A 229,996-nucleotide genomic window follows, 5' to 3' on the forward strand; every position below is an offset into this window, starting at 1 on the left:
AGTCCTAGTTTACTGCAGCTGCCTATTGAATGTGACTGGCCCTAATTCTTACATCTGGTAGTGCACACACAGCGCTACGATATAATAACTTTACTATTGTTTCGGTAAGTTAAATAAAAATTAAGATATTTTGACTGTCTAATTTATTTCATACCACATTACACAAAACTATCAACATAGTGTCCAAGCCTAGTGTCCATTACAACTACAACCTAAAAAAAGTTTATTAGCTTTATTAAACATGTAAAACTATTTATGTGTCACGTGAAGAGGACAAGACAGGAAGAAGAGAGCTTGTGTAGACGAGGATGAAAACCCCCCAATGTGGCATGCCGAAGAGTCTCTATCAGCAGATTTGCACGACTGAGAGACGCCGGCTGATAAACGCCGGCCCCTGAGTGGAAGTGGCGCATCGTCAAAAGTCGGTGATGAGGGCAGGATCCAAGATGAAGCAGCTCGGAACCCAGGACCGTTCTTGGGGCTGGTAAACGGCATCTTATGTCTGGGGCGCGTCGCCCTCTTCTCACATTTATGTAAGTTAGCGCTTTGTATTTGTTAACTAGAATAACCTAGTCGGGGAGGCAGATGAAAATGGCCTGGCCAGCACTCTCTGCTTTTGTGGTTATGCTGCTTGGCAGGTGTTATAGCCCAGGACAGAGTGGGAGAACCACCGATGATGCTAATGTGATCCGGCTTTTATAGTGATAAACTGTTAGGGGCCGGCTCATGCGAAATGGGGGAAGGTGACCTGCCAATGCGTTCCATATTTTTTGGGGCCCCGTAATCAGGAGGTTGCCGGTTCGAATCCCAATCCGCCAAGGTGCCACTGAGGTGCCACTGAGCAAAGCACCGTCATCACACACTGCTCCCCGGGCGCCTGTCATGGCTGCCCACTGCTCACTCAGGGCGATTGGTTAAATGAAGAGGACAAATTTGACTGTGTGCACCGTGTGCCGTGCTGCTGTGTATCACATGTGACAATCACTTTCACTTTAATCACCCCCCTTCCCAAGGTGTGCAGGTTTAACTCAGCAATTCAAAGCAAAAAAAAAAAAGTTCAAAGCAAAAAAAACGCATAAGGTGAATTCAAACGTTAATCGTAACCTGGATAACCAAAAGCGACTTTTGCTAATTAGCATGTTCCCCGGAACCTCCAAACTCTTGTGAGGACGAGCGAGGGAGAGGGAGCGGGAGGGGGGGAGAGAGAGAGAGAGAGAGAGAGAGCGAGAGGGAGAGAGAGAGAGAGAGAGAGAGAGAGAGAGAGAGAGAGAGAGAGAGATGGGGGGGTGGGGGGTCCGCCTCGCGCGAGAGGAAACGGGCGCGCGCTCCCGGTCTCCCCGTGACTAATGACTTCAAGCTCCTCCTGGAAGCGCCAAGTCTGAGCGGAGCCGCAAGTCCTCGCACAGTCCAGTGTGCAGAAGGTGAGGAGGAGGAGGAGGAGGAGGAGACCAGGACGCCAGACGGAGACCCTCGCAGGCGCCCGGTGAGAGGAAGAGTTGCCCATGTTCCCCCCGCTGCCGGGGTGAAGCTCAGCGCCGCCTCAGACATGGATAAAGTTATAACCTGCTTCATCACCGCCGTCAGCTTGCTGCTTTCCGCCAGGGGACAGGCGTATAAAGGTAAGCCGTTCCGCGCCCGAGTTGGACCCGAACGTGTTCGTCGCCACGCGTGTCCCGAAGCCCACGGGCACTTTCCGCCGTGGTTCCGAGGTTCGCTGACAAACTTGCGCCCCCATCACATCTCTCCGGGTCAGTTTCCACTCGGGGTCTCCGTCCCCGTCTGTCGGAAATTACGCGGTTGAGTTCGAACCGAATGATTAGTATTTCAGAAAAGTGTCCTGTCCTCAGTGCGACTGAAACCGGTACGTCACTTTTATAAACGCGCTAGTAAAAGTCTAAAGCGCCACACTCCTTTTACATTTACGGCATTTACCAGACGCCCTTATCCAGAGCGACTTACAATCAGTAGTTACAGGGACAGTCCCCCACTGGAGACACTCAGGGTTAAGTGTCTTGCTCAGGGACACAATGGCAGTAAGTGGGATTTGAACCCGGGTCTTCTGGTTCATAGGCGAGTGTGTTAGCCACTAGGCTACCACCACCCCACCTTCACAGCAGCGTCCTGTATGACCAGCCCGTGCGCGCTGTAACTTTTAACGCCTTTTTGTCGTCCCGGTGGAACGATGTGGAGAAATTCGGTCTACAGGTGTAGCAAATACCAGCCCCCCAGTCCCGGGAGGTGCCCGCGGCGGCGTCAGATGGCTCAGTCCGGCGCTTAAAAGGGGTCATTTTTTTTGCCGCCTGCGCGATGGATTTTCCCTCAGAGGGACATTATCTACATGCTAATCGACGGCCGCGTCCGTGGCAAATGCGCAGCCCGGGGAGCTCTGGCGACCCCCAGGTCAGTTTTGACCTCCAGTTTCTGCTTATTCCTGTTTCCCATTTTAAACCCGATAACCGAAAGTGTTCGACGTGTATGATTTATTTACGAATAGTTCATTTGTATATCCATCGTGCACACGCGACAGTACTTCTGTAAGTTTCGGCCCGGACGCAGGTGTCCGTCCGCGCTGCACGGAACGAGCGGCGGTTCCGCGGCGGGCCTGCAGGGGGCAGCAGGCCTCGCTGATTCCTGCGGGATCCCGGCCTCGCAGCACAGCGGCGCTCAGATGAGTCAAAAAGTCCGAATGTGCAAAGCGCGTTTGTAGACACAAAGCGGAGTGTGTCTTGTCCATTAGATTAACGTGGCATAAGTCAATTTATTGTGATGATTTGTGTTAATTTTGAATATTCCGTCGCAGGCATCGGTGAGGTATTACTCCGCCTGTCTCATAAAAAAGAACATTTTCATATTAGGCTGAACAATACTTGCACAAGGACCCTCAAGCATTTGGATCTTTTCTTCGCATTTTCAGCTCTGTGTGATTATATGTAGTTTAGATCAAAGTGCAACAAAGTGTCCACATTGACGACGAGAGCCAGACAATCTCACAACAAGACGCAAACAGGATGTTTGTCCGCATGGGAGTGGCTGCGGTTTGGTCTGGAGTCTGTGTTGTGTCCAGAGTGCCAGTCTGTGGGCCAGGCTGGCGGAGTTAACTAAGCGAGATTTATTACCCCGCGGCTCTCCGGCACGCCGCTCGATCAGCATTGAGAAGCCCCCAAAGTGCTAATTGCATGGCTGCGTGCACGTGAAGATATAAACCAGGTGCGGAACATCCTGGACTGTGCCGGGCTGAACTCTGCGCTCCCATTCTGACTGCAGAACCTCATGTGTGAGCTTGCTCTTGTGCATTGCTGTACATATGTTCTGCATCCCCCATGGTGCACTAAAGCTGCGGGCCACCAAAAGAAAAATAAATGTGCAAGTGATTCTTGGATTTTAAAAAGCATCTGTTTCAGATGCTGTGAAAATGGATTAAAATGGCCGTTAATGCACAAAAAAAACTGCTGCTTGATGTGATGCTGCTGAATCCCTCAGTCGGTCAGTTGAGTCTGAACAGCTTGTGCTAAGGTGTGTGTGGCAGGTGTTGTGAGTGTGTTGGAGCGTGTGTTTCAGAGCAAGCCGGGGTCATTTCTGTTGATGAAGAGCCAGAGAGTTAAGATCACAGACTGTTCTATTCGGCCTGCCTGTCTCTCTTTCTCTTGTTCGACACACCTTTTAAGCCAGTTAACAATAACAGTCAATACTGCAGAAATTATTATTTTTAGCTATACGTTGATTTGGTTGCCTCAGTGTAGTTTTGAAGAAAACAACAAAGTATGTGTGGTACATTTCTAATGTGTGTGCCAGATGGTTATTACAATTGCACATCATTTGAAGGAAATGCCTTAGCCGTGGCTATTAAAGTGATAGTCACGTCTGAACAGGATCCTGATAACCGCTGGAACAGTTATACCAAGTGACAAAACGCACGGTCTGTTTCCGTAGATAAACCTTTTTTTCGTCAGTGCCTTGAAGTCTAAATAGTTTTAATGCAAGCTTTTTCCACCGTCTCTTCAGTTCTCCACTAATAAAACATTTTTTTTTCTGTCAGCAATGTGATAATAGGGCCTGCTTAGCAGAGTACACTGAAGGGTGTCCCGTCCTTTGTTTGAGTCAGTGGAGAATGAAATTAAATATCCCTGCGTAGTTTTTCGGATGCCTCAAACAACAGCAACAGCAGAAAAAAGCCTTAAATAAATAACATCTCCTCCTTTGTGATTGATGACAGTTCAAATTGGAGAGTGAAGTGACGTCCGAATGTGCATCTGTTCTCTTGCCAGAAACCACATGCAAATATATGACTTTAAAATATCCAATGGAATTCTCCCAGGCAACAGCTTGCATCTATTTACTTTCCCCATTTTCAGCTCAATAGTCAGAATATGCATTCTTGTTGTCTAACCAGCAATCTGTGTACATTTACTTCACATGGGACTTTTTTCCACATCGTGGCATTCAATGCTGTTTGAAAATGGTAACACAATTTTTTCACAACAACACACTTATATATTAGCCTTGAAAGCATTTATATGTCGCAATTGAGACATACTGTTTGTGATTTTTGTGTATGTTCAAGAAATAAATGTTGTTGTTATATCCACCATATTATGAAAACAATCTAAATAAAAGACAGTTATTATGGAGATTCTTTCTGGTTATAATAAACCATATTCATGGAACTGGGGTACGAGTAATACTGTCAACCTTAAGGCTTTATTGTTGAGAAAAAAACGCTGAAGTGTAGTGTTTATTGAGGGGTAAGAACCATTTGGGTGTAAATGACATTTTGCCAACTGGAGAGCACAATGTTTACATTTTAAAAGTTGTCACAAGCCCCTTTTTGGCACCAAAAGGCTTTTTGGCTTTTGCATCTGTGTGTTCAGGGTTAACTATTCTTCTTATTAAACATTAATTATTAAACATTTGTTTATTCATACCTGATCAAAAGCTTTCATGTGAAATGCATATTTCCAAAATGTCAGTTGGGCCCATATGGTTCTCGCCCATCCATCAATGGCATACAAAAACACTTCTTTTTTGCTCAGCTTTTGCCTGGTATTGAACAGGCTAACAAAGCATTAACATATTTTATATGTATCGACCTTTGAAAGTCCATGAAATCTTTCAGCGCCGTCTTTTACAGCTATGGAGGGGCTGCTGCTAATTCTGCGAGAACATGGTGTTTGTTTGGCCCGGCAGGAACACAGAGAATGTCTGCTACTCTGAGGATGCAGGATTTCAGCAAGTCGTCAATATTTGGCTCAGCATCTGAAGCCTGGGGGTCCACGGCGCTTTTGAGGCTGCCGTCGATCACATCGCGCTGTCTGAAATCGGCCTAACACGCTGCCTGCCACAACATGAAGGCCTTCGCCAGGCAGTTAGCGGCTCAATCAGAGCTAATTGTGCGGATGTGAAAATGAGGCCACACTTGAAGGTTTGACTTTGAGCAAGACTGCCACTGCAGCAGCTGTGCTGTAATGCGTATCTGTATAATGCAACTTGTCTCTCATCAGCAGTTGACACTTGGTGTTAATTGCTTATCTGTGTGACACGGGTCTGTGACACAGGCATTAATGCCACCATGGGTAGTATGGGCCCTGCCATTGAGACATGCTGTGGAGTGGTGGACTTCATAGCAAGATAGTGACTATCCCCTTACTGAAATGGGCATTTGGGACCCATTTTAGCCTCTGTAATGGAGGTGTACTGTCCTGCACTCGCCATAGAGAGTGTGGTGCAGTTTAGGCCTTGTGATTGAGATAGTTATTATTGCCACCATTATATTCCATTTAATTCATATTGATTTTCATTAGGGCTGCGCAGTATAAATGGCATGCCAGTGGGAGAGATTTTGATTATACTGGCCTACCACACAAATATACGCTCCTCACAAAAATGACAAAGATGCATCACCTGCGGGAAACCACGCCTACTTGCAGCACGAGGCAGTAGTTTTGGACGAGAGCACAGAGCGCACGGCAGGGTTTCCACGGATCCTTACAAAGTCCTAAATGCGAGATTCCAAAAATAAGGCCTGAAATATCATTAAAAATGACTATTAATCCATAAATGTGGATTTTAATGATCTTGAAACCTCAGGCCCAATTAATAAAATTAAACAAGCATTCAATCTGTATGTACCACTCGCTCGATCGGTTCCACGCATGCGCATGAGCAAAGGTTAGGGTTAGGTTAAGGAGTAGGGTTAGTTTAAAATCTAAAATCTCCTGGAGGGACTGCATGATGAAATTTTAATTTTTTTAAATATATTATCAGTTGCATCTTACAAATACCTGGCATGTCAGTGGTCTTATGGATGTGACAGAAAGTCAGTAGAATTGCCAAGATATTGTTTTATCTGATATACGGTTGATGTATCTATATATGCTATATGTTGATGTATCTGTAAAACGTTTATTATACAGCTTCCTGCTGCAGTGCTGTTGCTATGGACAGCCGTTACCCTTTCAAAAACAGTTACATTTAAAATTTTATATACACACACAAACACACACACATATGTATATATAAATTATCAAATTATATACTGCAGTATATACCGTCTATGGTTAAATTTATATTACAATATGAATTTTATGCCATATCGCACAGTACATTTTACACATGTACACATTTCATAGTGCATTTTCATAGGACTTTTTAGCTATTGTAACATCAAGGAGGATTTCAGCAACGATTTACAGAAATAAATAGAAACAAACAAGAAAAGACAAGAGGAGGACTGTCACAACCACAGTCTGATGGGGGAAGGAAGCGTAGAGACGGGAAATCTTGGTGAAATGGATTTATTAAGGAAAGAAACGTCACGAGAGCCAAAACAAATGAAACAAACCAAAACAGGCGAAACAAACCTGTAGGTATGTGGCAAAAGGCCAGAAACATAAACTAGCACTCAGGTAAGGTTCACATGTTCACTTTAATGCAGCAACGTCAGTCTGCTGCCAAACAGATCCTTTAACATGGCTTTAACCATGGACGCATAATCAGCGCTGCCTGTCCATGATTAGAGCCCTGCTGTCAGACTGAGTGGTGCAGGCTGTGGCCCCAGCTGCACCGAGCCATGAGAAGGAGAGAAGTAAGCACACAGGCCTATTTTTTTAAGGTCAGTATGTCTGACACCCAAAATATGAAATTTAATAATGTTTTCATAAACTAAATTTTAAATGACAGGAGCCAACGGGGATGATTAAAATCCCTCACACATGCTACTTATCTGAAAATGTCTACTCCCCTCCTGTACATCAATACATCTCTCACGCCCACAAGCTGACGGGAGAAGGAAGTGCAGAGGCGGGACATACTGGGAAACAAGATTTGTTAACAAACAAAATCAAACTAATGCGAGGGCCGAAAAACTGTGGAAAAAGGGGGAGAACAGAAACACACATGGCACATGTGCAGCCATAGCTGGAGAATGTAGAGAGATCTGTGAGGCTGTGGCTGGAGAGGCGAGGTCGCTTGTAGTAGTGTGAGCAGTAGGAGGAGATGCTCTGGAGCTGTACAGCATGTTCTGTGAGGTGGGAGCAGGCAGGTTCGGTGTCGTCAGAAGAAGGTAGGTACCAGATTGGGGAGTCAGTCCAAAGGGGCACGCAGGCGATTAGATGGCAACATGGGATTCAGGCAGGCAAAGGGGTAATCCACAAAATGAGGTTGGGGTCACAGAAACAGGGTCGCTGGTGAAAGCAATCTGATGACAGGGAGGGAAAGAATTAAATGAAATGACCCTAAATTACAGCTCAGCATTGTAAATTTCTTGGTGAAATGAATCTACAAAAAGTATTATATATAAATTAAATTTTAGTCAAATGTTTTCGGCTGCATTGCTCAGCCCTAGTCCTGACTGAATATAGGCCCAGTGACTGAGGTGTGCTATGGTGACGTAGGTCCTGTGGTGGAGGTGACTTTCAGATAGAAAGAGCAGAGGCTCTGTGGCAGAGGTGTAGTGAGGAGACAGACAGTGAGCCAGCCCGTGGGGATACATGGGTAATTTGCTCTGAGATGTGACTCTATGGCTGAGAGGTGATGCTGGACAAACACAGACACTCTAATTATACACACATCTCCTTGAAATTCATAAAAACTAATGAATTTCACACAGATACCGCCACTGGCTAATGAAGAGAGAGAGAAGGGGGTGAGAGGCAAGAGCGTCAAGAGTGGAAGACAAGAGCAAGAGCAACAAAGATAGAAAAAAATAAACAGGCTCAAGGAAGTGGAGTGGAGGGAGATGGGGCAACACTGGAGTCATTTACATTGTGATCGCATCACCATTTCAAAAAAGAAAAAAAATAAGAGAATCTTGAGAGCAACAGAAGAGAAAACAACTTGTTATTCAGAGAGCCATGTTTACGTAAGTTTGCATTCATGGTAGGTGGCGGCGAGAGTCCAAAAGCTCTGGAAAAAATATTACTAATTAATGCTCCGAGGGTCTCCATTGCCTCTAATGATGAGCGGGAGGGGTGAGGGGAGGAGGGTATGGGGAAAAATCAGCCTGTTATTTAAATCCGAGTCGAGCGCTGGTCTTCAAGTGAGCCCCTTGACCTGCGCCTTCTGAGGACGAGCTCTCAGCTCATTGCATATCTTCACGCCGCAATGATGAGGCATCTTGGGGTCATTGGGGGTGCAATCAAATTGATTTCTACGTGCCTGTTTTCTCACTGATTACGCATCAAGCCGCCGACACGCACTTTGCTCATTGTAGACGGAGGTGCTGAAACTGTCAATTTAAATGAGGGAAGGGCCAGAGTCATTTGGAGCAAAGCAATAGGTCTTAATTTTCCCTTGCACGCATGCTAATAAACTAGCACGTTAGCTGACTGACTTCAAAATGCTGTGATTAATTTAATTTAATTTATGATTAAAAAAGAAATATTTTACGATCGAATTTCTATGCCAGAAATGTGCAAAACTAAAGCAGTATTTTTTAAATGTTGATAGGAAGAATTACAGCCTCCTCCATCCAGAAATACTGTTGTGATACCACGGTCCCCAACCCGGTGTGCTGGGGACCCTGTAAATGTTAGGCCCCATCCACAGGAGAATGTTTTTCTCTAAAAGGTCAAATTTATGACTGCTTTTGCCCTGCATCCACATAAAACAGGTTCCACTCTCTGTCCCATACTACCTTGTCTGTCTTGACTCAACGTTATGCCAGTGTAAGCATTGTTCTTTTGGGCTTGTGTTTCCAGCCTTCATGCTGTTTTATGATCATTTATTTAAAACCCCATCACTTTCAAGATGTTGTGCTCCTCACTCCTTGTGTCATGACAGCTGTGCCATGTATTTCTGAATGTTGTGTAGCTCTTTAACATTTGTAAATTAAATGCAAGTCTTGACATCTCTAGTTTGCAATGCTTTAGTTGGTGTTTAAAAACGGTGTGTTCTCTTTTGATAAATTTCTACTTTCTTATGAGCACACATTCAAGTGATAAATCGTGCTTTCAAAAGTGGGGTGTGTCAGGTGCAGACCGCACATGCAGTCCCCTCGCTTACACAAATGGGGACAACGTCTCTCTCCCTCCACAGTGTGTGGATCAGTAATGTAACCACAGGCCAAATACTCCATTAGTGTCGTTTTGAGTCACAGCCCACCACATTATATGGTCATTAATGTATTAGGGCTGGTCTCAGCACGCATTTGCAATGCATGTTTTACTGTTTGTGTTTGAGGGGGTCTATACTATTGATGTCCCTGGGGGGTCAATAATGGGACCAACTTGTGCTGGAATGAGGACGGCGATGGACCTTCAATTGGATTTGAGCTTTTTCCTGTGCAGCCAATGTGTCTCTGTGTGAGGTTGCCGGCGTGGTGTGTCCTTGAGATCATTTGCAAAAAGGTTGTATATACACATCACAAACAATATCTCAGTGTGAATCTATGTGGATTTTCATGCCGCCCAACTCCGTATGGCCTGTGTGGAAAAAGCCTGTTGTCATAAAGTTTATGTTCTACCCTTCTCCAAAGTGTTTGACACATGAGTAACACAGAGGATAAAAATACACACAAAGCATGAAGGTGAGTTATTACTCATATTGTCTTCCTCTGTGTCCCGCTCCCTCCTTTCTGTGTCTTCTGACACACACACACACACACACACACACACACACACACACACACACACACACACACACACACAGACAGCTCTCATCTCCTGTAGGAGGGTAGCGCATGTTTTGCAGGTTGTTATCAGACAGTGGCGGTTAACGGCACACGGCTCCTGAGGGAGGCTAGTGGCTGATTGTCAGAGTGACTGTAAACAAGCTCCAGCGCTCCTGAGGCGATGCCATGCATGCTGCGCTAATGCGCTCTTTACTACGCCTGCAAGGCCCTCCGACTGCTGTTTGTCTCTGTGAATGTGTGTGTGTGTTTGCGTCTGTTGGAGGTGGCCTTTGAATATATGCGGTATAGGTGTGCTTTGTGTGTGTATGTGAGAGGTCTGTTTGTGCGCATCATGGCTCGGGTGAAGCTGAGTGTGTATTGATGGGCTGTGGGGTGAATGGGTGTTGCTGTCAGGGCGGGGTTTGATTCCCTTGGGTGATATTTTAATAGCATTAAAATATTACAACCACAGCCCACCACCATGAGATGCAGGAAACACTGCTGCCATCAGGACCTTTTAGTCTTTGTGTGTGAGTATCTGTGTGGGCATATATGTACATCTTTGTTCTCTCAAATACAGAAAAATGCATATTTATGAAAAGTATGGCTCCTATTATTATAAGTCCTTTCAAAGATATAAAGACAAATGTCTGTGTGTGTGTGGTGATTGTGTGTGTGTGTGTGTGTGTAATAGAGAGAGAGCCTGAAAGAGCTCTTTATCAGTTGGTCCTGCAAGGAATGCTCCAGAGCGGAATGCATCTCTGATGCATCTAAATAAGCTGTGCTCAGTGTGCCAATAAAGAGAACACACACACACACACACACACACACACACACTGACATACAGATGCTTTGACATGAATTATGATTCTAACCCTTTTCATCGGTAGCATTAAAAATATTTTTTTACACATAGACACACACACACACACTGTCAGGCCATCATTGACGTATAGAGATGAGCTGAATGATGACTCCAGCCCAGTTCCATCTGAAGCCCCAACATGGCTGATTAAAATGAGGCTTTTACACAGCAATCAGGCGCATGTCTTGTCAATAATCCGGTCGATGCGTGAGACGCCTCAAATACTCCTCCCCGTCTCTCATTCTGGCTCTCATGTCCTACACTCGGTATCCCCAAGCAGCCTGCGGAGTTAATGAACGCACTAACGGAGCTGCCGTGCAAAGGATCAAAGCGCGCGTGTGTGTAAGGGACCAATAAAGGGGTATTAGCGCTATTACAGGTCTTCCACAACCCTCACCTTCCTCACGTTTCTCACAGCTCAGAGTCTGGTGCAGGGCCTGAAGCCCAGAGAAGTGCACTCTCTGCTGAGGAACAACCTTAAAGGGATTCATAGTCGCCGGGGTCAAGTTAAAGTCCTCGCGGTTAAACCACTAAGCGTGCATTAAAAAAAAACACACGCATGAAACCGTGTGAGGTTCAGGCTCCAAGCAGCTGCAAGGCTTCAGAATTAAGAGACAAGAGCGGTCGCAAAAAGAGGGAGAAAAGAAACAACAACGAAACAATAACCGGAGAAAAAATGATGGCGCTCTGGCTGCCCGGAGCCTGTAATCAGAGTTCAGCACGCGCTGAAGAAATTACAGGGGCCTGGAGCGAGCTGGCCTTTGTGACGGAAACGTAGTGAAAGCTCGCCTTTTGGGTGTGAGGCACGTCGAAATAAACAGAACCAAACAATTCTGACATGATAATACCAATGATAATAACAGCCGGAGGGACGCTTGGTTTAAGATGTATGCGCGAGACGTGGCCCGATTTGGGGGACGTCATGGTAATTAGCAGCAACAGCCTTCTGCTCCAGTATGAAGCCTGTTAATGATACGATTTTTCACAACGTTGTTTCTCACAGAGGAGACAGTTGCTGGGACACCTATAGAAGTCCTCGTCATATTATACATTTCTGCTCTGACAGATGCAAACTGTTGAGAAAATTTAATTAGTCACGTAGCCCCAAACCATCCCCGTTCCTTTCAGAAGAGTCTAACGTTGCAAGTAAATGTTCTCTTGTGAGTTTACACATTTTGATGCTAATAAATTTTTAACGTCCCTAAATGAGAAAAAGTTTTCTCCATTCCCATCAAAGTTAATATCAAGTACAAGCTGTAATGTTTGGTTGAAATCACATGCATTGGCTGCAAGGCGCAAGTGTAGCGCTTCATCTTTGTTTTCAGATCTGCTGTAGAAGACAGGCTCGACTGGATAGACGGGATACAGATAGACTACAAATGAACCGATGGAAATAGGGTAATAATGGGAAGGTGAGACAGGGGGTGTTTAGCAATATGTGTCCTATAGTAGTATAAAGCCCCAATACTGGTAGATCTTGACAACAAGCAAATTGGGCCAATCAAATAGGTATTAAACACCCAGGGAGATTCCCAAAGGCATCTGAGGACTCCCAAGTCTATGGAGAATTGGTGTGGCATAATATCATTTTAATAAATAGTGTAATCTAATTGCTTCATTGCTTCATTAGTTTCTTGCATTTTACTTTTTCAGCCTCAGAAAGAAGTGAAATATAAAAATTGTTCAATTGCCTTAGCTGTGTAAGTGTCCAGTTTGTGTCCAGTTTTAATAATTCATGTCTCTGTTGGTCACAAATATGTAGCGGTCCTGTAGCCCCACTACACACATATCCATACACAGAGAAATTGCTGCTTGTGCGAACAGTTAATTTGCAGTGTGGCACAGCCTATCCAAAAATGTTCATGTGCTGTTGCGACACCAATGTTAATCCCCCATCTTTCTCCGACACTTAATTATCACGGCATTATTGCTGCACTCAGATTATTGTATTACTGTTGAACGTGTCTAGAATATTCCGGCTTCTGAGCCCCGGCGTGTGTCTGTGGGGGAAATTGGTTAGGAGTGTGCTCCTCTGTGCCGCTGGACTGCGTGGCTGCGTTTGCTTACCTGTTCATAGGTAGTGTGTGTTTTTTGTTGCTGTGGCATGTTTCTTCTTTCCCCAGGTAACCTTTTTTAATTAGGTGCTGCAAATAAAAGAAAAGCTCTGATCACTAATGAACACCTGAACATCTGAGCCCTGATGCCATCGTCCTCGTCTCCTGTTTTGTGTGTGTGTGTGTGTGTGTGTGCGCATTTGACACATCTGAGGCTTATTACCGTGAGCCGCATGCATGAGTGTGGTGGCAGCTGAGGGGACACCTCTAATGAAACTGCTGCTACTAATTGGTGACATGAGAGCAGCCACCACTCCGCATGCTGCAGCGGCGAGGGGGAAGACACTCGACAGCCGACCGCCCATCAGACCAATCATGTCCAGCCCTCTGGTTCTCACCACGGCAACACCGTCTCAGCATACCTCCAGACGGCCACGGCGTCTCATTCCACTCAAGGGGACTTTCAGGAGCTAAACCCAGTCCCCCACCTGAACTCAACTCAACCTCAGAGGAACAGCACCATCTGACAGAGAAAGCTTTGTGTCCCTGGCCCTCTCTATTTATTATTTAATATTTAAGATATTCTTTGTGTATTTATGCTACTGGCCTATTGCTGCATGTTATGTAATATCACTGAACACAGCGCAGATTGGAGGGTCTCTGTGCAACGGGACAGCAGGGTGTGTCTGAGACTAGGCTTGTCATGATACTGAAATTTCAAAGTCGATACTGATGCTCTTTTCAATACTATTCAATACTATACATTTTCTAGCAAGCTTGGTGCTGCAGATTTAACGCTGGAGCTGCTTTCGCCCACTGCCACGTTTAAAGTGTATCTCTCATGTAAACATTGGGGCCTCCAGGTAGCCAGGGGAGGGGATGCCCCCTGTAATGCCTGTTGAAAATGGTTGGAATGTAAGTATTGATATCAGTCCAAATTGTTATTAGTATCTGAGAATCATTTTTTAGACAACATTATCTGAGACACACTTCTGCTCCCACAGACAGGCTAACAGAGAGGTTGTGGATGGTGCCGATGGGGCAAGGATCAGTGGGCAGGGGTGGCCTAGCGGGTAAGAAACGACCCCGTAATCAAACGGTTCGAATCCCGAACTGCCAAGGTGCCACTGAGTGAAGCACCCCCCCCCGTCATGGCTGCAGAGGACACATTTTGTTGTGTCACCGTGTGCTGTGCTGCAGTGTTTCACAATGACAATCACTTCACTGTTGTCTATCTCTTTACATTTCTTTTACACTTATTTTAACTGTATTTGAACTGTAGAACTCCAGAGTTTTATTTCGGCCCAAGGTTTGCTATCCTATATGTATCAAACTGCAAGAAGTTGCATGCTGCCTCTCCCTCTCTGTGGGCATTCATGGACTTTTCTTGCCAATTTATCTCAATGCAAGGAGGCTAAACAATGAGAGCAGAAATGTGCTGAGAGCTGCACAAACCCTAATCTGTCTTTGATACCACACCAACCCAAGGCCTATTTACAGGAAATGCCGGCTGGTTACAGTCTTTGGTCTCAAAGCAACCAAGTGTGCTGGGGCTTCTTAAACAGCTTTGTGCTCCAGAGTTTGTCCTATTTGCAAGGATACAAAGCCATATGGGTTTCTTAAGATTCCCAGTTTGGGATTTCCCAAGGCTGGGACCTGAACTGCAGAATGGGAATATGGGCCACAAAGAAAGTGTGAGCAGGTCATTCACCCTGCAGTAATTCAGCGCTTGCGGTGCCAGTTGGGGTGGTGTTCGCCATTCTGGAGGAACACACAGATATTCAACATGGCCGTCAGGCTGAGGTGTGTGGGGGTAAAGAATTGTGTCAGGAAAGTGGGGGATGGGTGCTTGGAGGGCTCCTGGAGGCAGTCCCTAACCTTCTCGCCTCTGAGTCTCTGGTTGTGGAGGTTGGGGGGCACAAGGGTGGCATCTCCTCCAGGGTGGGGCTCGAGAGACAGCAGACGCTTCCTGAGGTGGCAGGGCTGACATTTAAACTGACTGAGGGTGCAGTCGTCACATAAATCTTCTCTCTCTGTCTCTGTTTTATCTCTTTTTTTTTCAGGGATATATCCACTCATGTTCTGAGAAGCACAGAAGAAGCATAAGGTCCTCTGTCCACGTGGACAGAGGACCTTTAAAGGTCCAGAGGTCACATTAAATCCAATGAGAATTCACGTAAACCGGCCTCACCCACAAACTGCCTTGGCTACACCAAATTCTGTGCTGCACTCCATTACAGCTGTTAAGTAATGACTTTTTGAAGTAAAGGACCTCCACAATGGCAGATGAAATGTAAACATCTCATTAAGGTTATTAGCAGCCTGTCCATTCGCTGGTTGCACAGAGAGATCAAAGAAGGCCCAAATTAACAGTCCGATTATGCATGAGGCTGCAATTACATCTCCAGTGGCAACAACAGGGAATAATTTCACCTAATGACAGTCCAGATTAGGAGATGAAACGCAGGTAAAATTAGCTTTCGTGTTTCTCTTTGGAGGCTTGTAGTGTCAGCCTCACATTCCTGTGTGCTGGAAATCTCTGATCAGAGTGGCTGACAGCCTCCTCCATCAGAAGCTATCAATGATAAAAGTGTCTTGAGTTTTTTTTTTTTTTATTAATCATTTCCTTTATATTGTACATTTCCACAAATTATTATTTTGTATTTAGTAATTTAGTCCTTATTGTGGCGTATTTAAAAACAGGATATTTATAGTCCATAGAATAATTTGATATCATTCTCTCTTTCAGTGAAACGTTTAAATGAATACATTACTTATGCCTCACAGCTATGTTAGACTCTCTGTTTAGTGTTTTTACAGCCGCTTGTCTGAAGTTTTTTTTTTTTTAAACCTGAGGAACAGCATCTAATTTAAAATGAGAAAAGAGGGAAGGAATAAAATAATGGGAGAATTTAATGAAGCACTGAAATTATGAGATAAAATAATGAAGCCACAAACTCATTTCAGTGCATTCTGTCGGTCTCTGTGGATCCCGTTTCAGGAAAAGCTGAATTATCCATCATGCAATTAAGTGCTAAGCAACACATGGAGCTGTGATGCGGTACAGAATGTTGCCACACAAAAAAAGTAAAAAATTCAGACCAGAGCATCAACAGTTGCTGAAAAAACATTAACAGGTCACCATTAGCCTCTTATTGTAGAGCATATTGATATTCATCAAAAATGGTTTCATGTAATGAAAATAATGGCAGCTATAGAGTGCAGAATTACACAGCACCTTTTGTTGCATTGTAAAATGTCTTCAAACCACAGATTTTATCACCTAACGGTTCCCTAGGCTCTAACACTAAATGACTACAATACCACCCCAATTTGAAATCAGTTTAGAATTTGTGGAAATTTTAGGAGAAAGTACAGGGAGGCATAAAAATGCAATGCAATGGAGCTGAAGCATTGTGCATTAGCACATTGTGCTGTAACTAAACAGCCGTAAGCATGGATCAAATGAATCATAACAGAAGCACGTTAGTCAGGGTCGTTCCTCTTTGCATGCAAAGAGGAAATGTTATTGTTATTATTATGTTATTTTTGCCATGTATTTATTTTCTAAAATATATGTTTGTCATCATGTTGCTGGGGTTGGGACATTAAAATACAGGATCTTACTTTAAAACCTTGGAGAAGATGGTACTTTCAAGGCACATTATATCACAGCCAGTTAAGAGATCGTTCTACATTCGGATTTGCCGTGTTTTTTGCCCACCACTTTGTAAAGTGACAAAAGTCTGCTGCCTACCTGGTTGCTGAATGAAGCACGTTGACGGTCTGCTGTATCAACAGCTGGATCAATAACCTCAGAAGTTTCTATGAAGGTTCTCACAAAGCTTTTTCAGAGTGTTACTTTGTTGCCTCACTGCCATTCACATTCACATTTATTAATCTTTGGCCATGACCCCATCCCTGACACCACAGAAGCATTATTGCTAAATTAACGCCTCTGTTGGCAGTGTATAAATTCACAGAGCAGAACCACATTTCTCTACAGGCCGCTAATGACTGCTGCTCATTTGGCAATAGTATGTTCTTAGGGATTCTAAGCACCCATGCATTTTCACTTTATTGAACACCATAGAAGACTGGTATTAGTGCTGTGTTATAAGGCATAAAATTCATATTGCGTTGTAAATTGAAAAATAGACGGTAGGCGGTATATATTGCGGTATATGATTTGATCTGTAAATTTAAATGTAACTGTAAAACATAGAAAGTTTATTGCAAATCTGCAATTATAGACGAAATATGATATCATTTGAACATGAGGATAAGGTCTTGGCAGTAGGTCCTGTATTTGACAGCCATTCATTGAACTTCACTGGATTTTCTCTTACTCATTAAACAAAAACCTAGAAATCTCTACTTTCACAAAGTCATGGATGTATGTGACCACACACACACACACACACACACACACACACATACACATGTTGATTTTTGAATTGCTGCAGCAGATAAGCTGTGAAGATGTGAAATATTACAGCTGTTCTTCCACTCACTGTGAAAGTGCATGTACATGGGTTTACACATGTTAATTAAAGTTTAAATTAAAGTGATACTTGTGATACTTGTGATACACAGCAGCACAGCACATGGTGCACACAGTGAAATTTGTCCTCTGCATTTAACCCATCACCCTGAGTGAGCAGTGGGCAGCCATGACAGGTGCCCGGGGAGCAGTGTTTGGGGCCGGTGCTTTGCTCAGTTGCTTCTGAACCTTCCTTAACCGCTAGGCCACCACAAACAATAATGTAAAGTAAATAATTCCCAGTCTTTCCATTTGGAACTTTTATTTTAAACATTGCATACTGTCAAAAGCGCAGTGAGCACCTTAAATCGGAAGAAAAAAAAAGTGGAGAATTCTAGGTTTTTGTTTAATAAGTAAGAGAAATTACAGCAAAGATCTGTGAATCTCTGTCGAATACGGGAGCCACTGCTATCTTTACTCAGGTCTGATTATCGATGTTGCACCACTTTTTTTAACAAGCTGCTCCTCCATGCGCTCTGTGCTCTTGTCCATCTTCTAAAAAGAATGCATCATGCTGCAACTAGGCGTGGTGGTGTGGTGTGATGCAGAAATTTCTGTGGACGGTATGAAAATCTCTCTCCTTGGCCAAATTTATATCGCCTACTCTTTATACCATTTATACTGCGGAGTACTAACTGGTATAACAAATCAAATAAGATAACATTAGGGTTGGAACACTTCAGTGATTTTGTGTATTTTTGTGACGCGATATCTTTTCCCAAATGAACTTTTGGTCTCTTCATTGTGCATCATATAAAGCAATTTCCCAGCACAAAGAGTCAGTTTCAGGGCCACGCTGTTTCCATCAGGTTATTTCGTGGCATTATCCAGAATTGGCCAGAGCAGTTTTTTTTTTTTCTTTACTTTCATCCTATCACAGTAAGAAGCTTGGTGAGGTTGAAGTTCATGCTGCATACTCAAGATTTCAAGAATGAGTCTCATTCACCGGCAGAGATTAAAAAAAGACTCTTTTGGAAATAAGCTTTTTGCACCTCATCTACCAAGTCTCCCGCTCTCTCTTTCTCTCTCTGTCTCTCTCTCTCACACACAAACACACACAGAGTAGTGTAGATGCTTTTAGCATGGTAGATTACAGTGTTTTAAAGCTCATGGCAGAAGAATACTGTTAGCATATCAGCACGCATGAAGCTTTATCAGGTGCCCCAGTAATTCTGTTTATGCCCCCTGCATGTCCCCCTAAATCCAGATTTAAGAAAAACATAATAAAAAATAAATGTCTTTCTCACAGCAGGGTACAAACTTACAAAGGGTTTCCTGTCAGAAATTACCTTTAAAAAATGTAGAAATAAATAAATGAACAAACTTAAAATCTACTTTGGCGGCTGATGTGTCGTCCATCTGGAGCTAGTAGGACATGAAATGAGGCTCCCATGTATAATATAGAATTCCCTGGATAAAAACATAACATATCGCATTGCGATATTTGCCGCACAATCCCCCCTCACCCTGTTTTCATGTGGTGCATGTGGACGTTTTAAACTTAATTAAGGTTTTCCGCTCAAGCTGCTCCATTTCTGTCACTCCCTGATTCCAGGAGGGATATTGCTCTCAGGCCGTTAATAAGTTTTTCAAACATCTTTTTTAATTTACTTTTGGCTGCTGAAGCGCGCCACGGCAACGATGGCACTCACTTTATATTTGAATGTTTGTCTGGAATGCGCTGACAGACGGCGAATGAAATGGCAAAGGGCACTGCCGGTGCACACGCGCATCGGCCTTTGGGGCGCGGTGCCAGCCACCTCTCTCCTGGGCAAAATGATAAAATAGCCTCCGCCACAGAGTGTACCAGATAAGTCAACACTTTTGGTTTTTATAGCAGGCCGTTGCGGGGCTGTGCGTGGCAGCATTCAGGACACGGTGACCTGCTTCAGAGCCCCTTGGATGTCTGCGCATGGCTCTGATGGAACATTTATTAACGCTGAGGGGAACAGGGGATTATAAGTGTGTGGTTGAGGTTAATGTGGTTTGGGGAGAATGTAAGAAGCCTGAGAGACAGGCCGAGAGAGAGGGAGGATCTTAGTGAAGGTATCCTTCCAAGCCAGTGACCATACTGATATGATGCCTGTTAATGCCTGACAGCGTGTTGGTCTTCTGCTGGCTGTAATGATGAAAACACTTGACATCTTTAATGAGCTCAAAGCCAGAAGCTGCTCGGCATGCCAGGCTCAGAGGTCCGGCCTCAGCTTCTCCCGGTATGAAAATGAACGCTCGTGCACCGCGCAGAATGATTAATTGTGTCTAATCAGAGCGATAGCTCCAGATCATCTGTGACAGGTCGAGTGAGCTGTGGAGAGAACTCGTCACTTCCTCCGTCTCCTCCAACCGAGGAACGTCTTTTATGGCATGTCTCCCCCGCCGCTCTTCATCTGAGGGAGCAATCGGGTTGAATCAGAGCATTGGGACATGGCACTGAAGTGTTGTAATGAGATTGGAGATGAAGGGGAACTGAGTATTTGCTGAGGCTTCTGGGAAATGTGGTCATAATCAATATATTTCAACTTAGGCTGTTTGAAATATTGTGTGGTTTCAAAGCAGAATTTAATCTTGACTTTTTGCTAACTTTGTAATGCTTGATACCTACACAACCAGGAGGGCCCACCCTCTTACTAAAAAAAACTTAATCTGTTCTTTTAAAAAAAATACAAAAAAATTGGCTATAAAGTGGATATAAGAAATAAGATTTGAAAATGTTTTAATAGATAAGGCATTAAACTATTTTAATCAATATTTCAAACTTCATCTTATTATTTTAAGTACTTTTACTACTGTAGTCTAATCTAGATAATATATTGCTATATTGCATGTCATCTCTTATAGCAAGAAAGAAACAAAAAAAACATGTTACAAAAGAAATGTGAATTTGAAAATTAGACAGAAATCTGAACGAGTTTTCAGGGGTTTGTGTTTTTTTTTTAATTATTAGAAGGTTGTTAATAAAACTAAATAAATTAGCGAAACAGCACAGGGATTGTATGTGTGTGATGTGGGTTGAGTGGTAGGATACGGGTGTTTGGTAGGGGGGTTTTCTGTGGTGCAGGAAATACCCCTCAGGCCTCTGAGGTGCTGTGTGTCTCTGCTGCAGTGATGAATCAGGCGAGACAGTAAACACATGGACATTAGAGACACTTCACACACACACACACACACACACACTCATACAGACACATGTGGACACTCCAAGCTAAATCTCTGTTATATAAAAAAAAAACCTCTCCACTCATGCAGAACCTCCAAAATTCCCTTTAAGCTGTGTCACCAAAAATGCCTGGTTTGTTAGAATCGTCCAGTGAATGAATAGAAATCATGATGTGGACTTTTGATTTTGAATATGCTTACTGCAGAAGGCTGAAGTAGCTGTATTGTTGTAATATATTTTACATTAACAGAGGATTAACTGAAGGCACTTGTTACAAATATAATATCTGAAACCATCTACCAATAAGTTAGAACAATAAGTGATATGATAGAATAGTAGTGGCGCCTGATAGTAGTGACTTTTTGTTTTTGTACAGATGTGTATGCTTTATCAGAAGGTTTATAGTGATGATCTGTTCAGTTGTTCAGTGGGCAAAAGAACTCTATGATTCACCTAACATCTTGCAGTTTTACGGCAGCTTGATTTTGTACAAGCCCAACCGTATCAGACAGCTGGGGGGGTTCAAGATCTTCCCTCAGAGAATGTTTATTCCGGCCACCATTCCTCCCAGAGCTCCTGCTGCTGTTGCTGCTCCAGACCACTGAATGCTGACCTCCCAAAACTTTTCGAGTAGAGAAGGTCTTCACACATTTACTTCATCTTTTCTGTTTAATTATGTCTCCAGGAACAATGATCTCTTTTAGCTGGTTGTTTATTCTTTTGTGCCTTCAGAGTGTTAACATTAGCCACCTTCACCATGGCATGGTGAGAAATGGAATATCCCAGCATGCAATTCTCTCACTTGCCACCTAGTAGCAGAGAAGGTCTTGAACATTCTACATTCTATAACCCACTCTTCGTTTCTCTCTCTCCTCCCATTTTCTTTCTTCCTCATCACTCCCTTCTCACCACTCCTCCGCCACAACAAGGGCCTGTTTTGTCAGCAAAGATGGAGTCCGGCGTCCCCCTCCCCGCTCACCGCCAGTCGGAGCACCGCGACTGGTTGCCAGAGCCTGAGGACAGAGCGAGGCAGAATACCCAATATGCATATTATTCTAACACCAGCTGTCTGTGTCCAGAATCGCCAGGCACGATAGTGTAATGAATGCCGAGCCTTGCAGACTCGCATATAAATGTGAGTGCCACACCGCTGAATTATTCATGGGGCCCTGGGGTGATAAATCATCGGGGCAAGAACTAAGAAAATTAGCTAGCAATTACTGTTTATTTATGACGAGGACTGGATTTTTTTCCCACTTTATTTCAGAATTGTACATTTTCTTTACTCCTGTCATAAACCGATGAATCATCTGAGATTTTCAGCTCTTTTCTGAACTTGAACAGATGTCAGCTGGCAGTGTTGTGGTCCAGCTAACTGGGGTTTTGTGTGTGTTTTCTTGATGGGGCATGAGGTTGGGCACACTGGTGTGTGTTTTCTAGAATCATCTGAGTGTTGTCGCTGTTGAAGATTGACTGTGTCCAGGAGAAGACGAGGGACAGATGCCTCTGTTGACTGAATGTCTGAAGTCTCGGCCCGCCCTCAGTCACTCTTCTCTCTTTTCTGTCGCCCCTCCTGCTCCTGCTCTGGCGGCACATCCAGCACATTGGTAGTCGGGTGCCGTCGATGTGGCTGGGTGACTGAATGCTGCAGCCATGTTGCTGGAAGAGATGAGCTGGGCCAGGAAGAGCACACACCTTAAGTCACACACACAGAGTTAAGCTATCTTTCTATATTGCAAAATTACAAGGATTTCGCTGCCAACACCTTTAGGTCCCTATTTCCTCTCTTGCTCCATGACAGTCGCATTTAAGTTCCCCTCACTGACAGCCTCCATAAAAGCATGAATCATTTATTTCTCAACCCAAACTTTGCTTTCCCCCAGACATACTCCTTCTTGTATACCGTACAGAGTTGAAATATGTACCTGCAGTGCTGTAATATCATCTTGTCTACTGCATCTGTGTGTGTGTTCTCACTTCTCTCTTCATTTGCTCGTCCCCTGCAGCGTGGCTTTGTGTTGCGTTGTGGGTGATAAGCTGGTCTGGGTGATGGAACAGCCACTCTCCTGTCCAGCCAAGAAACGTTTCTTTCAGCGTCCATTCGTGGTGCCGTCAGTCAGCGCACGTGTGTCTGGGCCACAGCACTGAGGGATGAATAGAGAGATGAGAATCTCTGCATCTCTCTATATCTTCTTTTTTCTTCTGCCACCCTATGGCCTGCATCTCATCAAAGCAAATTCCATGCTGGCTTCAAAATGATATATGTTATGAAAGTAAAAAATTTAAATATTGGTATTTTTGCTACTAGCATTAACATGCGGTTGTATATATCTACTCTAGCTCTAGATTGTTGGTTTTTAGAATGAAATGCTGGTTCCTGGTATCCACCAAAAATTGTTCAAAATTTTGCATTTTTTCCTTTGTCACTCTGCGCTCACCCACAAGTCTCACACTGTCTTCCCCACCAAAGCACGCTTGTGTCACAAGCTGTACCAACATTGCCACCTGTCACATGCTGTTTCCGTCAGAACCCCGAATATCATAATAAAACGCAGCATCAACTCCAGTCCTTACTGCTTACATTTACAGTCGAAGTGTTCATCACTCTGCGCTCCCCAGAGTTCAGGGCATGACAGATGGACCTTGTAATACGTCTTAATGTGAGTCAGTGAGTTGAGATGCTGTTGGGACCGTTGACTTGAGAACAGTTCTGAAGTTTTTTAAACATGTCCAAGTTGGAGCTGGGCATTCTGTAACTGTGTATGTGTGTGTGTGTGTGTGCAGGTGTCTCTTCTACCTTATTTTGTGCATATTTGTACATTTCTGCTTTCAAGGTTAAGTACTATTTGGGGCTGCAGATGGTCATGTGAGAATACAAACATGGATGCTAAAACATCTGGATTTCCAGCACACAATTCGGCAGAGAGACTCATTTCTCTCAGATGTAATCATTAAACATTCAACTTTATCTCAATATTTACCTCCCAGCACCCGGACAGATGGATACCTGAATATGCATAGCTGGTAAAACAATTTGGGCTGCTTTGTGCCCCTGAGCGGCTTTTGTTTTTGTTTTCATAACAAGGTTGAGATTCAGTTTTAAAATATAAAAATAATTCACATTTAGAGTTTTCAGAATTTAAGATGATGGTTGAACCTAACCCTACCAAGAATAATTAGGAGACTTTGATTCAAAACATTTATGATAGGCTATCATGAAGAAAGTTAAATAACAATCTTAGGAACTGAAAATGCATTTGGTCTTGTGGGGGTCGTAGTAGCCCAGTGGGTAACACAGTCGCCTATGAACCAGAAGACCCAGGTTCAAATCCCACTTACTACCATTGTGTCCCTGAGCAAGACACTTGTAACTACTGATTGTAAGTCGCTCTGGATAAGGGCGTCTGATCAATGCTGTAAATGTAAATGTAATGTAAATGCTGTGATCCAGTTAAATAGAAACTGATGCAGAAGACAGAAAAGTGCTGACCCTTGAACTCTCCACAATTCCATAACTAACCATGCAGCCAAGGGACTGTGACAACCTCTGCAAAAAATATAGATAAATATAACATAAATAGATAAAAATCCATTATAATATGTTTATAGTTCCTCTTCCCTTTGGACAGAAACTGACCCTTTATGATGGACACTATTGTCATATGATAATAGCACTATAATGTACTCTAATAATAGCAACAATAGCTTAAAATTGTAGTATATTTTGCAAGATGAAACTAGTAAATGTTTGGTCTTGGAAAAAATGTATGCATACCAACATGGTTACATGAAGGTAAATTAGTATTAGAATAAGTATGATAATTTTTAAATGAATAAATGTGTGGAAGTGCTTGACAATCTGTCCTACAGGAGGAGTTTCTCTCAACCTACATTTCCTTGTAAAATAATATATTTTCTTATGACTCTTAGCAAATCAGAAGCATTTATTTGTGTCCTGTTATGTGTGTAGGTGTACACTCTGTGTGTGTCTGTGTGTGTGTGTGTGTGTGTGTGTGTGTGTATGAGTCACTCCCATAAAGATGATGATTAGAGAAGACCTGGCAACTACTCTCATCTGGGTCATGTTTAACTGATTTCAGATAATGCAACATGACGAGAGCCAGATCTAAATCCGACATCAGCAGATAAAAAAGATTACTATCTGAATTTACATTTACACCTGTTCCATTTTCATGTAGCCCAGTCAGTGCGCACTGTGCACAACTCTAATCCTCCGTTTGAAGTGCACATCAGTAGTTTGTATAACATTCTCGACTTTAGCGGATGAGCCTGATGGCTTGCCTGAACTCTCCTTCTTTGTGACTCTCACATTTATTTTCCTCGCAGCCTGTCTCAGACAAGCTGTGTTTATCGCGGAGTTCTCCACACGGGCGACCCGCGAGCCCGCAGACTGTAACGGCCCATCCCAGCAAGCCGCTCTGCTTCACAAACCACCGCTATAATCCAAATGACCAGACCTCGCAACGCCACTTTGGGATTTATCCGTTTGTGAGCTCATAAAAGCAAGCTAGAAGGAGAATGGGGGCAAAAATTAATAGAACAGGCTGGAAAAATTGATATTTTTTAATGATATCTTGAACAGAATAGAATGGTCTGTTTGCCACGAAACAGTCAACAGGGGGAAAAATAGGTCAAGAACCTTCTTACAATAATTGGATTTAATAATTCAAAACATTAATGAGGCTTTAGCCGGGCCTTTTCTTTGGGCCTCGATTATTCATGCCTCCGACTGGTTGAATTTGAAACAAGTCAGGTGTGAAATGTTATTTGTCTTGTATTATTCTGTCATCGATTAAACGGTGGAAAACACCTTTCTTCTGTACATTAGCAGCGCTACACACAAATTAGTCCTGCGGTCCCCAGAGAAACGTTGTGTTTATTTCTCGTTATGAAAGCACACAAATTAGAAATTGAGCCGGTGCGGAGGCACAAACCTCAGAATTGATTAAGGACATCTTTTATTTTGGGGAATCCTGTGAGATTCCCTCTCATTTCGAGTCTCGCTGGAGAACCGCCAGCATCAATGAAAGCACAGACATCACAGTGGAAAAAGCCACCCCACCCCCCCGGCCCCCTGCCCAGGTGGCGGCAGGTCGATCCTTCTGACTGGTTTGCACTCCATCCGTTTGAAGTGCCTGCTGCCTCAACACGGTCGCCTCCCTGTCATCGTGGCGGGGTCCCGGCCTGGCCTGCCGGGCTCTATCCTCTCCCCCCAGGCTTCAGTGGGATTAAGCCCAAGGCCGGGGTTCTCCCGAGGGGCCGCAGCGCTCTGTGCAGTGCACCCCGCCTGTGTTTGATATGCGGAGGGGGTTAGATCCTCTGATTTGAGGGGCTTCGGGGAAGGTGGCAGGGCCGTGCGGGGATTACGCCCTCAGCTGTCTCACCTGGCTGTGCACGTCCATGGGTCACACAGGGGATGCAGCAGATATACAGTTTAAAAACAATTGTAGCTAGGGGCTTTAGCTTATGTTCATAACCATCTTTTTTAGCTGATGAATCTAGCTGTGGTGCTGGGTGAACATTGCTTGCTTATTTGCTTGTGTGTTCATTTACAGATTTACGTGGAATCACTATCTGGTCATGTTGTGCCTATGATGTACAATTCAAGATGTACACTCTTTCATTCGAAAAGTTTAATAATACAACATATTTTTACTTCAAATCTTGTAAACACAAAGTAATATGTTCAATTAATAGTGATACTGACTTGAGGTCATATAGCCCAGCCCTGCTCACAGCTGAATTAGGAGATTTGGAGCCTTCATAGGGTCTCTAACCGAGCCTCAATCAAATTACATTATTTATTGATTTATGCTAATTTATAACTTTTGACTGCTGTGATCATTTTCTGAATGTCTGTAGTCACTCAGCTGGGCCAGTGAAGATCTAGGTACTTGCAATTTAGTGGGATCCTACATATCGAGTGTCTGGGTGATAGAATAATAAAAAATAAATGTGAAGAGATTCCTCACAGGATTAAACAGTGACCTGTTACCACAGCCTCCGCTATGAACTCCGCTCTTAGAAATCAGATAAAGCTCAGTTTGCGACGCTGCAATTCATTAAGGGAACGTGCTTGGCTCATCTGAAATCAGGAGCCACATGACATGATGTTCCAAATCCATCAAATTATGCCCCAGCCTGCTCGCTCATCACTCAGATTTCAGGATGGGCTGGGCTGGTGAAGAGCCGCATCGCTCCTCTATGATGGGCAGATATTTAACCAGCCTGGCTAGTAACAGACTGCAACATCCTCTCCTTTCAGATTCCTCCCCACATTTTTCTCATATCAAAATCTTAATATTAAACCGTGACAAATTTATTTTCGTTTTCAAAAAAACAAATTGCCAGATTACCCCCTCCCCTCACCCCAGAATGAAAAGTGGCAAAAAAGTATGTTAATGTTCTTGTTTATTTCCATGATCAAACATAATCACTCTCTCCCCTGGAGATGGGCCCTTATCGGAATAATTTCTGCCATAGTAACTTTTGCACATTTGACAAATTGGACCCAGAGAGCATGAACAGGGGTGGGGAACAACATAAAAAGAAATCATTGATGTTGCAGTGATTGCAGAGTCTTTCCTCTTTGTTTTCTTTGTTCTTGAGGTTTGGTGTTCACGCTTTTCTGAGGATGTTCACTCTGGCTGGAAGTGGGTATAGTATAGGGATTTGATCAGGTAGCAAAAAGCCCCTTGAGGATCCACGAAGGCCCAGGATTGATCAGCATTTCTGATCATCAAGTGCCAGGCTTGCTTAGGTGGCCCAGGTACCTGGATTGAAGCAACGAAGGTCATAGAGCGCTGCTTTCCAAGCACCAGGCTATTGAGCGAGCCCCCACGCCAAGGATCAATTCTGACTCAAATGAACACAGTGATGAAGCCTGAGGAGGTACCCTGGGAAGCACTGAGGAATTCTGTATATATTTGTTTTTGTTGTGAAACCTTTCAACATTTCATGTGTTTATTTAGAGCAAACTTTCAAACAACATTCACCAAATGTACGGCTAAATCTTTTCAACAGCGCCACTCATCATGATCAGGCCAGGACAAATGCATTCTGGGCAGCTCGAGGCATTTAGGTAAAACATCGGGGCACCCACTGTTGTCTGAAGTGAGACTGAAGGTATGTCCTGTGGTGCTACTTCTGGGTGAAATGATGGGTGTGCTCAATATTTTTTTCATTCTACGTTATAGAATCATACATGGCATATTTGTAGACTAAGGTCCTGATTTTCATTGTATTGTAATAGATGAAGTGCATGGGGAGCAATATTAGGCTCTAAATCACTACAGGGCATTGCTATTTAATTATCTTAACACAGCAGCTTTAACTGTAACTGTTACTATATATGTTTATAAAAGCAGAAATTTGAAAGAAAAAAAAAACCTTGAGACCCCTTAAAATGTGTGCTTGTTGATGAAAATATATATGAGCTGATCAGCCTCCGGGTGCATATGGCGTCATGGTGCACATCCCTTCTGCATTCAGGTGGTTTTTCTGCATGGCTACCCATCAGAGCAACACCAGCCGAGCACAATGACACTAAACCTGCATTCCCAGGGCCTGTCAGCGAAACTCCAGAGAAATTAGCAGTGTAAATTTCCCATGGAAAAAAAGATCCTGCTCCTGAAATTCTCTGTTTAAATCCCCTCTTTCTGGATTCGATGACAGGCAGCAGCATGGTGTGATTGATAATGATATTGGGATTGATTGTTTAAATCCTCTCCCCCACACTTCCTCAGAGAACCTGAGCAGGCTGTACATACGCAGGCTTCCCAGCCGCCAAGGCAGCTCTCTCGGCAGCAGCTGCCAATAGATAAGTAAAATAAGGTGACGGGTGGAAAAGGTCTGGGGTTCCCAGAAGGCTCCCGTATCAGAGCCGGTGTGAGCTGTTTCCAACGTGCAGAGGAAGCAGAGAAATTGGGCGCGCCCCCACCGGCTTCAGAATGCCCTCCTGAGTCTTTGTCACAGTGGCGAAGGGGGGCTTTCAGGGAAAGGTTGGGTAGGAGGCACGGGGGTTCGTTCGTTAAGTCGAGAGCAGCAGCCTTTGAGGCGGATTGAGCGGGGAGCTGACCTGTGATTTCCTGGTTGCAGTGAGCGGGTCGGGGGGCTGGTAATTGCTGAATTGGCAGGTGGGGTGGAGAAGGCCTAACAGCAGTTAAAGTTGCTGGAGGAGGCAGAACAAGCTGTTGTGCAACAGGGGAACGGAGGGAAAAGAATAAATGGCAGCACTTTGTTTGAAGGGTTCCTGCATGAGTGCAGTATAATGCTACTTGCCTGAAGCAACACCCACCCAAAAATGCATAAAACACAAAATGGCCTTTGCATTTATTACAGGTACCAAAGTTTTAGAATGTAATCACTATTCATATATGTTTTTCCTATGGGTATTACATTACTTTCAGGCTTGCATAGCTTAATATTGCTAAAATAGCTTGGTAAATATGTAACTGTAGTTACATATACTGAAACAGTTTAATATAATAATATTATAAATCCAAAATATATACATTTGTTTGTACATATGTGTCACGTCTCTGGGTTGTGGGGGAAGGAGGCACAGAAGTGGGACATTTTATTCAAACACAAAATAACATGGCTTGAGGGCCAAAAGGAACAGAAAAGGAAAATAAAACTAACCCGAAGGTTTGCAAACCTAGCAAACTCAAAAGGTAAGGGATCAGTATACACATTAATGCAGCAGCCTCTTCCTTTTTACAGCAGCAGCTGTCTGTGATTCGAACCCTGTTATCAGGCTGATCGTTGCAGGCTGTGAGCCCAGCTACAGCCAGCTGTGACAATATGCACATTATCAGTATTGAACATGACAGCAAAATGCAATGACTGCAAATAAAGCACAAATAAAAAAACATGTATTATAAAATTGTATTTCTAGCAATGATACTTTAATACCTATGGGAAATCTGGCAAAGATCTCACCTTGACCTGGGCATTGCATAATTTTATATTGAATGGTTTTTGCTTTATCTTATATGATCCTGTTAAAATATTGTTGACGGATTGCCCCCAATGCTCATTAATAATTTGGTTATGTGATATGCATATATATATATATAATCTGATATATAGAAAGATGGAGCAGGCACTGGTGTCAGAGGGTCTGTTTATAGAGATGATTCAAGGCAAACTGTTTGGTTTGGATATCAGCTTCAGATCCCATCCAGATGCATTCGACTCTCCAAGGAGCAGTATTTGTGTGGACACAAATGTTTAAGTGTGTGTGTGTGTGTGTGTGTGTATATATATATATATATTTATGTGCATGTGTGTGGTTTCTCAAAGCACAGAACTTTCACAGCATCTTTTAATGTTGAAAGTTTACTTTTGTTACAGGTGCAATAACAAAAGGCCTTTTAAGTCTGACTGGAAAATCTTTAGAAGAAATTGGCTCTTGCATTGTAGGGTGGGTGTATTGATTCTAGCCTCTGGCTCTGTGCAGTAAAAAGATGGATAGATTTCTTTGAAATGCACAGTGTGTGAGAGCATGGGGGCCATTGTGTGTTCTCACAGAGAAGCAAACTGTTTAATAACACACACCTCGGCCTCCCTTTCTCTTCAGACTGCCTGTTTGAGACTGTGGGGCTTGAGAAGCAGCGTGGACAAACACATTCATTCATATGTCCCCTGAGCAATCGTCTGCCCCACCTTCCTTCGCCAACCCTCCTCTGTTCTAACCCTCCCTTAAATCCCCCTCCAGTTAAAACACTCTCTGGCTCTTTTCTTCTGTCGGAGATGTCAATTAAAAGACTGTCATTGTTGATTAGTGCTCTGGCTTGGCCGAAGCTAGTGCATTCAAAGGCAGGATGGGGAGAGAGAGACAGAGTTGTTACATCCGTCTGGCCAGATAAATACTTCAGCATCTGTGGACGCACAACACATTGCACCTTTGGGACGGTAAAGTGCCACCACCTAACCCTGATTAATATGCTGCGTCTAAGTTACAGCTCTTTAGAAAAGTTTCAAGGATGTCCACCCTTTATTTAGCTACTCTTCTATAAGAGAGGTCAGCGTTAGTATGTGTCTGTGTGTGTGTATGTTTAAGAGTGTGTCTGTGTGTGCATTTGGGACAGAAATTACCTGTCACTTCCATTTCCTCAAGCAGGACGACTATGCCACCTTTAAATGCCTTGCAGACTTTGCCACCATTAGCAATACTGTGGCCGCCTCCGCTGGAGCTTCCCTTTGTTACCAGGTGTCACGGCCTGTTTTGTTTTTTAAATGGATTTTAATGGAACAAGATCCATTTTGGAAAACACAAGAGGGGGGTTGCTTTCATCTGGATGCATGATAGCCACTCAGGCTTTGTTTTGATTTTCAAGTGTCAGGCCTGTCTGTAGCTTTGACTCCATGGAGGCAAATGGTAAAATAATGCATTAGCATTTCATTTCAAGGACAAAGAGATGCCTTGCTCTGAAATATGACCTCCATAAGGGCTTGCACATTCACACACATTGCATGCTAACACACACAGAGACATCCTTGCACACAAACAGCTCCAACAATATTGACTGTGAGACACCTTGGCTGAAGCACAATTTAAAGCTGAATAATTTTATTCAGAGAGATGGAGACCTGGCTGAGATCAAGTTGAGCCCCTCCAATGTGATTTGAGGTCAACAGGTGACTGGTGCTCACTCAGTCCTTTTAGATATGCCCTTAAAGCCATGCCATTACTAAGGCTCTGGGTAATTAGTGTAAACCAATGTTGCTAAAATTTTACTACACTGTTCTCGACTAAATTGTGTTGAGTTCTAAACTATTATAAATATGCACATAGGGCTGCAACGAGTATTTTTGAATTCGAGAACTGATTTTTTCATGAAGTAGTTGAGTACTCAGATAAATCATACTTTTGTGTGTTTAAACAACTATATTAATAGTGTTTAATATAGTTTAATATAGCAGGGGTGGCCTAGCGGTTAAGGAAGCGGCATCGTAATCAGAAGGTTGCTGGTTCGAATCCCGATCTGCCAAGGTGCCACTGAGGTGCCACTGAGCAAAGCACCGCCCCCACACACTGCTCCCCGGGCACCTGTCATGACTGTCCACTGCTCACCAAGGGTGATGGGTTAAATGCAGAGGACAAATTTCACTGTGTGCACCGTGTGCTGTGCTGCTGTGTATCACAAGTGACAATCACTTCACTTTTACTTTAGTGTGTTATGCAACATGGAAGGCCTCTTAAATTTCCTAACAAAAAAAGTTTTTTATTAGAACATTAGATCAAAGTTTAAAAAACTTTGGCTTATTGGCTCCACTTTCTGTGAACTTTCTGTGAAAATTTCTGTGAAATGCCAATGCCAATAAGCTTGCTCTAGTTTTCTGGATATTTTATGCAATTTGGAATTTAAATTTTTGTGTGTGACATTAATGTATTTACCGAACTTAAATCTTTTTAAGGGGAGAAGTGCAGTTCACGTGTCAGGATTGCCTGCAGCTGGGCTCCACACCGGAACCCAATCCTGACGCCCCATAAATGCCGGAAGTTTCCGCCCGTTCGGGGTCGCTGGCATTTTCGTGAACTCGCTGCACGAACTTGACCTAGTTTTGTTTTCATGTGTTTTGAGTTCTGGCAATCGCCACACGCCTACGGGTTAGTTTATGTTCTTTATTTAAGTTAAATTCGTTTTCGGCCACCGCGCCAGTCTTTATTTGTATTTCTTTGTTTATTGTTAATAAAACCCCGTTCCCAGCATGTCAGACCTCTGCGCTTCCTTCCCCCGTAAGTCCGTAGACGTGACAGAATGCCAGCGACCCCCCCAAAAGCGCAGAGGTAAAAAGCAGAGGAGAAGAAACGCCGCGAAGGACTCAGCCCGGCGCGGCGAACGCGGACGCCAGGGGAGAGACGCGCCGCCCGTTCTGGTGGAGCGTTTTCTCCCCGAGAAGCCGTGGTACGCGGCGCCGCGTGATGACGTCACCCCCGGGAAACTCCGCGAAACCCGGAAGCGACAACGTCGGCGGGTGAGTGGGCGGAGCGAGGACGTTGGCGTCGGCAGCAGCGAGGAAGTGACGTGGGCAGCGAGCGCAGAAGATGCGACCCACACGATCTTCGGCATGTCGAGCCAAGAACTCTGCGCTCTGCTGGCAAGGCTCCCTGTGGACTGGGACGACACGGACGACGACGAGAGCACGGGAGACGAGAGTTGGGCTCCGCCCATCGCGCCAGTCTGCGATCGTCGCAAGGTCCGTGGGGACCCACGTCACTTCCAGGGGGGTGAGAAGCGGCAACAACAACAGCGGCGTTCCTCCAGCGAGGAGGTGGGCAGCCTCCAGCCCGAATGGCCAGAGTACTGCCCATGGGAGCTTATCGCGCCATGGGTCCAGGATGTCCGCAGGGTGGACGACCCTCGGAGTCACCGGTGGGAGGACACGGATGACGAAAGCGATGATGATGTGGATTTTCGGTGGGCGGTCGGTGCCGGGATGGCTCCGCCCAGCGTGCGCGTCCGAGATCATCGCGGCGTCCGTGATGACCCATGTGACTTCCGGGGGTACGAGGTGGACACGGACGACGACCAGGATGACGCCGTTTGGGCAGTCGGTGCCGGGATGGCTCCGCCCATCGCGCCCATCCAGGATCGTCACGAGGTCCGTGGAAACCCACGTCCCTCCCAGCAGTGTGAGGAAAGCTGGTGGAAGAGGGCGACGGGAGGTCGCCAGCCAGCAACTGCGCTGCCGGGACTGCCTCGCAGGGAATCCTCCATTCCTGCTCCAGTCGCCGACCCGCCTTCCCTCTGCCCGGACGTTCCCCAGCGAAATGGCAGCGCAGCACCAGCGCCCACACCTGCTGGAGAAGACGTCCACCCCCCTCCACACCACACACCTACCACCATCTCCAGCGACGTGCCCAGCCCCGTGTGGGACAGCCCAATTGTCCCGGGACCCTTCAGTGGGGCAGCAGACACTGATAAGACCACCACCATCCTATCGTGTCTGCTTGGGTCAGCATGGGGCTGGAGCGCAGCCCTCTGGCAGCAGGGAGAGACAGACAGCAGTTTTCGGGACTTCCAGCAGAGACTGAGGGCGGAGTTTGATCGGCCAGAGCCTGAGCCAGGGATCGAACTCTGCCCCTCCACCACATCCAGCGCCAGTCAGGATCCGGGGCAAGAAGACCAAGCACTGGCGGGCGACGAGAAGGTCGCGCCTCCCGAGATCCTGGCTGTGCCCCCTGAGGAGGTCCCGGAGTGCTCAGAGAGGGAACTAGACGACCCTCTCTTCTGTCTGTCTCTGTCTGTGTGTGTGTGCGTGGCATATGTGTCCGTATGTCGCCCCCACTTACCCTCTTTGTGTCCACCAGATGGTGACCCAGCAGCAGAGCCGAACCCCAGGGAGGGAGTTCCCAACCTGACTGCACCGGTCCAAGGCGAGGTGGACGAGCCCCAAGGTACCCCTAAGTCCAGCCGGGGGGGGTGCTCCCCCAAAGAATTTTTTGGGGGGGTGCAGTTCGGGTTGGGGACTCCTCCTGAGGGGAGGGGAGGTGGGGAAGCGATGGAGCTGGGTCCTCCGGTAGCCAGTGAGGAGGGCGGGCCAGGCATGGGCCTGCGTCTGCCTCCAGAGGGGTGGAGCGCCATAGAGCCCCCGGGTAGGCATGAGGACCCAGCTGGGACAGACAGGAAGAGGGCCTGCTTGTCCCAACGGACGCAGAAGGGGCTAGCCGGATGGTCTGGCAATGCCCCCCCCTTGGCACCAGGGCCGTGCAGCGAGAGGGGCTGCATAGTCCCAGAAGGCACCAGCCTGGGGTGCCTGGAACAGTCGCCGGAGGCTCTGGGACAATCTCCCTGCGCGGTGCAGGGGGTGACACAAGACGTGTCAGAGGGGACATGTGGAGACAGGGCCCACACGTACCCAGATGGATCGGCCCTGATTATTGTGTGCAGGTACGGGAGTCCGGGGCCGCCATGCGGGACCACGCCGGGGAGCCAGGCCGAGGGTCCGGGGCCGCCAAGCGGGACCACGCCGGGGAGCCAGGCCGAGGGTCCGGGGCCGCCAAGCGGGACCACGCCGGGGAGCCAGGCCGAGGGTCCGGGGCCGCCAAGCGGGACCACGCCGGGGAGCCAGGCCGAGGGTCCGGGGCCGCCAAGCGGGACCACGCCGGAGAGCCAGGCCGAGGGTCCGGGGCCGCCAAGCGGGACCACGCCGGGGAGCCAGGCCGAGGCACCGGGGCCGCCACGCCTGACCACGCCGGGGAGCCAGCCCGAGGCACCGGGGCCGCCACGCCTGACCACGCCGGGGAGCCAGCCCGAGGCACCGGGGCCGCCACGCCTGACCACGCCGGGGAGCCAGCCCGAGGGACCGGGGCCGCCACGCCTGACCACGCCGGGGAGCCAGCCCGAGGGACCGGGGCCGCCACGCCTGACCACGCCGGGGAGCCAGCCCGAGGGACCGGGGCCGCCACGCCTGACCACGCCGGGGAGCCAGCCCGAGGGACCGGGTCCTCCAAGGGGAGGATACAGCAGGGCAGGAGCCCTGTGGTTGCCGCCGTCCGCCCCGCCGCCTCCACTGATTGTACTGTTGGGGCTCCGAGGACGTAGCCCTTGGAGGGGGGGCTCTGTCAGGATTGCCTGCAGCTGGGCTCCACACCGGAACCCAATCCTGACGCCCCATAAATGCCGGAAGTTTCCGCCCGTTCGGGGTCGCTGGCATTTTCGTGAACTCGCTGCACGAACTTGACCTAGTTTTGTTTTCATGTGTTTTGAGTTCTGGCAATCGCCACACGCCTACGGGTTAGTTTATGTTCTTTATTTAAGTTAAATTCGTTTTCGGCCACCGCGCCAGTCTTTATTTGTATTTCTTTGTTTATTGTTAATAAAACCCCGTTCCCAGCATGTCAGACCTCTGCGCTTCCTTCCCCCGTAAGTCCGTAGACGTGACATCACGTGAGGATGCTTTTGTTTCAGGTGCTGCAGTCTTTTACGCTCACCGTTATCTTAATTTTCCGCCACTGCCATAGAGTGCGAAATAAATCGTGCTGCTTTAAAACTTTGAAATGTGCTTCAGTTAAAACAGTCAGTGTAAAACAATGATACCAGTGCTGCGCAGTAGTCGACAAAGTGGGAGTAATACGATAATAGATGGGCTTTGGTGACTAATTAAACGAAGCCTTGAGGCAGAGAATTTACCTCAAATATTTTTTGTATTCCAATCATTCGAGTTACTTGAATACTTGTTTCAGCCCTACATGCGCACACACACACACACACACACACACATCCCAGCCAGTGTGCTGTTTCTGAATGCAGAGCTTTCCACTCTGGTATTGATTTGAATATCAAACAGCAATGAAAGACACTTCTTCTCCTTTTTCTTCTGTCCACCTGCTGTGTTGGGGGTCTATGACTGGAGGCTGGTGGGCTGGCAGCCATTGAAATAAGCCTTCCTGTAATTTCACCAGAAATCAGGCCAAGGCTTAAACTGACATTTCACTAGGTTCATTTTCTTTAAATGATTAATCTAATGTGCGTAACATTTGTAAATTCTCATATTTTGTGATGTTTTAAAACTCCAGCATGGTCTTAATGGCAATTTGCTGCTCAGTTGGCTTGTTTTATGACTCATATAATTCTATTCCAAACTTAGTCAATAAAAGTAAAGTAAATGCATTAATAACAGACATAAAAATCTAAATTCCAAAATGATTGAATTGTTTTTGTCCTAAACATGTAATGTTCTCTGTGTGCCAGGCAAAGTGAGAAAGGTATAGTGATAAAATATCATTGCTGCATGGGAATGATTTTATTAGATGGAAATTAAATATCTTAGTCATAGTAGTCTTTAGAGTCCTGGTGAGAACCTCATGTCTGAAATGTATGAATTTACAGCTTTTTTTAATAACAGCAGCAGTGATTGCTTGGGCTCTGTACAAGCGATCTGTATTTATCTTTAATTCATCTCTCTACTGTTGTCAGGATCCAGTCCGAAATGGGGGTTACTCCGGTCCGGGTCAGGATCAGGATCCGGACCGGAGTTTCATTGTTGTCCTGTGTAATGTTCCCTAATCGTTTTTACCTGTGTTAATTGTATAAAGCTGCCCTGTTCGTTTCTGTCCGCTGTCAGGTCTTTGAAGTTATGTTCTATGTTCACCAGTGTCTTCGTCTCGGATGTCTCCCCTGTCCTGTGATTCACCATTAAACCCCTGTTCCGTGATGTCAGGTGAAAGCGTCCTTCATTCTTCGTCATTCCTCGTCACTCCACGTCCTCCTCTACGTTCACCCGCCGTGTCATGCCCGCATGGACGTGACAGAAAGACCTGACACACATTTGGACGCCACCTGACGCAGCCCCGCTGATCGGAGGAGCCGCGACTCGCCGGGAGGACGCCGCCAGTTTCCTTGTCCCTGGCCTTCCATGGCTTCATTCAGCAGGGTCCCGACCCCTGCCTCTCAGTCCCGTGTCTGGCGGCGTTGAAGGTGAGGAGCGGCCATTCAGCGGGGCGAGCCGGAGACTGACAGGGAGCGGCGGACGCATGCGGACGAGGTGCCGGTACCACACTGGCCCGAAGCCGTCTGCGCTGGACACCCGCCGCTCGTCCATCTGAAATACTGGACCATTCATTCATTCAGTCATTTATCACTCCTCCCTGTTCATCTTCTTTTCTCTCCTGGAATCGATTCCGTTCGATTCCTCCTGTCCACTCGAACCCTTCAGACTGTGTATGGACTTTTCCTCCCTCCTTCATGGACTGCTCCATCTGGCCCGCCAGGTGTCGTGCCATAAAAGGGGGGATTCTGTCAGGATCCAGTCCGAAATGGGGGTTACTCCGGTCCGGGTCAGGATCAGGATCCGGACCGGAGTTTCATTGTTGTCCTGTGTAATGTTCCCTAATCGTTTTTACCTGTGTTAATTGTATAAAGCTGCCCTGTTCGTTTCTGTCCGCTGTCAGGTCTTTGAAGTTATGTTCTATGTTCACCAGTGTCTTCGTCTCGGATGTCTCCCCTGTCCTGTGATTCACCATTAAACCCCTGTTCCGTGATGTCAGGTGAAAGCGTCCTTCATTCTTCGTCATTCCTCGTCACTCCACGTCCTCCTCTACGTTCACCCGCCGTGTCATGCCCGCATGGACGTGACAGATCTGAAAAACGATTAGGGAACATTACACAGGACAACAATGAAACTCCGGTCCGGATCCTGATCCTGACCCGGACCGGAGTAACCCCCATTTCGGACTGGATCCTGACAACTGTGACTCTAACCGCTACTCTTTATTCTTTTTTTTTTGGTGCACGATCATTCGTACATCATTTGTAATAGCACTAACCTAACCTCTTAACAACTGAGGAACCAGCACCATGGACAGCTCCTCTTTATTATTCAGTATCTACATTATGTTAATGCACTAGATGGAACATGGTGGGGCACCCACCCACCGCAATAAGTAGCAGTTAATCTGCTGAAATGAAGACCCCTCCTAGGTACATAGGAGCTTCTGGACTCTATATGTGGCAGGCAGTGTCCTGCCATTGGTGCGGGGTGGTTTGGGTCTGTCACAACACCAAGGAAGTGGTGGACCCAGGTGCAGTTGGAATACAAAAAGGTTTATTGAATAACTGGATGAACAAACATTAGGGGCCTACTTTCGGGACACTTGCACCACATCTGAAACACACAACACAACCAAAGCCATTCATACACATAAACAAGACCCAGAATCCCACTGACTCTGACCATGACCATTAAAACTGCTGGTGTGGCAAACACTGGATCGTTACAGGGGGGAATGGAAAAGGGAAAACGATGGACTGATGCTTTCACTGGAATCGGTAAACAAAGTATTATCTGCTTTTCAGACAGCATATTATAGGGGTCAGATGCCCCCATTATGTTTTTGTGCAGCTGAGGTGCATATAATGCTGAGCCTGAGTGGTGCCTTTTTCCCTAGAATTGGGGTCTACTTATGTGAACTCATGTCTTTTGATGGAGGCTGTATTTCTTTCTGCAGTCTCACAGAATTTGTTTTGGCTCTCAATGAGAATTTGACCTTTTTTGGGGGGGGGGGGTTTAAATATGTGCATTTCTCATAAAAATGGACTGACATTTTCTGATATTACTGGCAAAAATGACATAAGAATGTTGTTTCAATGTGTTTCAATGTGTTAACTGACTTTGATTTTTATACCTTAGTGTCCATTTCAGCGAATATAGTATTGATATGAGGGTGTATATAACATGTTACAAGTGACTGGTGGTTTATATAGAGCTTGGAGAGAACTTGATCACTTATTATTTTTTTATTCATTATGCATTTTTATTTTGTTTGTATAATGTGCCTATGATTTGATAACTTGCTATATATTCTGTACTTCATTTTTCTACTCTACAAAGGATTAAATGATACAAATGAATCATTAGTGCAGTTTGGAATGTGCAGGCTCTCCTTGTGCAGATTACCCCATGCTGGTGTCACCCCCCCTGGCTTCACTGCCTGACACTAAATGTCACGGCTCTGATGAAGGCTGCGCATTAGGCCACAGTTCACAGCCGCTGCATGTCAGAGAGCAAGTGTGAATCTCACAGGTGATGATGAATCTTCCCTGACAGCCCAGCATTGCTTCACTGCATAGTTTGTGTGTGCATTTGTGAGGGAGCGAACTAGGTGTAACCTAAATCCCCCCCAACAGACCTTTCCTCACACACACTTTTCTGGACATTGTTAACTCTAGCATGGCAACAGCTCTCTGGTGTTTTATTATTGGTGATCATGCAAACCAGAAGAAATGTTTTCCATTAGATATTTCTGTTTTGGCAAAGACTCTATATGGCTATAGGGAGAGCTTGCACCAGGCTCCAAATGGCATTTAGCTGCTAAACTTGTTAACAGAATTCTGCCCTTAGTGCAGTTATTTAGAAATACTGCAGTCTACTAAGAGCTCGTTCAGGCGAGTGGGTGGATGGGGCATTAGGATGTATGTGTGGCAAAGGCGGATGAGTGCAGATGAAGCTGGCTCCGGTGCCGCCGCTGTAAATTGAATCAGATTTATGCCTGCTGGTGCAGCTCGAACATAATGCTTAACGATGATAGAGTTTGAGCTCTCCATACTTGTCACAGTGAAATTGGCTTGCCGTGTCACTAATGATGGTAATATATGTTGTGCCTTGTCTGTGGCAGTAATCCCTCACTCTGTCTCACTTAAACGCCTCTCATTGTTTGGCATATTGCATTATGAATACCGGTATTAAAAAACAGAGTGAACGGGAGGAGGAATGCAATTTATGTGTTCATTCATTTTGCCTGTCTTACTAATGGAAACGCTACAACAATATGAATTTCTTCCTTTTTGTCACAGGCGACTGCAACTTTGAGAAGCCGTTTAGCGCGTGCGGCTACAGCCAAGGCAGGGATGACGACCTTGAGTGGGAGCAAGCCAACACGAATGAGAAGCCCTCCTCTGACCCCTGGATGCCTGCAGGTGAGTCAGGTTGTGCAGCGATGACTGGCTTATCATTTTTGCTCATACATCACCCCTGCCGGTCCGGATCATGACAGTACTCCCCCCTCAAAGGCACTACCACTAGGAGTGCCCCACAAAACTGTCCATGAATGGGGGGAGGAAGTCCATAAGGACGAGTGGCGGCAGTCCTGCACCGGCGGCGTCAGGCCCGGGCCAAAGCACGGCTTGTCCGTGGGGGACCGGCATCCTGTCCGCAGGCACCGTCACTCCGGTCAGTCTCCGGCACGCCCCGCTGGAAAGTTCGCCACCTCCCTCATCTCGGTTAATGAAGGGACCAGGCCTGTGATCTCCAGCTAAGATAAGAAGCACATTTGCAGGGCAGGCAGAGGTATTTCCAGAGCCTCTCCCATGGTTTCTGGTAGAGGGATGCTCAGAGACTCCCCCATGTGCCTCTGCCTCCCTCTTATGAGGTGGTCTTGGGAATGCAGAGGCTTACCCCCACCAGAACAAGTTGGAGGCTGGCTCTTCAGCTCCTTGGACTCTCTCTCCTCTGGTTTCAGACTGCCTTTTTCAGGATCCAGTACATCGGGTCCACCACGCTCTCCTCCATGGGCCACCCATTCTTCCTTCCATCATCAGCCCTGGGGCTGGGTCCCCTAAGATAAAATGCAATGCCCCAAATGACTTTGGCTAATCACATCCCCAGGCTGGACCAGTAAACACTGTAATCCCAGTCATTCTCAACAAGCAATTCCTTAATCAGGGACAAATACACCCTGATCAACTGGAGGAAGTCATCTTCCTCTTCATGAAAGTGAAAGTGAAGTGAGTGTCATTGTGATATACTGCAGGATAACACATGGTGCACACAAGGAAACGTGTCCTTTGCCTTTGGTGAGGGCAGCCATGACAGGCACCCGGGGAGCAGTGTGTGCTTTGCTCATTGGCACCTCAGTGGCACCTTGGCAGATCGGGATTCAAACCGGCAACCTTCTGATTACGGGGCCGCTTCCTTAACTGCTAGGCCACCACTGCCCCTAAAACAGGATTATTTGTCAGAAGTGGGATTCAAACTCACGCCTCCAGGAGAGACTGCAACCTGAACGCAGCGCTTAGACCACTCGGCCATCCACTGTAGCCATTACCCAGAAACTCACACTCAATGGTGCCAATCCTGGTTTCTCCTCTGTCTTTTTCTCATTTTGCCAACACTTGTTGCATCTATTTTCTAAGAAACATCTGAGAGTCATTCAGGTGCCGTTGGGCAAACTCCTGCCGGGCTCCATGTGCCTCTTACAATGGAGTGGCTTCTGTCTAGCCACTCTACCAAACAGGCCTGTTGGTGGCCTGCTGCAGAGATGATTGTCCACTGTGTTCTTGGTCACCTCCCTGACCAAGGTCCTTTTCCCCCGATCACTCAGTTTAGGTGGCCGGCCAGCTCTAGGAAGAGTCCTGGTGGTTTTGAACTTCTTCCACTAAAGGATGATAAAGGCCACTGTGCTCATTGGGCCCTTCAAAGCAGCGGAAATTTTTCTGATAAACATTGTCCTTAAAACATCACTGTAGTTAAAATGTTAGCTTTGGTACAATAATTCTTTAAATTGTAATACCTGTTGCAAACCAAGCAGTACAGTAGCAATTTAAGCAACTCATTTTGGTTTGTGTTTTGCTTTTTTATTTGTACGCTAATCTGAGCTTTTGTACTGTTATCTGAGTCAGCCTTGACTATTCAAACAGTACACTGTAGAATGGTCGACTGGAAACCATTAAAACTGTGTATCCTCACAATTGTGAGGAAAAATGTTTTCAAACATGCATAGCATAAATTCTATCCTTCAATTTTCTGCAGCTCAGATGTTTGACATACCTGTTTTAATAACCAGAAAGCATTGGGCTGCTTCACAGTGTACACTGGAGCATTGAGATTCTTTTGATGCCTGATGTTTTTTCATATGGTCTCATGTTTCCCTGTAATCCTTTTTCTCATGCTGGCTATGAAAGAACGTGAGTAATCCAAGACAAAATGTGTTAATATTTTAATACCAGATCACATGTAGTTGTAAAAACCTGAAAACATTTGCTGTATTGACGTTTTCTATTCGTGCAGTGGGCATGAAGCAGGCATTTTTATTTAATACAGCAACTTTGTTGGGAGCACAGACAGACCTCCAAGTTTGATGTGTTATGCTGCCATTGGCAGGTTCCACATCAAAATCCCATTTAATCTGTATCTTTGAGACAGCATTTGTAATTTATACAAAAGTAGGAAATAAAAATAAATATACATTTTAGTTAATATTTTTTTTCTCATAATGCTCTCTGTAGCATATTCAGAGTTTTTTCTGCATTTTTTGTTCTTTTCAATGTTCTCTTCATCTCTCGCTCTCTCCCTCCTCTATCAGTCTGACTCTGAGTCTAATGTTCCATTGATTGCTTTTCATTTGATTTGAAATGAGGAAATATCACTACTGGGGAGCTGACAGCACCTAAGGAATTAGACTAATGGAGAATCCTCTGTTTTTTTCATGTTGTTACAAAGATAGCATTTCAAACTAATGGGTATTGTTTTCCCCTTAAATCTGACGCCTAATCACACAAAGGCTGTCTTGCAGATAGATTACATCCATCCTCACCCTGAAGTCACCCGCCCCTTTCCCAAGTGGCATAGACAGAATTCATTAGGACTACTCACAAATTTTAAGATGTGTGTGTATGTGTGTGTTCTTGTAAGCAAATGACTTTGTTTACTCTGTGTGCATCTGCCTGTATGTGAAACAGTGCTAATATCAGTAATGTGTCTGTGTGTGACACTTGGGGTTTGTTTGTATAAGGGTATATCAGTCTGTGTGTCCCAGCAATTTTGTTTGTGTGTTTTTCACACTTGACACTTGTGTGTGTGCTTGTGTGTGTGCGCGTTTGGGCTCTGTGCTCCTCACCAGGAGAAATGACCTGCCAGTGAGAGGAGCGTTTCCTTTCTCCGGTAAAATTGATTTACGTTGGTACACAACGAGCCCAAGCCAAGTGGGTTCCGATGGCAGGCTTTGACCTACAAATTGACACTGCCCATGCGGTTTAATTTAACATCTCCTGCCAGACACGTCTGCCTAAAGAGTCGTATTTGCATGTGGACATGATTGCATCTTCTCTCCTCCACACCCGCAGACCCCCCCAATGGAGTGCCCACTCCCTGGGCTGGACCATTCTCCTCCTGTCCCTGTTGGTAATTAGTGGGTTCTGGCTCCATCTCCATCTCCGTCCTCTTAGACTCCATCCCCGCGCTGCCACTGAGAGTCATTGTGCAGCCCCTGGGGGCACGGGGAAGAGAGATGTGATAAAGCTGCTCCCCTGAAGCATCTGATTATGTGCCTACAAACTGAAGTGCAGGCTTAATGGGTGGAAGGAAAAATACACAAAACCTGTGTCACAAATGGCCAGAAGCCTGTAACAGGTTCAAATTGCTTTACTTTTTGTTCATAAAAGGACATATGTTGTTTTGTTGTTTTAATTGTAATTACTGTAAGGCCATATGCAACAAGCGAGCCAGTACATACATTGTGAGCTAATTCATATTTGAATTGCCCGCTTGTTTTCACCAGAGGCATTATGTGAGATCTCTTGTGCAATTATAAGACTGCAGAACCTCAAATGTGAAAAAGAAAAGGAAAGTTCCTCCAATGCCTATTTTAAAATGTGAAAAGCTTGTCTGCTTTTTTGAATATTGCTTTGTCTCTTCTGGAGTGATTCATGTTTGCTCTGCTTTCGGATAGATTACTCACTTGGGACATATTTGGCCCTGGACTGCCACACAAATCCCCGTGCCCAGCCCAGACCGGATCACAGGCAGCCAGCTGAGCCCTCCACCATCATAGAGCTCTTAGCATGCATTGGAAAAAAATGATGTGGACGTACACCTGTTTTTTGATAATGGGTTACATACCTGTCTGAGTTTCTTTTCATCTACAGATTTTAAGTTTCATTTGTGTCCAAAAAAAGAAAATTGATTTAAAATTGATTGAAGATATTACATTCTAACTGTAGATTCAGGGGACAACTTATGTTTTTTTTATTTAACAAGACAAAGAAGAGCTTTTCTACAATGGTCTTTTCTATATGGCTATAAATGGCTCAGTAAATGAAACAGAATAAAGATCCAATCCCAGCATTCCCATCATGACCACTTCATAGGATGTAAACATGCAGTGCTAATAGTTGTGTGTGGCGAGGCCATGCCATGTCCTCTGAAAAGCTGTGGTTGTAGTGATACAGAGAGCGGTTCTGGGTTAACATTCTGTGGTACAATCCAGGAAATGCTAGGAAAGCCAAACTTAAATCAAGGCTCAAGAACACATACATACACCGTACTGTATGGTGTGAGTGAGTGTACATTATAATATGGTGTAGTTCCTGAATGCCGCTCACCTGTACATTCTTGGGACATACTCCTCATGAACCTTAAATCGATAAATGGATTTAATAATTAATTAAAATTTGGATGCAGAGATGAAAAATGCCCCAAGCTCCAGGCAAGCATGACCACTTTGAAATGGCAACATTATTCAATAGAACGATTCAAAGACACCCATATTTCCTAGGGCATCGCTTCTTAGGTCACGTGATATCTGAAAATCATGAACACATGCACACACAGGTCACTATTTTCAGATATATTTTAATGTGGTCTGATTTCAAAATGTCAAAATGCGTGCATGAACACAGTCACACTGCATAAGATCACATGTCCCTCAACTGATTCAGCCAATGATAGGGATCATTACTTTAACAATTTTGTATTTTGAATGTCGAGTTTAACATTTTATTACCATTGTGTATCATTAATGAAAAATATATAAAGTATCTCACAGCTTTACAATGAAATATCTTTTACCTCATCAGCAATGCATCTTAGTCAAGAAAACAGGGTCTTTGATGTATTTTTCCTTTTTATTAAGGAAACATGTGAAGGTGCCCCTGTGCTGAACAATTAAAGTTGTGTTGCTCCAGAAGGACTGTCCCTGTAATTTGTGACTGCAAGGCGCTCTGAAGAAGAGCATGAGCTGAATGAGAGTGCAGCAGTTGTTCTAATCTGTTGAAAGAGTATCAGACATCGCTGTGAAACTCTGTTTCAGCTGATGATCTACATTTTGGAGATGTTTAGACCTAATGACTGTTTCTATGGCAGCGAGGAGAATGTAAAGCATCTGGGAGGAGCCTCCTTGGCTGCCAGATCTGAGCTGCTTCAGGTCACATTTTCACACTGCAAATCAATCGCCTTTCTTCATTAAACGCCCAGGCTTCAACTTCCACATAAGTAGCACTATCACTGTCATTGATCTGAAAGTGAACCTTAATGTGTGCTTCAGACTGCCGCAAGGCCCCAGCGCTCATTAAGGCCCTTACACAGATGCTGCTCCTGACAGATCATGTTGTACCGTCTTGCATTTTCCTTTCATGCAAACAGGACAACCTTTGTCACCTTTCTATTTTAATTATTTTTAATAACTTACTGTATTACTACAGCTGAGGATATCAATACAGATTTAGCACTTCCGTTCATCTTTCAGTGTTAAGAAATCAGTAAGTATGATTAAGAGGGGTTGTTGTTTTCTTAGAGACTACATTTTTGTTGCAGTTTGATTAAACAGAAAAAGTCTAAAAGAGAATTATGAAGGTGAGGTAAAAGAGCCACAAGTAAAAGCACCGAGGAAGCCACTGAAGGTTTGAAGAAACCGGTGACGACTGTTTCTGGCTCCTCAGGCCCCGTTGGGGAGTCCCCAAGTGTGTGTTTTTGTCCTGCATGGAGGCGCCTGCATACCCTGGCCACATTTGTGAGGCTCAACAGTGCCTGCTCACCATGCACAGACATGGCCGTGAGAGAAGGAAAGACAGAGCGAGACATGGTCGTAAATACAGCATCTGGTCTGCCTCTCTCTTCCGTGACCTCCAGTGGCCTGCAGCTGTGGACACGCACAAACACACACACACACACACACACACACATGCCCAACCACAACCTCCCTCTTAAAAAGACAAGCAGCTCGTACCCGCCCAGGGCCCTCACACTAAATATAAACAATAAATAAAAAAAATGCATCAGTAGACCCACTGTTGAGCAGAAACCCAGCATTTATGTGGCATATGCTGGTGACTGGAAACACCACAAGAGGGGAAAAAAGATCGCATCACAGGGACCAAAGCTGCTGTGGCTTAGAGTGTGGGGAATGGCCGTGCAATACTTATTTATAGATGCCACAGTTGTGTGATGGCAGACAGTTGTTGTAGCATTTAATAGATGTCAGCTGCTAGACCTCTGGGCTCTGAAGGGTGTAGAAGGTATGTAGAAAAATGAAACATGCTCTTTAAATATCATCAAATTTACAGACATTCAGCATACACTTACCATCAGCAGAATGGAAAGGCATTTATTTTAACAGGCATGAGAAACAGCAAGTCACTAAAACATGTTGCAGCTAAGATTGTACAATTAATCGATTTTATATTACTCATTTTGAAGATGTCACCAGTATTGCAGAGATTGGGATTTTTATTTAATATACAAAGGTTTTTAAAAAAATCATATAAAAATTGATGACTGGCAAGGATGTCCACAAAATATAACTTATGTTACAGGTTAACAGGTTTTAAGTCAAGTCTAAGTCAAGAGTGTTTTAGTCAAGTCTGCATATCCTTGCAACTTTATTTAAAGTTATGACAAAAATGATCACAACTTAATGAGTCTGAGTCAATTTACAGATATTACCAATTGGGGATCATAATTTTATGTTAAAATTATCATGATAGGATAAGGTTAAGACCCAAAATGGATAGACTAGCAGCGATGGAAAATGTGTAATATTACCTAGCTTTCTGAGTTGGAGCCTGCAAAATTGACCACATGAAATAAAATTGACAATTCATTAATACCAATGAAAAATTAAACACATATGATGCAATATGGCATCTGACTGTGTACAATGCTATTTTGGATTTGCATTAACCTGTTGGATTCTTGCTTTACATTAACATTTAGAGCATTTAGCAGATGCCCTTATCCAGAGCGACTTAATATCAGTAGTTACAGGGACAGTCCCCCTGGAGCAACTTAGGGTTAAGTGTCTTGCTCAGGGACACAATGGTAGTAAGTGGGATTTGAACCTGGGTCTTCTGGTTCATAGGCGAGTTAGTTAACCACTAGGCTACTACCACCCTATTACTGATTCAGCTTTATACCCAATAGACCACAGAGATCAAATATAATCTCTGTGAACAAAACTCAACTTTCAATTTCAGGAAAAAGGATGTTCATGTTCATCACTTCTTAGTATTCAGATAATAAAGCCATTTAAACTGATAAGGAACTCAATTTCCTCATTTTAAATGATCCAAACACCTTAAACATCTAGTGTCTTTACAAATACTAACTGAGTGATGTGAAAATTGCAGTACAAATGGGTTCATCTCACCATTTTACTGTTGGGTACAGTCACTTTTAATACACTTTCAACAAGATTCAGTTCCTTTTTTAGAGTTTATAAAGCTGCTTTTTTGCTAACAGAGTGTTTCGGCATATTTTATAGGCAGCCCAGCTGCTTCGTCTCAGGCTGTCGTAGAACTTTCTGGTGACATGTCCCCAGAGAACCGTTGTGGTGGAATAATGGGCCGGGAAACAGCGGAACGGAAGTCATCTAATGGAGATTAATTAGTTTTTTTCCCTCCTTTCTCTATTATGCTAAACACTGTATCAATCTTGGCTGCAGCTCAATGGCTTATTGTTTTGCTGCGATGGTTGTCTCTAAATATGGGGTGTGTGGGTTTATTTTATTCATGCTAAATCTTTCAGTACTTTTCTGAGTTGAGGATAGTTCAGGACTATTAATTTTTTGAAGGATGTCTTTATATAATAAAATATATGGATGAGCCACTATGAGTGCAGAGGCCATTAACAGTAAAAAAAAGGTCATGAACATTTCAGTTGTGACAATGAATATCAGCTTACAAACAAAAACTGCATAATACACATAGTGGATTGTTGGGGCTCTTCACCTTTGAGCAAATTATCCATATAATTAAATAAATGCATTTTAAAAGCCCTAGTTTGTATTGTTACTAATGGATTAAGACTTTGATGATAAACTGTGAACTGTACAGGGTAAAAAAATATTGTGCCAACTAAAAACAATAAGATAACTTATTTCACTCCAGGTCTTGAGTAAAGTTACATTTTAAGATGTAAAAACATTGATGTTGAGTTCTCACAATTAAAATGGCATTGACATTTACTTAAAATCTTAATTTAACTCAATTGATTGTGTTAAATTTACTGAGTTGGACTAGTAATTCCAGGGTAAGTATGCTGATTGCAGCGTTATTGTTAATGTTCTACAACAACTATATCACTTTATTTGTAACAGCAAAGGTTAGCAGTACATAACTACATCTAAGGTGAACGCTGATGTGGCATGATTTCATGAATGACATAGTGAGACAACATGTACAATGAGTTGCAAAAGCAGTAAATAAATAAAAGAAACTAGATGGTGGCTAACAGACCTTTTGTCTCATAACCATTTTATCTGGTTTTGTTGAATGAATAAAATTTGTCTAAATTGACTTCCCAAATTTACTCTTCTTTGTTCACTAATTTAACGAACTTTTTGCAAATTGCCTTTTTTACAGTGTATGGTTTTGACGTCAATGAACTAGTTGTGAAAGTGAAGTGAAACACAGCACAGCACATGGTGCACACAACGAATTGTGTTCACCCTTGGGTTGTTACCTTGCTCAGTGGCGCCTCAGTGGCACCCTGGTGGTTCGCAAACTGAAATGGCAGCCTTCAGATTACGGGTCTGTTTCCTTACCCGCTACGCCACCACTGCCCCTGTTTTTTGCATACAGATTTTTACCTCTCACATTAATATATGACAAGGTGAGCAGTGGTATCCGATTGTTGTCCAGATGTCTGAGTAGATCTCTTTCTTATCTCCTTTCTTTAAATGTGCCATATTAAGAAAATTTCACTTTGTGAGATTATTTAAAATTAATACTAGTTCCCCTAAACTGTCTATGGTCCTGCGGTGGCTAGAAATAGTGATTTTTATAAAGAGTGCTTTGGCCATTCTGCTTCAACTTTCAGAGAGCAGCAGCTCAGATGGTTGGATCTGGAATGCCTCCCCTTGTGTCGTCAAAAGGGGAAAGGTTACCTCCCCTTTCTCATGCTGTGTCAACCCAGAGAATTTCCCACCCTACCTCTTTATTTTAGTTATTTATTTATTTAAAAAAGGAACTCCACTTACCACCATGGCTTGAAAATGTGAAGCATTCCAGTTGTTCAAGGATTGGATCTAAAAACAAGCACAGTCTTTTTTTTTTCGCGCAGTCACGTGATACTCTGAAGCTGACACGACTTCCTGTTTGCACCAAGCATTGTGGTTGGTGAATGTCGTTGATGTCATTTCCACGAATGCCCCCTAACTTCTATAGGCCACTCTCCTTTGAGTGCATCTCATGCCAATGTTTACTGCCATGAGGACAATTGGAAATAAATGTAATTAAAATAAATCTCAAAATAGAATGCTTTGATGCTACGCTTCATGGCTTTTGGCTATATAGAGGTAGAGGTTTCAATCACTGTCATTAAGAGATAACTGTGTCCACTCCATTGTATTAGATGTGCAAAGCACAAAAATATGAGATTATGAAATTTCATGATAGCGAGCATAAAAAGAAGACATTAATATTAGCTAATTGTGTTGGCAGACTTATGTGTGAATCTCATGTGTGTTGTACATCCGAGGCAATGACGAACACACACACACGGACACCGTTGATGTGATCAAAGTACAGTTTATTGTGGCCAATTATGAACTTGTCCTGTTTCTACCCTGTGATGCATTTGCCAGGGCAACCGTCTGTTTCCCAGCATGCCACGTTTTGTGGAATTTCCAAATGAAACAGCCTCATGTTAGACTGTGATCTGTGGGAACTCAGATAATTTATTAATTCACAGCACCTTAATGCAATTTAGCCGTGCATAGATTAGGCAGTGTAGGCAGTGTAGGAGTGTAGCGAACAGTCTAATGATATCATGAAACGTTGAAATTTAACTGTTCTCTGGCCAATTCCCTTAGGGCACAAAAGATAACGTTACCCAACACTTTACCCCCCCCATACCCCCCATATTCGTGCAAAATTCTTGTGCATTCTTTCACGATTCATTTTACAAATATGAGCGTTTTTTTTCCTTTGCAAAATGTGCCAGGAGGCTTTTTAAAAGATCAAGAGCAGTAACAACCCACAAGTCAAAAACAGATCAGTCATTATCTTCACTCCCTCACTTGCTTTCACTCTCTTTTGCGCTTCGCTTTTCCTCCCGCACCCTTGCTTTTTTTATTAAATATTAATTTGTCTTGGATTTCAAAAATGGTCTCATAGAAACTTCTGGAAATTGGGTAGAGACCACAGCACCTCTCACTCACCATTTTCACCCCTGCCAGCGCATTTGATTGGTGGCTGGCGGTGCGAACAGCCTTGTCTTCTCTGACATTTGCAAGCGGCTCGCTGCTGCGCGACTCGGCCCCCCTTCAGCTCTGACCTCTTTGGGTTTTATTAGCAAATGGGAGCCGGAGGGTTTAGGTTTGAAAGAGCTGCCCCTTCATTCAGATTTCCGGCACATAATGATTTTCTCAGGGTTCGGGACCTATGAATGGGAGAGAAATAATGAGCAACAGTCATTATTGCAAATTCTACACCTCTCTCCACCCCTCGAAATGGCAAAAAACGGAAACCTGTAACATAAAGTATTTGTCCGGCTGTCTGTCAGCAGTTGGTCAACCATTTGATTCCTGGTCTCCCTGAAATGATTCCTCCTGCATCCAAGGAGCATTAGGTCTCGATCCCACCATTTTCATCCTGCAGTCATCTTTTTTTTAATCAGTTCTTGGTAAAACAGGGATTCAGAGGAGTTTCTATCACCCTGCCTGTGACTCCCCACGCCCATTTACAGATGGCAGGGGGATTTAGCCATTTAATGTCAGCTAATCACATTTCTAGATGTGCATGGTCCAGACACGCAAGACCACAACTCAATTCATTGATTCCAGCTTGGATATGTGCGGCGTGTTGTTTAAGACCTCTGGCAATCTTAGCACTTTTCTTAGCAATTACATAGGGAGCCTAATGACAAATGCTGCAGCTTGTGAAAAATATCTTTAGTACCTGCAAAGCCACAGTAGTGTATGTCTGAATTTCAAATGACTTCTCTCATTTAAACAGATTATTCGGGCTCACAGCGGCCTCATTGTTTAACATATACTAGCTGAGCAAATTCATTTGTCTTCATTAATGTAAGGAGGCTGTGCTTCAGTCTCTTTACTGTAGAAATTAATTACATTGTTAGTGCTGTAAGATAGGGGTAAATGTAAGAAGGAAAGTGTGAATGGAAAGACAGACAGACAGACAGATGGAATGCGGTAACGATGGAGGACAAGGAGATGAAGGTGTTTAATTGACTTGAAAGTCCTCTCACCACCCATTTGCAGTCATCAGTAATCAGCCACTGATTGAACGCTTCACTCCCACTGGCCTCTCTGACACTGATGCCAGATTAGCAGCAAATCCTCTGTTTTAAGTCAAGGGTTATTTTTCCTTCCGCCATAGGGAACAGTATGTGCAGGTGTACCATGGAGGACTTTGTAAGTTACAGAGGTCTCTCTTTCAATTTGAGGAGAGCAAGTAGAACAAGACGACAGAAAGTGGACTTTTGCAACTGTGAAATGCCACATTGTTCTCACACTTTCAGATCTAGTTGCATATACAGTGTATCATTAAAAATGTGTTTAGACTCAAATATAAAAAGTTTTGCAGGCAATGTTAAAATGTGTAATTAGTACAGTAGACTTTGGACACCTACAGTGCATTTTTTTCTGCGGTGAAAAGGCGCACTTGCTTTCTGAAGTTGTAGTGTGTGAGTTTTTATGGTTGACCTTTCGCTCTGCTCCTAATGAATGCCTGGAGAAGCAGGTGAGAGGAATCGCCAGCCACCATCCTCCTTTAATGAGCTGATTCATCTCAGCATGCCCTGCTGACAAAGACAGATGAAGACTATAGAGGCGACTATGAATTATTTTTGTCTTTTGTTTTCCTTCATTATTATTATTCATAATGACTAAGGTTCTTCTTTCATTTTTCACATACCACCTCCACAACATATGTTTAATCTTTTCATAAGATTTTGGGGAAAATTACATTTTGCACATTCATTGTTTCAGATGTCTGCAGGTCTATAGGAAAACATCTGGCACCTCTCTAAATGACCGTATGTACAATGTAATCACAAAATGATACAACTCTACAACATATAAACACATGTATTTACAGTGCATCCGGAAAGTATTCACATAAGTATGCACAGACTTTGCTCAGTACATTGTTGATGCACCTTTGGCAGCAATTACAGCCTTAAATCTTTTAGAATATTATGCCACAAGCTTGGCACACCTATCCTTGGCAGGTTTTGCCCATTATTCTTTAAGCTCCATCAGGATGGATGGGAAGCGTCGGTGCAGCCATTTTAAGATCTCTCTAGAGAGGTTCCATAGTATTCAAGGCTCGGCTCTAAGTTGTCCTGAAGCCACTCCTTTGATATCTTGGCTGTGTGCTTAGGTTTGTTGTCCTGCCGAAAGATGAACTGTCACCCAAGTCTGAGTTCAAGAGTGCTCTGGAGCAGGTTTTCTTCCAGGATGTCTACGAACATTGCGGCAGTCATTTTTCCCTTTTTGACAAGTCTCCAAACATCCCCACAGCATGTTGCTGCCACCACCATGCTTCACTGTAGGGATGGTATCTGGTCATGAGCGGTGACTGGTTTCCTCTACCATACATGCCTGATTGATGGATTGCTGCAGAGATGGTTGTCCTTCTAGAAGGTTCTTCTCTGTCCACAGAGGACCTCTGGAGCTCTGACAGAGTGACTACATTTACATTTACATTTACATTTACGGCATTTGGCAGACGCCCTTATCCAGAGCGACTTACAACGTGCTTTCAAGTTACCATCGATGAAGAGATCAATTCCGGTTCACTAGGACCCCAACTATGAATACATCTATTTTATTCACTCTGTTGTAGATTCTGTACACAAAGTTCGACAACAAGAAAATTACAATTTAATCTAAATATTCTTTAAAGAGGAAGGTCTTGAGCTGTCGTTTGAAGGTGCTCAGTGACTGAGCTGTTCTGACATCGAGGGGAAGTTCATTCCACCACCGAGGGGCCAAGACGGAGAAGCGTCTAGATGAATGTTTTCCTTTTACCTTCAGAGATGGAGGGACCAGGCGAGCAGTACTGGAGGCTCGGAGTAAACGAGATGCAGTGCGAGGTGTAATAAGGGCTGTGAGGTAGGATGGTGCTGCTCCATGTTTGGCTTTGTAGGCCAGCATCAGTATTTTGAACCTGATGCGTGCAGCTACTGGGAGCCAGTGGAGGGAGCGTAGGAGAGGGGTGGTGTGGGAGAATTTGGGAAGAATTTGACTATCAGGTTCTTGGCTGACTCCCTGACTCCCCTGATAGCTCAGTTTAGGTGGCCAGCAAGCTCTAGGAAGAATCCTTGTGGTTTTGAACATCTTCCATTCATTGGGACCTTCAAAGCAGCAGACATTTTTCTGTAATATTCTCCAGATTTGTCCCTCGAGACAATCCTGTCTCAGAGGTCTACAGACAATTCCTTTGACTTCATGTTTGGGTAGTGCTCTGACATGAACTGTCAGCTGTAAATAAAGAAATCAAATAGCGATTTATTTGACAAAAAAAGTGTATTAAAGACTGATCCGCATTGTTTCACATTGTTCCTTACATTGAAATATGAACTGCACTGTAACTAGCATACCACGATTAGAGAGAAAGCATCCTTGCTTGCATTTAAGTGGGCATGGCTTTAACCTGGGACAAAAGGAAGCAGTGTTTTTTCTGCCCCTTCTAAATACACACACACACACACACACACACACAAAGTGGGAATGCAGGAAGCTGATATTATCAGCATCTTACCACTCGCTGATTTTTGAGAGGAAAGGTAAATCTTGAACTTTGTTTACTCTGCTGCACGGCCCCTTAGACAGACAGAGCATCTGCATTCGCCAGGTTCCGTTCTCCCAACCGCAGTGTTGCTGCAGCTGCCTCCCTTCCACCTGCAGCCACCAACGCTCCAGTCTCTGGATGCGTCTGCACATTACCGCATCATCCCTGATATTAGCCAATGGAGCTCAGTCTGGGGTTGCAAAATCACGTTTGACTGTCCGTTTAAAATTGTGTTTATTCAAATTGCCATTTCGATTAGATTTTTGTATATATATCTTACAGCCCTAGACAGGTGTGTGCCTTTCCAAATCATGTCCAATCAAAAGTATTTTCTACTGGTGGACTGGTGGACCAGTTAAGCTGCAGAAACATCTCAAGGATAATCAGGGGAAATTGAGCTCAATTTTGAACTTCATGGAACTTCGAGATTTCTCAGTTTTTTTATTTTTAATACATTTGCCAAAATCAAAGGAAACATATTTCATGTTGTCAATATGGAATTTTTTGTGTAGAATTCTGAGGGAAAAAATTATTTAATCCATTTTGGAATATGGCTGCAACATATCAAAATGTGGAAGAAGTGATGCGCTGTCAATACTTTCCAGATGTAGAACCACATATATGTAAAACTACAGTAAAGAAAGGCTGGGTAACGTACAAAATATTTTGATACTGATACTAGAATGATACCATTCTTTATATACTGGTACCTGAACTGGTACACTCTCAATAATTGTCCCCACACTGCCTGTACCTGTCACGGCTTCCCACTGCTCACCAAGGGTGATGGTTAAATGCAGAGGACACATTTAGTTGTGTCACCGTGTTCTGTGCTGTGTATCACAATCACTTCACTTTCACTTCACTTTCTAACTGCCCTGTGATGTGATCTGATTTCTGGAAATATTATAAAAGAATATTTTTTAATTAATATTTTTTTAGATTGTATGAAATCTGACATATGGATTAAACAGTTTGTGATTGTCAAGGCGTTTCACTATGAATGTCAGAAGAAGAATGTTGCGTGAATCTCGCCTTTTTCTACAGACATGTGGAACTGAATAAACAGGACACCATTGGGTAGAGACCTCCGGGTACTAAGTAAGAGAAGGTGACATGTCTTAGCGGAGGGCTGGAGATGGAGAAGTGTGGAGGAGATGAGTTGATTGGTTTGTAGATAAGAACAAGAAATATCAATATTATTACAATTTCACAATACTCTATACTATATACTATATATGTGACTCCTAATTGCTGAATAAGGCTGGACCTGGGCTTGGACCAAATCTTTTATTATGAAGATAAGTGTAACAATTTGCTTCAATGTAGATTTACTTATATACAATACAGAATCTAACTACTACTATCTATGTGTATTGTGATTATAACTGTGATACTGATTATATTGAGCTCAGCCTGAAAAGGCTTCTTTAAACGTCTACATCTTGTAAAACAGTATTTAGGAGTAGAGTGAAGGAGCGTTTGATCACCAGGCTCTCCTGTTATTCCATTGATTTGTTGGGCTTGTGCCTTTTAAGTAGCTCTAATTCTCCTAAAGACAGTGAATGACATGGCTTTGAACTCATGCCCTCCTTTCCAGAGCCAATTTTGTCTGCACAATGCAACATCAGTTCAATTTCAGGCTAAATGGTATCTGGAATTGCACATGGAAACTAGCACTGATCATCACAGGTTAACTGAATGCTTTGTGAATTTTGCATTATTGTAAGGACTGCTCATGAGATGGCGGGAATAAGCTGGTAATTCCACATAAATCAATGTATAGTTGAGGGCAAGATTTTACCCTTGTTAGTATGTGCAACTGTAGCGCAGCTTTTATGCTGCAGGGGAAAGTCTATGGTCCTTGTGGGTATTTTGTAACGGGTTGATGGAGGGATAAATGTTCCTAACCACTTCCATCAAGCAAACACGCCTGTCATTAACCCCCTGTCCAGCTATTTGCTTGAAGCATTGCACTGCCCTTTTGACTGTGGGATGATATAACGCAGGCTCGCCTCTTACCAACCATTCGCTTTGATCAGATTACAAAGGATGCTGTTGGCATTGTGTCCACATGACAACCCCAGAGCCTGCAAATGAAATTATGGCTCTAAATAACACTGAGCGAAAGAGACTTGCTTATCAACAAGGTTGTTGCATCAGTTACCAGTCTGGTAAAAACATCACAGTGAGCAGAGTGCAAAGTCATTTTTAATTTTTAACCTGTGTAAATATGCAGATCTCTCTATTGGCCCAGCACAGTGGCTCCAGGTTTGATGAGTTGTTGTACTCCTGTAAGCCTGATTAGAACCCGTCTGCTTTTCTAGCAGATAAGTATTTGATAATGGGGGGTTCTTGTGGCACTTTGTTCCCTCATTGTTACAGTGCGACTCACTGATTTCAGCAGCAGGCCTTTTAATAATACATGCTTGACACGTAGAGCTCTTTGCCCCCTATTCACATTGTTTTTCCCCTCCTGCCTTTCAGAGCATGCCCGCAGGAGCAACGTCACGTCGAATAAACTGCGTCCGGTACATCTTTATTATTGTTAATTTATTAGTTATAAGAAATTTACGAGCCTCTCCTGTGCGTTTGCTCGTCTTAGTAATGGAAGGTGAAGGTGGCCCAGATTGGAATAATAATAACCCCGAGTGGGCTGAATACCTGCCGTGGGGGCTGAACATTCCTGGTTCTTTTGTGGAGAGGCTCTGACAGCTTTCCACTTTGGAGAGAGAGGAAGAGGAAGACATTTCTGTATTTAATTGCTGGAGAATAAGGAGTAGGAAACATGCAGCACACATCCTGTGTGCACACCCAAAGATCACCACAAACAGGCACAGACACAAACAATGCACGCACATTCATGCACATACACACAATCACTGAACACAACTGTACGTGGACAATGTAGGTACATGAAACTGTCCCGTAACACAAACACAAAAAGTATAAGGGCATTAATATGAAGCTTGTATTTGGCATAGCAGTACATGCAATGATTTGCTAAGAAGTCCATATTTCATGATAAATAAATTAATACACGAATTAAGGACACATTAATAATGTAATGCCATTATTTTGTGCCTACATACCACTTATCAAACAAGGCAGCAAGCACCATTTTTTTTTACATTTCATATAAACTCAAAACCAGGCATTTATATTAAATGACGTTCAATTATGTCTGTTTTGGCTTCTGCAATTTGTGTATGCAACTATACCTGGTTTTGATATTTTGGGGAAAATTGCCTTATTGAAAAGGGTATTGAGGAATTATCAAGTATGTTGCAGGGTTTTGCTGCTATGGCTGCATTTCACACTCTTGGCTTCTACCGACCATCTTTAAGTTAACAGGGGTGTTTTTCCAAAATTACTGAAGATTTATGTTGAACGCTTTCTTATCATTCATTAATGTTAATGAGCATCTCAGGAAGCGGCTTTTGATGATGACAATGGTGAACAAAGCTATCATGAAGGTCAAAAGAGGTGCTAATTTTGTCAGTGTGTATGGTAGCAGGATAGGGAACATTTAGTTCACAAACACAGACATGCTCAGAAAAAAAAAGGAAAAAAAAGCATTTATTGAGAAACAAGTCTTCCATCATCTTTGTCATTTATATAAATCACACAGCCATTTAGCTGTAAATAAAAGGAAGCCGAAAGGCTTTGACCAGATGGTTTCTCCTCTGCTTGTTATGGATGATTCATGTAATATATATGGAAATATGGATGAATGCACATATTTCTCTGATCTTGAGTTTGCACAGTATAGGGCCATTTATGCAGTAAACAAAAACAGTAAACAAAGCTACTTGTTGTGGCTTTTGTCACTAATGTTAAATAGCATCTCATAAAGCTGCTTTTGATTCTAACAAAAATGTACAGAGCAATCATGAAGGTGACGATAGGCTCATTAATCTCATTGATGTAACATACTATGGTTTATTCTCAGTGTTTCAATAAACTAAATGTCTCTTTCATTATTGTTATAAATATCTTTTGTCATAGCATCTATAAAGTGAGTTGATTGAAACATTTATTTTTATTGTGCATTATTACCTCATGTTCCCTCCAGTTACATGAACCCATATAATGTCTCCAACACACCAAGGTAGACAACATCTTTTGGAAGAATGTGCATTCGCCTTATGGAGCAGAAACTTTTTCCGTCCAAAAGCATCACTTTGAAGTTGGATTAATTGCAGTCAAACAAACAATAATAATAATAGAGTTATATTTTCATGTATCGCCAGGATAATTCTAGATCTTCTACAATGTGTCGCTCGCTGTCTCTATGTTTCTGGCCCACTTCTCGTTTCTATGTCTCCCTGTCTCTCGCCTTCTCTTAATTACTGGTGCAGTGAGCTCAGAGATGCGTACGGCTGTGAAGCCGAGTCGGAGTGCGCGTGTGAATAATAAGTGAGTGAGTGGATCACACAGAGAGTGCCAGCAGCTGACGCTACCTTGTTTGTCTTTGTGCTCCGACTGAGCGGCTCGGCACACGGTGATTAGTGATGGTCCAGTGCTCTCTCTCTCTCTCTCTCTCACACACACACACACACACACACACACACACACACACACACTCACACACACAGCACACCGACCAGTGTGCAATAAAGGTGTAGCATACAAACAGGAGATTTGGTGTTGCCATTTTTTATGCAGTACCTGCTGAATTGCTTTGGGTTGATGGGGAAAACTGCCAAACATTTACAATATTTGTTCTGTTGGTTTGATTTGTTTTAATAGCCAGACTGGGTGTGCTAGTTGGATCACAATCTGACTTCTGAGTTCCTCCTGTTTCAGGTTTGAATTTGGAGGATTATTTGCAGAAATAACTTTTTCTTGCTCATCGTAAAGTTAAAATATAACCTAGCCGTGAGAACCATATGGGCACAAATGACATTTTGCCAACAGGAGAGGAGAGCAACAACAAAAAAAATACTAAATTTTGATTTACTATATTCCATTTATTAAATGCATATTTTTTAAATACATGGATTATAGTCAGGCTACATAGTGATCATATTTTCATGACACAGAGAAAGGGGAGGACCCAGGTGCAGATTAGTTCCAAAAAACATTTTATTTCACATACTAGGACAAACAAACAGGCTTTGGGAATGGGGGATCTGGAATAGGAAGGTCATTACATACATCGGGCCTCTCCTCACACACACCACCTGAACAACAAAACCAAGACTCGGAAACAAAACCTAGGGTGCCACTATTCTGAACATGACCGAAACATAAGCTAGAGAAGAAGACAACAAAAAATGTAGATTTCCTTCGCTCCTAGTGGTTTTGGTATATTACCAGAACCTGGAATACTGATACAGGAAATCTTATATAGTGAGGACTACAGGTGTGGGGAATCTGAGGGGCGTACAATCAGTGCACCGGGAACTCCTGTCAGGGGTACAAGGACCTCGGTGGGATCCGCAGCTGCTTCAGGGTGTTCAGTGTTAAGTCATTTAGTCTTTGTTAGATAACCATTAAATTATTAAGAATTTATTAATATCCTGTGAGAGCTTTCATTTGATATTTATATCTCAATTAACTCCTCAGTATGATGTAAAACAATATGCAAGTTGTGTTGAGGAAGCTACTTTTAATGCACAAATATCATTAAGCAAGCTACAATCACTCAGGATAAATGTACACTAATTTGGCCAACTAAAGCCATTACAGTAGTTCAGTAAGAGTGACTACAATAAAAAGGTATGCAAATCAAATCAAGTTTATTTTAAAAAAGTGAAACAGTCTTCAGATGTCGCCATATTTCTGTTGTAGCCTGTGTATTCAGTGCAAAGGTTTTAGGCAGGGAGGAAAAATGCAAACTAAATGAAGTCACTATCTGCTGTGACTACTCTTTGCTTAAAAAAACAGAATGCATTCTTCTAGTTACGATTGCACAATGTTTTTGCACGTAGTTGGTAGGGTGTTCCAAACATCTTCAGGTCCAGTAGGTTTCCTTAAATCTTTCTGTATCTTCATGTAATCCCAGACAGACTCAATGATGTTGAGATTGGGGCTCTGGAGGGGGGCCATTCCATCACTTTTATGTGTATTTGTTCTTTATGCTGAAGATCGTTCTGAATTACATTAGCTGTATGTTTGGGTTTGTTGTCCTGCTTCTGTATAAATTTGAGGTCAGTCATCCGCCTATCTGATGGTATTGCATGGATAAGTATCTGCCTGTATTCATCATAACATAATTTATCCTGACCAAATCTCCAACTCCATTACCAGAAATACAGCCCCAAACTTGCAAAGAACCTTCACCATGCTTCACCATGTTGCCTGCAGATACTCATTACTGCACCACTCTCCAGGCCATTGTCAAACAAACTACCTATTAAGCACACAATACTAAATGAAAGCAAAAAATTATTTAGGAACATCTGATTCTATGAGTATTAGATTGGAATAGATCTCTTGGGATAGCACTCATATCTCACACAACAAGCTTGAACCCTGATCTAAACAAATAAGAAAACTTCATGACCATTGAATTACCATTGAATTTTACACATGGATAAGAACACAGTTAGTGTTGATGTGTCAGGGGACACTAGAAGTTGTTCTTCTTTCACTTTGTCATCTTTCTTCTTCTGTAAGATAGGGTGGTAGTAGCCTAGGGGTAACACACACACTTGTGTCCCTGAGCAAGACACTTAACCCTAAGTTGCTCCAGGGGGGACTGTTCCTGTAACTACTGATTTTAAGTCACTCTGCATAAGTCTGATAAATGCTGTAAATGTAAATGTACAAAAAGCAATTCAACTCTTCCAACCACTATGCAAAATTAACAACCAATTAAACAACCAGTATACTACTGTGAACTGTAGTTTACCCATTAACCATGTCACTAACCAACACTTTCTTTGGTAAATATGACTACTGTGGTGCATGTTATTGGTGACCAAGGACAAGAAGAACAGGGTATGTGATCACTATGTGATCTGTGTGAAATTCATTCTGTGGTGAAGTTTCATCTCTCTATCTCCTCTGTGTCTGTTTTTATCTGCATGTGTGTGTTTAGAGCCTAAAGACTAATGTCACCTTGTTCTACCTGTTCTGCTTTGATGGAGGAACACAGATTAGAACGCAGCTTTGAAGTCAAACACAAAAACTTACCTGCCTTTCAACAGGGATGTGAGTCATCCTGTGAAAGGCAGGAAGAGGAAATAGACAGTTTTCTCGAGTGATGATATGGCTCATGATGAATAGGCTGAAGCCATTTGCCTGAATGTGCTGCCAATATAACCTTGCTCCTATTGGCAGATGATGGGGCTATTGGATTAACCTTTATAGCATCAGATAATACTTCAGAAACTCAGAATGCATCACATACTGCATGGTAAAAAAGGATGGCAGCATTTTATTAATCCGTTTACATTTCTGGAAGAAACGTCTACTGTCTCAATTTATTACAACAGGATCAGATGATTATCAATGCAGACTAAAAAGCAAAGCACCGTCCCCCCACACTGCTCCCCGGGCGCCTGTCATGGCTGCCCACTGCACACTAAGGGTGATGGTTAAAAGCAGAGGACACATTTTGTTGTGTTACCATGTGCTGTGCTGAAGTTTTTTGCAATGACAGTTACTTCATTTCACATGTGGAAGTGGACGTGCCCCTTCAATATTTGTATTGCACTTTTAAAATACCACCCAAGAACTGTGCTGCTTTTCAAGGTTGTTACGAGCCAGTCTAGGGGTACGGCCCATAGCAAAAGAAAAGAAAAGACAAAAACCTACTAAGAGAAAATTGAGAAATTTTATTAACAAAAAACAATAAATAATATATGAAGAAGAAATAAATACGAAACTAATTATAATGAATAACGACAAACAAAATGAGAAAAAAAAGAGAAAAACAAATACCGACAAGCAGACAGACACAACAAGTTGCGTCGCCTCCTAGGGGGAGCACAGGGGAGACCTAAGGTGATTGGGAAATGTTAGGGAGGGGGGTGGGGTGGATGGCACGGCAAGCGCAGCCCTGAAAGAGGAAACTGAGGCCCATTTTATTCAGCAGGAACAGGTGGGCCAAGAATCCTGCAAACACAACACAAGCACAGATCAGAAACACACAAAATGGTGAAGATACAGGTCCAGCTGGCAAAGCTGGCAGCTCTTAATGTGGCAGTGGTGGCCTAGTGGTTAAGGAATCAGAAGGTTGCTGGTTCGAATCCCGATCCGCCAAGGTGCCACTGAGGTGCCACTGAGCAAAGCACCGTCCCCACACACTGCTCCCCGGGCCCCTGTCATGGCTGCCCACTGCTCACTCAGGGTTATAGGTTAAATGCAGAGGACACATTTTGCTGTGTGCACCGTGTGCTGTGCACAAGTGACAATCACTGAAGTCCTTTCAGCAGCAGCATATCTTCTAGCAGTTTCATCATCTCTCAGACCTCCTGTGTGGCATGATCTCATGAAACTTGAAACTGCAACCAAAATATATACCCACAGCATGGTCTTGTTGCTCTCTCAGAATTCGAGATTAAATTCTTGGCATCTGGTTGCCAAGTTGGCAGACTTCACACTTTTACTGGCTCTTTGGTTACAATTCTTGTTTTTGCTAACAAATTCCCAGTACCAGGAGAAGGTCTATTTACTTTTGAGTTATTGTAGGCTCATGGCTTGATGTTCACTGATGAGATTTACTTACTGATCTTCACATTGTTTATTGCAATAAAATGCTCTTGCCTCTTGTGTCCCTCTTTTTGGTAGTTTTTACAGTAGGGCTGCATGCACTGATACGAGGACAGCAGCTTATGGCCTTTCCGTTCCTTAAGTCAGTTCCTTAATCGGTTTTATTTTCAATTTGAGGAAAAAACCTTTTCAAGACATTTATATTGAAATCTGTCGCTTGTGGTCTGTATATTCATTATTTTTTTATTTCTGTCTTTCTCTGTCTCTCCAGGTTCGGCCTTCATGATGGTGAATACATCTGGCCGTTTTGCTGGCCAGAAGGCACTGCTTCTCACTCCTCAGCTGAAAGAGAATGACACACACTGTGTCATTTTTCAGTATTTTGTGTCAGGCAGAGAGGGGGCCAGCCCTGGGCACTTGAACGTATATGTGAAGGAGAATAACAGCCCCTTGGGGATGCCAGTGTGGAACATTTCAGGACCCCCCTCACCAACCTGGGGACAAGTGGAGCTGGCCATCAGCATATACTGGCCGAACTTCTATCAGGTAGGACATTGGTACTGGTGTGACTGGCGCACACACACACAGAAACACACACCATAATCTTACATGAAAACAACTATAAAATTAAATATTTAAGTAAATGGGTTACAGATATTTATATACATATACAAAACATTAGGGGTATGTCATAGTAAAGCTAAAGTCAACAAATGTATACATTTATAAACATTAATTTTATCATTTTTTATATCATTTTGTACTCATTATTTTTATATATTCTTTTATTTTTTTCTTAATCGATAATCTTTTATCTGTTTACTGATAATGAACCTTTTTCACATCCTTTTTAAAGATGATGAATCCTGTCCTATTGGCAAAATAAGAGTAAAACATCAGTCAGTCTTGGCATCTTGGTTTTGTCTGTGCGCAGCGCTATGCTCAGCTAATTCCATATACATAAACACACCAAAAATGCACTTGCACTTTGTGTAGGTATGTTTATTACATTTTCCTGCCTTAGATGATGCACTTGTGCTTGTGTCAGTGCTTGATTGGTCAAAATAGGGCCCATGATTTTCATTCAATAACAGTATATAAAACAATATACAAAAGGAAGATCACACAGTAATTGCAATCTATCTATGATGTTTAATCAATAGATTGTCCCGATGGCAGTCCTAATCCTACCTCCATGTCTTGTTGTTTGTAGCAACCAGCCACCTTCCTCTTCAGCTAGGGTGAGATCTCCTAAAAATATAATGTCAGCCCTCCAGGAGCACCTAACCGAATCATTATTATTTTTTTCCCTGGATGCTCATTTTCACCTCACTGAGCCCAGGCAGAGGAACCGGAGTCAGAGCAGGGTGATTTCACACATGCCTGGTTATTAGTGCCCGGCCTGTTCCACTTGAGATTCGGATCCATGCTAATTGGTGGAGAGAGGAGCCTTGACCTCACACTGCAAAATGAGGTCTCAGCGAGTGGCTGAATCTCGTTGTGGGGACATGAAGAGGTTATGATGTGGCAGAATCAGAGGGACGAATGTGTGTGTGTGTATGCGTGTCCTTATGGAGTTAGGAAAGGTGTGGACATTTTGCTGGTCATCTCTAGGAAACAATCTTGTTTACAAAAGATTTAATAAAGAAAGTAAAGAAGTTATATTTTCAAAAATATTTTTTTTCTTCTTTTTGTATATTGTAAATTATTCATATAACAATAACATAAAAAGAAGCATTCCCCTTCAAACAAAAACAAACAAAAAGGACATTTATACTGTATACTTATATCTTATCTTGTTTATGATTATATTTATAAATTCTGCTTTTTTAATTTTGATGGTACAGAATATCAAAATCATGTCACAGTCAACAATCATGCACAATAATAAGTATCACAAAACAAACAGTATTGTGATATTGCAGTTATATTACAGTGAATGCATTGTTGTATTGTTTAGCATACTTTTGTGTTTCCCCAGCATTTATTTGAGAACATGGACAGACTGACAGTGTTTATTGAATTTAAAGGGTGGCTTTTCATCTCTTTCACAAATTGTCAAATATGCGTTGATATATTTAATTTATATTATGATGAACGATAATGGAATGTGGAGGGTGTGAAATGCAGGATGTAAATGATAGAATACATCATTACTTATTTTAAATGTTGTGTAAGTGTAAGTGTAGAGTGTGTGGTAAAAAGATTTGCAGACACCAGGCACAAAGCAGACAGACATCCCCCAAAATGTCCCCACAGACCAAATATATGTTTTAAATGAATTGATTGAATTGAAATTGATTGACTGATTGTTTTCCATTATTGACATTAATTGATTTTAATAATAAAGTCATTAAACATCATAAAACAAATAATAGACGTTTGAAGCAAGATATCCTATTTTCGTTATCATGGCCATGTAATACAAAGGCCCTGACTTTAACAGTATCTTTAACAAATGTTCTCATACAACACTTTACATCTTTTTTACAATCAGAGCTTGATTTCAAGCATAATGTAGACTGACCAGAGAAAGTCAGTGTGAATCTGTAAAATTTGAAAGTTTTTTTTATGTATTTTACAAAACAACCTCTGATCCAGTCGTTTACTGCTCAGATCCCCAAAATGTATTATTAAGTAAAAGTGCTAGTCATCCTGCAGTAATCCTGTCAGGAATTGAAATTCTTTCACTCAATAAAACATTTCTGGGAGCAACATTATGTAGTATGTGTACATGTAACCTCCTGACTGAAAATTGTGCTATTTGTTTTGAGAATTGAGAATGAATAATATGATAAAGCGAGCTGAGCTATACTTCATATCCCCTCAACTAAAGTAACTAAATTTAATGAATATAAATGCAATCAATGAATTCAAAATTATATGGTTTTACTGGGATAATAAATGAATTTTCTGCCTTCCTCTTCTTTTTTGAGTACAGGGTGAGCACCAACCTCTTTGTTAGATTAAACAAATCAACCTTTGTCCAGACCACAGTAATATTTAATTGATCTAACTAATTTTCCACTGTTGAATGGGAGCCACGTTGATTTTTCATATGCCCAGAAGGAGCTTACTCACAGCAGCCTTTCCTATCACTTAACAGCACTGAAGGGTTCTCCTCGCACTCGTTTAGCAGCCACCGTTGAGTTGCTCTAGACGTTATGGTTGATTATCGTGACACTTCTGAGGTGCCCTAGCAGTCTCCCCCTACTTTTAAAGCTGAGGAGTGTTTCTCAATCACATGCCCAGCTCTTCATTAACAACTTAAATAAAGTTTTCTGACTCTCTGGAGGCTTGGAGAACGTTCTGGCATCTGCTGTCATCTGAAGCTCCCCATGGACCAAATGTCTGACTTTGAAATGAATTTCATGTGCAAAGCAGCGATAATAATTTTTTTGTATTATTCCTTCACACTGGAATAAAAAATAGAGCAATCTGCAAAATCACATCTAATTAGCAAAATGGTGCTAATTGCAGGTGCATTTAATTGCATGGTAGCCTAAGTGATTGTCAAAATGAAACCACCTGGTACTTGAGAATTATTCTGTAATTGTGGGGTTGATTTTATTTGTATTTTATTTTTATTTTTCTCTCTTGGTATAAAATGTAGTTCTAATTATGGCTGTCAGGTCACCTCCTAAAACTTTTTAATTGAATGCTCTGTGTATTTTGAATGTAATGATAAGCTTATAATTATGATATAACCTCAGGCATTTTATTATGTTTTTTTATCCAGTCACTTTCATCATTGCCTTCCTCCTCTTAAGCATAAGATTTCACAAGCGTTTGCTGTCGTTTTCTGTGTGCAGGGGGTGGGGAAATAAATGAATAAAAACGATGAATAAATAAAAGCTTCCTTTGTGGAGCTGGCTGGTGCAGTATCCTGCTGCATGGTAGTGACACGTCATTTTCACCCTAAACATGAGCGCTGACTAAAGCGCTTTAAAACAAGCCTGTTCTTCACCAGTCGCCCTTCAGCTGCCAATCAGAGCAGCACAGGCTTTCTTATTTTAAAATCGAAAAGTCTCGTGCTTTCATTACTTCACTAGGCCCCTAATTAGCCATACAATATTGTTAGCTACATCAAAACCGCATTTATCTTTGACTAGCACACTCATTTTCAAAAAGAAGTCACCCCCCCTCCTCATTTTTTTTTTCTGTGAGGAAGAAAAATTTAATCGTGCAGGGGCTGTTGAGTCTTCTGGCAGTTGCACCGAAGAGGCATTTGCTTTTTAATTTCCTTTAAATTAGGCAATAATGACAGTGTCAGTGCCACCCAAGCCATTTAATGTTTAATATTTCATAAGACAAAAGGAAGATAATAATTAGCGTGTTATCTGAAGGCACTTTTTTCTCCTTCTGGCCTTCTGCAATGATTCTGCTATTTGTGCCTAATGACTCCTGCTGCGATGAAGGGTGTAGATGAGAGAACAGGCTTCACACTTGCATTTTAATGGGGCTTCACCATGGCCGCAGTTTATAGCAGAGGCCGGGCATGCTTAAGGTAAGAGTGCAGTATTTTTGATGCGAGCGTGGGCCCTTTGTGGACCTGCTCAAATACTGGTTTGAGGGCAAGTTTGCCAAAGCTGCTGTTATCTACATACATTGCTGGACCCCTTCGGCTACATACATACTATGTAAGTGGCTAACGCCCTTTGCAGCTGTGCTTTTGGGAAACGCTCTCTGAACTGGGCTTTTGCCTTCATACTGCTGGCTAAGGGAGTGTTTCTGAGAAGTATTTCAGGCCTTCTGTTTTCCCCTCAGGGAGGAACACACCCTGGGTTTTACACACAACTCTTCCCCCAATTATCCCTGCCTGCTGGAGAGTATATTTAGAGATGATGGAATGGAGTGCTGATGTTTATGCTGATGTTTGTGTGTGTGAGAGAGAAAGACAGGCGACGAATCAAAGTTGACGGGAGGGAGCTGGACAAACATATTCATGACTGGGATCACGGGACCAGTGCATTTTAGACACACTGATTTTGTCCTCCCTCAGTAAGCACTAAACTGAGCTAACTGGACAAACAGCAGATTTTCACCATTGCTTGCATCTATAGGACATTAAATTAAAAAGCATCCAATGTAACAGTCAAAAATGGGCATCAGAAATACAACAGAATGAAATTAAGAGAAAAATTGAACCTGCAGCAAAGTTAGAATGTAATACACAATGGTAAAATGCATTTAAATTCACCCAGCAGGCCTCTCAGGAGAACTGTGTGGGCATAGTACTAATATTCTAATGAGACTTCTTGACTGATAGGTCTGTGCCAAAATCCTCACTTGCTTATAGCACTTTTAATATAATGATGCATCATGGGAAAATCAGGGTTGTACAGCCATGCATGCAATCTCCTAATTCTGACTATAAAACCACCACTCACCCACAGCTTACGCAAGGATGCATACATAAATTCAGAGATCAGTGTTGAAATAGTGGTGAATGTTGAATTATAACCAAATTGTTACAGACCAAGTACACACGTTCAGTGGTATTCACTGATGGCACTGCCTGGCTACCTGGTATATGTGTCATGAACAAATAATGTTTGTATCATTCAGTAATAAGACAACACGTAGATAAGACAAGAACTCATGATATTGTCTGCCCACAAGATCTCAGTTAACATCCTTAAATAGTAATTTCAGATTTAAGGTGGCTGGTGCTTTAATCACTTGCTTCAACCTTTGTGCACTCTTTTGGTCACAAAAGCAGAATTTATTTATTTTTTTATGTTAGAGATTTGAATTGGGAGGAAGGAGTTGGTCATATGTCTGGAGATGTAAACATGTAGTCAAATGTAGTAAATCAAGAACAATATCAGCTAGAGTTAATGAATATGTGCTCACTGTTTTAAACTACTGCAGCCTTACTTGTAGTAATAGTATTACTTGGATAACAGATTCTAGCGATTCTAGCAATGTAATAAAACTCCCTAATTCCTCCAAAATACCACTGTATTTTACTGTATGTTACCTGCCTCCTGAAATATAATAACAATGTGACTGTAAACAACTTGATTTATGAACTTTCTATTATACTGCACCACCAAGGTAGCTCCATTTTGTGCTGCATGAATTGACATTGGCCTATAACCTGCATCACCATGATTTAACGTCAGAATGTTCTCATGATGAGATTGAGGCCAGCTGGGTAGCAGACTTTGGTGTTGAGGGCACACATCTTATTAAGTAAATATCAAATTGTCAAGCCTGTGTCAAGAGGGTATCAGTTGAGACCCCATGATATTCTGTATAAAATACACAGAATATGACCTTCAGCTCTACCACTATTTCTTCACTTATTCACACTTTTTAAGTCAAATTCCCAGGTCTAAAGTACACTTAAAAGGTTATTGCTTTAAAATACACATAAACTGCTGTTTTGTGACTGATTCTGTCATTAGAAGATGCCATTTTTTTAACTGTCCATTTCTGTATGTGTGGGTCTGTCTCCTACACTTGTTCACAGCAGGCCCTTGACCTCAGATGCTAGATTTTCTATGCTTGCTGCTCCCCCATTCAAACCCCAAAACAGCTGATGTAACACATGCTGTTCAAAATCTTATCTCACAGATGGTGGATTTCAGGCTCCTGAAAACACAAGAAGACAGTAGTACACTTTATCATCTGCTAATTTCATATTTTAGCTCTTTATAGTGTTTGTTTGTTTTTTTAGAATGTAAATTGTCGCAAAGCGCCTAACAAATAGAACAGTGCTCAAAGCCACAGGTGAGCAAACCAGAGGCAACAGTGACAAGAAAAAAACTCCCTCTAACAGGAAGAAAACCTTGAGAGGACCCTAGACTCAGAAAGGGGAACCCATCCTCCTCCGGTCAGCACTGGATTCAATGAAATACATCCAAAAGATGATGGCATACGAAAGTTATTAATAGATGTTAACACCTACCCACCTCCAAATAGCTGCTTTTAAAAGTAGATGTACTTGGCTACTGTCTAAGCCCCCTAGTTCCAGTCATCTCTAGAAACATAAATGGTTTAATTTGTCGTGGATTGAACATACAGATTGGCTCATAGTATAGATCTTTCAACAAATGGGCTAATGGAGCCTTTGGGACTGTGAAAAAAAAAATTATAAATTAAAAAAAAATAAAAAATCTTATATATTAGGGTTACTAATTCTTTGTTATGGCATTTTCATGCATTGTATTGGTATGACATTGTATTGGTAAAATGTTTGAACATTTGGTTCCCTTCAGTTAAATCCTATGCTAAATGTGAATGGCAAAAAATAGGCTTTATAAAACTGGTAATTTAGCTTAAGGAATAGAGATCAAACTCATGTCCTCATGTTTAAAAATAGAGTATAAGTGTGTCCTGGACACTGTAGTTGTGTGTGTAAGAAAGTATTCGAGTGGCTGTGCATGGGACATAAAGAGATGTGTGTGCTGAGTGTGTGCTACAGGTGACATTTGGAAGCATGCGAGAGTTTTATCTTGATGTTTACAACTCTTTCGTCTCTGCCCTCCAGATTGTGTTTGAAGTGGTGACATCTGGCCGGTGGGGCTTGTTGGCCATCAAGGACGTGGTTCTCCAGGGCCACCAGTGCAGTAAGTCTGTCCACAGCTCTGTAAAGGAGCAAAATCAACTCCCCTGCCCTTTCACTCGCCCTGCAGCCATCAGTGCTTATGCGGCAGTATATCTGCAGCCTTCAACAGGCATATTTCACCAACACACAAGCATATTTCCTATTTATCTAGCATGAATGCACTCATGTTCACACAGACACACTCATCCATTACAAATGCATTGGACATTCACACATGCTCACACGTTGGCACATGCAAATACACTTAACCACGGTGCCTGTAATGTGTCAATTAAGAGGTGTTTCTTGTCATGAATGTGCACACACAGACACACACAGGCTTTATGTCTTTTACACTCACATAAATGCTTACATTTACACAACATACGCAAGTACTTACATATACAATTTAGGCCATGCACACCAATGGATGTGCATCCTTCTCTCTCTCTGATCCTCTCTCCCTCTTCTGTTCTTTCTCTCACACAACTACTTTCTGTTGCACACAAAAAGGGGGACATATGCTGTAGGTGATATTTATTGCCCCATGGCTCAGCTCGTATAAAGCCTTTGTTGCAATAGAGAGCGGCAAGTGGACATGGTAAATTTTGTGAGAGATAGAGGTGGGGTGCTGAAGAATTATGGAAGAGAAGGAGAGTAGAGAGAAGATGGCAATGAAAGCAAGACAGGAGAGAGAGATAGGAGTGATATACAGTAGAAATTAAAGATAGAACCATGAGTTATGGAGGTAGAAGAGAACGGGATGATGAAAGTGAGAGAGATGACAGAGAGGAAGAGATGACAACTCAGATTTATTTATAGGGAAATACTATGTCCAAAACTGAACAAAAAGGATGCAAGAGGATTTAAACAGGGATAAACAGAACCTATCTCTGAATGCTAGCCATTGTCTTTGAACACACATCTTGAATCTTTTTCTCCAATCCTTTCCAATCGCGAGTTGGTAATCTACTGAATAGAATTAGTGGAATGTGTGGACGGTGCTATTCTCATGCTTTTTTGCTCTCACTATTGGGATTAGCCTGATGCACACTCATGCTCAGATCTGCTCACTGAACACTTCTGAATAAAGATGCAAATGCATGTAGGTGTAGTCAGATTAGTGGAGGAAGTTAAGGAAACGAATGCAAAATTAAAACAAAGCAAAAGAGGAATATAATGTCTTTCTGATAGTTTGTTAATGGGGCAATGCAAAGGTACTCATATCATGCTCAATATGAGAAGTGATCTTTAGGGTATAATAAGAGATGAAGAGAAAGGGGAAAATGTGATCTATTTGGCATTCATGAGAGCAGATGGTATTTGTGTGGTAGAGCTGAGGTGCCACTTCGCCTGTAGGAGGTCTGTCTATAATTAAAGACATTACAGACAAAAAAAATAGATATGTCTAACGTGGCATTGAGAAGATTGATGGGTCAAAGTAATAAAAAGTGATGCGACTTCGAAAGAAAAAAACACGAAACAAAGGAGTGAAAGAATGGGCGAAGTATCTAATAAATATTGAATAGGGAGATCAGTTGAGGGAAATGATTAAATTAGCTGTTGTGGTTTTGTCGAGGAGAGAAAATGGGCTGTGTGACGACTCAAGGTCGACGTGGCCTGCTCCTATCAGCAGGGAGGGGCATTTTGGGCTGCGGGGTATTGAAGGGAAGTAATCAAACGTACCTCATAACCACATTTGCATGGATCCCACTCCCCCCTCTCGACACATTGAAAACACATTGACCTATTTCTCTTGGAGACTGTGATGTGGGCTCACTAGGCCTTAATTAAAACTGCCACAGTCCACACCAACAATGCAAATCAATGCATTTAAGGTTAGGTTGTGTTTATTATTCCTAGCATTGCAGAGACTTTAAAAAGAATTACCACAGGGCTTAATTATCTTTACTTGTAAAAGGATAGATTTGTGGCTTTATTAAAAACAAAGCTTTTTTTGTGGTAAGGATATGCATTAACTTGATCTCGCATTTGTTTTTATGCATGTTAATCTCAGTACCTACTTAATTCACAGTAACATGAAAATGTAATTAATAAATGATTTTTCTGAGGCTGCTGTATTATGATGTTAGGGTAACTTTAACTCCAAAAATTCCAATGTTTGATTATATAAGCATTGATATACATATATATAAGCATATATATATACATCATATAAGACAATTACAAGACAAATGTGACATTTTACATTTTTAAATATATTTTATATAACAGAAATGTTGGATATGGTTTTGTTTATGAAAGAGATTTAATAGTTTGTTGTCTATGTTCCCAGTGAACACTCCTCACTTCCAGACCATCAAAGGAGTAGAGGTGAATGCAGGGCAGACAGCCACCTTTCATTGTACCGTCAATGGCCTGCATAAAGACAACTTCAACCTTTGGCTACAGGTAAGACAGACACACACAGGGTAGTATTCAAACTGCTTTTGAATCCTGTAATGTTTCCTGACTAGCTAGAACTTACTGTTAGACTTTTCCACACATTGAACCTTCGTGAGAATGAATTGCTACTTTGGTTTTGAAAACCAGAGAAGAGATTTTGCCATGGGAGAGAAGGGTGCATGGTTAGTAGGAGCTAGATGCCTGTGTGATTGGTCAGCTTTTCTCAAGTTTAAAAGCAGCTCTATTCATAATCAAATTGCCAATAGATGACCATTTGAGCAAAATTATTTTTGTATGTCAGATTCTTGACAAGGAAGATCCTCCACCTGTAGGTAGTCAGTGGACAGACAAGATTTCAATGATATCTGGAATTACTCTCCTGTCTAAATACATTTAATGCTCTAAAATATGTTCCAAATGATCTTTAGAATGTATATGAAGTTTGCTTATATCCATAAATAAGGAAACACCTGCTTTTGATAAGATGACTAAAGTACCTCAGAACCTGACCTGTTGATGTCTGCTTAATCTCTGCCACATATTGTTACAAATATATTAATAAAAAAATGCAATGCATATGAGGAATAAATATAAAAAAACTAATCCATTATTTATTACTGAATGCCTGCCTCATTTCAAATCAGTCACACTCTCTCTACGCATGTTGGGCGGGTGAACTTTGCACAAGTGTGGTTACAACAAGGATGCGATAAATGCATTTTCATCACTGGCTGAAAGTAAAGGCTTTTTGTGGTAAAGGTGCTCTTTTGTAACAGCGTCTAATGCGTTTTCCATTAGGGCATGAATGGACAACTCTGAATCCTCCAAAAGACCCAGGTCAGAATTAAAAGCATTGCAGATGTTTGGCTGATAGGCATGTTTTCCTTCATTGCTGCTCGTTGAGGAACAGCAAGGAAGACGTTTGTAACAGAAGAATGTGTGTAATGATTACACAGCTTAAACTGAGCTGAACTTTTAACACCTCGTTGTTTACGTTCACCTAGTCTTTACACTTGGTTTATGCATTTCTACATTAGCTTGCATTAGCATTATGTGCTCATCAATTTGTTTTTACTTTCTTCTTGCAGCAGTAACTTTCCTGATAATAAAACACCCTTGTCTTGAATGGAGGGTAATTATATACTATAAATCTTGTGTAATTTTGGTGCTTTTTTGTTGAAGTGAGTGGACAAATGTATAATTATTTATAAGGTGTAAATCTACATGTAACATCATATCGTACATAAATATCATTTTTGTAACAATTTCACCGTTACTTTACTTTACTTTACTTTATTTGGCAGACGCTTTTATCCAAAGCGACTTACAATGGGAAGACACCAGCAATTCTCGTTCGATTTCTATAGAATATCAAGTATACAAACTAAGAGCCCTGATAAGGCTTAGACTTGTCATTGAAGAGCATGCTCGGAGAGTGTTGGGTGCTAGACTAAGAAAAATTATAATGTATTTATACATTTTGTATTTGTTTGTTCAATGTGTATGCATGTGTATGTGTTAAATTTGTCTGTAATATTTTTGGAATAAGAGGGTTTTCACCTTCTTCTTAAAAGTGGTGATAGTCTCGGCTAGTCGTGTGGAGGAGGGCAGGTTGTTCCACCAGCCAGGGACAACAACGGAGAACAGACATGATTGGAATCGGAGACCCCGTGAAGAAGGAATTTTTAGTCTCCTTTCGTTTGCAGATCTGAGGTGGCATGCAGGAGTGTAGCTAGGTAGTAGTGTGTTGATGTAGGAGGGCGCAGTTCCATGTACAGCCCTGTAGGCAAGCATCAAGGATTTGAACTCAATGCGAGCAGCTACCGGGAGCCAGTGGAGGGAGGTAAGAAGAGGTGTAACATGGGTGTATTTTGGCTGATTGAAAATGAGACGGGCTGCCATATTTTGGATCATCTGGAGTGGTTTTATGGTGACTGCAGATTTCACCTCACCTGCTTGGTGAGTTTCTTAGTCAAAGCTACAGTGCAGAAAAGGGCAGACTTGACATTGACAATGATACATAAATGGCATCACATTAAGTGTGGTTATTGAACTTGTACACATTTCCATGTTGCAATGAAACTTTCACATCATGCAGCTCAATTTGAGATGTTGTGTGTGGGATAATTTGAACTCAATTCTAGTACAGCAATGCTGATGGGTTGGATGTAATGCCTTCAGTTGGAGTGCAAACAGTGTGCATTGGGCACTCAGGCAGTGTTAAAAATCACAATCACAGTAATATTACATATTTCAGTGCATTATTTTAGTGGTGAATGATCTGGATGAATCCAATGGTGATTTCCAGCCATGCTGTTTTGCCATGATGAGAATTCAAACATATGAACTGATATACTGTATATATAAAGATAAAAAATATTTATATTTTCAGGCATTATTTAGAATAGTTTTTTATTAGAATTTTTTTAGAATACATCTGCCAATCATGAAAAACATGCATTTTTATTGTGAATACATTACTTTACTTTCTATATTAGCATAATGGAATAGACATCTAGTTTTCAGCCATTGTTAGTATTTTGCCCTAACCTGATTGTGATGTCGATGAACACGGCCCACCAATATTTCTGAACACTTGCCTCTGTCTCTGTTCCTTATTCTCTCACTGTTGAAGACACCCCTCTGTCTGTCACTCTGTTAAGCACACCACCACTTTCTGTGGTTGTTGAATGCAGCTGTTGGTGCCCTGCATGACTTTCGCTGTGAGCGTCAGACCCTGTGCCAAGCAGTTTGTCACTTTTACAAACACGGCCTCATTAACGAGGGAGATGAAAAACAAACATTAAGTGAAGTCCCCTGATGACAGTAATGAAGACAGATCTCTAATGAACAACTGGCCCCTGTCTACCTGCTGCGAGGGGTGACTCTGAGCAGAGTGTGTGTTTGTGTGTCTGTGACAGAGAGGACCTCAGAATGAGAGTATTTTATAGTGACTGTCTTACTGACACAAGCACTCTTTAGTTTTCCCTTCTTCTCTCGAACCTGTGATTATGTTATGATTTTTTTGTGTGTGTAGGGTATAGGTGGCCGTGAGGCTCCCATGAAATCCACTAAGCCCTGGAACAACCGACGCTTCATTGGCACTTTCGATGTGGAGAACACAACTAAAGGAGACTCCGGACGCTACCGCTGCATTGTGCACTCAGGCACTGGGGTGGGCGTTTCCAACTACGGCCCACTGACCATCAAACGTGAGTTTACATACCTGTATACTTCTTAGTAGTGACTGTCTGTCACTATATAAAATATGTGCTACTTCTGCCCAGGCATTGGCTAGAGGTCTAGAGAATATTCCCAACCCTAGAAATGACCCAAAAGAGCCCAAACTATATACTAGTATGCAGCCACACCCAGAAATACAAAAGCTTTACTATGCTAGCGTGAGTAGACTTTAGACCAGGTATGTGGAAAACTACAGCCCACAGACCACAGGCAGTGGTTGGCCCAGCGGATAAGGAATCAAATCATAACCATTCGGTTGTCGGTTTGAGTCCATCTTTCATGGCTGCCTACTGCTCACCAAGGGTCATGGGTTAAAATCAGAGGACACATCAGGTGATGCATAAAACACAGATAGAGCTGAAGATCTTTGCCTGAACTCGACAGATTTTTGTATGATAGCCTTTGACGATTACAGAAAGGAAAGCATTGTCTGAGGTGTCCTTAAAAATATAAACTACACATTTTTGACATAAAGCAAAAGAGCTGCATGCATGGGCATACTTCGCTGTACAGAGAAAAAAAAACTCTTGGCTGTATTTCTGGCTGAAACAAGAGCTTTTTATTTGTACAACCTGGTGGGCGGAGTCAACCATACAACACGCCCACTTTGTACTTACTGACAAATGTGAACGCGGCTGCTCTTATTCTCTGGCACCATGCAACAAAGAGACAGTGCCTAACCACCCACATACACTAAACTTTCTCCGAAGTGAAGGGTGATCACTGTTCCCTCTAAAAGTAAATGCAAATATTAACACTGTAATACTTTTTTATGTTTATGTCTAATATGTATGCATCTGTTGCTGGCCCAGCCCTTCTGTCAATTTTTTAAAGTTTTCTCCCTGCTTCAGGTGCACCTGGATACACACACACACACCTTTCTCATGTTTATTTTATGTTAACTGCCCCTTTTGTGGTCCCCTTTTGTGTACATTTGCTGGTAAATGCTGCCCTTGGCCAAGACAGTTTCCCACCCAAAGGACACAAAGCAAGAGCATGGTGTGATGTAAAGAAGCCTCTCAGTGTGACTCCCCTGCAGTCATTCTATGAATTTATAGACCTGCCTTCTCTTAAATCCTGTAAGGTCCCATTCCACTGCAGCCAGTAGGGTCCAGTAATGGCCTTTAATATTTCTCCACCTCAATTTTCTGTCTTTCCACCTCTCCAGCATGTGAGTAGGATTTATGGGCCAGTAGCTGATGTTAAGGACTCACCGCTTCCCATGATTGATGGTTTTAATCCTGCCTGCCCAGACGTGGAACTGTCGGTCACAACAGAGAGGCTCCACCCCCTGCGGCTGGAGTATTGCATGTTTGATGTGTGGCGTTTCTGATGAGAGATGTGTGACGGAGTGCAGAGGAAGAGTTGTTTACTTGATGTGGTGCAAGGGAAAGTGGACAAACTGCTGCATAGATTCACTGTAACTAAGTTTTTTCATTTGTAAACAATCTGGATAGTGTTGACAGAATTCCTCCCTAATTGTTCTTATGGTAAGGAGTCATCTATTAGATTATGTATTTTCCCCCCTAGAATTCTACTTTTGCAAGCAGATGTATAAGAGCTAATTTAACTGAACAAAGCAGTAACCCAGTGGATATGTGTGGTTGTGCATATACACTATATGTGCACCTGTATGACATTGGATCCACACAAATATATTGAGAAAGTGTCTGTGTGTGTGTGTGTGTGTGTGTGTGTGTGTGTGTGTGTGTGTGTGTGTGTGTGTGTTTGGTTGGCATGGTCTAGCACAGCTGTCCATTCTCCTGACCGTCTGGCTGTCCCTCAAATGCAGCAACAACAGCTGCCTAGTGACCCTTCATTCTTCTGCCTAGACTCAGCTGTGGCACACCAGAGGGTTGATACTGCTGGGGGTTCTGTGTGTCTGTTTATAAATATTTTTTAAAGCATTTATATATATATGAAATAACTATTTATAATATTTGATTTTCTTTCTATTTTATTTTGCCCTGAACTAGAAAACACCCTGGTCCCAGATAAGAATTTGGGTTTCAAACTCGAAACCTTGTATGAGGCCACATTGCTAATCTTGTTCCACAATGAGGCCAACATTTAATTTAAATACATAAAAGTAACTTAATTAATTTCTGGGATAAGGGCTTTTTCTGGTTCAGGGCAAGTTTCATTCTAAATTGATCTTATTTCACATATGTAAATACAAACATATATACAAATCAGGTTGAATTACAGTGTTGTTATGTAAAGTTTTTTGCTAGGTATGTTTGGCCCAATTCTCCAGAATGCATGATACATAAACTCTGGTATTTGCCTGTCAAATTTATCAAGAAATCAGCCCTGACAGTTTTTTACTTCCATTAAATATATGTTCAAAATGGTTTCGAAATGGACTTATTTCATAAAAACTTTCAGTGTTACATTCAATTGGTGTCCTTTGCATTATATATTGTTATAACAAACACAAATGTCATTATTTACAGGGGTTTTAAGTGGGTTTTTTATTTCCTTTGATATAAACAATATATATTTTACTGTTCAGCTAATTAAATTGTCTTGTTTCTAATACCAAAAATATCAATTAAGTACTTAGTGCTGTATGTTTTAATAATATACATTTTTGTGTGTTTGACTAGAATTGACAAAATTCGAACACTTAGGTATAAAACAAGGTTATTTGTGTGTTCTTGTTCTTGTGTGTCTGTGTTTATATCCTGTCAGTACACCTCAGCGTTTTCCAACTATGTGTGTCTGTGTGTATGTCTGGTCTGTACTTTTTGGGGCAGTGTGTGTATTTGTCCTTGCACTAGGGTTCACAGGGGGCCGCCAAATGCCTATGAGCATCTTAGCTGCTTCTGCAGCTCTGTGTTATTATGAGTTAATCTGCTGTGGTAGAGCCTGTTGTCTGAACTAAGCCGGCCTTGGCGGGCCACAGTGACGTTATCTGTAGCCTTACCCTACCAAGCTTATTTTAAGAGTCATTGTTCTTCACTTATTCTTCTTTCTACTAAGTCAGACAACACCAACACCTGAACCAGCTGGACTATCAAATTATTGTCATTTTGTGTGTGGCTGAATTGGGTCTGAGGAGAACCAGTTGTCAGAGGCTTTGTTGCTTTTTTACATTGTTAACATTTCATAATCAATTTATGGCATTCAGCTGCCAAACTACTTGGTTGATTTCCTACAAAAGCCTCATGAATTGGGTGGTGTCTTGGCTTTTCTCCTCTTTGTGTCCTGTTGGTCAGTCTTAATGGTTGCAAAGCTAAATTAAGTACATAAAATTAAAAAGGAGAATCAGAGGGAGAGTATATGCAACAATTATCTACCAATTTGCACAATTAAATTAAAAGCAAAACATGGTGATTTTGCATCACTGACCTTTGACATTGTACATTACTATAGAATGACTCCATACATACTATAATACTCATAAATGCAGAATGATATTTATTTAGTTGTAAATAGAATTATATATAGATTACACACCTGAGTTGAGTATCATTATCGTGATTCTCTGCCTGAATGCTCAACACCTATCATTTGATCCTACATCACTTCTGTTCACAGTAGGGCTCAGTGATAGAGGTGCACACACCTATCGCAACACACCCCAGTCTGACACCTCTTACTTCAGAAGGCCACACCAGCCAGGATTATGTGCTGGTGCTGTCTCATCAAACATAAAGGTTAAATCAATACATGCATTGAAGTGGATGATTAGTTTAACCACACATCAAATAGAGGAACAAGTAATTTGTGCACATATGCTAAGCTTTTTGTGTTTGCAGCACTGCAATGACCCTGGTTGTGAAAATTGTTTAAAGAAACATCTAGTAGATTATTGCCAATTGTGCTAAAAGAACCACCATTGTACAGTGTAAACAAAATAGTTCAAATGAATAGGTTAGTAGTGGCACAGTGATCAACATATTTAGCTGTAAACCTGCTAAAACATTAATTCATAACCTTCTATTACCATGTGGTCACACATGCACGTTAACTCTTGCATAGATTATTTGACGTTTAACCATTTAACAACTATGACATTGCTTCCCGTTTGCACACAATTGCCAATGATTACATTGTACAGTTGTATAAAATAACATGATTGGCTGGTGCTTGAAAAGTTTAACATTTTTAAACTTTCTGTATCCTCGTGTGATTTACATAGTAATGGTAAAAATATATGTAAGCAACTAGCCTTTAGGGTTTCATCATGCTAAACAGGATTTACATCATGGCAACAGCAAACTTAATCAGATGTTGCTCCAGGGCATCTGGACGTATAATTAGTGAAGGGACGTAAGTTGGATAGTAGCAAAATGGACAAATGTATGTAAATATGATGATTTACGCTTAATATTTCCAATTAAGCGTATTTGTCTCCAGCAGTGACCATGAGCGCCTGTTTCTGTTGAGCATGTGCTCTACCATTGTATGTGTGTGTGCACTTAGATGTGTGTGTTGTGTGTTTGTGCTGTGACAGCTTGTGTGTGGACAGGGATTAAGGAGATTGGATTGACAACTTTAACATGCTCTGCCTTATCCTGCCAGATGTATGACCTTTTTTTTTTCTCGTGCGTTTTGTTCCTACAGATTATTCCAAGTGTCTCCTGTGTGTGCCTGTGTGTGTGCATCTGAGGAGGAGGTGGGGATTAAGTAGTTCATGAGAGGTGATGTTTGATTTGCGGACTGGTGCAGGGGGGATTAGGAGGAATTTAGGGCCGCAAGACAAGGTCAGAATGGGACAGCCATCTGTGTGACCTTCATACACAGAAACAAGATGGAAAGCACCTTTAAATTGTGAGGTGGGCCTTGTGCTCCTGTCTAATACAAAGAAGGTGTCTGATTCAGTTCTATAGCCTTGTCCCAATTCAGGGAAAACATAATTCATTGCTGGCCCACAGGCGTATGGCCGTGGTTGTTAAACTAAACTGTCTTGACTATGGTTAATGTCCTATTTGCATCACCAGTTGTCACTGAGATTAATCATCACCTCTAACACTAACCTGTCTACTGCCTGGAAACAAGACTTGTAAATAGACTCTTTCCCTAAGTAACATAATGTGACCAGAATATTTCAAATGGAATATACCTCTGGTATACAGGGAACTGTTCATGGTCCACGCTTATTTGTTATTTATAGGTCTGTTGGTTCTGTAAGACATCACACCAAAATACATACTATATATTAAATAGATTAAATAGACTTGCAATGTGTTGGATAGAGAATAGCTCTTTTAAAAGTGATCACAGATTTTTTTTATCCAACTCACAGTAACTCCATAATCAATTCAGTATTTTTCACCTTCAGAATATTGCCTGCCACTTCACCCAGTGTAGATCCTGCTAAAACATTTATCCACGCTTTTATTACTTCACAGATCGATTACTGTAATTCACTTCTAAGATCCCTAAACAAGTTTCAGTATGTCCAAAACACAGCTGTCCGCTCATAAATGCACTTAGAAAATCTGCAACATCAGTGGATTTCCATTAACAACCCACATTCAACATAAGATACCGATCACCATCAATTTATTGACTGATCCTACTTCTCCGACCCTTTATAAACTTCTTTATAAAGACCCTACGCTAAGCTTGAGCTCAGTGTAACTGCTCATAAGCTTTAGAATGTCTGTGTGATTGTCCATTCCTCCATTAAAACAAGTGCGAAATTGTGTACTTGTCACTATCTATTGTGCACTACTACAATATTACTGTATTGTTTTTGTATGTTTTGCATGTCTTTTGAGTATGTTAACAGTTTTTTGTTGAGTATGCGCTTTTTGTCATGGTGTATCATAAAGATTTGTAGGATTGTAACGCTGTTCAGAAAGTGAATGACAGTCTTGGTCTTGGTAAAGGAAGGCAACTGATCTGATATTTTATTAGATTCTGAGAAGTGTTCTGTTTTTGACCTTCATGTCACTGACCTTGACACACACAAACCATGCATTAAACACTACATTTACGGCAATTATCAGATGCCCTTATCCAGAGCGACTTACAATCAGTTGTTACAGGGAGAGTCCCTCTGGAGACCCTCAGGGTTATGTGTCTTACTCAGGGACACGTGGGGTTTGAACCTGGGTCTTCTGTTTAATACATTTACATTTACGGCATTTGGCAGACGCCCTTATCCAGAGCGACTTACAACGTGCTTTCAAGTTACCATCGATGAAGAGATCAATTCCGGTTCACTAGGACCCTCAACTATGAATACATCTATTTTATTCACTCTGTTGTAGATTCTGTACACAAAGTTCGACAACAAGAAAATTACAATTTAATCTAAATATTCTTTAAAGAGGAAGGTCTTGAACTATCGTTTGAAGGTGCTCAGTGACTGAGCTGTTCTGACCTTGAGGGGAAGTTCATTCCACCACCGAGGGGCCAAGACGGAGAAGAGTCTAGATGAATGTTTTCCTTTTACCTTCAGAGATGGAGGGACCAGGCGAGCAGTACTCGAGGTACTCGCAGTGCGAGGTGTAATAAGGGCTGTGAGGTAGGATGGTGCTACTCCATGTTTGGCTTTGTAGGCCAGCATCAGTATTTTGAACCTGATGCATGCAGCTACTGGGAGCCAGTGGAGGGAGCGTAGCAGAGGGGTGGTGTGGGAGAATTTGGGAAGATTGAAGATTAGTCGTGCTGCTGCATTTTGTAGTAGTTGTAGAGGTCGGATGGTACATAGTGGTAGACCAGCTAGAAGGGAGTTACAGTAGTCCAGTTGTGAGATTACTAAGGACTGAACCAGTAGTTGGGTGGCCTGGGTTGACAGATAAGGGCGGATTCGTCTGATATTGTAGAGAAGGAATCTACATGAGTGGGAAAGATTGCTGATGTGAGTCGAGAAGGAGAGTTGGTTGTCTATTGTTACGCCAAGGTTGCGGGCTGTTGCAGAAGGAGAGAGCTGCGAGTTGTCTAGGTAAATAGCAAGATCCTGATGTGGTGAAGAATCTGCTGGAATGAATATTAGTTCAGTTTTGGTGGGATTGAGTTGGAGGTGATGGGCTGCCATCCAAGACGAGATGTCGGTTAGACATGCAGAGATTTTGGAAGCAGCATGTAGATCAGAGGGAGGAAAGGAGAAGAGGAGTTGTGTGTCGTCAGCAGAGCAGTGGTAGGATAATCCATGTGAGGAAATTACCTCACCAAGTGATCTCGTGTAGAGGGAGGAAAGGAGAGGACCTAGCACCGAGCCTTGAGGGACACCAGTGGAGAGTCTACGTGAGGTAGGGGTGGATCCTTTCCAAGTCACTTGGTAAGATCGCTCATCAAGGTAGGAAGCAAACCACTGCCATGCTGAGCCCCGAATTCCAAGCCTCTTCAGGATTGACAAGAGAGTCTTGTGGTTAACGGTGTCAAATGCAGCAGATAGGTCGAGGAGAATAAGAACTGATGACAGTTTTGCCAATCTGGCTGCATGTAGCTGCTCGGTAACCGCCAAAAGGGCAGTCTCGGTGGAATGAGCTGTTCTGAAGCCAGACTGGTTAGGATCCAGGAGGTTGTTCTGTGATAAATGGAGTGATAGCTGGTTGTAGACACAGCGCTCAAGGATTTTGGATAGAAATGAGAGGAGGGAAACTGGTCTGTAATTGTTAATGTCTGTAGGATCAGCAGTGGGTTTAATAGGCGGGTGTCTTACCCACTAGGTAACACACTAAAACATGCATTACTCTTTTCAGTTGTTTATTGTTCATTTGTGTGTAATCTAATTAATCCTACCATCTCTACTGATGCCTTAATAAATATGAATTACTTGTGGTAATAATAAAAACTGTTATGGTGCTAGTGCAGCCAGTCATCTCAAGCCAAACCCTGAGGCAGTGGTACTCAAACTCGGCACTGGGCAGAAGAGACGTGGAGATGGGATGTGGAGGGTTTTTTAATGTTTTAATCAATATTCTCGTCTCAGCAGAATTCACATGTTAAAAAATATCATAAAACAGAAACAGCCCTAAAGGAATTTCTTTCAGAAAGGAATTTCTGATAAGAAACACGCAAATCAAAATCGAAAAGCATTGGTTACGGAATCCTGATTAATTAAATTGCTCACTGAATGCCTAATAATAACCAATTTAACATTGAATCAACCCCTCAGTACTCTCAAATGTTCCTAATTCTTGGAATTTAAAGTTAAACAATTTAAAAGACTTTTGCATTATCTTAATTATATTTACTAGACTGAATAAAATAGTACATTTGCATTTTAGTCTTCAGTTTGCCCCATGTCACTTCCTTTTTTTCCTTTCTCAGAGCCCCCTGTTCCTATTGCACCACCGCAGCTCACAGCAGTGGGTGCCACCTACCTGTGGATTCAGCTCAACGCCAACTCCATCAATGGCGATGGGCCCATCGTGAATCGCGAGGTGGAGTATCGTACCATCAGTGGCACCATGTATGACCTGCAGCCTGTGGACAAGGCCACACACAAGATCGGCCATCTGGACCCTGACACTGAGTATGAGATCAGCGTGCTGCTCACCCGGCCACTGGATGGAGGCACTGGAGCACCCGGACCCCCCCTCAGAGCACGGACCAAGTGTGCCGGTGCGTGTCCTTTCTCTTTTTGTCTGTATGTTTGCTTTTGAAAGGTTGGAAGGAGGGATGGTACAATTCTATTAGACATTACAATTCTAATAGACAACTTTATATTTATTCAAATGATTCAAATAAATATTAATATTAATGAATATGTTCATCATGGTGTCTATTAAATATCTACTCAGTTTAGTTCTTGCCAAGTCCAAGTAAGTTGTCTTTTACCTGGTCCACAGATATGCAGTATAGTTTTATATCTTCTCTTACACACTGATATCTTCAGATACACAGACTCTGATTGGCATTGACTGAATGCTCTGGCTCAAAGCACTTCCCTCATTTAAGCCGTCAGAAGGGTAGAACTGTCAGAGTGCTGACCTAATGGCCACTTTGGCTGAAAAAGAGCAAAGCTCAGACCCATAACTCTGGTGTAATGTTTACAGAAGACAGAGCTTCAGAGGACAGAAGCTGAATTTGTGCTGAGCCTCTACACTTTAATGTGATAGTCAGGTATCTGTATATAGTGGCATGTATACAGATACAGGAAATGTAACAGACTCACAATAAATCAGACTAAATTAAGGTGAAATGAATTTGGAAGGTATGCTAAGTGGATAATGTTTAATTCAGGTACAAAATGGTAGTAAATGAATGAATGAATTGGTAAAGTGGATGAATGAATAATATAATATCTTGTATAGCATAATGGAGTGAGGATTTGTCTGTGCAAACAATCTATAAAACAGACATATACAGCATAAAAAAAAGTTTGGAAGACCCTTTTATTGTGTTTGTGTGTGTGTTTATGTGCTTTTAAAAGAGGTGTCTCTTAAGTGAACTCTCCTCAGTCTCTTCCCACACACATACACACACACACACACACACACAAAGCAATACATCACTTCTCCACTAACACACACCTACGCCTCGGACAGCCCAGGCGGTGCTTGCTGCTGACCAGCTCTCAATACATCACCGTTACCACTGGGAGCAATTAGTCGGCTGTTAGTTAGAGAATGCGATTTACCTTTCCCAAACTGGCGATAATGAGGATTTTAACCTTTTTTACTGACTCATGCTCCAAACCTCCCTGCTCACTTTAATGTGCTAATAGACAAGGTTTGTTGTGACAAAATATGAAGAACAATGGCAAGGTAACAAATGGCTATTCCATTAATCGCGTGTGCATGAAGTATAAATTTTTTTCTACAACCTTACATGGTCTGATCCTGCCTTTGTCCAGATTGCATTATTTGAGCAGAACCATGCTGTGGAAACACAAATGAATAAACTAGATAAATGTGGCACAGAGACTCTTGAAAATGTCCTGTTTTCTTATATTGAAGTGTATTTCATTTGTACAAAGTATATTTGTACACATTATTAAGGTCTTTTTAAACCTTCAAGGTTTTTTCGAAGTTTTGTGTTTGAGTGCCTGTTGGATAACTTGCCCCTGTTACCATGGTTTGTGGTAATAATAAATAGAAATTGCTGTAATGATGATAATAATAACAATCACTTTCATAGTGTTCATAGATGGACATTTTTACAAAGGTTCAATTTCTGAAGATTGAGAAAGGAAGTCTGATTGGATTATACTGGGACATTGACCATACAACTACACATGTACACTGACAAAAATTGCTAACACAATTTTATGTAATGTGTAGTCAGAAGTACTTTTTTTTTTTTTATGAGCAGCAGTTGGTAATTCTGCTGCTGACCCAAGAGTCAGTTTAAAGGTAGCAATGTTGTTTTAACATAGACACAGGAAGGTCAGTAATTCAGCAGAAATATCTAACATGTTTTCAGTTATTTAAAAGAACCATTATTTTGTTGACGACAGACAAGGTGAGAGCTGCAGCACTAATGGCTGACTTGGGATCAGGTATTAGAGAGAGGGGAGTTATTGTTCTGCTAAAGGTGAAGGTGAGTGCTGATTTGGGATCAGTGGTTAGAGAGAGTGGAGGAAATTGGAGCTGTGGGGCTGTGTGGGCAAACATCAAATGAGTTTAGTGTTGGAATGGTGGCAGGGGGTAATGCATCTATCTAATGGTGTCCTGTGTTTCTCTCTCTCTCTCTCTCTCTCTCTCTCTCTCATACACATGCATTGCATGAATTTTCACACACATAAGTATACAAATACAAGGTCATAAAAAGGGATTGCAGGGACACCTTGTGATTTAATCCTTTCTCCCCTTTCTATCTCTCACTCTCTAGCCCTTTGCAGACAAGTCGATAAATATAAACAAATACGTATAATTAAGTTAATTAAATATGTAGTAAAGTAATTTTACACATTTTACCTGCACCTTTGGGTGGGTTGCATGCAATCATGTGTATTCGAGCTTATGTGCATGTGCAAATTCTCTTGTGGTTGTGGTTGCCATGGAAATGTGATCATGTCCATTTCCAAAACAATGTCAATTTGTCAATGTAAATTTCCAAACACTGTGCTTGCAGTGACTACTTTTATAAATGTTCATGTTCACATGCGAGAGTGAGGGTCTGTGGACAGGCATCAGGACACCTTCAGCTTCTTTTCCTCTCATTTACTGTGTTTATTTAAGCCACAATTAGAGTATATTGTCACCTCAGGCCATGAATTGACCGTTCCTCACTGTGGGCAGCAGATATCTCTGGCCCTTCCGTCACGTATGACTGCCACTGTCCATATGGCCTGTGAGGTTAATGCATTGTCCGGAGGGCAAATTGAAAGAAAGTATTATGTCTTTGTGGGGCACATTGAATTAGGGTCCCATCCTGTGTCCCTTTGTGGTGGAGAAAAAGGAGAGTAGATTGAGTTTGGTTCTTGATTGAGAAGGTTATCAGAGTGCTCGAGAACAGAGGGCAGCTGGATGGGTGTTTATCCTGTCAATGCATGAGCACATCTTTACTCAAGGACGTTCCACAAACAGCAGGCATTATGTGTGTGTGCCGTTGTGTTTTACTTTGAGCTGAAACAATTAGGGAAGTGCATGCATTGTTTAATTTTCTGAAATCCTCCATGTAAGTTACCTGGCAAGTTCATTTTACGGGTTTGGGGTTGAGTTTCCCAATGAAGTTAAAGAACCTGCTGCCTTCCTTCCTAGTTTACTCTTCAGACACGTGCAAAATTTGCATGTTATACCTTAACAACGAACGATGTGAAAAAAAAATTAAGTTGCATATACTTAAGACTAAGTTTAGTGTTGGAGTGAATATACAGTGTAAATACATGGTATTATACTATTTACGCACTGTATGCTGCACATTATTAGTTTTATGGTATAAGATATTACCATAAAACCTTTCAAATACATTATTAATTTGCTGGGAAGCATCAGGTTGCTCTACTGACATTGACTCTATTTGATGCATTGGACACCCAGCTGTAGCATATGTGCCAGGTTTCAGCAGAAATCCACCACTACAGTCTGCTTAACAGAACTTCTCAGGCATTATGAATGTATGTCCCAGCTCCTGGCTCAGGTTGTCTCTCACAAAAGCCTCAGATATCTTGTGTGCTCCTTAATCAGGTTAGGTATTATTTCAGTCTGAATGCTTGCAACAGTGTGTATATAATATTGCAAACAAAACTAATTGCACTTCTGATCTGATTTTCTCTTCATCCGCTCAATATAAATTGCATTCATTTTAAATTTAATATTAGCAGTTGAGGAGGTTTACTCTCCGCTCACTATGCTCCTGCTTCTCTCTTGCTCATTCTATCTGTCGCTCATCTATCTCGTGTTCTTAAATGGTGTGGTTAAACTCTAATGTTGCCGGCACAGGGGGGTCGCGAGGTCTCCAAGCCCAAACAGTGAGACAGAAATCTCACCAGGCCCCTCCAGGCGCGGTGACCCCAATCACCGCAGTGCCTCAAATTGTGAGGAAATGGAATGAAGGATTGATTTTTGCTGCCTTTACACCTGTCACCTGGCCCCCCTCTGTATGTCACAGCTGCTTTCAGATGGGGTTCCGACCACCCCGGCCCTGGCCAGATCAATGCCGACACAGCTCTTTACTCACGGACACGGGGGCTGAATTGATTGAAAATGCGGCTGTTAACAATTGTGATTCTGCAAATCAAGAAGCAAAAACAAAAATGTGAAAGTGGCTGGGTCCTGATCTGGTCCAGTCTTCTTCCAGCCAATTTATCAATTATCACTGATGTACAGTTGCTAGAGTCGATGAAGCATGCAGCATTGCTCTAATTGCAGTAGAGAGAAGTCGTTGACGTGCTGGGTGTTTACATACCTTAAATGCACTTATACTCTTTGGGGGATATTTTGGAAGCGCTGCATGAGTTTCCATGAATGTCAGATTCTGCACATGTATTATGATCATAAAAAATGGAGAAAAACAGGAGAAAGGCGGACACTGGATGTTTCTCAGGATGGGGGATAAATTGTCAAGAATGAGGATAAAATGAAGGGGTAAAATGATCATACAGTACAGATTTTTGGAATTATTGAGCGTACGTTGTACAGAGGGTAAAATTATGGTACAAATATGATAATTATCATACGTCTGGCAATGCTGCATCTAGGTAACATATTTATCTTGAATTCAAAACAAATATTAATTTCGTAATGTCCTGGCATTTTTGTCTTGATTCTAGTAAATCGACAGGAGAGGACTGCAAGTTGAGTGGTGTCGGCTGAAGGTCTTATTTACGCTGGTGTACAGTGATGTTAATAGCTGTGGTGTTGGTGCTGCAGTTCTGAGAGGAGCTGGGGCCACCGACTGGAGTTTAGCTAGAGAAAAGCCAAATGCCAGCCTTCATCCCTGGCATGTCATTCACACAGCCAGCCAAGCACGCCGACTCAGCGTTTTATTATTGTGTGTGTGTGTGTGTGTGTGTGTGTGTGTTTGTAAGAGGGAAAGCGACTCTGGTTTAGCTGACGTGCTGTAAGCACCAGTATTTTGTCATATTAGCATTACTTTGTATTGATTGCTGTTCCTACTTAGATTAAATCTGCTGTTCCACTCAAGTAAAAATCAACTTGCTGACTTTTATAGAGTCTGTACTACAAGTGAGTACTGACCACTGTGTGTGTGTGTATGTGTGTGTGTGTGCGGAGAGAGAGTTAACTTTCTCTCAGCCAGCACAATAATGGCTCAGTCACTCCTGCATCTTTCGGACCAATATAATGAGGTCTCACTATAAGACAAGATAATGGAGATAGTGCAAAGGAAAACTGATGAAAAGAGCAGAAAGTACTAAGTACTATGTGTTTGTTCAGATGGTCTTGAGGTGTCTACAGCAAGGATCACGTTCATGATTAAGAAGTATGTGGAGTGTGGAGTGTGAAATAGAGGAGAAAGGGAGCAGATGGGACAATGCATGCGACATATTGACTGGTGCAAGTTTGAATAATCCAGAATGAGGAATTAGGGAGATGTCCATCAAAGCTCATCTCATTTTAACTTGGTGACAGAAATGACGACACAGATAAAATACTTTAACAGTAAATGCTGGAGTCATGCTTGATGTGACATTAGTGAACACTCCCCATTAGACTTGTCACAGTACTGAAATTTCAAACTCAATAAAATACTTAGGATGATACTCGATACTATTTTCGATACAACAGTGTCCCAGGGAGAAAAAACAAATACAAGAACTTTTAAATTATTTTTTTATGAATAAAGAATACTGCAAAAGTGAAAAATATATGCAGGTTATTCAGTTAAATAATTGTAAAACATGAAGATGTGTGTTAAAGTGACAGCCCTGATGATGTGTTTATTCTATCAATTGTAATCTGCAAACATGTGTCAACCCTAAGGACCTGTTTACTCGAGTGGCAGCAAAAGAGAGCTGCCTCATAAGATCTATAATCAGCCAGCGCTGTGAGCAGAGATGAGATAAGAGTGTTTCTCTCTCTCACTCTCTCTCCATCATTGTCCATCACTCTTTCTTCAACACCACTCTCACCCTGTTTCTGGCTCAGTCCCACACTCCCCCTGCTCTGCCCCTCAGTGCGAGGTGAGCACTCGCTGAAGGTAATGGAGATTTGATTGTTAGTTATCACAAGCTATCATCTCTGACCAGTCCCGCACACGCTTTGAAAATGATTTCATAAGTGTTAAAGCCATGTCATTACCCAGAGGGCTTTGCTGCGATTTCAGAGAGGTAATAGAAAAAGACAAACAACTACACCACAACACTGTTCCCCCTCACTCCGCGCCTGCCATCAGCTTAAACAGATGAATTATGGAGCGGTAGGCGGGAGAATGACAGCTCGGCTTGCCCTGACGACTCGGGAGAAATCGCTCTCAGGGAAAAGAAAAGGACTTTCTGCCAGACCGTTAGCACTCTTGATTCTTTTCCCTCCCCCCTTCTCTTTGTTTATTCCCTCGCTTCTGTGCCTGTGCAGGTTAAAGGGTTGCCTGGTCATTTCTACACTGCTCATGCTGCTGTTTTATCAGGAGCGCTGAATGCAGTCTCCACTGCCCATCTCACATAAAGACACCACACAGCCATAATGGACTGACAAGTAGTTGCTGTGTGTCTTACACACACTGATCTGGGAGAGAGAGAGAGAGAGAGAGAGAGAGGGAGGCAAAAATGTGTGATGCAGCACAGAATGATTTATGGGGGTAAAAATAAATAAATAAAAGTCCTTCTAAGTGTCACCAAACACAGATAGCAGGGGTACAATAGTGAAAAGAGATGAGGGCAGCAACAGAAAGAGGGGGGCGTGGTCTAAAAAAGAGGGTAATGCTGGGGGGGGGGTTAAGAGTGGAAAGTAGGAACAGACAGCAAGCAATAAATGGGCAAGGAGATAGGCTGAAATATTTCAACCTCTCTTCTTCGGGTTTTTCAGGACTGTACGGATGTATCTGGGCTCTGAACAAGATTTGTGAGTTCTGAGTATCCCTTTAGCAAGAGAGGGAGGGAGAGAGAGAGAGAGAGGGAGAGATGTGTGTTTGATAAAGATCCTCTCAGAGCAGAGCAGCGCTGGCCTGTGGTGAATCTGATAAGGGAATCATTCATCGGCCTCTGCAGCTGGGTTGAACCCTACTAACCAAACCCTATATCTCTGTCTTTCACCAACACACACACACACACACACACACAAAGATGTGAAAGCAGACAATTTTTATCATGCAGACTTCATCAAAAAGGCACACACACATAACACGTGCTGCAACAACACTGCAGCAGACACGCTCAATTTGTTCTCCTTCACTCGGGACTAATGCCTCATTTCTCTATTCGGCCTGGGAGCGCCAAGTGATGTCTTCTCCATGACATCCTACTCACACAAACACACACATACACAGGAGACACTGCAATGGGCCTATTTGTTGCATTTTCATCCCTCTGTGCTTTGCGTAATCATGTTATCTATTTGCATGATAAAGGTTAGATGAGCAGCCCATTAGTGTGAACAGGAGGCGATAACGGGATGATAATTTAGAAAACATTATTTAAATGTCAAGCAGTAATTATGAAAACCCACTAATAGTTCTATCTAAATGTCAAATTGAAATTATTCAATTACAACCATGGGAGAGAGGCAGGTGATGATTTCCCCACTGCAGTGAATACCAATCTAGGCCCTGTGTATGTGTATGTGTGTGTTTGTACAAGCGTGTGTGGTTTCCGTGTGTGCGTATTAGTGTGTGCAAATATTTACCGGCTTGCGTGCATGAGCTCTTGTACTGACTACTGAAGCCATATAACACTGTTTACAATTGGGCTAATCGCCATCCCATTAACTTTTGCCTGCCACTTCTCTTATTTACGTCCCTCTTTTGAGCACTAAGATTAATGCACTTGATGAAAGTCTGCTTTAGGATTGACCTGAAGCCCATGTACTAATCATTTTTTTAATGTTGGTTCTGTTCAGCTTTAAAGCATATCAACTAGGCATGTAATGATGAAATGATGAATCAGCAAAACCTGTATATATCTACAGTGATTAAAATCATTCAAGACAAATATGAATTGTTCTTCGCTGTAATCATGATACGTCATCAGCCAGGGACCATAAGATAATCTTTATTAGTCCCGCAAGACTCACATTTACAACAAAAATACATTTAAATTTGAAATATGCATTTGAGTACATTTGTACATTTCCATATAAAAGTTTGTGGAGTAGTTACACTTGAAATTGTTTTTTGCTGAAGAACTGCATAAAATACAACTTGAGGGGGTCGTCGTCTTCCTCCATTTACCTGGGTCTGGGTCACAGGGGCAGCATCCCAATGAGGGAAAAGTCAGGACCCATTCCCTGACCCGAAGGAACATGGAAGCTACCCTCTCATCCCCCGGGGGAAATCCCAACAAACAGGCTGAGAGTCTTGGGTCTAACAAAAAGCCAACCCCAGCCCTCCGCCTCTCACCCGGAGCAACTACAACAAAGGAGAGTGTCCAACCTCTCTCAAAGATTTGGGTTCCAGAGCCAATGCTATGTGTCGAGGTGAGTCCGACTATATGTAATCGGTACCACTCAACCTCTTCCACAAGCTCCAACTCCTTCCCTGCCAGAGAGGTGACCAATATGTCCATATAGGCAGGTTCCTCGTATGGGGATTGGACCACCAAAGCTCCCACTTCGGTCTGCCACCCAATCCACATTGCACCGGACCTGTGGGTGGTGGGTCCACAGTTGGATGAGCCCATGTATCCAGTTCGGGCTGGACCCGGCCACCAGTCGCTCGCTCACGGGCCCCAAACCCAGGCCTGGTAGGTAACCCTCCAGGCTGGGTACTCGCACTCTTTGTTTTTCCTTTCAAGAAAGATCTTCTGAACCATTCTTTGTCTCACCTTTTACCTAAGAGCAATTTGTCATGGGAGACCCTACCAGGGGCACCAAGTTCCCCAGACAACATAGCTCGTAGGATCATTAGGGCTCTCAAACTCCTCCAGCATGATAAGGTGACAGTTCAAGGAGGAGAACTTGAGGGGGTAACATTTATAATAGTTTGGTGACAGTTGCTTTTGTCTCTGTTGGCATACTTTAATACTTTTTACCTTGAGTCAGATTGTATGATGAAGGTGAAATTGCAGGGATGGACCTGGAACTGAACAGAATTGTCAGATAATATATTGTAGTTGTATTTGATCTGTATTTCATAAATGGACTATTTCTCTAGAGATCAAATTAAGTCACAGTGGAAGTTTCCTTCTGTCTTCATTATGACTGCACTATGGTAGCTTAGGTAAGATGATAAATATAGTACCTTGTGCTATAAATGCACATTGTGCCTATCAAAAGAAAAAATAAAATGTCACAGGATGAACCACAGGTCATGGTTTTAAATTGGGGCATTAACAGAAAAGCCAGTGTGGCAACACGTCAGCATCAGAGGCATGAGAGAAGTTGACATGTTGTGTTTTTTCTCTCTATGTCATCTCTCTTTCTTGCAAATGACTCGCTCCATGATGGAAAGTCGTCGGACATCTTACTAAAACATTTAAACATGCAGCAGTGTGAATGACCCCTCCCAGCAGCTTTGCGCAGAACCAAACTTGTTGCTTGCCGGGCTGGCAGGAGGATTATTATTCACCGCGGCGATGTGCACGGGGACGAGGAACCGGCGACGGATGATGCGGGGCGCGCAGAGGGTAAATTGATGCAGTAAGGTGGTAAACACTTCCTCTGCTTCCTTCATCTGGGATCTGCCCAGCATGGATTATTTCACCCCACCGCACCAAAGCAGATTAGATCAAATGAAAAAAAAAAAACAGAGACACTGGTGGGTTTTTTATTGTAACATCTTTCTGGAAATACAACTTTTGGGGGTTGGTCTCCTGAGGTAAAGTGGGGTGAACCGGAAGTGTTCAGGAGTCTTCCCTGTTTTGCATTTTTCCAGTAGTGAGGTTTTAGTTCTTTGTGCGTGTGGACACGCTAATAAAAGACCCACGCCTACTACCAGTGCGTGTGCTACAGTATTACAGTTAATATATATATTTTTAAGGGGACGTACAAAGGATAGCTGGAGATGTGGATGTAAAATGCAAAGTTGATGGCTAGGATTGCGTATGTGACGATGACGTCTTGTCGACTCAACTTTATTCATGGATTAGTTGATCTGAAACATCTGAAGTCATTAATGCCCTTTTTTAAATATAAGCAGTTCATTATACATATTTTAAAACGCTATAAGCCAATCAGAGTGGACCTCATTTTCTTTAAATGGATATCTGTTCTCTCTATGATACCTTATTGTCAGAGATGCTGTTAAAAAGCCCAACAAAGCTGAAAGGAGTAGAGTACAGATCTACAGATTATTAGGATTAAAGGGCAGGACTGCTGAATCAATTCTCCTGTGGTCTTGTAGCATAGCATTTACTGAAGAAACCTTGGAAAAGCTCCTGAAAGGGAGTGGGAGAAAAATTGAACAGGCGATGAAAAAAGTGTGAAGCAGAGGTTTCTTCTGTTCACGTTTCTCAGTTATCTTCATTTCAGGTGTTTTGCAAGATTTTACATCTTTGAATCAGCTGTAAAGGATCATGTCTCATTCAAAGTTGTTTCCAGTCTTGCACAATAGCACACATGTGCCGTGTTGGTATACAATTCAATCTCCGTCAGGACTATTAAGGAGCTCACATTTTTCACTTTTTTTAATGAAATGACTTAGTAATTAGATAAGATAAAATAAATCAATGCCATTGCCACCACCCTGCATCTGACCCTCACCCACCTGGACAAGAAAGACACATACTCACAGATGCTGATCATAGACTTCAGTTCTGTCAGAACCATTCGGCATGGCGAGGCAAGTGAACGGAGATTATGACGAAGAAGAAGGATGCATTTGCACGACGTCACGAAACGTGCAGGCTAGCTTTATACATTAGAGACAGGTGAAAACGATTAGGGGATCCCAGACCGGAGTAACCCCTTATGGACCGGGTCATGACATCTATTAATACACTGTTTCATTTTGCACAGCAGTATTTGCACTATTTTACTTTGTTCATTTATTATTCCTTTCACCTGTTTAGCACTGTCTGTCTCGTTGTTGTGTACATGTCCCCTGGTCCCCAAGAGTGGTAGTAGCCTAGTGGGTAACACACTCGCCTATGAACCAGAAGACCCGGGTTCAAACCCCACTTACTACCATTGTGTCCCTGAGCAAGACACTCAACCCTAAGTTGCTCCAGGGGGACTGTCCCTGTAACTACTGATTGTAAGTCGCTCTGGATAAGGGCGTCTGATAAATGCTGTAAATGTAAATGTCTTGTCTGTTGTGATTGAAGCAAGTCGCATAAGAAAATTTTAAATATTATAATTTAATTTTAAAATATTACCGTGAATGATGATAGCACAGATACACATACACACATGTGTCAGACCAGAAAAAAAAACAGATAAGATAAATCTTTCATTATCACTTCTCAAAGAACAACAAAATTTATGGTGCAGTCGACTCAATGTGAGGCATTGTCATGACTGGGGTGTAGTGAGGGAGGATGGACACCAGGTTGAGAAAGGATTTTTTTACATTTATTTACAATGGTGGAGTTTGTGGATCAGGCGTGTATTTATAGGGGAACATTAGCCTCAATTAACCACACCTGATACCAGTTAACCTGAGGAGGGCGGAGAAAAATGGGCGGAGAAATGTACCACGAGACACAGGGGCCGAACTGGCTCGGACGTGACAGGCATATAGTTAAGACAGAAATTAAGACAGACTTAAATGACAAACTAATAAAACAGTAGTAAACATAATATATACATATTACAATGGTAAAAAATATACAAAATTACAAAATTTTTACAGTCTTTTGCATGTTGTGTGAAGATATTGCACATTTTGGAGGTGTAGCACATTATTGCACATAGTGAGGTGTTATTTAACATTTATGGATATATAGCACATATATGCTATATCCATACCTGTAATGCCACTAAACCTGGTGTTTGGGATTTTGAAGAAAATCATTTTCAGAATATTTTCATTTAAATCTAATATTCTGTGACGCCCAGGGCCTGGGTTCACGCAGCTGCCACTCATACGGCTGATTAACAGGTCCTAATTGTTTCCATTGAGCAGGGGCGATTAGGACCTGTTAAATACAGAGCGCAGCCACAGGACGACGTGTCTGCATTAATGTGGACTGTTTGTTTTAGTTCCCTTTTTGTTACTTGTCACTCCTCTGCGCTTCACTCCTCTGCGCCTCCTTTCCCATTGAACCCCGAGTAATGACATATTTCTTGACTTTAGCAAATTTTTGGCTCATTAACTCAACAGGACCTGCAAAAATATGAACAACATACAAGGGATAAAATGAACTGTTATCTTATGTTGAATATGAGCAGTGGTCAGCGGTTCAGAGACTTATCTTACAAACTGACAGCGAACTTGAATAACGATTATGCCCTGTAGGTCCCTTCTGGTCCAGAGACAGATTCTTTGATGTTTTGAGATCCAAGCTCTTCAAACTGAGGGAAATATTTAGACATGTTAGCACCAGTAGGAGCAGAGGATGCAGATTTTCTTCCAAAGTGAGTTTTTTTAGTCAGGGTTTTATCTGTAATGAGGGATTCATTTTTGTTGGATCTTGATCTGGCTTGCAGACCTCTTCCTCTCCTTCTATCTCATTTTTGCCCAGCTAGAGCTCTGGTTAAGCCAACCCCACCCTTACCTTATTTCAATTGAATTATCTTTAAAACTATCACGGCTTCCACCAATCATGATATTTTGTGCCCAGAGGTGGAAAACCATGACTTTTAGTCACTGAATCCTGTAGCACCTACTGCCATGCTGCTGTATGATTTAAACATGTAAAGTGTGACGCCCCCCAATAATCTCAGAAATGATGACCTCCCGTCGCACTCCCCACCCCCATCACCTCGCATCATTTATATGTTGACTGTGGAGTGCGGCTGTGCCGGCTTTTGGCCGCTCTGTAATTTGATTTCCGAGGCTGGCCGGCCCGCCTTTCTCCCCGCCTCTCTTGCTGGAACCGCGCCGGGGTGACTGCGGATGCCAGATAGTTCCGCAAATAGAGGGATTTAAAAAGTTCTATTTTCTGGATGGCTCTCCTGTAAAAGCTCACAAAAGCACAGAAAGGTTTGCTTCTTTCCTTCCCAAACAGCACCACCCCCACAAATAAACACAGATGCACACAAAAAATAATAACACTCATATACACACATGCTATCTGTATTTTTCTTTTATTACTTTCTTTCATGTAAGCATTCATAATACCTCATGAATGCACACATGGAGGCTGGTTTTCTATAGCACACAAAGTATTTTATAGCAAGACACTAAGCCAGGCAAGCTTTCTGAGGTGCACACACACGCACACACATATAATCTTTTACTTTATGTTTATTATGTTTTCTCATTCTTATTGAGAAAAAGAAATGTTTTCATTGGCTGTAGTTAACTGATGAGAGCATTGCGAGGGAGCCGTGGAGTTGTATTGAATTCCTCATTCCCTCTGCCGGGTCCGGCGCTACATTCTCTTAAGTGAGATGGTGCTTGACTCCGATAGCCAATGGCTTTCATTGATCTGCTATTGTTCTCTGCCCGTCACTCCCGTCAGTAAATAGGAACACGTTACGAAGTCGAAAGGCTGAGACGATCATTTAACTGCATTGGGAACAATTTAAAATGTATTAGTGCTTGGCGTCTGCAATTCTGCTACCTTGTTTCCAGTCTCTGAAAATCACTGAATGAGCGAGTGGATTGTGATCTACAAATCAATAATTTTTATAGCTCTATTTGCTTCAAGGGGCTAAAAAAAGAAAATGCTGTTCTATGGGACTCCAAAAAAAATCAATGCCATAGTTTTAGGGAGTGAAGTGTGAATAAAACTAATACACACAAGAGCTGTCTTCACTGACTGACACACGTATGTTCACTGTTCAGCTTTTAGGTGCATGTCTTGCTCATACACACAGACAAAATTCACACACTTTAAAGAGTCAAGCAGCCTTCCTTAGTGTCTTTGATCCCTTCAGGCTTAATCCCAGCTTCCCCACTCTCATTATTTTGGGTGTCCACTACACACACTCTCATGAGTGTGTTTCAATTCACACTTTAATCAGCTGCGATTTTTCAAATAGGAAAACGGCCCCTACAGTGACAATGAAAGCCAAAAAACGCCACATCAGCTCTTTTGTCTGTTCTGCCATTTTGGTTGAAACATGCGTGACCTTTTTAAAAGTCATTACTCATGAGCACCTTGCACTATGCTTGATAAATTATGTCACACATGCGAACATGGGTGAACCTGTGCAGAGACACCTGCGTTTCATTCGTAACCATTAAGGACGCCTTTCACTGTTGCTTATCAGTATAGCCTATATTTGAATCTTGGATTTCAAAAATTCTTTTTCCACAGGGGACTTTATAATTCACTCAAGTCAGTGAATTATCCCAAGACATTTGGGCAGACACACCATTCATAAACCATATACGCACACCTATGGCACCTCAGCCTGCTTTGGGTGGTGGGAATGCTCCAAAGAACCTAATGCAAAGTATGAGTGTTATAATTTGCACATGTCAATCTCAAGAGCTGCTTTGTATTTAAGTGTTATCTGCTGATGTACTCTATGACTTGTAAAAATGTGATAAAAGGTGTTCCATATTTTCTATTTCATAAGGAGTTAAGCATTTTTAATTGCTTTAGTATCTCGGTTGACTCTGTGGTTTAAAATTGATCTAAAGGATCTAGAATTTAACTTTACTACATTTTATTAGATTATTTCAAAAATTAATTTTCTGCTGCTTGCAATGGGATCGTGCCTCTTCTCTATTTTAGCCCTTTATCTGGCCATTTTCTTGTTAGCTGAGCATGCAGTGAAGACAAACCAGCACAGTGTGTGTGCACACTTGTGTATAAGTATGCCTCCAGAATGGCCACATAACCATGGCCACAGGCTATGAATAGGTGGTGTGGGCTCAAAGGGAAGTGGGGTGGAGCGGGAAATTGAGCCTGGCCCTAATAGGTGGGAAAGTTTTAAGTTCCAGAGAAAATTGACTTTGAATTTAACCTGGAATGGAAATTGATCCTACTACAGTGGGGCTGTTACTACCTCGTTTTAGAGAGATGGGAAGCAAGAGAGAAGGATGGGGCGTGAGCAATGAAAAGGGGAAGCAATGTGAAAGAAAGAAAGAGCTGAAGAGCCTCGAAAGAATGTGTGAAGATCGAAAGACTTATGAATGGGAAATTAAGATCTGGATCTCTCATGACCTCTGTCAGTAACAAAAACCAAACATACTGATTTTCAGTGCTTTAATTAAAAAATTATATTGAAGAAATGGTGAATATGAGAATTCATAAACCCCCCAATATCTTATATCATTTATAAGTGTATTTATACACTTATTTATAAGTGTATAAATACAATGTAGCCATAACATTATAATAATATTTTTCCTCTCAATGTCAAAATGTCAAATAATTATCAAATTAATTATGATCTCATTTCCATCAGAGACAAAAAGGTTTATATGTATTTAGTTTAAGTGGAAGAACCGGGTTGTGTGGAAAGAAAAGCTTCGACTGACAGCTGTACAAGTATATAACAGAGTAACACAATGAAATGAAAGGAAGTAATGAAAGCAATTAACCTTTGCTCAGAACTGATTGAATCATAATGTTGTTTCTAAGGTGTTAAATGCAGTTTAAGCAGGAAGAGGGAATGAACTTTACATGCTCTGATGCTCTAGAGTGAATCAGTTCATTTGAGTGCACTATGCACCATTAGTCAGTTGGGTCTCTCAGATTTGGTTGGCTTTGCTCCATAAGAGGATGAAGTGGACTCTTGGTCAGTCGAGCAACACATTAAGTGTGTGGTTGAGTGGTCTAATACGTGCTTGCAATGCGCCTTTGGTATTTCGGCTCCTGAAATGATGTAAGTGAATTGCTAAACAACTGAATATGGGGTGAGTTAAAAACAGAAATCAAGCAGTGTAATGTCATTCATCTTCAAATCTGATTGATTCTTGGAAGTACACACTAGTGGTGCACAACTAATTGAATTTTAATCACTATCACGATTGTGGCTGCCACGATTAAATTAAGATGATCATCTAGGATATTTACATTTAAATAACTAACCACCAGGGGGCGAACAAAAGCATAGACTGACAGTGACAGATTGTGACAGAGTGAGTCGTGCGCAACTGCAAGAAATTGTTCCTCAATACCGGCGTCATATTTGGATGTGGTTCCAACCGAATTCAATCTCTTCTCTAACGGCATGTGCGAAAATGCTAGACTTTTGCCACACATATGGCTAAAATAACGAGCGAACGAAGATTTTGTTTAGACAAATAACATTATTCATGCTACAGACCAGAGTGTCTAACTTCCCACCCCCACCACATAAGAAAAGCACAGTTTTTGTTCTGACACTTTTATATATTGCATAGTTAGTTCATTGTCTGTAGTTCTTGACAAATTAATTCAAAATGCCTCTGTTTTGGACCTGCCCTGTCTATAGTTTTTTTTGTTTTTTCAAATAAGCATGTAAATGGATCTTTGTTAAATATAAAAAAAATATTTTCATAGTGACTTATAGGTCATCTCTTACGCCTGAAAATGTTGTGATTAATAATTACAATATTGATAAAAATAACTTTTATTATTTTGGCCATAATTGTGCAGCCCTACTACACTCAAAAATGGGTTAAATAAAAAAACTGGGGAAACAACAAATGAACAAACCCGCAGGCGTGCTGCGATTGCCAGGAACTGAAATCAGACATAGGGGAAGTAACAGGGTCCACGTAGATGTTGCAGCATTGGTTGGCTGCCCAACAGGTCCTATTAACATGTCCATGGTTGGAGCCCTGCTGTCAAGCTGATTGGTGTCAGCTGTGTCCCCAGCTGCACCCAGCCATGACAGTGAGATATCTAGATGGTCAGTAAAATCAGTATTATAGGGGTTTGTCATGCCTTTGGGTCATAATTATTAACACAATTTGGGATGAATTAATTACTGATTGAATTAAATGCTTAACTTGTGCAGAGCAGCCAATACAAAAAATGCATTCACTCAATTTTTTTCAATTGCTTAGCTCCAGTCAGGGTTGCAGCTGCCAGAGCCCACTCTGGGACATTGGGTACACAATTATTCGCACATTTAACACATTACTTTTGACAACCCAATTTGTTAATATAATAAAAGCATTATATATATATTTTTGTATATGCTGGTTTGTGATATAGGAGCACAAGAGAGTATTCTATTGTTTGTTTTTATGTTTCTGCAGAGCCCATGCATGGTCCCAGGCATGTGGAGGTGGTGGACATTCAGTCCAAACAGGTGACTGTTCGCTGGGAGCCATTTGGCTACAATGTGACACGTTGCCATAGCTACAATCTGACGGTACAGTACCGCTCACGAGTTGCGGGTGAAGAGGAGAGCCGGGAGGAGGTGTGCTACGACACCCAGAGTCCCACCCCACAGCACACCATCCACAACCTTACTCCATACACCAACCTCAGCCTCAAACTTCTGCTGTGCAACCTGGAGGGAGCCAAGGAGAGTGCAGAGCTGCATGTACAGACCGATGAGGATGGTGAGTGAATATGATTCCATGGCATTGATTTTTGGTAAATATGATTTGACTATTCATATCTTCATCTTAATGAATAATGAATTTCTCAAGAAAACAATGCTTTTGCATGTATTAAGTAGCAGCGTTTATTTTATTTCACTCATTACCCTGGTAACATTACAATAATGTCTGATTATCCCATACAGCTTCTTTGGTTTGCCCACATGAATTTTATACCATAATATAAATTACAAATCATTATATAATTCATATTATCCACCATTCACATGAATAGATGATTGAATGGATTATTTCTTTCTGTATGTTTAACTCCAATTCTAAATCATTTTACCCCCTGCCACATAATATTTTTATTTGTCCTCAGCAGATATGTTTTATGCCTTTCTTTAGTTTTCTTTTGTTTTTTTACTATCACAGTAAATATAATGCCTTGTTGACAGTCAGCATTAAGCTGGAAATTTCCTTTTTTGGACATTTAATTTGTCTCCATGGTAGAAAACCAAGTAAAGCTTCATCTCTGATAGTGAGGATACACAGGGAGTTTGATCCTCAGTTAGAACATCGATCAGCATTTCTTTTTCAATTCTCATGCCTTTGTTTGGTCCTAGTTTTCATGTTAGTTTCAGAGGCAGGTTTAAATAGACTCTGCAGGCCCATAACTGGATCTCCTTCTCCTAGACAGGGGAGTGAAAGTGAGCAGGCTTTTATTGATTGAGTGCAAACTCAGATATGTTCACCGACCAGCTTGAAAGTGTGTACCGCTCCTCTGTGTTAGTACTGGACTGTGGGGAACTGGCCGCCATGTGTGTGTGTGTTTGCGTGTTTGTGTGCTCATCCTCCCAGGGGTGGGCTGTTATTGCAGGGTGTTCTTTAGATATTCCCTTTGACCATCACTTGCACAGACAGATGCATCCACAAACACACATCTAATCTGAAGACTGAGGGAGGGGTGAAACATCCATGTTCCTTGACTCTGATACTAAGCAAACACACAGCAGAGATTACAAAAACTGGGATTTAGCCAATCTTTGTCTTTCGCCGTCTCTTGAACAAAGTGACAATTTGAACAATCATTGTTGAAAAATGTATATGACTGTATCAAACACAGAATACGTTAATGTCAGTATCTTGTTTTGCCTCCACTGTCATTTCATGTGCTGTGTCTTTTAATTTACTTTCATAGCATCTTTTGCTATTACTGGTATATGTGTTTTGCAGTTACTTAGTTGCAGGTACTTCAATCACTACCCTTGCTACCAATGTTCTGACTATTATATTTGCCAATGTACTAGTATTAGTTCTTTTAAGTAATATGATAGATTGCTGAGAATAAATTGGGCATTGAGGTATAAATCAAAGCAGAAGTTATTGTAATTCTCTGGATCTATAATGGATCATTCTTCTCCCATCAGTCCCTGGTACGGTGCCTCTGGACTCCATCCAGGCCAGTGCCTATGAAGAGAAGATCATCCTGAAATGGAGGGAGCCAGCTCAGACCTACGGGATCATCACACAGTATGAGGTCAGCCATGGGAGCCATGATGCTGCATGCAGAATACCACACCTATATTTCCTCTGACCTCCACACACACTCTGTGAAACTCTTTTCCCTGACTCAGGGTGTAATTTCCGCTCATGGACAAATAAATTCAGGATTTTTGGCTACTTCAAATGTTTAAAAGCACTACGGTTCAAAGCAAAAGTACACATAATGGTCTAATTTAGAAAATGTAACATTACTGTTGATTCAATAAATTAAAGAATTTTCACGTCAGTAAATATATATTAAACACAAGAGTAGATAACCAATGTTGGCGTGAGGATGATGTAAGATTGGAGTCTCTGATTTATAAAAAGGATTGTGACATCTTATGTGACTTGGCTACATTTCAGAAAAATACTGATACAAATATTATTATTATTTAACACCTTAGAAACAAGAATGTTTTTTGTCCCCAAGGCTTTGGTCCAGCCTTGAGAACATTTCTGTTTGATGCACCAAATTACAAAGAAGCATGGTCTGTACTATATAACTCTCAGCCAGTGTCGTCCCTATCATACAGAGCCAGACTGTATTTAGGCTGTGTGCCCTACTGTTGCCAACTTAAAGTCAAGTTCTGCCTTTGATTTGACAGTATCAAAGGTCTGAAAGTGAGATTCTTCTGACAAGCTTTGATATCAAAAAGAGATTTGGGCCTTTATTCCTTTGAGCAGGCTCTATAAATGTGGCCCTGGTGCTCTTTTTTTTAGAGTTTTATAGACTAAATGACTGAATACCTATAAAGATTTTTTTACTCTGTAGTATGTCATAAAGAAGAAAATAAAGGAATTGGTATGTAATTTGCACAGCATCTTCATCGCTGCAGATTTTAAACTTTGGCCTTTCAGATAAAGACAAAACATTTTAATAATTAGTCTTTGTAAAACTCTAAAACAGCTCCAATCAAAAGTACAGTTATATGCAGAGTAAAAACACAACTTCTTGTTTCCTCTGAAGTGGATGCTTAATTAATCTTCTTTGGTTTTATCCCAAAGTGTCATTTTAATTATTGGACAAATCGTCAAGAGTGCACTATGTAGAAAACAATTTCTGTTCATTCTCCTTGAACCTTTTTTTCTTTAAATTGCAGAGTATGTCATTTTCAGATTAGGCGAGAGTGGAGAGGACCTTTAGGCATCCAGAATTTGATAGATGCTAAATAAGCTGCCCTTTAAAACAAGGCCTTTGTGTCCCTTAATTAGAATTATATTGGACCACTTTGAACACTGAGAGTACAAAAGTGTTTTAAGCAGGCTTTACAGATAGACAAAGCTAATGTAAAGTAAAAGCATTCATAATGGGTCTGGTGTTATACTTGTAAGAGCTCTTGACTGAATTGTGTGCAAGGGAAAGTAATAGCAGACTTGTAGTGAATGGCGCATAACTTTTACATGTTTCAAGTGGTCTCAGCAAGGCAGGTTTTTGTGAAGCAAACACAGAATCTAGGTGGAAGAATAATATCAGGTTGACAGACAGATACATTGGAGAAATTTGTCACAGTTTAATGACCAAGACGTAGACAGGAGTTCAGTGAAACCAGCCACAGGGAAATCCTTGAGAATTGTCAGGGGTAGGCAAGAGTTCAGCTACCAATACAAAGAAAGGCAAACATTTCAAGAAGGTAATCCTAATATGTTCATTTCAGACAAAGTGAAAGAAGTGTTATTTATCATGCTGGGGTCTGTTAGCTGCTAGTCTAATGTGAGTCAGATTAATAAACGAGTCAGCCACTCTCAGTGATCAATTCATATGTAAAAAACTAAACAAAGTATTCGTCTGAGAGATTGGACATGAAAACTGACACAGTGAAAGAAAACGTGTCATAATAGCTGCATAAGCAAGCAGAGTCAAAGAATGATTGTTGGTTCTAATGAGGAGTTTAACATAAACTTTATTTCATTTCATGTGGGTCATCCACAGTTGATACATTTTAAATTGGATAGAATTGGATAGAATCATTTAAATAATTACATTGTATGAATTAAGCTTATAAAAGGTTTAATGGGTATACCCTCTGCTCTGGACACATTTGAGTACAGATACATTTACTCTAGCCTTTCTTATACTCTAGTCCTGTCATATTCTCTACCCCAGATCTCTTATAAGGCAGTGAGCTCCTTTGACCCAGAACTGGACCTGTCTAACCAAAGTGGGAAGGTGCTGAAACATGGCAATGAGACGTCTCATGTGTTCCTGGGACTCTACCCTGGCTCCACCTACTCTTTCACCCTGAGAGCAAGTACCATTAAGGGCTATGGACATCCAGCAATCACCCAGGCAACCACAAAAATCTCAGGTGAACCTCTATTGTAACGACCATGTTCATGATTTTTGTTGTTGTTGTTCATCATGTTCTTTATTAATCAAGACAAAAATTGTTTGCAAAACCTTAACATACACTACAGTTATGTGTTTTTATGTGGCTATTTGATGTATCCATAAGGCTAATACGTAATATAGATTAATTGCTTCAAGGTTTGAGCATATGTTTTAATATTTGAGCTGACATGTTTGACATCTTACTATTTTAAAAAAATTACTTATATAGATGATGTGTATCTATATGAGTGTGTGTGTGTGTGTATATACATATATACACACACACACACATAATATTGAATATACAAGTAATGACATTGTTAATACACGGTTATTACTACAGTTGTCAGAGACCTTTAGAAATAAATGAGTTTATTTTTTCCTCTTCAGCTCCCTCTATGCCCACATATGATCAGGAGACATCACTCAACCAGACTGATAGTACAGTTACAGTTCTTCTGAAGCCAGCACAGAGTCGAGGAGCTCCAGTCAGGTAGACACACATAAACATGCACGCACGCACAGATCATGAACACAAATGCCCAGTCCTCAGTACCTTTTCTCATTCACACAATCAATGACACACAGACACATCCTACCCACCCTGGTCAGACCCAGACCCTGGTCAGACACACTGGTGATATCCACTGATGATTTATTGGTATAAAAGACCCATAGCCTTTTGAACACAATCTTAAACCCTTAATCTGCATTAATGAAATGTAATTTCTGAATAATAAAGTTGAGTTGACCTGATGTTTTTTTAGGGGTTAAACTAAAGGCAGGCCCAATGCACAGTGCGATGTAATAAGATATGTATTAGTCTGAATTAGAAATCCTAATTGTACAATTAGGTCAAAATGATATAATAATACACAACATTAAAATGCTGTCCTTTGTATTATTTTAAATAGAGCTTTCAGGTTCATCCATTGTGCAATGTGTTTGGATGTGTGAAGTGATTGTCATTGTGATACCTCAGCACAGCAAACGGTGCACACAACAAAATATGTCCTCTGCTTTTAACCCATCACTCTTAGCGAGCAGTTGGCAGCCATGACAGGCGCCCGGGGAGCAGTGTGTGGGGATGGTGCTTTGCTCAGAGGCACCTCAGTGGCACCTTGGCAGATTGGGATTTGAACCGGCAACCTTCTGATTACGGGGCAGCTTCCTTAACCGCCAAAGGCCACCACTACCGATATATGTTATAAAGCTTCTGTGTAAACACATATGCACACCTTCACATATAAGCATACAAAGGAACTATAGTAATATAAATTTATTGTCAGTAGTCATACACTGGCTTCAGTAGCTGCTGCTTTATATGTTTGCCCTGAATCTGACATTCACCTGGCAAGAGTAAGCGAACAGCTCCACACCAAACCCTGAAACACTGTTTAATCTCTCCAACATCCTCGCAGCAAGAACCCAACCCTCCCACACACTGCTCTATCTGCCCAATTAACAACCCCCATTACCACTGAGGAATTCTGGGTACTTCATTTCCAGGCTACATCTTTAGCTGGTTCCTTCTGTTTATTGTGTCAGCTTGCTCCCTTTTGCGCTTTCAAAACAGACACAACAAAGATCTTCCTCTGTCTTTCCATTGTGCATCTTTTATGTACAGGTCTAATACCTCAAGCTACTGTACAGTTGCCCCCGACTGTCCCTCTGCCGTCTATTTTTCTCCCTCTTTTGTTTTTTATCCTTTGTTTTCTCGGTTTCTCATTAGTAAACAGCTTTTGCCTGAAATGCTACACTTCCTGCCACGCTTCTATAATCTCCTCACCTTTCCACATTCTGCTCATTTGCTTCTATCTGACTGGAAACATCTCAGTTGCTTTGTGTCGATTTAAAGCTGCAATTCTTTCATGCAAGTTTTCATTATAGATCATTATAAAAGTTTAACTTTGAGAATTAAAAATGGAAGGACCTGGAAATGTGTAGGATTTCAAATTAATCAATTATGTGTCAGTGTAACCCCCAGAGATATATTCTAGGTTAGACTGCTGATACTTTGTGCCAATGTATAGTTCTCCACTTGGTTTTTGGAACATCACAGGTTTTTGTTTTTGTTTTTTACAGTGAATGATATGAGCAAGTTTAGCATAAAACCATTTACATCCAAAATATTATCATGTATCTATATCACGTCCACCTGCTGTTGTCTGTATATAATCACCAAGGACCAGTACATATTTACACTTTAATAACTAAATAATCTCGAATATGAATCAAATATGAAAAAGAAATGTTGCTATTGTAACTTTAATATTACATAGTTGACAAGAGGTAAAAAAAAATCTTTTTTCTTTAATCAGGTGTGCTTTACAGTTTGTTTGAACTGTGCTCAATGCCATGCTTTCATAAGCTCTTAATATGTTAAGACCAGTTGTAATTAACACATAGGGCTTTTATAAGGCACCATGAGGAGCGTTGGTTTTGTTTATTGACAGTTTATTCTCAGATGAAAGAAACTCTTTTTTTTCAAGATGTCAACTTCAGCCTGGGCCCACTTCCCTGCGTGCTGGGCATAATTGTTTCACAGTGTTTCCCAACACAAACCTCTTTGTGTGAATAGTGTTACTTTAATTGGCTTAACAAGAAGAGACAAAATATATCAGTGTCCCAATTTCACAGAGATTAGAGCCAAGTTGTTTTGAAGTGCAAGTGCTGTGTTTATTTTATTTTTTAAATTATAATTCTATTATTCATGGCCATGTATTAATAATGCAGAATGCATTAAAATGCCATGGGATGCTTTTGTTTTTGTTAGAGTGCATTTATGCCCTGTGCAAATGAAGAATACAGGGACAAGTGCATGAGTACATTGTGAGTATACATTAATGTGAATGTATGTGTGCTTGTGTGTGTTATAGAGAGCAAGAAAAAGCAAATGAGAATGTGTGTGTTTCGGTCATAATACTGAAAATAGCCTGTTTATCTCTCGGCACAGAAAGGTTGGTCAATCACTCCTGAGCTCTGCAAAAAAAATTTGAATTGGAAAATAAGGAATAGAAAAAGTTGTGGAGGAATATAATTCAGGAGCAACAGAAGGAGACGGTGATGAAACGCTGTCCCTTTGAAGCTGTTTTCCCGCTTCTCTCTTTTGAAGAAGTTTCTGGATTCTATGGTCTGACTTTCCAAGAGAAACTCCAGCATGTGGACATGACACACATAAGGCTCCTGGGCCAAAAATGTCACCTTCTGTGCGGTGCCCATGCTGACTCATGTTTTAGAAGCTGGGTCAGCATTCCAGGTGTTTAAACATGTGATAAATAGATGCACCAGCTCAGTTCAATCATAAGCAGCAGAAAGAGTCCAGATGAATGAGTTTAAATGGAACTGCCGGCAGAAAGTAAACAGAATATTAGCATAAATTGAAGACCTCAATGATTGAATTTGGCTGGATAAATATCATCACAGATTCATAAATTTGACACAACAGATGTTATTCATTGGGTATGCATTCGATGGGTGGAAAACAATGATGACGTTAGCCTGTTTGTCAAACCATTTTCATTAAAGTCTGTATTTGTTTGTTAGTAAATGCAAGAAAGAAGTACTTGCTAGAAAGACAGTTTCACTAACATCACCAGAAAGATTTCCTGAAATGCTAACCACAGCTTTATCCACTTAGCATCTTCATCAAGAACGGGGTACGGCACAGAATTTAGCATATTTGAGTCATTTCTAATATAAATATTCCTTCTTAATGCTAACGTTTGATTTGACAGCTAATCTCTGCGGATGGCACGCATGGCTCGGAACACTTTTGACCAGAGGGGGAGAATAAACCGTAACTTTGACTCTAAGAGGATTAGCGATCTGTCTGTCAGTCATGTCGCCTTAGAGTAAGGTTTGAAATGTCCCTCGTTAGCAGCCAGGATTCGCCTCCTCACTCCAAGCACCAAAATAAACGTTTTACAAGCTCTGCATGGCGAAGGAGCATTCGGCATGCTCGCTTTATCATTCACACCACTCAGCCGCTCTAATACATTTCATTTTTCTCCCGCCTTCGTTTTTCACCTCACTGTGATCACCTTTGCCTTCAGCTACCAGCAGGGGGTTGGTGTTAATGCAGAGATATGCGCATTCACAACAGCGTACATGCATATGAGAGAGCAGGGCTGTGAACAGACGCTCTGCAGAACGGAGATCTAAATGTTGCTAAGACACCTGTGACAGCACCTATTGTGAATACACATACTCACTCTGCATACTCTTATACTAGAAGTCACAACAAATAGCCTTCAGGTGTCTCCAAATGTGTTTTAGTTTTGCCTGGTTTCTAGATCATTAATCATTTAACTAATTTGTAACAGTACATTAAAGTCAAATTTCTCTGTGTTTCTTACATTCTCAGATCATATTGGAATTGTTATTTTGTTCATTGGGGCAAATAAGGCTACTAAGAAACTCTTAAATTTACTATGCTGACAGCCTACACCAATTATCCATAACATTATGAGCACTGACAGGAGAATAACAGTGATTATCAGACACCGGTGATCCGGTGTGGCCAAGGCTCATGTGGAGAACAAGCCAGTCTGTGCTGTCCAATCCAATAGAAGATCGGTTTTGGTTGCAAAAGCTCTTTATTTCATGTGGTCGTGATGGACGTGGGTGACACAGATGGTCTTTAAACCCTGCACCCCTTCAGGCCCACCACCTGGCAGTTTATATTACCGTGTGCAATCTCACCCTCCGTCACCCCACCCTGGGCTTTATGGCGCACCTGGGACAGATAAAAAGATAGAGGGAGTGGAGCAAAGAGAGGCATGGCAAAATGGCAGAGGACGCTGGCTCAGGAGGCGTGTGTTTGTGTGGGAGAGAGAGATTGTTTAAAATCTGGCTGATGAACAGTGGCTTGATGGTATGCAGGTTGGGTTGGTTCATCCGAGTGAAGAGGGCAGAGGTGAAGAGAGGGGGAGAGGGACGGAGAGGGAAAGTCAATGCATGGAGAGGAACATGTTCACATTACTTAGCGGTCATGTTCCTCAGCATTCATCCGTCCTCCTCCCTCCATCTCAGGGTTACGCACCATGATCTTAGACCCGTCCTTGCGGCCGTCCGGCCAAATGGGTTGCCATGGCATCCTGGCAAGTGGGCAGCTTCATCAAATGTGTGAGACACCTAATTGATGTCAGTTGGCTATGAGCAAGTCTGACAGACTTGGAGTGCGAATCTTCCATCTCAGACCACACATTTTCTACTTCATCATCTAAAAACCAGGCCTCCTCTCTATTTCTTCATATTCTGCACCATCCTCTGTCTCTCTCTCTCTCAGGTGGGCTTTAGTGATAGACGTGTCAGAGATCACAGCAGTTGCGGATTTTAATCAATTTGTTATCTGACCTCTGGGACTCATAATGGGCTGGCGGGGAGGTGAGTGCAGGCTAATGTATTCCGCTCTGCCGTGCTGCGCAGCGTGCTGGATGCAGAGGAGAGAGGAGAGGGCAGGGGGCCTTCTTCCCAAGCTACTCACACTCGTCAGAGAATTTCTAATTCTCAATTTGCTACTAGAGAACAGGGCTCATTTTATATGTTTTGCTTAGATGGATGTTGACAGGATTAATGTAACAGTCACTGCTTTTACATTCACATTTGAGTTTATAGCTCAACTTGCCAATTTATTCAGACTTCTGTCTTTGTCCCATGCAAGATAGAGAAATCAATTTATTGACTTATGCATGTCCAATGGTGCTGTGACAGGTGGAAATTTTCTTGTTTGTTGTGTACTTTTCTCTTCGACCTGTTATAACACAGATCTTATCAGACCAATAATTCAGCTGGTGGCAAATTGGTACCATGACAGTTACACATTACGTATTTGTAAATGAGAGGCACGTTATCTCTTGTCGTTATGTTGTTATTCAAAGAGTCCAGAGAAAGAACCGTGGACCATGTGCAGACTGCCTAGTACCGTTGTGTACATGCATATATGGGTATCAAGACAAATTACAGCGCATGAACAGCAATTGTTCATACTAAAGAATACAATTCCTATTCCAACTCCTATGGTTTCTAATATATTACAATTGAATAAATATAAGAACACTTAAAATTTGTTTTAAAACGTGTATATTTTGCAGTGGTTTGTAATGGTTTGCAGCATTATTCCACCCACAGTGGCAGGAATCCCACACCAAATATGTTTGTTGTTAAAGGCCGATAACATGGTTGCCAGTGTGTTGCCTGCTGCTGGATCTGAGTGACGACTGCTGTTTCTTAAAGGCTTTGTGTTTACTTGTTGTGGCTTTGTTGTTCTTGTTTTTCTTTTGCTCTGTGCCACACTGATGGCTAAATGACTGAGGTGGCGTAGAGTGGCAAATGAGTGGAACACAGCATGGAGTGTGTGTGTGTGTGTGTGTGTGTGTGTGTGTGTGTGTGTGTGTGTGTCATCAAAGTTCACCAAAAGGATAAGAAGCCCAAAACAAATAATTACCCCAAATTAATTGCAGTCAAATGAACAGCATCAAATAAACTCCTACAATTAAGGTAAGGATGGGTCATTAAATTCACATCAGGCTTATAGTTGTGAAGCATGAATATTTTAAATATATTTTCTGTGTTTAACTCTCTTCAGAAGTTTTGTTGTGTGAACATGTTAAAAAAGACTTACAAATCTTTCTCTCTCTCTCTGAAGTAAGAAATAAAGAGAGAAATATAACCTTTTCATACTAACCACTGGATAGAGATAAATGAAAGACGCCCACACTACACACTTTTAGAATTTTTAACAGATTTTTTTTTTAATCCAACGATTCTGCTTCCTCTTCTGAGCAAGATCCACAAACATATCAGCACCAACATCCTTAGCACACAACAACAACATGAGCAACATTCTTACAAAATCCAATAATTAATTTCCCTAGAAGATTTAAACACATGAACTGGCATGAAGTTCAGAGGTCACCCTGAGCAGTGGGGGCATGGAGCATCTAGCACCCATCTCCTTGGTGCGTCTGCAGTCTTACAGAGGCCTGTGTAGCCACCGGCAGTGTCTGTCTTGCCTGAAGGAACAATAGAGGCTTCTGCTGGGAGTCTTCTTTGTGTCAGATTGAGCCTTACTTCATCTCCCTGTTTACTCCAAAGACCCCTCCCAACCTACTGGTTGTCATCAGGGGCATGATATGATGATATGTTGCATATGAAGGGACCAATCAGATAAACATGGAAAAAACAGGGAAAAAGAAGGATTTGGTTACCAGAGCAACAGATTATGTCTAACTTGTACTGTGTGATTCCCTTGTTTCCTGTGTGGCTTATGAACACATGCATGAATATGTACAGAAATATACTCTGCGTACCACAGAGCTTGGAATGCATGGAGGGGTCCTGTTTTATGAGAAATCCCTTTTGGTTGGAAGTGTGAAGTTTGAATGGTGTGACGCTTCATAAGGGACTTGAGTCTGAAGTGTAAATACTAATATCTGTGTGTTTTTTACACAGCCATGGACAGATTTCTGTGTGTGTGTGTGTGTGTGTGTGTTGTGTGGGCATCTCATCTTTATACAGCAAAACAAACAAAACCATAACAGACTAAAGTCATTAAGTCATTACCATACTGCAGTGAATCTCATTTAAACCCAACAGAAGGGGTTGCATGGTGAGAGAACCCAGATCTCCACTCAACAGATTCTTCATAATGAGAGCAAACCACGGCGGCAAAGGCCGGAGAGTTCAGGCAGAGAGCCACGGGACCCCTCCCATCTCATTAAGCTCCTTGCATTTATATACCTCCCCACTTTATATTCAACGATAACCTTTTCCCAGCCATGCAGACAAACCCAGAAGTTACCACAGATTAGCAAGTCCAAAGGTCAGATCAGCATTAGTCAAGACGTGTTCCTGCTTCAGATTGAAAGAACCAGGCCATGCGTGTGTGTGTGTTTGTTTGCCAAGAAGCCAGATGGGTTGTTATGGTCGTCTATATTTGATACGTATGTGTGTGTAAGTGGGCAAGATGGCAGGATGCATGAGATAGGGCTTCTGTTGTCTGTTTGAAGGGCAGAGTGCGAGGCTCACCATTCTTTTCATACAAGGCCAAATACATTCCCAAAACATGCAGAGCGTATCTCTCTCCTCACAGGAAGACGGAGGGAGAGGAAATGAAAGGATAGGTCTGACCTTTAAAAGTCTTTCAATTATTAAATAGCAAACACAGCCGGCCGGGTCCGTGTACAGGCAGAGGTCATCTTAAGGAAAGAGAGGAAGAAAGCCCAGTTCTTCAGTTGATGTTGTCTGTGTATATAACACTTATATAAGAGCACAAGAGCTTCATAACAGATATAAAGTTTTACAGATGCAAGGAAAAAGAAATGTAATGGAAACAATTTATCATAAGCCATGACACATGGGGGGTTCGGGATCTAAAACCCACAACCCTTCAGTTATGAGTTAGCTTCTTAGCATAAAACCTTTGGGTGGGCGGTGACCTCACTCTTTTGTCATGTCCATAAGATTTTATGCTTTTCAGAAAAGCATAAAATCAAACATATCTATAAAATCAAACATATCTATAAAAAACTATTTAATAAATTGCTTGTCAAGACAGGTAGTAAGGAACCCAGTTGTCATTAACCCTAACCCTAACCCTTACATTCAGTCACATCAGTTAGATACTGATGGTTCTAGGACTCCCAAAATGAATTTCTAGCTCTTCTGTTCATGAACATTGATAAAATGACTTATGATTATCCATGATAACTGTCAGCCAATCATTAAAGCAGGGAATTACTATTTACTACACAGATGTGTACATTGTGTCATTGTTTAACTGAATATTTATGTGACATTCTGCACCCATACCAAATATTTACTGCAACTATTTTTGTTTATACACCTAGTAGTTAGTTATCAGGAGTATATTAGTGAGACCTTAAAGAGACATAGTTTGATATCAAATCTGAGGTCTAATATGAGCTGGAAGCTTTTGATGATTTTGATGGTGCAAATCTCACATCAGGACTAGCATGAAGAGGACAAGGATATATACCTAATGCCTGTACTCTTGGTGATTTTCTTTTTCAGTGTCTATCAGGTGGTCGTCGAGGAGGAGAGGCCTCGACGTTCTCGTGGTGCTGAAATTCTGCGCTGTTACCCAGTGCCCATACACTTCCACAATGCCAGCGTACTGGGGTCACAGTACTATTTCACCGCCGAGTTCCCCTTCTCCAGCATCCAGACCCCCCAGCCTTTTACCGTGGGGGACAACCGCACCTACAGCGGCTACTGGAACGCCCCGCTGCTACCCCACAAGAGCTACAGCATCTACTACCAGGCCGTCAGCACCGCTAATGGGGTGGGTATTGTCTAGAGAACATCACCAATTTTTTATGCGTTTGAATTCGAAAGTTCTTTGTTATGTAGAAAGTCATTTCAATTTCCCATGAGGTCTTTTATTTATTTGAACATGGTTCTCAATGTCTGCATATCCCATTACCTCAAATGAGACGCTCAAGACACAACCCACAGTATAAAATGAAAGATGAAGTTGTCCATTTGGACGTGAAGGACACAGCAGATTTTTTTTATGTTGACAGATGCAGCTGATTTGCCTTGTAACAGAAAAATTTGAATGATTGAAGATGAGAAACCGCTGTGTTTTTTTCTGCTCTTCAGAATGTAGATCCTTGTCTGTCCTCTTAATGGATTTTATAGATTTAATCAAACATATTTTGACCAATCATCATCCATACCAGTGTGTACATATTAACCTCTCCATGGAACAACTTGTTTATCTGGTACAGATAAGAGATGCGTATACTTCTAGCACAGCTAGATTGCAGATATTTTTATAAACGTACTTGCAGACCACAAATGTCAGGCACAGCCGCTGGACTGAAATTGAGGCAATGTGACCCGCAGTCCTCCAAACAGACCTGAAAATAGACCACAAGATTTAATGGAAGTTGCCTCGCACAATGTGTGTTCTGAGACCTGGGTGTGTGCCATGGGATGTTTGCGTCTACATTTGGGTTCGTTTTATTTATTTATTTAGGTCCTGAGGAGATGTGAAGTCCATGCCATGCTTTGACTTAAGATAATGCAAGCATCTGATTCTTTCCACTCACAAACCCTGGGTGCAGTTGAGTGAGACTAATTGGCATGATGCTGGAGTAACTCACACTTATCTGAAGTCAGAGCAATGCTGCCCTGAATGACAAGAAGGAGTATAGTAGCATGCAGCAGTAGTGGGGGAGAAGGGGGATGGACTGGCACGTGAAAGGAATGAGGAGAGGAAAAAAGAATGGATAGAGAAGGGAGGAGGATTGTGGGGCAAGAGGGTGGAAAGGAAGGCAGATGGGTCCTGAACGACAAGCGATGGGGAATAAAGAAAGAAGAAGGAGCGCAGGAGACGAGAGAGTGATCATGTCTGTCCTGAAGAGGCTCTCGTCTGTCTGTCCACGGGAGGGCTGGAGAGGCCAGGCCGGGGGGCTGAAGAACGCTGGATGTGGCGGTGAATGAGAATAACCAGTAATCTTCTCCCACCGGAGGGTGACAGGAGTACAGTCCACCTCTCAGCCTGACTGAATAACAGGGAGCTGCTCCGGCACAATTTAAACACCCTCTACAGGGGCAGCAAGGGGGTGTTGGGGGTTCCACTTAAGCCATTAACTGCAACTCTGGAGACTTTTGGCTTGAATGACAATGCAGTAGCACTCTGACTGCGAAGTTCAAAGGAGAAAACATCTCTGGGATTTTAAACTCACTTCCTGGCCTTAATGTCTTTTACGTTCTTTCATTTTACTCTTGCTCTCTCGCTCTCATTCATACGCTTTTAAGAGAAAAGTCGGTGTTAAGAATGACAGAAGTGACAGGCCTTGTGCTGCATTAAAAGCCCACAATCAAAGCATTTCGTACCATCCGGGCTTAATTGGTGCTTTAATTGATACAGAATTTCTGTTTTTCAGTTGGGCTGATGAATTGTGGAAAGGCTCTTATTGAGCTGGAGCTTCCAGGGCCCTTTCAGGCTGAAGAAGTCATTAAAACATCTCTGTACTGCGTTTCAAATGGGCCGTACCTTAGTAAATGTACCAGACAGACAGCACTAAACGCACATTTACAGTTCATACACTAGCACACATGAGCAACTTTTTAGACTGTAAAAAGTGGATTTATAGTTCATTGTAATGTTTGCTCTGAGGGGCGAATGAATTTTGTTTTAAACAGTTTATCTTGTCTTTCTATGGGACCAATTTTACAGAGAATAGACAATGACATTAATTGACAGTTTATTTACTATGTTTTTACACTACCTGTATATTTAAGGCATATCATTGAATTTTGAACCTCCAGTTGTGTCCGGTGGTGCCTTTAAACCATCATTGAGGCTTAGTTGTGAGGAGGTGCCTACATGGACATGACTTGTTTTTCCAACAAATCCCACACTTTAACACACTGAATACTTTATCTTGATCCTGAAAATGCTCCTGAGCATTTTTTTTTGCAGTGTGACAGAGCAACAGAGCAAGACAGTACTGTTTCCATGGCAGTGTATATGGTCTGTTTAATATTATTTGTTTTTGTCAAACTCTTGTTTGGGAACTAGGGATCTGATTCTGTGGCACTTTCTCATCCACTTTTTCACTGATTTGTCATTGAATTGAAAAAAATCATGATTTACAGCAACTGCAAGTTGGTATTGGTTGAGCTTGTTCATGATAGTATAATCAAATTGAATAGATCATTTATGGGATGATGACAATAGTAAACATGTAGAATTTTCTTGGATCAGGCTCCATATTGATGCTTTTTCATCCCAGGAGCTCTTTTTTAAATAGAACGATTGCACTAGGTTTGGGTGCTATTTGATTCTCATTGACAGTGGGGTCAAGGTTTTTGTCCACTAGGAGTCAGCACTTCTTACAGCTCAGTTTAACTTTTACCTGAAAGTTGCTTTTCATGGCACAGGTATGGACCAAAAACACACATGAATAGCAAGATAGTAAGAGACTGCCTTAAAAAATTATCTGCTGGGATGTGGGGCTCAGAAAAGGAACCTCACACCTCAGTGAAATTCATTTAAAACCTATCCACCATTTGTAGACCTAGGTGAGTTCCAGAGAGGAATATTACAGAATCACAGTGGAAGTGTTGCTGCTTCTTTAATATCTTTCAGGGTCACAAGGATCACAGGCTCCATATCTCCCAGCTATCTATCATATCTTTTTGGCTGCTGTGGCGTCTTGTTTTTAATTTCATTTGTCACCTCTGTGTTCTCTTGTTCTGATTTGCCTAGGCGGGTTTGGTTATAAGAGTGGCAGCTGTATAGTCTGGGTATGGCCAGAGGGCAGAGTTGCCAGGTCTTTGTGTGTGTGTGTGTGCATATTCCTGGGTGAGTAGGTGGCATGAGCATGTTTAATAGTGCCAACGCCTAATTTTCTCATTTTCCTCCTTTTCCTTCTCCAACACAGGAGACTAAAATAGACTGTGTGAGAGTCGCCACCAAAGGTAGGAAAGACATCCTCATTCCCATCACTAGAGAAACCCCTTATTTTACAGTAGAAGCTATTCTGACATCTTATAACTCCTATAAATGCTCATATTAGAGGCTTGCAGCCAACTGACCAGATAATTGCTTGCTTTTTTATTCTAAATGTGATTAACTTGTACATCATAAAGTCATACATTTGTTTACTCTGCCTAGAGCACTATTTTCAAACAGGCATTACATACTCCATCACTAGTGTAAGGTCAATACGATTTACATAAATAGATAAAACAAGAAAGAAATTTCTTCAAGTTAAAGTTTTCTCTTGTTTTATTTACTTATTTAAACCTTGAGGATGTGTTTATGTTTTATGAATTAATCTCAATCTCACACCAGTTTGAAAATAGTACGTCTAGTGTAAAATATAGGATCCTTTTTTACTATGTGAAAGTAACCAAGCATCATTCCTGCCCCTCTCTCTCTTTCTCTCTCGCTCTCTCTCTTTCTCTCTCTCTCTCTCTCTCTCTATCTATCTCATGCTGTTTTCCTTTTCTTCATCCATCTGTTCTGCACAAACACATTCTTTCCCATCTTTATCTCAATTACACCATCTTTTGCTCAATCTGCCATTTACTCACAATCATATTGGCCCTCCTCCTCTCTCTCTATCTCTCACTCTCTTTCTCTCTCTTACTCTCACTCTTTCTCCTGCTCAGCTGCTATTTTGCTGACTCAGCTCACAACTCCATATCTGCGTGTGGCACCCGCGGCCGGTGACAGTCAGCTAACAGGTCAGACACTCACACACTGCCAGCCTGTCCCTCCTAATTCCTTCATACCCTCTCTGCATGCAGGTGGGTGTTTGTGTTGGTGTGTGAGTGAATGTGTGTGTTCAGTGCTTTCTACATCCTCCATTTCCTCTCTCTGTGACAGTGTAAGTGCAGATATATGTGAGAGATGGCATTAGAGAGAAAGAGGGGACATGTCTTCTCAGCCTGCTGTGTGCATGCATCCTCTCTGCAGTAATCTCACTGTATGGCTTGACTCACTCCATATATTGACTGATGTAATCATAAGTCAGCTGACAGGATGTCAGTGAAAACAGGATGAGACAGGGTCTGACATGATCCTGCCAAATTCACCAGTCAATGCAGAACCTCAGTGCAGGTAGGATGAACAATCTCCTGAACACTCATGGTCTGACAAAGGTTGTGCCAGATATGTTAGTGATTTGCAGTTTCAGGTTCCAAAACCATGACTAACCACGGTCTGTTCTACTTATTCATATTTTCCCCAAAGTATTTAACACAAAGTAAGTTAACACTTAAAATACAATAAAAGCAGTAGAAAATAAATACAGATATATATATATTTATATACCAAATGAATAAAAAAAACAACAAATGTCCCAGTGGTCATTAATGCCTAATTACCAAAAAGCAAGATGGTGCTGACCAAAAGTTAACATCTGCTGGCAGCCCGAGCCAGACATTTCGCAGTATTTCAGTCTAGTAGATTGGGCATTAAAATAATATAAAATGGATTCTTCTGTTTTTTGTTAAGACTATTCCAGACATGTGACATTTAATATGCATAGATTTTATTTAACATTGAGCTTTTCTTTCATTAAGTGAAGTAACCTTAAATCAAATTTATTCTGCCTTATTTAAGTAGCTCAAACAAATGATAATTTCTTATTAATTGCTGATAATAAGCCTATTTAATAATGTTTCATTTGCCTTGACAGGACTCACCTTTAGTTGGTTGAAAGATTACTTAAGTATAAGGATTCATTGTCCCTAGATTGACATAATCAACTGACAGCAACTCAGTGAGTTATGAGAAAAAAGTCAGCAAAGTGGGACAGTTAGACAGGCATCAAGAAAAAAGAACCCTGCAGTCTTGTCAGCTAAATACATAGTTATCTAATGCTCCACAATTCCATGAGTCCACACACTGAGAGAGAGAGAGAAGTTTTAAATGTTTAGGCTACTTGTCAAATAAACATAGGCCTAAATCCATAAACACTCTGTGGTTTCCTGCAAACGGCGTGGCCATGCTTGGCTGCGCTGTGATACACTGTTTGATTTCTGGGGAATACAGGCTCTCTGGGGAGGGCAGACTTGGGCTCATTCAGGCGCATTCTGTATCTCCACCATTTGTCATGGCAAACTGATTCTGTCGTGGGAGAGGCCTGGAGACAGCCGTGTTTACAGGTGGCTGGATGACAGGCCTTCCCGAGAATCTCAGTCAGAAGAGGGGCCTTATCTGTGGCCGCTTTCCCAGTAAAGCCCACAGGAAACGGGCTCTGCTGGGGTTATCTGCAGTCGCACATATCCCCAATATTGCTTTTGCTCCGTGCCTGATGTGTGGAAACTGTTGGTAAGCCAAGCAATGTGTCCTGAAGGTTTTACATTAGTCACGTTTGTTCTGTTCAAGGCTATTTTTAGGGCTATGTCTTTTCAAAATTCATATAAATAAATACATTTGCATGTTGTACGTGTAGTTGTTGATATATTTTTGATGTTCTTTTATGACTTTTGAATTGATGACAGGTGCAGCTACGCACAAACCAGATGCGGTGGAGCCAGAGAAGCAGACTGACCACACAGTAAAAATCGCAGGTGTGATAGCCGGGATCCTGCTCTCTGTCATCATCTTCCTCGGAGTGGTGCTCCTCATGAAGAAACGGTGAGTGTTTCAGACATACATTTATTGTAAAAAGTAGATGTAAGTCTACTGAAGGTAAATTTTCAACTTAATTTCAATTTCAAGTCAATTTAAATAATTAACTATACAAAAGCCACTAAATTAAAATTCTGCTCCTGGTGGAGATATATCAATTGCAGGATGAACTGTAATGGAAAATTCCTGTAGCTGATTATGTTGTTGAAGTTTTTGTAGTCTTTTTTAGTGGACCTTTAACCTCAACACAGCACAAACATCTGTTTGAATATTTACCCTGCCATAATTTCACTAATCCTGCATGACATTATTCCATTATGTATGATAATATATTCTGAAGGTATTATGCAACACTAAGTGCTTTTATAAGAATACCATGATGGCCATGTAAACATACATTCTAAAGCAGTGTGTGTATTGATTTTAATTAAGGAGATGGTTGAGGAGGGGAGAAGGACTAGGATTATTGTCAGGTCAAGGATTAAGACGAGTAGCCATTTGGAATTTGAAAGCCATTTATTTAGTTCTTCACAAAAAAAAATAAAGAGTGGGATAGGACCCTGTTTGTAGGCATTAGAATCTTGGCTGGTAGGTTCCATGATTGGAGTTTTTCTTGTTTTTAGTGGGGTGTAATGAGATGCTCTGGTGCAGGTGACCAGTGATCAGAAGGATGGCGAATGGGAATAAAACACAATAACATAATTCATTTTAAAAATGATTATAATTAAGAAATAATTATTTGTTGTGTTTATAGCAGCCACCATGCATTGTGCAGCTGTACAGGTTACAGGTCTATTGTGGCTCACCTTTAGAAAAAAATACAGATGCTAAATAGGCCATCTGGCAGCTGTTAGAGTGAATCGTGTCAACTGTGGGTTTTGATTTGCTGTGCAGTGCCATAGCTGATTAATGAGATCATAACATTACATCACACTGTCCCAAATCCTGCTGCTACAAATGCAAGAATCAGATTGGTTTCACAGGAAAAAAATTTTTTGTCTCATTGACTCTGTTACACCTTTGCATATTTTAGTACTTATGCTGACTCTTTTAACAGGTGTGGCATTTTTTAACATGGGCTTAGAGGACAGAGCAGACAGACAGTCGTAAAAAATGGTCAATTAAAGAAAAATTCCATGTTGCTGTAAAAATAAAAGCCCACTTTTCCCATTTACCCTCAGTCATCTTTACTGTTATCAAGTGCTGAATGATGAATGTAATTATGTTGATGAGTTTCATTAAACATTAATGGAATAATCCTATTCTCTCTGTCATCTCTACCATACACATTGCAAACCAATGTGTGTGTCTAAGGTAGAAAGTAGAGAAGATAGAAAAAAATGCTAAATGCCCCTTTTATGCCAGATTGTAATATGTAAATAAAGCTGGACCTTAATAAAATAAAGATACAGTAACACAACCCCCCAAACACACAGTATGTGGAAACCGAGAACAGGTGCTGGAATGAGAGAAATGAGATAGAATGGGGCTCCACAGTAATTTATCACTCGAGCACATTACAAAATATTAGGATTTTTTTTTAGAGCGTAACCCATAGTGCAGTTCCTTCTTCATTATTTATAATCTGAACTGGCCCAGTATACAGGAGGTGAATTCAGGTTACCAGACTGCATTACTTTAAAATTGAGTTCAACCTGCTTTGCTTTAACATCTTCATTCAATGTTATTTTAGCCCTCCAAAAATGAATGAATAAGTAATTCAATAATTCATATTAAGAACAGCAATATTCACAATATGACACAAATGCTTAGTCCTTTATTTTGTTGTGACCTTGGGGATGGAAGGAGCATAAGTTGATTCTCCTACTCACCCATCAGCCACTAACTACTCTCTGTACAGATTGTAGGTTACTTGAATTTGATTAATAAAAAATTGACTCCTAGAGCTTTTTTCAACCCAATCAGAAGAATTCGAAGTGTGTGCAGTAATAATTCCTAAAGTCTGATTGGCAGGTATCTGTAATCACTACTATTCATAGTCATTTTAATTGAATTTCATTCAATATACCTTAATCATATGAAAGGGTGTGATTGAATTCATCCCATCTATTTGGTTTAATTTGTGGTATTAAATGTGAATTGAAATCGTGGTATGACATACTAATTCCTGCATTATAGAAGCCAGTAGCAGCCCACAGATGATATTACCTCACTGTGTATGGGGAAGAACGATGAGCTGGAATTAGATAAAAAATTGAAAAAGATAGGCACATCCTTCTGCAGTCTGGTCTGCTTTGAAAAGTTTGGATGCAGTCATTTGAATTTCAGTATTTACCTCCCTAATCCATCCCTCTTGGTACAGTCCACTCTCTCCCCAGGATTTGTACTACGTAAGGAAGATGTGTGTCAAACTTTACAAGTCAGGCAATGGCTACAAGAAAATATCTACTGTCAGGGGAAATCATTAAGAAGTTAAAAACATCTGGAAAAGTGTCAAACAAGCCTCCACACACAGTGAGCAGGATGTTAAGAGAAATTAAAAGATCTCCAAAGTTCACTGTTAAAGCATTGCCACAAATGGTAGCATCTTGGGGTCACAAAGTCTCTAAAACATCCATCATTCGCTATCTAAATGCCAACAAGCTGTTCGGGAAGCATGCACAGAAAAAAACTAAGTGGTACTGGGGCTTCAGCTGGGACCATGTGCTTTGGTCAGATGAGTCCATGCTTTTGAAAAGTGGGTCTGGCAGAACACAAAAGATCATTATATAGAAAAGTACCTCATGCCCACTGTAAATTAATGGGAAGGATCACTGTTTCTCTTGTAGAGGAACCTTGTTAGGGTGCATGGCATAATGAATGCTATTTTAAAGCAAAATTTGGTGGGCTGTGCCCGAAAGCTGACGATGGGTCATCACTGGGTCTTTCAACAAGATAATCCCCCTTAACATGTGGCCAAATCTACACAGAAATGGTTCACCAGACAGAGAACCAAGCTCCTCCTATGGCCATCTCAGTCCCCAGACCACAACCTGATTGAAAACCTGTGGAGTGAGCTGAAGAGGAGAGTGCAGGGGAGAGGACTCAGGTTGCTGGATGATTTAGAGAGATTGTGGAATGGTTGAAGATGCCTGTTTCTGTATTCTCCCATATTGTGAAACATTATAGGAGATGATAAGGTGCTGTTTTGTTGGCAAAAGGGAGCTGTACAAAATATTAACGTCAGGCGTGCTAATAATTGTGGCACACATGATATGATGTAAAAAAAAAAAAAGTATTCTTAATGTGGGATTTCCCACTGAATAAATGCACTTGAATTAAAGGTTGGATTTTCATTTTTTTCCATTGTGGTCCTATATTATTTAGAACGAAACTGAATTTATTAGAAGATAAAGAACACAACTTAACCAGGGGTATGAGACCACTGTAGCACTGATGGTCTTGAGTTCCTGCCTTGCATTTAGAGTCTTCTTTCTTTGTCTGCCTGTCTGTCAGTAGCTGTGTTTTCAAAACTGAATCAATATTTTCAATATGTTGTTAGAACACATTTGAGAAATGATTGTATCCCCAGTGTAAATGCAAATAAGAGTTTCAATTTCACTTTACAGATTTTTATAAAAATGTTTTATAGAATTTTTATAGATTTTTAAATGTCTTCCATTCTATGGATGACAGCATTCTAATGGCATAATTCTGTTTATCTTTAAAAGCCAGAATGTGTGTGCATGTGCGTGTGTAAGAGTGAGAGTGACACACATGTAATGGTGTTAATTTCAGTCCTTAATCCTGCCTCTTACACACCTGTGCCCACACACACACACATACTTACATACTTCTCTCACTTGCATCTTAGCCACCATGTCTGCTTTTGTTCATTTTTTACTCTTTTTATTCAGAACATTAATATTTTTTACTTTTTTCTTTCCTTTTCCCCCCTCCCCTCTCATCCCATCCTTCCCTCCACTGCTTAAATTCTACACCACCCCTCTCGGCAGAAGACACTATCACTCCTACACTTATTACCTGTAAGTAAAACACTTTGTCCAATGTTAGTCTACCTGCTGTTAGTCAACCGTGTGGCGTTAGTATGCATGAGAAAATGGAGATACAATTTATGCTGCTGCAGGCAGGCTTTTTGGTCTCAACCAAAGATTAAAGTAGATCAACATGGCAGATGTTACCGTTTATAAATCTTGATTTATAACTAATTGTGTTTGCAGTTAGTTAGTGTGTTTAAAGACTGAATGATGTATAGCCAAGAGATAAGAAGCTGTACTACATTTTTTCTCTCAGTTATTTTATGCCTTTCATTGAAATGCCTGTCCTGCTGTAGTCAATGCCATAGTCTTCAATCAGGACCTTTGAAAATATGGTTCATTTGACATTTATTTCTTCTGTAAAATGTTAGAGAGCAAAGCGCAGCCTCATCATAAAATGTCTAACACTTTGGGCTTTGCTTGTTTTTTTTGTTTTTTTATAGACTGTTCAGACCATAGATTAGATTCTAGTTTAGGATGTCCTCTTCCTCCCTGCACTCCTCTTCATCCTCTTTTTGCCCCACCTGCCTGTAGCACCCAACAAATAACCCAACAAATCCAGGCTCCATTAAATGTTTACTCACCCCATTTGCGTTCTTCCCCTGCATGTGCATTCATATTGGTTTGTGTGAAAGACATTCATTCAACCTGTCGCACCTCGCTGTGATCACACAGTAGGATCACAACAGGGTTTTTGGATTGCACACATGAAATACAGCTCTGAAAATACCACAAAAGAGCTTTGTTGTACTGACAGCAATGAATGGCAGTAGCTTTTTACTTTTCTCTGGCTTTACAAGGAAAACCTGGTTTTAGGCCAGCCTAGCACTGAGAGACAGTATATCACTGACTCTCCAATGCTCTTCCAGGCTAATTAAAAGCTAATCATTGTTAAAGCTGAAAAGAGAAAAATCATTCATTTTTATGGCAGATGCAATGATTGCTTCTCCAGACAGGTATCCAGTGTCAACATGGAGCCTTGCTTTGCTCAGTCTTCATTACTCTGGAGAGTTAAACATTTAAAAATCAGGAGACAGGGGAGTTACGTGATAAATAAGTTAATTTACTTTCAGTCTTGAATCAGTAATGCAGTTCTCAGTGTAAGGCTTTTGTTGGTCTGGAGTGCTTGCTCGAGATTTCCCAGAATTGCATAGTCACTGAGTCACCACTGGGTTTCTGACTGGAGTGGTTTGAACCTCGTGAACAGGAGCGAGCTTTGACTGAAGGGTGTTCAGGCAGAAAACGTGAATGCAGCGTGTTTGTGTGAGAAATACTGAAGGGTCTCCCGTACAGTGATCACCACTATGTCCATCACAAAACCTGACTTCCAAAAGCCCTCTACTGAAATGAAGCACAGCAGTTCTCCACCAACGGCCATGCAAGGACTTGTGGTGATGCAAAGCGATCATCCCAACAATCTACAGACCCAACTGAGAAAAAATAACCATAAAACTATAAAGGAGAAAAGAAGAATATTGGGTTTTTTTGTCACGTTGTCAATAATGAGGACAGACAGTGAGCTCCCACCGTGCATCATGTCAATGCTGTCAATACATAAGGAAGGCTGCTGAGACCTCACTGGCGCTGGGGGGGTTTAAAACCCTGACAGATGCGGGGGGTGAGAGACGAGCATGAAAGGGAATGAACGAGTGCGAGCAAGAGCAAGTGAGAGCGCTGGGCGGCCAAGGTTCCCCATGAATTTCGCCCCGGTTGACAGACGCCATTAAAAAACTCTCGTCAAACAACCCTATAAACCACGAGCGATGGCGGCCGTTTGTTAGCCAAGCCCCTTGTTGCTGTCCTGTGACATCTCCCCACCCTGTCCTGTGCCATCCAGGATGATAAATTGTGAGACGTCTGGGTTTTTAGCGCACGGTTGTGAGCGAGAGTGACAGAAACTGTGCCTCCTGTTAGTGGGGGGAAGGGGGCAGGGGGGTCTGAGCTCAAACACCTTCATTAAAACGTACAAGCCCAGACTCGGCACCAAGCAGGAGTCACGCTAATTGGAACAAGCGATTCACATTTGTTTCACTGACAGCGGCAGCATTCTGATGAAGGCGAGGTGGAGGGAAGGGGACGAGGGAGACGAGTAGGAGGAGGAGAGACCGGAGCAGAACAATGAGAAAACAAGCAAAGGAGGAGCCATCGACACCTCCTCCGCCTTCGCCTCCATTGCGCGGCAGATACTAATACGGCCGTCTGTCACCAAGCTGTCGGCTCCTTACTGTGTGCCCCCCCCCCCCCCCCCCCCCCACACACACACACACACACACACGGCTGCATTCTACCCCTCCTTGGTTTTCTCCCGTCCTCCATCAGGCCTCTCCTCTCTGATGCGGTACCTCAGTTTGGCTCCAGCATGGCTAATGAGGGATGACTGAGGGGACCAGACAGGTCTGGCTGGGGTCAGACGAGTGACAATGAGAGTCGAGCGTCTGATTATGATGGAGAGATAACTGTGCACAGCTTCTTTTTCACCCTGGCTGGTTGGGTGCCATCTTATTCCCCCATTCCTGTCTCATTCGTGCTCTCTCTCTGAATAGAGTGTCCTGTCCAGCTGTTGGTTGTTTCACTCTATTGCGCCGCACCAAAGATGCATGGAGCTGAATGTGGCACCCAAGGCACCCATCGTAACTCACCGTGCGTCTCTGGAGTTTGTTTGGCCCGCCCCTCCCTCTTTATAAACATGCTGTAATAAACGAGCACTTAGTTACTCGGGAGTATGAGCTCAGGCGTTGCTGAGTTGATGGATGGGCTTCTCACTGGACCAGTGTACTCCATCATGGTATTTGGGATGGAATTAAAAGGTCATTTGATGCGTAAAAAAAGAGGGCTGCAGCGTATTTAGCCGCCACTGGTAATGACCCTTGCAGAGGCCTTTGTTAACAATATCCGGCTTTAAACAGCTCGGGTATTGGCAGTATGTAAGTCTTATGTTAGGCGAGATACCGGACAACCTGCAGAATAATGGGGCTCATGCGGTTTTCCCTCTCATCTGCTCACATTCCCTTTCCCACCAATGGAGTTTTTTTTGTTTGCCTGCTCGCTGCTGGATGTCACTCGTGCGGTTTGTGTGCGTGAGAGACCCCAGCGTGATCCCTTTCTGACAGACACTAATGAAGACATCTAGGTCTTTCGGTCACTTGCGTCTCAAAGCCGCCTTTGCTCCGTCAAGGCCGCTTCATCTCTGTGACTGCAAGGCCTCTGTCTCCACATCCACGCTGAGCCCAGTTGTGTTGGGCCGCTGTAATTATTATTTTTTCCATTTAGGAACTGCGCCTTTGGTTGTCCTTTGCAAACAATGTGTTTTAATTGTGCTTTGTGCTTTTGCTAGACTGTGTTAAAAGGGTTGGATCTGAGAGGAAGGTGTGAGGTTCAATGCTGCTGATATTATGGCGATTTGAGGGAAATGTTTTTTAATGACAGGCGGCCATGGTCCGTGGACGGGGTTCTTTGGTTGCTTTCCTTCTGAAGCAACTTTTTATGAAACATCCCTACCACACTGTACAACCATCAAATGGGTTAAATAACAAATGGCTAAAATTTTAATTGGGATTATGTCACATTATCGGGCAGTGGTGGCCCCTGGTTCAAATCCCGGTCCTCCAAGGTGCCACTTAGGTGCCACTGAGCAAAGCATATTGGTGTATGGGGAATGTTTGAGAAAATCACATTCTTTAGAATTGTCACGATGGGGAGTTGACGGGGGAAGGAAGCGCAGGCGGCCGTGCATGGCGGTCCCGGTCCCTCGGGCTGGCTCCCCGGTGTGGTCCCGCATGGTGGCCCCGGACCCTCCAACCTGCACACATAAATCAGGGCCAATCCTTCCGGGTACGTGCGGGCCCTGTCTCCGCACGTCCCCTTTGTGTCGTTCCTTGCCCATCACCTCCGTTGCCACTTCCGTGTTTTGTTGACGTCATCAAATGGCACCGCGCGCCATGGATCGCCGGGAAGAAAGCGTTCAACCAGGAGGGGAGGGTCGTATACCGGCACTTCTCGACGCTGGTCTTCCCGACCCCACAGGCGTTCCTACAGAGCTTCCCGCTGGTGCCTGCACTGACCCTGCACTCACGCTCAAACGCGTCGTGGTGGGCAAAAACAGTGAATAAAGGGGAGAACATAAACGAGCCTGCAGGCGTGTGGCGACTGCCAGAACTCAAAACAAACTTTAACAGGAACAGGTCAAGTTCACACATAGAGTCCACGAAAATGCCGTCTCTGCAGAGGGGCGGAGTCCCAGGCTTTTAATGGCTGTACAGGTGCCGTCAATCCTGACAAGAATTCTTTTTTGCATAGTGGTCCGAATGTCCAATCATCTCAGTGTAAATGTGAGCAGTAGTAGCCTAGTAGGTTAGTAGGTAACACACTCAGAGAAAACAAAGTCACATGTTCTAACATACTAATTACCTTTGTGTTCCTGAGCAAGACACTTAACCCTGAGTGTCTTCAGGGGGACTGTCCCTGAAACTACTGGTTATAAGGTGCTCTGGATAAGGGCGTCTGATAAATGCCGTAAATATAAGTGTAAATGTAATTTTTACAAATCTTTGCAAAATAAATGTGGCTTTGCGGTAGTTCATCAAATAGTGAAATAGCGATTGCCTGCCGCAGTCTAGGCTAAAGGCAGTCCAACAGAATATGTGAGTGTGCTCCTTTTTTGCGTATATGAATTAGTTTTAAGCTGATTACACAATTTGTGTCATGTCCATGCGGGCATGACGAGGCGGGTGTACAAAGAGGAGGACTAAGAGTGACAAGAAGACGAGGAATGAAGGGCGCAATCACCTGACATCACGAAACCAGGGTTTAATTGGTGAAGCACAAGACAGGGGAGACATCCGAGACATTGACACTGGTGAACATAACATTAAAGACCTGACAGCGAACAGAAACGAACAGCTTTATACATTTGACACAGGTGAAAACGATTAGGGAACATTACACAGGACAACAGTGAAAATGTAACAAACTAACTCAGTATCCCCTCAGTATGTGTATTTCCATTGACCTTCAAATTGTCACAATCCGGTCCGAAAAGGGGTTACTCTGACAATTTGAAGGTCAATGGAAATACATATACTGAGGGGATACTGAGTTTGTTTGTTACTTTTTTATTTCTGTAAGTGCTGGCTGTTCTGTTACTTTAGCAATAACTTCCCATGCTATTACAACTGTGAAAATCAGGCCAAAAGTGTTTGAATATTCTGTATCTTTAAACTCTGTTACACTGACACTTGTACAGTACAGAAATGGGAACAAAGACACACAGCAATCTCCTCACTCATAAATGCATACAATTACCAGACCCATCCTCCACCCAGATAACGGCTCCACGCATCTTCCTACCCCCTGTGGTTCTGAGTACGACGTCCTCGGAGACGGTAACTCTGAATGGCACGCTGATTACAGGGCCAGCAGAGAAATGTCAGCGTCCATCAGCGAAGACACGAGTGTGGGACGGACCTTTCTGCTGGACCAGGTTTAAAGGGTGCAGCGCAGAGCGCAGGGGGAGAGCCGTGTTTGATCATGTATTCCCCCTGACAGATGTGCAGGATGCACACATGCGTTTAATAAGGAGGGAGAGTGACAGCAAAGTCCTTTATCTCTGCTCTGCCAAGCAAAAGAATAATAAAACATGCCACCAGAACAAGCCGTATATTCACTAAGAATGCAACCAGCAGTGAAATTATTCCTTTATTTCTGTGCAAATAGGCTGCTGAGAGTTGAATCTTGCCCTTGGGCTGTGTTGATAACTAGATAGTGTCGCAAAGGTTTTGTTTCATGCTTTTTTCCCATAAGCACTTGCATAGGAATGGCTGATTATGGAGCATTGTCATCCTTTGCTAGGGGCTGCGGGGTTCGTCTCTCTTGACCTCTGTGACCTTGGAGAGGCTGTGATAATATGATGGGGAGGGTCCCCGCAGGCACAACAGAATAAACACATAAACTAATTTATGAGCAGCGGACAGTGCACGCTACGTTAGCAGCTAAATGAAAACAGTTCTTCTCTGGTTAAGGCGAGACAGTCACCTTAGGCCTCTAATTCAATAAAGCGCACATATGCGTTCCTGCATCTGCAAAATATGAAGCTAATCGCAACTTTAAGGCTTTTATAAATTTTTTATAAATAATTTGCCAGGGCTAAGCTATTCTTTCATAAATTATGTTATTATCTGTTTGGGTGAGCAAGTGTGTGTGTGTGTCTTCCTTCTGTTTCTGGTTGTTTTCTTTCTCCCGCTCTTTTAGACAGTCCCTCTGCCAGATTGTTAGGCTAATTTCCTCTCATTAGAATTTCCTTGTGTATTGGCCCTCTCAAAACAAAAGGGATGCCAGACAGATTAGGAGCTGGGAGGTATGGATCCGCTGCTCCAAAATCAAATTAGAGCCCCTCTATTCTCCTCCCGCTTCCTTGAACGATGTACCTGAGCTGCTCGATACTCATCTTGTTACGCCACTGTCCCTGCAGAGTTCCAGCCGCACCAGCCTTGTTCCATGCTGAGGCGTGTTGCGTTTTAGTTTGATTGTGCTGTCAGGTACAGTGGTGAGCTGTTTTGGATTAAAATCCATCAAAAAAGTAGTGAATTAACAAAAAGAGAACCTGTGCTTTCAAAACGCTGCTCAGTTCTGCACTATTTTCCTTTGGGATGAGAAAACCAAACCTTGTACCATTTTTAAAGGGTTCTTCTAAAAGAGACAGGAATAAAGAATTTTGCATAAATTCTTGGAATGAAATCCTTTGTTCTAACTTTTCTACATCTTTACCATGTGGTCCCTGTAACTGTATAAACAAACAAGTACTGTATAGTATTTTCTGAGTTGGCTAATCTTGTCTAGTTTATTTCATACACTAAATTATTATTCAAAAGTTCCATTAACTGCATGTGTCAAAGTAGCAACTGTAGGGACATCACTATGCTACAGTTGTCCTGATAATTAATTATAATAGTCTCAATTACCCTTTTAAAATGAGATAATAATAATTAATTTTTGATTAGGCAAATAATTTTGCTTCTGATGGTTTGCATTCTAAAAGTAAACTCTGGCACACACTGTCTCGCATGTGGGTGTTTCACATTTATGCTAAATCTACTTTTTTTCCATTTTATTAATTTATTTATTGAGGAACTAGAGAAACTAAATTAAGAGATCACACTGGGATCTTTTTTTTTTTTTTCTTTTCCAGCGTAGAACTTCCATGTGCATTTGAAGGTTTAACATATTCAAAAGTTGATATTTACTCTTCCTTTCTAACGCTCACATTATTTTTCTTGTGTGTAATGCTACAGGAAGTTGGCTAAGAAACGCAAGGAGACACTAAGCAGTACCCGGCAGGAGATGACCGTCATGGTGAACTCTATGGACAAGAGCTACACTGAGCAGGGCACTAACTGTGACGAGGCGCTCTCTTTCATGGACACACACAATCTCAATGGCAGAAGTAAGTTGCCCAATGTGAATAATAAATAGGGACATTCTATAATAGCCATACTATAGCTACACTTCGGACAGATAATCCTGTTCAGATGGGCAGTGGTGGCCTAGCGGTTAAGGAAGCGGCCCCGTAATCAGAAGGCTGCCAGTTCAAATCCCGATCTGCCAAGGTGCCACTGAGCAATGCACCGTCCCCACACACTGCTCCCTGGACGCCTGTAATGGCTGCTCACTGCTCACCAAGGTTGATGGGTTAAAAGCAGAGGACACATTTTGTTGTGTGCACCATGTGCTGTGTGAGGTATCACAATGACAATGACTTCACTTTAACTACAGTTTGTGTTGCAGAGCTATTTAGTGAGTTTAGCATGTTAACCACCCTGTTTGTATAGTCTTGTTTACTTCAAGAGGAGATGCTGTTGTTACTGTAGTGTCAAGTCGGCCTTGAATAGTGCATGGATGGGTGAATACTTAATACTGCATAGTGGACTGCACACGTTAAGTAAGATTCCAAACCACAGGCAGTATAAACACTCAGTTGAAGGAAACTGTTTGCAGGAAGTTCATAAATAGAACTACCTATCAGGCATTGTGCATTGCAGGAGCGTCATGTGATCCAGGTATGCTAGTTATATTGATTTTGTTTGTCAATGACAGCAATTTGTATGTTTGTGCCTGTAGACCTCTTTGTGCCTGAGATGCTAATTAGGACAAGTCAGAGCATTGTCTTGAGCTTTCCTTGTGAAAATGTAATTTAACAAATTTAAGCTACTTAAGAGTTTTGTGGAATTGCGTGGATTTTGTGTGTTTCTGTAGTCTTATGGCAGTTGCTTTACATGTTGACCCTAAAAACCTGTCCTGATAATAGAGAAATTAACCATTTAACCCTGGTAATGCCTAGACATCAGAGCTTCCAACTTCCAAAAACATTGGAGTGAGAATTTTTGGTGTGTGGCCGATAGCACACTGTCCTTCTTGATTGAAGTTTTGAATAACTGCATTAAGTTGTCAAAAATGACAAGACTATCCAATGACAAGACATTCATTCTTCATTCAAGTTTTTTTCACACCACACCACAGAACAAATTAGCAGAACATTTACATTAACAGCAAACAAATCAACAAATAAAGTGCTTAAACAATAAGCTGATGTGCTGAATCAAGATACTCCATTAGAACAGTGTTTTTGAACATTTCCAAAAATAGATTTTAGTTTTTAGTTCCTGGTTATGTTCTGTCAGGAAACACACATGTTAACTTGTGCCGGTCAAATTGTAACCGCCTTCTGTGCAGTGTTTCGTTGCTCGGATTCATTTAAGTAGGCTTTGTTCTGACCTTGGTGATCCCCCCAATCCCTCCAGGAACTGTCAGTGACAGATCAATCTGTTACGTCCAGGTCTAGGGGTAATGGGGACGTAAGCAAATAAGTGTGGGGAAAGCAAAATGCAGCGGACTACGGCTCTGACTATAAAGAATATTTATTTACAAATAATGCAAAAAGAAAGAATTATAAAACAAAAGTTACACAGGATCAAAAAAAAGACAGACGGACGGATCAGAGCCCCGCATAAACCTCAACATCTCCCAACGTGGGCTGGGGTTCATGCCCCAGAGGGGAGCTGTAATGGTGGTAACTGGGAGCACCAGGCTCAGACCGGTGGCGTGCATGTGACAGGTGGCAGCAGCGAGACAAAAGTGTGCTTTTGCCACAAGGCCAGCCAATAAGCTGACGCCACCAATCAAGCCACCAACCGCACCTCAAAGAAACACAGACAAACACAAACAAAACCACATACGGATATAACACCACACCCACGGCAGCCACGTCGACAGTCTTCCAACATTCTGATTTGAGTGCATGGCATCAAGAACCGCCGAATAGACAAAGTTTGTCAGATGTGTTTTTTTCACGCTCAATGTGGGAGTGTTGGCAGGCCTGAGAGACCCCCTTTTCAACCTTCATTGACCCCCCTTACTGTTAATGCTTTTGTCTGCTGTCCCTTCTCTCTCAGACGTGACCTGAGTTAGCAGTCTGTTGAGAAGATTTTCTTACGTTGTCTGGGGTCTGCCAATAAAGCCAAATGTCATAATGTGGTGTGTAAGATAATCTGTCATTACCCTTAATGAGCACTAGTACCGGGAGCGGATGTTGTTTTTTTATGGGTACAAGATACTGTCAGTATAAAAGACCTGGAGAGTGTGTGTTTGTGGAATTATGCACACACTGACTTGACTATTCGCTCCTCTGCCTCCAGGTGCATCATCACCCAATTCCTTCACCTTGAAAAGTAACACCATCAGCACAACTCTCCCCAACTCCTACTACCCTGGTAAGACTCTCGCACCTGACACTGATGTTATACAGCCTATGTATTATCTAGCTCTATAAAATATTTTGTCAGCTTGAACCTACTCTCAAATAAATACAATTTATTTTTTATTATTATGAAAATGATCTTTTCTCTCTCTTTTTTTAAAATAAGCATTTCCTCAGTGGTGTGCACTAAAAAACAGTCAGTTTTTCTTATGTTTTTGGGGACATTTGGTCCATCCTAGAAAATAAATGTACAGATATTTCTGCTCATATAGCATCAGTACATGCATATTCACTTCTGATTAGTGAAATCTCACTGAGAAAAATTAAACCGAATTGAAATGAAGTCTTATGGAGCCAATTAACAACACAAAGCACAAAGTGAGAGCATAGATGGCAAACATTGTTGACACACAGCTCTGGAAAAGATCAGCCTTTTCACTCATTTCTTTGCAGAAATTGTTAAAAAAAAATAGGAAAACACATAACAGTTACAATAATTCATTAAACACATGTATACAATTATTAAATAATTTAACAATAACACTGAAAACAGGATGAAATCTAAGGATTACGACCACAACAGTGGTTCCCAAACCTTGTTTGGTGAGATTTGGTTGACCATGGAATGGCTATCATGGGAGATGTCTCGTATTTTTTCCAGAGCTGTTCATATCCAATCTAATTTGGGGATTTTAGAAGCATGTGTACTAATTACCCAAGTGGTGACACTACAGCTTATATAATTTCTTTACTTTTTTGTGACAGAACAGGTAACTCTCTTTCACCCTCTCTCTACCTCTCTCCTCTTCTCTCCAATGCCATTCCCACCAGACCCGTTTGTGCCCACTGCCATTTTAGGTGAGATACTCTGTTTTTGGCTTTCTCTCTCTCATACTTGCTGCTTTTATGGGCTTCACCACGGAACTCTCTCTCTCTCACACACACACACATACACACACATGATAATTATAAATAATAATAAAAAACATGTTTTGGTGGCTTTTTAGTTGGTTGGTTGTGTTTAATAAAGATGGCTTCTTCATTTCCATAATCTGCCTGCTGCCCTTCTTCCTCTCCCTCCCTCTGTTTTCTTTCATGAACCTCTTCCCCTCATCTGTATTCTTCTTCCCCTCAGATTTGACTAAAACACACTCACCTGCACTGAAACACCTGCACACACAAACATATTGGGCTGTGGCTGCCTTCACCCCATCCCATTGGCATTGTGTGTACTGTGTGTGATGTGACATCCTCTTCAGGCTCTCATAAGCATGGACGGACATGTGAACAGGAAATGGGGTGGGATGGGGTGGAAAGGACATGTTGCCATGGTGACTGGCCACTTTTCTTAATTGTTTAATGATAAAAGCAAGTAAGAAAGTATAAAATAAATAAGACAAAATGCAATGGTTGTGGCATTGTGGGGGCTGTTAGTGATGGTCTGTGTGAGTGTGAAAATGTGTGTGTGAGTGCGTGCATGTGTGTTTATTCTGTAGGAGAGGACAGATAAAGTTAGCCCCTCACCCACAGGGCCCCCTCTCCCACCTCACTTTTGTCTCTACGTCTTTACCCACACCCCCACCTACCTGCCACACACTCCCCTTCTCTAAAACACTCTCGTCTTTTATTCTCTTTAATGTGCATCCTGCCAGTGGCTAACTTCAACTGACCTACTTGTTTTTTATATTTTTATATATATATATATAGATATATTCTTTTCTATTTTTTTCTGTGCCACTGATATTTTTCCACAACACAATACTACCAATTAAGCCCCCTACCGATTTATACTCAACACTGCAGTGCTTTTTTGTGAATGTAGTTTAAGATCACACTGAGGCATATTTACTCCTGTTCATAGTTATTGGACCCTAGGAGAGCAACGTCTCAGCCTGGGCCTTCAGATGCATCATGGAACCCAGTGGGTTCAGAAGCACACCAGCAGAAACACATACACACCATAATCCCTGTAAACCAAAGTCAACATGCCAACCAATAAAAAATGCATCACCCGTGGAGCACAGGGATGAAATAAAACTTGACATGATTTTGGCCTGGCAATGCATCTGTACAATGTGCACAGTTGTCATTAACAGCACTGAAAACTGCCTATTCTGACAATCACAAGAATATTTACTACAGGCCAGAAGCTAGGGCCCACATACAGAATATTTACAGTAAAACATTATAATTACTTAAATGAAATTCAAGTGACAAGTTTTTATGTGTAATACAACAACATGCACTGTAAGTGTCAATGAATGTGAAAGCTTATATACACGTTTAATAAAAATAAGCACCTCTGGCCTGTATCACAGAAGATTCACTAGATCCTGTCCAGGAAATGACTTGTTCCAAACACCTCCAGGACCTTTTGAAGCAGATAAAGCATCTAATGCCTTGTTCATCAATAGTTTGAGCCTTTTTGGCTTCATGTAGACTGTGACAGGCAGTTAGATTTGTTTGAAATATAAAAAATAATTATGGACCCAGACTTTTGGCTTGTAGTGTATCAGTGTTTGAACAGTGTTCCATTGTGGTTGTTGACATAAGCACTTATGAATGTTGTTTTGGGGGTGATCAGATTGGTACTGGCTCTGTGGGTTTTGTGTTGAGCTGGGGTGCCTGTAGCTGATGCCTGTTGAGGTGTGTTTGGCGTATTGTTGCTTATACCCTGTCTCCTCTCTCTTCTCCCCCTCCCCTCTTTCTCTTCTCTCTTTCTGTCTCTGTCTCTCTTGCTCTTGTTTCTCCTATAACCTCTAATGTATCTCCCTAAAAGTGCCCATTAATGGTAAGTTTGGCAAAGCCTCTCTGCTCTTGGGAGGGGGATGTTCTCCATTCTGAGGCAGTCCATATATTGGGGTGGGGGGTTACTGCTGCTGCTGTGTTGAACGTGTCTCTGCATGGCAGTGGATGTGTTGGCATTTCACTGTGAAGCTCCCCTGTGGCATGAACTCACCAGCCCGCATTGCTGCTTCATCCATTCATCCACATTTCAGCTTTTTAAGGGATGTTTTTTTTTTTTTGAAGGGAGGGGTGGTTACGTTTTGATTTCAATCTAAGTTGTTTATTCTGTGTATTCTTTGTTGTGCTTTGGAGATGGACATTGGACATTGATTGCTCTCTCACAAGCCTGGACATCTCACCACATTCGTGTCCCATTTCGTCATAGAGATCCAGCACCCAGCGTTCTCTCTCTCCTCCATATTCCAGCCTGTCATCTTTCTATCAATGAATGGAAACATGCACATAAACTTGTCACATTAGCCATTAAAGGTCATTTTTGAATAAGACAAATCGACTGTCCTGTGCATGAAGGGTGAGCATTTCTGCCTATTCATAAAAAAGGAAACACAACCAGGGCTCAATTCAGTCAATAAACGCTGTCAGCAAATGCCAATAATGATCATCAGCATTTGGTCTGGTTGAAATGACTCCCCCAGTAAGCACTTCAGGCCAGGCAGTTTAAACGAGTGGAACTATCCTCCATCACCTCCCGTCCACTCCTCTCATCCCCCTCTCCACCACGCTGCATTGAGCCATTCCATCTCCATAACAACGCCACACCAGATCACTTTCTCTTACAGTGGCTTCCTGACTACTTAATTAAATTCACTTATTAACATTAGCTTTTGATATGTCTATATGCCTATATGAAGGAAACATAACTATGATAATTATAAAAAGTAAGGATATCCTATTGTACTTTAACTATTTACTCTTACCAACCACATTATTTGAAATAGTCACCAGAGGAACGTCACATATGTTAAGAATTACCGACTGTAGTATAGCACATTTTTGAATGGTGAACTATTCTCAGTCTACAAAGCTTCTGTGACAGACCCACTCCTGACAACATCCACCTACCATGCCAGTATCATGGCTGTGCTGAGAATGGTCCACCACTTAAACTTGATCTAGTTTGAGCAGGACGTTCCTAATGAAGGGGCCGGTGGCAAGCTTATTCACCAAGATGCGGCCTGTTGGTGAAACCACTGTAAAAGAAAGGAACCACACTGTACAGTAATGCTGGACAGAGATGTTGCTGGGGTTGAGCTGTGCCCTCCATGTTCACATTAACAGAGCATTCGTTCTGTGCTCTGCTTGCTGTGTGTCCGCAGACGAGAGCCAGACGACGGGGAGTGACACCAGCAGCCTGGTCCAGTCACACACTCACACACACACGTTCAAGAAGCGTGAGGGGGTGGATGTGCCATACCAGAGTGGGCAGCTGCATCCCGCCATCCGTGTGGCGGACCTGCTGCAGCACATCACCCAGATGAAGTGCGCAGAGGGGTACGGCTTCAAGGAGGAGTACGAGGTAGGAGGCCTCTCTCGTTCTGTCTTCTTCACATCCCCTTCCTCCCTTTCTCGCCCACTTTCTTTTTCAGAAACACTCACGTCGCATTTTCTGTTATGTACCCACTCTTGTTCTTATCTGATCACTCTTGTTTTTGTATGAATATATATCCCTATTTCTGAATGCTAACTTGTATTGATTGAATGTGTATCTTGTTATTTCTTTATGTTTGAGAACCTTCATTTGCATTTGTCATCTGTATTGTATGGTGTTTCCCAAACACTTTTACTGTCCACTGTGTTGAGGCCAACACTAGGAACTAAAGAGTTTTCTGTTGAAATGTTCTTCTTATTCTTATGCACAAATCTTCTTAAATATACACAAATGTAGCTAAGTTTGTTGTTTTTAAAATATGTATTGCTATTGCTTTTCAAGATTTTTTGGCTTGGTTAAGATTTGATGTTTTGGGGGTTCAGTGAATACAAAGAACACCCTACCACACACCTGACAGCAGCAATGATGAAAATACAGCATCATTACAGTTTTTTATCCTTTATCAAATCCTAGCAAAAAATAAAGAAAATAACCCATAAACTTTCATCTTCACCATATTTCACATAGTTTTATACACTGTTATTTGAGGACAATTAACATGATTAACTAACTAGCATATATCTTGGTATCAGCAGCTCAACCTTATATACTCACACACACACAAATGCACATGTGACTTCCACACAGGTGTGTACGGGCCACCCATGGTCTCTGTTTGTGTAGTGTACATACAGCAGGCAGCTCGTATTCTGCTCGAGCTTCATAGGGCCAAAGGGACAGGAGAGCATAGATGGATTTATTCATCAGATAGCTGAAAACCTGTTTCTGAGGAGAATTACCTGCCATCGAAGGGTGATTTCTTTATGTGTGCTCATGCAATGTCATTGTCTTATTCATCAACATTTCTCAGGACGTTTGCCCTTAAATTGTTACTTCTTAAGTATGAAGATGGAATCCCAGTGCATCAGCCAAACTGCATCACTTATACTCTATATTTCTCTCTGATCCATGCTAAACTTTACCTTAACTTGGGATCAGATAAACGAGGTAAGCGCATACTTTTAGTTCATTTTTAAATCTTATTTTAAATTCCCATTTTGTTTTTTTGGTTCTGTGTAGAAAATGTTCAGTAGCTACCTTAGACATCAGCCTAGTATCTCATGTTTATGGAAAATGTTTTGGGGAACATGCTTTTTTGACCAAAAATTATTTTAGGCTTCTTCTATGAAGAAGATCCTGGATTTGTGAGGTCATCAGAAGGACAGCAGAGATGATGTCATATGGCCACAATATTCAAAACTCTAATGTTAAATGTGATGTTTTTGTCTTGTGTATTTTGTTAATAATGTGCTATTGTGCAGATATGGTTACCCAGGTTGAGGCTGATTTGCCGCAGCAGATGTGTTTTCTGATCAAATATTCAAACACCAAATAACATCAGAACGGAAGTATGTCAGATCTATTCCAGAGAGGCCAACATGACAGTAGTCACAATGTCATTTACAACAAAGAGTTGCATTTTGGAGGAGTTGCATTTTGTACACTTTTCTGAAAGAATCACAAACCAAATGGCCACTGTGGCCACAACACTGTCCTTGGTGGTGCATTCTGTTCATCAATGTGCTTAACAGGCTCTCCTGAACTATTATACCTTAAAAAATGAGCGATCATCTGTGCACTATGAATTAATAATGGATAGTTGAATAAGAAATTCTGTCTCTCTGTGTGCTGAGTCTTCCTTCCTTTCAGAAATGCATATTTAAAGTAAACAGTTGTCACCCCAACGCAGCTCCGTTCTGAACAAGGAACCTTACTGAATTTTTTGTCAAGATATTTCTCTTCCTCTGCTGCAAACACTCTCTTTCAAAGGGGTGGAGGAACATTTCAAAAACAAAGTGTGAAGTTTCAGAATACAGCAGAATAGCAATTAAAACTCAGCTGATTCCTGGCCAGTGTAGTGGAGTGATTGCAGCCGACTCTGGTGCACAAAGCTGTAATAGCTTTTTTTGATGTTCAGCCTCCATTTCCCACTTCTGCTCCTATTTTTTTCAACCATTTTCCTTTTCTAAATGCAGGAATAAATCAGTTTTCTATACAATGTGAATTTTTTACAAAGGATAGAATTAAAAAGGTGGGTGTTGTGGGGAATCATTCTGTCTGTTAAGTAAAAATCACCATATGCCACTCACACAGAGAGAGAATTTTTTTCTGTCATTCATGTTCATTTGGTCCCGCCAAACTGTCTGCATGGATCCATGTCATCATTAAATGCATAAATGTGCATATGACAAAATATTAAAGATATCTGTAAACATTATAAACTTTATGCGACAAACCAGTGAAAACTTAAGGAATGTGTAATGCAGAGTGAGAATAAGTTATTAAAAGTTATTTAAAAAAATCAAAAACCTGAAGAATTTAGCAAAAAAAGTCATTTTGTTGGTTTGGGTGTTATGGCAAGATGGTGTGTTGCATGTCATATTGTGTGATAGGGAATGCCTGATAAATCATAATTATGGAGAAAATAGCAATAAACTGGTGTTTTTCACGGCAGCAAACAGAACAAAAATACAGAAGAGAAGAATAGTTTTGCTAATATCTGTAAATCAGCAATTATAATATTTATTTCTTGTTTATGTATTTGTGATTACATTTGTGAAACTTTTATGTGTTTCCATGTAGACAGGGGTCATTGTTAAAGCCACATTATAGCATTTTGATCTGAACTGCCTGTAAGTGAACATAATACAATGAGGGTCCTGCACACAATTCAACTTTGCAATGGATTACAATATGAAGTTTTAAAGGAGGATGACCTTTATTATCTGATGAAACATTCTGTCCGGGTGTGTCATCCAAGATGATGAGCACCACTGAATATTGTCAAGGAGATTGGTGAAAATTATCAAGATCATTATACCAATGGGACACCTGCTGTACTCTCCAAGGAATGCGCTCCACTGTAACCACATTTTAGGAAAGCATTGCATAAGTTCAGGGAATGTGTGTCTGGGCCCTTGGACTTAAGAAGTCCTTTTCGGTCCTACCTGTAGCTGTTTACATCCAAATGACTTCCATGTAGTATGCAGTGATATGATTTCTAGTCCTGGCAGACTGTGAATATATTCAAGGGCCTGTTTAGATATCTGCATTTGCATCTTGCCTTTTAATTGAGTGTCCTTTTAGTCCTTTAAACATCACAGTGCTGATAAGGTCATTGCCAGAGGTAGCACACCATTGTTCATGTGTGCTGCAGTCAGTGCACAATGCACTTTTCTTTTAATTGTGGCTTTCACTGAGAACGTAATTGCACTTGTTCTGTGCACACTCTGCAGCATTCCAGATGACAACGATAAGTCCTCAGGAAAATGTCTCTCTGATAAGCATTTTGACCCATTTTGTAACACTGTGCAGCTGGTCCTCGTTACTTCAGGATGTGCTGCTGTGATGTTACTTTTTATAGTCAGATACTCCCCACCCATATGTTTGTCTCATATATGCCTACTCACAAATACAGTCTCCAAAACTATATTGAATAGTGGGTATTGGTAAATTAATAAAAACTAGTTTTGTCTTACATCCTTATAGACAAAAAGGCAAATCTGCAGACGATGCCACATTAAACACTAGAAGACCACAATGTCACATGTTCAAACCCCACCATTGTGTCCCTGAGCAAAACTGTCCCTGTAACTACTGATTGTAATTCACTCTGTATAAGGGCATCTGAAAAATGAAAAAAAAAACACTTTAATTAATGCAAATATTAATACTTTCTGTGGGTCTGACCTACGACAAAGATGTTTAGCCAGAGCCCCCACAGAGGTGCTCAAACACACACAACACACAACACAATTTTATAGCATATAGTACCAATGGTTTGCAGAAGCATTTTGGGTCTAAAGATTTATGATTAATCATGATTAACTCTTTGCAAAATGTGTGGTAGTAGCCTACAATCTCACCAGGAGACCCAGGTTCAAACCTCATTTACTAACATTGTGTCCCTGAGCAGGACACTTAATCCTGACTGTCTCCAGGGGGGCTGTCCCTGTAGCTACTGTAAATTGCTCTGGATAGGGCCGTCTGATAAATGTCATGAATTTAAATATGTGATATGTGTCTCATTTCATTTCACCAATTGATAGCAGTAGTTTTAATTTAATTCATGGGCTGTTTTTTTTCTTTCTTATTGGATCCCTGTGGAAAGACACATAAGAAGTTGCAATGATTACGTTTGGCCTTAGTGTTATCCCCAGATAGACAGCAACATGGGATCTTAGCTGTTACATATTTATGGCATCAGTTATGATTGACAGTTAGTGAAGTTATTATGTGAATTCACAATCAGTGTTTAATGGATAATTAGAAGTTGATCAACTTCTTAAGTGTGTGAAAAGCTCCACCACTACTTTGCATTGGGAGGAGGGCGCACTCATTGCTTTGCATGTAGAGATTGGATTACAATGCTATTTGCATTTGAATTTGACTTTTTTTTTTAAACTTCATTCAGTGCAACTTATTTGTTGATGGCCGGAAATCAATAATAGCATGTCTGTACAGAGTGGTCTGCCTGGGGCCACAGACGCCCTTGAAGATTGGGGAGCTGAGTGAAATCTGTTTTGCTAATTTGTCTTAATTGGTGTTACCATGCACTCAGTGAAACAGGGGTGATAAATATTACATGAGGGGTGATGAGTGTGAACGGTTTTGATCTGTTAGTGATCAGATGGACTTTTTTTCTTTTTCCCCTACTTATTTTTATCAGAGATGCCACAGTGAAACCACCAGGAAAGGCCGCACACACCCACCAGTGTACAACCCTGTGGAGGGGTTTAGGGTGCGAATCGCACTACCAGTGCAACTGATGGGCCGGCTGTTTGGAAACTACCTGTCACTGTTCTTATTTTTCCATCTCACACGTGTTTAATATGATGCAAATGTTTCCCTCCTTCAGTCAGTTTCCCTCAAAAAGAAGTGTCTGTTTTTTTTAAGATGATGAATGACACTCTGATCAAGCATCTCCCTCTACCTCTTTCTTTTCTTTCTAGAGCTTTTTTGAAGGACAGTCAGCGCCATGGGACTCTGCTAAGAAAGATGAAAATCGAATGAAGAATCGCTACGGAAACATCATTGCATGTGTGTATTAAATCTCCTGTTACACACACATGCACACACACTCACACATTGTTCAAATAAGATGGCAGCCACTGTAGCACAGTCACAAATAGAAAATTGGAATCTCTTGTGGAGAACACACAGAATATCAATAAACACCTCTCATAATGTTTCGTTTTTTTATTCTTTTGTACAGTACTCATCTATATCATGCTGAGGACATGGTGAAGTGTTTCTGAAAGAACACTTTGGTCTGTTGTAGATTTTGCATGTGCCAAATGGGGTTCTGAATAGAGCACAACTTTTTGAGGTGGTGCTTAAATAGATTTTTGGTAGAAATAAGCAAATGTAGTATATTAAAGGTCCCCTATTATATATATTTCCCTAGCCTGTCTAAGGTCCTGTCTTCTTCCTGGTTTGCGCCAAACATTGTGGTTGATAAATGGTGTTGATGAGGTCATTTCTGTAAATGCCTCTTTCCCCGTCCCGCCTCTCTCCTCCTCAGTAGCATTAAAGCGACATACAATCGGCACGTCCTGGGGAAATCTCATTGTGGGACTAGCTAAAAGTGTCTGTAAGTCTGAATTTCAGAAAGAGACTTCAGATATAGAATTAGGAGACCACTAAGACCAATATAAAAGCAAAAAAAAACATAATAGGGGACCCATTTGTATTTGAGCTAGAGAACAATTTTTTTCCGCCAACAATTCCCTACTGCCTCTGAAACCCACCCCGGTCAGCCAGTTTATTTTTGGACCATTTCAAATTCAAACTAAGTCAACCCTTCCTGGTGGGCATGGGGGACCCTGGGGACTCTGAGAAGCAGCTCGGCCCATTGAAGAGGGAGAGCTCAGCCAGTGTGGCTCACCTGGAGCTGGCCGAGGGCCCTCTGGGGCCCATTTTCATTCTTCTTCCTGCCACCATTCTCTATCTCACTATTTGGCCATCACACCTCCAGTCTTCCCTTCTTTTTTCACTACATCTCTATCTTTTTTTACAGAGTATATTTTCTCTTGTTCCCTTCCTTTTTTCCATGATCAGAATGTGATGATTATAAAGAATATAGTGATGTATGTGGCAGGTTGGAAGCACCGAATTTTGGTCTGAAAATAATGGAAAACATGGTTGGGAACCCTTGCTGTAGCACTGCCAATAATTTAGTCTTTTTTTGGTTTAACTAATTTTTGTTTAATTTTGTTTAATTCCACTCCACACGGCAATAGCTCTCTATATGATTGAATAATTTTTTTGCCTATTTTATTCAGAGATTTACATTATCTTTAATAACAATTCTGACATTGTACCTTTTTATGATGTGATCATTCCTGAAGGTTGATTTTACATCAATCACCCTTTTCATTTTGTTCCATATTTGTTGGTAATATAATTAAATCTATTTCTCTTTCTTCTTTTGTGTGTGTGTATGTGTGTGTGTGTGTGGGTGGGTGTGTGTGTTTTTTCAGATGATCACTCCCGTGTTCGCCTTCAGGCCTTGGAGGGAGAGCAGAGCTCCGATTACATTAATGCAAATTATGTTGATGTGAGTATGCACACAGTCTCTCTCTTGCTATCTCAAACACACATACACAAGCCAGCTAGCATCAAAAATGTAAAGGTCACTGTATTCATTTATGTCAGGACACGGGTGTTTGGTATTGGGTCAGTATGAGGGGGGTGCTCACCTACGAGTAAAACATATTTTGGCAAATGCGCTCCAGAAGTTAATGTTCTGCTGCATTATGAGGTGGAGGATGTGGGAGTAATATAAACCTTTATAACCTCTCAGAATTTCAACACTTTCAGACAACATGTTTCCAGTCACAATTTTTTTGTGTGTGTACATATTCTGCTATATGCACATACACACACGCACATGTATATATCCAGTGAGACAGGCAAAAGAGCTCATATCTTCTCTATTTTTCCGTGAGAGAGAGAGAGTGGCGTTGTTAAACTATAGCGCTGCTGACAGTGCACCTCATGAGGTTTTATGAGGAAGACAGATCAGGGCTTTAAATTATACAAGACACCATGACAGAAATGGAGTGGCAGAGACATAAGGGAGGACCGGTGAGAAGGAGGGAGGGCGTGAGGAGGGTGGAAAGGGATGATAAAGAAATAACAAGTCTTTAAAAGGACAATGGGCTGGAGAACAGCAGCTTAATAATAATGTAATCCTCTCACTGCAAAAAATGTTAAGCCCAGACTGGTCTTAGGTTAAACCGGGTGTTGTGAACCTTCTGCACTTATACCAGCCCTCAAGCAAAACCACCAGCTCACCACACAAGAAGATGAGCATTGTTTTTATCCTGTGTAGAATCAGAGAACTCTAGTTCCCTATTATATTTCTCCATATGTGAACAATTATAAGAAGCACTAGAAGAGAAAGGTGAAGATTAGTGAAAGATTAATTTGTTCAATCCCAATGCTTAATAGACCCCAAATTGAACACAATGTCCTGTAAGCTCTTTTGATCCTTGATATTGGAGGAAGGTTGAACAGAGGTAGTAGGTAAGGAGATTAAGTGGTTAAAAATTAAATCATCCCTGATGTCCACTTCTTCACAAGCCACCCTCTAAACATGGTGACAGGTAGTGTGTGGGTGCAGTATTCTTGTTGAATGGTTCTCTTCAATCAGAGCCATTTGCATTAAATTCAAACAACAAAGCAGCTGCAGATCTGTATATGTGTATATGTTGAAAACAGGTGTTTTTTAAATAGAGAATAAATTTAGAATTCATCTGCTGTGATAAAAGTAAATAAATATGCTTTGCGTGCACACATGTGGGTGTGGATGACAGTCATTACACACACAAACACACATGTCTCCACACTCCTGTCATGTTTGTCTCTGAGACGGACATGAAATGCTCATCTTCTCCTCCCTCCCACTCTCACTCACTAATGCCCCAATCTGTAACATCTTGTGAGTCTTTTAAACTGAAGCAAACTGCGAACTGATAATGCAAGGTAGGAAATGCTTTAATTTATTTACCCAGTCACTCGACCTCCTAACCTCACTCTTTTAGACACACACACGCCACACACTCTGCTGCAGGCTGTCAGTTAGCAGCACTTAATGCCCCAAACTCTTTAGAGTGCTGGCCTTCACAATGGCAGGTCCCATTATTAGATAAGAATATAGTGTGTGCATATTAAACAGAGCCCTTATTGAAAAGGATTTGCTTGCCTCATTGGAGAGGTACTTAACGATGCAGCAGGACGATGGAGAATGATGTTCCTGTCGTCTCGGCCTCACTTGGGGTAATAAACTCTTTTAGACCCAGAAGCTTTCAGCCGTATTTATGATTATGGTGGCTCTCTCTGAGTTAGCATGCTTCTATTGTGTGCCAGCACACTGGAGGCCATCCATTAGTGGCATTGTTAGAGACAGATTGGGGGGCTCTTGCAGGTTGGACTCATTTTTACCATAATGGGCATTCTCTGACGCCTTCAATTTATGTTTGGGCTTGAATGTGTACTTAATGTCCACTCCTGATTTTAACAACTCAACAACTTGGTTGTTCAGTAATGCTTTTCTATGTATTTGTGTATGTGTGGTGTTGGGGTCATGTATATCTTAATAAGGAAGTTGGGACCCTGCTTATTTTACAGATAAGCTTACATTAAAATATAAAAATGTGTGTTTGACTGAAGACAGAACAAAAAGATTGAACTGGTAGATTTAAACGATGTGTAAGGAAAATGTGGAGGCTGGAAGAGGGAGAGAAATGAATGAAGAGATATGGGGAGACAATCCTATGTAATGATCTGCTAGGGAAGTGGTAATCAGGTTGAAGTCAAATTGAATATGTTGCTAAAAACAGTGTGTGTGTGTGTGGGCTGTGCAAGTGAACAGTACACCATTGCATGATGGGAAATTACCTTTAAATGGACATGGCACATCCTGTTTGCTGGCTTCTCCTGGGATGAGAACGCATAAAATAAGTCAAATAGAACTAGAGGGATTATCTTAATCCATGTGAGTAAAGGTTCTATCACAAGGATTATCGGCAATGAGTGTGTGTGTGTGTGTGTGTGTGTGCTTGTGCGTGTGTGTGTGCATGCGTGTGTGTAAGACAGCCAGGACATGTGTTCTTAGTTTCACATTTCATTTTAATGTGTAACCACATTGATCTATATTGATCTAGATATAAAGCACTGAAATTTCAGTCCAATTTACACTATTTTGTAAATTGTAAGGAATGGATGGAAATACCTTAAACTGTTAATAAAGAAAAAAAATCACTGAAAAGTTTTAGCCCACAAAAATAATTATAAAAAAAATAATTATGAAACAGTCCACAAGGTTAAATAAACTCTATGTTGTGTAAGACATCTATTTATGAAATTCTGCTTTCAGGCTGCATGCTGTATTAATTTATTTATTTCCTTTTTTATTTAGACCACAGTCTTTTTTATAAGCTTGCTATTTCCAAACTCAATCTGGTTCCAGTTTACGTTACATTCTTGTGACAAACAAGCACAGAAAAAAAACAAGGTTTTCCCATTGGAACATAAAACTGCATATTCTGCTAAGTTTCAAAAGCACATGGCTGGAGAGGGTTGTGGAACAGAAGAAGCATTTTCATGGTCATCTCATCCTAAATGCTGCTTTCATTTAACCCTTTCATTAGAGCCTGTACAATACACTTTGTGCTGTGTACTCAGGTGGACTATAAAATACCTCCTTTCTCTCTACTCCTCAGGGCTATCACAGGCCAAACCATTACATTGCCACCCAAGGTAAGAACAATGATATTGTCCGCAAGCATATTACCTACTGACATGTGGTCATCTAGCCCTATTGTTTTGTCTGTATGTGTGTGTAAAATGTCCATGTGCAAAGATGTCTATATGGCTGTGTGTATGTAAGGTGCTGTAAATTTTGTGTAATGTGTGTGTATGTGTTCATTAAGACATCACGATTAATCACCTCGTTTGAGGGGCAAATGCATTAAACAAATAGATTTGCCCGATCTCCCAGGCCTAGTTTGTCACTCGCTTAATCTGGCCTGGCCAGGGGAAGCAGTAACCCAGCAGGTTAAGCCAGATGGATGTTTAATTGTTGTAGCATTGCTCTGGGTCTCACGTACACACGCACACGCACACACACACACACATACACAGGAGACAGGCAGTGATCTGTCTCTAGCCTGTACCAGGTCAGCAGTGTTGGATGGCAGAGCTGCGTAATTACCACTTTATTACAGCAGATTCCGGCCTTCCTCACTGCATCAATTATAGCGGATGTGTGTCTGATGTCAGAAGCGGCCATACAAAGCAGTGTTACAGTCCTCAATGTACACACTCCATACACAAAGGGACTTAAACACATTTGTGTTCATGAGGGGCTGCAATAGCCATAAAAATTATTAATGATTAAAGCTCAAGCTCTCACAAATTTACATAGATATTACTTGCATAGAGTTACTGGTTTATTCAAATTCCCATTTAAGTCACTAATTTCTATAAAACCTCAAACCTTGAATGCACTCATGAGTTCTCATACAGTGTATTCACTCTTTATTATAATATACCATTTGCTCATATTCAGTACATTTCTGCCATGAGGTCAGTTAAAAATGTAATAATCATCATACTTTTATGTTCAACTTGGGCTGTATGACTTTTTGTCTCTCATTGTTTGTGTTTAGTGAACGATTGACCCTCATTTTGGCCATGAGGATGTGCCACATACAGAAGTGTGTGAAAGGATCTGTATTCTCTTCAGTCAAAAGAACACATTGCATAACTCATCATTATCATTGTCAAGCAGCAGACAGGAGGAAGTGTGGCCTGCTGAAACTAAAAAGAAGCGAGTGAGATTGGAATAGTGTGAGGAACAGAGAGAGAGGTCTGTCTCTTTGAATGAAGGAAACTGAAGACCCCGGCTCACGTCAGAGGGAGCACAGGGCAGCGGCTTCAGTGGTTTGAGGTGTAGAAAGTTTTTCTTCTTCTCTCTCCTTTCTTCCCCACTCTCTCTTTTAAAATAATAATGTGGCACTGGTGTCACTCTCGCAGATTCCCTTGAGGTTGTCTGACACAAACATGGCCCCACTGATAAATACTGCAGCAGCATTTGGAAATTAGCCTGAATGTAAAATGGATGTCACTCACTTCTCAGCACATGCTCTCTGGGTATTTGTAGTTTTCATTCTGTGGTAAGTGGTGGTTTTTAAGATGTACATAAATTGCTTCCAATTGCTATTTATCCAACCAGGGGTGTTATTGAATGTGAATTCGTAACTGTGGTTGTATTATATGCCACCATAGGCATCAGAATCTTTATGCCAGTTCTGCTGTGAAATTAATGAAAACAAAGCCTAAATGCTGCAGAAGTACTTCAATCCCGACTGCCCACATTTTAACTATTAATATCCAAAGGACCACTCTGCTGTACGGTTCATATGAATATGATCCCCCTGTCTCCATCTGTCTCTTTGTGAATGGGCTAAGATGATACTTTAAGATGATGATTTGTTTGTGTCCATTGTTTATTTCTAGGTTACTACTAGGTTATGCTACTATTTTTGTTAAACATGATCTGTTTATTGATCTATAAAAATATTTTCTGATTGATGGATGGATGGATTTATGGCGATAGATAGATAGATAGATAGATAGATAGATAGATAGATAGATAGATAGATAGATAGATAGATAGATAGATAGATAGATAGATAGATAGATAGATAGATAGATAGATAGATAGATAGATAGATAGATAGATAGTGAAGTAAGAGAGAAAATCTGTTTTCAAAATCTGTTCATAATGTGGGAGAGTGAATCATGTAATATTGATGAGGGAGAGAGGGATGAGAGTTTGTGTCTGTCAGTCTTTTTTTTAAACACACAGCGCTGGCTAAGGGAATTGTGCACCTGTCACACACACACTTCAGAAGAAAAATGGTCTGCTTCCAGAAGTGTGTGTGTCAGCATACTGACAGCTGCAGGTTCAGCTTCAGCAAGAGATTTTCTTCTCCCTGCTTTCATTTTGGCCTCAACCGAAACTTGAGGCACTGCTGAGAAGTTTTCTGGTTTTCAGGAGGTGGATCAGGGGGAGGGGTGTTTTCTCTGTTGAGAAGTTAGTTGGCTTGTTCCATACTTTTTATACTCGGCTTGTGGGCTGTGATTTTGTATGTTTTCATTAGTACTGGTTCTTGTCCGCTAAATAATCACAATCAGTTTTATCTCACGGTTATCAAGAAGAATGTTAATATGACCTGTCTTGACAATAGTATTTATCTTGTTACCATGGTTTGTTTTGATTGTAGAATTCATTCATTCATTCATTTACTTATTGTTATTGTTGTTAAACTGCTAGTATCAGAACTCTTCTTATTATTATTGCATATTGTTATTATTCAAACCCAAAGTGGCAACCATAAACACTAAGGGGAAACTACTTCCTCACCATCACAGGCGTGCAGCATCCACCTGGATGGGATGCGTTCCAACTTAGATGGGTGTAACTGAATCTGGGGATGAATCAGAATTGGAAACCTTTATTAATCCCAAAGGAAACTAACTTGCCTCTTGTTCACTAGATGGGTTGAGCCATCTAGAAACTGAGTTTGTGCATATGTTAATCTGAAATGCACAATTTGAAGTTGAATAGGTGAATGTCAATTAAAACCTTTAAATTAAAAATAAAATGTAAAAACTAAACTAAATTAAATTAAAACAATAAAAAAAATAAAACTAAAAACTTAATCTAAATGTATCCTCATTCATATCTCCAATATTATCCAGGGTGATAGTAGCCTAATGGGTAAATACTGATTGTAAGTCTCTCTGGATAAGGGCGTCTGATAAATTCCGTAAATGTAAAATGTAAATTTCTCACACTTCAATTTTAGTATATTTATCTGATTCATAGCAGAAATGATTTCCACATTTACAGCATTCTTAATTATCTGTACAAGTCAAAACCACATAATTCAAATTCAAATCAAATTCAAATTTTATTTGTCACATACATAGTCATACACGGTATGATATGCAGTGAAATGCTTTTTGCAACTGCTACAGACCACAGTATTGCAAAAGATGCAAGTATACAATGAACCAATATGCAAATATTGCAAACATAACCAAATATTACACTTTAACATAAAATATGTGTAACTGGTAGGGTGAAGGTGTGCAAATGAGTGAAAGACAATGTTTAAAGAAAAGAGCCATAAAAAAAGTTCAGTAAAGTAAAAAGCGCAAAGATTTTGTGCAAAGTGATTTTGTGCTAAGTGATTTGCACAAAATTCAGTTTGTAGTGGTGCAAAAATTGGCTAATACAATATAAATATATACAATATTTTTCATAGGTCTCTTTTTCTGCAGGTTTAAAAAATACACATCACAGAACCTCTAGATTGTGTGCATGCTGCCATTCTGGTCATGCAGGCGTCTAACCCGTTACCCGGGGCTGCCCCCCCCACCAGAGCCTGGTCTCACAAGTATATACCTGCTGCCCCAATAACATGTTGAGCTAATTGACGTTGATACCAAATCTGGAGCGTCTTTGCATCCCAGTGAGATGTTTAATTGAAGGAGAACGAGCTTGAGAAAACTCCAACTGCGTACGCTTCAGCCAAAAGTTTCCTGTTACTCCAGAGATCTGTTCTGCATATCGCTTCATCAGTTGGCAGTGGAGCCGTTGAGATTGCAGGCGCTGAAGCTTTTGGCCACATTCTCGCTGCACGCCCAACATTTCTGGCTAATATTACCATCAGACCCGTCACCATATTATAACAGGATGTGCGGTCGCATTTTAAAATCCTACACACCAGATGCCCCGCTTTGCTCAGAATTTGGTTCTAAATATTCCAAGAGGTCCCTCTGGACATGTGGGTGGTCTCGGTGCAGGAGACGGGGACGAAACGAGGGATGAGAGGGATGTGGGAAATTCTGAAAAAAAGATGTGATGATTGCAGATTTTGGAAGAGAAAAGCAAAGTTATCTGAGTGAAGTTCTCAGAGGGAATAAAAGTCCAGTGTGTGTGTGTGTGTGTGTGTGTGTGTGTGTGTATGTGTGTGTGTGTGAATCCTCAGTCCAGCTGCTCACTAATAACATTTTCATGAGCAGGAGGAAGTGATGCAAGGTCTGTGTGTGTAGGAGAATGTTTCTTTGAGAGTTTGTGTGTGTGTGTGTAGTGCAGTGCTGTTCTGTGTTTCTGTTCTTTCTGTGTGTGTGTGTGTGTGTGTGTGTATGTGTCGGGATAAAATCTGCTTTTGGCTGCAGGTAGAGTTCTCCCACTGCTGAGGACCATGCAGGGGATTTGCACAGACTAATTAATTTGTCAAAAGTAATTCCTTACAGTGGGTGGTTGATTAAAAACAATATTAATTTTAATTAATTGGATTCATAATTGAATTCCTATCAATTTGCAATTACTGCTCAGTGAAGTTTTAAATAAGGAATTATTACTGAATGCAGCTCGAGCGATGCGGACCTCCATTCGCAGCCAACAGACAGAAACCCAGCATGCCGTGTTGGCCATGGAAAGTTAGTCACTTCAATTTATTTTTGAATTGGCTTCTCCGTCCCACAGGAAATTGTGAGACGAAGATGAGTAAATCTGTCTCCCGCTGTCTGCCTTCTTCACCTCTTCTCTCTCTCTCTCTCTCTCTCTCTCTCTCTCAGGCCCCATGCAGGAGACAGTCTTTGACTTCTGGAGAATGGTCTGGCAGGAGAACACAGCAACCATCGTCATGGTGACCAACCTGGTGGAAGTTGGCAGGGTGAGTGTGGAAGGGCGTGACCTGATGGGCCAGGTACAAACTAAACAGATTGATGAGGTTTCACAACTTGGCTGCATGACCCACATCCAGCCTCTTAAACTTAAACTATCTGTGGCATCTTTGTTTTTTGTGTTTGGTGGACTGTATGGGTAATAAAATACCAAAAGTCTATATTTGGCAATATGTACGTAATAAAAATATTGGCTCACTTTAAACTTTTTTAGGGCAATGCTGCTGACAGCTGCTGAGTTGAGACATTTAAAGATCTTCCTTTTAGCTGCTTAGTCAAATTTACAGAAAGTGCAGTGTACGCATTGTACCAGCATTCAGAATTCATAGGACTCTTTCATATTCAGTATTACATACATACAATTTGACACTGGTAATTTATTTATAAGGCACATTTAAACAACATGAAGTGTTTCTAATAAGCAATACACACAGAACTTACAAGCACAGAAACATTTACTCTATCTTGGTATTCAGAATGCAGTGCTGAAGAATGGAAAATTAAATACACCAATAGATTTCGTAAATATCTGTACATCTCCAAAAGACTTTTTTTAGCATTGGTGCATCAGCTTCAAAGGTCCGGTCACCCTTCATGAGATGAACAAAAGTATATAATTTATCTAAACCAGAGCGACTCACAATCACTAGTTACAGGGACAGTCCCCCCTGGAGCAATTTAGGGTTAAGTGTCTTGCTCAGGGACACAATGGTAGTAAGTGGGATTTCTGGTTCATAGGCGAGTGTGTTACCCACTAGGCTACTAAAATACCTGCACTGAAGATGTTCTGAGCTGGCAGTACCTGCAAAAAGTACACAGTGTGGCCTATTCTCTAAAAACATCCCTTAATTCATGGGCTCCCATCTGAAACGTAATATGATGTCCTTTCTTGGTGTAAGTGAGAAATCTGGTTGTCGCACTGGAGCTAAAAAATCTGCAAACGTTTCTATTTAGAATTCTTTAACAATTACCATTCTTTTAGGGATGTGCTATGAATGAATTATGGAGAAGTAATGACTGCTGTATGGATAGGGGTTTATTTTGGCACTCATCATAGCATCCAGATTACAGATTAACCTCCTGGAATCACCGAGCAGATGTTGTGGGTGAAGTTTATTTGTTGTTGTTGTTATTGGTGGTTATGTGACTGTCAGTCAGTGTTAGAGCGAGGTCAACAGTCTCATCCAGTGCACCATTTGCCAACACGGCTCTGTAGTGAGCTGAGGAAGACAGGCCAGTGTTCTTCACGTTCCTCTAAGCGTCGTATTAAATAAATACATTAAGGAGGAGTGCGACTCTAATTGCTTCGTTATGTGAACGTTGGTAGCACAATCCCCCCTGATTAGAACCTGCACTGACGCAATGTGAAATATCTGCTCTGCAGTGTTCATAAATGTCAACTCTCTCTCACATTTTTACACACTCCACTCTGAAAAACACACACACACAGATATTTCACATAAGTATGCAAAAACTTCCCCTCTCCAACTGTCCAGATGTGGTGGGCTTTCCACTTTGTACCCCTCCGCCAGTCTGCTATATGATCCTTAGCGAATGGTAACGTGTGCCGTTGCTTTCGGCGGCACTCTGCCCACAGAGGGGCGATAAAACCGTTGCTGCGTGTCGTGGCGCGCCATCTGCTGCCATCTTCTCTGATGAACTCTGGGAATTCTCGGGCATGTGATCTAACCCCCTGCCGGAAGCAGCGGAGCGGGTCTCCGGGCCGTAACGAATGAGAGACGCGTGCACTGACAGGTACATATGCTGGAGATCCGGCGTGATGGAGGAGCGTGCCGCCGTGTGTTTGTGCATCTGCGCCTGTGTGTATCAATCCATCCCCAACGTAATTACGAGATCCTGTTCCCCTAGAGCCCACCACCGATCTTAACTGATGAAATAATATAATGACTCTGGCTGAACAGAGTCCCGCTGGAGATCCCAGCCCCACCATCTTCGCCGAGGATTACTCATCGCAAGAGTCGCCGAGAGACCACCAGTTCTCGTCTTTTATAGCAGAGTGTCACTCGATACGGGAATCTAATTTCAATCCTAATGACTGCACCAATCCCAGCAAGAAAATTGAATCTCGCCGCTTGGCGCGTCTCTTCTAAAAATGTGTTGGGCCATAATATGTTTCTGTGCTGACGTTGGTGACATGTTCCTGCCAATCCCTCATGCTGGAGAGTTAATTATCCAGCCTGCACAACCCCGTCCTCCGTGTGTCGCCACGTTAAGAGCTGGACTCCAGACTATGCTTTAGTTGACAGTGAAGGGCCCTTTGGATACAAGATCTGTAATGATCCTCATTTTTTTTTTTTTTTATCTCACTACTGATGAAATTTCATGGTCTCTGTGTCGTCATTTAAAGTGAAGTGATTGTCACAGCAGCACAGCACACGGTGCACACAGTGAAATTTGTCCCGGGGAGCAGTATGGGACGGTGCTTTTGCTCAGTGGCACCTTGGCGGATCGGGATTCGAATCGGCAACCTTCTGATTACGGGGCTGCTTCCTTAACCACTAGGCCACCACTGCCCCATTTCAGTTGTCACTTACTGGGACAAGAAGGTATAATCTCTTAACCACAAAGCCTCCTGAGATGGGTTATAAACAGATTATAATGTTGTACCTTTAAAAATATAGTCAAATACTTGACATTGACAATCAGACTTGAACCATGCTCTTCTGTAATATTAGCAGGAGGTTTAGTAGTACAGTTACATCAAAATCACACTGAGATTAATGCATTTCACTTTTAGGTTTGCCCAATGAATATCACATCAAAACAGGATTCTGAAAAATGAAGTATAATCTCTTTAATCTAGTTTTAATCTTGTTTTCACTCCGAACAGTCCGTTTAGATAACTCCCTGATGCGCACACTGAGGATTTAAGTCTTCTTGCTGATAGAAGTTGCTTCTATGAAAAAGAATGAAGAAGCTCTCGTCGCACACTTTTGCACTCAGTTTGGCAGCTTTTAAGGTTGACTCAACACTGAACCAGTCAAGCCCGAGGTCTCATTTATATCTCAGCCATGTGAGAATGTGAGAAAATGCCCCAGAAGATACAATAAATACAAAGGCAATAAAAGCTGTCAGAGGGTGGTAGCAGCCTAGTGGGTAACACACTTGCCTATGAACCAGAAAACCCAGGTTCAAACCCCACTTACTAGCATTGTGTCCCTGAGCAAGACACTTAACCCTAAGTTGCTCCAGGGGGGACTGTCCCTGTAACTACTGAATGTAAATCGCTCTGGATAAAGGCGTCTGATAAATGCTGTAAATTTAAATGTCAAATTAATGCATTAATCACATGATTTTAAAAAAATTAATTAGCACTATTAGCACAGCTGCAATTTGTTTACGTCATGTGTGGGTCTGACCTCTAACATGGATTTGAAATTAACCCTAGCTAGAGACAATCCCTACAGATGGAGATGGACAGTGCAGGAGGTTTTGGGCCAATTCAGATGGAGACACATACCTGTCAGTTAATAAGAAAATGGTAACTAATGATTAATCATGATTTAAGACTAAAGTTTGCTCTAATGCATATTTGAAACTAAAACAGAGTGTGGGAAAGATTTTCAGATACGGACTATAATAAAAATAAAATAAAAATGGACTAACACAAAAAATGCACACATGTATGCTTTACATATGCCAAATATAGACTTCTTAAAATAAACAGCGTGAAAGGGGAGCTCTGACCTCATAACATGTGGTAGTGTTTACATTTACATTTACAGCATTTATCAGACGCCCTTATCCAGAGCGACTTACAATCAGTAGTTACAGGGACAGTCTCCCTGGAGCAACTTAGTGTTAAGTGTCTTGCTCAGGGACACAATGGTAGTTTTTTTTTGCTCCGCCCTGTCTACGAGGCGCCGAACTCTGCAGACATCAGTGCGCAAGACAGACTGAGTATGTTCGCTGCATTCCACGCTCAACTAAAGTTTTTAAATAATCAAATGTCTTCACGTCGCACTAAACAACGAATCAATTATGACATTTGTTGCCGACTCTTTTAGTAATCAATTTATATATTTAATTGATGTGTTCTTGCAGCCCTAGTAGAGATTGTCTCTGTCTAGGAATTTTTTCATCTGTTCCATAGGTCAGACCCACGCACTTTAATGCTGACAGCCCTAATATATTTATGTATACACACAAATTCTTTTGTATCTTCAAAGAGCCTTGGTACATCTTTGTGTTTTATATATGGTGTAACTTTATGTTGTAATATACTGCAAGTGGAAAGGGGAGCCATAAATATGCATAGCTCCCTAATCAACGTCGAGTCAGGGTGCCAGTATGAGGTGCATTTGTTTCCTTCAAAAGCCTAGATCTGCACATTCGGACACACGACCCATTTATCAGGACACTGTCGTTTAAAACTGTTCTGCATGAAACATAAAGCAGATCGGTTGCAGGAAGACCTGCCCATTAGGATGGTGATTTGTGTCGTTTTATGATGGGTGAAATCGTAAGTAAATCATCTTCCTGCTGATTGAGATTCTGGGTGGAATGTGGAGAAAAATATTCTCCTGTTGGAAAGTCAATGAGCTGTCTTCTTTAAGAGGTTATGATTTGGGAGATTTTTTTTTTTGCCTCGAGCCATGAAGTCTGAATCAGAATGAAACTGTATGGTAACACAGTGAGCAATAGTTATAAACATCACTCTTAAAATCACAGCTCTGTAAACTTCTGAACCCTTAGTTTTGAAAATTACAAGGTATTTGCCATGGTTTAACCATGTTACTGCTCTTTTCAGCTTCCTTCTTGTGGAAGGTTTTGAATTGTGTGAACTCTTGTGCTCTTTCACCCTGCAGGTGAAGTGCTGTAAGTACTGGCCCGATGACACCGAGATCTACAGGGACGTAAAGGTGACTCTGATCGAGACTGAGCTCCTATCTGAATACGTAATCAGAACATTCGCTGTGGAGAAGGTGAGCTGTACAGACATGAAAAACAAATTTCCCTGCAGTTTTTACTGTCTTTATTGCATTATGAGTGCATCCATAAAACATTATAAATGATTCTGTTTATACACACTCAGTGATGTTGAAAGAACATTCCAGAATGCTCACAAACTAAAAACAGATTAATTTAGTTGTATAACTGCTAATTTACTTTTTTACTGTTTTTAAAATAAAATAAGAACACATACTGACTAAGATATTCAACAAGTTAAAATTATAAATTATGAATAAAATAATAAATTAATATGTTCTTGATTAATAAATTGATTTATTTGTGTTGTGATGTTTCATGTGCTGATAGAGAGGAGCTCATGAGATTCGAGAGATTCGTCAGTTTCATTTCACTGGCTGGCCAGATCATGGAGTCCCTTACCATGCCACAGGGCTGCTGGGCTTCGTCCGTAGAGTGAAGGCCAAAAGTCCTGCCAATGCTGGACCCATCGTGGTGCACTGCAGGTACTGAACTCTCTGGTCCTAACTGAAGTCCCAGAACTGATGCTCTATACACATGATCATATACATTTTTAATTATGAAGCAACTAACCAAACCTGTATGCCAATGGGTGTAGTCAGTGGCCTCAGATCCGTTACTATAGTTACAATTTTAATGAGACTGAGAATCATGTCTGCTAATACACACTCTGGGTTGCAGTATAGTCTGTTTAAAGATCAAAGTTCTTATTTAATATAGTGCTAATGATGAAATGTTGTATCATGCATTAGAAACTTAATTCTAGATACTTAAATTTTAGACTTAATTCTAGAGAATTCCTCACAAAGTTCCCCTCCAACCCCAACAAGCTAGCAGTAAAATACCACTTTATGTTTATATGCCCTACAGCTACACTGATTTCAGATATTTTAATCCCGATGATGCCACCATCAAAAAAATTAAACATTGCATTACATAAACATGCACCATTACTTGTAATGAAGTTTGATATCCTCATCAATGTAAGGGCTTTAAAAGATTAATGTTACATCAATACAAAGTGAGTATTATATTCAGAATCAAAATAATTAATTTAGAAACAGTGTTACAACTTTTGGTGCTTTTATATATTACACAGATGTGCTACTGATATGATGTAATCATATGTGAAATATTATCATGATATATGTTGTTATTTAAGCCTTGTTTATGTTAAAGCTTTAGGTAAAGATAATGTCTAAATAATAGGTCAGGTAATGTCATAGGAATGAAGTGGATTATCCATAAAAATGCCTTTCCTGCTATTTTTCTGAAGCAAAGGCTCTATGTTACTGGCTTTCTTACTTTTTTTAATTGAAAGCTTCTGTAATAGGTTTGTGGTGGGAAGTGTCCAGCTTGTTCCTATTCTTTTCTCAGTTTGTCCATGTTTGATGCAATGTAAAAATGTTAAAAATCCCATTGCAGAAGGAACATAGATATTATTTTAAGGAATTCAACTACTTGAATTGAAACTGAAAATTAGTAAATTAAGGTGTCAAAAGAAATTAAAAAATAATAAAATAAATTATATGTTGACTACATAACACTCCATACAATGTAAGGTTATTGATATATGAAGAAAGCCAGAGTGAAGTGAAATGGGTCCTGTCATATTTTTGGTCTATAATTCTGATTGGTCTGTCTGCAGTGCTGGGGCAGGAAGAACGGGCTGTTTCATCGTGATTGACATCATGCTGGACATGGCGGAAAGGGAGGGTGTGGTTGATATCTACAACTGTGTGAGAGAGCTGCGCTCACGTCGAGTCAACATGGTGCAAACCGAGGTATTCACACATCCATAAAGACACACACTCACACATTGTAAATTGTCCGAGGACAGAAGGAGCAGAAGGAGTGTAAATGAAAAACTGGGTTGTCTCTTTTGTTGTCAGTAGTGTAAATTTGAATCCGATGAACAGCCAAACTTCACGCCAACATAGACATTATGACCGTGTCGATACTTGTGCTGCAACATGACTGCTGCGGTTGTCAGCTGGTTTATGAGTCTTGTAACACAAACATCCTCTCTCATGGGTGACTCAACAGTCCTCACACCAGCACACGAGTGCATATAAAGACTTTAAGACCCAGTGAATGAGCTGATAAATGACGGAGGTGGCGAGTGCAATTTTTTAGGCCCATAGACAGCCCCACGCTGTGCGGGGATGAGGAGACCCCCTTTCTCATCTGCTCACACACCATCTGGAATGCTGTGGGCGTCTCGCTCAACGCACCATTTCCCTGTAATTCCTTTTAAATCACAAGCGTCATTGGATTTAATGGCCAGAATGTTTCATAGGTGACGTGATGATCGGGATCGGACCAACTAAGTCCAAGCGCTGTTCTGAATCACTCCCCTGAACTTCAGTGACCTTCAAAGTGTGTGTGTGTGTGTGTGTGTGTGTGTGTGTGTGCATTTATTTGCCTTGCAGGTGTTTGGCTGTGTTGGCAGTGACTCGGCCCCCCTGTGGGTGCTGATTACTTTTGCATGGGATGCCGTCCTGTGTGAGGAAATTATAGGTTAACATCAGCAGCAATTTGTTTCTGTAAATGCAATGGCAGGTGATTCCTCATTTGGAAGAAGTAGAAACTGCTAGGGAAGGAGTTTTTTGCAAGCTTGTTTTTGATTTGTTTTTATCCCTGCATGATGGATAGTATATTGCAATTTCAGAGGAAGCATAAAAGTGCAAGAAGAAAAAATATACACATAAAGATCATTAGATGGCATCACCCAGCCTAATTATAGAAGCACTGACCCCTGTGGTAATTTCGTCAGTCATGACAGCAAAATATCCTCTCAAAATGTCACTTCAGAAATCATTTCCATTAAGCTGTGAACCTTTTCCCATTCTGGATGAGTGAACTGGACCTGAGGGAGCGTCTTCTACCACCCACCGCCCTTCTGTCACATCAAAGAAAAATCTCAATGATTTGGGTTATTGAGATTATTAGCAGTCCGACGACACGCTCAGCATGCCGTGCTCAGCGATTTGATGTTGCAGTTTTATGAAATCATAAGATATGCAAGGTCTCTGACTTGAGGCTGGTGGAACTGGAAGATCTTTTAAGTTGATTGGAGAAGGAAAATCATTCCAGAAAGAGTCCAGAGGTGACCGACACTATCGGCATGTCCTTATGAAAGTTCACTGGAACATTCATGATGTCAAAATGCAACGAGAAAATCACTTTGTGACACCCACACACATTTCATGTAATGGCTTGTAATTCAAATACAGCTTGTTAATGTGATAGGTAAGTCTGTAAGGTAAGCGGTGGATACTGTGCCAGTTTTCACTGAACTCTTCTGCTCAATCTCAGGAGCAGTATGTCTTCATTCATGATGCCATCCTGGAGGCATGTCTCTGCGGTGATACCAGTATACCAGCCAATCAGCTGCGCTCTGTCTACTATGAGATGAACCGATTGGATCCTCAGACCAACTCCAGTCAGATCAAAGAGGAGTTCAGAGTAAGAGCCTATTAGGGATACATGCTTAAAAATTATAGAGATTGATGTTTACGTCCATTTTACAAAAATCCATCTCTACTATTTTATAGGGTTAGACAAGTGTTCCCAAACTATATTTGAAAATCTGTTAGAACAGATTTAATTACCGTAATGTTACTGGACAAACCTGCATTCATCTTCAGAATCTTTCAACAGGGAATCTCTTCTTCCACATGTTGTGCAGTTTGGGGTGTGTTAACTCCTTATATGTTCTGTAGACCCTGAACATGGTGACACCTACCCTGCGTGTAGAGGACTGCAGTATCGCTCTACTCCCAAGGAATCACGAGAAGAACCGCTGCATGGATGTTCTCCCACCCGACAGATGCCTGCCTTTCCTCATCACTATTGATGGCGAGAGCAGCAATTACATCAATGCTGCGCTTATGGATGTAAGTGTGTGGGTATGATGTGTGTGTGTGTGTGTGTGTGTGTGTGTGTGTGTGTGTGTGTGTGTGCATGCATACTCCTACAGTGTTACAAATATGTAAAAGCCAATGTCTATCTCTTTCAGCTCTGTTGTACTTGTGTTCTGCTTATTGAAGGATAAAGGTCATAATGTCACATTTCTGTGCATCTAGGATACTGAGGCACAACATTATGGGTTACCTTGGGCATAAATCTGAAGTGTTTCCCAGCGAGGGCTACTAATTTTGCCAATTCTGAAGTGCTTTTTGTTCAATCCATTTTATTATATATGAGCACTACAGGCTATTATTATTACATAATTTATATGCTGGTAGTCTGGCAGGTGAGACATGGAGAGTTGATTTGTTGTATGACTAATATGCTGTGATTTTGTGCAGTGTTGCATTATTGCTTGAATTTTTTTTAATTTCAATAGGAATTAATTTGAAATTGACCTTGCCTTCTCTGTCTGCTTGTTCTTTTGTTCGATGTCTGTTTCCTAATAGAGCTACAAGCAGCCATCTGCATTTATTGTTACCCAGCATCCTTTGCCAAACACGGTGAAAGACTTCTGGAGGCTAGTTTTAGACTACCACTGTACCTCCATTGTCATGCTGAACGACGTGGACCCTGCTCAGGTGAGTTCTTTCGTGTATATTTGTGTGTACATGTCTGTTTATAGGTACACGTATATATCTCAACGCATCGCAAGTGCAAAGTGCAGCAGAGAATCAGATGTGTTGCTGCTAAAAGCTCTGTTGCGCGTTAGAGCTTTCAGGGCAACATCCGAACTCCGGCTGGGGCCAGCGAGCGGTTCTACGGTTTGTGTATTGAAGGAGTTGATGTAAATGCATGTGAGGGTGAGTGTGCATATGCATGTAATACATTAGAATTGCGGAGGCCTCAGGTCCTTGATCCAGCAACTCTGTACACACACACACAGGCACACTCACACACTCGTGCTGCTTCCCCAGTTACTCTCTTTCATTCAATATTCTCACTGTAGCTAGAGAGACCAGGGGTTCCATTCCCGTTTCTTTGTCTCAGACGCACACACATTTTGCTTTGCATCTGATGAGTCCTTGGGATTTTTCTGTTGTTACATCTTCAGTTAGATGTGTGCTGTGTGCACTTTTGTTAGCAAAATATATATGCTTTATATATTATACCCTCATTGTGCTGTGTGTCAGTGTTTCTGATCAGTGGAACCATGTGGGCCACATGTAGAACCATAAAACAGAATGTATTGTGCACAGCAATGTGTGGAAAGCATGTTCTTATTTAGCATCACTGAGCTCTTCTGTCCCTGCTCAACATGTGCAAGCTGAATACAGTAGATCCCTGAACAGAATCTCTTCCTCCTTTACTCACCTTTGATCTCATATTCTTTTACAAAAGACAACACAATGATGTTCCTGTTATGAATTAAAAGCAGCCACATTTCCCAGAAATATATTTTTTATTTCTTTCAAGGATCAAATGGAAAGAAGCCTTTAATAGATAAATGAATGAGAAGATGACTTGATGGGGCCCTTGAGGTTGAGCGATGACTGCAGTCTGGAGTTCTCTCTTTGATACACAAAGCTTTAATCAGTTAATATTTAATGCTGTGTTCATCGTAGGATTCGTTTTTTTTTATACAGTGCTTGAGCTTAGCATTTATAATCCTTTTGTTTGAGCCCCATGTTTGGGTTAAAAACAAGAGTGCTCTGCATATTTAACTTGATCTGAGAGAATTCGTTGAAATCTGTAGCTGTCCATTTGCCATTATTGTTATTGCAAACCTCTCATGTTTTCCTGTGTGTGTGTGTGTGTGTGTGTGTGTGTGTGTGTGTTTTTGTGCGTATCAGCTGTGTCCCCAGTATTGGCCAGAGAACGGAGTCCATCGCCATGGGCCTCTCCAAGTGGAGTTTGTGTCTGCTGACTTGGAGGAAGACATAATTAGCAGAATATTCCGGATTTATAATGCAGCTCGGGTACGAATGATAACATGCTTTGTAGGGATTTTTTTTCAGCCTCCCTGTCAGTTACACACACACAAACATTGTGACATGTGCATCTTCCTCACCTGCTGTCACCTAATCTCCTTAGTGCCACAATCCGCCATGGCAACAAAAGCTAGCAAATGACCGGTCCCAGGACACGGAATGAACACTTCTCATTCCAGCACCGCACCCTGTTACCCCTCCACCTTTTACTGCATATTCACTCAAACTGGTCATACCCCAGTGGTTAACACTGGTATATGAACCAAAATGCAACAGGTTTAACCCTTATTTTCTACCACTGTGTCACCAAGCAAGACATTTAACCCTGAGTGTCTCCAGGGGGACTGTCCCTGTAAGTACTAATTTCAAAGGTCCCCTGACATTAAATTATTTTTATTAGTGGTCCCCTATTACTGTATCTAATCCCACTATGAGATTTCCCATTTCGGTCTGTGTTGCTTTAAATGAGGAGGAGAGCAGTGAGCTGACATTCATGGAAATTACATCATCAACACTAATTCACCAACCACAAAGTTTGGCGCAAACAGAAAGTCGCGTAGTAAAATTTGCGTAAAAAAATTAACTCACTGTTTTTTCTGTCTCACGTGATGGAACTAAAAAAATACATTCGTGCTCATTTTTACATCCAATCACCGAGTAACTGCATTGCTTCGCATGTTTGGTAGTCATGACTTTAGGGGAGGGCTGGGAAATTCTCTGGGGGGACAACATTTACAGAACTTATCATACGCCCTTATTCAGAGCGACTTACAATCAGTAGTTACAGGGACAGTCCCTCTGGACACACTCAGGGTTAAGTGTCTTGCTCAGGGACACAATGGTAGTAAGTGGGATTTGAACCTGGGTCTTCTGGTTCATAGGCGAGTGTGTTACCCACTAGGCTACTTCCACCCCATGATTCAAAGCATGAGAAACGGGAGGTAAGCTTTCCCATTATGATGACATAAGGGAATAAATTCCAGATCTGACCGTCTGAGCTGCAGCTCTCTGAACAGTGAAGCAGAATGGCCAAAGTGCTCTTTATACATATTCACGTCACTCGATGTGAACTTAGTGACATACTCCATGTACAGCATCTATTATAGCACCATGAAAATCAGGCCATTTCTATTCAGGCTGTTTTTCCTTGACTGTGTTTAAATTGTACTTATCTGCCTTTGTGTGACAGCCTCAGGACGGCTACCGTATGGTGCAACAGTTTCAGTTTCTGGGCTGGCCCATGTACCGCGACACGCCTGTTTCCAAGCGCTCCTTCCTCAAACTCATCCACCAGGTGGACAAATGGCAGGAGGAATACGATGGAGGAGATGGACGCACTGTTGTGCACTGCCTGTAAGAGCTACAGATTCACATACTCACTCTCTTTTTCACTTTTACACAACGTTTCAGGCTGCTGTTTTAAAAAAATGAGGTGAACTTTAGAACACAGGGCAGGCCTGAGTTCAGATTCTTGCTTGAAACCATTGAACAAGCTACCCAGGTGAACCAGTCTGTTTCAGCTTAGCTCTAATAGGAGCTCCTGGTACCCAAAACTCATTTATCTCTTTTTTTATTTGCAAGAAGGGTCTAGTGTAGTGATGTCCAACCTGGTCATCACCAGATCTCATTAATGAGTTTAGTTCCTAAACAAAGAACGGCACCCACCAGAGCAATGTACACTCATTGAGCAGAGATAGAACAGAAGGAGTCCTGAATGACCTAAGTTGGACACCGCTGGTTTCGTTTCAAATCTTTAAATGAAAGGTGAAACATCACCCCCTACAGGAATGTAGAGCTCATAACACCACAGTAGATTCACACAAAAACATCATAGAAGATTAGACAGGACTGGACAAGTAGCAGCTACTTCGAATGGACACAGAAATCCATACTATTCTGAAATGCTGACAAGGTGAATGTATAGGGTGTGTCCAAATACCATGTACCATGCAGTCTTACTTTAGGTGATTCTACACTCCACTCTCCTAGGAACGGTGGTGGCCGCAGCGGGACATTTTGCGCAATCAGCATTGTGAGTGAGATGCTCCGCCACCAGCGGTCTGTCGATGTGTTCAACGCCGTCAAGACGCTCCGCAACAACAAGCCCAACATGGTTGATCTACTGGTACAGATTTCAGCCTTTACTAGGCAGTAGATACTCATGTAACTGAAACTCACTGTAACATAGTAAAAACCAATAGCCATGATTATTTGAAACATGATTATTTAAAATAATTACTTATTGACCTTTGAATAATTTACTGAACAGCACTCTAAAGATAAAGAATACTAGACAGTAAACCCAGCATGCTACAAAGAACTTCTTTCTTTTTCAGTAGATAGATTAACTGACTGATAGATCTCTGAAAATGTCATATTTGTGAAATATAATCTTTTCTTCTGTCTTTAACAGGACCAGTACAAGTTCTGCTATGAGGTGGCATTGGAATATTTGAACTCGGGCTAATTTCCCAGGGCCTTGAGAATAATTTTCACCTGGACTGCAGACTGGATATTCACTAAAAGCTATGAGAGAAAGTGTAGACGTGTGTGTGTGTGTGTGTGTGTGTGTGTGTGTGTGTGTGTGTGTGAAGTTCACTCTTCTCACAGAAGTGTTTGTACAGTGTGTATAATTCAGTGATTATACATCGTCTGATCTGTCCATCTACCCGGTCCCGGCTTGCTGGATCTCTGGAGCAGAAGCACAGCGCCAGTGGGCAGACAGACACAATTCCTGGTGCATTTTTTTTAAGTTCCTGAGCCCAAAGTCTTCATCGCCTTCATCCTCAATGGACAGTCAGTTCCTGGCCTAAGCTTTGAGTGAAACTTTGATGTACATTTTACCGTGACGTGTACCCCCCTTTTTTGACTTCATGCTGTGTAAGGGACATCCCACAATTCTGCAGAGGTCACTGAACCTAAGCAAATTTGGTGGCAGTAATATCAGTCATAATTTCGTATTTTCTTATAAAAATTAAAGAGCCTTAATGTTATATTGTGTTTTAAAGGTGGAAGGGTGAAAAAGGCAATGGACACCGGTGCTCCTGTGTGTCACATTAAAAGGTTCCCAAAGCTTCTCTCTTTTTTATCCCATTTATTAACATTATCCTGTTAATATGTAAATATGTCAGACCTAGCAAAGTTATTTATTCATTTGTGTGTGTGTGTGTGTGTGTATGTGTGAGAGAGTGAGAGACAAAAGTGACAATCATGTGTTTATTATGGGATTATTAATTAGATTGCCCAGATGATATTGTCTGCTTTTTGTTCATCATGCTTGAAAAAAAAGTGTTCATGATTAAATATATAAATATATAAGTGTTAACGCGTAGTTGTGTTTTCTGTTCAGCAACACTTTCTTTTTCCTGAGTAAGTTTAAAGTAAGGTGTGAGGCTGCTGCTGCTGCGGGGATGTCCGCCAGAGGGCGCCCTCATCATTTGCTGTGCCTGTATAATCAGCGTTGTGTGAGCAGGGGCGTGTCCGCAGGGGTGGCAGGCATAAACATTTAATTAGAATCCACAAGGAAACAGGAGCCAAATAACTGAAATATGAGGGAAAACACACTGATAATACAACTTACCACACTCACCACCCAGCTGGAGCACCTGGGACTCTGCTCATCTCTGTCAGTGGATCTCCAACATCCTAACCGGGAGACCACAGGCAGTAAGGATGGGCGGACATGTCTCAGCCTCCATCACTCTCAGCAGTGGAACCACCCAGGGCTGTGTTTTGAGCCCCCTGCTGTACTCCCTGTACACATACGACTGTACGACCACTACTAACTCCACCACCACCATCAAGTTTGCTGACGACACCATTGTGGTGGGCCTGATCTCTGACAACGACGAGACAGCCTACCTGGAGGAGGTTGGAAATCTGGTGAACTGGTGCCAGAGGAACAATCTCCACCTGAACGTCAGCAAGACAAAGGAGTTAATAGTGGACTTCGGTACCAAGCAGGAGAGGAACTACCCAGACCCCTTTCATAAACTGGAGCCCAGTGGAGAGAGTGGACAGCTTCAGATACCTCGGTGTTCACATCAAGCAGGATCTGTCATGGTCCTGGCACATCAACACCGTGGTGAAAAAGGCCGGCAGCGTCTCTACCACCTCAGACGCCTGAGAGACTTCAGACTGCCCTCCAAGGTGCTCAGGAACTTCTACTCCTGCACCATAGAGAGCATCCTGACAGGAGACATCTCAACCTGGTTCAGGAACAGCACCATGCAGGACAGGCAAGCCTTACAGAGGGCGGTTCGATCAGCCGGACGCATCATCCGTACCAAGCTCCCTGACCTTCAATCCATCTAAAGCAAACTGTGCTGTACCAGGACCAGGAAGATAGTGAAGGACCTCAGCCACCCCAACAATGGACTCTTCTCTCTGCTGCGATCAGGGAAGCGCTTCCACTCCCTGAAGTCCAACACAGAGAGAATGAGGAGGAGCTTCTTCCCGCAGGCTATCCGAGCCCTCAACAACCACAGTACATAGAACTCCAATACACTCCAGCACCTTCAGTACCTTCTGGACTCAATACCCCCAGAATCTTGCACAACTTCACTTTATACATTTGCACACCTTCACCCTACCTGTTACACACATTTTATTTTTAAAAACATACATTTGTAATATTTGGTTGTTTGCAATATTTGTATATTGGTTCCACTTGAATACTTGCAATATTTGCAATATTGAGGTCAATAGCAGTTGCAAAAGCATTTCACTGCATATCATACCATGTATGACTGTGTACGTGACAAATAAAGTTTGAATTCATACCAATAAGCCCCAACATGAACTACTTGGAATAATGAGAGAACGGCACGAGGATTAAGCGGCCACCAGGGGGCCCAACAGCGCCTGAAAACAAAAATAAAATAATACTAGCTAGTCACGATAATGGAAAGTCACTTTACCTGCTGGTGTGGCCTGTGCTGAGCAAACATCTACATTATAGCCATATTACACTGAAATTACCTTTATCAACTCAAAATCATTTTATTGACCGTGGCAGTTTTATATTGATATAAGCCGTTTTATTTCTATAAGAACAAAACTCAACTATAGAAAAAGTGTGAAATGCGATCAGTATTAGGGGTGGGAATGTTACCTCACGATAAGACACATACCACAATACATGGATCACGATATAATTATATCACGTTATGTTGCAGTACTGTACATACTGCGGATATACTGTAGCTCACTGGAAACGTGAAAAACGGAGCTGAAATGCATGATGCTGTGTACAATCTGGATGAATAACATTACATGAATAATTCAGCCAATAAAACATAACTAAGAATTTCATTTTAACTTTATTGTCTTCGCATTTTAACACACTGAATTAGTGGACACCAAAAAATGTTAAATGCAAATGCAATAAAATGCATATGATTGAAAGTAAGATTTTTAAGCGCCCAGTCAGTTATCTAAGGCTGGTGTGGTACATGTAGAGGACATTCCCCCCCCCAGATCCAGCTGCATAGAGCTCGCCTCGCCTTTACCACGCGAGAGTTTATACACTGCAGTGTGTAAAATGGGTGAAAAACATCCTACTGCCCTTTTCATATTTGTGCAAACACGGTCAGTCTCTGGTGTTGGAGGTCTTGAAATTGAACGCCTGTTGGCTGAGGTCCCTGAAATCCACTGGATGGTGGTGCAGGCTGCAGAACAGACACTCTGGTTCACTTCAACATAACAAAAAAAAATCCACGACACATCATCACTGGACTCGAAGTGATCAACCACAAACCCTCACAGAAGCTTCACCTTTAAGCATCTAATCCCACCTTTCGGACGGAAAGTTTTCAAGTTTAGACAACAGTACAATAGTACTGCTGGATCCAATTTGACAAAAATTGGCAGCACATAATTTTTGATTTACTTAAACTTTGCTTTTACTAACTAAAAAAAACGAACTTACAATTGTAGTTGTAAATACAACGTACAATTACATATATTAACATATATTAAAAGAGTGTTAAAAGGGTTAAAAAGTGGCAGACCCTCCCTCAGGTTTGCTTCAGGCCACGTCCCCACAATGGAAAGGCACAGCCAGCGAGGGGCGCTCTGGAGCCGTGTCCACGTCCAGCAGTTCGGCAGCTCTGCATCTACGAGACCTTTAGCTGGGGTCCATCAGGAGGGTTCCTGGCCCGGTGGAAGCGCTCGTGTCTCAGGCAGTTGTCCTGCCTGTTGAACCTCTTGCCGCAGAGCCGACACCCAAACGGCCTCTCCCCGGTGTGGACGCTCTGGTGCGTCTTGAGCCGCGTTTTCTGGGTGAAGCGCTTGCCGCACTCCACGCACCGGTAAGGCTTCACGCCGGAGTGCACGTGCTGGTGCGCCTCCAGCTGGCAGAAGCGGGGGTAGCTCTTCCCGCAGACAGGGCAGGCGAAGACGCGATGATGGGCGCCGCCGGCTCTGCGGTGGATTGCAACCGGCATCCTGGGCCTCACAATAACATGGCGGCCGGGAGGGAGAGCGGCCAGGCCGGACACCTGAGAGTGGCCGGTCTGCTGCGTGAGTGCGGGGTGCAGCTGGGTGCGGGTGGGGAGAGGTGTCCCACCCGCCATCATTCCTACGATCGTCGGCGAGTGTGTAAGTGCTGGTGGAACGACATTCTCTGAACTGGACAGACACACGCTCTCACACTCTTCTTTCACCGGGACAGAAGTGAACTGGTCAGGGCGGGGCTCGTCCATCCCAGCAGTGGCGGGGAGCGCCTCCTCCTGCAGGGGGAACATCTGGGAGCTGTTCTGTGTGCTGTAGGTACTGTCCACATCTGGCACATCGGACCAAAAGGCCTCATCTTGTTTTTCAGCTCCATTCTCGGGCTGTACGGCGAAACGACATCCAGCCGCATAACCACACCCGGCCTCCAAGTACGCGTCCTCCACCTCATTCTTCAGATCCAGCTGCACAGAGCTCGCCTCGTCTTTACCACGTCCAGGTGGGACTGTGAGGGTTTCTTGTGTCCCCTCATTCTTGAATGCTGATCCTTGTGAACGAGTTGAGCTCACATGTGACTGACATTTGAACGATGGGTGCAGTCCTGCAGAAGATAGAAACCAACCAGACACCATAAACATCCATATACAGCTAGTCTACTTACATACATTATTCATCAGTGGACATTTCGTGCGGTAGACCGTCTCATCAACTGGGTTCACCTGCTAATATGAGCTGGTTTCATTTTGGACACACTGGCAAGGGAATGCAGTCACTGAGCATTCAGTATATAATTTGAAATCAGCTCATTATAGGAATTTATGAAGAAGTGATTTATTTACACAAACAAATGATGCTTTGTTGATGCCCGAGATACTCCAGTATATACAGACAGTATTTGGGGTTTCATCTTTTAAGCCCCTAATGAGATTACTAATTGGGCGGTGGGTCCCAAAAACCCCGACACACTCAGGCGAAATGTTCAACATGAAAGCAAACAAAAAGGTTGTAAATCTGACACTGATCACTACTGTACAGAACCTCCCGAACCTATAAAGTCTCGCAGATGCACCGCACGGAGCCTGCTACCGTGTGTTCGGTGCGTGACGAAGTCTCGCGAGAATACCTTTTCTCACGCCACAATCCACCTGTACCGCTACCGAGATCCTCTCGGGCAGGAGGCAGTGGGCGCTTCTCTGCGCGGTCTTCAGCTCCGTCTCGGTGGCGTGCAGGCGCCTCCTCAGCGCCTCGATCTCCTGCTCCCTCCGCCGCACCTCCAGCCGCAGCACGACGCGCTCCTCCTCCACCAGCTGGCTGATTCCTGCCACCGCCGCCTTCGCCAAGTCGTCCATCACCGCGGCCACTTGGCGCTGGAGAGTTGTGCAGTTGGACATGTTTCTCTGAGACGCGCTTGGTTTCGAATGCGGGACCGGAATGGGGGGCAAATCCGACACATTAGATCTGATATGATCTGGAAATATGAATCGTCTGGTTACACTGGTTTGATGTGCGCGCTGCGTCCACTTCCTGCTTGTTGTGAAAATGAGATTTTGAAGGCGCGCCGTCGCCCCCTACCGATGTGGCAGGGATCTGCAGCGCTGCAGTAACGAGCGGAACGCCTCATCTTCGTCATGATGCACAATACTATATATACACACACACACATACAGTACAGGCCAAAAGTTTGGACACACCTTCTCATTCAATGTGTTTTCTTTATTTTCATGACCATTTACATTGGTAGATACTCACTGAAGGCATCAAAACTATGATTGAACACATGTGGAGTTATGTACTTAACAAAAAGTGGAGACCTGGCCTCCACAGTCACCGGACCTGAACCCACTCGAGATGGTTTGTGGTGAGCTGGACCGCGCATATATATATATATATATATATATATTAAGAAATTATCAAATACATATAAAATTACAGGTACATTCCTACATTTCCTGTGGAATACAAAAATCAATAACCAATGATACAGTTTATCTGCCTAACCATAGTTTCTACATTAGTGTTATGGTATAACCTAATGGCTGCTTGATGGCTTTACTTGTATTTGTGTGGACTCATAACTGAAGGGTTGCCGGTTGAAATCCAGAACCATCAAGGTGCCACTGAGCAGAATGTTCATGGCTGCCCACTGCTCACCAATGGTGATGGGTTGAAAGCACAGGACACATTTCACAATGACAGTAACTTCACTTTCACGAATGTGTCAATATAAGTGTTTCCTGATTCTTGACAAGACATTTAAAAGATGTTTAAATAACATATGTTTAAACAACATAGATGTTGTTTTATAGGCATTTCATTTTCGGTGTCCCATGAATTCAAACTTGTACAAACTCAAATCATAAAGCATATTTTATACAGACAATGAACAATGTCCACAAAAATGGTAACATAATGCAACTCAGAAAATTGGTACAAAAGTGTGATCCTTAAGTTTCTGAAAACGCTTGCCATTTCACGAGTTGCCCCTCCCAATAGATATTTAATCTTCATAATTAATAATAATTTCTAAACCTGAGAAATGCCGTGTGAGCGTATGAACTTGTTCAAATGCATGTGTCTCATGTTCGTATTTGTATCAAAAATTTACCCTCTGTATGACGTACAATCAATTCTTTAAAAAAACATAATGTACAATACTTTTACTCCTTTGTTTTATGGTTATTTCATTAGCACGACCAGGTACAGACATACTTGGCTTGTCAATGCGCAGTCGTCTCATGTGCCTTTTACAGCCAATCAATCCACCATGTAACACATCGGTGTCAAACTCGCGATCATTTAATACAGATCTATTATAATGGCCCGGTCATGGCTCTGGAGAAAAGAGTTGCATTTTACACTATAATACACAGTCTATCATCTGTGTTATTGAGGCAGATTTTCTGAATGGAAATGATGTGTGTACGATAATTGTAAACTGCTGGTACGATATATTTAGGATCTGGCAACAGTGGCCCTGGGTGAGCAGTGGGGAGCCATGACAGGCGCCCGGGGAGCAGTGTGTGGGGACGGTGCTTTGCTCAGTGGCACCTTGGCGGCTCGGGATTTGATCTGTTTATATGTATATACACACTAAACTAGACTAACTAAAAAAAAAAAACAAAAAACTTAAATACTGTACCGGTTATGCTCAATAGGAGAAAAGTAGAACTTTTCTGTACAGTGAATAGGACATAGCTGAACAACATCATGTAGGATCCTCGTGAGTGAAAATGTTGGATATATCAAGACAAGACAAACGTGCAGGAATGTTTAAAAAAAAGAGCATAGATGTGCAAAAATCAGGTGCATAAGGCTGGAAGTGTATTGTTGTTGAGTTTATCTGTGAAGTGAAATTTAGCGTGTCACCCACTGCACACAGTAACATGCGATCTCTGCTTTTAAACCATCCCCTGAGGGAGCAGCGGGCAGCCATTTCACAATAATGAGCTGTATATCAAAATGTGTTCAATTATTTCACAGCGATGAAAGAATCTTGGTGGAACATGTGAGCATTTATCTGAAATAAAAAAGACGGCCGCTTTAAAGAATAATTAAAAAAAACATTATATAGATTAACATGTCTTGAAACCAATTATATTAACTTAAACAACTTTTCAATACTTCTCACCCCAGTGTACATGACTTTCAGGACTAACTGGTGCAGGTTGTTTATTTGGAAAAGAAGGGATTGCGTCATATCCCGACGCCGACCATGAAGATAAGACCCCAGACAGGACGACTTATCTCTGCCTGTTTAAAAACAATTCAGCTAACGTTCTCTAAAGCAATGTTTAAGTTAACATGATAAATAAATTGGCATATATTATGACGCAACTGTATTTTTTAGTGTTTATATATAATAAGTAATAAAAATTGTAGAAAAAAAAACAAAACTGTAAGCATCAAAATATTTGGACTACAAAGTTCTGCGACGATGCACGAGTAGGACCCTGATACGTCGCGATTGAGCCATGGACATGAAGAAACAGAGGAGATCTCGCTCCAGGAGTAGTTCCGAATCCACGTCTCGGTCGCGGTCAAGAGAACGAAAAAAGACCCACGCGAGGAATTCGCCATCTCCCGGAGACAGGTCCAGACGAAGCCGCTCCGCTGTGAAGAGCAGGCGGGCCGCGCCAGAGAGCGCGGGTTCCCGCAGCAGTAGCAGCAGCGCGGAGCGCATCGCCGCCGTCCGGAGACGCAGGCCTGGCAGGTAAAGGACGAACTAAATACTAAATTTCAATATAATTTTTGCCATTTTCTGTTCAAATGTGTATGTATATGACAAACGATCACACATTTCAACACGTATATTTAACAAAATATACAACTGAATAAATATCAAATATGTATGATTTATATAGATGCTAAGAAAGAGTATTTATCAGACACCCTTACCTAGAGCGACTTACAATCAGTAGTGACAGAGACAGTCCCCCTGAGACACTCAGGCTTAAGTGTCTTGCTCAGGGACACAATGGTAGTAAGTGGGATTTGAACCTGGGTCTTCTGGTTCTATTTGTAAAGACTAATGTAAGACTAATATAAACTAATGTAGACTAATGTAAAAGTCAGAGACGTCTATTCAGTGTTGTGTTCTTTTTCCCCTTAGCTCTGAATCAGATGACAGGAATAAAAAGAGGAGTAGCAAGAAGAAAACTAGTAAAAGAGATGGGAAAGAAGGCAGGAGGCACAGGGGTCGAAGCCTCTCCAAGTCCGGGTCAGATTCAAGCCCGGATCGCAGGCGGCAGCGGGAGGACATGAGCCCTGTGAGAGACAGGTGGCGACGGAGGAGCTTAGATAGAGAATGCAGAAGTCCCAGCAGAGAGCGGCACAGGAGAAGGAGTGAGGAGAGAAGAAGTCGGAGGAGTGAGGAGCGGGATAATGACAGGGAGAGGAGCCGAGAAAGACACAGGACAAGTCGAGAGAATGAACGGCGAGGGAATCGCTCGGTGTCTGTATCAACCGAGTCCTCGTCCCAGTCTGAGACTGAGAGCAAACACCAGGACCAGAAAACTGAGAAGGAACAGGGCAAGAAGCAGAAGGAGCTGATGAAAGCCCTGGAGATGCCTGAGGAAAAGAGGGCAAGGAGATTGGCGAAGAAAGAAGCCAAAGAAAGGAAGAAGAGGGAGAAGATGGGCTGGAGTGAGGAGTATATGGGCTACACAAATGCAGACAACCCGTTTGGAGACAACAACCTGTTGGGAACGTTCAAATGGCAGAAAGTAAGTAAGAATGTTCTTGAGAAGGATCGTGCTTGTCATAGTCTGCAGAGACTAATTTGATTTTATTAAATCTGTCAGGCACTGGAGCAAAAGGGCATTGGGCACTTGGGGGAGAAAGATCTGAAAGAAAGAAACAAACGTATCCAGGAGGAAAACCGCAGAGAACTGCAGAAGGTCAGTGTGTACGTTAACATGGAAGCTTTGACAACGTATGGTTCTTTTTTTTTTTTTTTTTGATGATTGCCACATTGCTGTACTGCTAATTATGGATCAAATGAGAAATAGCTTGTACCTTGAGAGATCTGGTTTAAAAGCATTATAACAGTTGGTTATGGTAGATTAATAGAGGTGTTATAAAGCAATATGTCAGTGTATCATGATTCGAACCTTCAGGTGGAAAATCTCAGGGATAAAAACAAGTTCATGAATACAATTTAAAAAAAAAAAAATATATATATAGATCCGGTCAGCTGTTGCTTGTGTTTGTTGCTCTCAGGTGAAGCAGCTGAGGTTGGAACGTGAGCGAGAGAAGGGCATGCGAGAGCAGGAACTGGAGATGCTGCAGAGAGAGAAGGAGGCGGAATATTTCAAGACATGGGCTGAACAGGAGGACAATTTTCACCTGCATCAGGCCAAACTGCGGTGAGCGACCCCAGGGGCGGGGCTGGCTGTGTTTGTTGGTGTGGTGTTTACCTGCTAAACCTTAAGCTTTATCTGCTGCACCCAACATGAGAGAAGGGTTACAAAATGCTTGCTTTGCAGTTGTGTCATCTTGAAACCCCTTTTTGGTGCTCTGCCCATGCCAGCGGGGTGGCATACCTATCTCACAAACATATACCATGCGTATCATATTTGAGACATGCCATATGTCAAATCCTGCTGAATGTGTCTGGAAGACCTGACAGAAATATTTCTAAATATTTCTCGGAGGCAACAATGCAATAAGTGCAATAATTATAAAGCCTGTTAAATGGCGGTTCACTGTAATAATGAGATTCCTTTATGGAGACATCAGCTTGATGGCATCTTGTCAATCTTCTTTATTCTGTGCCAATTCAGTTCTAAGATCCGTATCAGGGATGGAAGAGCAAAGCCCATTGACCTTCTGGCTAAATACATCAGTGCTGAAGATGACGACCTGGCGGTGGAAATGCATGAACCCTACACCTTCCTCAATGGCCTCACAGTCACAGATATGGATGACTTGCTGGAAGACATTAAGGTATGAGTCCTGTGGTTTCTAATCATGCATGGGCCTGTTGTCTAGACTTACCTTAGTCAGAAGAGTACCTACTTGGTAGTGAACAGAAAAAGTGTGTACTCCTCAAAATAACTGTGCTTTAAGAATGTCTGTATGTGTGTCCAAAGGTCTACATGGAACTAGAGCAGGGGAAGAATGTTGACTTTTGGAGGGACATGACCACCATCACTGAAGATGAGATAAATAAACTCAGAAAACTGGAGGCTTCTGGGAAGGGGCCAGGTACCAGCAGCATCTACGCCTTGTATCTTAATTTTTGGCTGGAGTGCTGAATGATGCGAGTAAAATGTACTGTGCCTCCTTTAATCCAGGGGACCGCCGCGAAGGCATCAACACGTCAGTCAGCACCGACGTCCAGACGGTGTTCAGGGGCAAGACCTACAGTCAGCTGCAGGCCCTCCACCTGAACATTGAGAACAAGATCCAGCTGGGTGGCTCCAACCTGGACATTGGCTACTGGGAGAGCCTCCTGCAGCAGGTGCGGGTGTACATGGCTCGAGCCAGGTGAGCAGCGTGGAGCACCTCCCACTTATCTCCACCAGTCTTTAACACATACCGTTACAAACTAGGGCTGGTTCATAACTTCACCAAGGCACATGAGAATTTGGCCTGTTTATTATGGTTCAGTGTGAATTGTTAAAAGAATAATTAGTCGCTGGCCATTTTATTAGAAACACCTTCCAGCTTCTGCTACTATGCACTTTGTCAAGTCAACTTCATTGCCTGGCACTTCCTTCTGATCAAAGCCACATTTTTGACCATTCTGGACAACAATGATCTCAGTGCTCTGTTGATTTGTCAGTAAGCATGCCATGGAGCAGTACTGATTTGCTTTTTACATTCAGCAGTCTTGCTAAATGTGGTCCGCCACCTCAAAAAGTTATCTGGAGAGAAATTTTACTTTCTATTTGAATTACAATTAGTTTAGCATCCTTTTACAGTTCTTGCAATTCTGTGTCTTGCTGATGAGGGTGTTTCACACGTCTTTTCACACACTGTGAATCCCCAAAGCTTCGCAGTCTTGTCTCTGAGCTGGTATGTGGTTACATGACAATAAAGTTCACTTTGACACTTTGAAATGAGCATTGTCAGCACACCTGAGCCATTTTGCGTTTGTTTGTGAGGATATGGTACAATTCGCCCTGATTCGCCCCTGTCTTGTTTCACCCGCAGACTGAGAGAGCGACACCAGGAGGTGCTGAGGCAGAAGCTGTATAAGCTCAAACAGGAGCAGGGGGTTGAGAGTGAGCCTCTGTTCCCAATCATCAAAGAGGAACAGGACGATGAGCCAGTGTGAGTTACCCCTCCAACGCCGTCCCTTTATACTTCTTAAATAACAATGAAATGTGACTCTTACTTGTTACATTATTCATGTTTCAGACCTTCTGGCCTGTAAACATTTAAACATCAGAGTACACTGGTATCATTTTTTTACTGTACAAATTTGCCTAAAAAAGCTCTTGACAGCAATGTTATGCAGTAGTGTTCAGCCTGTCAAAAAATAAGTTTCACCAACTTTGTCACTGAATTGGTTCCCCTTACCCTTATGAAATGGTAATGGAATCTATGAAGTGAAACACTGGTAACCCTGGTAATAATGGTGAAATGACTCTTTCACACATCTATTTGTATTAAAGGGATAAAAACATGTCTGGCTGATGGGTCATATTCATCCTAAAGAATTCTCTTAATAGGAGTTTTTACACTTTACTCTGCACTGTGCTGATGCATGCTGGGGATAGGGCTCTCAGTCAGAAGAAGTTACATTTTCCTTCAGGACTAAGCTGATTCAGGATGTATGCTTTTGCATAAATTAGTGATCTTAATAATTTTTTTGGAATAAAGTAATGCATCAAAACTTTCCCCAAGGTTGGCAGTTTTAAACTTTCACAATGATGTGTTAAATAGTTTTTGCAGTAATCTGATTTGCTTTTTACTTTCATGTTCATTTCATTTGCAGGAATCTAGAGGAGGAGCAGGCAGGGCCTTCCACCAGCTCCCAGTTGAAGAGCTTACACTCACCAGAGGACACAGAAAGAAGGAAGGGCCAAAAACAATCTAAAGGAAATGAAGCTGTAGAGGAGGGGGGCGAGGGTGGTTCATCCGCAGCAAAGGAAGGAGATGCTGAGGGAGAGGGAGATGAAGAGAAGGGTGGAGCGACTGAGTCTGTTCTGACTGAGGAAGATCTGATCCAGCAGAGCCAGGCAGAGTATGACTCTGGGCGCTACAGCCCCACCCTCATGCAGCCCTCTGAGCTGCCGCTCGACTCCCACGTCATTGAGGTGGAGGAGGACCTACAGCGACTGCAGCTCGCTCGCCGACAGCTCCAGGTCACAGGTGTGTGTTGCTTTGTGTACAGATACATACACGTTGTGAGGCTTGTTCTTTATCAGGCCCAGTCTTCCCTGGGAAATTGTGCACGTCGTGTGTTGGCTTTCTGAGATTGAGGTGCTTCTAGGAATGCAGTTACAGGAACTTGCCACCGGGGGATCTCCCCTGAGGACCTGTTTCTGGCTGCATTCACATGTAACATTTGCCGATGGTGCTTCTTAGTGCTGCAGCTAACACTTCATTTAGTTGTGAATTAATCAATTTTATTAGTCAACATACATTACATATAAATAACTTGAATCTTGAAATTTACCTTGCTAGGTGAATTGCATTCATCTTAAGCATTAAAACAAACATATAAAAAAATATATATTGTCATTTTGTGATAATGACCACATGCTACTGTTCTTGCTCAGTCAACATAATATTAAATCAATGGTAGGCCGTAGTCCTAAAGTAGAAACCTTAATTAGTCGCCCAAATCGTTTGATCGTTTCTGTGCTGCAGACATGTTGCCAGTCCATTTAGGAACTGTGAAATAGTTCCTCCAGTTGAACACTTTTTAACCAGATCTCTTGTCGGTTCCCCAGGTGATGCTAGTGAAAGTGCAGAGGATGCATTTGTGCGACGTGCCAAGGAGGGCATGGGTGGTGACGAGGCTCAGTTCAGCGTTGAACTTCCCCTTACGGGCAAGATGTACCTTTGGGCTGATAAGTACCGGCCGCGCAAACCACGCTTCTTCAACCGCGTGCACACTGGCTTTGAGTGGAACAAATACAACCAAACCCATTATGACTTTGACAACCCGCCCCCCAAGATTGTACAGGGCTACAAGTTCAATATCTTCTACCCCGACCTGATTGACAAGCGTTCCACACCGCAGTACTTCCTGGAGCCCTGCCCTGACAACAAGGACTTTGGGGTTTTGCGTTTCCATGCTGGACCGCCCTATGAGGACATCGCCTTCAAGATCGTCAACAGGGAGTGGGAGTACTCCCATCGGCATGGCTTCCGCTGCCAGTTTGCCAATGGTATTTTCCAGCTGTGGTTCCACTTTAAGAGGTACCGCTACAGGAGGTAGTCTGGACCAGGAGCTGGGTTCCAGTGGACTCTTCATTTCTGTAGGAGATGAGTTGGCTCATGTTCAAGGTTTGTTTGTGTCTCCTCCCAATGAGCCTGAAGGCCTGTCAGGGCAAATCATTTAATGCTTTTAATTGTGTATCTTGCCAATACTAGAGCTGATGTCGTACTTTTTTTTTTTTTTTTTTTTAAACCAAAACATCAAATTCAAATGGGACCTTTTGAGATCTTTAGAGTGATACCCTTAATAAGCATTCTTGATTAGGTCAGAGACAGTCCCGTCTTTTGTAGTGTGAAAAGGTTTTTCTTGGAAAAGCTGTTTTTGTTGGAAGTTTAAATGAAATTAAACATCAGAATGTCAATCTGTACATTTTTTTACCTTTTATGTATTTTTGAGAATGTTATTAAAGATGTTTGTGAAGCTTTGGGGTTTTTTTTTCCATAGTTTTCCTTGTTCACCAGTAGCCAAATAAGAACAAGTCACAAAATATTCCCTTTATTAAACACACACTGTGGCAAAAGTATTGAAACCGCAAGTAGAACCTTTAGCTGCATATTCATCAAACCCCAGAAGGACCGTGGCTCTGCAGTAGAATACTGCTTTTCAGTGTTGTGTTTATCAGCGACCTACTTCATTCCGATATCTGTTAGTAACAGTCTCAAAGGTGAAATGGCACTACTGTGAAAAGTCCACACTGGAGCATAAGGAACATGAATATGAGCAGTAAACTTTAAAACAAGTCTTTTTTTTTTTTTTTTTTTTTTGCAACTGCAGACGAACTGCAGGACGGCAATCTTTGTATATGAAGCTGATCAGGGATCAGTCCGTTTCCACCATGGCTTCCATTCATTCTTCTTCATGCCTAGTATGGCTGTTATTCTGGTTCTCCAGGGGCGTTGTCTGTTTGCCTGTTCTGTGCTGTAATACACGCAATGGTTTGAACATCCTGCCCTCATGCTGAGCTGGATCTCCTGATCTAGATTGCCTCAAACATCCACAGTAACCCTTGTAGAAGATCCACCCTGACAGGACAAAGACTAGGATGGTAAGTAATCCAACCATGACCTTCAAGGTCTCCAGGGAGGACTTCTGGAACTGACGCTCATGGTAGGCAGAACGGCTGTAATCATCCATCTTTAGCTCATACATGGCCAACAGGATCCGGACGTCCTGCTCAGTGGACCAGCAGGAGTACAGACCGCTGTCTTCCTCTGATGCTCTGCCTATCACCAGGACATTTCTAAGCAGGCGGTGCCTTTCTGAAGGGGGGAGGGGCTCCCCATTTCTCTGCCAGTCCAGCTGAGCAAAGTTGGACGATGGCTGGCATGGCATGTGGACATCGGCATCCTCTATAAAAATCAGATCTTTGGCCTGTGGGGCTTCTCTTGCTACAAAATTCGATTATTGAGGGGGAAAAAAATAAATACAAAAACTTGTTGCATTTTAATCCTGTACAATTAATCAATGTTTCTACTTTATTGTTTAGAATCACAATAAATCTAATAATAATAATTACAGAGCTTATTTAACATTTTTTGGAATCTCATAACTTACCTGAAACAGGACACTGAAATGGATTCCCATCCGTTACGTTCTGGATTAATTCACTAAGGAAGAAATAATCCAAAATATTTCATTATGAAAATCAAAACAGCGTGTTACATTTTCAAAATAATTCCCAGACTAGGTTTCAGGAATGCTAAACCCCAAGTCATAGTTTCTCAAAGCTTCTCAAGGACCCCCTGATTATCCTTTTTTTTTTTTTTTTGCTTTTATCAGTCTTAGCGACCCCCTAACACTGTATCTGAAGTCTCTTTCCGAAATTCAGCCATGGTGCAGAATTGCAGCCACTTTAAGCCAGGCACATAGTGAGATTTCGCCCTTTCTGTGTCTGTAGCTTTAAATGATAATGAGGAGGACAGCGGCCTATAGAAGTTGAGAAGGCGTTCGTGGAAATGGCGTCATCACCATTCACCAACCACAATGTTTTGCACAGAGAGGAACTCGTGTCGGCGTTTTCCAAAAAAAATGTAATTAACACAGTTTCTTCAGAGGCTCGCATGACTGAAAAAATATTTGTGCTCATTTTTACATTGAATTACAGGGCAACTGCAACGTTTCGCGTGTTTGGAAGCCATGACGGTCGGTGGACAATGTTTTAGGGGAGGGGTGAGAAACTCTCTGGGCAGAAAAAGAATAAGAAACAGGAGGTAACCTTTCCCTTTATAATGACAAAAGGGGACCAATTCTTTGGTGCAGAGTATACCTGCTTGCGCTGGCGGGAAGCCTGATGCACTGTTCAGCGGTGACGTCCCATGCACAGTAGGGGTCTCTTGCGAGCACACAGTCCACACATGATGGGTAACGCTGGCACGCGCTCAGTGGCATCTGAACCAATTTCAGTTCTGAGCCTACATACAGGCAGCCCTGGACACACAATTACATCTGAATAACATCATGCTCAAGAAAATTATAAACATCAGTTACAGAAGCAGTTCCACGGCCATAAAATGAAAATGTCCAGCTGATCAGGCATAAACTTTGTGCTGATCAATTTTTATGGTGCATGGAGAAAAAGCCTGTGCATTACCGTGCTCACAGCCAGACGCAGGGTCTTAATTGGCTCAAAAGATGGAAAAAGCTGTACTTCCTCAATGATGAACATTTCTTCAGAATTTTGATCACCGTAATCAACAGCTTTAAGCACACAGCCACTCTCTGCAGAAAGCAAGAACACTGGATCACAATATAATATTGCTGCTATACATTTCATTTCCAAATTTCAGTCTCTGGATATTTTACAGAAATCATACATAATAAAATCAGATGATTAAAACAATTTTTCAAACTTTTCATATGTTTCCCTAGGCAGCACACACAAATAGAAACTCCACACAGAAACTTTAGAGACAAATTAAAAGTAAAAAGGTCACAAAGAAACTAAATGAATGTGATCAGTGGTGAATATTATAGAACATTACGTTCATTGGTAAGGTGCAGCACAGTCTGACTTGTGTCGTGTTTCATACAGTGTCTAACACACAGGTTTTTATCCCAACCACATCTGCACATGCAAACAGAGGAAATGGGTTTGCTGCTTTTCCTGTTTTTAAGTTGTTTCCTTTGCACAAACATTTGTGTGATTATACAGACAAAAAAATTCCACAATGTTGTAAACGTACTGGTACATGTATTTTGTCCAGTATTGACAGTGAAATGCCATAATATGACTGTTTCCATTAGTTATGTACAGATATGTATGCTGTTCAACAGGACAGCAGAAATTACCTGTGCCAATGAACATGACCTGGTAGCTGGAACCATCCAGAGCAGTGATGCTGTCCACCACGATGCGAGTGAAAGCAGGCCCTTTCTTGACCAGCACTGGACGGCTGTACAGTGGCTCGATTGTCTGGTCCATCAGTGGCCGGTCTCTTATGAACTGCAGCGTCTTATCCGGCAGATCCATAGAGCTCTTAATGTTCATGTTCCGTGCCTCTTCATTGATACACTGCAATTACGTTTATCCAGTCAGGGACAGATTTTACAGTGGTGTCACACCGGAGTTCAATATCTCTAGCCAGAACCAGGCCTGATTACTGCCACAACGGTTCTCAATCAAGAAACTTAAATTCGACCTGGATGATGAAGTGATGTAGACCAAAAGATCCTCAAATGCTAGACAACATGCCGAGATCCAAAGATAATCCAGGAATAAATGAGAAAGAAAGTAACAGAGATCTCAGTCTTGAAAAGGTTAAAAATAAATTTCTAAAGCTTCGGGACTCCAGGGAATCACATTGAGAGCCATTATTCACAATGGCAAAAACATGGAACAGTTATGAACCTCCTCAGGATCGCGGCGGCAACTCATCCAAGAGGTCACAAAAGACCCCACAAAAGCATCTAAAGAACTTCAGACCTCACTTGCCTCAGTTAAGATCAGTGTTCATGACTCCACCATAAGAAACAGACTGGAAAAAATTGCCTACACGGCAGAGTGCCGAGACGAAAACCACCGCTGAGCAAAAAGAACATCAAGGCTCATCTCAATTTTGCCAGAAACATCATGATTAACCTCAAGACTTTTGGAAAAAAACTGATGAGACAAAAGTTAAATTTTTTGGAAGGTGTGTCCCACATTACATCTGGTGGAAAGTAACACCGCATTTCAGAAAAATAACATCATACCAACAGTAAAATATGGTGGTGGTAGTGTGATGGTCTGGGACCAGTTTCAGGACCGGCAAGACTTGCTGTTATAAATGGAACCATGAATGCTGCTGTCTACCCAAAAATACTGAAAGTCCAGCCATCTGTTCGTAAGCTCAAGCTGAAACGAACTTGGGTTCTGCAGCAGGACATTAGTCCAAAACACACCAGTAAGTCCACCTCTGATAGTCTGAAGAAAAACCGAATTAAGCCTTTGAAGTGGCCTAGTCAAAGTCCTGACCTGAATTCTATCGAGATGCTATATCCTGACCTTAAGAAGGTGGTTCATGTTCAAAATATTATTCTAAATATTAAAATGTAACTAACATGGAAAAAAGTAAGAAGGGGCAGTGGTAGCCTAGTGGGTAAGGAAAGGGACCCATGATCGGAAGGTTGCCGGTTCAAATCCTGAGCCACCAAGGTGCCACTGAGGTGCCACTGAGCAAAGCACCGTCCCCACAAACTGCCCCCCCGGGCTCCTATCATGGTTGCCCACTGCTCACCAAGGGTGATGGATTAAAAGCAGATGACAAATTTTGTTGTGTGCACTGTGTGCTGTACTTGCTATGTATGACAATGATAATCACTTCACTTAAATCAGAGAGGGGGCAAACACTTCCACACCAACGTACACATGGCTTAAGACTGTTAGATCAGAGTTAGAAAGTTATCAACAGCTAATACACAAAACCAGAAAAGATTAGAACAGTACAGACTTACAGCTCCTGGTCGTGGGGTGGGAATCTCATCAGTGTACATCACCCATTTCACAAAGGAGTTTCCCACAGAAGCAGGCGTCTTGAACTTGCCTTTGCTAAATACCTCTTCGATGTTTTGTGTATCGTACGCACACACGGCAGAAGAGTTGGACGAGCCCCTGGCAGAGGACATAAGCAGTGGAATGGTCATGTTCACACACATTCTGTGTGCTTGCAATCCACACTACACCTCAGAACGTCTTCGACCCAAAAAAGAAAATGACGACTCACATTTGAGGAGTGAACACAGCGTAGAAAATACATGAAGACAAGTCATCTCTGCACCAGCGGAAAACATCCTGGACTAAGTAGGGCAGCTGGGACTCCATGACGGGACATTTCAGAAGTGCTTTCATGAAGGTTGTCCATTTCCTCTGCAGGGTTCTCTGACCACCCACATCTCCCTGTAGGATGTAATGTGGAATGACAGACAATATAAACTACAGCGCTAATGTGAAAGGATATATACAGATGTGAACAATGGCCTAAAATGGACAGCACCTTGCAGACTCGTGCCACACGGGAGACGGGGAGCTTGCTGTAGAAGTCGTATTCCACAGCAAACTCGTTGAAGAACAAGTAGACTTTTTCATCTTCACTGCTGTTTTTACTCGCTGGGACATTGTTCATGTGGACAAATGTTGGCTCTGAAAGCAAAACAATATTTTTTTTGTTATTATTGAATATACACGTCTCTGATCTAGAGATCCAATTGATCCACAAAGGTGCATGGTAACTCGCCATTGAGCCAGGATGTCTTGAACTCGGTGCGGATGGTCTCCCTGTGGATGCTACGCATGACAACTGGCTCGGAGCCCAGGAAGTTCATGGATGTGGCGGAGTAGAGCTCTCCATCTGTGAGATAAGAAGGCAGTAAGCATTTGGACTGAGGCCTTACTCTAACAGACTTGCCTCAATTAATAAAAAGATATGCTTTGACTAAGATTTTATGCAACCATTGCATCACCATTTTTGACAACATCCTCACTCACCGAGCCAGACAGAAGAGTGTCTCTGGAATGGATCAAATGGGCATTTCCCCTTCCCATCCTCCTCTGTGTTTGTCAGGGTCAGCTTACCATCTGAATATGTCTGAAAATTTGAATCTGTATAATATGACTAGTGCAAACAAATATGATAATATACGATACCTCTGAATACTTAAAAAAAAAAATCAATTTTAAATGGGTATGAACTCACCAAGTAATCGCAGGTGGGGCTGAAAGCGTTGGTTCCGCACACATACATCCGGCCATCCTCCGTTTCATGCAGCACACGGATGTAATTCTCGCATTCAATCTGCAGCAACGTCATGCACTTACTGTAATGTGGATTTCTATGAAGATGGAAGGCTTTGCAGCAACAAAAAGCATCATGAACATCATCAGCTTACCTCAGAACTCTTTCCTTTATAAGTGCACTCCTTTTTTTTCTCTTCTTTCACAGCCCAATTTACCTTTAAATGAAGGAAAGACAAACAGTATTCTCAACTTCTCACATGAGATCACTGAATCAGGACAACAGCATATAAATATGTTGGCCTTACAGATGCCTTCTTTCTGGAGATGTTGTTGATGTCCAGACCAAAGATGACCCCTCTGGCCCCCAGGATAAGCAGACCAAGGTCTTCCCGGAGCAACATGGTGGTGTAGTTCCACACGTCCTTCTCTCTGAAAACCACTCCATTGCTTTCTAGCAACACAAAAATAAATAATAATTTAAAAAAACCACTTATTCCCATTTACGTTTCCTGCTCACTCAGTGTACAGAATTGCTGGGTCCTGAGTGCCAGAAGCCCATTCTAAGTTTTTTTTTTATTAGAAATTAACAGTACAGTCAAGATCCCTGCAATGTTCTTGGAACAAGCCATTTGTGACTCGTGCTTTAAACTAATTCCCAACCAGAAAATACAAGCAACAAGAACGAACTGCACTAATAAAACTGTCGAAAGTGGACCAGAGAGTTTTAATCGGGTTGCCGCGGTGTCCCCCTCAGAGCTGGAGGCGCCAAATTCGCCATAACACGTGTTTATCTGAGTAGAAGGTTTATTCTGCTTCCTCTTAACCCCTTTCTTTTAGTAAAACGGGTTTGCACTAAAACACTAAGTTTTGTGTGTGTGTGTGTGTGTGTGTGTCGTGGCAGCACTGACCGTCGTAGGTGACTGTCTGTCGCGGGACGACAGGCCCGGCTTGGCCGCTGGCCTGGGCCGGGCAGGGGACGCAGAGGACGGACAAACACACCGCGCTCAGTACGGTGTTCATGGCGGCACCGCGGAGCCCCACTTCGGGCACAAAGAAGCTCCGCACGCCGCGCCGGCCGAATAAAGGGAGGATTGAGGGTCAGACGCGGGACGCCGCCGCCGCCGCCGCCTCCGGGCGCTGAGAGCCGGGAGAGAAATACAGCCCCGGCCCCGCGGACAGGCGCATCTGTGTGCGGGAGAGACAGCGAGAAAGGGAGGCACTTCATCACCGGGCGCTATAGGGATGTAAATGAGCGGTGGGGGGAGAAGAGAGATGGGTTTCCTTCAAAGGAAGGTCAAACAAAACAAGAGAAATGGCTCCTGCGACCGAGAAGCTTCTGCTTCTGAAAACCGACCGCCACTTACTCAAATACCATAGTAAATAATTAAACTAAAACGCTCGCTTTATTTGTGCACTAGGTAGACTGTGACGGTGACGCTCTGTTGCTAGGTAACGCTGCAAGCCCTCCTGCGATCTGGAGCCAAGAGAGCGCCACGATCTGCGTAATATCTGCTCTTTGGCGAGCATCGATCCACTTGAAGACGCATTTAATTCAGGGAATCCTTAGCATTTTTATTTGTTTTATTACTATTTTTGTTCTTTTTTTTACTTTGTTCTGAACATTGCACACAGAAAATCATATTGGTTGCTGCAGGCAAGCATGCTTGATTTCATCCATTGTGTCTCCCCCCCCCCCATCCCCACAACCAGCATCGTCCTCCCACCGTCACTGACAGCAACGCTCAGATGAGCCTGGCGTGTTGCCGATTGAGAGAGGACAAAAAAACAGACAAATCATTGTTGAGCAATTGCAGGCTCACTCTCAGGATTATGAAAAGTAGCTTTGAACTACTTCTCTTTCATGCACCAACACAGATTGCAGTAGTCATGTAAACAAAGGCTTACAAGAATGCTAAACAGAGTATTGAGCAACAGGGTAGACATGACCTCCCAGGAAGTCATAGCATTTACTTTACATTACATTTACCATGTAAAATAAACTCACTATTATACCCGGGTTGTTCTTCTATCACAAATCCCTGCCTGTCACAAGCCAGAGGCGGATACCTTTTCCTTCTGTTTACCACGTAGTCTGCACCAGTGAAACAGGATCCAGGTAAGATCGCAATGTAAAGCATCTGAATCTGATCGGTTAGAACATACCGTACTTGTGTGAGCAGGACTGTTCACAGGCTGTTCTGCAGTGTTTAAGAGTCCTTTGCAGTTCCCCACCTTCTGTTTTCTCTCGGCGAGCGAAGCCACTCTGGCTGTAAGCGTGTATTGTTGTAAAAAGTTCTGAGGGGAGCGCAGAAGGAGGGGAGGCTCAACCCCACAGATTCTTCAGTCAGCAACAACCAGAGAAAGGAGCATGTTGGAACAGGTTGTATGCTGACACACAAGTCCCTACCACAGTCTGTGTGTGTGTGTGTGTGTGTGTGTGAGAGAATCAGTGTGAGCAACTGAGCATTTCCATGAATGAGTGGATGCATTGTGGGTGTGAATAATACAGAAAGCAGACAACATATTTATAGGTTTCAAGGTCCAGGTCTTAACTCTCCAGTGTTTGCACCCACACCCTTTTCAGTTGGGCCTTTTGTTTTCGAGCAGTGTTGTATTATCCATGTCAGCCGCTTAGTTGCATATTAATGCTTACTAATAATCTGGGAGGGATATTGACCTCACATGCCTTAAAACAATTTGCACATTTGTGGTAGCCTTTTCTTTTAAGCAGAAAACATGTAAAGCATTTTTTTTCTCACATGATTAAACAAGAAAGATTAGCACATTTGCAGCAGTTGTGAACAGAAGTCTACATATACTCTTCATGGGCATGAATGTCATGGTAATTCTGAACTGTTCCCTTTATTCAGTTTTATGGTAGATAAGTTTGATCTTACGTCAGATTTTCTAAAATTATACACACATCATAGCACTGAATGGTTTTCTGAGTGCTAAATCCCCTGAGTTTCTGCCTGCTCAAGAGATAAAATTAATATTTTAATTAATAGCACATTTAATCAACTTCACATCATTCACTGCAAGATTGCAAACTTTAAACAAAGCAGTCTTGCTTTTAAACGAAATAGCAGGAGAGATCATTAAGAAAATGCTCATTTGTTCATTCACAACCCACATATCCCTAAAATTTTACTGGCTGTTCTAAAAATCCTGTTTAAATCTGTGACATCTAGTGGTCAAAGGTGATATTGCAGCTTCAGCAGATGGGGTTTCAACATGAAATTGGAATTAAATGGACATGAGCAGTTCTGCACAAAGGGCAAAGGGTCAAAGGGCTTTCGTGTGCCAAGCACTAGCCCAAAGAGGAAAGTGCAGGTCATGGTAGAAAGGTGTCAGTACAGTGCATCATGGCTCGTGCATTCTGGCCCCGCACTAACCCCTGTCCACAAATGAGAGCGTCTATAAGGTAAACTATAGGGTATCAGGAGTAGGAACCAAATTAATCATGTTTTGTTTTTTTATCTCACAGAAGGCCAAGTGCATGTTCCACCTAGCCAATTAATTCTCCCTTTATGGTAACAGTGCTCCCTGATGGCTGTGGCCACAGTCAAATGATGGTTCCTGACAAAATTGGTTTACCAAATTGGCCATTGATGGGGTGTGATGAAACAAGAAGTCTGGTCTATGGAAGCAGTTTCTCACATTTTACGGGACTATGGATCTGCTTCTAAAATAACACATTCAGAGGCTCATGGCTCAGATCTGTTTGAGGGGTAGAATGTAAAATTAAAACATTTAAGGTGGATCTTGTTTTAGCTTTATTAAAGCTTTATTAAAAATGTTGCTTGATTCTCACATGAGTCTTCAAGAGGTCTTTGTGGAGCCAGAGTAATGTTAAATAATGTACATTGAACTGTAAAATGCTCTCTGTACCACCCTGCTTCTAGAATAGCAGTTTCCTGGCCAACGCACTCCAGTTTTTAGGTGGCCTTGTGGGCAAGCAAGCGGACATAAAGGTTGTTGATCCCAAACTGCCAAGGTGCCACCGCGGTCCCCTTGAGAAAGGTATTGTCACCACAAACTACTCCCGGGGTGACTTTCAAGGCTGTCCACCGCTCACTAAGGGTGATGGGTTAAATGCAGAGGACACAAGTCGTTGTGTCACCGTGTTCTGTGCCGTTTCAAAATGAGTCACTTTCACTCTGCACACCAGCACTATGGGCTTTATATTAAATAAGGCAACTCACTCAGTCAATGGTGGTAACAAGATAAAATAAAGATGATGACTGATTTCACCTCTGTCTCTTAAAGGAATGGCCAGGTTGAATAAAAACAAAAGCAAACACAATGCAAAAACAATTATTTAATTGCCATGAAAATAAATAACACTGAAGATAAATAATGCTCACACACAGACAGGAAAAAGAAAACCTAGGCACACAGGAACATGCACAGCAACATCAGACTAACGTCACAGTCCGAAGCTGCCATCTACTCACATAATACACAACCAAACTAATGCATTCAAGGAGCTATGCAGGTCACAGCGTTTTGTTCCAAAAATCACAATGAAGTACGCAGTAGGAACGTTCAATTAGTAGCATCAAATGACATCAAATAATGCTGGTTAGTTAACTGTGTGCTTTGCCCTTGTTCACATTTGATAGTTGTTGGTCAGTTACATCTTCATCAGTTATTTTATTTGCAATTAAGACAAGAATCCTGGATGCAACGCTGGTGAGTTTCAATCTAGTCTTCAAGACACCATAATCCCCCACCTCCACCACCCCTGTAGGTTTTGAAGGCAGATGGTGTTTTGACTGGATGTGGACGTCGAGGTCTGTCCATTTGACTATGAGCAGAAATAATGCTGGAAGAGCAGCAGAGGGTGCCTACGAGGCTAATCTTATTTTTTCCGACAAGTTCACAGAGGTTTGCTGAACGTGGCCAGATGTCACCACTGTTTACTAGGACCACGTGCATTTTCCCACCACAGTTGAGCAAACTCCGCTGAAGAGCTGACAGAAGTGTTAGAAGGCACTAACAGAATTGACGGGTAGGTTGCAGTAGTGCGGCACCAAATGGCGGAGCTGTGGCGAGTCACTCTTGACCGGCTTTTTGTCGCTTCTCCAGCTTCATTTTGAGTTCCTCTGTGAAGCCTGTACAGGAGAAAAGTGTGAGAGGAAGTTGGTATTTAGCTTGTGAAAGGGACTTCTGCAATGGCCGACAGCTCCATGCAGTTATGGGAAGGTTTGAGGAACACTACCCTATTGTGTTTGCTGTGTGTGTGTCTGTGAGAAAGCAGAAGAGGAATGTTCTAGTGTGATTTGAACAGTGTGTGTTGGGACAGCAGTGTGTGATGCTCACTCTGTGCGAGAGGAGAAGGTGCGAGTGTGAGGCGCTTCATAGGACTCAGTGGGGTTTCAGTAGAAAGGGACTGGGGAGATGGGCACTTGGGCAGGGTCTGATGCCGTGGGGACCACCTGTCTGTTCCTGTGTTGTGGAAAGAGAAAAATGCTTAAAAATATATTTAATACATACAGTACAGGCCAAAAGTTTGGACACATCTTCTCATTCAATGTGTTTTCTTTATTTTCATGACCATTTACATTGGTAGATTCTCACTGAAGGCATGTGGAGTTATATGATTTCTCACAGCAACCCCATGACTACAAAATGGCAAAAACAAAGGTTTGCTTTGGTCCATTTGTGCTTGATTTTCTGAATCCTAGTCATGAAGCAAATATGATCTTTAATTACTATTAATAAATGCAGAACAGATGCAGATGCTATCAGTTTGAGAGGCAGGCTGGAGAGTGTCCTACCTTGTTTGGGTGGCAGGGATGGTCCTCGAGAAAGAAGACCCCCTCGGGCGCAATGAAGAGTTTTCTCCCCGTTCTCGTCATTAGAGGAGACAAACGCTGGTGAATGGAATAAATTTAAGTTTCATGAAAATCAGCGACTTTTGACTGTTGTGCTTTGGTCTATGAAAAACACTGAACATGAACATATCTCACAACTCACTAATGTTCTCTTCATATGGTTCCTCCAGCAGAAAGGGCTGCAGGGTCCCAGAGGTTTTCTCTATCAGAGCATTAATAACATCATAGAGTGTCGCACAGGGGATCTGGCAAAAAAAAAAAGAAGAGGAATAGTCTTAAAATATTCTGGAATGTGCCCGTATAGGAGAGTGCGTGCTATAATTATCAGGGATGTTAAAATAGAAACTCATCAGATAGAGGATGTGACAGTATATTCAAGGACACCATTTGGCACATTGCCCGATGCAGCAATAGAGGATGTAAACATGACAGAATTGTGTGTGTGTGTGTGTGTTTCAGCAAATCACGTACAGGATTTTCCACATCAATCATATATCCTCCTTGCTGTTTCTGAGTCACACGGTAGTGTCTAAACACGGACCTACAAACAGAAAACAGCAGGAGGGTGAGAAAGGGTTCCTTTAATGTAGCTTGAGGTGGGGAAAAACAACAGACAAAGGGACTGGGGTGATAGAATATCCTGAATGAAAGAAGGAAACAATAAATAAAGAAATGTGGGCTAGATGTACCAGGGGAGGAGCGAAACACGATATGAGAGGTTTAAAAACATGAAGCTACCCGTTGAGGTCTTGTCTGGTGGTGACGGCCAGTGAAGTTCCATCTCGACCAGGCCTCAGCAGCATGTTCCCACAGTCAGGGTACCTTTCTAACAGAACCTCAGCTTCCACTCGTGAAACTGGCCGAAAACACCTACCAGAACACACCCCAACACACAAAGTTATCAACAGCTAAAAGAAAGGAAAAGTTCCGTTTTCAGAATAATTTTTGATTGAGACAACTGGACACAAACAAGGCAGCGTATTTACGTTTTGTACCTGAATGGGACATGTTTTACAGTCAGCATTTCACATTTCTGTGCTGAGGTCAACTGGAGCAGTGCTGGCCTAGCGGGTAAGGAAGCGGACTCATAGTCAAATCCCGAGCCGCCAAGGTGCCACTGAGCAAAGCACCGTCCCCACACACTGCTCCCTGGGCGCCTGTCATGGCTGCCCACTGCTCACCAAGGGTGATGGATAAAAGCAGAGGACACATTTTGTTGTGTCACTGTGTGCTGTGCTGCAGTGTTTCACAATGACAATCACTTCACTTTCTTTCAAATAAATAACTGGCATATTTGGCCACCCTGCTCTCAAAATATGAGGCTAAATAATCAAGTATGTTAATCTGAGGCTAAATCAAACCAGTTAAAGGGATGATCTGGAAAAAAGTATTTTGTAAGCAAGATTAACGTTTTACCAACAAAGCTACATTTCTACATGTTTTGCCGGATCATTCCTTTAAGAGGTAAGACTTTACTTTAGGGCAAGATTAAGTTTAACTTGTGAACATTAAGACCATTAAGCATCAAATCCCACACGAAATGGGCTCCCAGTCCTTGTGGTGATGGGGCGTTGGAACACTCACGGTGGGATCTCCCCAACCAGAGGCAAGGACAGTGGGGAGGAGGGGGCGCGAGAGAGGGAGCGGCTCTTTCTGCGGAGGCGCTCCTTGTCCACGACCTCCTTCAGCATGTGCAGCTGACCTGGGAGCAAGGTCAGAGAGCTGGGCACTGCTAACTAGAGAAGGAGGACAGGGAACAAAAAAATATCACATTTTCTCTTTTTCTTTTCAAATATTGTTTCCTTATCTATTGACAGCACTAAATGATGTATAGTAATTTTTTTAATGACTGTGAGAGAGGGGGCGAAGAAAAGAAACCTGGTGCTGTGCTCTGTCATACACAACTTATTACTAACTAGAAAACACATTTAGCCAATGTTTATAATGTACAGCAGAAACTGTGCACATGCTATGAACACAACGTAGAAGCTGCACTGATCTGAAATGTTTTTCATCTGATCTGTGAATGCAGTTATTATGGCTAATGAGTTTACTGGAGGAAAAGGAAAAAGAAAAGAAACATCTACCAACCTCTACCACAGAGCAGAGGAAGCCCTTCCACAGCTCACGTGCCTCCAGATTAGGAGCCTGTCATGAGAGAGAAGGAGAGGAACCCCATGTGCGTCCAGGCCTCTATAAAAGCAGTGACACAGACGTGATGTGTTGGGACGGAGCTCAGGCCCTACTGTCAGCTTGATCTCTCCATCCTTCATTCGCAGGCTGAGCCGGGCCGCCTCCAGGTTCCGGTCGCGGCTGCAGTCGTCCACCAGTGAGATAAATCCGCTCAGATCCAGCTTTTCCACATACTGCACCAAACACACATATATATTAACACACAGACCTCTGTACAAACACACAACAAATCTAATAAATACATATATACATATACACTCCTGATATAATATATGAAATAAAAGTAACCCAAGCATTTCAAATGAAAACATGCATATTTGTTAATGTAAATATGGGATTTCAGTTCCACTGGTGTACAGTACACAACACACCACCCATCAGACACATGACCACGTAGTTAACTTGCTTTTCTTCGTTTTGGTCTGGTTTTTGACTCACATGTGTATCCTTGGCGTTGTTGAAGAAATAAAGTGTGTTCCCACACAGACATGTCCATAACCTCCGAGACACCTGCGGGAAAACAGAAAACACATTTCCATCTGTGGCATTTAGCAGACGACCAGTTCTCCTGGAGCACATCAGGGTTAAGTGTCTTTTGCTTTTGACACAATGGCAGTAAGTGGATTTTGAACCTGCGACTGTGTTCCATAGGTAACTATGATTCCCACTAGGCTACTTCACAGGTCTTAGTCCTCTGTGTCCTTTAGACCAGTAAAAAAATAGTAGTTCCCAACCTGGGGGGACACTGGAGATTCCTGGGGTTCCATACAATTTCATCTGTGCAAGGTTACCAAAATTATATTCGTGAACATTACATTTATACTACATATATAAAATTACACACCCAATAGGATTATCAAAATATATAATCCTGCAGGGTATATTCACTGTATATACCCTACAGTTTAAAAAAAAAAGGAGAAAAAAGGAGAAGAACAAAAAACTACTGTTTATTTTTTGCAAATAAAATGTTGTAATTGATCACTTTATTCTTTTTATGCATTCTTTATCACAGATGCGTCTTTCAAAAATGAACAGATTTTTGCAATATCTGTAATTTGATCACTCCATGCTTATCATTATACCAGGTCTGTACTGTGAAGTATTTAATAAAATGATCAGTACTGTTAAGGTATTAGCCACATAAGGATGTGGGTAATGTGACAAGTCTTATATTAATGATTTAAACCAGCTCGAAAAATGAAAAGAGCATAACAAAGAACATAATTATTGCGCATAGCTCATATGGATGTTGAGATAAAGGTTAGACGTCTCTCCCCTGGTCCAGTCAGGCTGGAAATCTGGAGCACTGGCGCAAAATCTGTTAGTTGGTCCCCGAGGAGCCCTGAATGCATCCCAGCTGTTCTCTATCTGACCCGGGCTCAGCCCTGCACACACTCCCTGCACCTGAACCCCCCTGTCCCACCATCAGTCCTGGGGTCCTGTGTGTGTGTTTGTCTTTGTCCGGTCTCCCTGATTTTCAGCGTCTAACCCCTCACGCCCACCAGGTTCTGACAGATTTATATTTATGGAATTGATCAGATGTCCTCAAAAAATTTGAGCGATTTACAATCAGTAGTTACAGGAACAATCCCCATTAAAAACTCAGGGTGTCATGCTCAGGGACACAGTGGCAGTAAATGGGGCTTGAACCTGTGACTTTGTGGTTTAACCCACTAGGCTGCTACGCTGGTCCTGATTTAATCCCGATGGAAGTTTTCTTCTGATTAGTCTCCAGCAGCAGGTCCATTGCTGCATACCTGCTCTAGATCCTCGTCTCTTATCTCTCGCTGCTTTCTGGTGTACTGCGGGGGAGCAGAAGTCTGCTCGGGGCATGTCTGGAAATGTAGGATCTTTTAGAAGGATGACAACACTCAAATTCCTTCAGCAGTGGATAATGAGGAGCCACAATGCCGCCGATTGTTCTGCCGGGAATTCGGGGTGACAGCAGCGGCTTTACTCGCCTCTCTCGGCGGATGATGCGCACCGCCGCCTTCGCCGCCTCGTCCACGCAGAGGAGCGGAAATATAAAGTAAAGCGAGAAGAGCCACCGCGACGTGGAACCGCGCACACACCCCCCCACACACGCCCGGGCAGAAAGAAACGCGCCCATTTCCCACCTTCTCCTTCGCGCCCCGCTTCTCCAGGTATCCCTCGTAGTAGCACGGGGGCAGCTGGGCTCTCGCTCCGCCGGCCCGCTGCTTGGCTGGCGCACACGCCATGAGGGTCGCCGAGTCGGGATGAGCAGGACAAAGGGGTCCGCGGCGGTGATTGGGGGAGCGACACGCCTCTTCTGATCGGCGGTGACGGGGCTCATCCGCGACTGGCCGCCCGCCCGCCGACGCCCGACCCACATGGGCATGGCGACGGGGACCAGAAACCGAATTAAAAAATCCTCGCCGCTTGAAATTACACTAGAACACAACTGCATGTTTTAAACTGTTTTTGTTAGTTAATACAAGAACACACAAGTTTAATTTAGTGCCTGGATAATATTTAAGCCCCTTCAACAAACATTTTATTTCTCTACATATTCCATGCAGAAGTTGTACAGAAACACGTTTAAAAAAACCGATAGTTTTAGTGGGAATGAAATATATAGCATAAAATATTGAAATTACATAAAATGTTATTTGGTTAAATGTTCTTTTTAAATAATATTCATAAAAACCGCACTTAGCAGATCAGCTATGCTGCTGAAGGAAAACGACAATTATGAAAATGGGCGTGCATATCCACCGAGACAAAAACCCATACAAGATTAAAACTTTATTTAAAATGGTGATACAGCATTTTTCTATACAGGGATTAAACAGAACCTTGAAGTGCATGACTTTTCATTCGTGATTTAAGTTTTATTTGTATTGAAAATAAAAAAACAGGGATTACGCCTCATCCTGCTGCCTGTCCAGAGCAAAATCAACCAGACAGTTTCACATGAGGTCAGCTCAAATGGAACAAAGCAGAAAATTCAGACCAAGATGTCATTTCAACCAACCCATGATTATATGTATGTCATGGATCTGAATATAATGATCTGATCATATCATGAACTCATATGCTTAAGAAGAGAACGTCTGGGCATGTTCAATACAAGAATTGCGAACAGAGATAGACCATTCTCCCAAAACAATAATGTTGGATTAATTCACGTCACCCTTCTGCAGGATATAATGTGTCCACAAGATGGCAGTAACAACGTAATCTTCAGCAGGACACCTGCTGTCAGAACCCAGAGAAGAGAGATGTGCTGGTGCATACAATATATATATATATATAAAAGAAAAAAAGATATAAAGAAATATTTAATTTTAAGTGGGAATGGGGTTTAGTAACATGGCCTAAAAATACAACCTGCTTGTAACATACAAAAAGTAAAAAAAAAAAAAAAAGTGAAATCTTTTTTATGTGCAACTGGGATTTGCCTTAAAAATATAACTCAACAGTGATCTACCAAATAACAACATGAAATCAGGGGTCAAAACAAGAGCCATATCTCTCTGTTCCCTTCATCCATTCTCTTCTACCACCTCTAATGTGACAGTGGCACCAACACATCCACGTAGTTGCATGGGAAGTATCCTGATTGGCCACGGACCGTGCCCTCCAGCCAGTTCTCATCAATCCGACTGGTTAATATGATGATGTCGCCCTCTTGAAAGGCCAGCTCACCATCGTTCTCTGGCTCAAAGTCGTACAAGGCTTTGCAGCATGGCTGTTGTGTCACTATGGGGGACAGAAAAGAGGATAAGAAGAAAAAATGTCACACTGTAAGGTGAGGGAGGGACTGAATGTCCTGCTCGAAGAGCCAAGTTACAGCTTCCACTGGCATTTCCCCTAAATCACATGACCTGAAAAGATAACCCCAGTCAGATAGAAGGTGGTTAGTTGGGGAAGGACCTGTATTTATAAAAATCACCTTAAGAGTGCTGACTTTGGACAAGTTTGAAATTCATAACAGTAAATACTGGCTTTTTTACATCAGCACTCTCATGATGTTTTATGAATACACTTTCAAAAAAATGGCTGCTTCAAGCAGGTACTGGTACATTTTCTTACCAATTGCTACAGTGAACGGCCCATAATTCCAATATAAGATTTTTTTTGGGATAACCCATTAACTAATTGAAAAATATATAAAATAAAAAGTTCACCATGAGGAAAAAAAAAAAAAAAAAACTAAAAAAGCCATTACCAATTTAAGTAATTACAAATCCCCCCCACTCCCCACTTTTGAGGACATGAGACTCACAGGACTGTTGCTGGCGCAGGGAGCGTCTGTTGGAGGAAGGAGGGGCTGAAGCCACAGGAAAACAAGGTTTTACAGGTATTAACACCTTTAATTCAATAAATGTCAGCATGGGACCAGTGCACTCAGCTCACTGAAAGCCTGTGTGTACTTTACAGCTATTAGCAGATGATCTTGACCAGACCGACTTATATCAGTGCTTTGTAGTCCATATCTGATAGTCACTCCCCTGTATAGCTAGACTTTAAATCAACCACCGCCATTCAGCAGAGACTATAACCTCTGTTACATACATCACAAGCACACACACCCATGTGCAGAGAAGATTACAGCAGAAGAATAGTAAAACATGAATGGAGCAGCAGATCTCACATGCTTAACTGTGTAAACCGGCTCACCTGGCTGGTTGGCTGATGGGCTCCTGTGGCCTCCGTTAGAGTCTTCCTGACTGTAGTCAGCAGAGAACCTGCGTCTGGGAGCAGATTTCTGACGAGGACTGGACTCTGCCTCACTCATTCTTTATAAAAAAAAACAACACAAATATTAAAAACATTTATGCAAAGGACAGAAAAGAAAAAAGCACCAGCACTGCAGGACGAAAGATGATGACATGACTGGTCAAAAGAGAGGTTATCAGGAAACTCACACACTCATATTTGTTCTGAAAGGCTGGTTCATATACTCCTCACTCACATCTCCAACCAATCAAATTCTAAAATTAACAGATCTCAGACCGCACAGTGTTGATCTGGATTGAGGCTGAATGAACTTGGTTCGGCACAGTCGTGGTTTCAACGGACTCATTAACCACAGATGTGAATCCATTGGCAGGCAACCCTTAATTCTCTTTTCCAGCAGCCTTATAAGAGCCACGCCAAGCCCAGCCCAGCCCAGTCAGAGCTGTCACAATCCCAGTTGGCCTACGCTTACCTCACTGGTTGTGTTTGGATGGAAAATGAAAGGAAAAGAAAAGGAGTTCGACAAAATGCTTTGCCAACCTTTCCTTCATTCGCTCCGTCAGCTCCTCCAAAACTGATGTGGCTTGTCTGTGATACTGGAGTTGGGAGTTTACAAGAGCAGCAAGCTGGGTCACCTGTTCAATCTACACACACACACACACACACACACACACACACACACACACACACACACACAAATTCAGTACTGTTCATGGTGGACATAGAGAACAGAGACAATGGCAATAAAAAGCAGCAAGTGACCGCACCAGCCAGTGAAATGGGTACTGAAATGGGTACAATAAATGGATCACTTTCTGATCCACTTTGCTGACCAGTTATCTAACAGGAGCCTGCATCCTCCTCCAGAAGGGCATGAGGAAGGATCTGTGTTAAAAAGGCACATCTTGTGGGGTCTACCAGGAAGGATAAAAGTGGTCCAGTGAAGGACAGGGGTCATATCAGGGTCATTTCAGGACAGCATGTTTAATCTGATCCTAATATGGTTTGTCCCATCTTGATCTACATCCCTGAAATAAGAATATAATGCAGATTAAATAACAATTTTGCTAAATTGAAACAGTGCTGTTTAGATTATAGGATTTATATATCTGTTTTTTTGTAATGCTTATAGTTGTAAACTTAATATCAAGGTCAGTAGTAAGAGCACATTGTTAAAAAACTTAAACCAGAAGAAGGTCTTGGACCACAAAGTAAAAAGAAACACAAAGCAGCCCTCATTTGTGCTCATAATTTAAAATCTGCTTCATTTCCACCCCAACCATCAATCAGACAACAACTCTCACAGGACTTTACTGAATATTTTATTCCAACTTAATTACATGGCTGCCAGCAGACAAGACATAATTCATTTTCCCATGTAAAGTGAGATGCCACAATAAATTATTCCAGTCAAGTCACTGCTAACGTGACCACCCCCTTTCCTCTCTTACGCACGCAATGCTACAGAGGTATAAATTTCCAGCTACCACGGAGGCAACTGCTAATTTTCTGCAGGGTTCATCACCGGTCCAAGCCTTCTGTTCCCACCTACCGTTTCCTCTCTTACAGCACAAAGGTCAATGGCAGACTGCTGTTAACAGCCACCGTTCCACCATGAGTGACTCTCATACTGCTACTGGGGGAAGATTACTGCTGGATTAAAACAGGCCTGTCTGCATCGCTTTCCTCTTTCTTAATGCTCAGAACATCATAATTTCTGCCTCACACAGACAAAGTTTGTGAGACCATCCGTTGCAAAATTGAACTTTCATATCACATTTTAAAGTGAAAAAGAAGTGATTGTCATTGTGAAACACTGCAGCACAGCACACGTTGACACAATGAAATGTATCCTCTGCTTTTAACCACCACACTCGGTGAGAAGTGGGCAGCCATGACAGGCGCAGTGTGTGGGTACGGTGCTTTGCTCAGTGGCACTTTTGGCGGTTTCCAATTACGGGTCTGTTTCGTTACCTGCCAACCAAAAGATTTTACATCTATCACATCCTCAATGAATTAGATGCATTGGCCCACTTGTTTTCAGTTTGTCTATGATTGTTAACAGCAGGATGCAGATTAAATTGAAATAATCCAGAAATTCAATTCCAATGCTCATTAGAAAGTTCAGAACAGCATGTGAATGTGTGGTGGTGACAGAAAGAGCCTGTGCTCTGGATTTTTGAGAGTATGGCCCATGTCTGTTTGCAGATGCCTGTGAACACATGGCCATGTTTGGGATTAGGGAAAAATGACATTGGACTCACATGTGTAATCAGCGGTTAGAGGCTATTACTGTAGTCTGACATCTGTGTCAGATCTTTGGAATATTAGGCTGTAGGATTACGGATACCTCATTATGATAATGCCTGTGTATGTTCAGTAACTCACATCTGTCTCCAACAGGTTCTGCATGCTAGTCTCTGCTGAATCTCTGGACTCATGGAACTTCTCCAGCGCCTGTCTCACATCATCCTCTGAGATCTTACCCTGACGCTTCTTCTTGTAGTCATAGTCCAGACGGCGTCCCTCCATCTTTTTAAGATGGTGCTGAGGAGGCAATAAAGCACAACTAAGCAAATAAGAAACTAATTGTTTGTTAGTATTTACAATATATTCAATTTAATGATAAAACATTGAATTCAATCCTAGTACTAAATTTCAAAATCTGGAAATGATTATTTTCATGAAAAAATCCGCCTGAATCACATTCACCTGAATGTCTTTCAAGTCTTTTTCAACAAGGGACTGGAGAGGATCCATGAAGTTCTGCTTGACATCAATGTCCAGAGAGTCTTTGACTTCAGCCAGTCTCCTCATGTACTCCCCGACCTCAAGAAGAGCGCCCCCTATAGCAAAAATCAAGCACAGCAAATTAAAGAGCTGGCCTACAAAAATGTAGCAATAGTTACAGATCTAATAAACACCATAAACAAATCTTACAATATGAAAAATATACATATATGTAGGATGTTTGGTTCACCAAAATTGGAGTCCTGGGGCAGTTCACCCCCATATTTCAACATGCAGTCTCCCAGAAGCGCTTCTGACTGGGGGTACCCATTGCTGCCCGTCTGTCCTCGTATCTTAGACACAGAGCTCAGCATGGCCAGCCTTGCACGGTATGCTGGGACAAAAAGCAGAATATTGATGAGTGCAGCTTGATGTTTGGACCTGACAGGGGACAGGGAGAGGAGAGGTATAAGGGTACAGGAGAGGTGGTGAGTGAGGATTTGCGGTGTCTTGCCTGGGTTAGGCTGCAGGTAATCTGCTGTTTTTGTGACAACATCTACAATGGCTTTGGTTGTGATGTCCGCCCTCTGTCAAAAAACAGAGTAATTTAAAGCCTTAATAGTGGTGATAAGATGCCAGTCTGCTTAGCTTTTAATGAGTATTTGCCATCAAAAAGGGAGTGCCTGCATTTTATGAATATAAACATACACCTATTTGGAATAAATGAGCTTATTTAAGGTCATGACAAAGCAAACCAATCCGAACAAAAACACTGAATGGTAAAAAAAAAAAAACATAGATACTATGGCTCCATTACCTCTTGTTCCTTTGAAAAGGAGACAAAATACCTCTGGGAGCCAGAGTGGAAACAAGAGCTGATGAAGTACCTATGAGATACTGTTTTGTCGGCTGTACCCCATCTCTTCTAGCCACAGTTGTCAATCACTTCGTTTGTAAGTATAACCATGAAGAATATCATTTAATATCTTAATTTTTGCAAGAATACAAAAGAAGAAACTAACTGTTTGAGAGTTAAATACACGGGGATATGCCTTGCAGTCTTTAATTAAATGAACATGAAACTGGAACTAGATACGCTTCAGAAGCTCAATGTTTCGTCATTCACGGAAACTAGTTTTGCAGCACAAATCCCTAAAAAATCTGACACCAGGGCATCAACTTTCACAAGCAACTCACCCTCTCTAGTTCTTTGAAATCTTCATCAAGTTTGGTTCCCTCAGCGCCCCCAACCTTCTCACTCATCATCTGTGAATTTTCCGGAAAAGAGGTGATTAAAAAAAACAAAGGGTCATTCTTATACAACATAACTTGTTCAAATTCAAATTAAACCATAACCACACATTACCAAACACCAAATAAACAGACATTTTGTTGATTAATAATCTACTAGTCTTAACAATGTCTTATTGGTGAAACTGTGATGTTACAGGTGTAAGCGTTCATTAATACATGTTGTCACTGTACAAGTTCAGTGATATTGCGGTATTGTTAACAGGAATTTGGAGCAAGACAGCAGATGCACAGTAAAATATAAAACTGTACACAATAGTTCTAGTACAATGTAAACACATATCATATAAAGACACACAGTAAGAAAATAACACACTGTTCTGAAGGCAAATCAAATGAAAATGATTTCATTATTATTATTAGTTTGGGGGTAAATATATACAGTGAAAGACTGAATTTAATACAGCATGACAAAGAGGTTTTAGATTAATAAGACAGAAAAAAAGTCAGTGGACTGAAAATGATAACAAGCAGCATGTGTGTGTTTGCGCAAGAAAAGTTAACTTTTGTTCTTCGGGTGGCTGTAGCCTAGAGGGAAATACACTTGCCTAGTAACCAGAAAAGTCACAGGTTCAAAGCCTACGAACATCGTGTCCCTCTGCAAGACATTTAACCTCGAGTTGCTCCAACTACCTGTAACTACTGATTGTAAGTCGCTCCTGAAAGAGGATCAGTTAAATGCTGTAGTTTATTGCCCTCTTTATGGGACAGTGAGTGAAAAAAAATACTGAAAAATTGAAAAAGGTTTTTCATCCAGCCCTACAAACTACTTTTGGTTAAAGATTGTGTTAAAACAGTCAAGATGTATTAGGCTGTTTGAGAGCAGGAAGGTGTGTGTGTGTGTGTGTGATTATATGTAAGAATATGAGCAGCTTTGACATTGGTTAGATGACTGCTTCAGATAATCTGAGGATGCATTTTTTTATCTATAGCAACCATCTAAATATTTAGAGTGGATTCAAATTGTGTGCATACCTCTGTTAAAATGCCAGGTTTCTGTCATGTAAAAATGACACCACAACGTGACACCTATGTGTGGGATATAGGTCACATTAATTTAAAACTGTTAAGGGCAAAACACAAAAAAAAAAAAAAAAAAAGACGTACAATAAGCTGGTTGCAGAAATCTACACACCCTTGAACTAATACTGTTGAAGCGCCTTGTGGTTTAATTACAGCATTCTCTTGTTGGGTTCACGCCCGCCATCAATGAAAGAGACTCTGGTGAATCCCAAATAAAGTGCAGCTGTCTTAGCAGGACTTTCCTGAAATCAGTTACCTGCTACAGCAAAAAAGTTCACAGACGCTTGCAAAGCATCAAATAGCTCTCCCTGTTGAAAGGTAACCATCAGGAGGAAAGGTTTTCACAGCCGGAACTGGGGCTTTAGTCAAATACTAGTCACTTCTGGCCCAAAACCTTCAGACATCTGCTAGAAAGATGAAGAGAAACTTCACATTTCAACACCTCAAATCACACATCCAAATTGCCAGAAGAAAATGTACATTTTGGAATGGCCCGGCCAGAGCACAGACCTAAATACAGTAGGAAATCTGTGGGGTGACCGGAAGAGGACTGTGCATAAACAACGTCCTTACCATCTGGCCAGTTTGGAACACTTTTCATGGACGTCAAGAAGCGCCGTGCAGACAACCTTCTACCCAAAAAGACTGAATGCTGCAGATAAATTAAAAGATGCTTCAACAAAGTATTAGCTTAAGGATGCGCACACCTATGCAACCAGCTTATTGTATTTTTTTTTAAATGGTTTGTATTATTTGTGCGACATAAAACCGCATGGTCAAAATGATGCCCACTTTGGCATAATTGACGTGTTAATATCATGTTTAGTGCAGATCTGCGGCCTGCTCGCTGTCAGCGGCGGTGCTCTACATATGTCGACTGACAGGCTGGTTAAATCATAGCCCCATTGTATAACCCTTAACAGCGTAACTCGGTGCAGATGTGCACAAGGCTTAAACTCACTGAGCAAACAAATTGTGCACTATTAAAAAAAATAAATAAAGGAGTTCGTATACGGTCAAGTGGGATAAGAATGACCCACTTTCTCTCTTCGTAACCAGCCGTTTGGTAAATGTGACTCCGCGGCAGGTGTTTAAAATCAGGGCACGGTAATGCGTTCAAGGTGTGTTACAAGAAACCAAATGTTGGCTTTTCCTTGAAGGCTACTGAGAGACAGAGGGAGATGTAATAATGGAAAAAGATGTCAACAAGGCTTTCCTTTTAACTTGTCTACGATGCGACAACGGAGGCAGAAGGGCCGCAGGCCAAGCATCTGAACCGCATACAGTTCAATTAAGTCGAAGAAAAACACAGGCGAGATAAAAAGGAGAAAGAAACACCCGGGTGAACGATTTGAACCCCCGAGGCAGCAGTGCCAGTCCAGTCACTGCTGCATTGCACAGATTCCACAGCCAACAGACGAGGACCGCGTGGAGTGTCCACTCCACACGGCTCCCACAGCACCACCGAGGAGAGACGGGGGTGTCTGCTGATCTCCTCGTCCCGGCCTGAGGTATGTGGCAAGTCATCACAAGACCCAGCCTGCCATAATGCCTTTCGGCAGGGGCAGGTTCTTCAGGCCGAACGGGTGACGTGGAGCCAAAATAACATTCTAGCGCACAACGAGTCAACAAAAAGAGCGTCATCCTGGCAATTACCGAGCGGGAACTGATCCGAGGACAGCTTTTCTTGTTTACCGAGGTGGTGCATACACCGCCTGACATGGGGAGGAGAGGCTCAGGATAAACAGCAACTTCCTGACTTTATATGGCTGGTCCAATTTCCAAAACCACAAGCACCAGCCCTCTGGTGACGATGCATGAAATTATTTACTCTGAATTGTAAAAATCCCCCCAAAAAAGCAAGCAGGTAGAAGTATAATGCGAGAAAATGTATACGAGTAACTTTCACAGCACAAGGGGACCAGCCTGGATAATAATATGACAGCGCTGTACGTTTGAACAACTTTCGACAACAGTCGTCGGTACGAGTTAAATGCCCAGAATGCAACGCAGCTGGTACTTTAACTATGTCTACACTTACACGGACAAGAAAAGGACGAAACGAAGCGCTTTCTTTCGCTCACCTGGGTCGCTTTATAAATCTGCTTCTTCAACCCGGCCACCGACATCTTTGCGTTACTCATCGGCCTCGTTCGCCTGCGGGGATGAAAGAGAATTTTGCCGGATGCTCTTCGTGGCGTTTGAACCGACTTTTTCTCCGGCACGCAGTCTCTGGGCTGCGCGAGTTCCGCGTCTCCACCTCCAGCGCCGGGTTCAGGCTCCTGCTGCCGCGGGCTCCAAAAATTCAAAGCGCTCGAACACTTCCGGTTCACGTCTAACCCCCCCGCAGGGACGTCGCGGTTCACGTCTAACCCCCCCGCAGGGACGTCGCGGTTCACGTCTAACCCCCCCGCAGAGACGTCGCGGTTCACCGCGCACACCGCTGTTCGGCTGCGCTTTCAAACGTGACTGGGAGGCAGCGAGAAGGTTGACTTCGCTCCATTGATTCCACTCGTGAAAGGGCGGACGTGAACAGGCCCGGGTGGTCCCGGGTGGGCCTCCTCCATCTTGCCACGTGCTGCATCAGGACGTTAATGAACTCCCGGTTTTAATTAGGCTGGTTGGATTGGAACAGGGGAGCCGGCGCGGTCCCACCACAGCAGCGGCGATTAAAAAGAACCAACTTTCAATTAGAAAAAAAAAAGAAACATTTTATTACATTCCTTACATCACAAAATTGTACAAGATTAATAGAACGGAGTAACTCATTTTTACACTAATAGTATACTGTACTTCCTATACATTTGTTTTGGACAAAACAGGAGTAAAGGAACATTCTACTTTTTGGTAGTTCTCTATACATTTTTTTTTTATCCAAAATATAAATCAACTTTTACCAGACAAAAGAGGTTTAGACATAGTTGTAATAGGGCAACAAAAAAAATAAAATAAATCCACAACAAAACTAACATTCATTTCAAAGAATAAAATTAACCTTTTTATTTATTTTATATATATATATATATTTCTATGTTTTACACAATTCAGGCTCAAAGATCCTGTAATATATGCAGAAAAAAAAAGGAAAGGAAAAAGGTCTTTGACACTTGTGCGGCACAGTGATTAAGGATAAGGGTCTCCTATTCGGTGCAAAGTGTGGAACTAAGTGAGGCTGGGTGAGACAGAGACCAGCTATCTCCCTGAGTGACTACGCTTGGCTGATGCTCCAATAATGAGCATCAGAGATGGATTCCCTAAGAATTATAACTTTTTTTTTTGGTGAAACACAATCCCCCCCAAAAAAAATGCTTCTCTCATGGATTTTACAGCACATAAAGCTTGAAGGGAATAAGAATTTGCAAGTGATTCCCAAACATTTTGTCCTTCCCACACATACCCCAGGTGGAATATCTCACTACTGTCAGGACTAATTCCTGATTCACATGAAAAATAAAAAAAAACAACATAATTGACGTTGGCAAGAGTGAACATGGGAATTTCTGTAAAATTATATAAGCGCTTCTTGCTGGTAATAAATCAGATGTGCACATTAATACCATTATTCCCCCATTTACATGCAGTGCTTCTCAATTCCCTGCCAGAAAGTTTTTATTCCAACACTACTGTAATCAGACTCAGTGACCGTCATTAATCAGCAAGTAATTAGTCTGACTTGGAATTAAAACCATGGCTCACAGGGTTGAAATCCACTGAATTAAATATGTTGCATGTAGTGTCGCTCCATTACCGAAAATACAAACTCAGAGGGGTAGCTGAGATCTCTGTCAACTTTAAGTAGTGCCAAAGTACATGAAGGAGGAATAGAGATGGACACTAAGTTGATAAACAGGCTAAAGAGACAGGGGACACAATGTACAAAATAATACAAATCCATTAGTGTCTTTACATGGAGGAATCTGGCCAAGTCTGATGGTGGTGACTGGACATGGGCTCCATGCTTTTGGATTCCCTGCTGGTAAATAAAGCACCCTCCATCTCGCCCCACCCAACAGAGCCATGGGAAATGTTACTATACATCATAGTACTGCTGCTTGTTCCTGTTGTTTTTTGTGAAATTGTCTTGGCCTTTCAAACAGCATTGCATCAGTTCTGGATGCAGCTCTCCCATCTTCTCACCTTCAAGTCCAAAAAAAAAAAACCCTGCTTGTTCCCTCAGGGGCACATCCCAGTCTTGGCTCTGTGGAAGAAGTTTTTTGAAGGCAGTCTAAACTTGCAGCCACATAGCAGAAACCCTGAGGACCCAGTTCAACAAGCAGATAAGACCAGGGGAGAAAATGCTTCTGTGAACAGCTTCAATCAGGACAGTCCAGCTTCCTCCTGGTTTAGGTCTCCTTCCTGGAATACTAGCAGACTGTGGGAATCTGGTCATCCTCTTTCTACAAAGCTGTGTTCTCTCTCTCTTCCTCTCACTTGATAAATATATACTTATTTATATACATTCTTATTTAAAATAATTATTTATAAACGTACGTATAAATTAAAGTTTAGAAGTTTACCTAAGTTTAGAAGTTTACCTAAGTGGCATTTTTAGGGAAAAGGATTATGGGACTGAGGTTTTCCATTGAGTATTCAGGATTGCAGTTTGAATGAAGCAAGCATACACAAGTGCCTGGTTTTTACAACTTCTTACTGAGGTAAAAAAATGGGATACATGGCAGGAAGGCGGTACAATGGTAAAAACTGAATTCAGAACATGATATATATACTGGCTAGGACTTGCTGGCACTGTGTCAGTTCCCAGGTTACTGACTCCACCCCTAACACTGTGTCCAGGTCCACCACCAAAGCCATGGGCAGGTCTGCTTTAGTTCCGTTCTTCCTGCTTCCTCTGCAGTTCTTGCCCTGTAAGCTACGTTCATGTTGGATCCTTAGTGTTGTGTCATGTCCTGGTGGTGGAGGGGATGCGGTCATGCCCCATTCTTCATCTCATAACTTGTTATTTGACTTGTTTCATCTTACCCAAATGTTCCTGTTTTTGCCCTTGGCATGAGTTGCAGAGTTTAGATTTTTGTCTGTTTTAACATATTTTGGTCCATTGCACAGTATCTGTCAAGTCAAGAAAAGAGTGCTGAAACCCAAGCACTTGAATCACCGGCTTCATTCACACTGCAATCATGACTGATCACCAAAAAAATAGAAACAGCACCAACACTAAACAAGTGCCTGTACAAATGTGCATGTGTTTGTTAAATAAGTGCTGAATATGTGTGTTTGCATGTGATTCTCTAAATAGGTGTATGTTTCTTGATGCTCAGGCCAGTGGCACAGATGCAAAATTCTCTAAGCAAATGTCAAAAGGTGATCTTGGTCCCTTCACACTGGTTAAAAAAAAAAAATGTGGGCACCAATGCTGATTGTACGAACTGCTAAAAGCTTAGACTATGGGGTTTATAAAGCGCTACATCAGACCAAAAGTGCAATATGTACATTCGGTCTCTCTCAAGGGGAAAAAGTGCTGATTGTGTGTGGGATACATTCATGATTCGAATGAGGAGGGAGAAGAGTCTGGTCACCATCTCAAAACTTGCTACTGAGAGCTGCGTGTTCGCCTCATGCCTTGAGATTTGTGATGACAAAAGAAAAAGCTTGGTTGGGGATGTCATCCTGCTAAAAAAAGTGAGTGGTGGTGGAACAAGTAGTTGTAACAGGAGTTGGAACTGCTGGATTGTCTTTGAATTGCTGCTGGTTATCTGAGGTTCTCCAGAGATTTAAAAATTTTTAAACCCTAACCGCACTCTTTGTCTCCCTCTCTGCAATACTCACTATCCCTAACTTTTTCCTCATCATTCTCTCTCAGTCTTTCTTTTTCAGATTTAGCTGTTTGTGGAATCAGGGAAGGTGATTTCACTGCCAAACACTTCTCTGTAGAGCGGAGGAAAGCTGTACGCTGTCTCTGGATGAAGCAAGCGGAAAAACTGCAGCTTGTCAATGTGCAGATTGCAGATGGATTTCATCTGGGGCAGCTTGGACACCATCTGTGAGAGAGACCAAAAGACAGAAGATCTGAGCATTTATTTGCTCACTGAGCTCCTCCTGCAAACTCAGTAACCACAACAGAGCAATCAATTCCAGTAGAGTTTGACTCACAGCATTCTCATTAATGTCAGCAAAGCCACATTATATATGTGATATGCTTTACATGTTATATTTCTCATTTAGTCACATATATACACAATTTAACTCAAACTGTAAAGATCTTGCGTGAAAAGGCTACATCTATAACACAGCTATTTTTTTTTTTAAATATTGAAACAGAATAAAAAGCCTTTATCGTCAGCTCCGTCTGTGAATGATATACATCAAAGGCCATGAGAATTGGCAAAACGAGTAGGATAAAATTGGGAGATTTAAAAAAATAAATAAATATATATATATATATATATGACCACAATCAGGTGAGCTACATCATATATTGCCAAAAATGGTCATGCATTGTGTTATTTTCTACCTTTTCCAGCTTCTCTGGAGATGCTCCTCCCATGTGCTGGCTGTGCTGTAAGGACAAGTACACTTTCTCCTGCAGCTTGTGCACCTGCTGACTGTCGGTCAGCCATGGTCGGTCTGAAAGTCAAATTAAACACAGCTGAGAAAAAGCTGCCTATATATTAAACATTTAACTTCCTGGAATTAACTGGAATTAATTAAAAAGTTGATCATCCTAAAAATGTTCCCAACTCATTTATTTATATTTGAATTTTAAAGTATGATAAGTAACACAAAATGATCAACTTTCACTGACATAGCAATCTTAGACTCCCAAATGTTGTTCAAAGAGGTGTATTGTCTCCCCTCACTGTAAATCTCACATTTCAGAAGCGCCTACAAGTTGAGGTGAGGTCACCTTTGAGGCCTCTGCTGACAAGTCACACAGTGGGAACAACTTGGATCACTGTCCTGAATAACAGATCACATTATTCTTGAATGCTGAGTACTTCTGTCTAGCCTCCATGTTGCTGGTGGCTAATTCTAGGTGGTGTCCTGTGTCCAGCCACAGGCCTAGCCTTCTGGTCCAGACACATTCAGTCATCTTTATTTGTCACTAATCATGTTTAAATTTATGACATGGACATTAGGCAGCTCCATCTAATGCTTCCCTTTGACAAATAAATGTATCAACTGGGTAGAATACACCAACCCATCAGTCATCTTCATTAGGCAGAAAGTCAATTCAATTCAGTCAGGAACTGAGTCGTTCAGGCTAAAAAGTCATCAAACTAATACTAAGCTCATATCTGCATCAGTGTCATAAAATGTTGGTTCACTTTTTTGTTATATGTAATTGCATGATTATATTAAAAGTATAATGCTTTCATTTCATTTAATCTTTGAACACATATGTTCAAAAATGGTCAGAAGTGGCGTTTGGTTGAGGTAGAACTTCACCTCTCTGTTCCTTTACACTATTGAACTGACCTGGGGACAAGAGGATTGCGGCACTGAAGAGAGCCATCTCCTCTTCCTTCAACTGCATGCGGCTCAGACCTTTAGCCAGCTCAAAGACGGCATTCACAAGGTCATCACAACCTACAGACAAAAACATGATAAACAGATTTTATGTATGAGGGCTCCCATTTATATCATTTTCCACCTTTCCCAGACATTAGATCTGGTTCCCACCACTATTTTATGTGATTAGTATCATCATGTGAATTCAGGACATTACAGAATGTACATATAAACATAAACTAGCACTGATATGATCACTGAAGCTTTGCCAAGAGGCTTCATCAAGCAAAAGGGTAAAATTTATATCATTGAGAAGGTCAAATCATACATCATGATCTCTTTCTCCAAATGTTTTCATTGCACTTGTAATAATAAATGACAGTCATGACTCAAAAATATTCCTGATGTAATCTCCGGGCTGCAGGCCAGCCAAGACCTTTTAAGAAGCCAAATGTTTTTCCTCAAGAGTCACTTACAATAAATTACATTTCATTGCATGCCAAGAGTACAGACAAAAAAAAAAACATCTACTGTACATCCTCATGATTCATAAATAGATCGATGTACGCCAGCTGAGGAGTATCCGATACTGAGCCTAAAAGATGTGTACATACTGTATAATTAACTGTTTTGACCTAATTTTTTTAAATGTTTGATCTCTTTTTTTAAATCATACTTTCATCTGAATCAAAAACATCTTGATAAATAAATAAATAATTCTAAGTGCTGTTGTGTGGAATAAAAACCTTCTTTAAAAAGCATGGAGAACTGAGTAAAACAAGGCCCAGTTCACCATCTTGGCAGTGGATTTAAGATGAATATGAATTATAATTTCTTGCAGAACTGGTCTGCTGGAGAATGATGAGTATCATGACCTTAACAATAACATCTAAGAATTGTGCACTCTGATGACAATGAAGTATTATTGCTGACGCACCTAGAGCTTTGAAGAGCTGGGGGCTGGCAAACTTTCCATCGAAAAACATGGTGTTGTTGGAAGGGTTGTAAGCACGGCACATCCGAATCAGCAGCACTTCCAAACAGCCTGGAGGGGGGAAAAACTAAAATGAGTCATGTGCACAGCAAGCTGGGTCATCGGAGCAGCATCAGGAAATGACAGAAGCCACAGCTGACTGAAACAGACTCTGACATTTACACGGTATTAATTAGTAATGAAACTAATCCCGGTTGTGTGAGTGTATATTTGTGTGTTTGTCAACCACGGTACGTGGCGTGTGTGTAGACTGACCTGCTTTCAGCAGGATGATCTGGTCGTTCTGGCAGAGGTCCATGAAGCCTGTAATCCGCTTGGCGAACTCCACCACGTACTGGATGGCATGGGTGATGTGAAGAGCGCAGTGCTGCCACATCCACTCGGCAGACTGAAGTGGGGTGAGAAGGAGAGGGAGCCACAGTGAAAAACCGATAGTGGAAGATAAGGGAGATTGTTTGAAAAGTATTGTGAGCATGAAACACTGGACAGATGAGAGAAGAAGAAAAAACTTCATACACCCAGAAACACAATGTTTAATTATGTTTTTATAAACTGTTTAAAATGAGAGTAGCCCATAGTGATGACAAGATGTTCTTACAAACAGCATTTCCTCAATCTTCCCCATCACTACGCAAGCACTAGTGTAGCAAACGGTGGTGTCTCAATCTTTCATGTGGACACTCTGCACTCCATCTCTGCCATATGTGTAATGTTGTCATCACGTGTACACTTATGGGCCTGTGACAGAGACACTGTGTGTGCGTGTGTGTGGATATGGAGAGCTCACCTTGCACTGGAAGTTGCGTGTCTCCTCAGCTGTGTACAGATTCCAGGTCAGCCTCTTCAGTTCCTCTGTGCTGTACTGACACGTCTCCAAGTGTGACTTTACCACATTCTGTGTGATGTGCTCTGGACACACAAACATGCAGCAAACACACACAGTTTCATTCAATTCCAACCCATGGATCCTGACACAAGAATCTTTCAGAAATTAAAAGTCATTTCCAGTTGGTCTTAATCACTTTTTACATAACTATGTACATAACTTTTTGCACACTGTGAATCTCCAAAGCTTCGCAATCTCATTTTGCTGTGTACTTGTATATGGTGACATGACAATAAAGTGGAGTTTGATATTATTTCAGTGCTGACATATTGTGTCAACATTGGACATTTTCGCCATCATTATTGTATCATATTCACAAATACTGAAGACCACTTTCATTCAAATCAGATGGTATAGTATAGAACATATTCCGATATATACTGTTGTGTGAAAATATCAGTATCAGGGCTTCTCACCCAACTCTAGTCAAATATAATGAAGTAATTTTCTAAATCATTTTAGCTGCTTGATTGTGATAAACTGAGCAGGATGTCACCATCTGTCACTGCTTATTCTAATTTATTGCATTAAAACCATTTCATGTTTATTCTGAATGTATTTATTTCAGATGCATCGATTCAGTAGACTGACCTATTTCTATGATGGAGCAGTCATCAGGCAGCACCCCCATCAGTGTGTGTGTGAGTAGACTAGACTCAGCCAGCAGCTGGTACTCGTGTTTAACTGGACTCCCTCCGTCCCCAGCATCCAGGGTGCTCTGCTCAGGCGAGCTCTGATTGGATGAGCTGCTGCCAGCGCTTCCGCCCCCTCCACCCAGCAGATCCAGGCTGTTGCAGTACTCCCCCGCCTCCTCCGGCGTGAGCGGCAGGTCGAACAGCAAGCCATCAGGGAGTGTGGTGATGTCATCAAGGTCACTGAGAGTGGTGCTGGAGCCCCCGCTGCTGTAAGAGCGGGCGTGGCCCACATCCTCCACGCCCTCATCCTGAGTAAGACTTCCCACCACCATGCTGCCGCCCAAACACTCAGACTGGGACTTCTGGTGCTTCTGTACCTCGGCGTAGAGGCTGTCGCGCTGCTTCTTAGACATGCGCCCAAACTTCACAGCTGGAGATGGTAGAAAGGTTGGAGAGAAATGAAGAGCAGTGTGTCATTGCCAATTACACTCAAACATGATTTAAGACTACTCACTTTCTGACAAACATAACAGGAAGAGGTGAGGTGAGGAGGTCAGCTTCTCTGTTGTCATGGAGACTGATCAGTTCAAAGTGGAATGTTCAGATGTTGTATTGTGGTAGCATTTGATATGAAACAGCAGTCCTTATACATGTTATGTATATTTTGACTTATTTGTTGTCATACTGTATGGGAGAGTAAGAATTGTGTTTAAAATGCTGTTTTTAACACAATTCTTACTCTCCCATACTGTATTTTCTCAGCTTTCAACATTCTTTAAGTCAGACACACACACATGACCACCCAATCAGTAGTTATAGGGACAGTCCCCCCCCCCCCGGAGCAACTTAGGGTTAAGTGTCTTGCTCAGGGACACAATGGAAGTAAGTGGGATTTGAACCTGGGTCTTCTGGTTCATAGGCGAGTGTGTTACCCACTAGGCTACTACCACCCTTACAAGAGCTGGCAACAAATAAGTCAAAATATACATAACATGTAAGAATCTGTTTGCACAAGACTGACCGACTTAATTTTACCATCTTACTCTCCCTGTTCCTTTATTATATATGCTCAGTAGGGAACTTGTTCACAAATGTAAAACCAAAGGCTATATTCTTTACTGTAGTATAATATAATATGGAAGATGGTTGTAAGAGGCTGCCAAACAGTGCCTGCCTTATCATCTTAAAACTGCAGCATGTATTATTTAAAAATGTCTAGTTATCAGTGAACGTTGGTGTCTTTTTTTTTTTTGTCAGATCTTTTAGACGTACCACAAGGTGAGGTGAGGAGGTACAACAGAAATGTGCTTCAGTTGTTCCTTGCTGACTTTGTACAAGAGGGAGAGGGTGGAGTGGTATAGCTTTTGGTGGTTTCTGTTTGCCGCTGTTCCGGCGCTGTGTTTGAGCCTCTGACCACAACACAGAGGCCCATCACCAGCAACTTCAGCACACCAAACAAAAGCCCAGAAAACCACCAGCAGACCCGATGGAGAGGTGCCACTCACCATCACGGCTCATGCCCAGTGCCAGGCACTTCTGCAGACGGCAGTGCTGGCATCGGTTACGGTTGGTGCGGTCAATCAGGCAGTTCCTCTGCCGCGAGCATGAGTACATCGCATTGTTCTGCTGGCTGCGGCGGAAGAAACCCTGAGAAGGGGGAGACGTTCATCAAATCTTGCAGTTACAAATCTGATCAGCAAAGTTTAATTCCTGATTAGCAGTCAGCTTCATAAAGAGAGAGGACAGAACATGGATGAAGATCTCAGATCAGCACGCTAAAGATAGTTTGGGTATTATGAATGATAATAGTATTAATAACTATTACAGTTATAGCATTAAGAATCTGATTATGTATGAGTTATGTGTAATAGTGCTGAGCTGTGGGTCTCTTCATCCAATATCCCCACGGAGGCGTTGGAATTTACTGGTTGTCGCTGTGGTAAGTAACTTACCTTGCAGCCTTCACAAGTGATCACACCATAGTGAATTCCTGAAGATTTGTCTCCGCAGATTTTACATGGTATGACTTCTATTTGGGCTGTAAAAGTAGCAAGAGAAAATGGGTTAACCCACGTGCTCCACACACTACGTGACATCTGTCATTTTAAATGGTAATAAATGATAAAATCCAGAAGATTATTTGATTTAGTAATTTTGCAACTTGGTACATATTAAATATACATTAGAAATGATAAAGAAATCTCATATTGTGAAATTTTATGACAACATATATTTTATAATCTTATTAGGTCCTTTTCAGATAAAATAAAATCGACGTAGACTTAAATATTCAGGACCATAAAACAAGTGAGCAGAAAGGCTCTGGTTGTGAACAGTAATTGCTGCCTTTATTACAGCAGTGTTACAGTTTTGGGTTACATGGGCGTAACAGCGGTCAGAATTCTGCCATAATGCATGCATGAAAAAGTCTGCAGTTGCTGAAGATATTCAATAGGCTGAATTCCCAGCCCTTTAACCAGCTGATTTTAAAAAGCTGACTATCATTTCAAATGGATTTAATCAGAAAATCAATCTGCCTCTTATTCTCCAGACTCAGGTCGCTGTTAAAAGTTTTCATTGCTGTATTGTGATGTAGTGAGGATCTGATGGACAAAGACATGCTACCAGGGTTTCAAATACAACACGATACACCTGACAGCCACTGGAGCTCAGAATCAGCATTCATAAGATGCATATTTAAAATCCATTTTAAATATGCATTTATTTATTAACTCGCAGCTGATAAAACTGGGATTTATGAAAACCTAATTAGACAATAATATATTTATTGGTGAAGCAACATAGGTGCAATTTGCCATTTGACCTTGTATTGTGTGAAATGTTTTATTAAAACTTGGTGAGGCCAGCGAGTCTTTCAACACAGCAGCTCTCTGAGAGTCGCTGTCCTTTCTGCCTCTGAAAGGCAGAGGACAGAAATAGACTGGAGTCAGGTGTCTGTCAGCAGACTGCTGTATATCCAAACCCCAGCAGTGTCCATACCAGGAATTATAGTGCATGTTACATAATTTTTTTTTTTTTTATTTTTTTTTAAAGCCAGTGGTTTCTAGCCAACACACATTTGTATAACAAAAATTAACATGGAGTAAAGAAGTATATTTAAATAAATGTTGCAAATTCTTTGAATTCAATAATAATAAAAAAAAAAAAAACACTCTTTGTCCTCCATTTTGTGTGCCTTGCCCAATGCTCGTCAGCTGAAAGCAATGACCAGGATATATTAAGGCATGCAATGGAAAAATCTGTAGCGCCGCGAGCGCTGGCCTCCCCCTCCCTTCCACAGTTCAGAGTTATATAACCGCTGTCTGCAAGCATTCCACAAACCCCGTCATTCAGGGTAGGCCAGTCTAGTGAAGCCGCAGCGCCGCCCCGTTTTTCCCTCTCGCTGCCCATTGGCTTCCGTCCGAGCCGGACGCCGCTGATTGGCTGGGGGATACGTCTGTCAGGCTTTGCAGGGATGTCAGCCCATGTGGATGAGCTGTCCTACTGACACACTTTCCCACTGAACAGGGGGAGGTGTGTGGGCTGGAACCAAGGCTCTGCATTTGAATAGTCCTTTCCTTTTTTTTATATTTTAAGGTGGAACTTCCAACTATAGCAAAGTAGCCCCATTCCTATTAATACCACAATAAACCACTCACTGAAATACAAATGATGGCAACAAAAAAAAATTGCCCTGAATTAAAATACATATTTTAGAATTAAAATACAAACTGAGCTACTGATTAAAGAACATGTCCTCTGCATTTTCATTCCAGGAAAGCTCTGAAATAGATCAGATTACACCGACCCACTGTGAGAACTCACACTTATGGCATTTATCAGATGCCTTTATTAGGAGCGACTTACAATCAGTAGTTACAGGGACAGTCCCCCCTGGAGACACTCAGGTTAAGTGTCTTGCTCATGGACACAATGGTAGTAAGAGGGGTTTCAACCTGGGTCTTATGGTTCACGGGCAAGTGTGTTACCCACTAGGATACTACCACCCTACTCACGTGTTTTTATTAATAGTTCAGCTTGTCATGATACAACAAGGCCCCGGCGCACAGTGTTCTGGTGAAGTGTAATTAAAAAAAAAACACAAAGTGCTGCCAAAATCCCAACAAAACTATCTCAAAATGTCCCAAAGGTTTTTATACAACTCAGATCAGACTCACCAATAATGATTTACATATGCCACACATACACATATATAGAATCTACAAATCACAAAAACTTTATGTCTTGATTTAAATAAATACTAAGTATATAATACTAAATATTAAGTTAATTAAGCAATCAATCAATCCTACTGGTTAACCTTTAACTTACTACTGTCAATGTTGGACTTCACTCTTGAGAAAATGGTCCTGAGCTGGTTTGTGTGATTTATGTGCATTATAATCCACATGATGAATAATAAATCATGACCCCAATGTGATCATGTAAAGAGGCGACATGGGGCGTCTACATACCACAGATGCTAAACCAGATTGAGATCAATGGAATTTGGAGTCATATTCCTTAAACCCTTCCTAAATCAATATGACAGGGCATCTCATTCTACAGAGAGAGTGCCCTGACATTAGGGAATACAGTTTCCATGAAGGGGCATAAAATTGTTGATTATGCTTGGGAAGTCAGAATGGCAGAGCAAGTTATCAGCAGAAGTGTGCCTTCGTGGCTCTAGAGTGCAAAAAAATTCTCCATAAAATGCCCTGTGGTTCAAACAGACACATATTAGGTCCATGTTTTACTCTAAACCAATCAGAGATCATAAAGGGCAGGGCCTTAAATTTGGAAATTTAGACCTGGGCCCAACAAGTACAGCTTTTTAATCGAAACGCTCACCTGACCGCTCATTTACTGCGCGAGCCAGCGTAAAATGATCGAAATTAAATGCTGAAAAACCACAAACACACTACATGCAGCAAGGAAACGTACTGGCCAAGTGTCCTCTCTCCCCACCACCTTTCAGCAACAGGCAGCAGCAAACAGATTATCAGGTTGAGAGGATATTCAGGTTCAAGCACTTACACTTTAAATGATCTTGTAGAATTGTCCTTCAAATAAAAACTTTATGTTAACCACTTTGTAAGTTAATCATTCACAAGTCAATACTGTATTCAGCGATTTTAAAATAAAAAAATAAGTAAACCTGTAAAACTGTGCTCAATGCAATGCCGTCAGAAATGAGTCTAAAGACCTGGCCTTTTATGCTCCCATCACATGTTGAAAGGCTCCTATTCTCTGTGACACTGAGGTAAACATTGTTCTTTATGTAACTCTGGCATGAGGCATGTATAAGGCATGTCCTGCCCTTTGACACAGGGTTTTCAGGGCTCCGCTCTAATTACCTCTTTTCAGCCCTGTTGTCTGTTCTGATTATGGATGGACCGTACTAATAAAGACTCTCTGCAGAAATAAAGACTCTCTGCAGTTCTGGTATGCCTATGCAGCTTAAATACAATGTGTGTGATGGCCATGTAAGGCATGAGGATTTTTAAAGAAACTCTGCCCGGTTTCTGCAGGTGGAGCTACACCTAACCTCCGCGGCAGACCTAATAATGTTGATGGTTATACAATTATTCCTAAAGAAAGAGTGGCTATGAAGGAGGCATTCAGAAATATTCTTAGTTGAATGTGGAATTTTATTTAGATGAGCACTACGCTCATTATAATTGATCGTGACCAAATATGCCCGTCTGAACTGGCATGACACAGTGAGGGTATATATATATTTTTGTGAATGTCGCATCAGCACAAGTAAGGATATTCGATTGTTTGGTCTGGGTAGAAAACACGGTTCCAAGATCCTGATAACACAAATCACGGACTGTGGACAAGGTGTATTACGGGTGTGGAGAACAGAGAGAAAAGGAGAAGATATTAAAGAGAGACAACTGAACACTGAGGGCTGGGTGGGTAGTTGCTGCCACCTCACCAAGATGCAAATAACATGAAAATAATATTACGCACCCAGACGATATCATTATTATCAATAAATCATTGCACCTTGCACACAGACGTCGATGGACTTGATTTCAGTTAAAGATCAGAAAAACGATCCTTGGTTCCACCACATTCTGTGTCTAACTTTTATTCTGCATGAACCCCTTAACCCAGAATTTCCAGGAACACAGATTACAGGAGACCCTACCGTAAAGGTCCCTATAGAAACCATATGTGTGGTTAAGGGAAAGGAACTTGTGTGAGACGTGGTGATTAGGGGCCCAACTCCCCTGCTCAAATGGGTGCGGCTAAAAACATCAGCACACATGGGATCGCTGGGTGCAGCTCAAACCCGTCTGACACACAACATGCTTTAGCCTTCGGTTCCCCACATGAGCATGCTCCGTCTTGTATGTACTTTATCATGCCACACCTTAACCTGTTCAGCAGCGCACTCCAGATTTGGCTAATTACAGCAAAACTGAAAGCAATTCGTCTCATCTCAAACAATGGTTTTGGATTATATCCCTGATTGGGGACATTCACTTAATGTTCTTGAAATAAGAGTCACGTGATGCACACAGCATAATAGTGGCACAATGTGGTAGCTCTGTTGCAAGACTGTTTACAACCACTTGTAGAATACAAAGATCCAATTATGAATGCGTTATTACAGGCTAAGCCAATGCATAATAACACGTGCAAAGGACACGCAGTCGCACTAAAGCTCGCACGACTTTCTATCAAGCACAGAAAGGCCAAGTTCAAGTTCACGTTCTGGTTCGGCCGCATTTCTCGGCGCCGCCGGCAAAGGCGCTGCTCTCGGCGCCCAAACCGCATGGGCAGGCACGTCCACCTCTCCAGGCCCCGCCCCCTCCGCCCGGCCCCGCCCCCGACGTGCTGCGTAATGCTGGGTGACATAACTGGGTCAGTAGAACAGCCAATTCTCTCCTCCTCCATCCAGCTCGCTCACACAGCCGGCCATGCTGGAAGCAGAAAACAACAACACGCAGCGCGGGGCGCGGAGAGACGCGCTCCCGCCAAATAAAACGTCGCGGAAAAAACACACTCAAAGTATCCGCGCAAATCCACGCAAAGTCCAATGTAACGTGATCTAGCACGCAGATATTTTTTTTCCCCCTCGTTTCAGACCGACCCCCCCCTCCCCCGTGTTACATAACGCGGAATGGCTGCTCCGGCTCCAGTCCCCGCAGGACCGCCGGCGCTGGATGCCATGCCCTCCGTCGGACTCCCAGCTGCGGCAGTCACGCAGGGGACATTCGGACACGCGTGGTCGCTATTAAACGCACAACGCACCTTATAAAACAACGAACACGGATCTATTTCATCTTTTCATTTTAAATTTAACTCCTAAAGAAAATGCAAAAGTACTTATTTTTTATATGTCTGAAAAATAAACATTTCGTCTTACCTCTCATTTTTTTACTTTGGGCTGAAGAAGAAATCCACAACGTGAAAAAGAAAATCGCAAAGTTGACGGGTTAAGTGGCTAGCGCGCGGCTGCTAGCTGAATGTACGATATCTGCTTCGAAGTGGAGCATTATCAAAACAACAATATTAATAACCTCAATAATAACCGCTCCACGGCGGTGGCGGGAGATAACGATTTAAAAAGAGAGAGAGAGAGAGAAAATCCACGCGTGCTTCCTGCGGCTCTCGCTGCGTGTGTCGGTGTGGACGCTCGGTGCGCGCGCCTCTCCGTCTATCCCGCTAACCCACTTTCCGACGCGTGGACTCTCACATGACCTCCGCGCGCCGAGTCCTCGCGGGGGCGCGCGCGCGCGAGACGCTCTTAAGGTGGAACCGCGGCGGAGGCGGCGGCGGCGTTCTGGGGCGTTTTTTCCTTCTTCTTCTTCTTCTTCTTCTTCTTCTTCTTCTTCTTCTCCCTCCTGGTTAACAAACCCAGACGCCGAGCAAAGGACCGGCCGCGCTGGAGCTGGAACGGAGCGGTCGCAGCGCAGTTAAATAAGAACAGAGCCGCCGGCACGACCACGTTACTCAATGCGAACGGCGTGCTGGACTCTCTGGACGTCGGACCGACTCGTTTGCAACATGCAAAATAAACAAAGCACAGCGAAGACGCGAGCAAAAGTCTGCAAAGTGCGCAGGAACAGTATTATTCCATTAAAATAACTAGAACATGCAAAACGCGGTGTTGGGTGGGTGTTACACAACTTAATAAATAAAGATGCGGCACAGATGTGAACCCCAGTGGTGTTATGCAGGATTTGAGTTATATAATAGGGTTCATTACAAACAAATAAAACATGTAACAGCAGATCATGCCGCAGATTTATGGACATGGTGCCAGGGCGATAAGTTTAAATAGCAAATGACACCACTATCACAGTTCAAACAGAGACCTTGATTGCCGAAGTGATTCCTCTCATGGCTCAATATTTATTGCCCTGCTTTTTTTTTGTGAGATAAAACAAATGTACTGGCTTCTGTTCATGGGTTTGTGTCACTCATTTAATGAAATAACCCATACATTTTGTGGTAGTAAAGAATACAACTGATAGGTGATAGGTGCAGATTAAAATCCAGGAACCCAAGAACCTGTATATATGTGTGTGTGTGTGTGTGTGTGTGTGTGTCAGGAGTGTATGCAGATTCAGAACACTGCATGGACTTCAAACGTTCAGGAGATTTTTTTTTCAGCATTCACCATAGAAAAAATTACCACATAGGCCAGTATTATTTGAGGAATGACTGCAAAACAGTGGCTGCTGGTGGAAAAGGTTTAATGATGCAATTCTCTGACAGGCTGAGTTATGAAACGAAGAGAAGGGGAGATTACAGTAAGTAGGTTAGTGGAACAACTCTGGAGCACAGAGCACAGAGCGTGCTGTGTCAGCCCCTCCCCCTCCACCTCCCATTCCACCATTCACACACACAAATGGACACACGCGTGCGTACACACTGGCAGAAGCACACAACTGCACTATCTCTCTCTCTCACACACACACACACACACACACGAGAATATCCCAAACCCACACAATTACGCTACAATATGCACTTATGAACAAACCAAAATAGTTCCGCTGCCTCCTTGTGCCCGTTCCTCTCTGTTTATTTTCTGTCCTCATTTACACACCTCTGGCTGTGTCCCTGTCCCTGTCCAGAGCCCCCTTTCCCAGTCCGCCACACACCTCGAGAGATAATGAAGTGCCACTGCCAGCATGGAAGAGTCCAATGGGGACATAATAGAGCATTGTGTGGCTTAGACAAGGAGGAAATAAGAGTGAAAAAAAATGACTGTGTGCATGTGCGAGAGAGAGAAAGAATGAAACGCATTTACCTTTTCTCTCTCGCTCGTTTCCGTCATTAAAGCCCCCGCCCAATTTCACACCTTTTCTCTTCACAAATTCCCACTCTGCAGCCCCTCTCGACTCACTGTAACCAATAGCAACGGCAGTAACACTTTGACCTCTGTTCTTACGTAACTGTGGCAGAGTGAAATGGACGGGTGGAGGGAACTCTAGATGGGGGCGAGAAAGTAAATGTTAAAGAGGTGTGCCATGTGCCGCGAGAGATTCGAAGGGGTAGAAAGAAAAGGGAAGAAACTACGGTGCCGAGGAAAAAGAAAAGACAGACACGCAGAAGGGTTAAAAAGAATGGCGGTGATGAGGGAAGCGGAGAATAAAAACGGAACAAAAGATGCAGGAGAACATCCAGTAATGCTTGAGGAGTGAAGGGGGACACGGTAAATGTCAGCCGGGGCGAGAGAACAATGCACCGCCATCACCGCCATTTCTCCTTCTCCCGGCTGTGGCCCCCGAGAGCAGAATCGGGCAGGGATTACACGGGGATCCTTCTCCCAGCCGTGAAATCCCTCTCCCTCTTCTCCCTCGTTCGCTTAATCCCTCGCCTTTCTCCACTTTCAAAAGCTCTCTAAACCCTCCGCTCTCTGCCGGCCTGTAATCTGCCGCGACCTTAGACCAGCGACTCTGGGTCAGTGTGTCAGGAGCCCTGGGCGTCATCTTCGTCATCAACTTTCCCTCGCTCTTCCTCCCTTCTCGTCTGTACTGGCTGTTTTTCCTTCATCATCTGCCTCTATCTCGGCTTGTTGTCCCTTCCAGGCAGGTCTCCTGCGTCCTCGTCTCCAGCCTGTCAGCATCCCTCCCCTCGTCCTGTCATCTCCTTCTCTCGGACTCTTGTCTCCTCTCCCAATCTGTTTTTCCCTTCATCTGCTTTCGTGAAGCACCTCAGGACTGACCTCACGCTGCTTTTATCATTTATGGCCCACACATGTGCCTTTCTGATTCAGGACCAGTTTTTCTACTCCAAATCATCTGTCCCTGCTCCATTTTCTTTCGTCTCGTACGGCTCAGAGGACTAATATAATTGCGGTCATTGCTTATTGCAGAAATTTCTTTTGATTTCTTTGTGCCTTGTTGTTTTATTTTAAGTTCTAAGCTGTGGGCAAAACCTCATTCCTCTAAAATCTGTTTTTCATAGTTCCTTGCCATGAATTACACAACCTATTGCCACACCTCCACCTCGGAAGTTCCGTATGAAAAATACGGCAAATAGGCGACAGAAGCTTGTGATGCAAATCCTCGACGCTCATGCCAGCACCAGCACTGGCCAAAATGCCAAGTACCATATGTGACATGTAAATGGCAGGCTGCGCTGGGCGAGGGCTGTTGCCAAGGCGACCAGCATGCATTGTTGATCTGCGGTGAGTCAGCATGCTCTGCCATGTGAGACTGACCTAAATAAGAGGCGGAGATGCCGCGCCTTTACGATGATTAAAAGAAACACAACCCGCTTGAACACACACACACACACACACACAGGCGGTTACAAGAGTAGTCCGGAAGGACACCGCATCCTTCGCCTACAGTTGTTAGCCATCGAGGACTGGCAGTTCAAGTCATTATACGGGTGGAAACAAAATGGCGGAAGAGGGACAGGGACCTGGTCCAATTATACGCAGCACACATAAATAACACAAAGGGAGGAAAACACTTACATGGGAAGGCCTGATAAAGAAAACATGTATTATATGTAATATTGAGGCTGCAAATAGAAGGAGGCGATCACGTCTCAGCGGTCCTACAATGTAGGTTAAGGTGAGAAGTGACCCTGGGCCGCTGCACTGGAAATCTCATCTTCGGTCTTAACAATGCGTCCGGCAGCTCAGGCCATTTTATTTCCCCCCCGAGTTCTGTATTGGTTACTATCTGCCCTGCTGGCCTACTTTCACTCCCTCCAATGCACAGGGTACTCTCTCTATCCCTGTCTCTCTGCCCTTTCTCTTCATCACTCCTTTCAGTCATTTTCACCTCTATTCTGTTTGTGCCATTTCAGCGGCTCTCGTGTTTCTAAGTAATCGTCGGCGCTCACCCAATCACAGACGACCGTCACAGAAAGAGCAGTAAAAATAGAGAGGCAGAAAGACCTTCTCCCTCACACAAAGCTGCTGTCCATCTTCTCATCCCTGCTTTACAGCAATTGAGCCTAGTTTTCTCCTCATGTCTTTTTGCTTCTCCTCTATTAAAGGATTCTTTCTTGATCAAATGTAAGCACCGTGTCTTAATCATTATTGTTTGAAGGCCACATTTCCACAGGCATATATTTCTGATGGCTTTTTGCTCTTACAAATTCACCCTGAGCAGACAAAGGGACCCCCCCCCCCCACTTCATATCTAATGTGTAGAAGAAGAAACAGCGACCCCTTGTGGGAAACGCTGCACACGACATGAATATCTTATATAACACGCAGCACAGTGCGCTTACGTTCTCCAGCTCCCCTTCATCATTGAAAAACGCTGCGCAGTAATTGAGTTGCTAAAGGTTTGTGGGTGTGTGTGTGTGTGTGTGTGACAGGGCACTTCAATTCACACACATCTACACTACACTCATTAGTATGCTGCAGGGTTGTTGGACCTGGACCAGGCTTCCCTGAACACATGAAACAATCAGCCTGTTCTCTCCTCCTCCAGGGTGCCCTCAGGGCTTGGTAAAGGCCAGTCATGCTAACATTTTAGATGTCCACCCTGCTGGTGGCGAAACCTGCGTCCAACTCAGGGGAAACAACAAAACTGCTTCTGCTGATTATGTAATAATGATGTAATGTATGTGTTTTCAAAGCCCGCTGCATGCAGAATGAGCAGTGAATGGATGGTGTGGTGGGACTATGAAACAGTGGCCACATCCCGTCACCCCTTCCCTTCATTCACGGTTTTAATTTGCTCAGGACGGACTCCTGTCACGGTGGTGAGAGGCACATTGAGATGAGTGGAGAGCGTTTTCGGGGACGTGAGCGATGAGCTGTAATTCGCAGCCCCTGCAGAGGCTCTGCACTGCGTCAGTGCGTGGCGGTAGAGAGAAGGAGCGAGCGATGAAAGAGGGGAAAACGGGAGGGGAGGGTGGGGGTTGAGGGGTGTGTCCGCAGTGACCTAGTTATAGCTGTGCAACGCGCCCATAAGTGAAGGTGTAACCCCCTAACAGGCAGCAGGGCACAGACAGACGGACAGACAAGTGCACACAGACGTATAGGGCGACTCTCACGTACAGCCAGGCTATCTGTACATAGTGACTATGAACCATTGAAGCTGCAGTGGATAAACAGGACATTGCGACAATTAATGCAATTAAGCCTTGTGTAGAAAAAGCTTCGGTCCTGAGGCCCAGAAGAGGTTGAAAGGTTCACATCTCCAGGGGCAACATCAATCCACCGTTAAGGCCATGTCGTAAAAAAAGTGACAGATGGCTTAAAATACAGTTATGGAGGTTATGTAACCCTGGCAGAGCGTAGTCATTTCCTTTTTTAGCCCTGCACATTTGTCGACCTGAGAGCGCCGCTTCTTCGTGTCAGAGTATAAGCAGTTCACACAGAAAGTGGTGAAATGAAGCACTACAGGCTTCCGTCCTGCAAGATGTGGTGCCCTTTAGGGACAGCAGAATGTCCATACCTTGTGGAGTACTAAACTAATGGGTTCACTGTGGTGGCCTAGCGGTTAAGGAAGCGACCCCGTAATCAGAAGGTTGCCAGTTCGAATCCCGATCCGCCAAGGTACCACTGAGGTGCCACTGAGCAAAGCACCGTCCCCACACACTGCTCCCCGGGCGCCGGTCATGGCTGCCCACTGCTCACTCAGGGTGATGGGTTAAATGCAGAGGACAAATTTCACTGTGTGCACCGTGTGCTGTGCTGCTGTGTATCACATGTGACAATCACTTCACTTATTATTATTACTTAGAAACACTAAGACTAATATACTTTTACTACTGCTTTTGTTGCTACTACTAACATTGCGTCTTGTTGAAGTAGAAAATGTTCATGGAACAATTTCATAACATTCAGTGTGGGACAAACCTCAACGTTTTCCTTTGGTTAATAAGGTCATGAGGTAACATCCTCATTATAGGATCTCTTTGTGTCTAATGTGAGAATGATGTAGAAGATTGTGTTAGACTGTATAATGACACATTCAGTTTTTTGACTCATGGACTCCCCCCCTCTTTTTCCTTTTGAGACCCTTCACACGCAGTGCCAGATGACTTCATTTCATTTTTTTTAATCCAGTCACATACCTCAAACTAAGGAACATATGATCAGTAACAAGTGGAACAAATTAAACTATTTTATTTAGTCTTTATCATCCAGTGCCAGTATGCCATGTTGTCCCTATTCAATACAGTTTTTAAAAACCAGCCACGAAGTAGGGAACATATGATCAGCAGTAGACTAGATAACATCTCTTTTATCAATTCTATTGAAGTTAACTATTTCCCAGACTGTGATCTGACAAATATAATTGCTCTAAAGACCAGAAATACACAAAATATCTGTCCACTCCTCACAACCAAGCTTTCTCAAAATGAATGACATGTCTAAATGTACAATTACATAGCAGATGACATTATACCATCATAGATCCAAAGGCTAAAGCAAGAGGACTTTTGATGGATGTATCTAAGCAATAGATCTGTCTGCAGCTGCTATGTTATGCTAATAATTCCCTTTATGTCTATGTCTTTATCTGAATAAGATCAGTCTTTATGGTCTGTGCGGTGTATATAGTGTATCTGCACAAAATTATTGTTCAATAAAACTAGTCTGAACTCAAGTCAACCAAAGGAACTGACTTTCCTGATAATGTGCTCGCGGGTACATTATGTTCTGGAGACTGTGTTTACAGCACCTGAAGTGAGCGATCTTGTCACTAATTCTCCCGCAAACTCGCAGTTTCCAGGGGAGGGGCTTTATTAACAGTTATGAAATCTAGACGTGACAGCTGCCACGTCTGCCCTGATGTCACAGCAGTCCTTACAAACCTCGGTCGGCCCTCGACTACTGAGGACGTGCTGTTCTCTAAAGGTTAGAGCCGTGGAGTGCGGTACACACTGACTGCATATCTCTGATATCATTTGAAAAAGTTTTATTCGTTTGAATTTGGTATAGAATTCATATGTAAGTTTCATTTGGAATTTACCTAATTACTGGTAATTCATGCCCTCTTGATGTGGAGATTAAAGTCTTATATGTTTTTATTGGAAATCCCTTTAAGCATGTTTGGTAACAGATACCATACATCTCAAACACAACCCTGCTGAGAACCAGAACATGTTGGTAAAAGGTTTTCAGATGGTCAAACACGACATTATTTTTTCCCCACAAAGGAAGCCTTGAAAAGCCATGTGTATTAAATAGGGCTGTTTGTAATGCAAAGCCTGAGGCGAAAAATAATGCAACAAATATAACAAGTATATTTTTGTTATTATATTTATATCACATGCTTCCAT

General features: G+C 42.2%; 7 protein-coding genes across 24 annotated transcripts; 2 read left to right on the forward strand and 5 right to left on the reverse strand.

Moving 5' to 3' along the window:
* The first annotated feature begins 1,294 nt into the window (after window positions 1–1,294).
* On the forward strand, window positions 1,295–168,243 carry LOC114788011 (receptor-type tyrosine-protein phosphatase mu). 12 transcript variants are annotated; one of them, XM_028976076.1, is made up of 37 exons: window positions 1,295–1,619; window positions 40,050–40,172; window positions 42,156–42,158; window positions 63,160–63,434; window positions 70,387–70,465; window positions 72,740–72,855; window positions 75,887–76,061; window positions 84,328–84,621; window positions 101,803–102,111; window positions 103,524–103,633; window positions 105,746–105,947; window positions 106,361–106,463; window positions 115,007–115,277; window positions 118,393–118,429; window positions 119,126–119,200; window positions 120,965–121,100; window positions 125,051–125,080; window positions 132,379–132,530; window positions 134,779–134,853; window positions 135,672–135,698; window positions 137,620–137,631; window positions 138,965–139,164; window positions 140,236–140,244; window positions 144,249–144,336; window positions 145,779–145,855; window positions 149,025–149,061; window positions 153,958–154,055; window positions 158,895–159,011; window positions 159,346–159,500; window positions 160,664–160,799; window positions 162,334–162,483; window positions 162,741–162,914; window positions 163,437–163,568; window positions 164,781–164,906; window positions 166,108–166,271; window positions 166,908–167,043; window positions 167,332–168,243. In XM_028976076.1, the coding sequence occupies exons 1-37, from the start codon at window positions 1,547–1,549 to the stop codon at window positions 167,383–167,385; spliced, it is 4,530 nt and encodes a 1,509-aa protein (XP_028831909.1). In that variant the 5' UTR covers window positions 1,295–1,546; the 3' UTR covers window positions 167,386–168,243. The 12 variants fall into 12 exon arrangements, with proteins under 12 accessions (XP_028831909.1, XP_028831912.1, XP_028831913.1 ...); XM_028976079.1 differs by lacking the exon at window positions 140,236–140,244; XM_028976080.1 differs by lacking the exon at window positions 137,620–137,631.
* Window positions 168,244–170,220: 1,977 nt separating this feature from the next.
* LOC114788829 (zinc finger protein 500-like) lies at window positions 170,221–172,899 on the reverse strand. The gene is made up of 2 exons (XM_028977751.1): window positions 172,495–172,899; window positions 170,221–171,972 (listed from the first exon to the last, which is right to left on the reverse strand). The coding sequence occupies exons 1-2, from the start codon at window positions 172,760–172,762 to the stop codon at window positions 171,035–171,037; spliced, it is 1,206 nt and encodes a 401-aa protein (XP_028833584.1). The 5' UTR covers window positions 172,763–172,899; the 3' UTR covers window positions 170,221–171,034.
* A 2,410-nt stretch (window positions 172,900–175,309) lies between these two features.
* Window positions 175,310–181,692, forward strand: cactin. Its single transcript, XM_028977724.1, has 10 exons — window positions 175,310–175,581; window positions 175,981–176,593; window positions 176,672–176,767; window positions 177,090–177,235; window positions 177,653–177,815; window positions 177,962–178,076; window positions 178,166–178,358; window positions 179,028–179,147; window positions 179,815–180,191; window positions 180,776–181,692. The coding sequence occupies exons 1-10, from the start codon at window positions 175,343–175,345 to the stop codon at window positions 181,264–181,266; spliced, it is 2,553 nt and encodes an 850-aa protein (XP_028833557.1). The 5' UTR covers window positions 175,310–175,342; the 3' UTR covers window positions 181,267–181,692.
* Window positions 181,693–181,745: 53 nt separating this feature from the next.
* sema4e (semaphorin 4e) lies at window positions 181,746–189,910 on the reverse strand. 4 transcript variants are annotated; one of them, XM_028977728.1, is made up of 15 exons: window positions 189,710–189,910; window positions 188,386–188,662; window positions 187,783–187,928; window positions 187,630–187,692; window positions 187,437–187,535; window positions 187,229–187,328; window positions 186,978–187,091; window positions 186,738–186,883; window positions 186,468–186,640; window positions 186,199–186,355; window positions 184,555–184,777; window positions 183,857–183,984; window positions 183,533–183,693; window positions 182,821–182,873; window positions 181,746–182,654 (listed from the first exon to the last, which is right to left on the reverse strand). In XM_028977728.1, exons 2-15 carry the CDS (start codon window positions 188,495–188,497, stop codon window positions 182,113–182,115), a joined length of 2,217 nt encoding a protein of 738 aa, XP_028833561.1. In that variant the 5' UTR covers window positions 188,498–188,662; window positions 189,710–189,910; the 3' UTR covers window positions 181,746–182,112. The 4 variants fall into 4 exon arrangements, with proteins under 4 accessions (XP_028833561.1, XP_028833560.1, XP_028833563.1 ...); XM_028977727.1 differs by having other exon boundaries at window positions 189,641–189,910; XM_028977730.1 differs by lacking the exon at window positions 188,386–188,662 and having other exon boundaries at window positions 189,710–189,909.
* A 1,873-nt stretch (window positions 189,911–191,783) lies between these two features.
* Window positions 191,784–197,818, reverse strand: stap2a (signal transducing adaptor family member 2a). Its single transcript, XM_028977293.1, has 11 exons — window positions 197,631–197,818; window positions 195,949–196,020; window positions 195,564–195,683; window positions 195,409–195,465; window positions 194,902–195,053; window positions 194,056–194,187; window positions 193,789–193,858; window positions 193,460–193,562; window positions 193,261–193,356; window positions 192,803–192,928; window positions 191,784–192,594 (listed from the first exon to the last, which is right to left on the reverse strand). The coding sequence occupies exons 1-11, from the start codon at window positions 197,730–197,732 to the stop codon at window positions 192,536–192,538; spliced, it is 1,089 nt and encodes a 362-aa protein (XP_028833126.1). The 5' UTR covers window positions 197,733–197,818; the 3' UTR covers window positions 191,784–192,535.
* A 448-nt stretch (window positions 197,819–198,266) lies between these two features.
* Window positions 198,267–207,739, reverse strand: LOC114788825 (endophilin-A2-like). 4 transcript variants are annotated; one of them, XM_028977744.1, is made up of 10 exons: window positions 207,366–207,734; window positions 204,145–204,213; window positions 203,462–203,534; window positions 203,198–203,341; window positions 202,930–203,063; window positions 202,606–202,764; window positions 200,758–200,861; window positions 200,158–200,276; window positions 199,763–199,807; window positions 198,267–199,236 (listed from the first exon to the last, which is right to left on the reverse strand). In XM_028977744.1, exons 1-10 carry the CDS (start codon window positions 207,423–207,425, stop codon window positions 199,043–199,045), a joined length of 1,101 nt encoding a protein of 366 aa, XP_028833577.1. In that variant the 5' UTR covers window positions 207,426–207,734; the 3' UTR covers window positions 198,267–199,042. The 4 variants fall into 4 exon arrangements, with proteins under 4 accessions (XP_028833577.1, XP_028833575.1, XP_028833578.1 ...); XM_028977742.1 differs by having other exon boundaries at window positions 203,198–203,534; window positions 207,366–207,739; XM_028977745.1 differs by lacking the exon at window positions 199,763–199,807 and having other exon boundaries at window positions 207,366–207,727.
* A 237-nt stretch (window positions 207,740–207,976) lies between these two features.
* rorcb (RAR-related orphan receptor C b) lies at window positions 207,977–223,353 on the reverse strand. Its single transcript, XM_028976972.1, has 10 exons — window positions 222,648–223,353; window positions 217,216–217,301; window positions 216,769–216,910; window positions 215,220–215,693; window positions 214,530–214,651; window positions 213,998–214,130; window positions 213,686–213,793; window positions 212,716–212,826; window positions 211,751–211,863; window positions 207,977–211,277 (listed from the first exon to the last, which is right to left on the reverse strand). Exons 1-10 carry the CDS (start codon window positions 222,652–222,654, stop codon window positions 211,116–211,118), a joined length of 1,458 nt encoding a protein of 485 aa, XP_028832805.1. The 5' UTR covers window positions 222,655–223,353; the 3' UTR covers window positions 207,977–211,115.
* Between the last annotated feature and the right edge of the window lie 6,643 nt (window positions 223,354–229,996).

This window comes from Denticeps clupeoides, chromosome 4 (assembly GCF_900700375.1).
Source record: "Denticeps clupeoides chromosome 4, fDenClu1.1, whole genome shotgun sequence".
Lineage (NCBI taxonomy): Eukaryota > Metazoa > Chordata > Actinopteri > Clupeiformes > Denticipitidae > Denticeps > Denticeps clupeoides.

Coding starts and splice junctions, on each gene's coding strand:
- LOC114788011 (XM_028976076.1), top strand. CDS start 1,547: ATGGATAAAGTTATAACCTGCTTCATCACCGCCGTCAGCTTGCTGCTT. Junction 154,056..158,894: donor ACCTGGTGGAAGTTGGCAGG/GTGAGTGTGGAA, acceptor TTCACCCTGCAG/GTGAAGTGCTGTAAGTACTG. Junction 160,800..162,333: donor TCAACATGGTGCAAACCGAG/GTATTCACACAT, acceptor GCTCAATCTCAG/GAGCAGTATGTCTTCATTCA.
- LOC114788829 (XM_028977751.1), bottom strand. CDS start 172,762: ATGTCCAACTGCACAACTCTCCAGCGCCAAGTGGCCGCGGTGATGGAC. Junction 171,973..172,494: donor GGATTGTGGCGTGAGAAAAG/GTATTCTCGCGA, acceptor TATCTTCTGCAG/GACTGCACCCATCGTTCAAA.
- cactin (XM_028977724.1), top strand. CDS start 175,343: ATGGACATGAAGAAACAGAGGAGATCTCGCTCCAGGAGTAGTTCCGAA. Junction 175,582..175,980: donor CGGAGACGCAGGCCTGGCAG/GTAAAGGACGAA, acceptor TTTTCCCCTTAG/CTCTGAATCAGATGACAGGA. Junction 176,768..177,089: donor ACCGCAGAGAACTGCAGAAG/GTCAGTGTGTAC, acceptor TGTTGCTCTCAG/GTGAAGCAGCTGAGGTTGGA.
- sema4e (XM_028977728.1), bottom strand. CDS start 188,497: ATGAACACCGTACTGAGCGCGGTGTGTTTGTCCGTCCTCTGCGTCCCC. Junction 187,693..187,782: donor TCTCCAGAAAGAAGGCATCT/GTAAGGCCAACA, acceptor CTTCATTTAAAG/GTAAATTGGGCTGTGAAAGA. Junction 183,985..184,554: donor GGTCATGTTCATTGGCACAG/GTAATTTCTGCT, acceptor TGCTTTCTGCAG/AGAGTGGCTGTGTGCTTAAA.
- stap2a (XM_028977293.1), bottom strand. CDS start 197,732: ATGGCGTGTGCGCCAGCCAAGCAGCGGGCCGGCGGAGCGAGAGCCCAG. Junction 195,054..195,408: donor TCCTCTGCTCTGTGGTAGAG/GTTGGTAGATGT, acceptor CTCCTTCTCTAG/TTAGCAGTGCCCAGCTCTCT. Junction 192,595..192,802: donor ACCTTCTCCTCTCGCACAGA/GTGAGCATCACA, acceptor TCTCCTGTACAG/GCTTCACAGAGGAACTCAAA.
- LOC114788825 (XM_028977742.1), bottom strand. CDS start 207,425: ATGAGTAACGCAAAGATGTCGGTGGCCGGGTTGAAGAAGCAGATTTAT. Junction 199,808..200,157: donor CCCATCAGCCAACCAGCCAG/GTGAGCCGGTTT, acceptor CTGTGGCTTCAG/CCCCTCCTTCCTCCAACAGA. Junction 199,237..199,762: donor CCTGCGCCAGCAACAGTCCT/GTGAGTCTCATG, acceptor TGTCCCCCATAG/TGACACAACAGCCATGCTGC.
- rorcb (XM_028976972.1), bottom strand. Junction 213,794..213,997: donor GATCATCCTGCTGAAAGCAG/GTCAGTCTACAC, acceptor TCCCCCCTCCAG/GCTGTTTGGAAGTGCTGCTG. Junction 211,278..211,750: donor CTCCAGAGAAGCTGGAAAAG/GTAGAAAATAAC, acceptor TCTCTCTCACAG/ATGGTGTCCAAGCTGCCCCA.